This window comes from Pinus tabuliformis, chromosome Q (assembly GCF_031772625.1).
Source record: "Pinus tabuliformis cultivar Carrire ecotype Pingquan chromosome Q, CPIR1, whole genome shotgun sequence".
NCBI lineage: Eukaryota > Viridiplantae > Streptophyta > Pinopsida > Pinales > Pinaceae > Pinus > Pinus tabuliformis.
The window spans coordinates 532,069,654-532,358,011 of record NC_142296.1 but is presented as its reverse complement, the minus strand read 5'-3'; the positions used below and the strand labels follow the sequence as shown (position 1 = coordinate 532,358,011).

Here is a 288,358-nt window from a genome sequence, read left to right as displayed (position 1 = left end):
AGCAATAAGGGAATATTTGTTGGCTATACCAACACTTCAAAGACATATAGGATCTACATAAAGGAAGGAAATTGAATATAAGTAAGCCAAGATGTGATCTTTTACGAAAGTATTGCATTTAATAAATAAAAGGACCTACCAATTGACTCTGATGACGAAGAACTTCCAATATTTGAAGAAGAATGCACGAGGGAGGAAGAGGATTCAAATCATGAAGAAGAAGGTCCTAGTGAGCCTGTACAATAAGTAATTATCCCTGAAAGCGGAAAGAGAACCAATTGGTTGAAGTTTACTCTTCTAGATGCATAAGGACATGGAGAAACCAAAGGCATGTTCGGGGAAAGTAAGAAGCCCAAAAGACATCCATGGTATGCAACCTATATGAAAAAATTGATAGAAGCAAAACCATCCATTTTTGAAGAGGTTGTCAAACATCAATAATCGAAAGATGCCATGAATGAAGAATATCAATCAATAATGAATGATGGAGTTTGGGAGATCATACCTAGGCCTAAAGACAAATATGTGGTAAATTCCAAGTGGCTCTACAAGATTAAACATGCAACAGATGGAAGTATTGGTAAATATAAGGCAAGATTTGTGTCCAGGGGCTTCTCTCAACAACAAGGCATCAATTATGAAGAGGAATTTTCACCTGACACAAGGCATACAACTATACATTCATTGTTCTCTTTGGAAACATCAATGGGATGGAACATCCTGTTAGAGTCGGTCTAGTAGCCCTCCATCAGCGATCAAAGCTCTTTGCATTTGCATAGGTAGGTATCTCATCAGTTTCATTCTTTGCATTCCGTTAGGCATGCCACAACCCTGATGGAGGAGCTGGTGTCTTTGTCCCCCTCTGGGCACTGCTGGATCAAGTTGTTTCAGTCATTAAACTGTTCAAGGTTACTTGTCTTTGTCTTTAGGACAAAATTTTTAGGTCTAGGGTTTAGGTCAAATTTATCTTCAAGGTCATGACTCTGAAGGTCAATAAGTCCCAGCAAGCCAGAGGGATGATTTTCAAAGTGTTTCTTCGAAAAATTTCATCTTGTACAGTTAATTTTCACCTTGGATTTAAAAACCCTGTTTTTAAAGCCAAGGTCATTTCTCAAAATTTTGTAAAAATTGTAAAAATTCAAAATGATTCAAAGGACAGCATGTAACCCTGGCTCCCTTGTCAAGATCCCTCAGATGCTATCCCTGCAAAAATTATCAAAGAAAAGCATCAAATCAATCAATTTCAGGACAAAAGGAAACCAAAAAAGTCAAGTTTATAAAGTGTCATGGAAAAACATTATAAAGTGGGTTATGACATGAAATTAATTCAAACAAGGCTATAAAATCCCTAATCTCCCTCCATCAAGCCTCATTGTGCATTCAAGTGATAGAGCAATTGTTTCCAAGAGAGTTTGAGCGAATTGTGTGAGTTGGGAAGGCACGCGACCCGTTGAACCAGGCGCGCGACCCGTCAGGCGCCCTATGCCAGTGTTAAGTTATAACGCGCGCGACCCGTTGGGTGAGGCGCGCGACCCATCAGCGCTCTCTCTGTAAAACCACCAGCAAATTTGCCAAGGAGCCACAAATTGCTAAATTGTGCAAGGTAGGCCCTCCATCATAAAAAATTATTGCTTGTTACAGTTCAAGAAGGTCATGATTATATTTGTAAAGGTCTCCATTTGCAAGTAGAAGTCTCTATTATGCTTTGGCTTGAAGTTGTAAAAATTGCTAGGGTTTATTATGATGTTTTGAGGTATCCCATTGTTCTCATTTTTTCCACCTCCCATTACATTTTCCTTATCATTTTATGTAAATTTCCCTTCCAAATTTGTTAAAGAGCCCTAAACCCTAGCCCTTCCTCCCATATCATTATTGTAAATAAATTTGGAAAATAATGTATATGAAATAATCCTTTCCCTAAACTCCCTGTTTCATTATTATTCCCAGTTTCCCTTTAAAATATCCCTTCCCTAACATTTCCCTTGTGCTCCTTGTCCCCTTGAAACAACATTTTAATCAGCAGTTTGCAAAGCAGAAACAGCAGTACATTTCAGCCACTTTGCTCCTAAAACAATGTCAGAAACCGAAACCAATTATGAGCAAAGTGATGACCATGCATCAGCTTCAGAGTTTGATGAACAGAGGAGGCCTCACAAGGGTGGAAAGGGCGGTCATCATAGGAGAGAGGAGCCCACCTCTTTGACCGATTTGCAGGCTTGTCCAATGGCAGTATCATGTTTCCGTTATATGTCTTGTTATGAGTTTTGCGAGAGGATCTCTCGGATTCAGCGTCACAGGGAGTTGGCTCGCTTATTTGTTTTGCATTTGCATGATGGACATGTGAACCTTTCTGGGGTGGATTTTACATTGACACCCGAGATGATTGCTCAAGCCACAGGGATACCGAATGTCGAAGAGGTGTGGAACAAGCGCAGGATGTTGGACAGTGTTCAGTTTGAGCCTTTCATTAGACCTGCATTCATGAGACATTTGACGGGTGTATTTCCCTTCAGATTTCTGAGGAGTGAGTATGTCCCCATGATGAGGCTTATCATGCTCTATTTCACCTGTGAGGGCAGATTTTCACAGGTATATTCGTACCATATTCGCCTGTTGATGCATTTCACACTGGTACGGATGATGAACATCCCTGTTTTCTTGTGCCGGAACATTGAGAGGATGGTGCCCTTGATGCAGAGGAAGAGCCCAGCACAGTAGTATAGGAGCCTCTATCATTATGGTTTGATTCAGCTTCTGGTCATACATCAGTTGGCTCAGCAGGGAATCACATGGGAGGAGTTCATCTCTCATGAGTTCTTTACAGCACCACCACCACATCCGGAGATTGTTCATGAGGAGGGAGGACCATCACAGCAGCATGATATCCCCGGGACTAGCCATGTCAGCTCTTCTCCATTGGTCACTTATCAGAGAGGCCACAGGGCCTTATTTGCAGCAGCTAGGCGAGTATTTTCTCCACACCAGGTGGAAGGGGTCTCGCCTTCTTCATCAGCACCACGAGTGTTATCTCCACACCAGGTGGAAGGGGCATCGTCTCCGATAGCAGCACAGGTATCAGAGAGGGGCAAACAACCCAGGATTGATGAGGGGCCATCAGGTGTTCCAGATATAGAGCTTGTTGATCTTGATGTCAGTTCTCCTAGCCTAGAGTCAAAGGAGATCATTCAGCACCTTAGAGCTGAAAATGATGCATTGCAGAAGAGATAGAAAGGGCACAATGGACAATCTCATATCTAGAACAGCGCAACAAGCAGTTGGAGGATGAGCAAACTCTTGATGAGTTGTGGAGGATTCGTAGTGACCGCAACTTGAATCGAAGAAGACCCGATGATTTAGTGCCAGTTGAGCGAGAGGCTATGCTTATCTGGCTCAATGCTCATTTAGAGAGGTTGTTGGCTAAGGCCAACCAAGATAAGAAATTGCTGAGAAACATGAAGAATCATTATTGGGCACAGATGCACGTGTGTAAGGCAAAGATGAAGGTGCTCCAAAGGCGGTTGGTCAAAGCACAAAAACAGAGAAAAAGGCCCGATCCCCTCCACATCTTGGCCGAGGCTTCCTTGAAGGAGCATGGCACTAAATAGCTCAGCCCCAGCACAAATTCCAAGAAATTTTGAGCATTTTGGGTGATTTTTGGTTTTTAAGGCAAAAAACAGGTTTTTCCGCTTGACGGGTCTCACCCCCCGCGCGACCCTTTCACTTGGCAACTCTATTTTCAAAAAATTCAGCATTTCTAGATTTAGCATGAAAAGTTACACATGCTCACCCATTTCCAAGATATTTTATGAAGTTTTGGGCCTCCTGAAAGTCAAAAAACAAGCAAAAAATGACTTTCTGCCACATTTTTGACACACAGAAAGCAGTCTTGGGAGATTGCAATTTTGGAGGGGCAAATGACAACCAAATTCAGAAATTCTAGTTGGGTTGGAAAGTAGACTCATAGACCTTTCCAACAAGCCTACTCTTGCCTCATTTGGACACCTGAAAGTGCCCCAAAAGTGCTCTCAAAGGTGCGCGACCCGTCAGGATTTGGCACGCGACCCGTCACGCAAATTGCTCAGGATTTCAGCCTACAGCTCAGCAAAACGCAGTTTTGACTGTGTTTGAGTTTGTGGAGTTGATTTTTATCCTTCTTGTTGTAAATGATGTAAATTTATGACACTTTTACACTTATGTATCTCTTCTGGAAGATTCATTCATGAGATAGGTGAAAATTAAATGAATGAATTGGTTTCCTAGTTTATAGAGACAAGTTGTTTTGACTGCCTAGTTTTCAGTGCTTAGTTTAGAATTGGTTGAAACAGCTCCTAGGATAGTGAGCTCGACCCCTAGAGGCAGGGAAAGATGTTAGATGATCTATATTATGTACTCTCTTGCTCATTTTCATGGTTGGACTCTTGAGGGGGAAGCTCTTATTGTATTACTCAATGTATCTCTGCAATTTTTGGCAAAGGAAGACCAGGGTTTTGCAGTCCTTTTTGGGATTCTTGTGGTCACATGTATTGATGGTGTGTTTCTCTTTGTACTTGTAAGTGTGTTATGTGAATCATTTCCTTACTTTTCCTTCTGCACATTAGGCAAATGAAGTGTTAAAGTAGAACTCATGACTGTCATGCTCTGCTTTTAAGTTTGCTTAATATCAATGTTTTCGACTGTTTAAAGGGAATTCAAGGTTATTGTTTGCTCTCTTTAACTCCTCACCGGTCATTCTCATCCATCCATCTCTATTAAAGGCATCAATATTGTTTCCTACCTCGCCCCAAAGAACCCCCTGCGAAAACTGTGTCCAATCCCCGCACCTAAAATTGCCATTTCCCCAATTTTCCACTAAAAACCCTAAAAATCCAAAATCAACCCTTTTGATCAGTTTACTAGCCTAAAATCAGTGTTACCCTATTGGTTATCTCGCCCATTGAAGATCTTTATCGAGATAGACCGGAGAGAGCCCTCTCCTGCCCCGTAGGGCTAGCTACGAGGCTAAGTGGTTTGATGTTGCCTTGAGGTTACCTTTCTCAGCCTGAGGTGAAATTTCAAGCGCTAACACATCCATCAAATGGATGTCAAGACAACATTCCTAAATGGTATTATCGATGAAGAAGTCTATATAGAACAACCCTTGGGATTTGAAGTAAAAGATAGAGAGACTTATGTCTGCAGGTTGAAGAAGGCACTTTATGGCCTTAAGCAAGCACCAAGGGTGTGGTATGCAAGGATGGATACATACCTACAAAGATTGGGCTTCTCAAAGAGTTTTGCTGATCTAAATCTCTATATCAAGGTTGTGAAGGATGAACTTGTAATAATTCTTCTATATGTGGATGATCTTCTCATGACAAGTGTAGAAGGTCGTATTCAAGAGTGAAAGAAGCAATTGGCAACAAAATTTGATATGAAGGATCTAGGGTTGATGCACTATTATTTGGGGTTGGAAGTGTGGCAAGGACCTGATGAGATATATCTAGGTCAAGGAAAATATGTGATTGAAATGTTGACAATGTTGACATGATGGATTGAAAACCTACAACAAACCCCTATAGTCATGAATTTGAAGAGGCTAAGAAGTTTTGAAATGAGCCCGGTGAATCTGACAAGGTATAGACAATTGGATGGCTCACTGATGTATTTAATAAATACTTGACCAATAATTTGTTTTGTATTGAATATTCTCATTCAATTCCCGGTAGATCCCAAGCATGATCATTAGATAGTAAGAAAGGATATATTGGGCTATCTACAAGGAACGATCCACTACTACCTGAAGTATGACAAAAGGAATGATCTCCACTTGATTGGATATATAGATTCTGATTGGGGAGGCAGTGAGATGAATGGAGAAGCACTGCTGGAGGATGTTTTAGTTTGGGATTCTCCATGATATCCTCGATGAGTAGAAAGTAATAATCAACAACTTTGAGTAGTGTTGAGGCTGGATACATTGCAGCCTGTGAAGTAGGCAGAGAAGTTGTCTAGTTGAGAAAGTTGTTGTCAAACTTGTTTGAAGGACCGATGGACCCTACAGTGATACATTGTGACAAAACTAGCTATATAAGGTTGTCTGAAGACACAATGTTCCATGGAAAGACAAGGCACATAAATAACGAGTATCACTGGATACGAGAACTGGTGCAAGATGGAGTGTTGTAGCTATAGTATATCTCCCCCAATGAGCAGGTAGCTCACGTCTTAACAAAATATCTTCCTAATAAGAAGCTTATGTATTTGAGAGACAAGCTTGGCTTGGTTGATATGCCCTCCCTAGTTGAGGGGGAGAGATAGACACATAATTCTTGTCTTCACTTGGTGAAGAAAGAATGGAGGATTGGGTAAGCATTTGGTTTTCGATACTCTTTGAGGATGAGGTAGGGCATCCAATATAAGAGTAGTCAAAGAGGAAATTCCTTGAGGATGTGTTATTCCAAGATAGGAATTGTCCAAGATAAGAGTAGTCGAAGAGGAAATTCCTTGAGGATGTGTTATTCCAATATAGGAATTGTCCTAAAAAGACTTACTCTGTGAACACCCAGGTGAGGGTATGTGCCTTGAGAGACAATGATGCTGGTGTCTATCAATTATTGGTCTCGCCACCGTTGTGCTTTGATCTTGTGGAGAGATAGAGTTGTTAATAAAGGCTTCGCTATGTGACAATGTTGGTTGTTATGATGCAAAGAGATAAGTTGAATTGATAGATTATGAGATGGGTTACGAATGTGACTCTTCTTATGAAATCTCGTCAGTTTGAGAATATCCATGTACTATTTATGAATACCTCCCTAGTTAAGAGGGAGTGTTGAAATGTGTAACTAGGTTCGGTCTTCATAAACATGAAATGTACTCTTGATTCTTGTATGATATAAAAAGAAAGAAAATTTACTATTGTTATTTTTGTAGCATGGGTTTCATGTTCAAGGTCTTTTTTATTTAGAGGTCAAGCACCCATTAAGTGCTTCTAGGGTTTTTCCTAGGGTCAAGAAGTCAAAAGAGTCATTATCATATGAATAAGACTCCACCAGGCACATTGTAACTTGTAAAATAATTATTTTTGTATTTAAAAGTGTCAAAATACCCTCCAAGACCAAGTTGGCCTAGTAAGTTAAGAAGTCAGCCTAAAAAGGGCATGTCATACTCAAAAGATTATATATAGGAGGGAACTCGGCCTCCAATGGACACTCACTCATCTTCTCATTATCTATGCAAAGGAGAAGCAAAAGGAGGCTAGTGAAGAAGGAAGAAGGATTAAGGATGAAGTTTTGGTTATTTCTCTCTCTCTCTTTTGACACGTGTGAAGGAAGGAGGCTAGGGTTTTTTTGCTGCAAGATAAAACTTGGAGAAATTGTAGAAAGAAGGCAGAAGGAAGGTCTATTAGGTCACCTTCAAGCCCTAGAAGAAGGAGAAGCCAAAGCGAAGGCAAAAGGAAGCCTTGGAAGCCCTAGATTTGCTCACACATGTGGAGGCAACAACTATTGGCTGGGCCAAAAATTTTAGACCTGCAGTAGAGACCAAAATTCTGTAGCTAGGGATCGAAGTTGTGAAGCTAGAAGAAATTTAATTGGGTTTGACTTGGACAAAGGAAGCACATCATCAAGAATGCCAGACTTGGTCTTGGAAGGGTATTGGTCTTGGTCTACATGTCTTGGAAATAATCATTTGAAGAATTTATAAGAAGAGAAGAGATTTGTGGGTTTTCCTCTCAAGTAGAGAGGTTTTGGCCCTGGTTTGCAACCTATATCACATGTTCTTATGTATTGTTGATCTTCTTGTTTTGGTAGTTTTTTGATGATAAGAATAACATAATAATAAGTGAAGAAGCTAATAAGGAAGAAAAAGTAAAAATACATCACAAGCAGTTATCAACTTTAAGAGAAATCACCCTAATTACAACCCTATAGATTTCTCAACATACCCCATCTATGATAGAGGGATGTATTCCATCATGCAGGTGTGTCGATAATGGAAACATTACATTATTGTGAAGGAGACGCTCATCCACATAGACCACTCACCTCTTAATTTTATCCAAACATAAGGGAAGTTACAGAACGATCAGAATCAAAAGTAGTTTACATATATGCAACAATTCCACTCAAAAATTAAATACAAGAAGGGCAACAACAATCATGTTGCAGATTGGCTTAGTCAACCCCTAGTTGCAACACTAACTACTGTTATCGACTCTTATGGCCACGAGACCACTGGATGGCCGTAATTGTACAAAAATGATCTAGAGTTCACCACCACATACCAGATGATAGTGGATGGCAAACAAGTTGTAGAATTCCACCTCCAGGATGCATTATTGTGCTACTTGTGCCACCTTTGTGTTCCTTCAAGCAAGTGTGCCAAGCTGATTTGGGTGGCACAATACAAATGGGTCATAGGACACTTTGGTGAGGAGAAAAATGTTGTCATGCTATAAAAATATTTTTTTTGGCCAAAACTCTAACATGACATTGGAATATATATCAGATCTTGAATATTTAAAACATTTTCGAAAGAAATCACATTAGAAGATAAAATATTTAAAATCTTCTAATTTGATTTTTTCCAAAAATGTTTTAAATATTCAAGGTATGGATCATAGAAGCTTGAATTCGAATAATATATCAAATCCTACACCACTTGTGCCATCGCCAAGCCAACCATCAAGAAGCAAGGCCTGTAGAATCCTATCCCTACTCCCAGCAAACCCTGGGAATCCATCTCCATGGACTATTTATCGGGCCTCCCTTCTACCAAGCATGGTAATGACTGTGTATTTGTGGTCGTGGAAAGATTTTTAAAGATGGCTATGTCGTCGGCTTGCAAGAATAGTATCACAACATAGGATATTTCCTAACTCTTCTTTGAATGAGTATGGGTACATTTTGGAATGCCACATACCATTGTATAAGATCGGGATAACAAGATCCTAAGTGCATTCTGTTCTAGCCTCTGGACATTATTAGACGCTAAACTCACCAATTCGACTGTATTCCATCCCCAGACTGATAGCCAAACAAAGGTCGTAGACAAGATGATAGTGCACATACTACGCATGTACAACTCCAGGCATCCACGAACCAGGGATTAGATCCTTCCTTATGTGCAACACAGTTATAACAGAGCTCTCAATAGCTCGAATGGATGCAATCCTTTTCAAGTGGGTTTAGGTTTTCAACCATTGTGTCTGATTGAAGTTGTCATGCCTCATGCGACTACACAAACAAAATCCACACATGTATAGTCTGAGGCTGATAAAGCGAACCGATGTATTGAACTCATCCAACACATCTTTCAATAGGTGCATGCCATCTTGGATAAGTCCAATGCCAAGTAAAAGCAGCGACATGATCAACATCGGGTGCCACACAAGTTCTAGGTGGGTGACAAAGTTTGGTTGCATTCGCAGAAAGAACATCTTACCGGAGCCCATAAAAAGCTCAAACCACTTTGATATGGGCCTTACACCATCACCAAGGCTATGCAAGACAATGCTTTTGAGCTCAATATTACTCCATTCCTTGGCCTACACCCAGTGTTCAATGTGGACCACCTTCGGCCATACTTTCCACCATTACTGGACACATCGAACCTTGCAAAATAGCTAACACCAACAGGTCTAAACCCATAATACATGGAACAGGCCACAATTAATTGGATCATGGACATGTAGATCAAGAACACTCGCCAGCAAAATATCTAACTGTATCAGGTTGTCAAAGTTTCCCAACTCCTGCACTAAGGCAAGTGGCACACTCGGGACAAATTTAGCAAAAGTTTCCCCATCTCATGGAGGCACTCAACACAATGGGGACCATTGATTCCTGAGGGGGGAGGATTGATCCAGGTAGATATTGGTGGCCACCCACATATTCCACTTGCACCCCCACCATCGGTTCTTTCAGTTTCCTTAATTTTAGCACAATTTACTATTTTTCACAGTTTTTCGAGTCTTGAACTTCCAGAGTTGTTTTGAGGCATAAACTATGTTTTTTAAGGAAAACGGAAAAACATATATATCATTGTAGTCGAAAGTTGTATTCCTTGTATAGATCTTTCTAACAAGGTATCATATGCGTCAAATAGAGATCGTGTGCACAAAGTTACAACCCCGGGAAGTTGATGTACCAATTTACCCTAACAGGTCCCACAAACTTTTGGCACTCCATGTCATAGGGTTAGGTTTATGGATGTTTAGGGTTTTCCATTGTTTCTCAATAATAAATAGGTCTTACAGTCTCATTGTAATACAATTCAAAAGGCATGTAGCCGCCACATCTCTTCTCAAAGATAAGATACCATCGCTCGAACTAGTTTATTTCCATTTTGCATGTAAACAGTTTCTAGTACTTTGTTATTAATGAATTGAAGTTATGTTTCCATTGTATTTTTGTGTTTCTGTTTATATATGTGTTTCATTTCGTTCCTTCATAAATCTAGATCAATGGTATCAGAGCGATCTGCCCTTTCTCTATTTTTTTTCATGTCCTCAATCACCTCCCATGGCAGAAGAAAAGAAAGGCAAGGGAGTAAGAGATCCTATAAAAATATTGCTCGAAGAATCCCTTGAGCAGAAAAGGAATGAGATGATAGGCAACTTTGCCCATATCCTTTGGCGAATGTCCACCTGCGACGCATCTTCATCCAACAGTCACTTCAGAGACGTCGCCCCCTTCAAGGTACAAGTAAATTTCGATATCCATATATTCGAATATCAAATAGATGCAGATATTGTAGATAAATGGTTGAATCTATTGGAAGGTTATTTTTCATTCCACGGTTTCTTCGATAGGAAGAAGATTACTTTTGTACTGCTTAAGGTTGCCCCCCATGTTAAGGACCAATGGGAAACTTACTGAGAGAAAAGGGCAGAGGAAGTCTTTCTAAGACGTTGTCAATTAACATTATTACCCCGTGGGGAGCTATGAGGACAAGTAAATATAGTGGCCCACATTGTGGCAACAAAGGCACCAAAGATGTGCAAGAGTTGACAAAGGGTTTTCATACTCTAGTATCAAAGAATCTGAGTGACATTTGGTGCTCAAGTACTGCGGATGTCTGCATAGATACATTATGGAAGAAATGTAGTTCTTAGACATTTCCTCGCTTAGTGAAACACACCAATATGTTTCCAAGACTGAACAAAAATTTAAATAAAAGAAGCACGACTTTGGATCTATGAACCAGAAGCAGGGCAAGAGCGCCCCCAACTCGCAAAACAAAGGACAAATCCAAGGTGGAGTGATGCAAGACAACCCAGTGAAGCTTCAAGAAAATAATGGAACCACTAAGATGAAGAAATATATAGGAAAGTGGTGTCAGTTCCGCAAGAGCCCCACTCACAACACAAATGAGTGTCACACCAAGCAGTCATTGGTGGTCGAGTTGAAAGCTTTAGAGTCCAATGTATGTTCTGATTCTGAACGACAAATTGACAAGGGGAATGATATGGGGACACACATTATTGATGCATAACCAGTGCCACCATTGCCACCACCAAGGTCTAGAAGATGGAGCTCGAAGATCCAAAGGAGGGGGAACATCTCTTCCACTCACATATGTGGGTGAAGGGTTCTCCTTTGTAGTTCATTGTCGACAACGAGAGCTAAAATAACCTCATGTCAGCAGAGGTGATGAAGCAGTTGGGCCTACCAACCACACCACACTCGCATTCATACACCATTAGGTGGCTTCACCATGGATGGGATCTATAGGTCAGCTAACAGTGTCGCCTTTCTTGCAACATCAAGCCCTTGACGGATGAGGTATTATGTGATGTTGCTCCTCTTGAAGTTTGTGATGTTTTATTAGGTCAACCATACTTGTAGAAGCGTCATGTTTTGTATGAGTCCAGGCCTCGCACTATTATTATTAATTTGGGTAATAAATTATACAAGATACCTGAGGTAACCCCGCCTACTACCATCTCTTTGATCTCTGCTAAGTAATGCAGTAAGATCATCTCCTAGACTGGGAAATTTGTTTTCTTTTTTATTCACTCTAAAGAAAGGGAAATATAGTGGCCAGAACCATGTCCCCCATGAAGGGTTCCCCCACGTAGGAAGAATACAGGGACATATTCTCCTCACACACAGAGGTACCTTTGCATTGTCAAGTCAAGCATTCGATCGATCTGACTCTTGGATCACCTCTACCCTATGGGATCATATACCACCACTCTGTCACATGGAATGAGTCGATCTTGCGGACAAGATAGACCTTCCTAGAATCTAAAGAGACCTAGTGAAAAGCAAGCCGATCAAAAACTATCTTTCTCTAAATATGCATTTATAAACAAAGGCAAACAAGTGTTTTAGGCCTACCTTGGGTCCAATGCAAGTTTGTGGAAGCCTCGCTCCTTTGATCCAAGTGAGCTCCCTTGTTGCAAATCTGCAAACACAAACAAGCAAACAAATTAAATAGCACCTGAAAAGCCAATATCATAAAACATATTTAACATGAAGATCAAGGAATTCATGAAACAAATGACATAAGACAATTTGTTGAGAAAAATGAATCTGATTGTATTAATTCAAATCAAAGAAGAACTTTACAACCTGTGCCTTGACGCTGTACAAGCTCCTCCTAGGGTCCAACAAGAAGTCTCCTCTACTTTGACAAGTTTCACTCTCTTCCCAATGAAGCCAAAAAGGTATGTGATCTCTCCTCTCAAGCTTAACTAGGAAGTCTCAATTCCACCAGCATTTACCCTAAAAAATGTTCAGCTTCTAACCTCCCTAGCAACCAGCCCAATGCCTTAATTTATAGTGCAATGGAGGGAAGTTACTAGGTCCTCCTTCAAAGGGATAAAGCCCTCCTTCAAAGGGATAGCTCCTCTCATCAAGGGATTAGCTCCTTCTCTTTTGGGATGCATGAACCACCTAAGAGCAACCAATCCACGTCAAAATTCCTTCTAGAATTAACCCAAAGTGAGTTTTTAAGAATAAACTTATGCCTTTTTTACTTTCACAGGGGTCCGCACCCACTCCTTTAGCGACAAAGCAGGCAGGTCCGCAGTTTTTGTAAACAGGAAGTGCGGGACCACAGGCAACAGTGAGAGAAAGTGCGGAACCAGAGCTTTGTTGATTTTCAATGTCTTTCTCTCATTTTCAAAGCTTGACTTGAAGAGCTGAGGTCTGAGACTTGCTTAGGAGGACAGTACAAGTGATGATAGACCCATACTGATTGCAAATAATCATGGTGACGATATTTTTGTGTAACAGATTGCCCCCTAAAGTGCGAAGTCTGTAGTAGATGAGGATTTCATTTATCATTTAGGAAGAGTGAAGTACTTTATCATTTCTAGGATCATCTTGTGGAGAGCCCGGTCGGAACCTGTAAAAACATTCAATGCAAGATATATATAATGAGATCATATCATCGTTGAAGTAGGCATTCCCATACTCAGATCAAAACTGACTTAGAAAACTAACTACTGCTCTGATACAGGAGTGATCTTGTAATACATCACAAGTATAGACTCATGTAGACACAGTATGGACGCAACCATCTGTTTATGAATAGTCCATCATATAATGAATACAAAATTCCTTGCAGCCCGGATTACAGAAACTAGATCCAGGGTCTTCATTTCTACTTCTCGAAACAATACGATTCTATCCATGCGAATGAATGTGTTGATGTCGAACATGGTAGAAACCACTTGATTACCAGTGAATGATGTAAACTGTAAACAACTGTGAGAGAAACCACCAGTGATGTCAATGGCTCTTAAAGTACCCAGTACAATCCATGAGATGTGAATAAATGTGTTAATGTCGAACATGCCACGGAATCCTTTGATCGAAGGTCAATGATGCAACCTGTCGTCAAAGCCGAGAAACCTGCCATTGAGGCATGCAGATCCCAAGGTACTGACGATTTCTAGATCATCTTTCTAGATAATGAGCTGAAGTCGATAGAAAGCGATCCGTCGCAGGCAAGCCTACAACACGAAATCATAGATCAAGTTGAAGAAATTTAGTTGCAAGGACTAACTCAAGGATGGTCAAGATGGATGACAGACATTTTACAGATGAATGGCTTATTGGCAGTGACCTCTTGAATACATAACGACACAACAGATGGTTTGGTGACAATTGACCCAAAGTTAATACCCAGAAACCGGCTGAAGACTTTCAATGTGTTTTGATCAACTGTTAGGCAACGGATTTCCCAACCCAGGTGAATAAAAGTGTCGTGTTCAAGAGTGGTTACAAAATATGACAAACAGGTTCATTTTTCTCTCTTTTCCCCCACCATTTCTGGCAAGTACCTCTTTATTTTTGACAAGCTTGAGGAGGATAACATTTGCTTGATTATAAGCTCATCCTTCGGATGAGTCCAACTTAGTTTAAATTCGAACACTAAGAAGGAGTGGTTCGTTCATGTTTGTAATTGAACAGGTCCTTTACTATGAAATTTTAACGAGTCCAGTATAGGAGAAACTTGGCGTTTTTCAATTTTAGAGAGTCTAAAAAAACTTAAGAAGACTCCATGGTTGACCTATTTCGTAAATTTGTGTCTCCCAAGCCCGAAAAAAAGTATAAAATAATACTTGAGAGAACCGCTTGATCTTTACGACCAAGGAGTACTTTTCGTAATTAGTGCCCCTGATCCGAAAAAGTAAAAAAGCGATCAACGACACGTCATTTTATAACCAATATCGAATTTGAAACGACAAAAATCTGGCAATCTTTCCATGTTTTTACGGTCAGAAAAGAGCTGTAAGTGGACCGTCTTTTTAGTTCCATTTTAACGAGTTTAAAAAGAAAAACTCGGCAATCTTTACATGTTTTAGGAGTTAGAAAAGAGCTTAAAGGTGACTCTAAATGTTTTTTGTCGAAATTGATAGATTTCGCCTGAATAATCTGTTATCCTGAACAAAAATGCAAACATTACTTATACTTGTTTGAAATGGATAAAAATGCTGAAAAAATTACCTTTCCAAAGTGAAACATAAACAAATTTGCAATTTATTTACTCAAAAAACTTATAAAAAGGGCTTTCGTCAATTCATTTTTACCGTTTGAGATTTGGGTGAGAAAATAGTGCTTTTGTTCAGAAACTTCCCGTGAAGATTGCGGAAAATCCAACCATCGGAATCGAACGTCGTCTTCTCCAAGTAATCCACATCATCCTACTCTTCATTTTCAATCGTTTCATTTTTTGTTTTAGGCTTTTATTTCATTTTTTGGAGGGTTTTTAGGCTAAAAACCCGCTCGCGGGGGCCCACAGGCATAACACTAGCAGCCCGCGGACCCCGACTTTTTCTCAATGGGGAAAAAGTCAGGGTTCCGCACCTTCCATGTAGGCAAGGTGCGGACCCACGCATTGTCTCTAACACAGAGGGTGCGGTTCCCGTAGCAAGGGTTTTTAACCCAAAAATTCTCAAATTTGACCCAAACAATTTAATTTCTAGCATTCTAATTTGTCTTTTTATTGGATGTAGAGGGTACATCATGCTAGATTGGCGTGAACGAGAGCATGAGGACGTGGATCTTGCCGCGTTGAATCACCAACCTTCGATTGATGCATTGAAGGCATGCGGCTTGTACAAATTCTGGGCCATACCTGGCATGAGGGCCCAGGTGGATTTCTTACAATGGCTGGTTGACAGATGGAGCATACAGGACCAGTGCTTCTTCATTGGTGGCCACCAGCTCGAAATCGAGCCAGCAGACATATACTTCTTGACCGGTTTGCCTAAGAGAGGCGAAGACTTGACTCTATTCGGGACTAGGCCAGGTGGCCAGTCTGTCGATAGCCTCCGACTAGAGTTTTGCAATAGCCAGGCTAGAGACAAAGGGATAGACATTAAAACCATATCCCGTCCTGAACTCATGGTGATCGCGTTTACTATCACTAGACTTTGCGGGAGTGCCGCATTACATATTGCCACCGGATCCCAGATGCGAATGGCAGTTGACTGCTTTCGAGGCACCATCTTCAACTGGTGTGATGCTGTGTTGGCCAATGTAAAAGTCCAATTGACCAGAGCCAAGAACGGACAACTAAAGACCTTTGGTTATGGGGCTTTGGTTGTGAGCTTTGGTCTGGAGAGGGTTCCAATGTTGATCCCGCAGCACCTTACTGTTGGAGCTGGGCTTCCTCGAGAGCCCAAACTGATGCGCTGGGTTGCAGTTATGGCCCGTCATCCAGATGAGGGGACAAAGGTTGTTCGATTCAAACCTGAGTATTTCCAATGGTTGAAAAACCAGGTTTTTCCTATTCAGGACTTCCCTTACGCTGGGGTAGATTTTCGTGGTGACCCAGACATGGCTCTTCCACCAGGAGAGCAATGGGATGACTCAAGTAAAATCATTTTCAACATTTTCCTATTTTAATTTTTATTTTATTTTTCTATCGTCCCAAAACTGATAGTAAAAGTTTCAAATGCAAATGTGGGTCCACAGCGACCAGCCGCTCTCCGGCCTTACGAGAGGAAACAACCAGTTGCAGCCACACCAGCCCCACAGGATGAATCAGCAGAGACTTTGGCCGAGTTGGAGAGTCATCTAGAGCGCTTGACAAGAGATATTCCGGAGACTAGCATAGATGACATTCCTCGTCGACTTCAGCGCTATGTGATTGGGGTCCTAGGACCTTTTAGGAGGTTCCTTTGCAAGGTGGCCCGTGCAGTGGTTTCTTATCGAGATCATCACCGTTGATAGGATGATCGCCTATTGTAGGCACATATGACATTTTTTCTTTTTGTACTTATCATTTTTGCCGATCATAAGGTGTTTTTCAACCTATGATCGAGGACGATGTATTTTTTGACACACTCTTATATATATATATATATATATATATATATATCACTATTACCGGCTTATCTTGTAAATCATGTTATGGAATGGTTTTAAATTTACATGTATGATTATTGCAAATGTCTACTTAACATTCGAGAAGCAATTGCATTTGCTAATGTATTTAAAGATCTTGGAATATGCTGATATTCAATATAATAAAATTCACGTTCCAAGAGACGCACTCTCAAAAATAATCTCAATAACACTGGATTTCTAATGGCATACACTCTATTAAGTTGTAATACAACGAGTTCAGAATCTAACCTCACTATCAAACTACGAATCCCAAATGAAATAGATTCAGATAATAACTCAATCACTGCACTATACTCGGCAATGTTGTTCGTTGTTTGACCGAGGCTTACCCCATGCATAGATACCAACTCGTCAGAGGGCGAATAGATAACCCAAGCTGCGGAAGAAATATTCCGTGTATTATGACAAGCACCATCAGTGAAACCAATGTATGTTTGGAGAGGCATCGACGTCTGCAATACCAAGAGTAAAACCAAGATAAGCAGGAATGATGATGAAAAACACTCTCTAAGCTAAGCACACTTTTTAAACTAAAACACACCAGCTAGAAAGAAAAACTATCCTAACTAAAAATCTCCATACCCATTCTTTAAGCATAATACCTCTTCAGGTAAAGACCATTTATGGGTTTACCTAAAGAGTCCCCGTCAAAGTCTACCAATTCATAGGCCCCTTTTGCTAGCTTTCGCTTGACAACATAGGGACCATGCCACATAGGAACGAATTTTCCAGCACCTAATTTATCATTAGCTTGATCATACACTAAGACTAGATCTCCTTCCGAAAAATTTCGAGGGGTCACATTTCGACCATACTGAGCTTTCATACGTTTTGCGTGAGTTTCGATCGCCAATGCAGCATCACGTTGATTATCATCTAATTGAGCCAAGTATAACAAACGTTTTTCCTCTTCGGAAGTAGCTGGAAGTAAATCGATGGCCATTTGCAATGATGGGATTTCGCATTCAATGGGTAACATAGCTTCCAAACCATAAACTAGTTGGAAAGGAGTGAACCCTGTTGATGTTTTTACTGAGGTTCGATACGCCCAAAGCACTGAAAATAGAATGTTATGCCAGTTCAACCAATGAATCCCAATGATTCGTCGGATCATGATGACTAAAACTTTGTTGATGGATTCAACCAGACCATTAGCTTGTGGATAATAAGGAGCTGAACTATCGTGACGTAAACCAAGCTGGCATGTAATTTCGGTCATCATAACGTTCGAAAATGATGCCCATGATCAGTGATAATCGCTTGTGGGACACCAAACCTAGCAATTATATGATTGAACACGAAAATTGCAGCTGTCTTGCCGTCTGCCTCAAATGTAGGCATCGCCTCGGCCCACTTGGTAAAATAATCTACCGCAAGGATGATATACGCATGCCTCCCGGCCGAGTGAGGGTTACATGTAACAAAGTCGATACCCCATTTGGCAAAAGGACCAACGGCAATTATAGGGTGGAGAGTAGTAGGTGGAGCGCGCATCTTTCGATCAAAAATTTGGCAGTTGTGGCATTTTCAGACCGCGTTAATACAATCTTTAAACAAAGATGGCCAGAAGTAGCCAGTGCGCAATATCTTTTGGGCTGTGGCATACCTAGACATATAACCGCCACACGCTCAAGAGTGACAGTCATTTAGAACCCTTTCAGCTTCCTCGTGAGTTAAACAACTTCGAAAAACAGAGTCCGCCCCACAACGATAAAGAGTATCTCCAATAATCCTGAATTGTTGGGACTAGAATTGTATTTGCCGACGTTCTAACCTCGAAAGGATTGGGTCTGGAGATAAACGATGATATCCCCATACCATGGATCTAAAGTGTTGATTACAAACAAGGATTCGTCCGCAATGGGCTCTTCCGCCACAGTTTCCGTGTCAGCACGCGGGAAGTGACACATTAACTCCGTAAAAACTAAAGATTTCTTAGACTTAGATTTTTCAAATTCCAAGTCGAACTCCTGTAGGATAACAATCCATTTAGAGTACTTGCCCCCTAGCAATTGCTTGGTCAAAATGTAGATCATAGGGTTGCAATAATAAATTACTGTAGTTTTACGTAGTAAAATGTAGTGACGAAAACGTTAGACAGCTTGAACGGCTGCCAATGCCAATTTCTCGACATGTGAATATTTTAGCTCAGTTGGATTTAAAGTTCGACTAAGGTAATATATCACATGTTCAGTACCGAATTCATCTTCCTAAACTAAGACCATTCCAATGGTGGAATGAGAGGCGGCGAGATACAAGAAGTAGTCCTGGTTGTAGTTGGGAGGATGCAATAACGGTGCATGGGTCAACGCGTGTTTTAGTGCATCAAAAGATTTCTGAGCTATCTCATCCCAATAGAATTGAGTATTCTGTTTCAACAACCGGGTAAAACCCTTGGTAACCTCGGCGTAGTTAGGAATGAATCGTCGTAAAAAGTTTGCTTTCCCTTGCAAACTTTGGAGTTGGCGAAGACTCGAAGGAGGAGGCAATCTGACAATAGCTTCGACCTTCGAGGGATCGACGCGAATGCCGACTTTCAAAACAACAAACCCCAGCAATCGACCCGTTTCTATACAGAAAACACATTTGTGTGGATTCAACCGAATACGATAATGCCTACACCTCATAAATATTGCTCGTAAATGGATGAGATGATCAGCTCGATGTAATGAATGAGCAGGCAAATCATCGAGATAGGGTTGCACAATGTGCTTGATGTCATGAAACGCATAAGACATGGCCCTTTGAAAAGTTGCTCCGGCATTCTTGAGCCCAAAGGGTAATTTGTAATAAGCAAATGTCCCCCATGGACAAATGAAAGCCGTTTTTTGTTGATCGGCAGGTAGAATATTGATTTGATTGTATCCGGAAAAACCATCCATGAAGAAGAATATTTCATTGCCGGCACAATCATCAATGATTTGATCGATATAGGGAGTTGGGTAATTATCCTTTGGACAGGCTCAATTAATGTCCCTATAATCGATACATATTCTTATTGTCCCTTGCTTTTTGTTAACAGAACAATATTCGATACCCAATCCGTTAACGGGATCGGATAAATGAAACCTGCTTTGAGTAATTTTTCAACTTCTGCTTTAATAGCAGCAACTTTTCTTGGGTGAATCTGACGCAAACGTTGCCGGACGAGTTTAGCGTCCAGGTAAGTCTTGATTTCATGAACAACAATCGCGGGATCAATTCCTGGCATTTCCTCATAAGACCAGGAAAACACATCGCGGAATTCTTGAAATAGGGCCTTATATATTTGAATTTTGTCTTCGGTACATGAGGCACCTATATGAATGTTCTCAACAATTCCAGGCTTAACCGAAATGTCAATAGGAATAGTTCGAGAGATGTTTCCCAAATTTAACTCCGAATAAGGATTTTTCATTGGATTCTGAGGTTCCTTGACATATTCAGTCGTAAAAATTGATGAAAAATCATTTTCAAAACGATCATTCTCGGGTAAGAACGAAGATCTGTGATGGAGATCTTCCCATGGTAAATCATCTACACATAGGATTTCACGAATTTGCTCATCAGGGTGAACAAATTCAGAAAACATGATTGAATCTGAGCTTGATGTGAAAAGTGATTCCTCATGGACCACATTCATTAAGTCAATTTTGGTTGAAGATGGGTCGGTAAACAATTGCACGACCTCATACGCAATTTCATATGGACTCAAAGGCATAACATCACCAAATGAGTTTATCTCAGATTCAGAAGGAACGATCCAAGGATCATCATAAACAATGGTGTCTGACGAAATCATATGAATGGTTGCAAATGAAGACGATGCGTTGATCGAAGGAAAAGGAAAAGTTCCCAGTAAACCAGCATTTTTAACTAGTCCTACTCCAACATCCTTATACGGGATAGTCGTTTTACCGACATGCTGAATACTTTCAGAAGAGGCTGGGTCGGATGAAAAGTAAGCCAGCTAGTCTATTGTTACGATCTTTCCATTACGGGGAAACTTTATAACCCGAAAGACCGATGAAACGACAGCTGTCATAACGTAAGACCAACTACGACCAAAGAGAAGGTTGTAATCTAGAGGGGCATCAACCACCTCCACATCTAGATTAACGATTTTTCCTTCAACCTCTATAGGTAAATCCTGTAGAACGCCAAAAGGATGAAACCCACGGCCATTAAAGGCCTTTAGAATCGTCGGAGATTGATTTAGTGAAGGAGAACCAAGCGATCTCCAACACTGTATCAACATAATACACGTTGAGGCTCCCTCATCAATCACAGTCCTATGAATAGGCCTGTTTTTTACTATCACTGGAATCTGGAAAGCCATTTGATGAGTTAAGCGCGGTGTACTATTTTCTAGATCGAAAATTATTAGGTTCGAGTCCTGAATGTCAACAGCTCCTATAGCCGACAAAAGTAATTTACGTTGTGCTAGACATGATTGTAGCACTTCCAAAGTCGACATTGTTGAGGGTGAAACAGCTAAATCCTCAACAATGTTATAGTTCTGAGCCGCTCTCGCATGTGGATTGAAAGCTGACTTTTGAAGTATACCCTTGGCGGGCGATTTGATTACCAAGTCTGGATTAGGTTTCTCGATCTGTAGTGGATCGGAACTGGGAGCTGAGGTTGATGGGTTAGAATGAGAAGATTCTGCTTCTTTACCATCAACAGGACTTTTACTACCATAATCATGCGATCGAGTCACAATCCTAACATGGGACATCATCCGTATGGGCTCTTCATTGGCAATCGAGGAAGAAGCTATCATCTTACTGTCTTGACTTGGAAAAGGATCCTTCAAAACAACAGGCGTTTGGGAACCTTTGACAATCTTCGCAACCTCTGCACGATGAGGGCAGTCTCTTGTAAAATGTTCTTCGTCACAAATGAGACAAGGATAACGTGGTTTGCGTTTTTCATCATTGGATTCCGATTTTTCAGGGTTCTCTTTTGAATTTTTGTCTGTTTTATTCTTCTTCTTCCCTTTCTTCTTGCCACCGGATTTTGATTTGGCTGTAGATGACTCTACAACGTGAATATCGGCAAAAATCTCCGCGGAAGAATCTCCTGTCGAGGAATCAGGCAAGGTTATGATAGGAGAAGAATTCTTGGAAGACTTCTTACTTTTAGTGTTAACCGTACCAATCATACCATCAGCGGCATGAGACCCTGAAGGAGCTGCAGCGATTTGATTTTGCTTGGGAAGATCAGGGATTTTCTTGTGTAACGTACCTGACTGAGTATAGACCAAGTCAAGGTACTGTGCTTGAGCAATTACTTGCTCCTCAGTAACGACTCCGGCCTTAGCTACATCTTCAGTGATCTTTGGCAACAAAGATTTTACAAACCATTCAGCCAAGATCTGATCCGGAATAAAAACCTTCACTAAACGCCGTCGACGTCTCCATTCATGAATGTGATCGGAAATGTAAGTGGACGTCTATTGCTTTAATGAAGTTAGTAATTCTGTGCCATTTTCATATCTGACTGGCAACTGAAAATGAGTTAAAAACGAGGTAGCTAATTGACTAAAATTATAAAAAGTGCCTCGCGGTAACTCAATGTACCACTTGGCCGCGAGACCAATTAGAGTGCGCTGGAAAAGCCTTAGACGGATTGAATCATCTGAAATGGAGTTAGACGCACACCAGAGGTGATAAGTCATCACATGGTTCGACGGGTCCTCTCCTGATTTGCCTTAAAACTTAGGAATATCACTAGGCAACTTATTCGGCATTGGCGGCCAAAACGGAATATAATTAATGGGATCGTTCGTTAGGCGCGACAAGTTAGGAAAGTCCAAAGTTGCAATAAACGGTAACTGACGATTAAGGTCCCTAAAACTCTGGGTCATGAGACCAGGCCCAGGAGGAGGATATCCAGGATAACTAGGAATAGGAATTGCATTTGGGATATTGTATCCTCCTGGAAAACCAGGATTAACCGGACCGTACTGGGGTTGTTGAGGTTGTTGATATGTGTACCCAGGGTACGGTTGATACTGATAGACTGGCTGTTGCACAGCAGGACCGAATTGGTACTGTCCCTGGTACGGTTGATAAGTAAATTGTGGTTGACTTGTGACAACCGTACTTGAACCAGGTTGTCCTACAGGCATCTGAACCGAAGTTTGAATCGTGGATCCAGACGGAGGTAAAGATGTCTGAGGAGTAGATACAGGAACAGTAGAAATCGAAGCTGTCGATACTCCAGAAGTAGGTGGGGTAGATTGAACAGATGTTGCGGCAGTTGCAGCAGTCGTTTGAGGCAGAGTACGAGGCGTACTAGGCCCAGGCTGAGAAACTACCGAAGGTACAGAAGTTTGAATAGTAGACTGGACAGGTTGTTGGGGTGTACCAGAAACTAAGGGTTGTCCAGTTTGAGATGACAACTGTACATTCGGTTGCAAGACCTGTTGAGTTTGCAATGGATCCCACACTAAATTCATTCCGGGGTACGGACCCATAACAGGTTGAGAATATTGAGGACCATAACCGGGTTGAGGATAGGATTGATAATTCAAAGGTACATTTCCCGTTCCTTGAACATATGATTGACCGGAGGGTGGTTGGAAACCTTGGTTCGAGTACTGACCTTGGGGTTGATACCCTTGAGGCACGTACTGATACTGGGGTTGACCTTGAGGTACATATTGATACTGGGGTTGACCTTGGGGTACATATTGAGTCTGGGGTTGACCTTGAGGAACGTACTGTCCCGTAGGTATGTACTGTCCTTGAGGTTGCCCCCCAGGCACAAATTGGGTACCTTGAGGTTGCCCCCCAGGCGATAATTGAGGATTTTGAGGCTGCCCCCCAGGCGGTAACTGGCCACCTTGAGGTTGAGGATTAGGAATAGTACCTGACATCATGAGAATATCTTCTACGCTCAACGGCTTAGTACCATTGCTTCCAGTTAATAACCCTTGTTCAATGGGTTGAGGAGATGCTCCCGAAAAAGTACCAAAAAGTGACTGATACCCAGAGGGAATAGAAGGACCGCCGTACAAAAAGGATTCTGGTGATTGAGTAAACATGGACGACTGTCTTGACATATTTAATGGAGGATAGTAACCTCTAGGTGTTGGGTGATAAGGAACACGAGGTGGTGAAAAACTTAACCCTGGGTTTTCTAAGAAATTAGTCAAAGAAAGATACCAAGCACTGCTCCTAGGTGGACTGTAAAAAATTGATTCACGCTCCCTTAGCTCAATAGCAGGTTGATTTTCAGGGATAGGGATGCCTACTTCTTCTTCCGGAGTAGCAAGTTCTTCGATAGCTATAAGTCTAGAAGGAAGATTTTGGGTAATTATTCTTTCTACCCTAGGTGAACCAGGACCACTAGAAGCTGGAGAAGCAAACCCCGATGTTGGAGTAGCAGCAAATTCACTTTCAGGTTCAGATATTTCAGGTTCGTCACCTATATCACTAGTAAACGAAAAGCTACCAGTAACTTCAGAAAAAGACATTGATTGTGGATTATAACCTGCTACTAAAGCTTGAAAATCAGGATGTACCACCAAAGAAGACTCTCCTTCTTCAGGTGACCCAACTCTACTGTCTCTAGGAGTTACGAGGGCTCTTAACCCTTCAGGCTGGCTCGGTGAAAACTCAGGAGGTTGGCCCCAAAGTCTACGGGACTTCCTCGGTAATTCAGCCACGATTAAAAAATTTTAACTACTTCACACGCAAACAAAGTAAAATCTCAATGAAAACCACCTAAAGTCTCTAAAGAACCAAACAAATCTGAATCACACGCCTAAAGAATCTAAGAGATCAAACACACACAAACAGTAACTTTCCGTACTGAAAACACTAGTTGGTGATGAAGCCCAACGTCGCAGAGTTCAATACAGAAATGGCGGTTGGAACAGTTACCCCGGCAACCTGCTTAATGAATAGACTGGCACAAGTTCCTCCACTTAACCGTCTTGAGTGAAGAGAACCCCCCAGAAAATCCAAGTGAGTCTAGCCGACGTCTGCTCCAGGTACAGTGGGATCTTCCCACCACTGTCACCTTAGGAAGATTCCTAAAGAATATGGTCACTAAGGTTACCAACCGAAACAAATATACCTGGGGGAACAGTCTACGATCCAATACGCACGCAAGGGCAAAGTAGCAAGCTCAATCCCCTTGAAGGCTCCTTGACATAATCCAAGGTTTACCAACAAGTGACCCCAGGCTCCTCGACAATGGTTAATCTGAGGTTTACCGTTTTTAATACGTGAATATCTGGCGTCGTTCCCAATGAGGAAGGATTGATTCCCACACTGGTTCGGGCACGATCTCGTGCTTCTCCTTTAAGAGGAGCTTTCCCAGAGCATAAATGCAACAATTGGATTTCTTCCCTACCACAAGATACAACTACTTGTTTGTTTTACTGTCTTGGAGAGTTAATTACTCTCTTACTCCAAGACACTAGCCTAAGCTATGTTGGTGTATCAGAGCCCTAGAAATAAAAATATTACTAGATGAATTTTACTTTATGCGTTATTTTTATTGGTTTTTGTTAAAGTCAAGAGGTGTCGATATTAAACTCGTGGTATGAAGACTCGACTCGAAATCACTAAAAAAATGCACTTAAGATGATTAAACAATCTTTTCCCTTCAATGAACTTCTAGCTAGGAAAGAGTTTGAGAATGCAAATACTTGTAAACACAAATATTTCTTAACAAACAAATTAAAAGAAGAGCTTTTTGTCCTTTCCAATGCACTCAAAACGAGACAACTAGTTATTTTCACAAAAATTTCCCTTTTCTTTCAAAACACTCAACCACTACAAAAACAAACTTTTTCCAAAATAGTTTTTTTTATTTTTTATAAAACACTCAAAACTATGGAAACAACTAACTTTGAGATCGATAAATTATAAAAACCTTTTTGAAGTCAAAGCTTACAAGATGTCTTTTTTAAGGATGTTTTACTTAGCTAGATGTAAACTAAGGACCAATTTATGCAGAATCACAAATCAGTCAAAAAACAACCAATTTTGTTTTCTTTTTTAAAAATGAAATCCAAACTTTTAAACACAAGCTTTTCGAAGTTTTGTAAAGAGAAAACACAAGGCGGATTCCTCAACAAAGGTAGATTTCACAACTGGTCAGACTCATAAGAAGGCTGGTAAAAACCAAGGTGACCCGAGGTTCCTACATCTTCTCAGCTCAGAGCTACTACAAGACCAAGATGAAAACCAAGCCAAACAAGCAAAACTTCTAGGAATTTCACCTAAAACCCTAACACCAATGAAATCAACCTAAGGAAAGCTTCTGACAGGTTATATGCAGGTCTGGGCAGGGGATAATAACTTCTAAACAAAAACTAAGCTGACTAACAGAGAAAATCTTAGGTTTTCCAAAATTTTGACAGGGTCCGCAGGCCCACAGTTAACACAGGTGCGGTACCGCTCTGTGCTAAAAGCAAAAGCACGGATAGGTACGCACTGTGTCAAAAGCCTAGGGTGCGGTCCTCTCCCAAAGTTATGAAAAACAAAAAATAACCCTGGATCTACTAATTCTACCCAATTCCACACACAACAAGCCAAAAACAGAAACAAAAACACAGTTTCTCAGGTCAAAGTAAAAACAAGGAAAAAATCAAGTCCCCAGTGGAGTCGCCATTTTGTCACACGGAATGAGTCGATCTTGCGGACAAGATAGACCTTCCTAGAATCTAAAGAGACCTTGTAACAAGCAAATCGATCAAAAACTATCTTTCTCTAAATATGCATTTATAAACAAAGGCAAACAAGTGTTTTAGGCCTACCTTGGGTCCAATGCAAGTTTGTGGAAGCCTCGCTCCTTTGATCCAAGTGAGCTCCCTTGTTGCGAATCTGTAAACACAAACAAGCAAACAAATTAAATAGCACCTGAAAATCCAATATCATAAAACATATTTAACACGAAGATCAAGGAATTCATGAAACAAATGACATAAGACAATTTGTTGAGAAAAATGAATCTGATTGTATTAATTCAAATCAAAGAAGAACTTTACAACCTGTGCCTTGACGCCGTACAAGCTCTTCCGAGGGTCCAACAAGAAGTATCCTCTACTTTGACAAGTTTCACTCTCTTCCCAATGAAGCCAAAAAGGTATGTGATCTCTCCTCTCAAGCTTAACTAGGAAGTCTCAATTCCACCAACATTTACCCTCAAAAATGTCAGCTTCTAACCTCCCTAACAACCAGCGCAATGCCTTAATTTATAGTGCAATGGAGGGAAGTTACTAGGTCCTCATTCAAAGGGATAAAGCCCTCCTTCAAAGGGATAGCTCCTCTCATCAAGGGATTAGCTCCTTCTCTTTTGGGATGCATGAACCACCTAAGAGCGACCAATCCACGTCAAAATTCCTTCTAGAATCATCTAGAATTAACCCAAAGTGAGTTTTTTAGAATAAACTTGCACCTTTTTGACTTTCATAGGGGTCCGCACCCACTCCTTTAGGAACAGAGCGGGCAGGTCCGCAATTTTTGTAAACAAAAGGTGCGGGACCGCATGCAACAGTGAGAGAAAGTGCGGAACCAGAGCTTTGTTGATTTTCAATGCCTTTCTCTCATTTTCAAAGATTGACTTGAAGAGCTGAGGTCTGAGACTTGCTTAGGAGGACAGTACAAGTGATGATAGACCCATACTGACTGCAAATAATCATGGTGACGATATTTTTGTGTAACACACTCCATTATGGAAAATGAAGAAATCAAGCGATAGATTCAAGAGGTTTTTCAGAAAAGCCACATCCAACCAAGTTCCTCACCTTGTGGGAGCCCGATTGTACTTGTACATAAGAAATATGAAACTTAAAGACTCTCCATTGACTATCAGGCACTAAACAAAATCATTGTCAGGAATAGGTATCCAATCCCACGGATTGATATCCTTATTGACCATCTCAAGGGGGCCAAGTATTTCAGCAAGATCGATTTGTAGTTTGGCTATCACTAGGTGCCAATAGATCCCAAAAATGTATGGAAGACTGGCTTCAAATCCAGGAGGGCATTTTTGAGTGGTTGGTCATGCCGTTTTGGTTGAAAAATGCCCCCACAACTTTTATGAGGCTGATGGATGACATCTTGCGGCCCTTCACCAACTCGTTCATGGTTTTATATATGGATGACATCCTCATCTTAAGCAATACTTAGGAAGAGCACATACAACACATCTGGGAGGTCCTTGAAACCTTGCGGTAGCGCAAACTATGTGCCAACTTGGAGAAATGCACATTTCGCATGAGCCAGGTCCAATATATGGGCTACAACATTGATGAGCAAGGTGTGTATGTGGATCTAACTAAGATCCAAGTCATTCAGGATTGGCCATCCCCGACCACTCTAATAGAGCTTTGCAAATTTTTGGGCCTTGTCAATTTTTATCGGAGGTTCTTGTTGGGATTCTCTCATATCACTTGGCCTCCTAGTCAGAGTACCGAAGGTGGAGTGAAAGAAAAGTTTTTATGGTATAAATCCCAAATAAAGGCGTTTACTGAAATGGAACATTGCCTTTGTTTTGCACCTATACTCACATTGTCAGGCGTGCAAAAACCATTTGAAATTGAGATATACGCCTCTGGCTATGTTATTGGCCCAACTCTCACCCAACATGGGCATTCAATTTCCTATCACAGTGAGACACTTCCTGATACAATTTGAAAATACCCCACCTATGATAAAGAGATGTATTCCACCGTGCAGGTGTGTCGACAACGAAAACATTACATTCTAGGGAAGGAGGCAGTCATCCACATAGATCACTGAACTTTTCAGTTTATCCAGACACAAGGGAAGTTGTAGAACAATCAACATCAATAGTGGTCTGCATATCTGCAACAATTCCACTCAAACATTAAATACAAGAAGGGGAACACCAATCATGTTGCAGATTGCCTCAGTCGACCCCCAATTACAACACTGACTATTATTCTCAACTCTTGTGGCCACGAGACCTCCAAATGGCCATAATTGTACAAAAATGATCCAGAGTTCACCACCACATACCAGATGCTAGTGGATGGCAAGCAAGTTTCAGATTGCCACCTCAACAATGCATTATTATGCTACCCAGACCACCTTTGTGCTCCTTCAAGTGAGTGTGCCAAGTTGATTTGGGAGGCATACGACAGTTAGGTCACGGGACACTTTGGTGTGGAGAAAATTGTGTTCATACTACAAAAGCATTTTTATTGGCCAAAACTTAGATGGGACATTGGAAAATATATTTGATCTTGCATTTCTCATGTCATTGCCAAGCCAACCATAAAAAAATAAGGCTTATACACTCCTCTGCCTACTCCCGGTTAGCCCTAGGAATCCATCTTTATGGACTATTAGTCGGGCCTCCCTTCTACCAAGCATGGTAATAACTATGTATTTGTGGTCATGAACATATTTTCTAAGATGGCTATATTGGCGACTTGCAAGAAGAGTATCACAACATATGACACTTCCAAACTTTTCTTTGAACAAGTATGGGTATATTTTGGAATCCCATGGACCATTATATCATATTGGGATAACAAGTTCCTGAGCGCATTCTGGTCGAGCCTCTGGACATTATTAGACACTAAGCTCACCAAGTCGACTACATTCCATCCCCAAGACTAATGGTCAACAAAGGTCGTCAACAGGATGATAGTGCACATACTACGCATGTACAACTCCAAGCATCCACAAACCTAGGATGAGAGTCTTCCTTATGTGCAACATAGTTATAACATAGATCTCAATAACTCGACTGGCCACAATCCTTTTCAAGTGGGTTTGGGTTTTCAACCATGTGTCTGATTGAGGTTTTCATGCCTCATGTGACTATATAGAAAAAATCCATACATGTACAATCCGAGGCTAATAAAGCGACCTGGTGTATTGAATGCATCCAACACATCCATTAGTAGGTGCGTGTCATCTTGGATAAGTCCAATGCCAAGTACAAGCAGCAACATGATCAACATCAGGTGCCACACAAGTTTTAGGTAGGCAACAAAGTTTGGTTGCATTTGTAGAAAGAATGTCTTACTGGAGCCCATTAGAAGCTCAAACCACTTTAATATGGACCTTACACCATCACCAAGGCCACGGGAGACAATGATTTTGAGCTCAACATTCCCCCATCCTTGGCCTGTACCTAGTGTTCAATGTGGACTGCCTTCGATCATACTGTCCACCATTACTTGACACATAAAACATTACAGAATAGCTAACACCGATAGAGATAAACCTATACTACATGGAACATGCCACAACTAATCAGATCATGGACAGGTAGATCAAGAACACTCACCAACAAAAGATCTAATTATATTAGGTTGTCAAAGTTGGCCAACTCCTCCACCAAGGCAAGTAGCACACAAGGGACAAAGTTCAGCAAAAGTTTCCCCATCTCGTGGAGGCACTCAATGTAATGGGGACCATTGCTTCCCCCCCATTGATACAAGTGGATATTGGTGGCCACACGCCTATTCCACTTGGATCTCGACCTTTGGTTCTTTTAGTTTCCTTAATTGTAGTATAATTTACTATTTTTGGCATCTTTTCAGTTCCTGAACTTCTAGAGCCGTTTTGAGGCCCTAAACGGCTTTTTTTTTTTTTTTTTTAAACAAGAAAACATATAGCTAGTGGTAATGGTTTTAGTTTAACATTTTATTCCTTCGATATAACTTTCTAGTGAGGTATTGTACGCGTCAAATGAAGATTGTATGCCAATGTTACGACCCCAGGAAGTTGATGTACCAATTTACCCGAACATTGCCCACAAAATTTTGGCGATTCATCTCCTAGGTTTAGATTTTTGATGTTTAGGGTTTTCCATTGTTTCTCAATAATAAATAGGGCTTCATGCCTCATGTAACACATTTCAGAAGGCATGTAGCTACCACATCTCTTCTCAAAGATAAGCTACCATCACCTGAGCTAGTTTATTTCCATTTTGCATGTAATGAGTACTTTGTTATTAATGAATTGAATTTTTGTTTCCATTGTATCTCTATGTTTCTCTTTATGTATGTATTTCATTTCATTCCTTCATAAAATTGGATTAATAAGAAGGCAGTTACACCCATTTTGCCAAGCAGTGGTGGCTGACAAAAGGGCCTCATTATAAGGGGTGAAACTTTCAAGGACCAAACTTCTCATTGATTTTGTCATAAGAAATGACTAAATCACCCCCGTTAAAGGAATGAGGGTAGACTAAGCAATCAATAGGCTTTGGAAGGTTTTTTTGTGGCCTTGTCCTTTTACAAGGCCAAGTAGAGATCTTCATTTCTTTGTCCCAAGGTAAGTAGTTACTACTCTAAAGCAATGGTTTTAAGAAGGAACTCAGTAGCTAGTTGGAGGGCAGGCATCTTGCATTTGATGAGCAAAATTTCTTCTATGTCATGGCCAAGATAGATCAATGTGAGCCCTATAACAGTCATGGGCACAAAACAATGTAAAAATTATGTGATACTAATTGGATTTATGTTAACATACAGTCCATTAAAGCATGGTTTTGAGGATTCTCTTGATAGCCTCAACCTGGGCATTAGTTTGTGGAGGGTATGGGGTGGAGAATCTTTATAAAATACTTAAATGCAAATGTAAGTCTCAGAAGGCTTCATTTTTGAAGTGAGCATCATGCAAATGTAGATATTGTAGAAATTATGGTGTAGATTTGCAACTGCTCATGAAATTTTAATCAAAATCACAAGACACAAACCTACTCTATTGCTATGTGGAATTCAATTCACAATTTAGAACATCAACCACAAACATGCAATGAGAAATAAAACATATGCACACAATATTTTTCCAGGGGAAAGCAATCTGCTAAAAACCCCTATGCCTGCTTGCATTAATATGATGAATATAGATGTATTACATTTGCTTTGATCAACTGAGCACAACCTGCAAGTGAATAACCTATCTCTGCTCACTGAGAAGCTCTAACCTAGACTTAGTCAATTTATGGCTCTGCTTGAGCCCTGATGCAGGAGCATACAGCTCAACAAAAATCATTGTATTTTAGTCGACATAGGGGGTCATGTGTTTCCAAGGAAGTTGGTTACCTGAGTGTGAATTAATGTAATTATTTAGGCTTTTGAGTGATTTTAATGAGAATAGGATTTAATTAAGAATTGTGAGGCATATTTGTAAATATTCTCGAATGTAGGAGAATACGAGAGAATTAGGATAGTTGAGAGATTGAGGGATTTGGGAATTAATTGTAAATCTTAGATTAGGAGTTAGTTCATGATTTTGTGGATTGGAGAGGATCCTTAGAGATGAGGAAGAGATTTTAGGATTTTGTTGAGAAGGATATGGATCTAAACTAGGAATTGGTTTTAGAATCCTTTTGTATAAATGTAAGCCTAAAAGGCATAGACAAAGGTTAGATGGTTAGATAATTAGAGTGTGACTATAAGAGCACAGGCAGATTGTAAAACAGAGGCCATTAACAATGAAGATCAGGCCAAAGAGAGAGAGACTCTTGTGTAAATACTTGTTTATTAATATAAATAGCTCAATTCTGAGTTTGCGTGTGTATGTGGAGTAATTCAATTATAGTCTGGGTGTGAATTAGAGTATTATGTGTAACAAAGATTGCAGGTGAAGTTCGGCCAGAATACGAAGAGAAGAATCATAATGGATCGCTTGAATCCATTTGAAGGATTAAAGTAATGTCCAGGAGTTACCGTGATTAAAGAATCAAGAAGAGTTAAGCTCAGGGAGGAGTCACACAACATAACAACGGAAAGATGAGAACCACTGAAGTAACCCGAAAACCACAGAAAACATTGAAGAAATGGCGAAAACCCCAAAGTAAAGATAAGGATGAGAAAAGAAGTATCGATGTACAGGAGTCATTGGATCTTTACGATCAACGAATATGATTAAGTCGTAGAGAACAAGATAATTGAAATCGCATCGCAACATATCTCAGGAGTGAGTGAAACGGCCTTAAGTGATTGGCAAATGCGATATGCGACATCATTGTTGACCGTTGGATCAAATGCTCTAATGAAAGATGGAGAATCATTGTTAAACCTCGCATCGCAATGTTTCATTGGTGAGAGAATTAACTTCGAGCCACAAGTAAGTGCGATATGTGATATGCAATGTCTAATATGATCGACGATTAGATCGCATCGCAACATTCCATGGTAGGAGTATCGTGCCCTTAACAATTGCGATTTGCGATTGTGATGTGCGATGTGAGTGGACTCGATAAGGTATGAATGTGGTTAATTGTATTTGAATTCCAATTGTGTTAATCGCATATCAGATGCGATAAAGAGTCATGTGTTAGTGGTGTTAGTGTCAGTCTTTACAGCCTTCCTCCAGTGATCAAATGTGCTCTTACATAGTGATTTTGAAGTGTCAATGTCAAATTTTGTCATTTCAGTGAGTCTTCAAGCAAAATTTGGTCACTAGCCATTAGGTCTAGGGTTTGCCCAAATGTCAGTCTATGTCACTATCCAGCTGAGTCTATCATCATTCATAGGGTTTTCATTATCATGTCAGTGTCTAATGAGTCATTTCACACCTTGTTCATGCTTCATGTTGCGCCCAGGCAAGGTCATTTCCCTCTCCTAGGGTTTTGAAGGCAATTTCTCTTGGATGGTCAAATCACTGGCAAAACTTGTTTCCTGATGTTCATACACCTTCCCCTATCCTTAAAGTACCTTATCAAACACTTCCCATCCCTTAGATCTGCCAAATTCCTCATTTTTACACAAACCCTAGTTTCTAGCTACAACCTGGCAATTTTCTAGGTTTGGCCTGTATTTTTCTCTTTTCGACCCCTTCCCCTCACTCAATCTCTGAGATTCCACTTTCCCCTGCTTCCTAACATCCCTCCCCACTCCAAAAAATTTCCCCAAGAATTTAGAAGCCCTCTATCCCCTTCATTTCGCTCCATTTCGACAAAATCCCTTGTTTCACACATCGGGACAAGTTTCACTCAAAAGCTGTTTCTGAGCAATCAAAGATGAATTTTACAAAACTGAGAGAGGTTTTTGTCCAAAACATGCCAAGGAAAATAAACGTCCTTCACTTTTTGCACAGGTGTCATGGTTTGAGAGAAATGTCAAGAATACCGTTGCCTCAGGAGAATCAAAGGCACCTCTGAAGTGACCTTGGGAAAATCAAGTTTTCTCCTAGCTTGGTTGACCAAATGACTTTCTTGATGGGTAAAATGATAACTAGACACAAAGAGCTTTCCAATGAGCTATCATGAGCTCAATTTGGGGTTGAGGAAGGTATTCAAAAGTTGACTGCAACAACACTCTTCCTTGAGGCAGCCTCATTGGGCACTTTTTGACCAGTCTTGGGAGATTTGATTTTTGACAGGTCAAATCAACTCCAAATTGAAAAATTCCACTTGGGTTGGAAAGTAGACTCAAAGACCTTTCCAACAAGCTATCCTGCTCCCGATTTCGACACCAAGAAGGCCCCCAAACAGACCTCTCAATGTGCGCGACCACTCAGGAGGTGCGCGACCACTCAGAGGCTCTCCTGCAGTGTTAAGTTACAACGTGCGCGACCACTCAGGAGGTGCGCGACCACTCAGGCTGTAAGTGCCAAAATCACCTCCAACTCACTCAATATCTCCTTCAAACTTGCAAATTGGGTTGAGGTAGGCTCTCTACAAATTGTTTTGTTGGTTGATGGTGGTTGTGGATCCTCATGCTTGTGAATATACCTCCAAGAATGCAAGGAAAGAAGACATTGGTAGTTGCTTGTTCATGCAGGCATTATGCTAGGGTTGATGTTTTTTTTTCAAGGTTTAAATCCCTATTTATTCCCTCCTTGTTTCCTATTAAATTCACAAATGTCATAATATGTTTATATCTTATCTCATTTGCAATAAATACTAAATCTCCTATCCCAAATTCCTAAACTCTATCCCTTCCCTAAAATCCCTGTTCAATTAAGATCCCTTTTCCCTTATGACAAGATGTAAAAGAAGCCTTGTTCCCCTATGACTAAATGTACATAAAATCCTTTGAAAAAGCAGTGTTTACCTTATGATGTACATTGAAAAACAAAAACTCAAAAGAGCAAGCTATCTATGCTGTCCTATACTCCCGTTGCAAATGCATGTCCTTTCCCTTGATGACTATCATACATGTTTTCCCTAATAAAGTATTTCTTTGCAAATGATTTCCTAATGATGGAAGATGAGATGATATGTGTTACATTTTGTGAATTATCCCTTAAAAATCCCTGTTTTTATATGTTTCCCTTTCCTAATGAAAAATCCCCTCCCCTAACATTTCTTTCATGATTTTGTTCCCCTTGAAAACAACATACAACTCAGTATTTTTGCAGGCAGAGACAGCAGTTCACTTTGTCCACTTTGCTCCTAAACCATGTCAGACACCGAAACCTGTGAGCAAAGTGATGACCATTCATCTTCTACAGAGGTTGAGGTACAGAGGATGACAAAGAGCTTGATGAGCTATGGAAGATTCGAACCGATCGAGTCATCAACCGTAGGACGCCCGGAGACCTATTGTCCAAGGAGAGGGAGTCCATGCTCATCCGGGTGAATGCACACTTGCAGAGGCTGATAGAGAAGGCAAACGAGGAGAAGAGGTTGCTACGGAACATGAAAAATCATTATTGGGCGAGAATGCATGTTTGCAGAGCAAAGATGAAGATACTCCAAAGGAAGTTGTCCGAGGCCCGCAAGAGGAAGAAGAAGACCAACCCACTTCGTATCTTGGCTGAAGCATCACTCACTCACCATGATACTCATTAGTATCCTCCCAGCAGCAAACACAAGAAATTTTGAGGATTTTGAGGCATTTTTGGCATTTTTTTGGCATTTTACAGGTTTTGGTCATTTGAGTGGTCTCACCCCCCGCGCGACCACTCATGGGGACAGCTCAGATTGAGGAAAACTCTACATATTTGGATTTTTCATGACAAAATACACTTGGATATGGATGGGTTTCAAATTTTATGGAGATTTGGGCCTCCAAAAGCTCAAAATACATGCAAATTTTGACTTTCTGCCCCTTTTTTGAGTTGCAGAAAGCTGCCTTGGGAGAAATGATTTTTGAGGGGTCAAATCAACTCCCAGACCTTTCTAACGAGCTATCTTGCACCTGATTTGGACACCGGTAAGGCCTTCAACCAGAGCTGCAAAGGGGCGCGACCACTCAGGGAAAATTGCCAGATTTGACCATTTCGGCCAGCAAAACACTGTTTTTACTCTTGGATGACTTTTGGGCATGTAAATAAGAAAATTTGGTGTAATTTTCATGGCACATGGATGCATTTACTCTCCTTTGACACTTCTAGAACTTTCTTTGATGTAAATAGTGAAAATTTAATGCATGGATTAGTTTCCTAAGTTTTAGAGGCAAGTTGTTTTGACTGCCTATTATCTAGTGCTTAGTTTAGAATTAGTTCAAACTGCTCCTAGGAAGCTGAGCTCGACCCCTAGAGGTGGGGAAAGGAGTTAGATCAGCTATATGATGCCTTCTCATCCTCATTTTGATGGTTGGACTCTTGAGGGAGAAGCTCTATTGTATATTTTACTTGTATCTCTGCAATTTGAGGAAAAGGAAGGCCAGGGTTTTGCAGACATCATTGTGGATTCTTGTGGATTATTGTGTTGATGGTGTGTTTCCTACTTGTCATTGTAAGTGTGTTTATGTGTTCCATCTCTTATTCTATTGCTGCTAATTAAACAAAAGAAGTGATAAAGTTTGAATTCATGCATGCCATGCTCAACTTTCAATTTTGTTTAATATTTATGTTTTCCACTGTCTAAAGAGGATTCAAAGTCATTGTTTGCCCTCTTTAGCTCCCTCTCTTTCTTACTGGATCATCCATCTCAGCTAAAGGCATCAGCACAAACTCCTACCTTGCCCCAAAGACCCACCTGCAAAAACTGAGCTCAATCCCCACACCCTGAATTGCACTCCCTCCAATTGCCACCAAAAACCCCAAAAACTTTAAATCAACCCTCCTTATCAGTTTACTAGCCTAATATCAGTGTTCCTAATTGGGTCAGCTCATCCTACTGAAAGATCTACCGAGTTTGACCGGAGAGAGCCTTCTCATACCCCGTAGGGCTAGCTACGAGGTGAAATGGTTTGATGTTGCCTTGAAGGTTTACCTTCCTCAGCCTAGGGTGAAATCTCAAGCGCTAACATACTGGCGACCATACTGGGGAGAACAAACTTGTTGTGGGTTGATGTGTTTGTTTCATAAGTCTTAGACGGAGCCTGAAGTTACGCCAGGTAGCCTTCGAAAACGCTCTTGTTTTACATCAGCGTAAGTAGATAAACGCTGCTTCAGTCAATCTCCGTGAGCTTGTGAATATAGCACTTCATTTGCATTTTACCCCAGTACATGTATCAAGTTCAGATCTGATTGTTGATGGTGAACAGCGATCAGACACTTGAAAGGCTGAAATCATTCACTTGGCGACTCTAAATCAGTTTTGAAGATCAGATCCAAAGACTCCACTGGAGGATGATCCCGACCAGCAGAAACATGAAAGGAGAATATGGCAAAATCAGGTATTCAAGTTGGAATTTCATCCAAGACATTTTGTTCTTTGTCATAAATTATTTCTTCTCTTTTCCCACGAATGTCAAGAAGGCTTTGCAAAGTATATTGTATTTGAGAAGAGATCCTCAGCCTACAGTTAATTCTTTTCCTTCGAAGATTGTGAATACCAAAGATTTGCATGCTTTTGAGCTTGATCAAGATCCTTTTTCCGAATTTTGTGATGAACCCCAAGCGACCAAGTCCGATTATATACCTGCTGTACATACCCATACACCTTGTAAAATTCCAGATCGGTATAAGCCTCTTGTTTTACCTTCTGTTCTTCATGCTTTCCCCAAAAGCTATGATCTATACTTGCCGAGGTTTGATGGTGAATGTAAGAATGTCAACGCTGAACAACATGTCCAGAATTTTGAGAATTTTCTAGATCTTTTTGAAGTTGATGAAGAAGATGTTAGTATAAGGCTTTTTGTTCTTTCTTTGCAAGCTGAAGTTAAGAGTTGGTTCAAAACCCTGCCTGATGCAAGCATCTCAGATTTCCAGCAGTTCGTCAAAGTTTTTCTCGATAGGTGGATGATCGGTCAAAACCTTTTCTTGATTGTAGAAGAGTATAACCAGCTGAAAAGACTGCCAGGTGAGACAGTACAACAGTTTTCGGCCAGATTTAATCAAGTTTATTATTCGATGCCAGTTGATATAAGACCTTCTCCTAGATCTGCTCTCTTGCACTATCCGGGTGCCTTTGATCCGGAGATGGAGTTTCAGCTGAGAGAAAGGGATAGTGCAACACTTCATGAGATGCAAAACAGTGCAGTAAATGTAGAGGCTCGTCTGTTGATCCGAAGGGCAAGGATGAAGGAAGAAGAGATGAAAAACATAGATCCGGCCGAATCTCTAGAGGTAAAGCTTGACGTTTTGGTAAGTGCAGTGGAAGAGATGATGCAAAAGATCACCGCAAGGAATGATTATGATGCTCATGGCTCGCTGATTGAAGAAGAACAAGTTGCTGATCCAAAACATTTTGTTTCCCATCCTAGTTGTCATAGCACTGATAATGATTGTTTTGTAGATCATCTAGGAGAAGAGAGAGCTGTTGATATGATGTATATGTTTGATGATGATTTGCCTCGGTTTGATGAGTATGATGATGATTATGTTCTCCAAACAGAAGCTAATCTTGCAGACAAATCAGCAGCTAGTTTGTGGGAGGAAAAAGTTCATTTTCAGCAGCTTGAATACAATGTTCAGCCATCACATATCAGCTATGACATCGATGAGGAAAGTGCAGAAAATTGGGAAGTAAGTGGCGGATCTTTGCCTTTTTGTTTTGATACATGTCAGTTCATCAGAGACAACTTCCATGAAATTAGAAATCAGCTGTCAACAAGTCTTGATCTAGACCATCTTGGAGGCAATAAAAACCTTGTTTCAGACTTCTCATATTCAGATTTGCAGCCCCCAAATGCCATTGGTTTTCAAGTTGCAGATGAAAGCATGGAAGTTGACATATTTGATCAAATGATACAAGAAGGTTCCCTACCTTTTTGTTTCGAATCATTTCAGTTTTTGAAGGGTAGGTTGTATAGTAAATCTTTAAATGGACAGCCTATAACAAATCAGCAATCTCTCAGTGTTAATATTGAGGACGAGACAAATAACAAACTTCTTGAGCAGCCTGTAGCATCAAATTTGCAGCAGATTATAGATGAAGGTGTGGCAGCCGAAATACCTGATTTGATGATGCAGGAAGATTCTATACCCTTTTGTTTCGAAACATTTCAGTTTCTAAGGCAGAATTCTTGCAAAATCTCTAAAGAACAAGATGAGCAGCATGTAGGCAATCATGTAATCACAATGGAACCAATAGAAATGGGATTGCAGCAGTCTTTTCAAGTTTTTCATGATCCAATAGCTGATGTTTTGGATGAGGTGTGTAGTCAAAGTCTTTCTCCATTGACCACATGTGAGCTTGAAACATGTGCTGATATGAATTTGATCCGGCAGCCGGTTTCTTTGTCATTTTTAGCAGAGGTCTCGTCACAAGACTCAGATCAAAGTTTGCATTCATGGTATGAGGAAACGAGAAGTAATCTATTAGATGAGCTAAGTTCCAGTGTGCTTGAATTTCATGATCCTTATGCAGTGTTTTTGGAGGCAGATAGAGCATTCATATCATTCAACGGATCTGTTCCCAGGTTGCCATCGGAGTTGCCTTTCAGTAGTTCTCTCTTGTTGGTCATAAGTGAGCACTTGTGGAGGATTCAAACAGCAGACGGAATACTTACTTGGTTGCATTGGTTGTTTCATTTCACTTGATCAGGTGATGAATGAAACTGTTAGAGTAGGTTGTGATGAATAAGCTCCACTTTGAGCATCATTTTCAGTTTGTCGGTTGTGTTTAAGTATCGAGTCAGTTTCTAGTTGAGTCATGAATCCTTTATGAGTCAATTTTTAGTCTTGTTGTTAAGTTAGTTTGTGTCAGTTTTCAGTCATGAATTTCAGCTTGAGTTTATGACTCCATTGCACAATGAATAAAGCACTGGTCTGCTCTCCCAGAGGTCTAAGGTTCTTGGCACCTCCAAGGAGCTACCATCCCCATTGGAGCCAATGTTAGTGTCAGTCTTTACAGCCTTCCTCCAGTGATCAAATGTGCTCTTACATAGTGATTTTGAAGTGCCAAGGTCAAATTTTGTCATTTCAGTGAGTCTTCAAGCAAAATTTGGTCACTAGCCATTAGGTCTAGGGTTTGCCCAAATGTCAGTCTATGTCACTATCCAGCTGAGTCTATCATCATTCATAGGGTTGTCATTATCATGTCAGTGTCTAATGAGTCATTTCACACCTTGTTCATGCTTCATGTTGCGCCCAGGCAAGGTCATTTCCCTCTCCTAGGGTTTTGAAGGCAATTTCTCTTGGATGGTCAAATCACTGGCAAAACTTGTTTCCTGATGTTCATACACCTTCCCCTATCCTTAAAGTACCTTATCAAACACTTCCCATCCCTTAGATCTGCCAAATTCCTCATTTTTACACAAACCCTAGTTTCTAGATACAACCTGGCAATTTTCTAGGTTTGGCCTGTATTTTTCTCTTTTCGACCCCTTCCCCTCACTCAATCTCTGAGATTCCACTTTTCCCTGCTTCCTAACATCCCTCCCCACTCCAAAAAATTTCCCCAAGAATTTAGAAGCCCTCTATCCCCTTCATTTCGCTCCATTTCGACAAAATCCCTTGTTTCACACATCGGGACAAGTTTCACTCAAAAGCTGTTTCTGAGCAATCAAAGATGAATTTTGCAAAACTGAGAGAGGTTTTTGTCCAAAACATGCCAAGGAAGAGAAACCTCCTTCACTTTTTGCACAGGTGTCATGGTTTGAGAGAAATGTCAAGAATACCGTTGCCTCAGGAGAATCAAAGGCACCTCTGAAGTGACCTTGGGAAAATCAAGTTTTCTCCTAGCTTGGTTGACCAAATGACTTTCTTGATGGGTAAAATGATAACTAGACACAAATATCTTTCCAATGAGCTATCATGAGCTCAATTTGGGGTTGAGGAAGGTATTCAAAAGTTGACTGCAACAACACTCTTCCTTGAGGCAGCCTCATTGGGCACTTTTTGACCAGTCTTGGGAGATTTGATTTTTGACAGGTCAAATCAACTCCAAATTGAAAAATTCTACTTGGGTTGGAAAGTAGACTCAAAGACCTTTCCAACGAGCTATCTTGTGCCCGATTCCGACACCAGGAAGGCCCCCAAACAGACCTCTCAATGTGCGTGACCACTCAGGAGGTGCGCGACCACTCAGAGGCTCTCCTGCAGTGTTAAATTACAACGTGCGCGACCACTCAGGCTGTAAGTGCCAAAATCACCTCCAACTCACTCAAAATCTCCTTCAAACTTGCAAATTGGGTTGAGGTAGGCTCTCTACAAATTGTTTTGTTGGTTGATGGTGGTTGTGGATCCTCATGCTTGTGATTATACCTCCAAGAATGCAAGGAAAGAAGACATTGGTAGTTGCTTGTTCATGTAGGCATTAGGCTAGGGTTGATGTTTTTTTTTCAAGGTTTAAATCCCTATTTATTCCCTCCTTTTTTCCTATTAAATTCACAAATGTCATAATATGTTTATATCTTATCTCATTTGCAATAAATACTAAATCTCCTATCCCAAATTCCTAAACTCTATCCCTTCCCTAAAATCCCTGTTCAATTAAGATCCCTTTTCCCTTATGACAAGATGTAAAAGAAGCCTTGTTCCCCTATGACTAAATGTACATAAAATCCTTTGAAAAAGCAGTGTTTACCTTATGATGTACGTTGAAAAACAAAAACTCAAAAGAGCAAGCTATCTATGCTGTCCTATACTCCCGTTGCAAATGCATGTCCTTTCCCTTGATGACTATCATACATGTTTTCCCTAATAAAGTATTTCTTTGCAAATGATTTCCTAATGATGGAAGATGAGATGATATGTGTTACATTTTGTGAATTATCCCTTAAAAATCCCTGTTTTTATATGTTTCCCTTTCCTAATGAAAAATCCCCTCCCCTAACATTTCTTTCATGATTTTGTTCCCCTTGAAAACAACATACAACTCAGTATTTTTGCAGGCAGAGACAGCAGTTCACTTTGTCCACTTTGCTCCTAAACCATGTCAGACACCGAAACCTGTGAGCAAAGTGATGACCATTCATCTTCTACAGAGGTTGAGGTACAGAGGATGACAAAGAGCTTGATGAGCTATGGAAGATTCGAACCGACCGAGTCATCAACTGTAGGAGGCCCGGAGACCTATTGCCCAAGGAGAGGGAGTCCATGCTCATCCGGGTGAATGCACACTTGCAGAGGCTGATAGAGAAGGCAAACGAGGAGAAGAGGTTGCTACGGAACATGAAAAATCATTATTGGGCGAGAATGCATGTTTGCAGAGCAAAGATGAAGATACTCCAAAGGAAGCTGTCTGAGGCCCGCAAGAGGAAGAAGAAGACCAACCCACTCCGTATCTTGGCTGAGGCATCACTCACTCACCATGATACTCATTAGTATCCTCCCAGCAGCAAACACAAGAAATTTTGAGGATTTTGAGGCATTTTTGGCATTTTTTTGGCATTTTACAGGTTTTGGTCATTTGAGTGGTCTCACCCCCCGCGCGACCACTCATGGGGACAGCTCAGATTGAGGAAAACTCTACATATTTGGATTTTTCATGACAAAATACACTTGGATATGGATGGGTTTCAAATTTTATGGAGATTTGGGCCTCCAAAAGCTCAAAATACATGCAAATTTTGACTTTCTGCCCCTTTTTTGAGTTGCAGAAATCTGCCTTGGGAGAAATGATTTTTGAGGGGTCAAATCAACTCCAAATTCAGAAATTCCACTTGGGTTGGAAAGTAGACTCCCAGACCTTTCTAACGAGCTATCTTGCACTTGATTTGGACACCGGTAAGGCCTTCAACCAGAGCTGCAAAGGGGCGCGACCACTCAGGGAAAATTGCCAGATTTGACCATTTCGACCAGCAAAACACTGTTTTTACTCTTGGATGACTTTTGGGCATGTAAATAAGAAAATTTGGTGTAATTTTCATGGCACATGGATGCATTTACTCTCCTTTGACACTTCTAGAACTTTCTTTGATGTAAATAGTGAAAATTTAATGCATGGATTAGTTTCCTAAGTTTTAGAGGCAAGTTGTTTTGACTGCCTATTATCTAGTGCTTAGTTTAGAATTAGTTCAAACTGCTCCTAGGAAGCTGAGCTCGACCCCTAGAGGTGGGGAAAGGAGTTAGATCAGCTATATGATGCCTTCTCATCCTCATTTTGATGGTTGGACTCTTGAGGGAGAAGCTCTATTGTATATTTTACTTGTATCTCTGCAATTTGAGGAAAAGGAAGGCCAGGGTTTTGCAGACATCATTGTGGATTCTTGTGGATTATTGTGTTGATGGTGTGTTTCCTACTTGTCATTGTAAGTGTGTTTATGTGTTCCATCTCTTATTCTATTGCTGCTAATTAAACAAAAGAAGTGATAAAGTTTGAATTCATGCATGCCATGCTCAGCTTTCAATTTTGTTTAATATTTATGTTTTCCACTGTCTAAAGAGGATTCAAAGTCATTGTTTGCCCTCTTTAGCTCCCTCTCTTTCTTACTGGATCATCCATCTTAGCTAAAGGCATCAGCACAAACTCCTACCTTGCCCCAAAGACCCACCTGCAAAAACTGAGCTCAATCCCCACACCCTGAATTGCACTCCCTCCAATTGCCACCAAAAACCCCAAAAACTTTAAATCAACCCTCCTTATCAGTTTACTAGCCTAATATCAGTGTTCCTAATTGGGTCAGCTCATCCTACTGAAAGATCTACCGAGTTTGACCGGAGAGAGCCTTCTCATACCCCGTAGGGCTAGCTACGAGGTGAAATGATTTGATGTTGCCTTGAAGGTTTACCTTCCTCAGCCTAGGGTGAAATCTCAAGCGCTAACAAGTGGATCTGCGAGATTTCGATTGCGATAGCGATAAAGGCATGCATCGGGTAACGTACAAAGACCGAGGAAAAGGCAAAAATATATTTAATAAAGGGGGGCTTAAACCATTCTTTAAAGAAGGGTAGACTCGGCAAGGAGTTGAAATTCCTGGGACAAGTAAGTCTATGCATTTTATATGCACAGTGTGGGTATGCGCAGGTTTTCCTGCGTCAATGTGGTATCAGAGTAGAATTGTGACTAAAACATTTGATATTAAAGTGCAAAGTAATTCTGTGTGAAAATTTCTTTGAAAAGAATTTAGAACAAAGTTATGTTCTGAAGGTGTGTATACAGGTGAATGGTGATGAAAACAGGCAAGAGGAGATCAAATTCTAATCTGAAAAACAGTAGGCACACAGAGATGATGTGTAACAGAACTTGCAAATGTAAGAGACAGAGGAAAATCCATTCGAAATACAGATAAATGGTGGAACAAGATCATGCGGAGATCTTGAAGGTGAGGTGATATGTTTTGTTTTAATTTGATTTGAAGACTAGAGAGTTGTAGTTTTTATAATGGTGCACAGGTAACAGCATAAGAAGGTGAGAAGGTTGCAACAGTCTAGAGCGAGGAGTGCTCAATTGGTTCCAGAGGAAAGAACCAGAGAAATGTTAACAGACTGAGCTCAGAGGAGAGAAGCTTAGTGAGGCATATGTAGCGAGAAGGAGACTTGTTACTAGAGAGGTATTGTTGTAGCTCACAAAGGCAATTCCACAAAGGATGTGGGTAGAATTGCTAAGTAATGACGGAAGCTGGTAAAAGTTTCTAAGTGAAAGAAGAGGTGGTCATAACCAAGTATTTCATGGTGATTGAAATACAAGAGGACAATTGTGTTCTTAGAAGATGTAGATGAGTTGAAGCCTAGAAGGAGCAAAGAGAGGTACTCAAAGGAGGTTCCATAGATAGAGAACCAAGTGCTTGCCAAAAGACCAAGTACAGAGGGAATCTTGGTGAGTTAAGTGGTAGTAGGGAGGACTTGTTGTTGTAGAGGCTTTAGTGCAGCTCATAGTAAGTGAGTGAGGAACTCATAGAGATGGAGAAGAAGATGACTACTGATAGTCATAGTAGAGGTTCTAAGGAAGACCACAACATAAGAAAGATGAAGAAGGAGGATGCCAAGGCAAATGGCAAGAGAATGAGTCAAGAGGAATTTGACAAAGAGATTGTAGAGATGAAAGAACAACTCGATGTATTGATGATGATACTAGAGGAAAGCCAGAGACAAGGTTGGGTCTTGAAGAAGAAGCCAGTGAAGTGGCATAAGTTATAGAGAAGGCTACAACAGAGGCAAGTAAGGTGGCTGATGGAAAAACTCAGAGAAGCTGAGTTGGAAATGGAAGTGTCTATTTGTGAACCAAAGCAAGGTGAAGTTCTGGGTGAAGAAGAAGGAATTATTGATGATTTTCTGAACTGTTGGACAAATGTAGACCATCAAGAGAATGTAAAACCTTATATTGTTGAATCTAATAATTTTGATTTGATTACAGGTTTTGCGGAGGACGAGCAATCTTTTGAAGTTGTCAAAAGTATGGAAGAGTATCTTTTAGAAGATAAAAACTTTGAAGTCAAGAATGATGGAGAGTGTCTCGTGAATGAGGAAAGCAGTGAATTATTGCAGCAGAAAGAACTTAGTAATATGTTGATGTTTGAAGCTATGACAACACAGGAATAATTTCTTATGAAAGGAGATGAAATTCAGTCTAAAGAACTTATATGTGTAGAAACAGTTGAGATTGCTGAACCTTGTAATTTTCAAACTGATAATTTGTGTATAAATGCAGGAATCATAAGTAATGATGAAGTACTTATGAAGTGTCACGGAGAAATTGAGTTGTTGGAGTATTTGCTGGGAAATTCAGAGTACGACAGTGTGATTGCAGAGGAAGGAGTTCACTATAGTGGACAAGATCAGAAAGACATCATTAGGGCAGATGATGTGGAAGGAAGACTAACTAATAGTCTTGAGAATACGTTAGAGAATTATTTAAAGAGGTTGAGTTAGCATACTAATGTGATGATAGAAGAGGAGAAATCAGAGCAGCATACTGAAGTGTTGCCAAAGGAAGAAGAGGTATTGAGACCTTATATTTTTTATTTTAATAATTGTTTGGTGAGTGCAGGTTTAGTTACAAATGCTAGAGGAAATTTGGTAGAAATGAGCAGCGAAGTAAAGATGGTAGAAGAGGATTCTATGGAAGAATTCAATCCATGGAATAGAGATGTTCAATTGCTGGAAAGTCAGGATTCAATGCAGAAAGAGATAATCGTGAAAGAGAGTAAGGATGAAAGGAAGGCAAAAGAGTAAGTGATGGAATTTGACAATTTCAAGGAGAAGAACAATAGTTTGAAGAGTTAGTGGACAACAGCAACAACCTGAAACAAAGAGAAATAGGTAGAAGTAAGTGGCAAAGTATGGACTAGTCCAAGGATGTGCTGGAAATGGAAATTAAAGATTATGGCAGTTAATGATGAAACAATGCATATGGAGGAGATTGATAGCAGCAGGAAGGATGATCAGTCAGAATTTGAACCTGATTGACAAGGAGAGGAAGATGAAACAGAAGACAACAGACATACAGCAGCAGCAAAGGTGCAGAGCATTTGGGTAGTTACAAACTAAATTTTGGGACCCTGGGGTTTTGTATCAACATATGAACACACATGATCAGGCGATCATGAATATTTTCTACTTTGGGAGTCTGATGCAAGAGCATTCAGCTCAACAAAAATCATTGTATTTTAGTAGACATAGGGGGTCTTGTGTTTCCAAGGAAGTTGGTTTCCTAAGTGTGAATTAATATAATTATTTAGGCTTTTGAGTGATTTTAATGAGAATAGGATTTAATTAAGAATTGTGAGGCATATTTGTAAATATTCTCGAATGTATGAGAATATGAGAGAATTAGGATAGTTGAGAGATTAAGGGATTTGGGAATTAATTGTAAATCTTAGATTAGGAGTTAGTTCATGATTTTGTGGATTGGAGAGGATCCTTAGAGATGAGGAAGAGATTTTAGGATTTTGTTGAGAAGGATATGGATCTAAACCAGGAATTGGTTTTATAATCCTTTTGTATAAATGTAAGCCTAAAAGGCATAGACAGAGGTTAGATGGTTAGAAAATTAGAGTGTGACTGTAAGCCCACAGGCAGATTGTAAAACAAAGGCCACTGATAGTGAAGATCAGGCCAAAGAGAGAGAGACTCTTGTGTAAATACTTGTTTATTAATATAAATAGCTCAATTATGAGTTTGCGTGTGTATGTGGAGTAATTCAATTACAGTCTGGGTGTGAATTAGAGTATTCTGTGTAACAGAGATTGCAGGCGAAGTTCGGCTAGAATACAGAGAGAAGAATGATACGAAGAATCATAATGGATCACTTGAATCCATTCGAAGGATTAAAGTAATGTCCAGGAGTGAACATGATTAAAGAATCATGCAAAGTTAAGCTCAGGAGGGAGCCGCGCAGCAGAATAGCGGAAGGACGATAACCACTGAAGTAACCCGAAAACCACAGAAAACATTGAAGAAATGGCGAAAACCCCAAAGTAAAGATAAGAATGAGAAATGAAGTATCGATGCACAGGAGTCGTTGGATCTTTACGATCAACGGACATGATTAAGTCACAGAGAACGGGATAATTGAAATCGCATCGCAACATATCTCAGGAGTGAGTGAAGCAGCCTTAAGTGATTTGCGATTGCGATATGCGACATCATTGTTGACCGTTGGATCAAATTCTCTGATCAACGGTGGAGAATCATTGTTAAACCTTGCATCGCAATGTTTCATTGGTGAGTGAATTAACTTCGGGCCACAAGTAAGTGCGATATGTGATATGCAATGTCTAATGCGATCGACGATTAGATCGCATCGCAACATTCCATGGTAGGAGTACCGTGCCCTTAACATTCGCGATTTGCGATTGCGATGTGCGATGTGAGCGGACCCAATAAGGTATGAACGCGGTTAATTGTATTTGAAGTCCGATTGTGTTAATCGCATATCAGATGCGATAAAGATTCATGTGTTAGTGGATCCGCGAGATTGCGATTGTGATAGCGATAAAGGCATGCATCAGGTAACGTACAAAGACCGAGGAAAAGGTGAAAATAGATTTAATAAAGGGGGCCTTAAACCATTCTTTAAAGAAGGGTAGACTTGGCAGGGAGTTGAAATTCTTGGGACAAGTAAGTCTATGCATTTTATATGCACATTGTGGGTATGCATAGGTTTCCCTGCGTGAAGCCCCTATTTCCTTGCATAATTCCTTGAGAAATTAGGCCTGTGTTATTTAGGAAATTCCTCAAATTGATTGTGCAATTCCCAAGGTTGATCATCTGACTGCATGCAACACATGTACACTCAAGGCTAGTCTACAACCAATGTTACACTGCCATGGAATCTCCACCATAACTGGGGAACTTGAATTCTTTGCATGCACTAACTATGTTGGGTTGATTGATTAGTTAATTGGGTGATCACTAAGTTAGATTGAAGTCCCATTGCACAACTGACCTTCCACTAGTTCCTCGAATAGTTGGAACTAGTTTAATTGAAAATGACTTGAAATCACTAACTTTGATTACTACAAATTAGAAATCACACATGCTTAACTGAACTGAAACTCTTCCAACTTGAATTTACTGAATAAATTGGGTGACACAATCCATGTCACACAAGTTAACTACATCCAAGTTGTCTGTTGATGTGGAAATTCGATTTTTCTCAAGTTAATCAAGGAAAAATCAAATTGAGAAATTCTTGTTGCATTTTTCAATAGATCTCGGAAGGCTTCATTTTTGAAGTGAGAGTCATTGGTTGAAGACCAACTATTTTGTGGAATGAAAGCAAGTAACAACATTGTTAAAGAATAAGTGAGATACCATCTTATCTTTGTTGTTGAAGTTTGGCATCACTTCCACCCACTTTATGAGATGATCGATAACCATTATGGTGTACTTATGGCCACCACAAGGTGCAAGACAACCCTCCATAAAAGTGAATCCCCCATTTGCAAAAGGGGTCATTGGTAATAATAGGGTGTAATGGAGCTATTAAATCTTGAGAGTTGGAGGTGAATATTTGGCAATTCATACATTACTTAACCATGCGACTACAACTACGAAACAGGGAGGGACAAAATAACCCACATAGTGCTTTTCAACTAGTAGCCATTCATAATGAATTGTCACTATAGACACCACAATGGAAATCTTTAATGATCAATTCAACCTATGAAACAGGCATTAAGATAAAATGGCATCAACTCCTCATTAGTAAAGGACATCTCTAATGAGTAGATATCGAAGAGAATGCTGACAAAAACATTGATAGTTATCACTTGAAAGATGAGGACCAAATTTTTAGTTGTAGAGATAAGTTAATATATTACTATACCAAGAATCCTCTAATGAAATAACAAAAAAGATGTTCACAAGGCAAAATGTCTTTAAGAGGAGGATTTTCTACACTTGTGAGGAAGCTAGCGATGAAATTGGTGAAGGAATTTTATTCTCTTAGGGGTAATAAATTTGAGAGCAAACTCCTATAGGATAACGACTCATTGTGCAAAATAACTTTTAATTAGTCATTGTCCAAAAATGTGCTACATGGGAATTGAGCTCAATACAACCTTGGTTCTACTTAGCAGAATGCAATGGTGATGCTTTTGAACATGATGTGCCATCACTAAAGCCAAATTTTCATTGTGGATATAGTTAAATGAAGTTCTTGTTGGGTTTTTTATTACATAATATATGACATGCTCATAGCTATCCTCCCTTTGTTGAATTAACTTTCTTGTGATGGTGAAGACCAAATAAAAAATGCAAAGGATAAATTCCTTAATGGATTTAGGGCCATTGATGAGGGGCGTAGTGGTGAGTGCATGTTTCAATGCATCAAATATCTATTGAGGTTATTCATCCCATTCAAAGTCGATGTGTTGGTGTAAGAGATGCAAGTGCACCTATGCACACAGAGTATCATCAAGAACAAATCAATGTGAACAATTTGGATTTGCCTTCAAGGCTTCACAACTAGCCCAAAGTTCATGGCAAGTAAAGTTCAACAATACATTATATTTTTAAGAGATCAATGGTAATACCTTGATTTGAGATAATGGATCCCAAAAGGGCACCCAACCATGACACCAAAGACATGCTTATGGGGATTCAAGAGTACATTATATTATCAACAACATGAAAATGGCAAGAAGTTATACTTAGTGTTGTGACTACTTATTCAATTGATGTAAACCAAATGATGCAATATGTAGGTCATGGAACGATATAAACTGACTCCAAAATTCTTAATTCCAAAGAGCACAACATGTTATATGAAAGTCCCTCGAGAAGTGGCAATGGTAGCTCTGTACTAGTCCCCTTGCTAGATTTGGATATGATTATACCCTAAAAACCTACCCATGAAAGGGTGGACCACATGGGTAACACTTCATCAATCAATTGGTTAGTGAACTGGGCAAAAAGGTTTTCCTCAGGACATGCTTGATTAAGATAATGGAAAATATGTACACATACACATAATATTATACTTTTTGTTCACAAAGACATGATTAAGAAACCACAAAGTATAAGAAATCAAATACATAAACCCTACTATGTGGATTTCATTGTTTTTTGACTGGATGGCTAGAGATTTGGATGGTTGAATGGGTAAGTGTTTCTACTAAAAAAGTGATACGTCTAACCATGTATCCATGTGGTGTTTGATAATGATTGGATCAAGGCCATGCATTATGAATAAGAGCAAATGAAAATGTCATGGGATGATTGAAAAGTGTTGTATAACCTTAAACATCTTCAAAGGAACAAGCATATATAAAAAGAATGTTTTCGACAACACTTTATCTGATGAAAAGTTGATTTTGATATTAAAAGAAATGATAGCCATATTACCTCCTTTGAAGGCATCCAAAATAGCAATGTGGTTCTTAAACTAATTTGCATCTACATGGCAAATAAAATCCATTGCCTCAATGATAAATTGGTCAAAGGTGTTGGAAGGTGTGAATGCGGCTCAAGGTAACAAATAAGAATGATGATGCATTATATCATCTAATGGATTGTCAAGATAAATCATGGTCTTTATAATGTCTTCATTAGAATGAAAGACTTGGGCATTAAAGGTGAGGGTATTGGTTAATACTGTTGAAGGGACAATATTATGAATGTTACAACCATGATCTACTCTATACATATGTGATGGATTGTTAACATAAGTTGATCCCACGAACATGGACTCAATGCAGAGTATGATTCAACCTAGGGGGCGATTGTTGCCCCATTAATGTGTGGCTGATCTAATAATGACAAGGGGTCATTTTAAGGTAGAAAACCTACTAAGGTGGAGACGTGACAAATGGTGGTGTATTGTGTACTATTTGTGTAGGATTGGGGCAATATGTGTTGACTATTGTCAAGAGGTTGAATGGCCATCGTAGGTAACTTAAAAGAAACTACCAATGTAGTTAAAAACTAAGGAAGTTCGACATAATGCCACGTGTAATGGACAAGTGATTTTCATAATGCACAAAGGTGGTTGGGGCATAATGCTGGTTTGCTTTCTAGTTTAGGTTCCTTTAAAGGAGGGGGGATGCCCCCAACTAATGGAATTGGTAGTAGAGTAGTTTTCATATGCAAGTGAAGTAGCTTTATTAGCTTAAGCAATGTCAAACAATGATAGTTGGCATGGTAATGGATGTTACAAAAGGAGCAAGGAAGTACAACTTGAGTTGGAATGATGATTGGGGTGGTGATAATGGGTGTGGGTACAATAGTGCCTCTGACTTTCCTATTGTTGCTCTTAGTGTTATTTTTGGTGTGTGGATTTTCATTGTAGTGTTGGAGTAGGTTTCTTTCATGATATCCCACTAAGGGGTGGTGTCAAGCAAAAGCATAAGTTGGTGGAGTTATAGAGAGATCAGGGGAAGGGGCATGAAAGATACCAAATGTGGATACCAAGGATTGACCTTAAAAAGGATGGTGTGGCCATGACAAGGATCTCACTAGCGCTAAGTGGGAGGAAGAGAGAAAAAAATATGATTTGTGGGGATCCCTTAATGGAAACTTTCCAAAGAAGGAATTTGGTCTAGGGGTTGGACATGCTTATTGAATGAAGATGGTAGGGTAAAAAATTTAATGGGTTAGGAGGGTGTTTGCTGTTGAAAAATGTGCAACAAGAAATGTTAAATTTAGAATGTGCTAAAAATAGGACTCCTAAAAATAACATGTCTAAAAATCACAGTTTGGCCAGTGAGGTCATTGGCCACCTTGGGTGAGAGGTGAAACCACTAAAAATAACATTTATGGGCCCCTTCCTAATTATAGCAGTCCCTAGTCTATCTATAGGAAGTAAAAACGAATTTGTTCTTAACAACAATTTAAAATATTAATTAATTAATCTCCATGAGTTAATTAGTTAAGGAAAAACAAACTTGAAGTCTATGCGAGGACATGCAACAGTTTATCTATTAATTGGTGAATTTATCCATTAGTTAAAAAGATAAGGATAAATTGTAATTAGTTGGCTCAGTTAACTGAGTCAAGTCCAGTTAGATTAATTTAGCAAGTTTTTAAGTTAATGAGATTCAGTTTGTTAATGCTTTCATGCATGTAAAAACTCGTATTTTCAGATAACTGAATATTATAGCTTAAATAACTCATGCATGTCAGTTCAGACAAAGACCCAGTTGAGATCAGAGAAGGGACAGTGTACTATCAGTTGGATGAATATTTTTCCTATAAAGGAAGCTCATCCATTATGAGGATTTATCTCCTTCAGTTTTGTGCAGTTATTTCAAAGGTCAGTGTTGTGTGTGAGGTGAGAATCACACAGGTTGCAGCTGGAGGACCCAGGAAAATCTGTGCATAGAAATAGGAGGCTTGGAGAGCAGAGGAGAAGGTTTGTGAGAAGCCTTTGACTGTCTATGAGTAGCAGAGGGATTGTACTGAGAGCTGGATAGCTTCTGAGCTAAGGCTTTGTGTCATCCAGACTATATTTCCACTTGTATGATAATACAGAGTTGGGGTTTTAGGCTAAGGCTTTCCCCTGGTAAAGTCCTCTATGTTATGTGTGATTGATTCCTTCTTATTAGTTACATGTGTTCTTATTGATGTTGCTCATGGTTGATTAAGCTTCCGCTAAATTGTTTGTAGAAGTAGATCAAGTGTTTTGCTTTAGTACATTGCATTACGAGGTGATCTACAGGTGGGAAATTTCTACATGGTATCAGAGCTAGTTGGTTTGTAGAAAAAGTTCTACATGGTATTAGAGCTAGATAATTTGTAGAAAAATTCTACATTTGCAACATAACATATTAAGGAGATGACCCCTTAGATGCAACTAATGATGTAGGCGGTGGTCCAGTAAGTGATTTGATAGTGCACATGTGAAAACTCACGTGGGAAGAAGTTTGGGTGGTTTTCCTTGGTATTCTCCAATCACCGCAAAGTCTATAACTAGACCCATCTCAATCGAAGATGGAACTTGTTGTTAAGCTTCAAGGGGAGGTAAGATGTTGTCCACATTTGTAGGTGGTCGAGGTTCATAATACACAAGTTAATCCAAGTAAATGATATTTCAACATTCTCTTTGATGTCTCATGGCATACATATAACTTCTTTTTTTTCCAAGGTAATTTTTTTAGTATTGGGTATTGCCCGAGGGAGAAAGTCAGCCTCCCTCTCAGCCCAAATGCAAGAGAGAGGTAGTTGGTACTAGGCCAACCCTCTATATTGTAATATTCCTAATTAGCCATGGCTAATTGGAATATTGTATTTTGTTCAATTTTTGCCTTCTATAGTTATTTGTAAATAAAAAGTGAGGAAGGGGGACATAACTCACTTTCAGAATAAAAAGTCATTTCCTAGTAGCATAATGTTGTGACTTAAAGGGGGCCAAGGGGGCCAAAGGGGCCAAAGGGGGACGCAGAAATGGAGCCCACACAGACACATGGAGGAACTGCGCAGGAGGGAAGGAACACGTGGCAAGAGGGGAATCACGCAGGAGGAGGTGAGCCTTGGGATTGAGAGAGGCAAAGGCTATAAAAGAGAAAGCAGCCCCCTCATTTTGATCATTTCGGTTATGAGCCTCGGGGAACTTCGAGTGCCTGCTCGGGCAAGGTATTTCCATTGGCATTCCAACAGTAGTTTAATTAGCATTTCAGCAGCAGTTTCATCAGCGTTTTGGAGGACTGCGCAACACTGAGAGGGGGATGCAACTCTTTCTGGCAGGAGTCTGGGTTGAGGGTTTGCAGGAGGATTTGTGCTAAGAGGTAGAGTAGGGGATCAACTCTTGCATATTGGAGAGTTTTGGCAGGAGTTTCAAGTAGTTTTCTGGAGGGTTTCATTCAGTGGCAACGCAGAGCATTGAGGGACTGCGCAGAACCCCACGGGGGGGATTTTCGGGGGTTAGCCATTTCAGAAAAGCTTTCTAGGCTTTTCTGGGTTTCTTGAGTAGAGTCCGATTCTAGAGTTTCAGCCTTTTCTGAGGAGGGGAGCAGCCCCAAATCCTCATTTGATTTCTAGCAGCAGCAGTAGCACGACAGTGCTCCAGCAGCTTGGACGCAGTTCAAAGAGGGGCCATTCCTTGCTATTCTGAGTGTATTTCTTCACTTGCCTGGTGCAAGTCGAGGTGCCATCTTCCTGATCACCTCCTGTACTCATTCTATTACTTAGTATAATAAAATGGCTCAGTATTCTCTCTGCATTTCTTGAGTATTTGCTTATGGTTATATTGTTATATGTTGCATCATTGTTATTTATATCTCTCGAGAGTTCTCAGCTATTATACCACTTTTGTGTTCTCGTATACTCTTAGACAGAGTCTAGAAAGGGCCAGGTAGCCTCCGGATCTCGTCCTCTTTTCAGAGGTGACATATCTAGTAAATGCCCTCCTAGTCCATCTTTGGCTGGAGTTTGCTTGTATTTGAGGAATATTCCTGGTAAGGGATATTACATATATAGACTCACTTAAGAGTGCAACAAAGTCACTCTATTCTAGAGCATCAACATGTCAACTTACGAGACTTGAACTTGGGTGGGGAAGATAACAACTATTCCACCCAACCACCCAAGCTAAACTTCATTGACATGGCATACGCATAACTACACTCAAGGAGAAGATTATTGCTGAGTGGAGTGTCTACAACCTTTCTATCGATTATTAGTATCTTGTCTCTTAGTTCAATGGGAACATTTTGGATGAGACCTTTAAATTAGGATGGGTAATTGTCTTAGGTGCAAAGGTGATCATACGGGGGACTAGCTTAATGGAGCTTAGGTTATGCTAAATTATGGTGGAGAATGATGTAGATAGAAACACCTTTATCAATGATATACTGATGGTTGATAAGGTTATTAAAGTATTCGAAATGCAATAGATGAAGGAAGCCTTGTCTCAACTTTGTCTATGTCTAAGATTATTAAGAGTGAATCTAATAGATCAATGGTGCCAAAGTTGATAGTAAATATTTTCATTGGGAAGGACAAGTTAGAGGAGCTCAATGGTTGAGTTGGAGGCAAGTAACTAGGTGAAAGCCTTAATGATACTATAATTATGTGTATACCGTGTATTTGCATTATGAGTACTATAATGCAAAGGTGTCTTTAGTACACAAGGTGTTGAGTCATTACTATGACATAAGATCTTTAAGTTTTCAACAATAGAGGATTGGGCATTGTCACATAGTGATGGATTAAGGTTAAACATAACATACACCCTATTCCAAGCCTGAAAGAGTATATAAATGGCATTCATGTATATATTCTAATATGATGGATCTCTTGTTTAGAAAGAACCAAGCTCTTAATAAGAGTTAGTAGGGTGTTCATGAGTAGGGACCTCTTCATGGGAGAAGCCCCCTTTGTTGAGGGAAAGAGTCCTACAATATTGCTTGCTACAAAGAAGTAGAGTGTCTAGGTTGGATCATGTTAGTCCCTTGTGGGAGATTAGGGGTTGGATTATTGATGAGCGTCCTTTTACGAAATTCAATGATTTGGAATTAGAATCGAGAGTAATGACTATATATGGTGCAAAGGGTGTAAGGAGAGTTCATCTAAAGCTAGTTTCTCTTTCTTTGGTTTTGATTATTATTGGGCTTAAGACTAGGATCTTAGTTTGAAACATTGGGATTGCCCTTGATAATAGTGGGAAGATTAGATTTGTTTCCTTTTACCCTTAGCATTGAGTTTGATTGGAGGCATTGCTTATGTTTTGTTGGAAAAAAAATCCTAAGTTTGTTGGGAAGGGGGGGTGGTTGAACTAAATTAACATCAGTTATGGTAAGGGTGTTGGTGGGATAGGGGGCCCTTAAGGAGGTTTAGGAAATGATTAGTATGGATTCTAATTATGGGCCCTTAAACTTTCATTACATTGCCCATCATTTTGTTAGAATTTTGATACACATGCCTTGTGAATCCAATCCTTTCCAAGGTGTTATTACTTTTGGATGACCAAATTAGATGATCTTGAATTACATTTATTTAAAGAAATACAATTTACTTAATTTCAAATGAATTTGATGTATGTATGTGTATCTTAAGTGTTTCAAGGCTAATTTTGTGGTTTGCATTGAATGAACTATTGTGGTTTGGCAAGCAAGAGGGTTAGCATAGCACTCATGAAGAATATCTAGAACAACCTCACACTATAGACCCTCTTCAAATATCCATCACATCTAAATTAGTTGAGGGGGAAAGAAACTCAAGGAATTTCATCCCCTTCATAGATGAATTATGACCTTAAGACTATAAAGTCATCAAGCACGTTGAGCTCCTTCAAATCTTAGTTAAGGATTTGGATTAGAAGAGGGAAAGTCTCCCTCATAATTCAACCACGTTGAAAAAGAAGCAATCAAGGAACAACACCCATCATTCAAGAATTTGATTTAATTGGTTACTTATGATCTTGCATCATTTCAAGTATATATAGAGAGGCTTATATGACAATGGGGGCCAACCAAGTTATTGTCGTGATTTTAGTTTTTGATTGTTAGACACTAGTTCAAATTGTAACAAAGATACAAATTTATGTCATCTTAGTTAGATATCATTTTCCATATAAGAAAAAGTAGGTTGTTTGGAGTGTTGTGTCTAAAAGTGTTTTTTAGGCCTTAGAGAACTCTTTTGGGTAGGGCCCACTCAATGGGGGTCATATGAACCCTCTCTTCCATTTACTTTTTGTCATTAGAGTTTTTGTTATAAATTTACTTATGCTTAGTAAGGCAAAGTAGTTGTCCTTATGTCAATTATGTACTTTCTTTTTTACAACAATGTTATTCTTTTAATGCATTTCTATTATTTCTTTTACTTATTTATATTATAATGATTGATGCTTTTTAGAGTAGAGCTTGTGATTTTGCAGATGTTTTAAGTTGCAATGGTTATTTCTTTTATCTAGTAATTAGATAGTGGTGGTTGATTGAAGGAACCTTCTCACTCTAATTATCTTCTCATTTACGAGGCAATGACTTTGCCTTCATCTAACTTCTAGCATATTGTAAGAAGATACAAGAGTTAAAGCCACTATATCCCATGGAAAGAGAATTAGGATGGATTACAATTGTTGTTCATTTATCTTTTCACAATCTTGTTAGAGTTTTAAATCATATTAGAGTTATGTAGTTTACACATACATTGCAGACATCACCTCATAAGTTTGCATGCTCCCTAGTTTGACAATTTAAAGTGAAGCTATGGAGTTCAATACATATGTTGGGAGTATTATGTGGCCTAACAAATTTCCATGTCACTATTGGGGAGGTTCTTAAAATTGCATTAGGATAATGTTTAAAAAAGAGACAACATACATAGCATTTTCAGAACTAGAGATAAATTTTAACTCTTTCTATCAAAAACTCATTTTACATGTAAATAAATTAGGAACAATGAGGAACTAATGGCTAAGTACAACAACACAAAGATTTTGAAAACTTTTCAAGGCAACTTGTTGAAGAAATCTAGTAAACATGAAATAAACAATTGAAGAGTTTGTTGAACATATTTAAGAAGGAGAACATGTTGCTACAAGGATTTTATAAATCCTTTTTCAAATTCAAAGCCATGTATAGATTTGTTAATGTAATTTCATACAACCATCATGGAATTTGTGCATTTTCCCTTGTACTGAGTTAGTTTCCACCCACCACAACACAAAGGTTGTTTTCACAAATCACTGATGACTATAAATGCCCTCTCCCAATTCATACTCGAGCGGTTGGGAGCACGATTTATTCTCCCATCCACCCAGGTTCAACTCCAAGGGACATGTTTGGCCCATTGTTATAAGGCTTGAATGATAGGCATCCCCATCCACGCGATGTTTCGGCTATTGCCAAGTTCAACTCAAGTTACTCCCATCTACTCAAGTTCAACTCTGAGAGACATGTTTGGCCCATTGTTATAAGACTCGAACAGTAGGCAACCCCATCCTCATGATGTCTCGACTATTGCCAAGTCATAAGTTATTGGTATACCTAGCTTGTGAATTGTTGGATATAGTCTTCAGGTTATAGTGGAAGTTGGAAGATTTGATCTTGGGCCTCATCCATACTCTAAGATGTCACCAATTCACCATGATTTGAAGAAGAAGAGAAGAAACTACCCTTTACTTTACAACACCGCAATAAAATTATAATTTATTCAACCAATTGTATATGACATAGATAGATTTAAATATTTGATAAAAATAAATAAATATAATGTTAGATCTAAGACTTTTGTGATCCATATTGTAAATAATAATGTCTTTTGGATTAATCACATCGTTATGATTTGGTCAATGTTTCGAACCAACTAATATGACTTTAAAGATAAACCACATTAATTGATTAAAAACATTAACCAAATCCTAATATTGTGATTAATCCAAAAAACATTACTATTTAAAATAAATATAATATTTAACGTAAATCAATCGATAAATGCAATTTTTTGGGCAAAGAAACAAATATATTTTAGTTCAATCGAATAATACATACCACGGGGGCTGAAAGAATAAATAATCAAATATAGAGAGAACAAATACAAAATTTGAAAATATTAGGGTTAACGAAGTCGACGAACATTGGCTCCCGTATTTAATGGGGAGCCCACAAACCAGCTTTCCACTGAGAGCACCTTCCAAGTAGCGTGATCTTATTACACAGCTCATTGTGGTATACACTGTATAGCTTGCCAAGAGACATCAATGTTCTCTTGCTGCACGAAGGTGCTCTCTTCGTCCGCTCTATCAGTAAATCTAACGACAAAATTTGCAGTTTCATATCGGAGTTTCACTGTTGAAAGTACCTTTTCAGTTAAGCATTTATCGACAATGGCTTCTTTGGTTAAAGCTGTGGATATGTCCAAAGAAGAGACGGGGAAAACCCTGAAAAGAATCGGTACACATAATGGCTCTTTTCACTGTGACGAGGCTCTCGGATGCTTCATGATACGCCTCACTGACAAATATGCAGGGGCCCAGATTGTACGCACCAGAGATCCAAAGGTCAGTTCGGTTCATTTTCAAAAAATTAAAATATCAAGATGAACATTAATTCCATTTCGAATATATATATATATATATATATATATGAGGGCACATCTAATGTATGCACTTAACAACCTTACCGTGACAATACTTAGCACAGCACAGGGAAAATTGCAAGGGTCTCACTGCTTTGCCCTGTTGCATATCACTTCTTTATAATTTTTGTTATTTTCACTCCTTTAGGGGTATTTCAGAGAAGTCTAAATGTTTCTCTGGGATTAGACTCAGGAGTAAGATTTCTAATAACAAATTCATTATAAATGCCTTCTGCTGTACTTCAATCAAATGGTAAAATATCAAGTATTCAATTTGCTTCATTAGTCCATGTTAACAGAAATATGGGAGATACAGGAATATTTCTACTCCGATCTCACCCCTTAAATCACTTTCACGTAACTTGGCCCTAAAAAGATCGGAAGATACATTCTGAGAACACGAGTGTATTTTCCACTTTGTGGAGCTGAGGTGTTAGTATGGTTATTTCTACATTTCTGATTAATTTTAGCAGTGCTAATTCAACACACATTAACTCGTGGGGTAATCATTTTTGGTTTTGCATATATGGACTCTCAAGTATACTTACAGTTACACGGTGTAGAGGAGGAGGGCTAACTTAATTCTTGGCACAAGATCAAGCGTAATACTGTAAAGAGGTTGAATTATTCAATCACAAGTGCCTCTATATGGGCACCATCTTGGGGCGAGGGAAATAAGAGCTACAGAGCCTTTTAAATTACCATTCCCTTCAATTGCTTAAATTCATTGATTTCACCTTTAGTTATGTGTGAAACTAAGAAAAAAGGCACAGTAAAAAATTGCTGCAAATAGGAAAGAATTGGAAATCTCATATTCAAAATAAAATCGTTTCGGTCTTTCATTTGAAATCAGAATTTGTCATTGATGAAGCCATGCCAGAGATATCATTAACATCAATCTCTCTACCCCAATATAAGAGGAAAGAAGCATGCAATCCTAGAGTTTAAGTTGCAACCATTACACAAAAGTTGCAAGCTATTATAAAAATTAGGTAGTTATTGACATTTGTAGATTTTTGCAACACTCATAACTGAGTAGGCATCAACTTTGCTAAGAGTTTAAACCTTTTTGTATATTCTACGAGGATGCCATCAAGTTTTTGTACAAATACAAAATCCAGAACTAAAATCATGGTTCTTGTAGAAAATCCATGAAATTCTGATCTGCTAATATGAGCAGTCTGAAATACTAGTTTCTTTTCACATAAACACATAATTTCTCTACCAAATTGCAGCAGAATAGGAACAGAAATAAACACAATCACACAATAAAAAACACACTGTATTTCTAGGGAACCCAACTGGGAATTTTTTTGATAGCAAAAACTGAGCAATTGATATCTTACAAAATACAACTGTTTCAATCTGAAAGACACACTTGTCTTTCGTGCTTGATCTAAGCTTGAAACCTTTGCAAGACTGCTGATCTCTGCTGCCCTCTACCAACCTGTGCACAAGCTTCTATTGCACACTCTTTCTCTCACAAGCTCACACACACAAATCTGTGCAACCTGCTCACAAACCCACAATCTCTATTGTCTTCTCTCACCAACTTGTGCTCACAAGATAATGAATAAATTGTACCTTTGTTCCTCCTTTTAAAGCAATTTGAATGGCTAAGTTTAGTGAGTTTCTAATTAAGGAGTTTGCTTTTGTGATTGATTGAGTTAGCATGAGTTAACTACTCATGCAACTCGTCCTATCTCAAATCAAGGACTTGAGACTCAAACACATGTTCTTTTCCTCAATTAACTCGCACTAGAAGACTAATAACTTGACCTTCCACTTTAACACATCAGTTAACTGCTTCATAACTCCTCCTAACTTTTAGGAACTCTCCTAGATCTCGGGAATTCGTCCAAACTTATAGGGAACTTGAGCATGCTAAGGAGAAACTCCTTGTGGTCCCTTTGATTAAGGCACAAATCAAGGAACCCTTTCTTGCTACTATTTTCAATAGTTCTATGCTTCACTAGTTGATGGATTGGGTGTGGTATTAGGCGTCGAATGGGTATTTCATCTAGGCACTTACACCACCAATATAAAAGAACAATGCATGGAATTTGATTGGAAAGGAGAAATTTATCCATTATATTGTCTTGAAACCTCATCTTACAAGCAAGGTGGTTCACAATTAATAGTAGAAGGTTAAGGAAACATAGAAAAAACCATCAACTCAAAGCTTCAAACCTTAATGTAGGAAGAAAGTATGATGTGAATGAGCATCAAGGTTTCTTGTTACACAACCAGGTCAAAGAGCTTCAAAACATAATGAACATACAAAAAAGAAACCTTGCAATGTTCAATGTGAAATCAAGAATTTGGTCAAAACCCTTTCTACCTAATAAAGATAATGCCCCAAGAGGATGATGCACTCAACTATAGAAAATTCTATGTTTTACGCTTCGAGGACAAAACATATTGAAGGAAGAGACAATGATGTGAAGATAGAATAACCTATCTAGATATAGGAACATCATTGTCACAACCCTAAGGCCTCCTACGGTCACAAGGTGTCTTTTGGGCGCACTACGATCCCTCAACCGTGCGACACCTACGTGTTTCACCTTTGCCTCGTGAAGCAAAGAGTCACTTCACCTAGACTATGCTTCATAATAAGTTTACTTATATAATCTCTATACCGTTAGTTACTTAGTAGAATATCATAACTCTTCGATATAGTGAAAGCAATCTTATTGTCACTTCTACTTTAATTAAACTTCCATTCATAATGACATGAGCATTATATGCAAGACTTTAATTCATCATCAATATCATCATACACATGCAACGACCCTTCAAACTTCTTCTTTTATTAAAATCCACAATTTACAACAATCTCTGAGGTAATGGCTTGGTCCACAAAGCCGTAGAACCAAGAAACCTCGAGCGAATACAAAGAATCTGCTTCTTCAGCCCTTGGACCCACCGGTCACCCTTCTACCCTACTGTGGGTCGTCTCTACCTTAGTCGGGCTGGTTCGGTTCGATTGCCCAAATGACCTCGGGTTTTGCGTGATCGTAGGCCTGAACCTTGTCTTGGCTCCTCTACGTTTGTCCAAACTCATCTCTCCTTGCTCGGCTCCTTTACTTGCCTCTTGTGCTTTCGTTCCTTTCTGTTTGGTTCCTTTTTGTCTTGTGTCTTCGGTTGGGAGTTGTGTCACCTCCTCATCATGCGATTCGTCTACTTACTCTTGTGCCTTCGTTCCTTTCTCTTTGGTTCCTTTTTGTCTTGTGTCTTCGGTTGTGAGTTGTGTCACCTCCTCATCATGCGATTCGTCTACTTATACGACTCGTTTTGTCTCTTGTGCGATTCTCCACTCAATACTCGATTGATTCGTTTTGTTTGCACGTTACATCATTTTGTTCCACAAACAAGTTGGCTTGCCCAAGTGTTGGGCACCTTGGGTCAGAGCGACACATTGTTTTGCCCAATGCCCTCAAATTTCATCTTGGCCGCCCTAAAATTTTATCTCAACCAACCTCAAATTTCCTCTTGCCCATCTTGACTCACTTGGCCAATGCGTCCTCGACTCATCTCGCTCGACTGACACGCCCTTAGCTTGTCTTGCCCATCTTGTCTTGCCTGATCAATGCGCCATCGGCTTGTCTCGCACATCTCGTCTTGCTTGGTTGACGTGCCCTTGGCTCGTCTCCCCCATCTCGTCTTGGGGACTTGGCCCACCATTTGTTTCACCATAGTGCCCTCCCCTTCAGTCTAACTCATCCCGAGCCGACCTTGTCTAACACATAGTTTTAAAAATTGGCCGGTTTAGATCGGAAATTGGCCAAATCCGCTGGTTAGGTAGGCTTGGGACTGAACTGGTGGAAGAAATCCAATTGGCAGGCCGATCAAGACCAGTTAGGTGCCAAATTGGCCAATTTTTTACCAAACCGGCCAGTTAGACAGGCTCAGGACTGAATTGGTGAAAGAAATCCGATTGGCAGGCCGGTCAGGACCGGTTAGGTGCCAAATCGACCAGTTTGGCACCTAATCGGTCCTAACTAGCTGATTCCGATTCAAATCGGCAGGTTTGGTCTGTGCGCTGTTGGACGACTTTATGGGGCCCGCAAATGGTATTTTTGGGTGGTTTTGACCAAACCATGGGCAAATTTCCCTCCAAATTTGCTCCCCTAAAATTATAAAAGCAAGCCCAAGCTCTCATTTGCCTCACACATTTGATTTCTAGTGTTTGTGAGAGTTTGAGAGCTTGGACAATGCTGCAACAACCTTGAGTTTTGGAGCAACAACAAGAAGTTTGGAGGTTCTTTGTCATCTTGGAGGAGCTTTCTAGTGGAGTTGGCATCTTTGGGAGGAGGCTTCATCAACTAGTTTTCATTTCCAACCTTTCAGGTATGATTTTTCCCTAAAAAATTTCCAGATTTCATTGTTGTCTCTGTTTTTAATTTTTCTTCCCTTTCAAGTTGTTGAAAAGTAGCGAGTGAAGGTTTTCTTTGGCTTGTGCCTTAGTCAAAGAGACGACAATAAGTCCTGTCCTTAGCATGCACAAGTTCCTATAAGTGAGGATGAATTCCTAAAAGGTAGGACGAGTTCCTAAAAATCAGGATGAGTTCATGGAGCAATTTGACTTATGCATTGGAGCGGAAGGCTCTGTTTGTTGTCTCCTAGTGTGAGTTATAATTGGGAAAAAGACAAGTGAAGAGTCTCAAGTTCTAAATTGAGACTAGATGAGTTACATGAGTCAGTTAACTCATCAATCACAAGTTCGATTTCCAGAAATAAAACTTGCCAGTTTTAGCTAATTCGAAAAGCTTATAAGGAGGACGAAGGCACAAAATTGATTCATTGTTTTGTGAGCACGAGTTGGTGAGACAAGACAATAGAGAGCACGAGTTTTGTGTGTGAGCTAGCAAAGCTAGGAAGAGCGTGAAGGAGAGGCCTATACGCAGTGTTTGGCAAAGAAAATTCTTGCTGGTATGTGCTAGGAAATAGGAGGAATTTCTAGGGCCAACGCAAGGATTTAGGAGCTAAGGACAGGGTTGTTGCAAGCAGGTTTCAGCTAAGTGTCAACAGAGAGAACAACCTTGTTCTCTAAGTGAAACAATTTGCCTTGTAATTAATTCTATTTGCTCAACTTTGTCAATAAAATTTCTACAGCTAGTAGAGGGTTTTCCTAGTTGGGTTGTCTAGATTTTTTTATTTTTTATTTTTTTTCTTGTGTTTTTGCCATTTTGGCTATCGTATGACTGTGTATTTCTGTTCTATTCTGCTGCAAACAAGTAGAGGAATTTTCTTTCTTAATGAAAAGAAACTAGTTTTCAGATCGTTCATTAGAGCAGTTGCAGATTTCAAGGAAATTCTACATAAGTTTCAACTTTCAAGTTAAAAAGCATCAAGGAAGAAGGATAGTAGTTGATCATAGGTTTTGTATTTTCCTATTTTATTTGCAGATCTCTTTTCTTCAAAATCTGAAATTTCACCATCCATTATGGCCCCAAAAACTGAAGACGCTGCATGGGTTCACTGTGATGTTGTTGATGGCAAAATGTTGTGCAAATATTGCAAGCACCCAATGGGAGGAGGGGGTATTTATAGGTTGAAACAACACTTGGTTGGTATAAGAGGCCAAGTAACCCCTTGTGATGCACTAGATAAAGTGATAGGGCCTATTAGGAAAGAATACCTTGAAAAGTTTGAGAAGTATTAGGAGGCAAAGGCTAGGGAAAAGGCTATACAAGATGAAATTGCAAGGAAGAAGGAACTTGTAGAAGCTATGGCTAGGAGAGAAGCAAGTGGGTATGATGATTTTGACCTTGAAGACTCCTCCTCTATCCCTTCCACCAATCTCCATGACCCCTTCTGTTATGTTCCTCCCCTTCTTGGTTCTCACTCTCAACCTCAAGGCCAAACCAAAGGTAAAAAAAGAATGAACATTAAGAGCTATTTCACACCTTCCTCCACCTCTGATTTTATTGCTTGTGCCATTGCCTCTCAACCAAGTCTAAGTCAACCCACCTTGGATGCTCATTGGAAGAAACAATGCAGAGATGTTGCTTTTGAATACATTGCCAGATGGTGGTATGATGTAGATATCCCCTTTAATGCTGTTTGCTCACCTTACTAAGCTATGTGGGATGTTGCTATTGATGCAAGAAAGGGCTTCAAAGGCCCTACTATGCATGACTTGAGGGGAACTCTTTGTGAAGAGAGATTGCATCCATTGGAGATTATTTGAATGAATTTAAAGAGTCATGGACGAAAACAAGTTGTTCCATCATGTCAAATGGATGGATTGATGTAAAAAACCACACTATCATAAATTTCCTTGTCTGTTGCACTCAAGGAACCATGCTTTTGAGATTGGTTGATGCATCTGATAGGGTGAAAGATGCCAACCTATTATTTGAGCTTTTGGATGAGATTGTTACAACAATGGGGGAACAAAATGTTGTGCAGGTCATCATTGATAATGCCTCAAACTATGTTCTTGTTGGAAAGATGCTAGAGGTTAAATATAGGACCATATTTTGGACCCCATGTGCTGCAAATTGCATAGACCTCATGCTTGAGGGCATAGGAAAAGTGGAGTGGGTGAAGAACATTGGAGAGTGTGCCAAGAGTATCACAAAATACATCTACAACCACTCATGCGTATTGAGCCTAATGAGGAAAAACACTGGGGGCAAGGAGCTTGTTAGGCCCGCCATCACGAGATTTGCAACTCACTTCCTCACATTGCAATCTCTCACTTCCCAACAACAAAACTTGTAGAATTTTTTCTCTAGTAATGATTGGAATTCATCATTGTGGGCTCACAGAGCAGATGGAAAAGACACCAAAAAGAAAGTTTTTGACAATGCTTTTTGGAAAAAAGTAGCAGAGGTTGTGAAAATTGGTGAGCCCCTTGTTAAAGTGTTATTGTTGGTGTATGGGGAAAAATTAGCCATGGGCTACATCTATGAGGCTATGGATTAGGCAAAGGAGCAAATACAGGCAAACTACAAGGACAGAGTAGGTAAATATGGGCCTATTTGGGTGATCATTGATAATAGATGGAATAATCAACTCCATCGTCCTATACATGCAATTGCATATTTCTTGAACCCAAAGTATCGTTATAAAGTTAAGCTAGGAGAAGATCATACTGGGGAGGTCAAAGATGGGTTTTACGAGTGCTTGGAGGTCATGTACCTCATGAGTCGTAGTAGTTGGACATACATCAACAACTCATTGCTTTCTCTAGGGCCACATGCACATTTGGCAAAAATCTGGCAAAGATTGCAAGAGATGTGGATCAAATAGGTAAGCAATTCCAGTTTATTTGTTTTTGTTGTTGTTGTAAAGTTCATTTGTTTAAAATTGAAGTTTTAATTTGTATTTTGTAAATTATTCAAACTTAACATCTAAATTATTGAACAATGAACTAACTTTAGTCTTTGCCTTTGTAGCTCTTTGGTGGGAGTCGTTTGGAAGCCAATGTCCTCAACTGCAAAAGTTTGCAGTTAGAGTTCTCAGCGAAACTTGCAGTGCTTCTGGGTGTGAGCACAATTGGTTTGTTTTTGAATGGATTCACATGAAGAAGAGAAATCGTTTGGAACAAAAATGATTGAATGATCTTGTCTTTGTGCAGTAGAACCTTTGACTAAGGTACAACTAGTTGTTGAACAAAAGACCTGATACATACCCCATTGTGTTGGATGATATTGATCCAACCTCAAAATGGGTGGAGGAGACTCATCCAACTGATTTTGATATTGATGCCATGGAGTTGGGGGGCGTTGATCCCAATGCAGATCTAGTAGTTGAACCAGTCGCTGGAGGAAGCAAACCACCATGACCAGGCATGGCACAAGGTATTGGTGAGGGGAGCAGTAGTCGTGCAACTCGACCAACTTGTGCTTCTAGTTCTGCTAAGCCTAGTACTGCTATTGAGGTTGGAGAGGAGTGTGAGGAGTCCTCAGACTTTGAGCCAGATGATGTTTATGTAGCTCCCGCCGATGATCCCATGTCTAGTAGTGGTGATGAGGTTGATCAATGATTTGTACTTTGAGTTTTGTACTTTGTAGTAGGCTAGTGGCCTAGTAGCTTGAGTTTTAGCATTGTTTTTGGACTCTAGAGGCCATTTAGAGCCTCATTGGTTATATATTTTGTTGATGATATCATTGATATGTATTGCACTCGGTGCCATTTTGATATATGCACCCTTACATGGTATATAGATGAGAATAATTTCCATATTTTGTCTCTAATGGTTTGGAATCATGGTTTGTAATGTTAAAAATAAGCTTTTTCATTAAAAAATAAAAATTTAATGTATTTTTTTTCAATCTCGGTTTATTGAATTCAGTTCGATCCGATTTGATCTGGTTTTGGTTCGAATCACGGTTAGATAGGTGATTGGTTCAATGCCTGGTTCCAATTTTTAAAACTATGGTCTAACATTCGGTCACTAGTTTAGGGGTGTTTTGGCCCATGTGTTGGGGCATCCATGTTGCTCCTCATGGTGTTGTCCTGGGCCTTCTCATCCATCATTAGGTCAAGTTGGGTACTCTGTCCCTCACATCCACCATGCCACCAAGCTGCCCACATGCAGCCAATGGAAGCCCCAAATGTCAGTTTTTGGACAACTTGTGTTTGCATGTTTTCGCCCAACATCCACTTTTGTTGCATATCTTGCAATATCTTTGTTGCAAATTGTGCGATAGAGATGTCGCGCATGGCGTGCACCTTGGTTAAAGGCCCGACAATCATAATTTAAGATACAATGCAAATCAAATATAATTATTAAAATGTTCAATCGTAAAGTTATGATTGTACATGAAGGGTCACCATGAGCATGTTAAGCCATTTCTAAATCATTATTCCTTATAAACCATTATATATATGTATACACACACATGAGAGAAATATCTTTATATTCCATATGAGGAATATACATGTTTCGGTCCTCCAGGGACTTTTAAGACTCCACAACAAGGCTCGAAGCCATTAGATCAAAACTCATGATGTCACTTGCAGGAATTGAACCTGGGTGGGGGGGGGGATAACAATCATTCTTCCCAACCACCCGAATAAATCCAATTGACACACACACACACATATAGAGTACATTTCCATTTGGAATAATTCATATTGTAAATTTAATGTTTATAATACTCAAGCTCATGTAGATGTCCTTACTGAAACATCATTAATATATGTCACATTTATTATTCTCTCTGTATGTGCTATTATGTTATGTATACACCTATTTGAAATCCTACATTGAGTATTGTGGGAGACCATCATATGTTGATTTTCGGTAGCATCGAATGTGCTCTAGCCTTGAAATTTGGAGGAGAGGCTAAGGCACATGAGATCTCCAAGACTCAGAAATTGTTTTGAGAAACTCCACCCAGATGAGGAGTTATTAAAATAATTAATATTTTTAATGGGTTCCTAAGTCTAAACTCAGGTAAATAAAAATATTAATGGGTATTAATAAAGATAAGGGTGAGAAGCTTCTAAGAGACGAGGATCAAGTCTGTTTTAATCTTAGTCGTTGATTAGGGACTTAATCTCGGTCGTTGATTCGTCAACAGGAAGAGTATAAGAGAAGACTTGATCCTCAGAAGTGACACAGAAGTGGGAGCAGGGTCTCCAAGGTGTCAGAAGGTCTCAAAGGGAAAGTCTCAGGTGTTTTCTTTTAGTTTCTCTGTAAAATCATTCCTTGTAAAAGCAATTGTTGCTGAAGATTAATAAAGCCCTTATTTGCTGCATCGGTTTTCCCACATTGGGTTTTTCCGGGGACAATTGTCCAAAAATAACTGTGTTGATGTGATTGGTTCTTGTGCATGTATTTTTTTTGTTTGGGTAATTGTGTGATAACTGCAGTAGAATTTATTTTAATATTTGCTGAAGGGATTTCGTAAATAACTTATTGTGAATAATAAGTAGGTGAAATAAATCAGTTGCTGCAGTAGTAGAATTTCAGTTTAGAAATTTTCACATGGTATAAGAGCAGAGATCCGACAATAGGAGAGGAAAATCGATTATGGGTCAAGAGCATGATGCATAGGCATCTGCTTAAGGGGACTCGCGTAGATTTCCAGAAGAATGCACAAGGGACATAAATTACGATTATTCTATGTTAGCTTCCATATTGGAAGAAGAAGTCGCTTACTTAGCAAGCTCTACCTCCTCGGAGGTTTCGTATATAGACAGTGGAGCTTCCTGGCATATGACTGGAATTCGAGAATGTTTTTCAGATTATCAGGAAGAAATAATGAATTTTCAGATCACCATGGGGAATAAGGCAAAGTCTACACCAATAGGAAGAGGTACTATAGTTTTTCAAACCGAAGCAGGAGAGCGGCTTCGTGCAACCAATGTGCTGCGTGTGCCAGGATTGGGGATGAACTTACTTTCCGTATCTCAACTTCAAAACAAGGGCTATGACGTTTTCTTCATTAAGGAGAAAGTATATGTCAAACACCCGAGTTGGAAAAAGAAGGCCCAAATTGGAATCAAAAGTAACAGGTTGTATAGGTCGCAACTAGAATCACCAACGGCACTGATAGGTAGTAATGGAGACAAAGATTTGAATGAACTATGGCACAGGAGGATGGGACACTTACACCATGGGGCTTTGAGAATTCTCAGGAAAACAGTATCAGGAGTTCCAGAACTAAGTACTAAACGAGATGATGTATGCAGAGGGTGCGCTCTGGGAAAGTATGCCAAAGTAGCGTTTTCCAAAAGTAACAATAGGGCTAAGAGTGTGCTAGGATTGATACACTCAGACATTTGCAGACTGATGTCCACAAAAGCTCTTAGTGGTGCCAAATACTTCGTTACCTTCATCGATGACCATTCCAGGAAGAGTTGGATCTACTTTCTGAAAACCAAGGATGAGGTTTTCGATTGATTCAAAGAGTTCAAGGCTCTAGTGGAGAATCTGATAGGAAAGAAGATAAAGGTGTTGCACTCAAACAATGGTGGAGAGTATGTTGACAAGGACTTCATCGATTTTTGCACTAAGAAAGGCATCAAAAGCGAGTGGACAACTCCCTACAATCTAGAGCAGAATGGAGTAGCAGAAAGGAAAAACAGGACTATTGTGGAAGCAGCTAGGGCAATGATGTATGATCAGGAAATGCCTAAATTCCTGTGGGCAGAAGCATGTAGCACGACTTTTTATGTTCAGAACAGGACTCCTCACAGGGCATTGGGCAAAATCACTCTGGAGAAGGTATTCACCGGGAAGACACCTGAAGTTAGTCATTTCAGGATATTTGGGATATTAGCGTATTGTTGTATACTCGAAGAGGAGGAAGAAATTAGATCAAATTGTTGAGAAAGGATATCTTGTGGGATATAGCGAGAATGCTAAGGCATATAGAGTCTATCTTCCAGGGAGTAGGAAGGTAGTAGTTCGGCAGGATGTAAAGTTCATGGAGGATAGAGCTTTCAGGAAATCTCGAGAAATGCCTTCTGAGGAGCAGTTGAAAGACGAGCCGTTGGTCAAACCACTTCAACCAGCGGAAACTAGTACCATAAATTCTCCTGAAGACAAAGCTTCAGAACAAGAGGAATCTCAGGAAGAGGAAGAGCTGATAAATGTGCCTACTACCAGTGGAAGAACGAGCTGAGAACTCCGACAGATTCTACGGGATGCATAAGACTTCATTGGTGCACCTAGGAATAGTAAAAGGGAGCCAAGACAGTCAGACAGATACCAGGCCTTAGCAGCTCAGGTTGGGGAACCTTCTAGTTTTCAGGAGGCCGTTCAACATCAAGTATGGGTGGATGCTATGGTATAGGAATACAACTCTATAATGGTCAATGATGTTTGGGAAGTGGTACCTAGGCCTCGGGACTGATCAGTGGTAGGTTCAAGATGGATCTACAAGGTCAAATATGCTACAGATGGCAGTGTGGAGAAATACAAATCCAAGTTTGTGGCTAAGGGGTATGCTCAGAAGGAAGGGATAAATTACAAAGAAACCTTCGCCTCAGTAGCCAGGTATACTTCTATTAGAACCATAATATCTCTTGCAACTCAGATGGGGTGGGAGATTCATCAGATGGATGTCAAGACAACATTCTTGAACGGAGTAATAGAAGAGGAAGTATACATTGAACAACCAGAAGATTTTGAACACATGAGAAGAAATCTCATGTATGCAGATTAAAGAAAGCCTTGTATGGGCTTAAACAGAGACTTAGGGCACCTTCCTACTTTCTACAGTCGAATTGATGGCTACTTGCAGAAGATGGGGTTCGTCAGAAGTGACACAAACCCTAATCTCTACTATCGGGTTGTAGAGAATGAGCCTCTAATTCTAGTGTTATATGTGGATGATCTCTTCCTGACAGGATCATCAAAGACTGCAAGAAGAACCTAGCCACAAAATTCGACATGAAGGATTTGGGACATATGCATTATTTCCTGGGGTTGGAAGTTTGGCAGCAGAAGGTTGAGATCTTCCTTGGACAAGGGAGATATGCTACAAAAATCTTGAAGATATTCAGGATGCAGGACTGTAGACCTATGGCTACTCCAATGATCACCAACTGGAAGAAGATTGATGCATTAGAAGATAAAGACGTTGATCCCACCTTGTATAGGCAACTTATAGGGTCCCTAATGTATCTGGTCAATACCAAGCCAGACATTTGTTACGCTGTCAACACCCTCAGTCAGTTCATGGTGGAACCTAAGAGGGTGCACTGGGCAACAACCAAACATGTTCTCAGGTATATACAAGGAACAATCGAGCATGGACTATTGTACACCAGAGGCAATGACATCAGGTTGAGTGGGTTCACTGACGCAGATTGGGTTGGAAGTTCAGTAGATTGGAAAAGTACAACTGGGTACTATTTCAACATTGGATCCGGAATGACTTTTTGGTGCAGTAGGAAACAAAAATCCGTGGCTTTGAGCTCAGCTGAAGCAAAATATATGGCAGCTAGCACAACGTCATGCAAAGCCATATGGCTTAGGAAATTGCTTGTGAATCTATTCAGGAGAAGGATGGAAGCGACCAGGATCATGTGTGATAATCAGAGTTGCATCAAGCTCTCTAAGAATCTAGTATTTCATGATCAGTCGAAGCACATTGATATCAGGTGTCACTTTGTTAGAGATTGTGTCCAATGAGGAGCAGTAGAGTTGAGATACACTCCTACAGAAGAACAGGTGGCAGACATCCTCACCAAGGCTCCAGGAAGAACAAAGTCTGTTCATTTTAGGGAGAAGATGGGGATGGTAAAGAATCCATTTCAATAATGGATAAGTATCAGAAGTTGCAGTGCAACAGTTACCAGTGGCATTGCGATGGGCATCATTTTGAGAGGGAGCTGCAGTATAGGTGCTGCAGTGGCAGTGGTAGTGTCATGGGCAACAATACAAGAAGCAGCAGTGCAGGGGATGTGAGGCAGCAGGCCAAGCATCAGCACAGGTACCGATGCGAAAGATCAATGTGATGTTTCTATAGTGAAACATTGCTAGAGCACATTCCTCGCTAAGAGGGAGTGTTGATTTTTGGTAGCATCGGATGTGCTCTAGCCTTGAAATTTGGAGGAGAGGCTAAGGCACATGAGATCTCCAAGACCTAGAAATCGTTTTGAGAAATTCCACCCGGATGAGGAGTTATTAAAATAATTAATATTTTTAATGGGTTCCTAAGTCTAAACTTAGGAAAATAAAAATATTAATGGGTATTAATAAAGATAAAGGTGAGAAGCTTCTAAGAGACAAGGATCAAGTTTGTTTTAATCTTAGCCGTTGATTAGGGACTTAATCTCGATCGTTGATTCGTCAACAGGAAAAGTATAAGAGAAGACTTGAGGATCATTTGGAGACACACCGACAGATACTCAGTATCTCAAGGAAAATCGATTCTCAAGTAGAGGAGATCGATTTTAGAGGGAGAGTTGCAGGGTGGAGGAAGAGGAGGGCATCAGTAGTAGGCAATGACGGAGGAGGAGGTGGCGCAAGGACAGTGGGAGACAATGCAGAGAGAGACGTAGAGCTTACGCAGACTGACGTAGAGCTACTCAGAGCCACGTTGGGTCACACAGAGTGACGCAGAAGTGGGAGTAGGGTCTCCAAAGTGTCAGAAGGTCTCAAAGGGAAAGTCTCAGGTGTTTTCTTTCAGTTTCTCTGTAAAATCATTCCTTGTAAAAGCAATTGTTGCTGAAGATTAATAAAGCCCTCATCTGCTGCACTGATTTTCCCACGTTGGGTTTTTTCGAGGACAATTCTCCAAAAATAACTGTGTTGATGCGATTAGTTCTTATGCATGTATTTTTTTTTCTCTGGGTAATTGTGTGATAACTGCAGTGGAATTTATTTTAATATTTGCTGAAGGGATTTCGTAAATAACTTATTGTGAATAATAAGTAGGTGAAATAAATCAGTTGTTGCAGTAGTAGAATTTCAGTTTAGAAATTTTCACACCATATTATCATCAACTTAAGTTGCACAAAACGCCAAAATGTTTCGGAGTTTCTGAAACGGGTATGTTTAGAAACGTCACCTCCCAAAAATGGAAACGTCGACTGAAACATCATATATATATATATATATAAGTGAATAACACATTATCTTGCAAGAAAAAAGGGAATAAGACCCATAGATGACAATTTAGAAGGAAAAAGCAAATCTATATTGACTCTAATAGATGATTACATGATGGTCGAGTTTCGGCCAAGTTTCGGTACACGTACGACCTAAAATGTCAGATTCTTTGAAGTTTCGTGCAAAATAGTCATCAACCATATTTTTAGTCAAACCTAGCTAAGACATCCATTGAATTTGAAGTGGATGGGCATAAGAGAACATGAGCAAAGTAATTGAGCAACAATGTGTGTTTTTTGTTTTCTTTGAGTGTCTTTGAGGTTCTTTTCATATATAAGGCTCAATGAGATATTTCTTAAATATGATTTGATTCAAAGGTAAAGTTGAATTGTTTTACAAAGATGTGTAGTGAAATTTGTCAGTGATTTGAAATGGATTTAAATTTTAATAGCATAAGCCTAATATGGATTATACCTCAACCCTAACACACTATTTTGTTGTTATTTTTAGTAATTACCACAATTAGCTTCGGAGAAGAAAAACACTATTCCCCAAAGGTGGCAAAAAATGGTATTCGGGAAGATTGCCTTAGAATAGTAGAATGGGAGAATTCAACCTACGAAGATGGAACCTCTGTTAGATTTCTGACAACTTCCTAGTTCATAAATTAACATTGTTTAGAAGGGTTTGGAAGATATTGAAAATAACCTTTTATTGTCTAAAGGTGAGAAAAGCACCAAAAGCAGGAAATTGTGATTTCTTGGGAATACAAAATTTACGAGAGCATTATCAGATTGAGTAGAAGTAATGAAAACTATCAATATGTTGAATGCTATCTTCACTTGATATAATGTTTTCGCTTAATCTCTACCCATTTTCTTTTATATGTTGCAAGAGTCGGCATGGGAACCATTTTTGCATAGTAAGAAGTGCTAAAACCGAGCTATGTAATTTTGGGAGACCTAAAATATCATAGGTGTTTGTTCTATGAAGCTTACAATTGTTGGAAAGCACTCTCAAAGAAGAAGACACTCATAATCATAATCTGGCATATGTGCACCTCATCCATGTTGAAGGATTGCAATCTGGCAAGACTCACTCTAAGAATATGTACAGAGGCAAAGAAATATGACTCGGTTGAGGTTTACCATGTATCAAGAGCTAGAAATTGTGAAGTAGACCTCTTGGCTAATGAGGTATTTCATCTAGAGGTTGGAACTCTTAGAGAAAATGATAGGACCACCATAACACATATCCTTTAGCAAGTTTATTTTTTTCGTTTATTAAATATTTTTTTTTACTAAGTAGAGCCTTTCATTAATCAAAGAAAAGCTACATGTAGCTTGGCTTTTCAAAGTCTAGAAACTATCGTTTATCATAAAAGGACTAGAAATATTGGCATATCAATCAAAGATACTAGGAAATCTACTAATCAGCGACAAACTATCAGACACTGACATTAATAGCAATTACAACAAAGCACATACTTATTCTTTGAAGATTCAGGATGAAAGCTTCAAGATTTTTTAGGTTGAGGAGGAGGAAATGCCTCCGATATTGGCACGACTTCCTTGAGTTGACTAATTTTTCTCCATCTTCTTTGATCAAGGCCTTAATGTTTTTGTGCCTGTTTTTCTGTCCTCCTTGACCATCTTGGGGGTGTTGAGAAATCTAGTGCAGCTAGATTAGAAGATTTCTCTTATTTTGATAACTGCTTGTGATGTCTTTTTACTTAATTTGATTAGCTTCTACTTTAACTTGATTATTATTGTGTTTTCTATCATCAAACAACTACCAAACAATGAAGATCAAAGAGACAAGAGGACACAAAATGTAGGTTGCTAGCCAGGGCCAAAACCGCTCCTTTCGAGAGGAAAACCCACAAGAATTCTTCTCTTCTTATAGAATCTTCAAATGATGAATTCCAAGATCTAAGACCCTTGATAAAGACCCCTCCAAGACCAAGTCAACCTTTCTCCTTGATGAGCTTTCTTTCCAGCAATTTCGACCCCAACAACTTCTAGGCTCACTACTAGGGTGAAAGGGCTGGACGACTAGGCCTTAATTTTTTTTTTCAAACCCTGCTGAAAATCACCACAAATCTACTGCAAAATTGCTGGATGGCTTCCTCTTCAGGCTGGACGTTGAGCTTGGAGGCTAGATCTTGCCTTCCTAGGCCTAGATTTGCCTCAAAACCCTAACAAATTTCACTTGAAGTTGACCTGCACAAATAAATCAAAGAATGCCAAAGCCCCAAATTATATACAAAAATTCAAATAAAACCCCAATTGCTGCAAAACAAATAGGTTAGAAATAATTTACAAATATACAATATTTACAAAATTTAAAATCTTTGGTGAAACTATTTTTTTATTATAAACAACAATGGATGGGTATATTTTCGAAAAATAAATGTTAGCTGAAACACTCCTGCAAAATCAAATACCATATAGAAATCCCAAAGCCAAAACATAGTTAGCCTTTCCTCATAGTCTGTGAACTTGGAGACCAAGGGCTAGCATATCTATAAATCTCTATTATATTCTCAAGAAAATTGTTAGATTATATAGTGAATCAGATCACCTAAGATATAATATATCAATAGAATGTTCTTATCATCGACAATTGAAATAACAATAATTAATCAATATTTAGCTCAAAATAAGATCACACATAGCTAACACATACCACAGATTGGCGGAAGAAAAACACCATGAACTGAAACCCAAAGTCTTTCTATTATGATACAAAATGTTCCCAGTGGAGCATCAACTCAATGCTAGTGTTACAAAATTTTACATCATCCAAAGATATCTAATAGAAGTAAAATGACTTCTATTTATAGAGAAATCCCCCCAAGTGGAAAATAATGACTAGTTGGCTTGATCCCCGTCGGCCGTTGAAAATAGCTTGATGATCTTTTAATCTCCATTGTCGAATTTTTAATTTTGAGGAAAGATTCGAGTTTTTCTTAAAACCCATTTTTAATTAATCCAAAACTTAATATTTGGGATTAATTTCCTCAAAGATTTGACTTTGACTTAACCACCAGGGCCCAAGGGCTCAATATTTCTTAAAATATCTATTTTTGCCTTGGCGAGGGACCTCCAAAAATTGACTTTCATATGAGCCACAAATTTCTGATTGTTTTCCACTTGGAGAGAAATTAATCTCTATAATTATTTTTTGACTCAAAATTAATTAATTTTCTAGCTTAGGATTTAATTTATTTTTGCCAGAAAATTAATTAATTGACACTATAGGGGATTAATTATTTTTTCTACTCAAATATTTTAGCCATGGTGTCTAAATATGAGGGACCATGCACTAAAATATTATTTACATCAAAATATTACCATTAATTTAACCCTCAAAGAGGGAATACACCTTTACATATAGACCCTCACAAAATTACCCAATTCTGTGACACCATGTGATCTAGTATAGACCAAGTAGTTTGTAATAAACTAATTTAGCCAAATGTGCTTAAATTATTCCCAAACACACTTTTACAAAGACTTGATATAACACTAGGACTCACCTAAGACCTTGTCAAGAGATTCCACCCTAGCTTTGGGGTTTAAGCTGGAAGAAAAACTCTGTCGATTATCCATGTTTAGAAACACACATAATTCGGTGAGGTTAAAAAACTTCCTAAGATGAAATCCGTTGCCAAAATCAGAGGCTTACCTAGGTGTTGTTACATAATTAAACGGTCATATTAACATCACTTACAATATAACTTGCAGAGAATGGGTTTACAATGATAAAATTGTGCTGGCTGATGACTTTGAACTTTGAAAAATTTTCTTCTTGTCTTCGCATTTTGCTTCGTTGGACTATTGACAAAATGTGGTCAACAAAGCGCATTCACACGAAGAAGAGAAATCGTTTGGAACAAAAACAATTAAATGATATTGTCTTTGTGCAATACAACCTTCAACTAAGGCGCAACCAATTGATGAACAAAAGACCTGATCTAGATCCCATTGCGTTGGAAGATATTGATCCAACATCAGAATGGGTGGAGGGGACTGAACTTGTTGAGTTTGATGCTGATTTTGATATTGACATGGAGTTGGGGGGGTTGATCCCAATGCAGATATGGTAGCACCATTGGAACCAGAACTAGTAGCCAAATCAAGCAAAGGAAAACAACCAATGGAAGGCACTAGTCGTGTAGCTCGACCAACTCGTGCTTCCATTAGCTCTAGTTTTATTGCTACTGGTGCTACTGCTACTACTGAGGTTGTAGATGAGGCTGAGTCATCCTTAGACTTTGATCTAGATGATGTTTATGTAGCTCTTGTTGATGATCCTATGTCTAGTAGTGGTGATGAGTTTGACCACGATGAGGAATGATCATGTTGATCATTGATATATAGATTTGTAGTCTTGTAGTAGGCCAATGACCCCATAGCTTGTAGGTTGTAGCATTGTTTTTGGACTTTATAGGCCATTTAGAGCCTCATTACTTGTGTATTTTGTCGATGATATATATTGCACTCAGTGTCATTTGATATATTCACCTTTACATGGTATATAGATGAACAAACTTTGCATATTTTTTCTCTATTGGTTTGGAATCATGGTTTTAAATCTTAAAAATAGTTTTTTTTTTTCATTAAAAATGAATTATTTCATGTATTTTTTTTATAAAAGCGGTTCATTGAAATCTGACCAGTCCCGGTTTCACTGGTTCTAGTTTGAAACCTGTTTTATTAGGTGGATGGGTCGAGTAACTAGTTCCGGTTTTGAATACTATGTTGTTAATAGTCCAAAGAGGATGAAGCATTCTTGTGAGAAGGTCGAAGTTTGAAGATAAGCCTCTATCCATTTCAGTAAGACGTAGAGAGCCTTGAAATAAGTTATATCAAGCTGCTGTAAGGGACGAAGTTTCTCAAGAAGTTTGTGTAGAAGATAAATCTTAGATAGTTTGAATGATCTAAGGAAGATCAAAAGTTTTACACCCTATTGATAGAGATGAAATTTGCAATGCTAAGATCATGATAATATTCAGAAGAGGTTGGAAACCTAAGTTCAAAAGTACTCAGACTGAGAAGGTGTCGGGATGATCTCAGTAGAGCCAAAAGTTACCAAATCTCAAAAGAAATGAGTTTAGAAGAAGGTCATTTTATGCTTTAATGGATCGAAGGTTTCAAATCTTTAAGTAACCTCTGTGACCGAGAATCCTCAGGAGATCCTTAGCCAATGGAAAGGCCAATGTATTTTGGTTACAACCTTGACTTGGAAGTTATAAAGCATGAGCTTGTTTTGACATGACATGAGTATAATCTAAGCCTTTGAAATGGTCTTTGTCCATGTAGATGCTCCAAAAGACACCGTGACTAATTTATGCTCTAAGTAAGTTTGAAAAAGCGAGTTCTATTCCAAAGAAGGAGGACAATTCCCTAGAAGAAATTCATCAAGATTCAACGTGCTATGGAATGCCGAAAAGTCTTAAGTTCTGTGGGGAAAGCACTAAATCATTTCAGAAAGGAGCCTCTTTCAAATCACTTAAGTAGTTGTTAAGATTAAAGCATTTCTTGTAATGTCTACATTTTTAGTATTCTTTATAGTACAACCAGAATGGATTTCTAGGGTATGTGATGGCCAGGCCATAGGAGTAGGATTACATCATCAGGGGTCCCGGAGGGGTTTTCAAGGATTTTTATGGGATCCGATGACGTTCGCTTCACATATTCATAATCAGGAAAATTTGTTTTTAGTTTTGTTGCTTTTTGATAATTCCCTGAAAATGGTGTTATTATTGAGCAATTTAATTAATTACACTTAAGGTGACCTTCCAAGAGGAATATTTGATGAAACACCTTTGTGTGATAGCTCGTTGGAACCAAAACAAGAAGACCTACAGGACGAGATGCTAAGAAGTGACTTCTAGTGGCTAGAGAAAATATGGTGGGTGATTTACCATTTTTCCCTGATTAAAAGTGACTTTAATTAGTCACTTAATTAGGAAAAAATTAATTAAGGGAAAAAGGCCAAAAGTGACCTAAATAAATTAAAAATCCACTTAAGATAAAGTCAAGGGGGAGCTTCTAGAATAATAATAAAATAATAAAATAAAATAATTTTAGAAGATTGGAGATCTATCTATTGGGCCTTTAAAATGAGGAGGAGAACATTTGAGGACATCTTGGATTTGAGCATTTTTCTTTGTTGAGGGTTGGAGAACCAAGTTCTTTGCTTTAGTAGCCTCGGGACGAAAACCCACCTCATCCCTTGGTGAATTCATCTAGAATTCACAGGTGCATTTATTGATTTTGCAGTCAGTTTTGGATGCCAGTTAGCATTGGAGAAGATTATTTTTGGAGGCCAATTTTTTCATCTCAACTATGTTATGCAGTAATTAAATAAAGCTAAGTTTTCCTTATGAGTTTGTAACATTTGTGGTTTTCACTTTTCAAATCTATTTTGCTTTTGCCGTAATTTCATGGTGCATATTCTACAATTGTTTGGAGAAATATATGATAAAAATATTTAAGCAATTTTCTGAAAATTTATAGGCAAAATATAATTTGAAATATTACATTTCTTCAAGTCATTTTTTTGTCTACTTTTGATCCTTGAAATGAGGAGAGGATTGACATGACTGACTTCAATTACAATACAAATTCGAAGGACTTTGGTTTCTCATACCAAGCACATTGACTCCATGGGAAGCACATGAGTTAAGACAAGTATGAATACAACTCTATAAAGAGTTGAGCAAAAATGTGCAATATAAGACTGTTGGACTTGCAAGGAGATGTAAAGTGAAAGCACTAGGGTTTGGAGGACTTGACTATAAAATATTCTAAGATTTTAGACATTTGGATATCTAGGGTTTGTAAACCCTAGCAAGTAACAAGGCTTGGATAAGAAAAACCCTAGGGTTTATGGACAAAACCCTAGGATTGGATGTTTTCGCTGAAAAAAGAAACCCTAGCTCTTGCAAAGAAGGAATGACATCATGGTGACAATGAGGATGAAGCTGATTAAGTTGCAAAATGGATGCAAGAAGACCAAGATCAAGGGGGAGCTGTCATTTTCTCAAAAGATAAGTATTTTATAACTCTCTTCCTTGATTATTACAATTGTTGTCTTTACTAGTAGTTAGTCTCTTGTCTTTGCATCTTTTTCTTGGTTGTAATTGTTCTTCCGTGGCCTCCTAGTGAAGATTGCAGGTATGTGTTGAAGGTTGCCAATGCTTTGGCAAGAAGACCAAAGCAAAACATGAGACAAGAGGACTTTTTCCAAAATCATGATTTATGTTGAGAGATATTTTAAAGAATTGAAGTATGCCTTGATTTGTGCCAAAAAGAAGTCAGTGATAACTTTCAAGTCAAAGTATGAATAGACGGCGAGAAGCACAAAGCAAAAGGTTATCTCAGTAAGAGGGAAAATATTATGAAGTTAGGTACAATTTTGATAAAATTTATTATCCTTATGATTTTTGTTGCAAATTACATCAGATGGATGTAGAGAATGTCTTTCTCGATGAAAGAAGAAGTGTACATAAGAGCTATCTCAAGCTTGTGAGTTACATGAAGAAGTTTTATACTTGAATTAACAAAGAAGGCCTTGTATAGGCTTCTCAAATTTGATACACTTGGATCGGTGGATCAAGGTTGATCCTATATGATTTGTCTGCTATAGAAAGTAGAGGAGCTCATATTTTAGAGGGAGTTTCATTGACGAGAAGATTTGCGTCAGAGAAGTCAAGGAACCCTTGTTTTTAGCTTTAGAGGGAGTTGACCTCTAGATTGAAAATGAAACTTTTTGATCGCTGATTTATTTCAATGACATCAGTGGCTGAGGGAACATATTAGATTACATAGTTAGGGTGACTGGAAAGCAACCGTGATGAAGGGAGCTGATTTGTTCATGGTTGAGCCAAGATAATGTTGCTCCATGTATTGGAGTACCAACATGGTAGTTGCTCGTGGAAAAATCAGTAATGACCTGAAGTACAATTGCAGTTTCAATTTGGGTAGAGAGTGTTGAAGATCTAGATGTTGCTTCAGTTTGGGCTTTGTCATAATTTGTTGGATGAGCATGAATCAATCATTTGTTGCACTAAGTACGGTAGAGCTTGAGTATATTGCAGCTAGATTGGCAAGTTGAGAAGTAGTATGACTTCAAAGGTTACTTGCAGGATTATCTTGATCAAGTGTTGTTGATGACCATGATGATAGGTCAAAGCGCATTGGGATAAAATACAACTTCATTCGAGACATGGTGTTGAATCGAGCTGTGAAGCTCCAGTACATCTCCACTGATGAGCAGATTACTGGTATTCTTACAAAGCCTCTTTTAGAGGGAAGTTTGTGTATTTTCGGGACAAGCTTGGACTTGTGGAGAATACCTCTCTTATTGAGAGGGAGAGCTGATGAGACGCCATTATGAATGGACATTCTCCTTGTGTCTTCATGACCTTGGTTGGAGAATGGTCCTATATTCTTCCTGTGTCATTGTTATCTTGGTTGGAGAAGTTCTCGCTCTATCATTATGACCTTGGTTAGAGAATAGTTTGATAGATTAGATTGCATCATGGACTGACATTCTTCCTGTGTCACTTTGACCTTGGTTGGAGAATGATCTGGTAGAAGACATTCTTCTTGTGTCACTTTGACCTTGGTTTGAAGAATGGTCTAGTAGAGGATATTCTCCTTGTGTCAGTTTGACCTTGGTTGGAGAATAGTCCTAGAGGCTGCTCAGATGAGAAGAAGCCTCCCAGCATCATGCTCAGATCTCTTTCTAGAGTGAGGTTGTTTATAATTGATGAGGCCTCTGGTGTTTCACTTAGAATATGTCTATAGTTGTTTGATGGTGAACCATGATTATGTTGATGATAGTGATTATGATATTAATGATGATGCTTATCTTAATCTTGATCTTTCCTTAGAGAATTTGTCAACTTGAGATCATCTTGATAGTCATTATGAATACTTCCCTAGCTAAGTGGGAATGTTGAATTTTGTAGCCTTGGTCAGTCTTCATAATTAATATTTTATTGATGTACTTGTAAAGCATGTTCTACATGCTCAAAAAAAATTATATTCCTCATTTATTTGTCAAAAGAAAAACTTCGAAAGACATGTTCTTCATGACCTTCACAAAAGAAAAATTTGAATTTTGAAATTTCAGTTTATGACTCCACAAGAAGACCAAGTCGGCCCTCCTCCTTGTCAAGTCGGCTCAGCCCCAAAGCGGCACCTATTTGGCCCCCAAAAAGACTATATATTTTCCTCCATTCTCCCTCCAAAAGGGCAGTTTAGATCATTTGTTTTATATCTTTGAGGCCAGTGAAGATGACAAGAAAGCAGGACGAATTCAAGGCTTGCAAAGGATGAATATCTCTCTCAAGGAAAGGATCGAATTTCTGTGGAAGATCTCCGTTGAAGGCAGAACTTCGTGCTGGACTGAACCTCTGTAAAGTAACCAAATTTTGTGGAAGGACCAAAATACCTAATTCTAAAACTGACCCAATTTTGTGGGTAGATGTCTTGGAGGCTCGACTTGACTTGTTGATGGAAGTAAGTCCCATCTTGCTGGTCAGTATATCTATGATTTTGATGTCTCTTGTTGAATTGATTCTCTAAGGAAAGGATTGCTGAGTTTTTACCCCATGTGGGTTTTCCTAATGTAAACTGTTGTTTTCTTGTGTGGCTATCTACATGATCCTACTAGAATTTTAGTTTTATTGTTGATATCCTCTGTATAATTGTTTTATGATGGATAATGAATGTAAGATGATGAATAATGAAAAGGGTAATTATAAAGGGTAATTATTAGTGTAGAGGATACCTAGAAAAATCAACAACCTAGAAAGTCAACAATCTCGTGGTTCAATAGGAAGTAGAATTCAATGCCACTTTGCTCAGTAGAGGTTGAGTACATGGTAGCGAGTCTTGTGAATTGTGAGGCCATCTGGCTTCACATGATGCTCACAGGTTTATTTGATCTCGAGATGGGACCTACCATGATACACTACGATAATCAAAGCTGCATCAAGCTTTTAGAGAATCCAGTGTTTCATGATAAGTCCAAGCACATAGAGATCATGTATCACTTCATCAGAGACATGGTCCAAAGAGGTGCTGTGAGATTGCAATACATACCTATAGGGGAGAAGATTGCAGATATTCTCACCAAGCCTCTAGTGAAGGGGAAGTTCGTGTTTTATAGGGACAAGTTGGGGGTGGTGGAGAATCCCTTCTTGGATAGGAGGGAGTATTTATTTCTGTAGCTGGGAAGGTCTTCTTCTAGCTTTGTGTCTTAGCATGGAGAAGACTTCAATTTGCCTCTTTGGGTGCTTGCATGCAATGTGTAAGTGATTTTTGATTTCTTTCCTAAGTTTAACTTAGGAAAAGTTCAATAATTAATTATTGAGAACTATTAGGCCTAAGTCTAATGATAAGTAAGTTACTTTATTTAAGTGACTTAGATGATATAATCTCAATCGTTGATCTCAAGTGATCTTAGGATTTAATCCTAGCCATTGATCACTTAGAAAATTAGGGTTAGGGATTTGGCCTAATGAAATCATTAAATAAGCCTATTGATGAGGTGAAAGATACATTATTATTGTTGAGTGCTTGAACAAGAGATTTTCTCAAGAGAGAGGCTTGACTTGACTAAGGAGTGAAAGGAGAAATTTGTTGAGGAGATTTCAGGAGAAACTCAAAGGAGTTGAGTTGGAGAGAGAGATGGACGAGTATAACAAGAGAAGGAAAGCAGGTTTGTTGAGAGAAGGTTGAGTAGAACAGATTGAGCCTACATGTGCTGCAACAACAGGTTGAGCCTACATGTGCGGCAACAAGGGTGCTGTATAGTAGTCGTACTGTAGGCCGAAAATTCTTGTAGGCCAATTTCTTCCAGCTGACAGTGAATTTCTGAGGTCGATTTTAGGAGGAGGTTGAGTTACATGTTTACTTGGAGTAGTAAAATTTTTGTGCAAAATTTTCTTTGTGGGTCTTACCCATATATTCCAGATTTTAATAAAAGTGACGGAGAATTGTTTGGGTGAAGTTTCTGCTATTGCATGTTGTTGCATGTCTGATATCCCACAATTATTTTCTGCTGCAAATTATTTTCTGAGTTAATATACCAACATATTTATTTTATCAATAGTTTCAAAATTATTTGAGATAAATATTTTCTGATTTTTGTTTTAATTGTTGAAATAAAATAGATCAGAGCTGGTATAAAGAATATGATAGTACTTTGATGGCTTTGACATTGAATATGGTCCACCTTGATGCTCTTATGGTTCTTGTACCAATGGTGTTGATCACACTTGATTCCTTGGGTATGTGGTACATGGTTCTTCTAGGTGCAACCAAAGTCCCTTGAGGGATGATATGGTGCTTCTCCAACACTTCAAAGATGACATCTAACCAATTTGATGATGGCACAAAGTACTTTGACGAGGATATTAGGCTCCTTTTGAAGGACTTATACCTTGAGGTCGACTTGGCATAGTTGATGAAACCCTCCCTTAGCCTCAACACCTTAGATGTTGATGATCTAGGCTTGGACATTGCTTAGAGATCAAGTGTACATTGGAGATGACAGGATGCCCCTGGGCTAAGATTGCACCTTCTTGATGGACATTGCTCTTCTCTTGGTGATGATGATGACTTGGAACCCCTTTAGAGGGGATTACACCTTTCTAGCATAGCGACCTCATGGCTGCGCATGATTATGTCAACCTTATGATGCATTTGATGATGATGTGGGCTTTCTAGAGAATGATATTGGGCTTGAGAGTGTTTTTCTTTGGTGATGAGGCATCATTTTGATGAGGAAACATGACTTATGGGATGAGACAAACCCCTTGGGTCAAGCCTTGCACCTTTCCATGGAGAGACAAGCATTTTGGATGATGATGTCACCCTTAGAGGCATTTTGACCCACGCGTGTGGGTTAACTGAGGCTTAATTTCATGTTCTTATATTATTTTAACAATCTTTGGGGGTTAGCTTGATGACTTGTCCAACTTTTACCATGGATAACTTGCTTTTAGAGCCTCTTGTAGTAAGTTAGAGTTAAACTGGTTTGGTTACCCTCATATATATAGGAAGTTGATTTGTCCCTTGTATTCATTGACACACTTGGATCATAACTTCTTTTGATTAGTGACTTTTCTCTCTTGTGCGCTATGGAGGCCTAGTTCAATGACTTCTCTTAGGTGGATTTGTGATGTGATGTGATCCCTTTTCATGGATGCATATGGTGGATCTTGTATGTTACATGGTGAAGTAAGTTTATGTGCTTTATCTTGGTATTATGTTCCATGGGATGAATGTCCTTGTGTTAAGTAGTTTATTTGGTATTTGCTTCATTGCCCCTTGTTGATCTAAATCCTTCCACTAGGGATTTGAGGAGTAGATATAAGTTTTTCTTTCCTTTAATCATCTTGAAAATTGAAAACCTAAATCTCGAACCCTAGGGAAGGTTAACTTATTTGCTCCAGTTTGTTTGGATTTAGATTCACTCGAAGGAAACCCAATAATTGTTTGTTTCCTAGATTCCATATGTTTTGGGTCGAGAAGATACTAGTCCATTTCTCTTGTGGCATTTTTTTAAAATATAAAAAAATGTTTTTCTTTTTATTTCATGGTAAATTAGGGTTAAATTACAACAAAGTCTTATATTATTAGCATTAAGGTTAGGTATGCTCTAAGGTTAGGTATTGTGTAAAAGTGCCTTAGGGAAGCAACATTGAAGTTTTCCATGCATTTTAAACCATTTTCTAGGCTTGTCGTCAAGGTTTTAATTTTTGTTTTGTGCTTTGTTTTGACTGGGTCCTTAGTTTGCTCGTTAATTTAACCTTTATTTCTCTTAGTTTATTTACTATTTTCACAACTAAATTTGTTGTTGTTACAGACTATTGTATTGTTGCAATTTGTTGTTTCAAAACCCTAATTGATAGCAGCCTTGAGTATTTTTCAATGTTCCATGGAGACACACTCCCCCACGCTCTCGAGATGTAACGTTTCCCCACATCCCCTTTTTGGGGACACTCAGGGCAACTCTAGGGTGACTTTTTCGCAGTGACGAAAAGCGCCCCCTTGCGCGCCCCCCCCCCCCCCCCCAATTTTTTTTTGCTAATAACAATTAAAAACATAAAAAATTACAAATTTTAATATAATTAAAAAAACGAAAAAAAACTGAAGGATAAATTAAAACTTTCAAACATTATCATTCACATTTCTCATTAACCCTACGATTTTACCTTGTGGCCCGACATTTTACTTATGTTGTCACTCGACATTTTACCTCGTCGTCCAAGATTTTCCTGCTATTGTCGCTCGACATTTTCTATTTGCAATTTGCTATGATTTAGATTTATCATCGACCGGGGACCTGAGACATTTGGAGCTATGATTGTCATTTTGTGACTCGGAGTTGTTGGATTGGAACTACGATTTTCATTTTGTGACTTGGTGTTGCGATTTATTATTTTGTACTTTTTGAGAAATTTACTAGTATTTCACCGCTTTCTATGTTGAATTTTAATTTAGTATTCTATGGCTATTTTAGACTTTAGCATAATGTCATTTTCATATGATGAATTTACTTTTGATGTGCATTGTGTAATTTCAATTGTCAAGTGTTTAATTTAATTTAGATGTACCTTGCATAATATTAATGCCCATTGCCAAATGATGAATTTAGATGGAACATTGTATAATGTCAAATGGTGGATTCAATTTAGTAATTTACTTTTAGATTTACAATTTTACATTTATTGTTGTAGAAATGTCAAATGATAATTCTAATTCATAGTAGTCTAATACAAAATGATGATCATATTTAGAAGTACATTTCATAATTATTAAGATTTACTATTTACTAATTTAGTTATTGACATATTGTTGGGATTTGATTTTTCACTTTTATATATTAAATTTTTAATAATTTTATAATTTTTATGATTGACGTCCCCCTGTTTCCCTGAAATTTCCTTAAAGTTTGGGGTTGCTTATATAAGCCCCCCTTGTGCATATCCTCGTTCCCATGTTTCCCACGTCCCAGAAACTCGGTGGAACATTGGTATTTTTGGCTTTGATGTGTTTGAGAATCCTATTTGAGACTCTTTAGGCCAAAACGTAGCCTTTAGATTGTCCCATATCTCCTTTGAACCCAAATCTGAAATTTACTCCTTCATCCACCTGATTTGTCATACCTTTATCTAGTGGATTGATGTTGTAGGATCATTAGGGGGTTTTTAGCTTAAGATCCTTGGGTTACCTGATGCCTAAGCCCTACAGGGGACGCCTCCCTTTTGTTGGATTGTGTCCTTCACTAAAGAGGGGAGTAGTTGCTGAGGTGACAATGTTGTGTGTTGTACACTGTTTAGGTCACCTAGTGAGACTTTGCATTAGTTGCTAGATTTTGCTATAACATAGCCCACTGTAGTCTAGCTGAGCGATAAACAATTTGGTGATCAAACTTGTATTAATGTGGAGACTGTTATCCACCACTAGTGGGTGATCCCTATAGGAGAATTTTTCTCCTAGATTTGTCTTCAATTGACAGTCAATAGCCCCTTGTAGCCACCAGATAGCTCGATGTGCCACCATTCTCGGCCACCTGAGCTAGCCATTATGTGCATTCACCCATCTGTTATGATCATATGTTTGAAGTTGGGCCTTTCAACCCCGAAGGTATGGATTTTCATTATGTAATTGGGTGTTTTTGCTTGCTTTCCTTGGACATATTTGGACAGGGATTAGTGGGGGGATTCGACGGAAAGAATGGGCTTAGATTGTGCTCTTGTTCCCTTGTCCCAACTTGGTGGTTAATCTTGTATCCTAGTCCCACGGGATCTCCTTTATGGGCTACTAGCTTTAAGAGTAACACTACATGGGAAACCTTGATCTTGGTTGTGTGGTCCCAAACCATATATCTCACTCCACTCCGCTCATTATAACTCCTTTTCACATTTTTCCCATCCGGGTCCACATTTGTCCATTGGGTCCACAAGGAGTTAGCTTCCCCCTCCCCTTGTCCACACTTTGGGTCGGGCCTGGAATGATGCCCCAAAGGTTGATGCAGCGAAAAAAGAACGTTAAAAGCATAATTTGGTCACTTACAATAGGAAATGTACCATAAAATGCAAAAGATGGCGAGGACATAAAAATTTAGCACGTGGCAAAAGCCAAACATAAGCTCTACCCCTTATCATTATGGCCATCACGTTGGTTCCTAAGGCCCCTATGAGTGCCCCCTGCATCATCAAGGAACCCTTGATTGTTTCAACCCCTGGTGGGCGATGAATTGCCCAACCTTAAGGGGGTATTCATTGCTTTATCATACACATCATGCTCTCATCCCCTGGAACCCTGAGCAGTTAAAAGAAAGAAAAATCAATAAAAGGCAAAAGGCATATGAAGAAGGGTGGAAAAACAAAGGTCAAGGTAACTCATGTACCACGATTTCTCCCTCTTACATCTATACACCCAATGTGTGGGCTTCCCTCATTATAGTTTCTCTTGTACCATGGCATGTGGCTTGGAGCCTTCCCTGTTGCCCCACTCCGTTCCACCATTATTTCACATGACACCTGCCATTTGATGGATGTACCATGGACCTGTTACTCCCTTAGAGGTTGAAACCACTTAATAGGGTCCTTTATTAACCTCTCTTGTTGAGCAAGGAAACACCTGTACCTTCTAAAGTCCATTTGGAGGGGCATACTACTATGAGTTGTCCACTTTTGTCCCTAATTTGCAAGCTTACTCACTCAATTGCACTAATGGATTGTTGTACTGGAAGGTGAGGAGATGCATTGGATCTTATACAGGATTGCAGGTGGGTATCCATTTGGAATTGGTCTCCCTATACAAGGTCTAAGCCCTCCAGAGGGTCATAATGGCACTTATAGGGTGAGTGTTGAGAGCCATGGGCCTCCACCACAACAGAGAATTGATTGCCTTCTTCAACACCACACATTGCTTGTTCATGCCCCAACCATACAAAGATGATGATGCATTTGGACCACATCTCCCAATGGGCCACACATTTGCATAGGACACTTGGTAGCAGATCTAGGGCTCAGATGGGGTTTTGTCTCATCCAGAGAGACATGGGAGGGCATGTATCATTATTCTAACTCTTATTGATGGAGCATTGATATGTTTGATGATTGATCCAGTTGGAGACCCATGAGACCTTGATTGTGCCCCACAGCCACTTGGGAGCACCATAGATGTTTTGCTTGGAAACCAAGGGGCCACCCCCTTGGTCATCATTTTGGGAGCCCTCCTCTTCATCATGGCACATGGAGGACTTATCTTGGCCTTCCAACAACCCTTTGCACCATTATTTTATCATTTCGACCTCATTAGGAAGGCTTATTCTATACTTTTGAGCTATTTGGTGGGCTTGTCACCAATAAGGTTGTTACTTTGCACATTAAAACATTTTTAGGGGCTTCATTAGGCTAATGAGGTTATTTGAACTTATGGGAGGCTCATATAAATTGAAGAATAACCTCATTTGTAACATCATCATTTGGATTGGGATTTTCTCTTGTAAAAGAATTTGGACCTGTAATTGATGGACAAAATTGGATGTTATTGGTGCATTTTGATGTTTGGGATTTTCGCTATCTTGTCTTGGGGCTTCTAATTGTAATATGGATGGATATACTCGCATTACTTTGTAAGTGTGATTTGATGCTATATCTTTGTGTTGTTACATGTCTAATGTTTGGAATATCTTGTTATAATTTTGTTTGTGCCCTAATTTGATGCGAATTCATGAAAAACATTGAATTATTGAAGTATTGCATGCGTTACTCATTAGATAATGTGAATGCATGTTTGTTAAAATTGGCAACTAGGGCCAAACTCCATGTGGGTCATCTTATTAATGGCAGCTGATATTTTTCTTGGATCCCTCTCATCGAGAGGTGTAGGATTGATCTAAAGATCATCCAATTTCGATAAGTATTCATAGAGTTATGAATTTATTTGTGTTATAAGACAATTCGTCAAGGTCGGCCAACAACCAAATAAACCCCACTTGTGCTCAACGTTTTAGTATAAAAAGGGGTGGCTTGCAAGTCATTTGCACACACTCTTCTTGTGATCTCTTCCTCTCCACTTGTCTTTGGGTTTTGGTGGGAGGAGAGATCCTAAGAGTATATGCTGGCCTAAGTCTCATGATGCCCTAGCCGCAGTAAGGAGGATGCCCTAGCAGCAGTCTGGCCGCAGTCAAAGGAGGAACATCTAGACGCAGTCAAAGGGAATATGCCATGCCCTAATCCGCATTCTGAGAGAGACCTTAACACTGTCATGGAGGAGAGAAGAAGTCTAAACACTGACCTAAAGGGAGATGCCCTAACTACTGTTCTATACGAGATCAAGGCACAATCAAAAGAGAAGGCTCTACGCAGTCAAGGAGGGAGCTCTAATCCGCAGTTAAGGGTGGCCCTAATTCACTGTTAAAGAGGCCCTTATACGCTGTCCTAAGGTGCCCTAATCCGTAGTTTGTTGAGCCCTTATTCATAGCTAAACAATGATCCTATTCCGCAGCAACTGGGCCCTAATACGCAACTAAGAGGAGGTTCTATACACAGCTAATATAGGCCCTAAATCAAGGCCCTAATCCACAGTTAGGAAAGGTCCTAATACGCTGTCCAAGAGATACTTATACGTAGTCTAGAAGGAGCCTTAATATGCTGTTAATGAAGGCCCTAATATGCTGCCTGAAGCAACCCTTATCCACAGTCCTAAGGGAGCATTCATCCACTGTCAATGAAGCAACAAAGGTAGCCCTATAACGCAGCAAGGAAATGTCTTATCATAACATTAAGATGCATGTTTGCTGTAGGTGGCTGTGTGATAAAGGAAACTGATATAGACATGCCTTCAACACTGTTTGATAAGCCATAGTTATATAGTAAAGGAAAGCGTTGAAGTTTGCTCCTTAGTGTTTCTGTGTTAATGATGTTTATGTAACTGTTTTGAGGACATTTACTTCAGAGTTGCTATGTGCTAGGCCATAGGCCATAGCATCATAGCAAGGGTTTCTTAGTGACTGCGTGGAGGGTTGTTAAATGCTACAGCTAGGCCGAGTTTGAAGAAAGGAGGACGCAGGTCTGTGTGGGCAATTTTAAGGTAAGGGAAAAAGCTGTTTTGGTTGGCTGTAGGTGACAGTTAGTGCAACAGCATGATGACAGTATGTACAACAACATGTATAGGTACAACTGTAATGATTGCAGCATAGTGGAGGCAGTATGTACAACAACATGTATGGGTACAACTGTGAGTGGTGCAGCATAGTGCACCATGATGGGTACAACCATGAATGGTTGCATCTCAGTGATGAGGTGCAACAGAGTGAGGTGCAGTATGGTGATGGAGTCACCTTAGAGGATCTGTTGAAGCAGTCTGCCTTCACCTAAGTTTAGATCAACGACCTCATGTGACATCTTCTTAGAGAAGATCTTTGCAGTATGGTGATGGAGTCACCTTAGAGGATCTGTTGAATCACTCTGCCTTCACCTAAGTTCAGATCAGCGACCTCATGTGACATCTTCTTAGAGAAGATCTTTGCTCTTATTTTGATAAGTCAAAATGTTGACTTTTGATGTATATGTACTATCTCTCTCTGTTGAACTATTGAAGATCATATAAGAAGAATTGACGAAGGGTTCCCCACATTGGGGTTTGTCCCTGGCTAGCGCCACATCTTGTGTCCTCTTGTCTTGGCTTGTCTTCTGCGATTTATATTTATGTTCTATCTGCAATTTACTTTAATGCTGATGTGATTGCTAATCTGGAAAAAATATTAAGCTAATTGTGAAAATTGAAATAAATTGCTCTAGCATAGAACAGACCTAAAATTAACAATGTTCCTAGAGGCTTGTATTATCTTGCATCCTTGAAACTTTGTCATTTCTTGCCAATCAAAGTATAAATTCCTATTGTGGCCGAGTTGCTGCCTCCTTAGGGTTAGTGAAAGCTACATAGGACTCCTTGATAGAGCAAAGTCTTTTCATCAAAGGAAATCTAGACTTCATTTCTCCCAATTGTCAGGGCATTGGGTCTCATTCCTAGGTGATCAACCCTCATACCTCTTTCTTCACCTTTTCCAATTTTTCTGCTCTAACCTTGGACGACTAGCTGGGGCCTAGTACGAATTGCTCTAGGAGGGGCCTTTTGGAGAGCGAATTGGTAAGTTACTGTGCTATAGTGTCTACTAATGACCCTCTAAATTTGAGGCAATTCCCATGGCTAGTTTGAGAGAAATCTCAAGCCCTAGCTCAAAAATCGATTATATCCTTTAACTTCTTTGGCTAGTGGCATTCCAAAGGTCATTTACTGTTAAAAACTTGCAGAAAGTTAATCATTCATTAACCTTTCTCATCCTTTTCTTGACCTAGATATCTCCTTGAAGATCATCTTCTAGCCCTAGGCCTTGTTTGGATTTTCTATAGGTATCTATTGTGGTCCTGAACCTTTATATGGCCGTTATCTTACAAAGCCCTAAGAAAGACCTTACCTCCTTAGGAAGCCTTTGGTCTAGGAGTGTCCCTTGTGATTGAATAACCTTTCAGCCTAGGTCTAAGTGTCCTTATAAGTCTTTCTTGGAGAGCCATTAACTTCTCTTTGAAGCAATTGAGCCATCATTTGAGCCTCTCCTTTGAATGGGCTTCGAAAATGACACCACACCTTACCATTGATCCTATCATTCAAGTGATTTCCCTTATACTGGGACTCCTCCCATCAGTGAAAGTCCGTAAAGAGAAAGGGACACTGACTAAGGTGACAATGGGTCTTTGTTCCATTGTTGTCATTTGGTCCAGTAGTTGCCCCTCAGGTACCTCTCCTAGGACCCCTGCTAGATTGTGTGGCAACAAGGACCTTGGTTCAAAACCCCTTGAGTGGGTGTGGATGAGACTATATGGAAGTCCTATATGACTTTTATGGCATAGATACACCCCTCATAGCACGACATCATGGCCAAAGTGACTATACAAGATGTATTTCTCATGTATTCCACCCAAACAACAATATCCATGTCTTTCTAATGTCCCTTCCTAAATTAATTTGGAACATGATTAATCTCTACATTTTGGGGCCAATTTTGGAGGAGATGGGGTCCATTCGATTTTATTAGGAGGCTTAGACTTTAGTAGCAAGTTCTTTTGGTTTGGTGAAGTTACACGTGGGGGCCACCCACACTAGGAAAATACGCACTCCCTAGTTCGAATTGCATTTGAGGGGAAATCGATGGTTAAGTGGGGGACCCACATGGAGGGAAAATGGAGGGAAAATTGTTCCACGAAATCTATAAAAGGAAGGCAACACTCCTCATTTGATCATCTTTGGCATATCGAATTTCTCTTTGGTTGCTCGAGCTGCTTAGCTGAGTCACTTGCTGTTTAGCAAGAGTTCTTCAAGTGAAGAGCTCACCCTTTCTTCGGGGGACTTCGAGTGCCACCCTAGAGAGGTTCATCTACATTCTTTCGGAGGAGCTTTTCATTGTGATTTCCAGTAGTTGTATCCAGTGTCTCCAGGTGGTGCATATTCCTGGAGGATGTACTGAGGAGAGTCCAAGTTCTGATTTTGACATCTTTCAGAGGAGCTTTGGCTAGGAGAAATTCCAGAAGGGAGGCTTGGGTGTTTTGCTACCTTTGGGGTGAGTTTTTGAGCTGAGAGAGGGAGCTTCTATTCACTGGGGTTTTTGCACTTCCTGGGCCTACACAGAGGGAGAATATTGTGCACACGTGGGAGGTGGAGTCTCAGTTATTGAGGTTGATCCTTGTCGGGAGAGACAAGGGAAACACTAGTGGAGGTGATTGCTGCTTTTCTGGAGCATTGGAGGAGGATTTTGTTGGTATATTTGTAGGCCGCATGCTTCAGTTGTCTTGGAGGGCGTAGAGCCTCTTGGGGGTCGATTTTGGGAGGTCAGAACCAAACCAAACCATTTTTGGGTTTTGGTGGATTTTGGTCAAGGAGCTTGGGGTTAATTTTGCAACATTTTCTGAGCACCGGAGGTGGGGTTTCTAGCAGTTCCTTTCTAGCCAGCAGCACAATTTTCTAGGTAGTGTAGAGCATTGTTGGAGCAGTTATTATCAGCGTTTGAGATTATTGTTTTATCACCTGGGTTTTGTCACGCTTGCCATTGTGGCAAGCCGAGGTGCACTTCTTCATACTATTGTAGTTGCTCCATTGGATTAATAAAATGGCTCAGCTGGTTCCTGCTTCTGGAGTTTTTACGAGTATTTGCTGAATGTTTAAAATTTCTGGTGTTGTATTTGTTTTTGTTTTACATATCACTGCTTATCCAAGTTTTGAACATTACAGTCTTCTTAGCATATTTTAGATATGCAAAGCGAGGGCACTTATATTTCTCCTCGTAATTGGTGTTGATTTGGGGTAGCATCGGATGCGCTCTAGCCATGAAAATTGGTGGAGAGGCTAAAACATATGAGATCTCCAAGACCCAGAAATGGTTTGGGTAGATTCTACCCGGTGAAGGGGATATTAAAATAATTAATATTTTTAATGGAGTCCCGAAGTCTAAACTTAGGGAAAATAAAATATTAATGTGTATTAATATGAATCTGTGTTAGAATGGTCCAAAAGACATGGATCAAGCCAGATCCAATCTTAGCCGTTGATTAGGGACTTAATCTCGGCCGTTGAGATGTCAACAGGAAAAGTATAAGAGGAGGCTTGAGGGTCAGTTGGAGAACACATCAGAGTGATTAGTGATTCAATTTTCTAGAGTGGGGTTTGCTAAGAGAAATCGAATCAGTGATCAGAGTTGCAGCGAGGGGCAGTGAGTATGAGGCAAAGATAGTGCCGAAGGACCAGCGCAGAAGCAGAGAGGCAGTGAGTACGAGGCAAAGAGGCAAAGATAGTGTCGGAGGACCAGCGCAGAAGCAGAGAGGCAGACACAGAGCCAGAGGGAGCCACGCAAAGGCTAGTAGGGACTACGCAGAGGCCAGATGGGCTTACGTCATCCACGCAGAGGCCAGAAGGGCCTGCATCATCCACGCAGAGGCTGCAAGAGTGACGCAGAGGGTCAGAGAGGCTGCGCAGAGCTTCAGAAGGTTGGCATAGAGGCCAGGAGGGTTGACGCTGAGCTTCAGATTGTGCTGGAGAGGGTTTTGTGGGGCAAATTTTCTGAATATCTGCGTCTGAAGAGAGGTATTACTCCCAGATTTTTTATCTCTGTCGGGTGAGCTAGTTTGGCATCCAGTGTACTCAGAAAAACTGCTTAATAATAAAAACCCTCAGAACTGCTGCACCGGTTTTCCCAAGTTGGGTTTTTCCGGGGACGATTGTCCAAAAATAACGGTGTCACTTGTGTGTTTGTCTATTTCTTTCAGCTGTTGATCTGTAGATGGTTAAAACTGTATTGTGTTTATTTAAGTGTTTATATGGTTAAATAACTTGTTGGTAATTAAACAAGTAGGCGAAATAAACCAGAGAATACATATATAATTTCTAACGGGTAATACTTAGAAATTTCAACAATTGGCCTGGTAATTGTCTTTACTGACAAGGGTATCAAACCAATAATAGCAACAAAGACACAAATTGGCATAGTTGTAAGGGACACAATACTGCAAAAAATATGGATTTTATTTGTGGTGGACAAGTTTGTAACTAATCAGATAGTTTGGGAGCACCTAGAGGTTGTTTACAAGAAAGTATGGTTAGACCCAGTGCTATAATCCTCTCTCTCTGTCTCTCTCTCTCCCCATGTATATCTCAGTCAATATTAGAGACAAGTAGTTATCGGTAGTTTAACTTACTTGCAAGGTGTTACCTAATTTCCAATATTAATAGATCTGCTATTAGTCCCAGTCATTCACTGACAAAATGGCAATAAGATCAAGCTGTGATTTGGTCAAATTATAATTCAAGGAGATATCATAGACAGCAGTAGCTTTTCTAGTATAAATTCTAAGCAAGAAATTCAAAGGTTGTGTTCTCACATATAATATTTGGTTCACAAGTAGATGTGGAGATAAATATTGTTGCCACACACATTTCACATACTTTGAGATTTCAATATCAATGATAGAGAGGACTCATTGTTAACTTTTCTAGATACAGGAAATTGCATTCTTAGTATCTTGTAAATTTTATTTTGCTTTCATGGCTATAGTGGCTTCACACGGGTTTACTACAGATTGAAGTTCCCACAGACCTATGAGCTTATTGATTGTTTTCAGCTGTTTTTCCCTTTGGCAGGTATTGGAGACAATGGATGCTGTTTTGGATGTTGGTGGAGTGTATGATCCAAGCAAAGATCGGTATGATCATCACCAAAGAGGATTTGGTGAAGTATTTGGACATGGGTTTGTAACTAAGCTTAGCAGTGCTGGACTTATTTACAAGGTATTATCGACATCATAGTTTCTTGTCTTATTTTGACATCTGGAGATCAATATCTGGACATAATTTTCCTTATGGACTGTGAAATGTTTCAGTACAAAGTGAAGCTTGAGTGTGTTTAAAAGTGTACTTACAGAAATCAGTGAATGAAATTTTCATTATGGAATTCATAAAATGTGTTTCCATATTGGATTTAGACAATTTGTGGCTCTTGAAGATACTATTTTCATGTCTTTTATCTCTTTTTCTTCATTGGCCAAATTTTCGTAGTGAGTTATTGCAGTATATGTACAATGTCTTCATCTCGAGACTGATCTGGATTATATAGTACCACTGCTTCTCTTCTCCATTGTGTTTCCAGAACATTGGTTTATGGTCAATGTGATCAGATTTTAGATATTGCTCTGCTTCTGTCTTGACTTTGTTGCTGATTTTGTAAATTCTGGAATCCTTACCTTTATTCATCTTCATTTTATTGCTGAGATCCAATGTGTGAATTATAATATGATCTAAGAATAAAATCCTGCACCATGAACGATTGCAAATATGTGGACACGCTAATGATTTGAACAATGCTCAACATTAAACGTCTCCTAGTATACCTTTACATGGATCAAGTTTTTTTAGTAAACAGAGTCCATACATCCGACATGTACGTGGCAGACATGGAAAGCAGTGAAAACTTGACTTTTCAGTCACAGCACATTCATGTTCAGCTGTGGCATATCAGGCAAAGCAAAGTTGTTTTTGAACACCTTTTAAGCTTGACATTAATTTTTTGAATGAAATCAAATTTACTGAGATTGTTGTCTTGACTAAATTGAAATGCTTATGCTATCTTCCAAGTGTCATTACATGCCATTGTTTATCTCCTGAAGTAGTAGTAATTTATGGTATATCCTTGGTTATTAGAACTGATACATTGATTAAAGTAAATGAATATTTACTCAGAGAATGCGAGCTATAAAAACAATTTTTTTTGCTTTATATATTATTATAGGAATATTTTTCAGTTTTGTAGATTTACATGCTATTACAATAAAAAAATTGGTGGCATGCTGCAAGTTAAGCATACCAAGCATAACTCTAGCAGGAGGATTATTTTATATCAAAATATGGCAAAAATGGGCATGCCTTGAAATAAATAAAGTTCTATGGCAAATTGACCAAAAGGGAAAGTTCAAAGTCGCCGCAACTAATCATGAAGGACATGTAATGACACTCTTTGAAATGGATCCTAGCTCGTCCTTTGTCTCCAAACAGCACTTGAAATGTCAGGATATAAAAAGAAGTTAATTCTTTTTCCCTTGGAGTGGAGCTCTCTGGTGCTTGAGGCTGAAGGAAGATCCAAACATATGGGGGCTTTTGTTAAATTCTTTTATACTGGATCTGATTTACTTCAACAATTAATTAAATTTCCATTTTTGTTTTTGTTTGTTTGTTTGTTGTTGTTGTTTTATATCTCAAATATTTCTGAAATTGCTGATAAAATAGACACAGTGGTATATTAACTCAGAAAATGAAATGCAGTGGAAATAAAACGGAGAGATCAATCACACTACAAGAGCAAATTGTCATGCTATGAAATACATAAAGTTCCATGGTAAATTGTCCAAAAGGGAAAGTGCAAAGTTGTGACAACTAATCATGAAGGACATTTAACGACAATCTTTGAAAGGGATCCTAGGTTATTCTTCATCTCCAAATAGTGCCTGAAATGTCAGGATAGTAAAAGAAGTTTCTTCTTTTTGCCTTGAAATGGAGCCCTCTGTTGCTTGAGGCTGAAGGAAGATCCAAACATATGGGGGCTTCTGTTAATTTTTTTTATACCAGATCTGATTTACTTTACTTCAATAAATTACTAAAAATCTAAAAAATATTTATCTCAAATATTTCTGAAATTGCTGATAAAATAAACACATTGGTATATTAACTCAGAAAATAAAATGCAACAGAAATAAAATGTAGAGATCAATCACAATACAACAGAAAATTAGTGCCCAACACGATCTTCTTTCATATTAAATTTATTACGAAAATTCTAGGTTAGATTCATAAAGGATACATAGAAGATATACAACTGGTGGGAACCTGGAACTTGGGCCCCACTGGGAAAATCAACCTCAAGGAAATCAGCCCCTGGAAATCAACCCTTCTGATGAAACTCAGCCTTGGAGAATTAGATCTGTCTCACCAGCAAATAAACCCCCTTTCTTCTCACCATCTACGACCCTCGTGCACTTGAGAAAATTGGCCTCTGGGTAATTTGACCTCCTCCACAATTCCGCTTTCTTCAGCAATTCGGCCTCCCTCTTTCTTGAACTCGACCTCCCTGAATTTCTCTTGAAATTCCCTGTTGCACTTCTCCTCACTTCTCTTTAGTCTAATCAAGCCTCTCGCTCTAGAGAAAATTGCTTCCTCCACAACTGTGTATCTTCACCTCTCCCTTAAGCTTATTTTATAATTTCATTAAGCCAAAATCCCTAACCCTAATCTCCTAAGTGATCAATGGCTAGGATTAAATCCTAAGCCTCACTTGAGATCAACGGTTGAGATTATATCTAAGTCACTTAAATAATTTTATTATTTATCCTTAAAACTTTTTCCTAATAGTCCACAATAATTAATTAAATTAATTATTGAAATTTTCCTAAATTAACCTTAGGAAAGAAATCATAAAATCACTTACTCCACCAAGCAAGCACCTAAAGAAGCAATCAAATATTTTCTACATGCTAAGACACCAAGCCAATGTAGAAGACCTTCCGAGGCTACAAAATCAACATTCCTAGCAAGGAAGGGATTCTCCACCACCCCTAACTTGTCTCTATAAAACACAAACTTCCCCTTCACTAGGGGCTTGGTGAGAATATCTGCTACTTGCTCCCTTGTGGAGATGTACTACAATCTCACATCACCTCTTTGGACCCTGTCTCTGATGAAGTGGTATTTGATATTTATATGCTTGGACCTATCATGAACCACTGGTTTCTCAGATAGCTTAATGCAACTCTGATTATCACAGTGAATCACAATGGGCCCTATTTCAAGGACAAATATTCCTGTGAGCATCTTGTGAATCCATATGGCTTCACAACTCGCTAGACTCACTGCCATGTATTCGACCTCTATTGAGCCAAGTGCCACTGAGTGCTGCGTCCTTCTACACCACGAGATCATAGTTGATCCCAAGTTGAAATAACAACCTGAAGTACTCTTCTTGTCCATTGCACCCCATGTCCAGTTTGAATCTATATAGCTCTTCAACTTTGCTTCACCAACTCTAGCATACTTTAATCCATACTCCATTGTACCACGAAGATACCTAGGCACATGCTTTATTGCCACCCAATGAACCCTCCTCGGCTCCACCATGAACTAGCTGAGTGTGTTCGTAGCAAAACAAATATTTGGCCTAGTGTTGACTAGAATCTAGATACATCAAGGACTTGATCAACTATCTGTACAAGATGGGATCCACCAATTCAACCTCAATATCATTTCGCTTCCACAGTTTGGTGACCATAGGTGTAGAGATTGGCCTGCATTCATGCATCTTGAATATCCTCAAAATCTCAATTGCATACTTGCCCTGCCTAGTGAAATTCTCTCCTGGCTGCTGCCACACCTCTAATCCCAAGAAGTAATGCATGGGCCTAATTTCCTTCATCTCGAGCTTTGAAGCAAGGTCCTTCTTTCACATCCCTATGAGCTTCTCCAATATTTTCACAAAGAGATCGATAACATACAATACCAAGACAAGCAATTTACCATCAACAAGTACATAGCACAAAATCTGAGTCCGCCTCACTCTTGGTGAAGCCAAATCCAAGTAGGTACCCATCAATATTGGAGTACCATGCGCAATGTGCCTACTTAAGTCCATATAAGTCCTTCAATGTGCATACATGGGACTCCCTCCCATGCACCTCAAAGCCTTGAGGCTGTTCAATATACACCTTGTTGTAACATGTATCTTTTTGTTTCATTCAAAATTCACTTGAAAAATATTTTGAAAAAAGATAAGGCAAGAGGGAGATGTAACAAATTGTATATCGGAATCAAAGCACAAAAGAAACAAAGTAATATATCGTAGTTGCAAAAGAAACAAGTGTTAAAAGGGTTAAAGCCGGACCTGAAATACTATAAGTTGTGTTTTATAGAGTTCGGCGGGTCCGCAATGATATATATGACTGGTTCCGCTGATAGCGCTGATTGCGATTTGCGATCGCGGGCTGGACCCGAAACATATATGTATTACGTTGCAAAGTTCCAGCGGGTCCGAAATAACATAGAGCGCTTATATGTGATCCTGCCGATTGCGATCCGCGATAAGGGCCGGACTCGAATGTATATATAATGTGTTTAATAGCTCCGGCGGGTCCACAATGCTTTTATGCATATATGTTGGTTTTTTTGCCAATCGCGATTCACGATAGTGGACCTGAAATATATATATGTTTTAATGTGAAGTCCGGTAGGTCCGCTATATTAAAAGCCCTTCATATATATTTTGTTTACGCAGTTTTATATGTATTTCTATTGTAAAGGGTTATAATAGAAAGGCCGGACCCGAAGCATATACATATTATGATTTATAAGCTCGGCGGGTCCGCGATCATCGCATAACACTTTATATATATGTATATGGCATGCCAATTGCGATTTGCGACAGGCCGGATCCGATAGTTGATATATATTATGTTATATAAGTCCGGCAGGTCCGCAAGGTGTATGAAAAGGCAGATTTCAAGTTATAAGGCAGATTTGCAGGTGGAGCAAAAATGGTAAATGGTTTTTATTGGAACTCACCCGATCCCACTTATCATTCAACACGTAGCAGCCAGGTGGAGAGAGGAAATCGCTCATTTCGGGCAGGTCTTCTCCGGGCTTATGTCCCACCCGAAACCTTTATAGACCATCTGATCTGAAAAGCGCAGATCTACGGTGGCATGTATCGGTGGAAAGGTATACCTCGAAAATTGTGCGGAGCCCGTATTGAAAGCAAAAAAAGCATGTTTTATAATATATTTTCATTATAAAAGGTTTACAATAGAAAAGCGCAGATATAAAGGATTTACACATAAGTTCAACACTTCCAGAGTTATGCGGCCTAAGGATGCGTAAGCTAAGTTTTACAGTGATTATCGGGCCGATTGCGATTTGCGATGGAAGTCAACAGAGCGCTGAATGGGCAGATTTGACAGGTTTATAAAGCAGGATTAACTCTTTTGAGTTCCGTATTAATTAAAAGTTCGCGTTAATTTTGCTGTGTAAAGTGGAAAATCAGGGTTAGAGCCTATGCTGAAGAGGAAGACAATCCGGTATGTTTCTTTGCATTTTGGCCAATTAGAATGCCCATGTAAGCCCAAGATTACCCAAACTAAACGTATTTCATTATGGCTAAAACGAATTAAGCATCATTAGGGCATTTACAGAGGAATTCGGCAGCGGACCAACAAAGCAAGCCAACAATGATCATCCCCTTCCAAATCCAGTTATGTTTTTGTTATTTCATGTTCTTTGAGGTGTCTTTACCCTCTGTAAAATTTTGTAATAGTTTTTACTTCATATAGTTAGATGTTGACACCTAATCATCAGGATTGGGTGAACATAATGTAAATAAATAAATAAGTAATGTGAACAGTCATCGGGAGATGAAGTGAACAGTCTCTCCCTCATGTATATAATGAAGACCAACCTGAATGAATAAACATACGAATCAATTTTGGTTGAGGAGTTACTGCTTGGTTTGACATTGGTATCAGAGCCAGCTCCCAAATTAGGTTTTGTGTAACTCCTAATGTCAGTTTCTGCCTATTTTGCAGAATTCACACCTGCCCATCTGACCAAATTCAGTTTCCCATATATACGCTGCCCCTTGCTCTAACGCGCAGCCAACACTCATATAACTTGTGGTAGGTTTCAGAGCTTGTTGCCCCACCTGCTATTCACCATTATTCTCACTGCTCATAAACGTCTGAACGCTGCTCCCTGCATACGCTGCTTCTCCAGTTTGCACGGTGAGACCTGCTACTGCTCGTGTTTCTTATCGAGGAAGGCACGGTCTAGAGTGTGCGTAGAGGCATCGTACATCAACTCGAAACTGTTAAAGATTTCCACAACACGACTGCGCTGGATGCCAATAACGCATCCGAAAACCCTAGGGACGTTTCCGCCCTGTGCAACACTCTGTGCCTTGAGCCTCGTGTGATGGTCCGAAATGTTTACAATTACCAGCGGATGGAGCTTAAACAGTTTCATTATGTTATGCATTTTCCTGAAGTTTGTGGTATTATTTTAACGCTGGCCTGAAGTTTGTGGTATTATGTTAACGTTGGCCTGAAGTTTGTGGTATTGGCTAGCATCTTCATGTTGTTTGGCATTGTATTAAAGCTGTTTTGGTATGCCATACGTTGAACGTTGTCTTGGGACATTGGTAAGCCATGTAAAATATGTTAAATGGCTATGCGTGAGACCATGTGCACAATAGTACTATGTTTCAATATAGTTTGAATACTCTAAGTTTTTCATTATAGTACTATATTTCAATATAGTACTGTCATACCAATGCCTCTTTGAATTGTAATTTAAAAAAAAAAATTACCACCAGAAGTACAATTTTACTGTATATTGGCAAAAGTATTTTTCTATCAGCAGAAGTATTTTTATAGTACACAGATTTTTTTGCCAGCAGAAGTATTTTTTTACAGTATGCATTCAATCATATCTATTGTGGGAATAGTTCTCACTGGCAAGGAGAACCATCCTGAGTGGTTCTGGATGATAAAACACACCCTCATTTTCAATGAGTTGTGGAAAGGAGTGTGTGTCGGAGACGGAGACAATGAACCAGAGCAACCTACATCAGACAAAGAGCTCGTCATTTGGGAAAACAAGAACAACAAAGCTTATGCATTAATCGCAACATCTGTAAATGAAGAGGTGAGTCGCCATATTTAGACATTTTCAACTGCTTTTGAAGCCTTACAAAAGCTGAAAGAACTCTATGACTCACATTCTGCACTTGAAGTTGTTCAACTCATGATTAAACTCCACTCTTGAATTGCAAAATAATGATCGTCTTGCTCTTGCATCTGAAGTAAAGTCTATAATGCATGATATCAAATCCACTAAAGTTGAATTGGATATTCCTCTTATCGCTTTTCTCAAGGCACTTTATCCTGCTTACTCCAATTATCTTGAGTCATTGCAAGCAAATGGTAATCTCAAAGATATCACCTTTGACTCTCTTGTGAAAAAGTTTGCTGAAAGAGAGAAAGCTTTTGAAAAGAAGACAGCCCCTGAATCTTCTGAAGAGGCTGTGTGCCTTGCTCATAAAGAAAAGCATCCTACTCAAGATTCTTCAAGAGCAAGAGGTGGTCGAAGAGGAAGAGGAAAATATTTCAGAGGCAGGGGGGGCAGACACTCTTAGGGAGAAAAGGCAGATTTGCACTGCATACGCTGCAAAAGAAATGGATCACATGATGCCTCTACATGCAAGTTACCATGGGACAAAGTTACCATGGGACAAAATTGAGCAGCAAAGAAACCAACAGAAAGGTAAAACTGATGATACAGACAAAGGTAAAGCACCTGAATCCGCTCACTATGTTGTGGCACAATGTAATATTGGAGTAAATGAAGATTTATTTAATGCTTCACTTGCTTCTTGGAAAAATGATTGGTTGCTTGACTCAGGAGCAACTTGCCACATGACTCAGAAAAGATTTTTTTGAAGAATTTACTGACAATGTTGATGGAGCAGTATACTTTGCAGGCCAATCAAAAATCAAGCCATCAGGGCTTGGCACAATGAGGCTTAAATTGCCTGGTCTTCCAGACTTTCTTCTGTACCATGTTTTATATCTCCCACAGCTCAAGAGAAACTCGCTGTCTTTGGCCCACATCCGCCAGCAAGGTCACTCCATTCATATGTTTGATGGCAAGCTTGAGGTAAGAAGAGCATCTGACCACTCACTTGTCATGAGGGGAATAGAAGAAGAAAGGCTTCTCAAGCTGCAAGGAACCTCTGCTCGTGCACAACATTTCTCACACAATTCTCATCATGAAGAAGGTACACTTCCATCCAGTTTATTATGGCATGCTAGACTTAGACATTTGAACTATGACAACGTCCGCTTGTTGAAGAAAAATGGTATTGCTGGTTTGCCTACAATTCCTAGGAAACTTAAGCAATGTGATGCTTGCATTCTAGGAAAGCATAGCAAACAATCTTTTCATGATTCACATTCAAGAGCACATAGAAAACTTGAACTTATTCATTCAGATTTATGTGGTCCAATGCCTGTTCCGTCTGCAAATGGAAATAAATATATGATGACATTTATTGATGACTACACCAGAATGTGTTGGGTTTATTTATTGGAGAACAAATCTGATGCTTTTCAAACACTCAAGAATTTTCATAAATGGATTGAAAATGATGCACAATCTCATATTGGGTCTATTCGCACTGATAATGGAAAAGAATACACATCAAATGAATTTGAAAACTATCTTCGCCAACATGGGATCAAACATCAAACAACTGTGCCTTATAATCCCCAACAGAATGGTGTAGCTGAAAGAATGAATAGGACAATCTTAAATATGGTACGATCCATGCTCTTTTTCAAAAATGTAAAGATAATGTTCTGGGCTGATGCCGTTCTATGTGCTGCATATATAAAGAATAGATGTCCATCTAATGCTATTAGAAACAAGACTCCATATGAAATGTGGTATGGATATGTTCCTTCGGTAAAGCATCTCAGGGTCTTTGGTTCCACCTGTTATGCCTTGATACCAAAGGTACATAGAAACAAACTTGGTGCTAGAAGTCGTAAGTGTATCTTCCTGGGGTATTCAAACACCTCCAAAGCATATTGTCTTTATGATGAAGTAAATAAAAAGTTTGTTGTATCTAGAGATGTAATTTTTCTTGAATCATCCAAAACTGACAATGTTGTTGAGCGGCAACTTGATCGCTTGGATAGATTCACAAATGCAAAATCATTTCAAGAATTTGATAATTAGATTTGACATCTTGAAGGGGGGATTCCTATACCAGATCAACATGTGGAATCTTCTTCTGAAGAACACTCTCCTCCGCATGAAACTCCAACAACGGATGATGCTTTAAGTGATGTGATTGATAGAATTGGGAGACTCAATCTTGATCATAGTTTTTAAAACTGGAACCGGTGACCGGACCGGTCCACCTAATGAATTGGTTTACCGACCGGAACCGGTCTAACTGGGACTGGTTTGGTCTAAACGAACCGGTTTTAAAAAAATACATTAAATAATTAATTTTTAATGAAACAAAACTATTTTTAAGATGTAAAATCATGATTCCAAGCCAATAGAGACAAAATATACAAATTTTGCTCATTTATATACCATGTAAAGGTGAATATATCAAAATGGCACCGAGTGCAATACATATCATCGACAAAATAGCAAAATACATAAGAAATGAGGCTCTAAATGGCCTATAAATTCCAAAAACAATGTTGCAAGCTATGAGGCCATTGGCCTACTACAAGTCTACAGTGTACACATGATCAATCATCAAGTTCATCACCACTACTAGACACAGGATCATCATCAGGAGCTACATAGACATCATCTGGTTCAGAGTCTGAGGATGCCTCAGCCTGATTTGCAACCTCAGTATCAATGCCACCAATGACAATAGAAGTGGACCTAATGGAAGCACGAGTTTGTCGACTTGCATGACTAGTTGTTAAGTTTAGGTATGTTCTATGCTAGAGCAATTTATTTAAATTTTCACAGTTAGCAATCACATCAGCATTAAGATAAACTGCAGATAGAACATAAATATAAATCGCAGAAGACAAGCCAAGGCAAGAGGACACAAGATATGGCGCGAGCCAGGGACAAACCCCACAATGTGTGGGGAAACCCTTTGATCAAATCTTCTTTTATCTTCAAAGTTCAGCAGAGAAAGTGAGAGATAATACATTTACAATAGAAGTCAATACGTTGACTTTTGATATCGCATGAGATCAGTTGAAGACATATTGCTTCAACTGATTCTCTTAAGTGACTCCTTCACCTATCTTAGTGCAACATCTCGTCCATTTGTTGCACCTAGCCATGTGACACCATGCTGTATTAACACAGTTTTGAACCTGATGACAGAGCTGCTCTCATCTGCTCTCATCATCATGCTGCTCATTATTTATCCTGCCCACTGTGCTACATCTTCCATCATCATGTTGTTTCATTCATCATCATTCATCACTTAATGAGAGGATTATACACCATGACTGTTCCGAGAGGCTGAGATGATCTTTGTACCTTCATATTAGTGTCACCAAGATCAAGTTTGCAAGATCATCTTCTATACCACCATTCACTGAGTTATGAGAGTTATATCGAGATCAAGTCATGATCCTATAACTATCATAAGACTGTAATTAATAACATATCACAGAGATCATTCCTTACCATCAATATATACATTGGTCACCAAGTATAAGTAATCATATGTACATTAATATCCTTATAGATCTGACTGGGATATCATCATGATCTTCTATACTAAGATCTGCCGAGAATGTGCCTCTGTTTACTCATGCGAAGATCTCAGTGATTGTCTGCGTTGGAGGTGTCTTTAATCCGTCTGTCCTTATACACATCCGAGGTGGAGATATACTCTTAAGCACTTGCCCTAATGCGGATCTGCTTCTGGGTTCTATCCCTTCTTGTTTGTGGGTCTTGGCATTCATATTCACATGAAATTTCAGAGATGAAACTTCTCTGTCAGCGTGAACAGGTTTCCTGTGAACAGGTCTTTCTTTTGACTGCATTCTCATTTATCTGAATATTAGTGTTATCATGTACAACGCATATGAGACTCATTGATCTGTGTAATAGTGTCAACATGTACAACGTGAATATTGACTACGTGAATATCTCCGATGACGGCGTGAACAATGACTATGTGAATATCTCCCATGACTGCATAAACATATTTGTTATGACTGCGTGAAACCAGCGTATAACACCATAGCGTATCCACATCGTATATCATTCACTATGAACAGTGTGTATGTACAGCGTATAAGGTCTCCATGATTTGCATATAAGAAGTCTTCATGATCTGCATAAAATCCTCATCATGAACTGTGTATAGGTTTCCATGAACAGCGTAAGAATGTCTTCCCTTACTGCGGTTAGGAGACTCCATTATAGGACTGCGTTCAGAAGTGTTAGGGCTTCTTGAACAGCATGTAGGCTAGGGCATCATCTGCATATAAGCTAGGGCATCATACTTGGCCCAACGTACTCTTTAACGTTTCTCCTTCTCCAAAAACCCAAGACGTGGAGAGGAGATCACTTAAAGAGTGTGTCTAAATGACATCAAATCCTCTTATATTTATACTAAAATGAGGGTGATGAATAGACACGTCGGTTGGGCTTCTAGAGCCTACATAAGAGCTGGTCGGCTTGATAATAATTACATAAACAAAATAAATTCATATCTCCATAAATACTTATCGGAATCGGATGATCTTTGGATCAATCCTAGACCTCTCGATGAGAGGGATCCAATAAAAATATCAGCTGCCATAAATAAACTGATCCACATGGAGTTTGGCCCTAGTTGCCAATTTAACACTAGTGCCTTCCATTGGTTCTTTGCCTTTCCTTGATGCCGCTACTGATCCTAGTTCTGATGCCACCACATAATCTGCGTCATCCCCCGCTAAAGCCATGTCGATATCAAAATCAGCCTCAAACACAGGTTCTTCAGTGTCCTCCATCCATTCTGATGTTGGATCAATATCGTCCAACACAATGGGATCTAGATCAGGAGTTTTGCTCATCATTTGGAGCTCCGATTGCACTTATTGTTTACCCCCAAACCATGAAATCCTGAAAACCATTAAGTCTGCTGAATTTTGAGTGAAATCTAAAATTCTAGTTTCTCCATATGAAATCTAATGAGGTCGAAACCACTCTTAAACATCCTGAGTCATTTCATGGTAATGTTAAAAATTTAAGTAAAAGGATGAAAATGAAAAATAAAGGAAATGTCACTTTTACTTCAAAAATTTAACATTACCATTAATTGCCAACATTGTTAGGGTTGAAACACCCTTAGTTTCCCCCCAAAACCCCTGAAACACAGTAAAAAATATGCTTTTTAAACTTTACGGTGGGCGTGCCTAAAACCGGCCGGTTTAGGACAAAACCGGCCGGTTTAGGACAAAACCGGCCGGTTTGATACAAACCGGCCGGTTCCGTCCTAAACCGGTCGGTTTTCACTGGTTAGGGCAAAAAAATGGAGAAATGGGCATTCAAAGCGGATTTTTTGGTCGGTTAGACCGGCGGGCTTGCTAACCGGCTGGTTAGATCGGTAACTGGTTTTTAAAAACGGTTTTTAAAACTATGAACTTGATTCAGTCCCAACTCAATCAACGGAGTAGCCTGGACCATCTGAGAAAGGTCCCCCAAAGTGGCTGACAAAGACACTTGAAAGTGTTCATCCTGATGAAGTTGGAAAGGCAGGAACTAGAAATTCAAACCGACAAAATGGAGGTGATGTAGATGACTCTAATTCACCTGTTGATATGGATATTTCTTATGATTGTGAATTGAACTTGTCTATAGATTTTGAACGAACTTCCTTCAAAGAAGCTGCTTCTCATGATGAATGGAAAGAAGCGATGCAAAAGGAGTATGATGCCTTCATAAAGAATGACACTTGGAAGCTGGTTGATCCTCCATTAGGAACCAAACCAATTGGCTGCAAGTGGGTCTACAAGAACAAGTATAAAGCTGATGGCTCACTTGACAAGCACAAAGCTAGGCTTGTGGCAAAAGGTTTTGCACAGAAGGAAGGGGTCGATTATGAGGAGACTTTTGCCCCCACAGCAAAATGGGCTACCATTCGGACACTCTTTGCCCTAGCAGCTCAGAATGGTTGGAAAGTCCATCAAATGGATGTAAAAACCGCTTTCTTGAATGGAGATCTAAAAGAGAATGTTTTTATGTCCCAGCCTGAAGGATTTGCTATGAAAGGACATGAACATAAAGTATGCAAACTTGTGAAGTCCTTGTATGGCCTCAAACAAGCACCGCGAGCCTGGTATGAAAAACTAACTGAGCATCTTCTGAAACTCAATTTCAAACATTATGATTTTGATGATGCAACTTTATTTGTCAAGAAAGTTGGCAAAACAGTTGTATATCTTGTGGTATATGTAGATGATCTTTTGATGACAAGGAACAATGAAAGCTACACTGCATCCATAAAGAAGGAATTGGGGAAAAGTTTTGAAATGACTGATTTGGGCTATGTTCATTACTATCTTGGTATTGAAGTAACCCAACATCCGAAGTCCATATTTCTTTCTCAAAAGAAATACATTGGAGATCTGTTGAACAGGTTTGGCATGATAGAATGCAATCCTCTTACCACTCCAATGGAACAAAACTTAAAGCTCACATCTATTGAAAGAAAAGAATTTGAGGATGCAACAAAGTATAGATAGCTTGTAGGAAGTCTCAACTACCTAACTACTACCAGACCAGACATTTCGTTTGCTTTTGGAATTCTCTCTAGGTTTATGCAAAAGCCTTGTGAGGGACATTGGTTTGTTGCAAAAAGAGTTCTAAGGTACTTGATGGGAACTCAAGATTTTGGAATCAAGTATACAGAGGTGGACGACTTCAGCTTGATTGGATACTTTGATTCAGACTTCGATGGAGACAAAGAAACTGGGGTATCTACTTCAGGATATGCTATGAGTCTTGGATCAGTTGCTGTCTCCTGGAGATCATGCAAACAATCAGTTCTAGTAGATTCCACAACAGAAGCAGAATACGTGGCAGCAGCTGAAGCAACAAAAGAAATTGTGTGGCTCAGGAAAATTCTTGAAGATTTGCAGGTAAAACAAGTACAATCAACTCCACTCATGATTGACAATGCCTCTGCAATAAAGTTGGCCATGAACCCAAAGTTCCATGATTGAACAAAGCACATCAATACTAAATATCATCTGATTCGACATCATGTTGAGGCCAAAACAATCCATCTCCGTCATTGTTCCACTAATGAGCAAATTGCAGACATCTTCACCAAAGCGCTTGGAAGAGAAAAACTTGAACCATTCAGAATGATGCTTGGACTCACCAACATCCCTTCAGATTAAGGGGGGGAACGTTGTCACCTAATCATTAGGATTGGGTGAACATAATGTAAATAAATAAATAAATAATGTGAACAGTCATCGAGAGATGAAGTGAACAGTCTCTCCCTCATGTATATAATGAAGACCAACCTGAATGAATAAACATACGAATCAATTTTGGTTGAGGAGTTACTGCCTGGTCTGACAAAAAGCAGTTAGATAATTTGGGCATTTTCAGAAATCAACAACTGTTCCACAATGTATAAAAAGAGGAAAATTTTCTAAGAAAGGGTTCGAATTTTGGAGAACCCGGAGATTAGGTCAGTGTATTCTTGATATCATCGTTGATTAATGAAAGAGTCAAAAGTTTCCATGAGTTGTCGGGTATAATTTTGTAACCTTTTCTGTTATGTGTCATGTTATGTTTTCTTCTTTCAAGTATAGTAATGAAGCTGCAGGTCTTTATTTGCTTATGTAGATAAAGTTAAAATTCCTTAAAAGAGCGCTCTTATACTTGAAGTTCCCACCTTCTTTTCTAAGTTATAGACTAAGTCACATGACACGAGGACACGAGACACGGAGGACACGTAAATACGAGTATTCAATACGAAACGCAGCAACCTGGAAACATGACACGGGGGACACGTTTTATATATATTTAATAAAATATATATATACATATATACCGAAATATAGTTTTTTATCCATATTAAATTGCAGGTTGCAGCTTATCTAGTCAAATTAAAATACAATTACTTCTCAAAGTTCATAGTTCACTTAACAAAAATAAATAGAATCAAAATTTACTATTTAGAAATTAGAATGTCATATGCTTGGTCTTGATTCTTGAATATTCAATGTTCATTGTTCATGTACAACTTACAAGCACATAAGAAACTTCAAACTACTAAGTACTTACTATTAACTATAAATTTAGAACTTAGATATTAAAACCATAAAATGCAGATTTTCCATTAAGTCATCAAAATCAAAATGTATCACTGTTCAATGTTTACATAGATAGTAGATACTGACTCCTGAGAGAATGCTAATGGAAAATACAAAAGAGTAGATACAAAATAAGTAGGAATATCATAGCTCGGTACTGGTCCATGACTCATCACTCTATCAATAGTCCATGTCCTCTATGTCATAGTCACCATCACTGCCATTGCCATCTGACTGTACTCCATCCTCCTCCTCTATGCCCAATCCAGGATCTGCTGCTGCATTTGTTGTTGTGGAGGATGACCCCTCAAGATAATGTATCTCATCATCAAAAGTCACTGGCTCTAGCACTGGGTCATTAAGATCCATGTTGGCTAATGCCAACTCAACACTGTTGTCCAAGCCCATATCATCAGGAAACACATCCCACATCTTTGTTTTTCCCTTCAACCACTCCTGTCTCTGCCTGTAAATAAGACGAAGGTTGGTGTGCACATACACCATTGTCTCCGCCCTGGATTGCTCAAGCTTGCTCTTTTTCAAACTATATAGATTCCCGTAAGCGTTCCAATTCCTCTCACAACAAGGAGATGAAGTAATTTGAGAGTGGATCCTCAAGGCTAACTGTTGTAGAATAGGGCATGCTGCCCCATGAGTTGCCCACCAAGCATAGGCACCTTTGACCCCCCTATCTCCAAGTACATTATACCCCCCAAATCTCCTGGTGCCAGTGGAGAACTCTACAAAGCCTTCCTCCACCTCAAGAAAAGATGTGTTATCCTAAAATATCCTTCTGAATGCTATCTTCCTCCCCTGTGAAATCTCTCCATCCATGTGAGGAGGGCATCTGTGTGAGGTCCCACCACGGAGCCACTCTTGACTGTAGTACTTGGGATTCAAAGAATGAGCTAAGCAATGCAAAGGTGTGCAATTCTTATCCCACCTAGAGATAAGAATCTCCTGTATGGTGGACGATAAGCTCTTTGCTGATGTCTCATATGCAGGGCACTCATTCTCCATAACAATAGTCTTCACAGACTCAATCATGGAATCCCAACCCTCATAAACCTCTCCTAAGATGGGCTGGTCCGTGTCTGCAAACCGCAAGAAAGAAATGATAAGTTTCATGATCTTTATGGTAAGATCCACCCTCTCCCACCAACCATCATCTAACACTGTGTCCTTTACCTTTTTTGAAGCTGTTTGATCCGTCTTTCTCCAAAAAGACCAAAGATCTGAAATAACCATGGCCCCAAGAGTGGCCTTCACCTCCTTCAACCTCTTAAGCATGATGAATGAGGAAGCAAACCGAGTATTTGCAATCTTCAACAATGATAGATGTGTGTACTCTTTATATATTGTGAGAGCATTGGTATGGCTTTGCACAAAATTTCGGATATGGCGTGCATCCTCAATAAGATTGACAATCCATGTCACATCTGAAGCAATAGATTTGAGTGCTAAATTCAAAGAGTGAACAATGCATGGTGTCCAAAATATTTGTGAATATTTAGTTTCCACAATTAAGCCAACTGCTTTGCAAACAGGTGCATTATCTGTGATGATTTGCACACAACTTTCAACGCCTACTTCTTCAATAACTTTAATAAACAGCTCACCCATATATTGTGCATCCTTGTATTGTCAAGAGCATCAATTGCTTTCAAGAAAACCGGTCCATTTTTAGAATATACCATGAAATTGATGAGAGGATGGCGTGCTGTATCTGTCCATCCATCAGAAACAATACTGACACCAGATGAGATCCATGATGATTTAATAGGTTGTAGAATTTTATCCACCTCCTTCCTTGCCTTAACCAACAATGTGGTTCTAAGTTTCTCTGAACTTGGAGGCACATACCCAATTGGAGCCCTATCAACTAGAGCTCGACACATCTCAATAAACAAAGGAGACCGTGCAACATTAAAAGAAATGAAGTTGAGATAGAAAAAGAATGCCAATGTAAGATCAACCTCATCTCGCTGCTCACGCTGAAAAATCTTGTCCATTGGACCACCACAAGTTTGGGCTGCCCTCTTTTTTGTTGGCTGAATTTCAGCTTCTCTCCCAAATCTACTACTATTAGCATTCCTCAAGAATGGAAGAGGATCTTCATTTTTACTAGTTTTCCTGCTTGCTGCCACCACATTCCCAAAGCCAGCTGCATCCTCCCTTTCCAAATCCATTCTTTCTCTAGGACTGATCTTTTTGCATGCTCCAATTCCACAAGGAAGGCCCAACAAATGGCCCTTAACTCGAAAGTAAGTGCTCTTAAATTCACCCTTGCAGAAATTACAAGACCAAAGCACATTCCCTCCCGCACCAGCCTTTGGCCCTTGCTTCTTGGTTACATACTTCCAGAGAGGGTATTTTTTTAGTTGTGCTTGTTGTCTTGCTGCAACAACATCATATGTTAATGTTGGCTGAGAAGCACCTACAGCTTCACTTGAAGCACTTGGGGCACTATGACCAAGAGAAGGTGAAACAGAAACACTTGGAGGGGGGGGGACCACGAAAAGCACCACCCTTCCTTTGACCTCTGCCGGCTGCCTTGGATGATTGAGCCATTAATCTTCTTGCTGTTATAAAGTCCACACACCTTCACCTACAAAAAAAGAACAATTAAAGTTAAACAATTAGCTATATTATATACTAGGAAAAGACCCAAAAGACCTTCAAACACCACACAAAGCACCACAGCTTCTAAGATGCTTGACATGTCATTTTAACTTCACCTGGACCTTAATCTGGACCTTCAACAAATATCAGAAAACAGTGAACACTGACAGACAGGCTGACAGTGACAGTGTGACACAGTTTCAGAAAATGGCTTCTTTACAGATCTTCCCTTTATCATCAAAGAAGATCTTTAATATAAATCATTTTAATGTTATAAATTATAATTTATAAACTTATAAAGTTAACTGTTATATCAATATGTAAGAAGATTGCAACACTGATCCCCTAGAAGACAAATAAGAGCACTAGTGGCAAGTGCAACTCTGCATGATATTTTAAGATTGATTTTGAGACAAACCTTTGGGGATACATTTTGATGGTAGCTATGGTGATATTTGTTAGGATACCTCTACCCTCACACAAACGAATGATGGATCTGCTGCTCCAGGGGCAGACTTGTGCATACAAATTGAGCAAAACAACTCAAATTGCCCCAGAGATGAAGCTGTTGATGTCAAACATGCAGATGAGGGCATTTTAGATGTGAAACAACAGCTCCCTATCCTTGCTAAAAATTTCCTACAAGGGGCAGACTGCAGTCAATATTTTGAGAGACCATTTGGAAACCCTTGGTGATGAAAGCACATAAGGAAGTGCAGGCTGATAACAATGTAGATATTAATGAAGGAGCAGGTTAGTGTAATGACAAACATAATTAAAACATTTAATTTTTTAAACATCTTTAACCTACAGAATGGATCAAACAAGGGGATATTTACGGCACAGGGACATGGCTGCAACGCTGGTAGACATACTAGCATTGCCATCTTAGATCCCCAATTATGACCTGCTAATTATTTGGAACTGCAAATAATTTCGCTCCTCTTCCATTAATCACAACCAACTATGTAATTCCAACCAGATGGTTTTAGCCTAACAAAGCAATATGTTTTTCTGTATACAACGAGTGCCCAACATAAAATATGTTTTTCTGTATGCAACGAGTCGGAGTGCCTAACAGAGAAATATGTTGGACATTTCTACAAAAAGTTAAATACTCTCGAGTCCCATTTGTATTTGTTTGAAGGCCTATACTAGCAATATCAAAATCTGTCGATAAGTCTCATAAAGTCTGACAAAGGCAGGAATACAAATTAGTCATTAAACTGCACAGAAGGTTCTCACTGACCAAGTTTCCAATAGAGTGAAATGCCAGAAACTGAGAAATCTCTTCACGTCGCACGATAATGAAAAAAATTATAACTTAGAATTTAGAAACGGTAAACGGAAACGGGAAACCCCATCTGGCATCAATCATATATAAATTATATAATGATTAATCAAATAATTTACAAAACGGTAAACGTGAAGTTTGAACACGGGTTTAGGGGTTTACTGGTTTACGGGCCGGTTTTCTTGAACGCTGAAGCGGAAGCCTGAATGCTGCACAGCACAATCGGCACGGGCACCACACTCTGCTCCAAACTCAGTTCAAGCTTCAAAAACGCTGCTCCACACGACAGCTCTACACACAGAACAACTCCACACGACAGCACACGACGAAAAGAACCGGGAAAAATCCACTGCGTGGGCAGCTGGGCTTTAAACTACACTCTTTAATGGGGTGCGTATTCAACCAGACGAAAAATGTTAGGGCAACGTTTTCTATCAACGGAATACGCTTTTTCCAGATGCAGGACACGACGAAAATCGGCGAATACGTTTTACATTTTACAGGACATGATGAAAAACATTTTCGACATGTTTGAGGGCCGTTTTCGTGTCCGACACGTAAAATACAGGACACGAGACCTTGGAGGACGTGTCCTGTGACTTAGGTTACAGATAATAGTTTCTGTGAAAGACCACCATATTATCTTTAACTTCTCCCAGAGTCAGAGATAGTAGTTTCTGTGTTAAGCAGCAAATTGTCTATGATTCAATTCTCATTTCCATAATTCTTCTAAGTGATGGATAGTAGTTTCTGTGAAAGATCAACATACTATCTTTAACTTTTCCTTCAAGCTTTCTTCATTCATCATGTATATCTAGCAACAAATGGCATTCTGAGATGTTCTGGTCATACATGTACTAAGGGTTAAAGACCAAGTTTCCAGGTCTTTCATTTAAAGACACAACATATATCGAAGTGACAAATAAGTGACAGTAAATAATATTTATTAATGTCTTAAGCACAATTTCTCTACAGCTAGGAAATTGGTTTTTTAGGGAACAACATTAATTGGCGCCATTGCCGGGGAGAGAAGACAAGAAGACTTTTCCCTCGGTTTCAATATTTTCCTCTGGTTGTTTAGTGAGGAGGAAATATTTGGCTGTTTTGATTCAAAGTAATAACTTTGGCTTTAAAAAGGCCCCATACAAAATCAGACACTTCACAACAGAAGGTTCAAGCTCTTTCAGATCCTGAAAGGCTAGTTTCTAGGAGGGTTGGAAGGTCTAGGATCCCAATTACACCAATTCCTACATTGTCTGCATCAGGCAACAATTCACTTGAACATTCATCTGATAAAGAGTCATTTTTTTCATCATCTTCATCATTTTTTTCATCATCTTCATTTCAGGAACCTAACTGTCAAGAGCAATCTTTAGAATCTGTTACTTTTCATTTATTTGCTATAATCATTCAACCTCAACCAATAGCCACATTACCACCTGTGCACATTCCATTTACCTCTCAATCAGGTTCCACATCTGTTGGTAATCAAAGTTTAGTAAACATGGCAGCACTTGCATTCTTAGTGAATAGGTATGCACCTCTTCAACTACCACTACCTTTCAATCAAATGCCACAAGATTACCTTAAAACTCTTCCTCATTTTTCAGGAGAACATGAACAGAGAACAGAGAATCATGTGGTAGTATTTTGTAATTTTGCAGAAAGCCTAAATGTTGAACATTTAGATGTTGTTCTAAGACTCTTTGTTCAATCCTTGGATGGAGAAGCAAGGAAATGGTTCAAAGGGCTTCCCAATAATGCCATTCCTTCTTGGGAAGAGATGGAACGTGTGTTTATTCAGAGATGGGGAGAAAAAAGAGACCATGGATATTCATTAACAAAGTTTAATGCCATAAAGAAGAAGTCTGATGAAACTGTGGCTGAATTTGTCAGAAGATTTAACAAATTGTACAATAGTCTCCCAACAGAGATTAAGCCTCCTTCTACTGGTGCAAAAATAACTTTTGCAGGGGCTTTTGAATCAAATTTTGGATTCACATTAAGGGAAAGAAGAGCTCCAACCCTTGATCAAATCCAAATAGATGCTTTAGAGATAGAAGCGAATCTGGTGGTCGTAGGAAAAGCACCAGAAACACAACATACCCAAGAAAAGGGAAAGGCAAAGATAGAATCCTCTCAAAGTCAATCATTGGAGGATATGTGTAATGTAATTAAACTTTGTCAGATAAGTTAAATAGGTTAGAGTTAGAAAATAAGAATTCTCAGAGACAAACACAGTATAAAAAGAACTTTAATCCCCAATACAGAAGACAACCTTTGCAGATCTTGCAAAAGGAAAGGAAAGATCAAAATCAAATTCAAGCACCATTATATATAGAAGCAGATCCTTGGTGAAGAACAACCTGAAGATCAAATATCTACATTATATGCAGTAGATGAAGATGGACTTGGCATTGAAGGAGAAGAGCATGTGTATGATGAAACAGATGCTATTCATGATGAAAATGAAAGTGATGAATATTGGAAACAATTCTCTGATTTTATGCAGGCTGAACTACATAAGAAATATGACCTGAGATCTAGGAAAAGATCAAGAAATCAAGAAAATGAAAGTGAGCAGCAAGTTTCAACTTCCTCACCAAAGGCGACTCCACAAGAATCTCAGCCTGTAAAACAAGTAAATAAAGGAAAGCAGCAATAGAATGCAAATGACAAGACACAAATGCTTTGAGGCGAGTCTTCTCAAGATCAAACTGGAAAAATTCCTTTGGAGAAACTTGTTTCAATTCCTCAAATAATTCCAGTCATGAAGAAAGGTGAAGATGAGAATGAAAAGACTGCTAAACAGGGTCACTTGTTTAGTCTTACTAAGGAGTTGGAAAAGGTAAGAATACAAGTTCCCCTTACAGAATTGGCAAAAACACCTACTTATCAAAAGGAGATTGCTGAGTTTATTAATTTAAAAAAAAATGAGAATATAAATGACACTGTAAATCTGCAGGAAGATAAACCAGTGGTGGTTTTTGGTCAACATGTAGAGGAAGTAGGTTCTTCAATACCCCCTTTTTATATTTCCCTATTGGTTCATGATTTCCTTCTACATAATTGTATGTTTGATTTGGGAACTTCACATAATCTTATGCCTTTGTCAGTGATGAAGCAACTAAATCTACAAGTGACCAAACCCTATAGGGATTTGTATTCTTTTGATTCGAACAAGGTCAAGTGTTTGGGGGTTATTAAGGATCTGGCAGTATCACTAGCCCAAATTCCAGCTAGAAGCTTGGTCATGGATGTTGTAGTAGTAGATGTTCCTGCTAGATTTGGATTGCTTCTATCTAGGTCCTGGGGGGCTAAATTGGGAGGTGTTTGAAACTAGATTTTACATATGTTGTAATACCGATTTTTGGTGGGGAGGAGAGGAGATTGTATAGAGAAACTAGGTTTGTGAAAACAATTACGAAAAATGGAGCAAACAATTCACCTGTATATAGTCAGGAGAAGGATGACTTTGCTTGTTTCACACTGCATGATAATGCAGAGTTGGCTAAAGATAATCAAAAGAAGCTTCCTTCAGCGAATGTAATTACAGAGCTGGAAACGGAAGAAGTGTGGAAATGTTTCTTTGACTGAGCTTATTCCAAGGAAGGAACAGGGGCTGGTTTTCTTCTAATTGCACCTGGAGATGATATGTTCCCTTTTTCTTTTAAATTAGAGTTCGAGGCAACTAACAATGTGGCAGAATATGAGTCCTTGATTATTGCTCTACAAACAGCCAAACAGATGGGAGTCATGTCAATTTCTGCGTTTGGAGATTCAGAGCTAATTATTAAGCAGATAAAAGATCACTGCCAAACAAAGCACCCTAGGCTCTGGGCATACAGAAATGAGGTATGGGATTTGATTGAAAACTTCTTTGAAGCTTTTAACATTCAATTCATTCAAGAGATGAGAATAGATTGATAGATTCATTGGTTGTGGCTGCTTGCACTTTCAAGCCTCCTATTAATCCAAGACGAAGATATGAGGTAGAAATGAGACACAGACCTTCTGTTCCTGATAATGTTAAGAACTGGAAAGTTTTCGAAGATGACCAACATATTAAGGAGTTTTTGACTATGGTTGAAGAGTTCCAGGGCACATAAATTGTTCAGGATGAAGAAGAGACAACATAAATTGCAGAAGCCGGTGGTTTAAAAGATTCAATAGCAAATCAGAAGATCTTTCAATTGAAAGATAATATTCTGCCAAAGGGACTTGTTCCTCTTGAAAGGCTTTTTAATTCCAATGATGTGGCTGTGGACTCAGGGAAAATCTCACAGGATGAACATATTCAGGATCACAACATTGGAACTCAGGAGAATCCCAGGTTAGTCAAATTATATGCTGGATTTTCACCTAATTTTCAAGAAAGATATATTAAACTTTTCAAGAATTATGTTGATGTCTTTGCATGGTCCTATGAAGATCTCAAAACCTATGATGTAAATATTATTCAACATAAGATTCCTTTGAAGGAGGGGGTTAAACCCTACAAACAAAAGCTTAGACAGATAAATCCTCTACTTCTACCATCAATTGAAAAGGAGGTCAAGAAGTTGCTTGATGCCAAAATAATAGTCCCACTCAGGTATTCTGATTGGGTGGCTAATTTAGCACTTGTGAGAGAAAAATGGAGAACTAAGGTTGTGTGTGGACTTCAGAAATCTCAACAGGGCTTCTTCGAAAGATAACTATCCATTGCCTAAGATGGATCATGTGCTGCAAAAGGTAACGAGATCTTTTAGAATGTCAATGCTAGATGGATTTTCTGGTTTATAACCAAGTGGCTGTGGATAAGGAGGATCAGAAGAAAACAACATTCACAACTCCTTGGGGAACATTTATGTATGACAGAATGCATTTCGGATTGATGAATGCAGGTGCTACATTTCAAAGGGCTATGGACATTGCTTTTGTTGGAGATAAGTTTGTAGTAATGTATTTAGATGATATTACTGTTTTCTCAAAGTTTGATGAAGAACATTTGGATCATTTGAAAAGGACTTTTGATAAATGTAGAAGATTTGGACTTTCCTTAAATCCCAAGAAATCCATTTTTGCTCTGGAAGAAGGAAAACTATTGGGACACATTGTTTCCAGAGGAGTGAAGATAGATCCAGCCATAGTATAAGCTGTGCAGAAAATACCATTGCCCAGGAGTAAAAAGGATATTCAAAAGTTTATGGGAAAGATAAACTTCTTGAGAAGATTTGTATCCAACTATGCAGAAATTAGGAAGCTTATATCTGGCTAGGATACTTGTCATAAATGTATCACATTGCTTGGTACACCCTTTCAATGCTACTTTGACAAGATCCATCTCATCCACCTCTTCCCCAACAGCTGAAAGTTCATCACAAACTTGTTGAATCCTTGTGAAGTATGAGGCCACAATCTCAGATTTGTTCATCTTAATGCTATTTAGCTTCTCCCTTAGCACCATCTTTCTGTTCTAGTTGTCACTCTGGTACAACTTTGTCAAGGCCGTCCACATTTGATAGGTTGAATCTTTCTTCGTTATGTGAGGGATTATGTGATCCTTCACACCATCCAAAATGATGCCCCTGGCTCTTATATATTTTATCTTATGTTCAACTACTCGGGTAGCGTCTTGAGGAACTCACATGTCTTGGCTTGCATATTTCCACAAACCTTTCGCCATTAAAACAAGGGTGATTTGCTCCTTCCATGGACTGAAGTTTACAACCCCCTCCAACTTGTCTTCATACCTCAGACTTGATGATGCCATATTACTAGATCAACTTTAGCCACAAAAACCTCACTGCAAAATAAAAATTTTGTGCCATAAAATAATTCGTTGTTGTAAAACCCTTGTGATATTTGATCTTCCCCACATAGTTTCTATAACTATGATACGATTGTAAATTTTTTTATACCAGATCTGATTTACTTAAACAATTTATTAAAAACCTAGAAAATATTTATTCGAGATATTTCTGAAATTGCTGATAAAATAAATACACTGGGATATTAACTGAGAAAATAAATGCAATGGAAATAAATTGGAGAGATCAATCACACTACAACATCAAATTTATACCCAACACTGTCTTCCTTCATATTAATTTTTTTAGGAGAATTCTGGGTTAGACCCATAAATAATACATAGAAAAAATACAACTACGGGGAACCTGGAAACTCGACCCCACTGGGAATATTGGCCTCAAGGAAATTGACTCTTGGAGTTGATCCTTCTAAAGAGCTTGGCCATGGCGAATTAGACCTATCTTACCAACAAACCGACCCCCTTTCTTCTCACCATGTATAACCCATGTGCACTTGAGAAAATGGGCCTCTTTGGGTATTTCGGCCTCCTCCACAATCTGGCCCTCCTCTTCAGCAACTTGACCTCCCTCTTTCTTGAACTCGACCTCCTTGAATTTCTCCTGAAATTCCTCGCTGCACTTCTCTTCAGTCTAGTCAAGCCTCTTCATCTAGAGAAAATCACTTCATCCAGAACTGTATGTCTTCACCTCTCCCTTAAGCTTATTTTATAATTTTATTAAGCCAAAATCCCTAACCCTAATCTCCTAAGTGTTGAAATTCTATAGCATGTGTAGTAACATACAATCTTCTGATTTGATAATTACTTCCTAATGAATTTTCAAACAATATTTTTCATGTCATTGCAATCATTAAATAATTACCCTTAGAAAATCGCAATTGTAAATGTAGTGGAAACAATAAAGACCATTAAATGACAACCATGCACAATAGACACAATATCTTTCACCTGGGAAAACCCAATTCAGGAGAAACGCAATAATCTTTTCTTGAGGAGGAATTGTCTTTTCAGCAAGGTTTACAACATCAAAATTTAAGCAAGGTACAAAGCTTTCTAGGTTAAGGGGATGAGGGTTTAAGGGCTAGGTTTAAAAAGTGTGAATTGTAAAGGAGCTTCCCAATCCCTAAAATCCTCATGGAATTTGGTTTCCCAAATGGTTTTTGAAGAATTAATTTTTTGATGAGGTATGGGACCACACAGGACCAAGTGGACTTGTTACTCACCATTTTGTGGGTAATATCCCTAGGAGACTTTTTTTTCTCCAAGATGGTCTCCTCAGTGGGCAGCCAGCAGCCTGTTGCAGCCACCAGCCTGTTGCAGCCACCAGCTAGCTCATTGTGCCATTTTCTCTGCCACCTGAGCCAACCATGTGGTTCCTCCCTCATCTGCCATGATCGTATGTTTGAAGGCGGGCCTCCCGAATATAAAGGTATGCCTTGTCATTTGAAAATTGAATATTGTAGTTTGCTTTTCATGGACACTTCTAGGTATGGATTAATGGGGGGATTTGGCGGAAAGAATGGGCTAAGTCTGTGCTTTTGTCCCTTAGACCCCTTTTAGGAATTAACCTTGGATTCTAGTCCCGTGGGATCTCTTTTACTGACCAGTTGGTTCCAGGGATGGTATTTCATAGGAAACCCCGATTTTGGTTGCGTGGTCCCTCTCTCTTATTCACTTATATTACCCTCTTTCCATTAATTATTACCCAATTCATCATTTGCCCCACCTGGGTTTACATTCCTCCATTGGGTCCACATAGGGTTAGCATGCCCCTTCTCCTTGCCCACACCTTGGGTCATGGCCTAGAATGAAGCCCGGAGGTTAACGCCGCTGAAAAGAAAGATAAAAGCATATATGGCCACATTCAACAGGAAAACGTACCACAAAATGGAAAAGATGGCCGGGACATGTACATTTAGCACATGGGCAAAAGCCAATACATGATCTCTACCCCATCATCATGGCCATCACCTTAGTTCCAATAGGTTCTATGAGCCTTCTTCATCATATAGGAACCCATGATTGTCCCAACCCTTGGTGGGCGATGAACGCCCCACCTTAAAAGGGGGACTTCACTGCTATATCTTATACATCATGCTCTAACACTTTGAGCCCCGAGCAGTTAATCAAAGAAAATCATAAAAAAGCAAAAGGCATAAAAAAGGGTGGAAAAATCAAGGGCGGGGCACCTCATTTACCACGATTGCTCCCTCCTACACATTACAAACCCAAGTGTGCGCTTCCCTCTTCTTAGCTACCCTTGTGCCCCAGCACGTGACCCAGGGCTCCCCCTTCTCATTCCCTACTTCATTCACTTATCTGTCACATGCCACCACCTTTTGAAGGATGTACCTCGAACATATTATCCCCTTTAGAAGTAGAAACCACTTAATAGGGTACATGGTTAACCCCATTCAGAGTTTGGAAGACATTGGCACATCCCGAAGCCAATTATGGAAGGGCAAACCATTATGAAGTCCCCACCTGTGGTGCATGATTTGGTAAGCTTATTTACTCGATTTCTCTAATGACTTGTTGTACTGGAAGGCTAGGGGATGCATTGGATCTTATGCAGCATTGCAGATGGTTTCCATCTTGGGTTTGGTCTCCCTATACGGGGTCTTAATACTCTAGAGGGCTACATTAGCACATGTAGGGTGAACGTTGAGAGCCATGGGCCTCCACAACAACAGATTGCACTCCATCGATCTCCACAACCATTCAGAGATTGCTCGTGGTTCACTTATTGGATGAGGAGGATGCACCTGATCCATCGTGCCCCGCTGGCCCTAGATCTACACCATACACTTCGCAGATGATCCAGGACTTGCACGATGATGTGGCATCACCTACACAATCATCCTAGCCCTTACAGGCGATCTACATGCATCTTCGATTTGTTTGGAGACCCATTAGGCTAAGTTACCGGAAACTCCTAAAGAATTTCCCAGAAACGCGGATCCCCGTTTCCGATACATAAACGGATACGATTCTTGTCCGAAACACTGTAAAAACGTTTTTGTGCTGTTTCAAAAAATCGGAAACTTTAGATTTGGAATTAGATACGTTTCCAAGGGATTTAAATTTTTTTGGGTCCGTTTCCGGTAAAACGGATCCACGAAAATTGTGATCAGAATCCACCCTTAAAATGTTAAAAAGCTTGAAAATTTGCATAGCCATAAATAAATAATAAAAATGAAGAAATCAGATTTGCAAATAAACTCACTATAAACAGAGTCTCATAAAATCTTTTCTAAATCTTTAGAAACAACAACACTCCATATATTTATCAAAAATTCTTACTAAGAAAAAGATAGATGTTCAAAAATGCAAATAAAGGGGTTTGATGAATGTCTTCGTAAAGAGATTTATTTGAGCGATTAATTTTCATTTTGGTTAAGGTTTTGTTAATTGTCATTGATTTTGCTTTTGATTTCATAAATCCCTCCAATGTAACAAATCTTCTCTAGCCAATCTTGTGCCTGCATATAGTCACAAGACCAAGCTGACATTGAGAAGATTGAAATGTTCAGATAGGTCTTGATGGAATATCCCAATGATCCCATGGGCCTTTTAATTTTCATGCAAGGAAGATAGATATCATCTGCCATGCATGACACGTTCTTTGAAGAAGTTGGACCCGAAAGCACAAAGGCTGTTGCATTTCTGATTACATTATTAATGATGATGATAATATGTTGAATGTTATAATAATCACTAATGATGATGACAATTTTTATGCTGAATTGATGATGATGATTTGTTTATGTTGAATTCATGACGATGGCTATGCATTTTTAGATATAGATTCTAGATTCTAGATTCTAAAAGATGAATGGTAATATGAAATATATATATATATACATATGCATGCCGTTTCCTTGCCGTATCGTATCCTCATATTTTGAAAATTTGTCGTATCCGTTTCAAACCCCGTATCCATATCCGTTCCCGTATCTGTTTCAGTGCAACTTAGCCATTAGGACACTTGTGTGTCACCACACGCCATGTGGAGCACAACTGTTGGAATTTCTAAGTCTAACTATTAGAAACCCTTCATGTACTTTACTGATTTATTCCTACCTACTTGTTCTGTTAATTAACAAGCCATTTACCATGTAAATACTGGAAATAAATACAAGTACATGCTCAGCACATTACAGATCATCAACTGAAGGAAACAGAAACAAGCACACAAGTGACACCGTTTTTTTTGGACTAATGTCCTCGGAAAAACCCAATGCGGGAAAACAGTTGCAGCTATTTGAGGGTTTGATTTATCAAGCAGTTTTTGAATACAATCTGGGTCCCAAATCTGGCTCACCCAACAGAGAAAAAATCTCGGCAGTAGTACCTCTCTACTCGGAAGCAGATATTCCGGTTGAAACCTTGGATAAACACTCCGGCAGCTCCACAGCTCCAATTTGCCCCACGAAACCCCAACGTCAGCCTCTAGGGACTGCGTCAGCTCTGTCTAGCCTAGCATTAGCCCAACGTCACTCTGGCTTGGCCTGCGTCAACCTCTAGGGGCACTGCGTCAGTCCGCTGGCCCTCTGCATCACTCACGCTGGCCCTTTGAGGCATTGCGCAACTCCTGGCTGGCTCTGCGTGAGCCTTGGCTGGTTTTGCGTCCCTCTCTCTGGCTACTATGCTGATCCTTCCGGTGCTATCTCTGCTTTTGTATTCACTGCCCCTTAGCTGCAACTCTGATCACTCTCTCAACTTTCTCAGCAAATCCAGCCCCAGAAAGTCTAAATCTTGATCTCTTGGTGTGTTCTCCAAGTGACCTTGAAGCCTCCTCTTATACTTTTCTCGTTGACAAATCAATGACAGAGATTAAGTCCCTAATCAACCGCTAAGATTAGATCTAGCTTGATCCATGACTTTTAGACCATTCTAACACAATTTTATATTAATTCACATTAATATTTTATTTTCCCTAAGTTTAGACTTAGGGACTCCATTAAAAATATTAATTATTTTAATATCTCCCAATCTGTTTAGAATCTGCCCAAACCCTTTCTGGGTATTGCAGATCTCATGTGCCTTAGCCTCTCCGCCAATTTTCGTGGCTAGAGCACATCCGATGCTACCCTAAATCAACAGTCGCAAGGACTGTGCTCTAGTAATACTCCTCACTGAGTATTACCCTGATCATCCGGCGTCGGTCCTTGTGTTGATGCTAGGCTTGCTGCCCATCATCTACACTGCTGCATCCTGTACTGCTACCCATGGCCCTGCCACTGCCACTGCTGCATCCGTACTGCAACTCCTTCTCATCTTGTTGCATCGTGTTGCCCATAGCACTGTCACTGCTAATTGCTGCACTGCAACCCAGTTACTGAGAAGTAAGTAACTGATCTCCCAACTCTGACATCTCTGTTAGGCTAGAGACACCCATGATGCTGAAGCTCCCTCTGTCGCTGACAAGTGCTCCCTCTCTGACCTCTGCGCTACTGCAACTATTCCATGCATCTTGCACTGTTGCACACCTCTCTGTGCCATCTTACACTTGGTGCAACACTCCTGTGCTTCTTGCACTGTTATCTTATGCTATCCTGGGAATCTTGCACCATAGCTCCCTCTGTCGCTCCCTCTGCATCCGTCTTTACTGACATTCGCCAGTACTGCTACCCCTCTTCGGGGCTCGCGTAGCAAGGTCTAATCCAAGACGCTGGGTACCTTGAGGATCCTGCCCCTCATCGCTTGTAGTCCGTCTGACTACAACTCGATGTCTCCCCACTTCCGCTCAAGTGGTGTGTGCGCACTCATGGCACAGTCATCGTTTGTCTCCACTTTCTTCTCTGCCCTTGCTGGCGCAACCTTGGTCTCGGAGGCCTCTCCTTTGCTCGTCTTCCTTGGACACTGGGTCGCATAATGACCCAGCTCCCCACAGTGGAAGCATTTGACCTTGGAGAGGTCTTTCCATTTCTCCTTCTTTCCCTCAGATGCTAGGGCAACATCCACCTCCTCCTCCTCCTTGATTCTGATCCCCTTGCTGCTGCTTCCTGCCTTGCTCAGGTTCTGATCTCTTCTTGGCGAAGAGCAACCCACATTTCCTCCCAATCTGGAAGGGTCGCCCTGCCCAGTATGCTCTGGACAAACACCTCCCAATCTTCTGAGACTGCGTTCAGGGCTGTTCTCACCATCAATTCTTGATCCGGCGTGGCCCCTATGGAAGTCAGCTGATCCTGGATCTCCTTCAATTGACCGAGGAAGGGGTCGATCTGTTCTCCCTTTTGCATCTGGTATGATCGCAACTAATTTTCTAGTAACATCCTTCTCTGCACAGAAGTATGCTGGTACAATTTCTTTAGGGCCTCCCACATCTCATTTGCCATGTCCTTTTCGGCAATATGTGGTACTACATGGTCCTTGACCCCATCAAGAATGATGCTCTTGGCCCTCGCCATTGCCTCCTCGTACTTGTCGTTATCAATTGGGTCAAGTGGGATAACTATCGTCCTCAAGGCGAAGTGTTTGACACGATTCCTGTCTAGAACGGATAGGATTCTAGCCTTCTAGACTACGAAGTTTGAGGCTCCATCTAGTCTGTCCTGGTCTCTTACCCCGTTCACTGCCATCTCGCTGCTCCTCTACTTCCCTCCTGGAAGTTCTTGGTGTGACTCCCTCTGAGCCTCGATTTCCCTCCTGGAAATCCTTCTGCCAATGTCGAGATGCCCCCACTCTGATCATTAGTGCAACTGCACTAGTGATCCGGATTTCTCGGCTAGAAATCCTCGGTAGCAACTCCCTCCTCCTTGGCCTTGTCCTGTTAGGTACCGTTCTGACTACAGTACCCCACCAACTCCACTCTGCAACTTACTCATAGCCTCCTAAACCCCAACAAACTGAAGGTTAGAGCTCCTAAGCTCTGCGCAATCCTGGCACCATCAAATCAGCTTCCTTAGCCAACTGCGTCAGCCCTCCTGGCATCTGCATGGCTCTGTGTGAACCTGTTTTTGCCTCCCTTAGCCTCTACGTTGTCTCATCTTGGCTCAAACTTGATGATGCAGACACTTTGTCACCCCTTCCTTGCTACTTCTCTGCTAGGAACAACTTCTGTCACTCGGGACAACTGTTTTCTACTTTTGCTGCTCTGCTCGGCCAATGTCCTCAGTTCTCCTATGATCTGCAACCACACTCTGATACCATGTTGGAATTTCTAAGTCTAACTGTTAGAAACCCTTCATGTACTTTATTGATTTATTCCTACCTACTTGTTTTGTTAATTAACAAGTTATTTACCATGTAAATACTGGAAATAAATAAAAGTACATGCTCAACACATGACAGCTCATCCACTAAGGGAAACAAAAATAAGCACACAAGTGACACCTTTTTTTTTTGGATTGATGTCCCTGTAAAAACCCAATGCAGGAAAATCGAAGCAACTATTTGAGGGTTTGATTTATTAAGCAGTTTCAGAATACAATCTGGGTCCCAAATTTGGCTCACCCAACAGAGAAAAAATCTCGGCAGTGGTACCTCTCTACTCGGAAGCAGATATTCCGGCTAGAACCCCAGATAAACACTCTGGCAGCTCCACAGCGCCAATCTGCCCCACGAAACCCCAACGTCATCCTCTAGGGACTGCGTCAGCTCTGTTTGGCCTAGCATTTTCCCAACGTCACTCTGGCTTGGCCTGCGTCAGCCTCTGGAGGCATTGCGTCAGTCCTTTGGCCCTTTGCGTCAGTCTCTGGAGGCATTACGTCAGTCCTCTGGCCCTCTACGTCAGCCTCTGGAGGCACTATGTCAGTCTTCTAGCCCTCTGCGTCATTGACGCTGGCCCTTTGAGGCACTGCGCAACTCCTGGTTGCGTTTGCGTGAGCCCTGGCTGGCTCTGCGTAAACCCTTGGTTGGTTTTGCGTCCCTCTCTCCGGCTACTGCGCTGATCCTCCCGATGCTATCTCTGCCTCTCTGCTTCTGTATTCATTGCCTCTTAGCTGCAACTCTGATCACTCTTTCAACTTTCTCAGCAAACCCAACGCCAGAAAGTCAAAATCTTGATCTCTTGGTGTGTTCTCCAAGTGACCCTCAAGCCTCCTCTTACACTTTTCTCGTTGACAAATCAACGGTCGAGATTAAGTCCCTAATCAACGGCTTAGATTAGATTTGGCTTGATCCATGACTTTTGGATCTTTTTAACACAGTTTTATATTAATTCACATTAATATTTTATTTTCCCTAAGTTTAGACTTAGGGATTCTATTAAAATATTTTTTTTTTTAATATCTCCCAAATTGTTTAGAATCTGCCCAAACCCTTTCTGGGTATTGGAGATCTCATGCGCCTTAGTCTCTCCACCAATTTTCGTGGCTAGAGCACACCCGATACCACCCCAAATCAACAACCACAGGTTATTACAAGGGGTCAACCCCTTGTCTATTGCTTTTGATGGTCCTATTCTTTAGTGTAGCACCCATGGACCTCATTAGGCCTCTTAGAGGGCCCTACGACATGCTTAGATTATTATTTGACCTCTTGAGAGGCTTGCTTTTTCATTTATGAGCTAGTTTGGTGGGCTTGTCACCAAAGCTGAATTATTAGAACATTATTTTATTTCTGGGGCTTATGTAGGGCAAGGAGACTAATTCGAACTCCTAAGTTGTGTATAAATACAAGTAAGATGAACTCATTTGCTCATCATCACTTTGGTTTGGATCTCTTATCTCTCTTGAGATTTTCGCACTTTTTCTAGAGGATGAATTGGAGCTTTATGGATGAGCTTTGATGTGTGGATATCGGTCTATCTTCTCTTGGAGCTTCTCTCTTGTCAATTTTGAATGGTTGGATATACTCTGTTACATGTAAGTACATGCTTTTAAATGTTATTCTTGTTTACTTTTGTCATATACACTGGAGTGGGATTTTTGCTATTGTAGGGCTAATTGCCGCATGCATTTATTGCTTAAAATTGTGGAATTTGTCTCTATTATAGCATCTCTCAATGTATGGGCCATGTAATATGAGCGAAATCTCCTAGGGGTAATTCGATCAAAGAATTTGGTCGTGATAAGCCATTTCCTTTGCACATCGAAGTATAAAAGCTGCAAGGTTGCTTCTTGTTGACCTAGAAGGCTAGTGAAGTAACCTTGAGGCCTCCTTGACTGGGAACCAAGAAATCCTACTACGATTCATCATAGATTCCATTCTCCCAAAGATTAAGGCACTGATCAACCAAGGGTGGTCACTAAAACTCATATTCTTTCACCTCCTTCCAGGTCTAGCCAAGTTGGGGTACCTAGGGCATCAATTTTTTGACAAGTTAGCCCTCCAAAAAGTTTGATCTCCTAGGGTCTCCTGCGCTGGCCTTTCCTCAAGCTCTCCTCCAATTTTGAAGCCATTCCGACAGTGGAGTTGGGAGAAAAGCTAAGCCCTAGCTCCGAGATCAAATCTTGCCTTGCCATCCCCAAGGCTAGTACCTCATAGGGTCAAAACAACATCATCAAGTGAAATTATTTTTTTTATCCTTTCCCCCACCTTGTCTAGGGTAAGAATATCATACCCTAGACCGGTGTTGATTTGGGGTAGCATCGGATGTGATCTAGCCACGAAAAGTGGTGGAGAGGCTAAGGCACATGGGATCTCCAATACCCAGAAAGGGTTTGGGCAGATTCCAAACAATAAGGGAGATATTAAAATAATTAATATTTTTAATGGAGTCCCTAAGTTTAAACTTAGGGAAAATAAAATATTAATTTGAATTAATATAAAACTGTGTTAGAATGGTCCAAAAGTCATGGATCAAGCCAGATCTAATCTTAGCCGTTGATTAGGGACTTAATCTCGGCTGTTGATGTGTCAACGAGAAGAGTGTAAGAGGAGGCCTGAGGGTCACTTGGAGAATACACTGAGGGAGACTAGTGAGTTCAATTTTTGGAGCAAGGTTAGTTGAGAAATTGAACCAGTGGTTTGGTGAGCAGTCAGGAGGCAGCAGGTATGAAGTAGAGAGGCGGGATCAGCGATTGAAGATTAGCGTTGAGGCAGGAGAGGGAGACGCAAGGCTTTTCAGGCAGACACAGAGGCAACAAAAGACTACGCAGTCACTAACTGGGCTTGTGTGGGTGACACAAAGAGACCCAGGGCTGACGCAGTCAAGCAGGGGTTGACGCAGAGGGTTGAAGAGCCACGCAGAGGTCAACCGGGCTGATGCTGGGATTGGGAGAAGTGTTGGAGAATTATTTCTCTCTGTGGGTAAGCCAGTTTGGCACCTTGTTGTACTGAAGAATTGTTGAATAATAAAAACCTCCCTTGCTGCACTGGTTTTCCCGCATTGGGTTTTTCTGCAGACTGTTGTCCAAAATATCTGTGTCAATGTGTTGATTCTTGTGCATATGTTTGTTTCTGTATTACGATGTGATATCTACAACAATATTTATTTTAATGTTTATTGAAGTAATTTCATGAATAACTTATTGTGGAATAAGTAAGAAAAGTAAATCAGTTGCTGCAGTGATAGAATTTTCACATGGTATTAGAGGGAGTAATCAGAGAAAAGAAGGGAAAATCAGTTATGGATCGAGACCACGATGTAGAGGCATCCACGTCAGGGGACTCACACAAATTTTCAGAAGATTGCACAAGAGAAAGAGATGTTGATTTCTCTATGTTAGCTTCCAGGCTGGAAGAAGAAGTGGCGTGTATGACTAGTGTTGCATCATCAGAAGTATGGTATATAGACAGTGGAGCCTCGTGGCATATGACGGGAATCAAGGAGTGTTTCTCAAAATATCGAGAAGAGAAGATGAACTTTCAGATCACCATGGGGAACAAGGCAAAGTGTACTCCAGTAGGGAAGGGTACCATAGACTTTCAGACAAAATTGGGAGAACGGTTCCGTGCTACAAATGTGCTGCATGTATGTACTAGGATTGGGGTTGAACTTACTTTCCATATCTCAACTACAAGGCAAGGGCTATGACGTCTACTTCATCAAGGAGAAGGTATATGTCAAACACCCGAGCTGGAAAAAGAAAGTGTAGATCAGGATCAACAGTAATCGGTTGTATAGATTACAACTAGAATCATCAATGGCACTAATAGGCAGTCATGGAGACAAGGACTTGAACGAACTATGGCACAGAAGAATGGGTCACTTGAACCATGGGGCTCTGAGAATTCTCAGGAGCACTGTAATAGGAGTTTCGGATCTGAGTATGGAATGAGATGATGTATGCAGGGGATGTGCTTTAGGAAAGTATGCCAAGGCAGCGTTTCCTAGGAGCAAACACAGGGCCAAGAGTGTACTAGGATTGATACACTCAGATATTTGTGGACCTATGTTCGTCAAAGCTCTCAGTGGTGCTGCGTAATTCCTTACCTTCATTGATGACCACTCAAGGAAAACTTGGATTTATTTTTTGAAAACCAAGGATGAAGTTTTTTGTCGATTCAAGGAGTTCAAGGCTCTGATGGAGAATCTGACTAGGAAGAAAATAAAAGTTTTGCGCTTAGATAATGGTGGAGAATATGTCAATAAAGACTTCACTGATTTTTGCACTAAGGAGGGCATCAGAAGAGAGTGGACAACTCCCTACAATCTGGAGCAGAATGGGGCAGCAAAAAGAAAGAACATGACTATTGTAGAAGCAGCTAGGGCCATGATGTATGATTAGGATATGCCAAAATTCCTGTGGGCGAAAGCATGCAACACAACAGTCAATGTTCAGAAGTCAGAACATGACTCCTCATCGGTCATTGAGCATGATTACTCCAGAGAAAGTCTTCACAGGGAAGACACCTGAAGTCAGTGATTTCAGGATATTTGGGAGTTTAGCATATTGCCGCATACTTGAAGAAAAGAGGAAGAAGCTGGATCAGACTGCGGAAAAGGGATATCTGATGGGATATAGAGAGAATGCTAAGGCATACAGAATCTATCTTCTAGGGAGCAGGAAGGTAGTAGTATGACGAGATGTAAAGTTCATGGAGGACAGGGCTTTCAGAAGATCTCATGAGATGCCTTCCGAGGAGCAGTCGAAAGAGGAGCCGTTGGTTAAGCCTCTTCAACCAACAGAAGTAAAGAATTCTTCCTCAGGACAGGAAGATTCTCAGGATGAGGAGGAGGAGCGAACAAAAGCACTTGCTGGCAGAGGAAGAACTAGCAGGGAACTTCGTCAGATTCTGCGAGATGCAGAGGACTTCATCGGTGCGCCAAGAAACAATAAGAGGGAGCGAAAACAGCCAGATAGATATCAGGCATTAGTAGCTCAAGATGGAGAGCCTGCCAGTTTCAAGGAGGCAGCTCAACATCAGGTTTGGCTTGATGCGATGGTGGAGGAATACAACTCCATAATGGTAAACGATGTTTGGGAGGTGGTGCCAAGACCTCAAGACAGATCAGTGGTGGGTTCAAGATGGATCTACAAGATCAAATACGATACAGATGACAGTGTTGAGAAATACAAGGCCATGTTTGTGGCTAAGGGGTATGCTCAAAAGGAAGGGATTGACTATGAGGAGACCTTCGCCGCGGTAGCCAGGTATACATCTATTAGAACTATGATATCTTTTGTAGCCCAGATGGGATGGGAGATCCATCAGATGGATGTCAAAACATCATTTTTGAACGGGGTAATAGAAGAGGAGGTAAACATTGAACAACTAGAGGGCTTTGAAACTCATGAGAAGAAGTCTCATGTATGCAGATTGAAGAAATCCTTGTATGGGATAAAACAGGCACTGAGAGCATGGTATGGTCGAATAGACGGCTACTTGCAAAAGATGAGGTTTGTTAAGAGTGACACGGATCCAAATCTCTACTATTTGGTTGTAGAGAACGAGCCGCTAATCTTAGTATTGTATGTGGATGATCTCTTTCTGACAGGATCATCCAGACTCATTGGGGACTACAAGAAGAATCTAGCCACAAAATTCGAAATGAAGGATTTGGGACAAATACACTACTTCCTAGGGTTGGAAGTTTGGTAACAGAGGGGAGAAATCTTCCTTGGGCAAGGGAGGTATGCTACAAAAATCTTGAAAAGATTCAAGATGGAAGACTATAGACCTATGGCTACGCCAATGATCACCAACTGGAAGAAGATTGATGCATCAGAAGACAAGGATGTCGATCCCACCCTATATAGGCAGCTCATAGGGTCCCTAATGTATTTGGTCAATACCAGGCCAGACATTTGCTACGCTGTCAACTCCCATAGTCAGTTCATGGTGGAACCAAAGAGGGCGCACTGGGCAACAACCAAACATGTTCTCAGGTACTTACAGGGAACAGTCGATTATGGACTCTTGTACCCCAAGAGTAAGGATATTAGATTGAATGGATTTACTGATGTAGATTGGGCAGGAAGTTCAGTGGATCGAAAAAGTACTTCTGGGCACTGTTTCAACATTGGATTAGGAATGACCTCTTGGAATAGAAGTTTGTGGCTCTGAGCTCATCTGAGGCAGAATATGTGGTGGCAAGCACAGCTTCGTGTGAGGCCATATGGCTTAGAAAATTGCTTGTGAACCTATTCAGAAGGAATATGGAGGCGACCAGGATCATGTGCGATAATCAGAGTTGCATCAAGCTCTCTGAGAATCCAGTGTTTCATGATAGGTTGAAGCATATTGATATCCGGTGTCACTTTGTCAGGGACCATGTCCAACGAGCTGTATAGTTGAGCTACACTCCTACAGGAGAACAGGTGGCGGACATCCTCACCAAGGCCCTTGGAAGGACTAAGTTTGACTACTTTAGGGAAAAGATGGGGATGGTAAAGAACCCATTTCAGTAGCAGAAATGGGAGTAATAACAACAAGGATGCAGAGGAAGTTGCAGTGCGGTGCATTGTTGGGAGAAAGGACCAGCAACAACACGTATGCAAAGGGAGTTGCAGTATGGATGCAATAGCGGCAGTGGCAGGGCCATGGGTAGCAATACAAGATGCAGCAGTGCAGACGATGTTGGGCAACAAGCCTAGCATCAACACAGGGACTGATGCCGGATGATTAGAGTGATGCTCAGTGAGGAGTATTACTAGAACACAGTCCTCGCTAAGAGGGAGTGTTGATCTGGGGTAGCATTGGATGTGCTCTAGCCACGAAAATTGGTGGAGAGGCTAAGGTACATGAGATCTCTAATACCCAGAAAGGGTTTGGGCAGATTCCAAGCAGTTTGGGCAGATTCCAAACAGTGTGGAAGATATTAAAATAATTAATATTTTTAATGGAGTCCCTGCTGTCGCACAGATTGTCACGACAACGCTCAGACCGGGGGCTGTCACCCTGATCCCCGATCTCTCCATTTACGCCGTCTCCCGCGGCTAGGGGGGGTAGACCCTATGGGACAATGAATGACCAACTGTGGACCAGTTGGGTTGGGAGACAATTTAGCGCATGATTGATTTTGAAATTAATGTACCAGTGCCTTAAATGATTATTTATCAAATGCTGCAGAAATATGAACTTATTAACAATCATTTATCATCAAAATACAAGATATTCAACAAATGCACAACGCCTTAAACGATAATCCAACAATTAAATTTCTAAGAATGAATGCTTTAAACAACCACGAAACTTAAATGCTGACCAGATTTCAAACAGTTAATCTCTAGATATAAACATTTTAAGCACATTTAACTTCACCACAACAGAAAAAAGTCTTTAAAAAAGAATTTCCAATTTTTTTATTAGCCTTTTTCAAAATTTTTAATTTTTTTATATATTTTTTATTATCAAAATCTAAAAATTAAACTAAACTAACTAAATCTAAAAAATGAAACCAAAAAATTAAAAGCTAAAACTTTTTATGATTTTTTGTTTTTTTGTTGTGTGTTTTTTTTTTTTTTAATTTAATTTAATTTTTATTTAATTTTCTAATTTTTTAATTAATCATTTATATCTTTTACTTTTTATTGTTTTTTAAAAGTTTAAATTAAAATAAAACAAAACTAAATAAAACTTAAATGAAATTTATTTATTCTAAAATAAACTTAAATAAAAGTAATACCTAACCTATGTTAAATTTAATGAAACTAAAAGATATACGTATGCTAACCCTAAGCATGTAATCAAAACATAAATAAAAAAAAGTTTCGAAAAAGCTTTGAGTTTTGTTTGCTGTGTACGCAGGCTTTGGACAGCAGAAGAGAAACGCGCAAGGAGAAGCTCACGAAGACAGCGGATCAGGCGTATGACAGTTCAATAGTGGAAGGGTATGTGATTTGCAGGTATGGTCGACAGCAGGGATAAGACCTCGATGGCCAAGGGGCGAACGACTATGGAGAAGGCTGCGGATGGAGCAGTGATGAAGGTTGCGGATGATAATGGAAGACACAGTGTGAAAGGGACGAGATGGAAGTTACAAGTGTATGGATTGGCAGTGTTGAGGAGAAACGCGTGAATAACAATGAAAGCCAAGGTGCGGCAAAAGAGCAGGACGACAACTGAGTGATGCAACTTGTTTGCAGGTTTGTGCAGGAAAAGGAGGAGCGATGGGGAGTTTCGACATAGGAAGGATAGCAGACAGGCAATGGATGAATAGGAGTTGCTTGTTTGCAGGCAGAGATACTTAATGGTTAAGTCAATGGCTTGGGATGAGAATTGCAACAGAATGGGGAAGTGATAAAGTGACAAGGCTGCGACAGAGGGGAATGACGGCTGCTGCGTGGAGGATGAGGACTGATTGGCTTTGTACAACAGCGTAGATAGGATGGAGCTGAGGGCTAGTGCGACGACTGCCACAGGATAGCACGCTGAGTGGAAGGATTGACGGAGGTCCAAGGTGCGGATTTGGTTTGCAGATCCGTGGGGCTGTGTGATTTTACACAGCATAAAAAATTTCGGAATTTTTGTCAGAATAAAATCCCAGGCAGCAAACAGATAACCTGAAAAAACCCCGCGATTCTTCAGAAAACCTTAAGAAAAATTTGAATCTTTTCGCTTCAAATTTCCTTGATGAAAACCCCATAAGCCATTTTCAGATCTGAAGTAAATATTCCTGCCAGGGCTGATCCTGAGGCCAGATCTTGCCCTCTAGGACCTAGATCTGGCTTCAAGATTGAATCTCACCTTCGAATCTGCAACCTGCAATGACGACAACAAACACCCAGAAGTAAAATGTGCGAAGAAACAAAACTGAAAACCCTAAAACCAGCTAAAAATTTACAATATTTACAGATTAATGATTCTAAGCAGCCAGATTTATCAATAATCCACAGAAATATTTTCATAATTTTAAACTTAATGTGAGATACTTCAGAAAACCCTTCTTGCATTCATAAGAAAAATTCAAATGATAAGCCCGGAATTAAAACTGGTTGGGCTCTTTCAGAAAACGCAATCCGGGAGTTGGCTGGTTCAGCCGAGAACTTCCCCTAATGCCCGGTAAACTCAAAACTAAGATTTCCTGCACAGCTTAAAATCAACCATTAACATAGAGGGAGAAAACAATAGTGAAATCCAGATCAAATGGAGATACCTGCCATTATATTTCAGAATCTAAACTATCATTCAAACCCTAGAGATCAGACAAGATACCTGTGCCTAAATCAATCTTCATCAAGCTATTATCAATCGATGAAAATAAAATTATGCAGAAAAATAAATCATCTTACAACACTTCCAGAAGGGTAACACCGACAAGATTTTCAACCCTAAAGTCTTTCTTTATTGCACAAAAAATGACTACAAGAGAGCTTTCTTTAGCACCGGACTCTCAGATCAAAAATCTTATCTTAAATAACCCCTAACACCCTATTTAAAGGAAAAATTCCCAATGGCTAGTTTGAGTGATTCATGTCAAACTAATATCGACCGTCGATAAGGATCAAAATCCCTTTTAATCTCATCCGTCGAATTTTTAAATGCATTTTAATATATTAAAAAATTAAAATTCTGCATTTATTTACTCAAAAATTTGACTTATTATTATTTTATTATTTTTTTAAATATATATATATATATATATTTTAGTTATTTTTAATTTTTTTAATTTTTTAATTTAATTTTTAATTTTTTATATATTTTTTATTGTTTTTTATTTTTTCAATTTTCAATTTTTATTTTTAAATGGATCCTCGAACTTAGCCTTTGGAAAAATCACCTAGGACCTAGGACTTAGGACTTAGGACCTATGAGGGGATTAAAACATTTCCTAACCCTCAAGACACTTTACATCATGAATTTTACAATTTTACATCTCAAGGGGGAAAACCCATTTGACATAGACCCTCATAGACCACCCAGTCTTGCGACACAAATATAATCTAGCAGATCAACACACTAGGATTCCTCTAAGATTCTAATGACAAAATTCATTCTGGCTTTGGGGTTAGGTTGAAGGAAAACTCTGCCGATCATGGATCGGTGAGACAAAAAACCTTCCGGAACGTAGATTATCACCAGAAATTGGGTCCACCTAGGCAATTTACATATATGACTCAGATCTGCTAAGATTATTTACAATTTACACATGCAGACTGGGTTTACAACATAACATGATCATGTCGACGATCACTGTCGAATGGCATAGACATATCGATCAAGCGCTATCCCTTTTGCGAAGAAAAGGGGGTGTACTGCTATGGGTAGTTGACACGTACTAGTCAACATCTGGCTCTACTTGGGGACACGTTGCTGCACTTTAGGAATGTGAGAATCCAGAATCTGCATCCACGCAACACACAACCAAAAATAAGTAGCGTCCATCCAAAAATCATCATATAACATTAAGCACATGAAAGATATAAGCTCTTCATTTATTAACTATCTAGTAACATGAAAAGTAAATCTAATCCTAAAACAGAAACGAAAATGCTGAAAAAACAAAGAGTAGGGTTAGAAATACAGAGGATGCCCCATGGCATCAGATGTGTTCAATATAGTGCATACTAAGCATTTGCCTGCTTTCAGGCAAATTTGTCGGCTGCTTCTTGGATGTGCGATGTCCAATTCTGCATATGGTAGGACTTTCTCCTATCCGAAAATCATGTTGCTCGCGACCGTCTGATGCATCAAATCTTCTTCTTGTTCTCTTTCTTTTGAGCTTTCTCTTCGTGGTAGGCTGTATCACTGATGACGTGGAGCTTTCTGCTTCAAAGCTCTCAGATGAAGTATGTAAGATATGCGTGACATGTCTTTCTTCATTCTGCATCTGCCCTATCAAGGATGATGGATCAATCTCACAGGTGCCATGAGTTATAACTTGATCTTCAATGACTGGTGGATTAACCGTGTGAGCATCAATCTGATTATTAATTTCCCTTTTATCTAGGTCACCTTCAATTATCCACTTTTCAGTGGAACAAAGGACCTCATAATATGATGGATCTTGCTGTAACAGATAAGGAGGCTCTTGATTTATTGACGTTCCCTGGTTTCTTTCATCCTCTGACTATTGTTGAAATTTCTGAACCTGTATTTTAATGGCATCTATCTAACTAGAGTGTTCAACCTTCATAGCACTGATTTCCCTGGCATGGTCTTCTTCCATATCTTTTATTACTTTATCGTTCTTTTCCTTTATGGTCATCAAACAATGCTGCATAGAGTTTATCTCTTCCTTATGATTTGCTTGCATGGTAACCAACTGATTATTATGATTGAATGTCATGATAGTCATTTCTTCATCCATAGTTAATAACTTGTTTTACATAGAATTAATTTCCCTATCCTGATTAGCTTTCATGGTCGTCATATTTTCCTCTAAGCCTGATAACTTGCTTTGTGCATGATCTCTATCTCCCTATTACGTTTTTCCAGGTGGGTGCATAAAGTTCTCACATCATTGGCGTAATTAGTTTGATTGATCTCCATATTTTTTACTAGCAGCATTAGTTCTTGTATAATTTGCTTCTGATCTTCCTTTTCATTGTCATTTGTCCCTGCTTTTCCACTATCATGGATTTGATCTGCAATGGTACAGGTGGATTGCACATTCTGATATGAAGAATTGTCTTGGAATCTTTCACCGACAGCTGGACCTTTTATAAGATTACTTTCATTCTGTTGCACAATTTTAGGGGCACAAGGCAAGCTATCTGGATCACCATATCTATCTTTAAAAGCATCGACAATGTCTTGTAAAGAAGTGAAAGAATCTTCAGGACAATTCTTAAACCAATTCAAAGCATCACCCTCTAAAGAAAGGACAAAAAGACGCATTTTGACATCTTCATGATTATACTGAGGGGTCCTACAATATATGATCATTATACGAGTAAACAAGCCTAGATGCTTTTTAACAACCACTAAATCACCACTTGAGAACAAAGGTAATTTAGAAATGGCCACTTCCGGAAAATCATGGAGATCATTAGTGAAATGACATGGTTTAAACGAATAATCCATGATGAATAACGAGGGACCAAATGGATGATAGAAAGAGATCTCTGCTCAAGAAAATCAAGAGATGAAAGAAGTGGAGTCGCCACTTGAACAATGAATCTAATTCTAGGATCCAAAAAGCAGCAAACAAGCTGATATAAGAGAGGCTTCTTGTCTGGGAAAAATAAAAGAAATAAAATGGAGTCGCCACCCAAACAAGAAACGAACTGAAGAGAAGTTGCTGATATGATGAAAGATAAGGTGATGAAAAGACCAAATGATGCCAAAAAATGTTGAATCTGCCAGCTCAAATGAGAGATGAGAAAGATGAAAGAATGATGAGAAATGAGAAGATGAATGTCGAATAAACCAAGGATAGAAAAACTCTATCCCCGACAATGACACCAAAAAATGTTGTCGTTGCCGGCTCATGTTGACCACTATGTGTCAACTGTCCCTAAGTCTAAACTTAGGGAAAATAAAATATTAATGTGAATTAATATAAAACTGTGTTAGAATGGTCCAAAAGTCATGGATCAAGCCAAATCTAATCTTAGCTGTTGATTAGGGACTTAATCTCGGTTGTTGATGTGTCCACAAGAAAAGTATAAGAGGAGGCTGGAGGGTCACTTGGAGAATACACTGAGGGAGACCAGTTAGTTCAATTTCTAGAGCGGGGTTAGTTGAAAAATTGAACCAATGGTCTGGTGAGTAGTCAGGAGGCAACAAGTACTGAGCAGAGAGGATGTGCCAGTGTACCTGTCTGGAGGATTAGGACCTCGTATAGGGAAACCAAACCCAAAATGGAGACCACTTATAATCCTTCATAAGATCTAATGTGTCCCCTAGCCTTCTAGCACAACAAGCCATCAAGGAAATAGAGTAAAAGAGCTTACAAACAATGGACAGTAGGTGGGGACTTCATAATGGCATGCCCTCCCACAGTGGACTTTGGCATGTGCTAATGTCTCCAAGCTCCAAATGGGGTTAATAAAGTATCCTATTAGGTGGTTTCTACTTCTAAAGGGGATAGTATGTCCAAGGTACATCCTTTAACGGTGGTGGCATGTGATAAAGAGATGAATGGAGTAGGGGATGAAAAGGGGCAGCCCTAGGCCACATGCTTGGATATAAGGGTAATAAAAGGGAAGCCCACACTTGGGTATATAATGTATAGGAGAGGGTGCAATCATAGTACATGAGGTGCCCCGACTTTGATTTTTCCACTCTTCTTTATATGCCTTTTGCTTTTTATGATTTTTTTCATTGATTGCTTGGGGCTCAAGAGATAAGAACATGATGTGTAAGATACAACAGTGGATACCCCCTTTAAGGTAGGGCAGTTCATTGCCTACTAGGGGTTGGGACAATCATGGGTTCCTGAATGATAAAGGAATCTCATCTAGGGCTTATAGGAACTTGGGTGATGGCCATGATGATGGGGTAGAGCTCATGTATTGGCTTTTGCCCATGTGCTAAATGTGTTTGTCCCAACCATCTTTTGCATTTTGTGGTACATCTTCCTGTTGAATGTGGCCAACTATGTTTTTACGTTTCTTTTTAGCTGCATCAATCTCCGGGGCATCTTTCCAGGCCCGACCCAAGGTGTGGGCAAGGGGAGGGCTAACCCTATGTGGACCCAGTTGGGAGAAATGATGAATGGGGTTATAATGAGTGGAAAGGGGGTAATATATATGGATGAGGGAGCAGGACCACGCAACCAAAATCAGGGTTTCCCATGTAGTACCATCCCTAAAGCCCAAGGGTTAGTAAAAGAGATCCCATGGGACTAGGGTCCAAGGTTAACATCCAAAAGAGGTCTAGGGGACAAGGGCACCGACCTAGCCCACTCTTTCTGTCGAATCCCTCCGTTGATTCATGCCCAAAAGTTTCCATGATAAAGAAACTATAAACTCAATTACCAAATGACAAGGCATACCTTGAGGTTTTGGAGGCCCACCTTCAAACATACGATCATCACAGATGGGTGAGAGATCACATGGCTGGCTCAGGTGGCAGAGAAATGGCAGGATGATCTAGTTGGTCGCTGCAAGGGGCTGCCGGTTGAAGACCATCTTGGAGAATTTTTTTCTCCTAGGGATATCACCCGCAAAATGGTGGGTAACACAACCTACTAAATATCCTAATAAGGTATGCCATTCTAAATTTTTGTAGACAACTATATTTTCATTAACTTCAATATAAATGAGTAATTCATTAGGTGGGTTTTCACTAACTCGTGAAGCACTTTGGGTTGAACTTTCATGGGGGCTTTGATGACATGGTAGTTACCAGCACTCCCTTCCTGAAAGTTAGCTAAAATGATGATCTCAAGGGTTAGGTTGGCTATTATATTCACCCGTGTGCCTAGGGTGGGCTAGGAGAGTCACAACCTCCAGCAATACTACAACTATGCTGTTCAAAGATTAGCAAATGTGAAGAGACAGGAATAAATTAGGCTAGAACAATAGGTAAGTTGTTGAATGCCAATCTTTGACAATCTGGACACAAGCAAGGCTATAATGTACAGGCCACAATTTGAGGAAAGCCTTTTGTAGCTCAATGAGGTCTTTCTAGATCCTATTGAACCTTTTTCTCTAAATAAAAAGAGTAAGCATGGCTTGTGAGGAATTTTAAGCTATGGATTAGGGAAGAGCAAAGATTGATTGCAGAAGATGACTCACATTGATTGAAGTGGCATTTTAGAAGAGCAATGATTCTTAGTTTGATGCTGGTGATTCATGGGAATTTTGAGATACAAAAGAGATTCAGCAAAAGATTGAGATGTAAACTTGGGATTCAACAACAGTAAAATGAAAATCATAAAGCCTAAGCTTGACCACTTAGGCTATGTATTTTTCTCCACAATTGAAGCGAATGAATAAAATTGCAGCAGAGAAAAATTCGTAGAGCATTATTTAATGAGGTAAGTTGATGATAGCTTGGGTGGTCATGGTAACTTAGTATTTGAATTGTAAGCAATTAGGAGACAACATTATCGAATTGGTCTGTTTCTTTTCTTGCTGTGGCATCCAACTCTCCATTTACTAACTCTAAGAAACCTCAAGGCATTCAATATAAGATGCAATGTAACTCATTGACCGAGCAGTTGCATCATGTGAAACAGATGACACAATCCTCTCAAGTATTGTGGTCTATTCAAGTAACCTACATAGTATAGGAGCTAAACATTGTTAAAGAACTTATTCTTACTCAGTATGCAGTAATTTCCTTGAAGTGATAACTTTTCTTTCCAAAATATAGGATGCCAAGGCAATGGAGATAGTTGTTCATCTCTAGGATGAGTTATGAGTTACTAGAGAATACTTGTGCCAAGATAAAACCAACTTGATTTCTTTGCATCCAACATGAGAGAACGTAAGCTGTAAGATTGAGTCCACAACCTAGCTCAAGAAATGAAGTGAATAATATTAATGTCGACCAGCGACCAAAACAAGTCATTGTGCTTCAAAAATGAAAGTAATAATAGCAAATAAAGAGTGGCTATGGCATTTTCTTCCTAAAAGATACAAAAGAAAAAAATATAATAACAAATAAAAGTGGGGTAAACACATAATGAGTAAACTATTTACTATGTCACAAGGTTCGTCGAACTTTAACCTCGAGGTTCGAAATAATGCGAATCTCAAAAATGTTTTGGGGTTCGACGAACCTCATAGCCATTGACCAAGTCCATAGATCAAAACTCATAACTTCATGTCACAACTCAGGCTTGTAATTTATCCCTGCAGTTTCCAAGTTTGTGATAGCATATTTTATGTTTATTGATGTTGATTTGTTACTATTTAATTCTATAATTCATTTTAAATTAATATGTGTATATATATAGACGGACCTAATAGCGAACCTCATCCAAACCTCATCAAAAAATTTGAACTCAAACCGAACCTAATAATTGTCGAACCTGAACTCGAACCTGAACCATGTGACATTGACTATCGATGATGCAATAAACTACACCACTAGAGAGGAATGCAAAGAAAAATCGCAATGCCACAACAGAGAGAGCAATTCAAGCAAACCACAAACAGAGAGATGCAGATAACATGCTCTTTAGTTGGTTTCTGAACTCAAGGGAAAGCTTTATTCCCATCAATCTTTGTGAAGATACCAAGTTACCAACACTAATACTGAAAATGTCATCTGGAGGGTTGTATGGGCTAAGAGGAGGTGGCCTGTCTAAATGAAGCAATCAAAAGCTTCGCATAGAATCTCATTGAAGTTCGTCTAAGGTTGACAATCTGCTTGAAGAGGGGAAGAATTTGGTAACATGCTCTTGTCCTCTAAAATATTGCTGGGATTGGGAGGAAATTGTAATCAAAAGTCTTTGGTTGAGTTTGCTAGAGGAGGACATAAGAAATCTCCTATCAACATCAAACTTCAAAGCATTTGTGCATGGTCATTATGGGAAGACAGAACCTGAATCCAGATTGTAGAAATCCTCAACAGCTGGTTCTAGGGCATTGCTGAGCTAGTCACCAAAAGAACTACAATGTTTATAACTTTATCCCACCTCATTCATATTGCGTACTGAGATTCAGCCTCACTCTCTGTAGATATTGCTTACTGAGATTCAGCCTCGCTTCTCTCTTTCGATTTAAGAATCCATTTGTTTAAGTTTTATTTCCAAAACTTTGAAATACCTTTAAGGTTGGCCTGATATTTAATTACTAAATTGAGCTTGTGAATAAAGACCCATCTCTGTTTCAACTCTCAAGTCTGCTTGCTCTTTTTTGTGTAACTCGTGTACAAGCAGTGCCTCAGTCTGTCACTTATCAATGCAGTCCCTAGGCCTTCACTCTCTTTCTCCTTGGCACCTCATCACTGTAGTTTTGATACCATATCATATTTATGGATGCAAAAACTTGGACAGAAATACACTCTGCAAATTAGAGAGAATAGGCACACCAATACATTATTCAAAATATGATCAATATGAATTTAAAACACATAAAGTCCCATAGGAAAGCTGGAAGAGAAAGAGTCTACTGGGAAATGAAACACCATAATTCATGTTGACTTATTTTTTACTTACTCTAGAACTATGTATTATGTACAAATTACAATAGCCATTAAATGAATAAATACAACAACAAAGCATCCTATAGGATTTTTCTTGTTTATATTTGAATTCTTGTAAGCCTAATGGCAATTCTTAGTATCCAGTGCTTGTGCTGGACCTTGTGTCCATAGAAGAGAGATTAAGGTGTTAAAAAAAGCATTATTATTTTGATTATTGAATCGAAACAAGTGATGTATCGAGGATATCTTGCAATTAATTATAAATGGCAATGACAAATGATTCTGGCTTTTAGTCTCCTCTTAAGGCAATAATTTTGTTTTTGACTTCCTTTATATCTTCCTTATTTATTATTTTCTACTTTCTATGCAGCACTTTGGTTTGGAGATCATTTCAAAGGAGATTGGTCGAGATCCAGGGCATCCAGATGTGGAGCGTTTGTATTTGGCTGTGTATAAGAGTTTTGTGGAGGTAGCATCATATTCTTTTACATTTTAATGGAGATATTTTTCTTCTGGGATAATGTTGGATCAATCAATGGAGATTTTAACTACTTCATCTGAATTATTGTAATAATATAGGCTGGTTTAAAAATAGTCTTAAAAAATGAATGCAACTTTCATTGGGAAATATTGTGCAGGAATAATTTTATTCTATGCCTTGAGAAATTTCATGTGTTGCAAAGTTTACTTATTTTTTTCTGTCAGCTTTAGTGACACTAATGTGAAAAATTGGTTACTCAATTCCTAGTGCAACAACTGATGTTAATTCTTCTAATTGTTAATTCGATTAAACAATTTACTTGCTGTGTGCTACGACAAATATCGAATTAAATACACTGCAGCCTACACAAATAAAAATTGTGGAAACTAAATACAACACATGAGAGAAATAATCATCACACACATCTACACAATTATTTTTGGACAAATGTCCCCGGAAAAACCCAGTGTGGGAAAACCGGTGCAGCAACTGAGGGTTTGTATTATTAAGCAGTAGTAATTTGAGTACAAATCTATGGATGCTTCAGAACTAGCAATCCATGCAGAGAAAATAACTGACAAACGTCTAGTGAGAAAATTCTCACTTCCATTGGTGATCCGACACTGACCTTAGCTTGAGATGAGTTGCCCCTTGCTGCCTCTGTGTCAGCCTAGGGACCAACATCTCTCTCTCCTGTTGCTCTGGGAAATCGATCTTTTGGCTCTCCAGGCTCCCACTCCAGCTCCTGCCTCTGAAACTTGACTTCTCCTCAACAAATACGGATCTCCCTCTGAAGCTCTGCGTTGCCTCTCTGCACTGCGTCAGACTCTCTGTGGAGTACATTGTCTCTTTGCTATGCACTCCCCAGATTTGGAAAAACTTCATCCAGTCTACTATTCCAGCCCCTCTCTCACTACAAGAAATCTCCTTGATCGATTCTCTAGCAACTATTGTTCTGCCCTCTCTGAGAAATTCGATCTCTTGATCTCTCCCAATGTGTTTTCCAAATGCCCATCAAGCCTCCTCTTATAATCATTCAGTTGAGAACCAACGACCCATATTAGATTCTAATCAATGGCTCAGATCATTTTGGCTTGATCCTCGTCTTCTTCTAGAAGTTTCACCCACAGTTTGATTAATACCCTTTAATTATTTTAATTTCCTAAGTTTAGACTTAGGCACTCATTAAAAATAATTAATTATTTTAATAAAATCGTCTCCAGGTGGAATTTTCCAAAACTATTTCTGCGTATTGTGGAATACATGTGTCCAAGCCTTCCTGCAAATTTTGAGGCTTAGAGCACATCTGATGCTACTAGAAATCAACACTCCCTCTTAGCGAAGAATGTGCTCTAGTAATGCAACTTGCTAAAGCATCACTCTGACTTTGAAACATATCCCTTTGTGTTGCTGATGTCTGACATCACTGCCGACCAACTACTGCGCAAACGCTGCATCTATACTATTGCTGACCTTATCATTGCCAACGCTGCATCTGTAATGCAACCCTCATAAGTTTTGCATCTGTGCTGTTGCTAGTACTGCCACTGCCAACACTGCAACCTTCTCCAATTGTTGCTGCTGCTACTGCATCAACAACAGAAAAGCATCCAAAATTACTAAATAGGTGTTCAACATGATGCATCTGTTGCTGGAGTTCTGACTGCTGCTAGCCTTTGCGTTGACCCTTTGAAGCCTTTGCGTTGCTGTTGACTCTGCTGTGCCAATTGCACTGCTGCCAACTCTGCTATGCGCAGCTCAGTCTCTGGCGCTCCTAGCCACTATAGTTCTAGGTCACCCCACCTCTCCCCTGTAGGTATTTGGTCAACCATGGCAAACTCCTCCTCCTCGATCTTTGCAGATGTAGCCTTGGATCATGCTTCTCGTCCTTGTCCTTCTTCTTGAGAGGACACTGTGTAGCATAGTGACCAAGTTCACCACACCGAAAGCACTTGATCTTCGAAACATCTTTCTTCTTCTTCCGCTACTCCTTCTGCCCTTTAGATGCAAGGGTTTTATTCTCTTCCTCCTCCTTTGGCTTTGTCCCACTGCTGCTGCTGCTACTATCAAGTAATATACATCGACTCTAGTACAATGATGTGTGGTTTAATGGTAAGTCTACTTGGGCGAAGCTCAAGAGACCGCAGTTCAAATCTCATTGGGTACAGTGTCCTGCTGTGGTGGCGGCTCAAGGATTAGATTCCCCATGATCGTCTTGACAGCTACGTGAGTCTCGGCTCTTGCCAAAATCATAGGAACTTAGTATATCCGACTTGCAGGTTGTTGGATGTACTCTTGGTGTTATAGAGGCAGCTACGAGGATTGATCCCGAGTCTCCCATAGATTAGGCTTGGCAGTTACCGACTCACCATGTGTTAAAAAAAAAATATACATCGACTCTAGACACTAAGATGTGTTAGGGGCTCAACCTTCAAACTGTCACCCCGGCTTTGGGGTAAAAAGTGAGTGAAAAAACCCAAAAAATTATCCGCCTTTGAAAAAGAAGGGATAATTAACCAGATAAAAAAAACACTCTAAGGTGTACTCGTTTGCTGATCGAGTCCCAACATCCTAGGCCTGTTACAGACTCAAAAACTCATAATTACTAGTATCACTTATTACAATTCCCCGTAGGGTGTGGAATCTGGGTACAAGAAAGATGATGAGAAGATAGAAATAGAGTTTAAAAACTCTGTTGACTAATGATATATGATGGCACAACTGTCCTCTGGATCATCCATGGGCTGCCCTCTTAGAGGCATTTTTACCTGCTTTAAGCGCTAATAAAAGATAAAAAAATTTGTTGGAGGGAGTTTGGGATTTTTCCCATGGCATCCCCCTTCTTCATTTAAAGAAGAGATTCTTGTGGGTGGCCTAATCTTTCTTTTAGTTTTTCTTAGCTTTCTAGCTTTTAAATTTCATAATTGTGCATGCTTAAAATCAACACGTTTCACTCTACATGCAAATTTTTACTAATCTTGTATTTAAATTCGCACATGCATACGCTCTCAAGCTTCGCAAACTATTACTCTTTGAAGCATTTGCATGAAGAATTAGTTTAATTTGGGGAATTAACACAATTTGCACTTCATCTAGGCATTTTAATATAGGAAGGCCCCAAGCCTCACTAAAACTTACTTCCAACTTAAGTTGGTTGAATAAACTTTTAGGGACCCTCTACCTCTATTGACTCCTCATTGTGAGATCCAAATATTTGGGCGAGGATGAGGTCTGAGGACTAGAGTTCAATTGTAACTTTGCCTTAGCACTAATTAATAAAATGAACCAAGAACAACATTCCATCACATTTGCTTTGGTTTAAAGTCTCACATGCAAATCTTATTTCAAGAGGCACTTTGGATGCAAGCATTGTAATCTCTTTTAATTTTGCAACAAGTTTAATTTTCTTGTACTTGGAAATTGACTCATCTTTTGGTTTAATTGCATATTGTCATGAATGGTTGATTTCACTTTCAAGTACTATTATTTTGGGTTGCAAACTTAATTGCATGTTGTCATCTTGGTCTAACATTTGAGTTCTTTTTGTATCCTTTTGAGCAAGATAGTTTCCATGCTTTGATTTGTAGACTTATTCATCTTGAAAGCATTTATAATATCTTGTGCTAACAATTTATTGTTTCACTTTTCAGGGTTATTTTGGCTTTCCATTTGAAAGCATTTCACTTCATTTTAAGCAAAATACAATTTCATTTCTTAAAGAGAAAATACTTGGAAGACACTGGTTGTTTATGTATTTCATGCTTATCTTATGATGGTTATTGCTCATATTAGTTTTTGCTTATAAATCTTAAAGAGATAATCTATTTAACTCTAACAATTCTCCTAGAAACTCACATCTTTTTTTAACTTAACTTTTCATTAGGGACCACCCCCCTTAGCTAACCTAGGAGATAGCTCAAATGGAGAGAGTCGGGATTAGTTTGACAACCCCTTCTCTGAGTTCCCTACCACCAACCACACCTTGTGGGGTTGAAGGCTTTTCTCACTAACTTGTAGGTAGGTGTAGGCGGTAGGGTCAACAGGAGCAATTGACAGGGTCACATAAAGTTTGTTTAAATCAAAGTTATCAAACTCAGGCTAGGCAGAGATTTTGCTGCCCTGGGACTTGTCACTTAGCAAGATTCAGTGATTCGTGAAAGCTTGGTTCAAAACTTGGTAAATATGAAAAAAACTCAAAAAGTAGTAAATATTGTGCACAAAATTATATTAATGACATTTTTAATACACAGAAGTTATAAAACAACAGTCTATGTACAAATTCATAAGATCATCTCATAAAATATACGATAATCTAAGTCACATGACGTGAGGACACGAGACACGAACAACATGTAAATACGAGTATTCGACACAAGACGCAGCGGCCCCGGAAACAGGACACGAGAGACACGTTTTATATATATATATTAAAAAATACTGAAATATAGTGCTTGATCCATATAGATATGAATCATGATGATATCTATTTAGTATTTAGTATACACTATTTACTATTTAGTAATTTACTAGTTAGTTTATTAATTTACTACATCAATGATGTTCATTGTTCATGTTATAATTTTTGTTATTAACTTCAAACAAGTTTGATCATGTTCAAACTTCACATAAATTTATGAACTATAAATTTATATGTGTTCAAACTTCATTGTTGACCAGAGTGTTAATCGAGCTTTCCCTCCCTTTAGACCTCGAAGGTGTAGTGAGCAATGAGCACATGACAGGCAACTAGGATTTTTATTTCAACAGACAATCTATATGTGGTCACTCGTGTATAATTAAGTTAAGTTTCGTAGGCTATAACACAACTTACAAGAAATTTAAGTGCTCCAAACTCAGCGAAGCATGTGAACGCTCGTCTCCTACATCTCCAGGTCTAGGTCGATGTGAAGTTGTGAGCATTGCGCTCGAATCTGATGGAATTCCTCACATTGCACAACAAATTGGATTCCAACGACGAGCAAACTCAACTTCGGTGGCGAACAATGACAAAAAAAACCCAAAAATAAACCATGTTGCAGGTTTTAAATGTCACTTTTCATGGGACACGTGTCCTAAGAACCAAAAACGTTAGGGCATGTTTTCAACACGTCCAAAACAAGTGTCTCGATTGGAGGACACGAAGAAAAACATTTTCGACACGTTTTAGGGCGGTTTTCATGTCCGACACGTGAAATACGGGACACGAGACCCTGAGGGATGTGTCCTGTGACTTAGACGAGAATATAACATTTGACACTTGATATTTGCTTACAAAACAATAAATTTTCCTCCAAAACTTGTTTGATCCATCAAATTTCTGCTTGAGTCTTTGTGTGCATATTGAGTCAAACATGGGAGTTTGGCTTCCAAACTCATGATTATTGGTGAGTGGGATGAGTGTGTTGAGTCCTGAGTCACAGCGCAAGTATGAGTTGAGTATGAGGCTTTAGCCAGACCTGGAAAGACTTTGTGGGGACTTGTGACCCCCCATGAGTCAAACTTCCATAGTCTAGATGTGAAATCCCTTCTTAGAGAGCCATTTACCTAAGTAATGTGGGTGGAAGCCGACCTGACCTCTTGATGTTGGGAAAGTCCATATTGACCTAGCTGCAAGTTTTGTCTTTTATTCTCTCTTGAGCTTATTGGAGACGATTTGCCATGCATGCAATTCCTATGTAGAAGATTAGAACCATATAACTTCAAATCATGGAAGTTTGACTCGTGGAAGACTCGTGAGTCCCCATGATTCTTCTTGAGTTTGAGTTGAATCAAGTATTCAACTCATTCTTAGCCTGAGATTCTGGACCAATGTTATTAGAATTGAACTAGAAAACCCTCTGAATTGGGAATCAGTCGAAACTGGACTGGAACTAGTAAAATAACCAGACCAAAAAACCGGTTGATAAAAAACACATAAAATATTCAAATTTTAAAGAAAAACATATATATTCATGTGTATCTATATGAATCTGAACCATTTTCACACAAATAAGCAAAATTTTTCATTTATATAGCATGTATCCGTGCACATAACCAAAATAGCATCAAGTGCAATCCATCTCTGAAACAAAAATACATCAACAATTAAGCTTTAGATGACCTTTAGCATCCAAAAAAAATCATGCTACAAGAAATACTTGCATATCATCAAAATCGTTGCCTATATTGGGATCTTCGTCTTCAATATCACTCTCCAAGCATTAAAGTAAGATAGAAAAGACGAAGCATGTCAAGTTAATATTTTGTTTGAGGGATGGGTACATTTTTAGTAGGGTCATGATAAAGGAGTTTGATAACCATGCCACAAACATCAAGGTACATAGAGGGCTTGGTGCCCTTGATTAACTACTAGTTGCATACCCTCATACATGACAAAGTCCAATGGAAATGTTGCAATCCACCCAATCCTGATTGCCTGAAAAACTGTTAAGTTTGTTGGATTTTGAGTGAGATCTAAATTTTGGTTTCTCCATATGAAATCCAATGAGGTTGAAACTACTCTCAAACATCCCAAGTCATTTCATGTTAATGTTAAAAATTTAAGTAAAATGATGAAAATGAAAGATAAAGGAGAATGTCACTTTTACCTTAAGAATTTAAGATTATCATCAATTGCATAACAATACTAGGGCCATAGGCTTGAATATTAGGCTGCCACCTATTGAAGAATGTAACTAGTGTCGGTCTTCATAATTGTTGTGTATTTGTCAAAAGAGAGAAATTTTTTGTAAAAAGAAAATTTTTATTAAGCACGTGTTTCATTCTTTGTTTATTTTATCTCTAGGTCATAGCCTCCATTGAAGGCTTCTAGGTTTTGTCTTGAGTCATAAGAGTCATTGCCACATTTATTAGACCCTTCTTGGGCTTTTGTATCATGTAAATAAATTTATTTTGAGTAAAAAACAATCATTTTATTCCTCCTCACCAAGTCGGACTTGCCCTTGAGAAGTCGACCCAGTTGAAGGGAATTCGACCCTATGGAAGCAGTATAAATAGATATAGTTTGACTCATTTGGAGGAGCACTTAAACAAGTTTGATCTGCAATAGAAAGAGGCAAGAAGAAGAGCGAAGTGAAGGAGAAGATGACCTAATCCAAGGAGAAAGCAAAATTGAAGTTTGGAGCATCTCTCTCTCTCACATGTGTGAGATTTCTAGGGTTTCTAGGCAAGTTGCAGGGCTGAAATTTCTGCAGTAACTATAGGTCCAAAATTGTGTTGCTTGGGGGCCAAAATTTTGGATTGAAACAATATTTGAGGCGCTGACACTTGATGACTTTGGTAGAGTTTTCCTACTTGAAGGAAGGGCTGACTTGGTGATTGGAGGAGAACTTTGTCTAGGTCAAAAGGGTCTTGGATTGTCTCATTTGATTTGAATCTACTAGTGGAAGAGTTTGAATGGGTTTTCCCCTTCATAGGGGTTTTGCCCTAGCTGAGTGCCTACATCACATGTTCGTCTTGTATGGTTGTGATCTTCATGTTTTTGGCATTTATTTGATGATAAGAACACTAATATAATCAACAAAAAAAATATATTATATCACAGGTAAATGTCATGTAAGAAAAATCAAGAATAAGTTGTCCTAATGCTGCCCTAATGGATTTCTCAACATGATATTAGAACTAAGGTCAATAGAATAAAGCAGTTAGAAGATCAATTTTATGCCAAGAATAAAGGATTTTCAAATGTACCTTTGAAGGTCAAATCATCTAGAAGAGAACCAAATTTATATATCATTCTTCTGGGCATGACTATAAAGTTTTACCTTTGTAATTAGGGCTGCAATCTAGATCTCAAAAGTAAGACGAACTCGTGAAGCATTTCTTAGGGATCTGAGAAGGCTAATCCATAAGCTTCAACCAAGCCGAAGTCTTTGTAGGATAGAGCGAAGGTCTGTACATGAAAAATGGGGTCTAAATTTACCAATGAAATCCGAATTGTAAAGTTCTGTAAGAATGATTGAATTTTGAGTTAAGGAGGATTAATGGTAGTCCTACTTGAGGACCAATATCGAATCTCAAAAGCATATATTCAAGCCTTGTTTGCTAGATAAGAAAGGCATCTTATTTTGGGTACCTATATATAATCCATACTCCATCAGTGAAAGAAAAAGGCCGATCTAGAAGAATCACATTTCTTGACATAATAAGCCCTGTTTTGAGAATCAATCTTGCAACGTTTAAAAGGATCAAGTCCTACATTCCTTGTAGGTATCTAACGAAGTAAAATAAGACCTTTGATGTCGAGAAAGCAAAAGAAAGTAGTCTATATTGGTGTAAGGTGTAGTCTATTTAAACTCCTGTAGCAACTCATTCTTGGAAGCTTCTACTACAAGAGAAAGCAAACCAACTTGAAGTATTAATATTATTCTCTGTGTTTTCTTTTTCATCTAACAAGATGCTTTTAGTTTGCAAGAACGAACAACAAGCTCTATGGAACATCAAAGACAAAAGGTATGTAATCTTGAGGTATGTATATCATGTTTATTAAAAGAATCTGGCATGAAATGTTTAGTTGCTTGGGATTGCAAGTTCTCATTGTGTTAAAGGTTATTAATATCTAGGATTGTAAACCCTTGATAACATATATATGAAAATCTTTTTTGTTTGTTCCCTATCTCATAATGCCTAGGGCTTGTAAGCAGTACAAGGTATATGACAATCCCTTGCAAAACAAGAATTGAATGATGTTTAGTTTTCTTGACATATTACTCTTTAGACCTAGTAAGGGTTTGTACTTAAGATCCCTTGGAATCCATTCTCCAAAAAGGATAATGAAAAACCCCAAATAATCATCACACTATTGTACTTGTATATTTTGGTTGTGCTTGTCAATATTGCAAATAGACTTGCTGATCTTAAGAATGGAGACTTGGTAAATCGAGTTGAATCCTTGGACACTGTAATATAAGTGGACTCATATGGCAATGAACCATGAAGAAGCTAAGAGGGAGCCATTCAATTAAAAATCCTACAGGGTTTGTAAAAGGAGCAACTCAAGGTATGTTTAAGACCACAAGATTTGTAGCTAATCTTCTTCATTAAAAGGTACGATCATTTTGAAATTTGCTTTGTATTACTAACTTTTTCATGTCTAGGGTGTGCTATAGAATCATTAAGATTCTATATTGTTAGAGTGATTAATCTCTAGATTGAATCTACCCTTATTATACTATTTATCTTTTGTTTACTTTGGTAAAACCCTAACCTTTAGGGTCCATAGTAAAACCCTAACTTTTTGATGGTTAGGGTATGTTGATAATAACGATGAAACCCTAGTTTACTTAGGGTTTGTTGATAAAGTCTAGAAGATATAATGATATCCTATTGTCTTGATGTTTAGGAATGTTATGGTAAAACCCTAGCCTTTTATTTAGTGTTTATTATTAACGTCTAGGATATATGATGAAACACTAGATTTTTAGTGTTTGTTAAATTTAGGTTTATAACGAAACCCTTGAAACAATTAATGAAAGATCCTAGGAATGAAATCCTAAATGTATGTGCTTCGATTTGATTGAAACCTTGGCTTGGTCAAGTTGTTGTATATCTAACGTTAAAATTTTGTATCTAGGGTTTACGATAAAACCCTAGTAGAGTTTGATATAAAATTCTAGAACCCTAGATATAGAAATGCTTTCATACTAACTTGATATAGTTGGTAACATCTAAGGCTTTAGTCTTAAAGATGGAATCTAGGGTTTGTACTTAAGATTCCTTGGAATCCATTTTCCAAAAAGCATAATGAAAAATCTCAAATAATCATCACACTATTGTACTTGTATATTTTGGTTGTGCTTGTCATATTGGAGATAGACTTGCCGATCTTAAGAATGGAGACTTGGTAAATCAAGTTGAATCCTTGGACACTGTAATATAAGTGGACTCATATAGCAATGAACCATGAAGAAGCTAAGAGGGAGCCATTCAATTAAAAATCCTACAGGGTTTGTAAAAGGAGCAACTCAAGGTATGTTTAAGACCACAAGATTTGTAGCTAATCTTCTTCATTAAAAGGTACGATCATTTTGAAATTTGCTTTGTATTACTAACTTTTTCATGTCTAGGGTGTGCTATAGAATCATTAAGATTCTATATTGTTCTGGTGATTAATCTCTAGATTGAATCTACCCTTATTATACTATTTATCTTTTGTTTACTTTGGTAAAACCCTAACCTTTAGGGTCCACAGTAAAACCCTAACTTTTTGATGGTTAATGTATGTTGATAATAACGATGAAACCCTAGTTTACTTAGGGTGTGTTGATAAAGTCTAGAACATATAATGATATCCTATTGTCTTGATGTTTAGGAATGTTATGGTAAAACCCTAGCCTTTTATTTAGTGTTTATTATTAATGTCTAGGATATATGACGAAACACTAGATTTTTAGTGTTTGTTAAATTCAGGTTTATAATGAAACCCTTGAAACAATTAATGAAAGATCCTAGGAATGAAATCCTAAATGTATGTGCTTCGATTTGATTGAAACTAAACCCTAGTAGAGTTTCATATAAAATTCTAGAACCCTAGATATAGAAATGCTTTCGTACTAACTCGATATAGTTGCTAACATCTAAGGCTTTAGTCTTAAAGATGGAATCTAGGGTTTGTGACAAAAACCCTAGCATAGATGGATGTAAAAGTCTAGGGTATGAAAGATGTAACCCCTTGTTGATTATGGACCTAACTAGGTTTAGGTTTTGGATATCTAAAATTTGATTATTTTGATGCTCCCATTATAATAACATGCTAACCCTATTTTGGTAAAACTAACTTCATGCTTCTTGATGAGTCCCATCAATAGGTACATTTTGAAGATCATTATGCCATCCTCCAGCCTTAAAACTATCCTTCTCTTACATTAATTCACATTTTTTGTTATATTATGCTTAGTAAGAGGAGTAAAAGGTGTTTGTCATAGTATGTGGCCTAATGTGGTTTAATTGTAGGAAAATGAAGCATTTTTGAGGCTATTACTATGCAGGGGCTTGATGGAGACAACTAGGAGAGAATCTAGGGGGTTTGTCCACCTCCTTAACTCCCTAAACTCAGCTTGGGATCACAATATCCTCTCTCACCAGTTCAAATTCATTGGCAGCCGAGTGACTCCTAGTCCAAGTGAAGACCAAGAGGGACAAGATCCACCATTTTCAAGATCAAGGAGGGAACCACTCCTACTTTCAAGGGATCTGCTTCAGCTTCCCTTTGTATAAATAAACTAGAAGAAGAGCTCATTAGGATTCAAAGTTTTTGTTCAGCTAGGTGTAGCTATTGAGCTTCAAGCTTGACATTGTTACTTTAAACTTTTATGTGATGTATTAGACTTGCACTTTTTGATAATGAGAAGTTGGATTTTAAGCTGCATCTGAGTTAGTTTCAGAGGGTTAAGACCCTTGGGTTTGGGCCCAACCTAGAGGCTTTGGTCCCTCTTCTTGTACTTATGTTTCTTCTTGATTCCAAGCAGTTCATAGTTTCTTGCATTTTAGTAGAGATTAATCTATAAAATAACATGGTTGCAGCCTCTACACCTCTCTTGTGGCAGAATGAGTGGAAGGATTCACAACCACAGTCCGAAAATATTGTGTTTATGATTTCTTGGAAGTAGATTAGTGTTGCTTGTCATGTTTTACATTTGCTTTCTGTAGCTTAGAAGTCAGTTTAGTGATTAGATCAGTGTTATTGCATAAATTAGATGTTATTTAAATTCAACTCATCTTTTTCATCATAAGTTATCTCATTTTGTTAATGATAAATGTATGCATGCATGCGATTGACTCCAGGGCTATGTTGATCTGCAAGGAAGGGCACCTTTTCCACTCCCATCTTGAGCTCCTTCACCTTCTCTTTCCACCTCCAAATTCTGTCCCAAAACCCTGCTTTATAAGGCATTTTTCCTAGTATAGCGAAGGCACTCATCCTAGTGCAAGACAAGCCTCTGAGAGGTCATGAGCTTGGCTAGGGGCTCAAACCAACCTCCCTACATTTGCTTCCACTTCCATCCATCTCTCCATACCCTCAAGACATCGTTTTCACCTTCAAAAACCACTTGGATGCCCTCTTGTAGCATTACAAGCCTCCTATAGCAATCGTTTCTAGCAAAACTGTAGCATCACTTTCCTTCACCAATTTTGATCCCCACTGCAACATTGACTTAGTCTAGATGAATAATGACCCCAAGCTCTGATTTTGTGATCAGGGGAAGCTCCTAGGCCACTCCAACCCTTCCTTTTCTTCACTGCAAAAATAGAGTAGAGTTAGTTTCTTTATCACAAGTATGATGCAAGTAGGTTATTGATTTACAAGCAAGTGTGAACTAGGTAGAGGGTACATGCACTTTTGATTGATAGTTTGATGAATTATGCAATACAAAATAGTTTCCTTTCTGCAAGTAGATTTGGTAGTCTAATGGATTTTGCAAGATAAAATAGCTTTCTTTCTGCAAGTAGATTAGCCTTTGTCCTTTCATGAGTTGATTAGTCAACAATTACAAGTTGAGTCAATGGCATTTTCACTTTCATAGCTAGAAGTAATTTCCAATTGTACCTTTATCAACAAGCTTTCATTCTAATTCAGTAGGAGGAATGGTCTCAGAGCAATTTTGATCTAATGTCATAACTGAGGGTGGCATGAGTGGAATCCTATTTGCTGTGCAAATAGCACTGTCACCTCAAAGTTTGTATGAACCCCGAGTTGATAATTTGAGTTGAGGAGCCCTTCGGAGTTGCAACATTCTTGGTGCAATACCAGGGCTCACCACTCCTATATATTTGTACTTGGTTGAACTTGTTGTTAAAGACTTGCAGGTGCATAGTCTTCAAGGTGTTGAAGATGCCTACGTACCTCACATTTGTTGATGACTTAATAATGATGATTGAGCATGATGAAAGAGGGAGCTGTGAGAATCTTGAAGTATACATTGCTGATGACCTTGTTGCCAAGTAAGGATAAAAGGAATGACGTTCTAGAAGGCTGAAGTTCTCTGATGATATGGTAATGCAAAAGAAAAAGCTTGTATAGCTGAAAGAATAAAGTTGTTGATCTTCCTAAGTTGAGAGGGAGCTTGGATGAAGGAAAGTGTATATCCTCCATAGTTGAGAAAGAGGACATGATCTTGGAAATATGAAGAATATCGATATTATGAGGGAATAGCTAAAGCACTACAGTTGATTGTTCTTAATTGATAAAGTTGCAAACAAAACTTGGATATGTTGAAAAATGTTGAGGCTGAGGTTGGTGTTGCTGAAGAAATTGAAGAAAGAAGCTTCCATAGAGATAAGTTTGGATATTGTGATGACCTGAGCAACATCAGTATACTTGAGAAGCCCAGAGGTTTGTGCTAACTTATATATCTTTGAAAGTTTGTTACTAATTGGGGCTGTGATTGTGCAGGATATCTCCATAAGCAGTTCGAATATTTAGAAGCATGCTTGGACTGTTGGATATATTTGATTTAGTTTAGAGGGAGAGATGAAGCATCTTGGGGCGGCAAGATGCTTGGGAGGGCATCTGGCTGGCCTGTGATGATGTCTAGATCCCGAAGTAGGGAGGGTATCATTGGTCTTGTGGAGCTCCGACCTTGGATATGATACCTAGATCCTTGTGGGTTGGTGTTAGAGCTAAAGCATGATGGTACCTATAGTGGTAGAAGCTTGGAATAAACCGTAGTTCCAACCAGTTAGATACCTTGGTCAAGTATCTATTCTTTAGCTTTGCGTATGCTATGACTCTTTGTAGAGCATATAATTTTGAGTTTATCCTTGTACCTATATATGTATAATTATGAATACCTCCCTAGTTCAGAGGGAGTGTTGAAGAATGTAACAAGTGTCGGTCTTCATAATTGTGTTGAGTGATAATATAATGTATTTGTCAAAAGAGAAAGAAAATTATTGTAAAAAGAAAACTATAATTAAGCATGGGTTTCATGCTTTATTTATTTTATTTCTAGGTCATAGCCTCCATTGAAGGCTTCTAGGTTTTGTCTTGAGACATAAGAGTCATTGTCACATTTATTAGACCCTTCTTGGGCTTTTGTATCACGTAAAAATTTTTATTTTTGAGTAAAAAACAATCATTTTATCCCTTACCAAGTTGGCCTTGTCTTGGAGAAGTTAGCCCAGTTGAAGGGAATTCGACCTTTTGGAAATAGTATAAATAGAGATAGTTAGACTCATTTGGAGGAGAGATCACACAAGTTCGATCTGCAAGAGAAAGAGACAAGAAGAAGAGCGAATTGAAGGAGAAGAAGATCTAATCCAAGGAGAAAGCAAAATCGAAGTTTGGAGCATCTCTCTCTCACACGTGCAAGATTTATAGGGTTTCTGGGCAAGCTCGAGGGGCCGAAATTTCAGCAGTAACTACAAGTCCAAAATTCTGTTGCTGGGGGCCTGAAATTAAGGATTGAAGTAGTATTTGAGGAGCTGACACTTGATGACTTTGCAGAGTTTGTCTACTTGAAGGAAGGGCTGGTTGTTAGAAAATAGAGAGAGATCAAAGAGCGATTACACACAATACAAAACGCACACTGATATTTATTGATCACAATAGTTACACATATATAGGACATAAATCTTTGAATTCCACACTTCTAGATCATGGCTACAACTCATACATAGGAAACAACTTCTAGATTGACGCTTGGGAACTTTCAATGACAACTCACAACAACACATGGAAGCATTACTTCCAATACCCTCCCTTAATGATTACATGGAAAATATTGAAAACACATATTACCACAAGGATAATCTCTGTCTGACTGGTCGTCATCAACACTCGCATCCACTTTGGAATCTCGCAAACACCGCTATTTCACCACCACATCTTTGAGCTATCACTTGACCTCCATTTAAAACGTAACCGCCTCTGACCATTGTTGATGAACTTTGCAAGATCAACCATATTGACACCTCGGTTTGTCGGGGCTTTTGTGATAAGAGCCGTCAAGGAATGAACCATCCTATGGACCAACCACCATCTATCGGATATTTCGCTTTCAACTATCCGTTAGTTGGTAGGATGGATGTCTGGATACTGAATGTGTTCAAAAGTTGATTAAACAACTTGACATTACTAACACACGCGAATTGATGTTTCAGACACCATGACTTCCAGTTTAAGAACCATCAACCCTTTTTATAACCAATAAAAACACAAACATCAACCACCAAAGTGTACAAAGACAAAATCAATGCCTGCTCTTTATTGATCTGTGCAAATCAGATCAAATATAATAATAATAACTTTGCATATTAGTATTTTCCATCAGATCTACAATGTTTGGATCTCGATCTCTAGATAAACAATACCACGATATTTTATTAGTGCAGATCTAGAACGAGAAATGCCAACATTCCGCCTGCATGCCGCACTGTACATCTTGCACCATCTGATAATCTCGAGAACCACCATTTAAAACATGTAGACATTGCTCTCAATTGTAGATCCACACTAGATCAAACCAAATCTATGCTGATCCAACTTCTTCACAAGTAGATCTCCTCTTCTTTTACAAAGATTTGTCCACAATGGAACTTCACACAACAACAACAACAACAACACTGGATCTTCGCAATTCTCCTTTGCATGCAACTATCCACAATCCACACACAAATCAAATATTCACACAAACAATAGATCAAACACTCTATTAAACTAATCTATGTACAAAGGAGTATCATGGCTAAAATTGCATGATCTCAGCCCCTCTTGTGAGAGAGTCAGGGCTAAACCAACTCTGATACCATGTTAGAAAATAGAGAGAGATCAAAGAGCGATTACACACAACACAAAACACAGACTTATATTTATTGATCACAACAGTTACACATATATAGGACATAAATCTTTGATTTCCACACTTCTAGATCATGGCTACAACTCACACATAGGAAACAACAACTTCTAGATTGGCGTTTGGGAACTTTCAATGACAAATCGCAACAACACATGGAAGCATTACTTCCAATACTGGCTTGGTGATTGGAGGACTTTGTCTAGGTCAAAAGGGTCTTGGATTGTCTCATTTGATTTGAATCTACTAGTGGAAGAGTTTGACTGGGTTTTCCCCTTCATAGGGGTTTTGCCTTGGTTGAGTGCCTACATCTTGTGTTCGTCTTGTATGGTTATGATCTTCATGTTTTTGGCATTTATTTGATGGTAAGTACACTAATATAATCAACAGAAGAAAAATATTATATCACAGGTAAATGTCAAGTAAGAGAAATCATGAATAACTTTTCTTAATACTACCCTAATGGATTTCTCAACACCTGCTTCAAAAATTATTATTTATTTAAAAGTAAATGCATTTGGAAGATTTTTGGTCAAATTGTACAGAACTGGCTGGTTTGGAACAAAATCGGCTGGTTCAGTGAAAAAAGGCCAGTTCGGTAATGAATTAGCCATTTCCGGTTCCAAACCTTGAACTGGATCGGTTTGACCCCCAAACCGGTCGGACTTTCTGTTTCCATCGGTTCTTATCACATTGCTCAGGATGTGACCAAACTTGTTGAGAGTCTGCTGACTAACCAAGGCTTGTGAGTTTGTAGGCTTGAATTGCAAGTCTGCCTTAGCATGGACACCAAGACTTTGCATGGAAGTTTGATGGGTCGAACATGTTTTGGAAGGAAGTTTACTGTTTCGTAGACAAATATTGAGTATCAAATGTTGTATTATTTTATTTTATGAATTTTTGCATAGACTAATGTTTTATAAGTTATATGGATTCGATGTGTCATTAATATATTTTTTGTGTACAGCCCCAAGGGATAGCTCAGTTGGTCAAGTTCCTATTGCTAAGTACCTCACCTATCGGGAGGTCACAGGGTCAAATCTCCTCATCGCCCTTGGGGTTAGGCCTTACTAGTTTGGTGACAAGTAGATCCCTTCGGGTTGATCTCCCTGGATTTTCCCATGGATGTACTGGCCACTCAATGTTCGTGAACCACAGTAAAATATATATATATATATATATATATATATATATATATATATTGTGCACAAAATTGAATATATTTTGAGTGTTTTTTTGTATTTTGTATTTTCCGAGTGTTGTTGTGTGTTGAACTGAGCTTTGTCTTGTTTGAGTCTGATAGCTTTGCCATAGAGTCAGGATCCCTCCAATAACATCATAAAGCATGAAAGGTTTTTCAATCCCATATCTATGAGTAGCTGGATCCAGACATTGCATAACCATAATTTGCCGTGGTGACTCATTATGAGTGCCCTAAGAATCCTTTTAGCTTCCATTGCCAATCCTTGAGAGTAGGCACCAGTAAAAGGCCAACCTTCTTGTTTGCAAGTCTGCAAGTACTCCTTGACACTAAGGGGATGCCTCTTTCCCTCTCCTCAAAGAAAGCCTTGTACAGAGTTTTCAATATTTTACATATTAAAGTTTAAGGGAAGATGCAACAGGATAGAAAAAATTGTGATACCGAAAAGATTTTAAAAAGAAAGTTATACAAAATATGATTTTGAAGCTTATTGTCAGATATATCATGTACCCTCCTCTAAGGTTAGTCATGGTGACCACCACTCCAAGGGAATTCCTAGATATTTAATGATCTATCTTGGTTGAATAATTCGCCATTTCCTGTAAAGCAACTATGAATATTTAGAGATGTGCATCGGGGCTTAGGCATCGTAGAATGCCCTTGATTGATCTGAGTTAGCTGTTGTTTTAGGCCTGAGATGTCAACAAAGTGGGAATCACATAACTGGCTCCTACTAGGAAGTAAGATATGCTTGAGGATTAATCTAGTGGGAATCACATAACTGGCTACCACTAGGAAGTGTGTTAAAATTGGCAAATAGGGCCAAACTCCATGTGGGTCATCTTATTAATGGCAGATGATATTTTTCTTGGATCCCTCTCATCGAGGAGTGTAGGATTGATCTAAAGATCCATCCGATTCCGATAATTATTCATGGAGATATGAATTTATTTGTGTTATGGGACAATTCGTCAAGGTCGGCTAGCAACCAAATAAACCCCACATGTGCTCAACGTTTTAGTATAAATAGAGGTGCCTTGAAAGTCATTTGGACACACTCACAACTCTCTTGTGATCTCTTCCTCACCATTCGTTTGGGTTTTAATGGAACGAAGAATCCCTAAGAGAATACGCTGATCTAGGAGGTTTACCCTAGCCCTAGACGAAGAGATCTATACGCTGCCCTCATCTACATTCATGGAGAAGAATCTTCGCTGCCCAAAAAGGAGGCTCTTATATCGCAGCAAGGATAGGGTTCAACGCTGGTATAGAGAAGCCCTAACAGCCCTAACGCTGTCCTAAAAGAAACCCTCAAACACAGCAAGAAGAGAACCTTGATCTGATCTTAATACGCTGTCATAATTGGAAGAACAGTGTGGGAAACGCAGGGCTAAGAGATGCCCTAATTGCTGTTCTCTACAAGATCAAGGCACAGTCATAAAGAACCTAACACTGTCCCTAACACAGTCATGAAGGCAGAATGCCCTAGCCACAGGACTAAAGGGAAAGGAGATGCCCTAGACATAGTTGCTGTCTTGGGTAAGAAGAAGCTACGCTGCCTAAAGAAGATGCCACCTAAAACGCAGACTTAGAAGAGAGACCTAAACGCTGTCATGGATCTAGCTGCCCTCTACGCTGTCTTGGTTCTAGGTAATAGTCATGTACGCTGTTATATTGAAGCTGCCCTAAACGCAGTCAAGTTGAAGTTATGGTGAAGACCTTAACACTGTTCTAGACCGCAGTCTTAGGAGGGGTCTCATGTACCTTAATTGCTGAGTGTGCAAGAGAAGATTTATAGATAGCTGAGTTGTCTTGCTGCTGGGCTAGCCGCAGATCATAGTCAGCAGCATGGAGGATTAAAGTTTGACTTCGGTGCAGCACATTGATATTTAGGTGCAGCACAATGGAATAAGGTGCATGGGCAGCATGGGACAGTAAGGTGCTGAAGACAGCATGAATGAATGAAAAGGGGTGCAGCATGTTGTGATGGAAGAAGCAACATGGTATACTACAGCTGTATGATAGTGCAGCATAGTGCACAGTAACAGGGGTGCCGCACAGTGATACATAGTGCAGTGTGTTGTGATGGAAGCAACAACATGGTATACTACAGCTGTATGATAGTGCAGCATAGTAACATGGGTGCAGCACAGTGATACATAGTGCAGCATGATGTGATGGAAGCAGAAACAGGATGCTGAGGTATTGCAGCATGCATTTGGGTGCAGCATAGTGCAATGAAGAGCTTAGCATAGTGCAGCAAGAGGAGACACAGTACAGTGATGGGTACAGTCATGATTAGTAAAACATGTTGAGATGCAGCATTGTGAGGTGCAGCATGATGACGAGATGCAACACAATGATAGGTGAAGGAGTCACCTTGGAGAATCAGTTGAAGCAGCATGTCTTCAACTGATCTCATGTATCATCTTCTTAAAGATGATGTTCTAGCTAAGTCAAAAGTGTTGATTTCTGGTGTAAATGTACTATCTCTCTCTCTCTCTGCTGAACTATTGAAGAATATATAAGAAGAATTGATCAAGGGTTTCCCCACATTGGGGTTTGTCCCAGGCTAGCGCCACATCTTGTGTCCTCTTGTCTTGGCTTGTCTTCTGTGATTTACGTTTATGTTCTATCTGCAGTTTACTTTAATACTGATGTGATTGCTAATCTGGAAAAGATATTGAGCTAACTGTGAAAATTGAAATAAATTGCTCTAAGCATAGAACATACCTAAAATGTGAGATATGCTCAAGGATTAATCTTCCTTGAATGGAGACTAGCTCTATTAAATTTTAATACCGAAGGTTTCTCGCAGCCATAAGATGAGTAGGGCACTAAGGAACAATATTTTCTAAGTGGTCTATGGAGAGAATTATCTTTAAAGTGGTCATCATTAATACTTATACTGGCTGAAGTACACAAAACGATTGTCTACTGCTTTGGGAAGAAATTTCCAATATTCTATCAATTTAACATATCTATAATGAAGTTCTATTTAACTTAACATGGGCCTCATCAAAATCAATATTGAGGAAGAAGTTCTTGTGCTCCAATCCCTTTCGCTCAATCACTGCCCTCCTGAGTCCCACATATTATTTTATTAATAAGACTGATAAGATTGTCAAAGGATAAATATTTCCTTAATTGCTCCCAGTTTTCTCATTATATGATTCTGGAGGTCTCCAGTTTTTCGGAATTTGCAAAATATTTGCGAGAACATTTTGGGAGATATCAAGGGTGTTTGGGCCTCTAACATCTGATTGACTCTTGGTTTGATGCTTTCAAAAGAGTTTGAAACCTCCACATTAGCCTGCAATCTTGTGATAGCAAGTCTCCAATGTTTCAAGTCAATGATAAAAAATTTCCTCTCCAATCAGTGGTAAGATCTTATAGAATTTGCATGGGAGACTGCAACAGCGGGTGGTTTTGCATCTGGCATGTCTTGAATTGCATGGGCAAGTTGTTGTTTTCCCAATGAGCTAGTAAGGACATTAGTTCCAACTTGTGAGGCAATGGAAGGAACCACATGTTTAACTGCTTCCTTTGCCAATCTCCTCTTGTCCTGGCAATCTTCAGAGGTGAAAATTCTCTGGCAATAGTTGTAGGAGAAGATCCCTCACCTATTGTTCGTCTCTCTTTCAGGATTTTTTTTCACAACATTTCTCAATTTATGCATATCTGCTCCCGGAGTCTTTTAAATATAGCTGTTTTTGTACTTTTATTCAATAACAAAAGAACTGTGTTACTAAGAACATCTTTTATGCTTTTGAGGATGTCATGTGTTGCCAAACTTCTCATCTGGATTTCTTTCTTTTGCAGGCTATTGATGCTATTGATAATGGTATTAATATGTATGATACGGATCAGCCACCCAAGTACATTAATAATACACATCTGTCATCTCGAGTTGGGAGGATAAATATAGACTGGATTGATGAAGATCAGTCTCCTGAAAAAGAAAATGAGAGATTTCATCAAGCAATGACCCTTGCTGGTGGTGAATTTTTAGAGGTGTGCTTCAGTCATTCTTCCTTTGTGAAAGCAATGGTTGTGATACTGCAATAATGTTTGCTTAGTCCTATTAAATCTACATTTCAAGGATGAAAATATTCCATTATATAGTTCATGCATGTATAATACGAAGCATGAGTTATTCCCAGCTCAAGGAAACAACAATGCTTAAAAAGTTGTTGCCCAAGCAATAGCATTAGTACTTTGCTAATAGCTTTAGTCTTTTGTCTTATTTCCTAAATCTTAAACTCATATCTTATCTTAAATAATTCTTATTCTAGGAAGTCAATTTTAAGCTCGTTATATATAAATATGTTCAGATGTCATAAGCTGCTTCAAACTGTATACGCCAATGTCCACAATATGAAAGCATCATGTGTCTTACCATAGAATTTTGGAAATATTGTTCATGTTTGCTATAATAATTGAAAGAGTGCTAACAGATTATGGCTTCTCTCTTCTTAAATGCCTTTGGACAACTCATTGTTGGGTAAATCAGGTGGTGCCAGGGTAGAAACAATGTCCTAATCTATTCTATATTGAGATTTTGAAAAAAAGGCATTGTTTGTGAGTACAATGGTTTATTTATGTCTGTCTTGCAGAAGCAAAGAGAATAGGCACTTACAGATTTAGATAGCATTTGCATTGTTGGTCCTATGTCTGACATACCTTATCGTTACATATGGGTAATAACAAGTTGCACTGAGTAGCTAGCTTATTGTTATTGTATTAAGTGTCATTTGCTTTCTGCTCTGTTGAAAAATTGATTTCATCCCTTCTACTTTCTTCTTGTCGTAAATATTGTCAGAAAATGGCAAGGTTGGTGGTGTAACCTATGGTACTCTCTCCAATATTCAAAAAGTAGCTTTGAAGAGTGGATCATTTGACTACAAATTGAACTTGCTTATTCATGGAAGTTTAGAATTGAATGGCTTTAACTTTTTAGTATTCAACTTTATGAATTTCAGAATGTTCACCACCACGCCAAGTCATGGTTACCTGCTCGTTCTATTGTTGAGGAATCAGTAGCAGCAAGGCAGGAGGTTGATTCAAGTGGCAAGATTGTTGTTATAAAGCAATTCTGCCCTGTAAGTAAATACTGTTACCATCTTTTACTGAATACATATTCATGCTGCTTTTACATGACTAATGTTCTGTCTTTGTGTAGTCTGAGGTATGTTACTTGTGTCCATGTTATATATTTGTGTACATATGTTCATCTATTATTTATTAGCTTATTCCTTTTATTTGTTTGTGTGTTGCTGTTTGAAACATGGTAGAATTAAATGGTGGAATAGGGGAGAATGGTGCTCTTCTGTTTTTAATGTCCACTGTAGTAAATGTACTCCCTTTTTGGGTTCTGGTCAGACCATTGGTCACAGATGTCAAAGAAAACATATTCAAACTAAACTTATTTCTCCTCTGGAACTACAGTTCATTCCAACACTTACATAAAAGCATTTTTAAATATTACACAATTGTGAAAGTCATATTATATATTATTTGTTTTACCCTTTTCCTTCCTGTTGGCACTAATTTTTACACCCTTAGAGCTGATATAAACTTTTAAAATCAGCAGCCAGAATCAGCGAACATATAGGAAATTCTGCCCTATTCGTCATTGGCGAATCCTCCTCTTCTTTTGGGCTTGTGCTTGCCAACCTCAGCGGGGTGTCCCTAATGTCTGTACCTGCTATTCTATCCTGTAAATCTGCAAAAAACATTTGAAAAAACAGCAAGACAAAAGCTGTTTGACCAGCAAGTTAGTGGCCAAACAAAGTAAAACTTCATAAATTTAATGTGTGGAATAGTCCTTCGCAAACTTGCTTGTTATGTGGAAAAATAATGCAAAGAAGAAAGTGTATCTTGTTGAAAATTGTAACTAGGTTCGGTCTTCATAATTGTCATTGTACTTATGTAATTATATATTTTATGTAAAAACAAAAAGAAAGAAAAAAAATATTTTTCAAGCATGGGTTTCATGCTCAAGTCAATTTGTTAATTAGGTCAAGCATGTTCTTCATGCTTCTAGGGTTTATTGAGTCAAAAGAATATTTGTCATAAGTCAAATTATTGTATTAGAGTCAAGTCCCATTTGGACTTTGAAAAGAAAGTGGAAAAATAAATTTATTTGAGTCAAAAATGTCAATTTTGTCCCCACAAGACCAAGTCGGCCTTGCCTGGACGACTTCAGAATTGATGCATTCGACTTCCTGGATGTGTATAAATAGAAGACAGTTTGACCTCATTTGGAACATCTCAAGCAAGTTCGATTTATGTGTTAAGAAGAAAGAGAAAACCAGAGAAAAAGTCAAGAAGCAGCAAAAGTCAAAGGAGAGAGAGTGAAGGTTGAAGGAGGAATAAATCTGCCCTAATTCTCTCACACGTGCGAAATTCTGAAGCAGTTGCAGGGGCTGAAATTGCAGACCTAGTTGCATGGGCCAAAAATCTGTAGTTTGACCGAGTTTTGAAGGCATTGAGCATTGTCGGCTAGAGTTGACTTTTGTTGGAGAAGCTTAAAAGGAGGGCTGACTTGGGTCTTGTGGGAAGTCTTGGTCTTGGTGTTTGGGTCTTGGAATTCTCACTTTGATCTGATTCTATAAGAAGAGAAGAATTTACTAGGTTTTCCCCTTGGAGGGGTTTTGCCTTGGCTTGGAGCCTACATCTTGTGTTCATTTTCTTTTGTGATTTTCATGGTTTATGGTTTTTGGTAATTGCTTGATGAACAAAGCATAATAAAAGTAATAAGAAGCCAACATATAATCGCAAGTAGTGTTTTAAAAACCGGCCGGTTTGAATCGGTAACTGGTCAAACTGGTAGAAAAGCCTGGTTTGACCCCTCCCTTCGCCAAAAATTAGAAAAACCGGTCCTAATCAGCTAGTTTAGGATGGAACCGGCTGGTTTATGGTCAAACTGGCCAGTTCCAGCATAAACCGGCCGGTTCCATCATAAACCGGCCGGTTTATTGCCAGGGCAACCATAAACCCCACATAATGCATTTTTGTGAGTTTTGAAGTTGTTTTGAGGGAAATTTGGGGTTGTTTTCCTCCAAAAATAGTCCCTCCAAGAAAAACATGCCTACCCTCTCATTTTCCTGACACATCTCAACCCTAGCAATGTTGGCAATTAATGGTAATGTTAAATTCTTAAAGTAAAAGTGACATTTCCTTTAATTTTCATTTTCATCATTTTACTTAAATTTTTAACATTACCATGAAATGACTCAGGATGTTTGAGAGTGGTTTCGACCTCATTGGATTTCATATGGAGAAACTAGAATTTTAGATTTCACTCAAAATTCAACAAACTTAATGGTTTTCAGGATTTCATGGTTTGGGGGTTTGCAATGTTTCCATTTGATTCTATCATGCGTGAGGGTATGATATTGGCATTTGATCAAGAGCATGAAGCCCTTTAAGAACCTTGATGTTGGTGGCATTGATTGTTGAACTTTGTTGATGTTGGTGGTATTGATTGTTGAACTCCTCTACCATGTCCCTAACAAGAATGCACCCTTCACGCAAAGCAAAACAACTGGTTAAGCATGCTAATCTTTTTCTACCACATCATAAGGTTGAGGAGATGAACCCTTCACTCAAACCAAAATCATTGGTTAGGCAAGTTAAACCTTTTCAATTTCTATCATGTTATAAGGTTGAGCAATCCAAGTCTAAAGACTTTGAGCTAGATGATGTTTATGTATCTCTTGTTGATGATGTTTATGTATTTCAAGTAGTGTTGAATCAATGATGAGTTTCATGAGTGACCATGTTGATTAGTGATTTGTAGTTTTGATGTCTCTTTTTGCTACTACTACTAAAGTTGTAGAGGAGTTTTAGGAGTCCTCAAACTTTGAGCCATATTATTTATGTAGCTCATGTTCATGATCTTTTGTCTCGTAGTGGTGACGAGTTTGATCATGATGAGGAGTGATCATGTTGTTGATCACTGATATGTAGGCTTGTAGTAGGTCAGTGAGCCCATAGCTTAGAGCATTGTTTTCGGACTCTAGAGGCCATTTAGAGCCTCATTGATTATGTATTTTGTTTTGGATATGTATTGCACTCGATGCCATTTTGATTTATTTACCTTTACATGGTATGTAGATGAGGAAAGCTTGCATATTTTGTTTTTATTGGCTTGGAATCATGGTTTTAAATCTTAAAAATATTTTTTCATTAAAAATTAATTATTTAATGTATTTTTTAAAAACCGGTTCGTTTAGACCTAACCAGTTCCAGTTCGAAACCTGGTTCATTAGGTGGGCCGGTCTGGTCACCGGTTCCGGTTTTTAAAACATTGATCACAAGCAATTACCAAAGTAAAGAGAAATCAACCCTAATTGCTGCCCTAGTGATTTCTCAACATATCTAAGTGGCAAATTGTCCAAATAATAGTTGAAAACTCTTAATAATTTGCACAAGATAAAATTGAATGAAGCAAACAAGAGTGAGTTGATCAAAACTGACTTTGTTCTGCGAGAGCCAAAATGTTAGCTGCACCAAGATGACTATCACAAAACTTGAATACAATTACCTAGACGGAAAGTACCAAGAACTAGAAAAGGGAGAGGAATAATTGAAAGTAAAAAGTGTTGATTTGACAAGTGCAATAGATACAAGTACTAATTTTTGAAACTGATAGTTACTTCCAATGATACAGAGGTTATCTTTTAGCACTTCTAGTTAATCATTAAGCAATTATACTTCAGAAATTCACAAAACTTGAATACAATTACCGAGACAAAAAGTACCAAGAACTAGAAAAGGGAGAGAGAATAGTTGAAAGTAAACCATAAAAAGCAGTGGGATAGTAGAAATCGCAATGAGACAATGATGCACAATGACAACAAAAGATTTACCTTGAGAAAACGCGCTTGGGGGAAAACCCAACAACCTTTTCCTTAGAGAAATTATTCAATTCCGTTGGAAAGTCAATGTGTTTGTAGATTAGAATTGATTCTCCTTACTTGATAATTACTTGTGATATTAGTTGACTTTTTATTATTTAGTTTTTCTTCTTCATCAAGCAATTACCAACACATGAAGATCACAAAGACACAAAGAGCACTAGATATAGGTTTCAAGCTAGGGAAAAACCCAACAATTGGGGAAAACTCGAACAATCCTCTTCCTATGAAATCAGATCAAAATGAGATATCCAACCTAAGACCAAATACTTCCTCCAAGTCAGCCCTCCAACCAAGTCAAAATAAAATATAGTCACACTTCTTCAAACTTCGATCCAACTGCAGAATTCAAACCTCGGCCCTGTTACCAACATTGGAGAATTTTCAGTCATATCATAGATTGCAGGATGTCTCAGATTTTTGGCTCTGTCACAGAATTTCAGAGAACTTGCACGTGTGAAAGATATGCTTCAGAATATGGTCTTCCTTCTTTTGTTTGACTTCTATCTTTCCTTCTTGACTTTGGTCTCGTCATTTTTCTCTTTCTCAATCATAAAACTCGCACTTGGTTATTTTATTATCTTCGCTTGCTTGGAGGTTGAAGTTACTTCTTTATATAGCTCTCTAGGATGGTGAAAAGATGCCACACAGGGCGACTTTATAGAGAGAGGGCTGACTTGGAGGCTTGACTGCCAAATTTTACAAGAATAAAAATTCTTTTCTTTTCTTTATAAATGTAAAATTTGACATGACTCTTTTACAAATTTCTTTGACTCTTTTTGACTTCTAAAGCATGAATAACATGCTTAATCAACATAATAAAATAATGATAAACAAATTAATAATAATTTTCCATTATGAATATTGACACTAGTTACATTTTCCAACAAATTCAGTAAGAGATACCATATGATATTCGAATTTAACAAAGTCAAATCGACTAGCAACTCATACAGGTCAAACCTGGTCAAACTGTCCACAAAATTTGCCTCTTGCAACTCACGCGAACTTCCTGTTACTCATATGCACTTCTTGTTACTCACGCGAACTTCCTGTTACTCATATGCACTTCCTGTTACTCACGCAAACTTCTTGTTACTCATGTGCACTACCTGTTACTCGCACAAACTTCTTGTTGCTCGTGCACAATTCCTTTTCTCTCTCTCCTTTGCATGTGTGAACAAAATACCACTAATTGTTGTGATCTGAATTGTGCCTTGTGGAGGAGTGATGTATATATAGCACTGTTGATAATATCGGCGATATTCGAAAATATCGCGATATTTTCGGCAAAACGATATATCGCCGAGAAAATATCGCGATATTTTCAAAATATCGGCAAATATCGGCAAAATATCGCGATATTTTGAAAATATCGGCAAAATATCGGCTATATTTAAAAATTTGAAAAAATTATTTTTTATGCTTGCCGATATTTGTCGATATTTTTGCCGATATTGCCGATAAGATATTTTCTGGACCCTTGCCGATATTTTGCCGATACCGATATTTTCAACACTGATATATAGAGTCCTAGGAGGCCGAATGGGTGTTTCTACAAGCTGGGCCGCCTTGACTTGATGGAGGGTCGACTTGATCTTCTTGGTGCCAAAAATTCAAAATTTAAAATTCAAAATTCTCTTTTGAAACCGACATGAAGATGTCTTATATTTATTATCGCATATATTTGAAGGGCTAAAATATTAATTATGAAGACCGACCATAGTTACAAAATTCAACATTTCTAGCCTAAGAATTACTTAGGGTTAATGACATCAGCCCTAGGGAAGCAATTTCAACCATGCAAATTGCTAGATTTTGATGTTTTAAAGCTCAAAAAGGTGAATCGACTTCAAATTAGTTCAATGTACAAACCCTAATTGAGAAATGTGCCTTAGCACTAGCTACCAACTTACCTTAAAAGGCCAAAAATGAGGTTTGGGGAGAAGAAAAGTGAAATTTAAGATGATTTTCAAGATGATCAACCATGTAACAAAAGGCTAGTACCCTAACCTTGGTTGATGGAGTCAATGGGATGGTTTAAGACGACTAGTCACTAAACCCTAGCAAAGGAGTAGGGGAATAAGAAACCCTAGGTTTCAAACCCTAATTATCACTTTTGTAAGGGAGTAAAGCCCCCTTCTTGGTCAAATCCGTGAGGGGTGCCTCCAACTGCGAGAATCCCTTGACGAACTTTCGGTAATAGGTGCAAATGCATGCCGCAAAACCCCCTCAACACTGTCACATCTCTAGGCAATGGGCAGTCCCGAATGTCCCGTATCTTATCCTCATGCACCTTCACCCCGTTTGCGCCAATGATGTGCCCCAAGTAGAGCATCTTCGTCAGCCCAAACTCACACTTGGACAATTTGGCATAAAACTATTGTTCCTCCAAAATACGCAACATCGCCTCCAGGTGCTCCTCCCAGGTTCCACTGTAGATCAAGATGTCGTCGAAGAACACCAATACAAACCTCCTCAACTGGCCCTGAAACACATGATTCATACACGAATGGAAGGTGGCAAGTTCGTTGGTTAACCCAGAGGGCATGACTAGAAACTCAAAATGCCTGTAGTGGCATCTAAAGGCTGTCTTAGGGATGTCCTGATCCCTCACCCTGATTTGATCTTACCCCGAGCGTAAATCTATCTTAGAGAAGTACTTAGCTCCTCTAAGCTCATCCATCAAGTCATCAATGTGCGGGATGGGGTATCGGTTCTTCAAAGTCTTCTTTTTGAGTGCCCTGTAATCAATGCACATGCGTAAGGTTCCGTCCTTCTTCACTAGCACCATTGAAGAAGCAAAGGGGTTGGAACTCAGCCTAATGTGGCCCAACGCCAACAACTCCCTGATGGCCCGCTCAATCTCGTCCTTATAGGCCTTGGGGTGCCTATAAGGGGTGGTGATAACTGCCTGCACACTAGGCTCCAACTCAATGGTGTGCTCGAATCCCCTGTCTGGTGGCTGCCTCGGTGGGATGTCCCCAAATACCACCGAGTATCTGTCTAAGATGGCCTGTATGTCTGGGTGTGGTGGTTGGGCCTGTCCCCCAGCCTATGAAATCCTCAACTCCAAGACCCACACTATGTCTCCGTGCGTCAAATATGCCTCCATCCGATGTACTGAAACTGTGTTAAAATTGGCAACTAGGGCCAAACTTGATGTGGGTCGTCTTATTTATGGCAGCTAATATTTTTCTTGGATTCCTCTCGTCGAGAGGTGTAGGATTGATTTAGAGATCATCGGATTCCGACATGTATTCATGGAGATATGAATTTATTTGTGTTATATGACAATTCGTCAAGGTCGGCTAGCAACCAAATCAACCCAACTTATCTCAACGTTGCACTATAAATAGAGGTGGCTTACAAGTCATTTTAGACACACCTCTTGTGATCTCTCTCCACTTGTTTGGGTTTTGGTGGTAGGAGAGATCTAAAGGAGAATACGCTGCCCTAGAGGAGATCTAGCCCTAGCCCTAGACGTAGTCAAAAAAGAAGGCTCTTTGCAGTCAAGGAGGGAGCTCTATCCGCAGTTCTAAAGTGACCTAGCTGCAGTCCTAGGAGGAGACACCTCTACGCAGTCAAGAAGGGTTTCATATACAACAAGAGGAGGCACTTATACGTAGTTAAGATGAAGTCTAAAACACTGTCTTAATGGAGACCTAGCCGCAGTTAAGGAAAGGAGAATACGCTGTCTCAATGTGCCCTAAACGCAGTCAATGAAGGATGCCCTAGCCACAGTCAGAAGAAGCCCTAACCACAGTCTAAAGAGATACTTAGCCACAGTAGAAGGAGAGAGATATAGCCGTAGTGGAAGGGAGTTCTGGCCGCATTCAAAGGATGTCTATATCCACAGCCAAAAGAGCCTAAACCGTAGCAAGAAGAAGTCTGGTTAGTGTGGACATTTAAGGGCTGTTTCAGGGGTCCAATTAGAGGGCAGAACTATTGGTTGGTAGGGCGAAGCCTTGTTCGTGAAGGCCGAAGCTAGGAGGTTTGATTGAGCACTTGCTGGAGGGTTAACAGTCACTCTAATAAGCTGCTACATGCCTGTTCTGAGGGCTGTTGGATGCCACTGTAATAAGAGGAGGGCATAGCCATTGTTCAGCCATTGTTAAGGGCTAGAACGCTGCTTTGAATCGTAAAGGGGACAACCTTCCCTTGGAGAACAATTGCAAGACAAATCTGGGCAGATTTTGAGACTGTTAGGAGACAATACTTTGAACCTTATTCAGGCCCAGTCTTGCTGAGCTAGGCTACAGGCCATAGCCAACAACACGATATTAGAAGGATTGTGTTGAGGTTGATTCAACCAGCAAGGAGCAACATGGTGGTGTAAGGGTCTCACCTTGGAGAACCTTATTCTAGAAGCTTGATAAGCTACAATCAGTTGAAGATTGAGGGTTGCTCTATTAGTATTCCGAGCTGTAGTCCTTGGTGCCAGCAGTATAACTCCATTGTGTCATCTTCATGGTGAAGATCTTTTATTTGGCAAGTCAGTATTGACTTTGAATAATTGTGCTCTCTCTCTCTCTCTCTTTCTGTTGAACTATTGAAGACTAAAGAAGATTTGATCAAGGGTTTCCCCAAATTGGGGTTTGTCCTTAGCTGGTGCCACATCTTGTGTCCTCTTGTCTTGGCTTGTCTTTTGCTGTTTATGTTTATGTTCTATTTGCACTTTACTATCATGCTGATGTGATTGCTAATCTGAGTATTGTCATTAGGCTAATATGAAAAATTGAAGTAAATTGCTCTAAGCATAGAACATACCAAAATTTAACAAACTGTTTGTGGAGGATACAAGTGCATTCCCCTAAGGACTACCAGCTTGCCATCCAGCCCGGTGAACTCCATCTCCAACTTCCTCCAATCGGTGGTGACTCGTCCAAGGGAGTATAGCCATTGGACACTCATCACTATGTTGGTGTCCGACATGTCCACTACGAAGAAATGGTCCATCATCGAGTAGTTCCCCATGGTCACTATCAAAGTGGGAACATACCGAGTGCACTGCATAGTCGTGTCCCCCGGCACCCGAATGAAAAACCCCTCAAACTCTGTTGTGGTGTCCCCCCTCCTCTGGACCATTTGAGCATCAATGAAATTGTGGGTGGCCCCACTGTCTACTAGGATTGAGACACGCTGCCCTTGCACTGTGCCTCTGATCCTTAGGGTCAGAAATTTGGGGACCCCGCACAAGGAAGCAAGGACTCCCCCAGATGGTGTAAAAGATGCTCCCCCATGTGGTGGTGGTGGTGGTGGTCCCCTCTCTGCCGGACCCTCACTGTCTCCCCCACCATACTCCAGCTCCACATCATCCTCCTGATCACTATTCGAAAAGACCTCGATATAATGGGCCTTGCCCACTATGCACCGATTGCTTGGTGCCTATGCCTCTTGACGAGTAAAGCACAATTTCCTCCTCTTGAGGTCTCTCCGAGTCTCCTCATCTAACTGTCCGCATCCTTGGGTTGCTCTCTATGGTGGTGGTCTAATATCACCCCCCTTCTGAGGGTAGGGAGTACGTGATGGAATAGGTGCCCGAGTCTTGGGGATGACCCCCTGCAGGTCTCTAGTGCTAGTCACGACCTCCTGTAGAGTAGAAGGCCTGCGTGACTTCACCAGTCTACGCAGTTGCTCAAGCAACCCCTCTATGAACGTGTACACCCTACTAACCGCTGATAAATCTTGCACCATGATTGACACACTTAGAAACTTCGTTATATACTGTTTTGGATGACCTGTGTGTTTGAGTTGGGTGAGCTCCCTGAAGTGAGCCTACAGATCCCTTTGATCAAAAAGCTCCACCACTCTCCTTCTAAAATCTTCATAGGAAGTCACATTGGCATGCCCCAAAGTGGACAAGCTATGAAACCACTAGTTGTGTGCCTCCCCCTCCAAGTGTAGGGTAGCCATTTTAATGGCCTCCACCTTTGTCATCCTATTGAGTTGGGAATAAGTATCCAACTTCTCCACCCAAGCTCGAACTGTGCCCTTGGTAGTGCCATCATACGTGGGGAAGTACATCCTCCCAATAGTACGCTGCAACTCGGAGCTCTGCATGCCCTGACCTCCATAATTCCTGCCTTTCTCATTATGCTTGAGCTGACAGTAGTCTCTAAAAGATAGGGCTGGCTTGAAATCTTCCCCCATGGATTGCCACTCCCTGAAATACTCCCCCATGGGCATCTGGTCATCTGGTCCACCCTGCTCACTAGGTGCTGTCGGTAGGAAAGCAGGAAGCTTGGTCCTAATTGGCCCACTTGAGGCTGGTGGGTGAGTAGCCGGTGAAGGGTGGTCACGCAGTTAGGAGGCCCCAAAAGTCTCCCCAAATAGGAAATCCCGGTGGATGCTTCGGTCTCGGTCCTACTGTTTGATCTGATCCAACATCTCCTTCTGTCCCTTCGCTAAGTCACTAAGGGCCTTCAAGAGGCTGTCAAAGGCCATCTCCTCCTTACTCCTAGGTTCCACCATGTTCTCTACTACCACAACCTTCCCACGCTCCTCAGTGTCTAGTGTAATCTCTAACTCCCTCTCCCGGCTCTGGTACCTTTGTCTCCTGTAGGTGATATTTTGCCTGTCCTCCTCACTCATAGGAAAAGTCTCCCATGGCTGAGCCAAGATCTGGGCTCTGATACCACTGTAATGTTCCAAACTAGGAAAAACAGTGATATGCAAAGCAAACAACAAATTCAACAACAAAAAATTTCAAACTTTAGAGCACACCCATAAATAGACTGAAAGTGAGAAGCAGCTGAGCCATTTTATTATGAATTTGGAGCAATAATACAATAATGTGGGAGGAGTGCACCTGGGCTTGCCCAAAAGGAAAGCGTAGCAAAGCCCAAGTCATCAATCATCAAACTACAAGCCCGAATGAGAAAATCAACTATCTTAATGATGCCCTGCGCCGCCCCAACAAAAGTGCATTGTCTCCTGTGAAGATGTTGCTGAAAACCCCGTCTCTGGTGCTCAGAAAATTTCCCCAAATTAATCCCAAGCTCCTTAGGCAAAACCCACCAAAACCCAGAAAGGGTTTGGCCTAGTTTTGACCCCTGAAATTTGGCCCCCAAAGCATCACGTCCTCCACAAACTTCTTGGGAAGTACAACCTTCCTGCACACCAGTGAAATCCTACCCCAAGCATTCCAAAATTGCTGTAAAAACTCCCCCAAAGGCTTCCCTTATCTCCCAGGCAAGTACCAGCTTCACAACACAATCGTCCAAGTCCCACGTTTGCCCAGTGAAGGGATTTTGCGCTAGCCTAGGAGCTGCAAATTTGTACTAAACTGTAGCTGCCTCCTCCTACTCCAAAACTCCACCCAAAGTCTGTTATATCCCTAAACTTTCCTCAACAAAATTCTCCCAATAATTGCTTCCCAAAAGACTCCCAAAATGACCCCCACGTGTGCTCCTCCTGCGTCCTCCTGGAACACGCTATGGCTGAGTGAATGTCTGAATGTAAGCGCGGAAATATCCTCGGCTCTCCTCTAGAATTATGTGATAAAACCTCTCTAGGGTGGCACTCGAATTCTCCCAAAGAAAACGGTGATTTTTCTGCACGGAAAACTCGTTGCTAAGCAGCAAGTGACCTGACTAAGTAACTCGAGCAACTAAAATGAGTTGAATTGGCAAAAAATCCTTTGTGAGGATGAGCTCCTCCTATTTATAATTTCGTGGGCCTTCCTTCCCACGTGGGCCCCTCCACCTTGCCATTCGACTTGCCTCCAAGGCTATTCAAACTCTTCACTTGGCCAAGTGCATTTTTATTATGTGGGTGGTCCCCACACTCCACTACAAATAATACGGCCTTCTTTTCTTCCCTAAGCCCTTTTATCAAAATTGAGTGGGCTCGACTCTCCGTGGCCTCCAAAACTATCCAAAATTGTGGGAAATTAAACTTGTAACAAAATAATTTAGGAAGCGACATTACATTGTGCATAACATCCAACTTGTCTTTGAAGAAGATAAATCTAACCTTCCCCAAGGCCTTTGTCAGAATGTCTACCACTTGCTCATCTATAGGTATACTGTAGCTGAACAATCCTGCGCTGTACATAATCCTTGAAGTGAAACTTGATGTCGATATGCTTGGACTTGTATTGAAACATTGGATTCTCAGATAACTTGACGTAACTCTGAATGGCGCAGTGTATCATTGTCGTCTCAACTCTTTGACCAAACAAGGCTACTAGCAGCTTCCGAAGCCATATGGCATCACACATCGCCATGCTAACTGCTATGTACTTTGCATCTGCAGAATCAGTGCTACATAGTTCTACTTCCGACTATACCAAGATACGACTCTTGATCCCATGTTGAAGCAACACCTTGAATTGCTTGTCTTGTCCGCTATATTACTTGCCTAGTTTGCGTCAATATAGCCCACCAACCTGATACCATCAGCTCGAGCATACTTGATCCCATACTCGATTGTACCACACAAATACTGCATCACATGCTTTGCCGCTATCCAATGCACTCTCATCAGTTCCACCATGAACTGATTGAGAGAGTTTACTGCATGGGATATATCTGGTCTGGTGTTGACCAAATAAATGAGAGATCCAATTAACTACTTGTATAAGGTGGGGTGTAAATCCTTCTCCCTGGATGCATCTATCTTCCTCCAATTCGTGATCATGGGTGTAGACATGGCTCTGCAATCCTCCATCCTGAATCTCCTTAGGATCTTGATGCAGTATTTCCCATGTCCAAGGATAATCTCCCCATCTGTCTGCCACACCTCCATAGCTAGAAAGTAGTGCATAATCCCCAAATCCTTCATCTCAAACTCTGTTGCAAGGTCCCTCTTGCACTCCTATATGAGCCTGAGTGAACTGTTAAAAACAAGTCGTCCACATACAAAATAAGAATGAGAACCTTACCCCTAACCACTAAGTAGTAGAGGTTGGCATCTGCCTCATTCTTCACGAAGCCCATTCCTTGCAAGTATCTGACAATGTGCTCATACCACTCCCTCGGAGCCTACTTGAGTCCATACAAAGCTCTTTTCAACTTGCACACATGGGTCTCACTGCTGTGCGCTACAAAGCCCTCTGGTTGTTCTATGTATACCTCCTCTTCCAACTAACCATTAAGGAATGTCGTCTTGACATCCATTTGATGGATGATATCCCATTTGTGCTACAAGTGAGATCACAGATCGTATAGAAGTATACTTGGTCATAGGAGCGAATGTCTCCTCATAGTCTATTCCCTCCTTTTGAGAGAACCCCTTGGCCATAAACATTGCCTTGTATTACTCAATCATATCATTTGCATCGTGCTTGATCTTAAAGATCCAACATGATCCAACTACTGCCCTATCTGTCGGTCTAGGCACAACCTCCCAAACATCATTCTACGTGATTGAGGTATATTCCTCAACCATTGCATCTCGCCACACCTGTTGCTGTATGACCTCCTGATAGCTGGAAGGCTCGATATCTACTAACTGATTGACTAATGCCATGTAGCCAATGTACCTCTCTATTTGTCTCTACTACCTACTGCTCGTCCTAGGAACTCTTACAAACCCTTGCGCATCGCTGAGTGTCTACTGAACCTCATGGTTCCTCTTGCCAATTGTAGAGGATGGAATGTCAACCCCTATTTCCTCCTGATGCATCTCACGAATTTGTTGCATCTGTTGCTCCATACTCTATGAACTCGCAAGAACTCTTGCACCTGAGCTTGTGCTTATACTGGTAACTATACTCGTGCTCTATTGCCCCTGATCCTACTGCTCAACTCTCAGAGCTTCTGCTGGTTTCTCACTCTAATCATATGTTGTTGGCAAATCTTTGGACCTCCTATATGCTTTGTCTTCTGTGATCTCAACATCATGCCTAACAATAATCTTCCTGGCCCTTGGAATAAATATCTGAAATTCCTTTGAGGTCTCGCTATATCCCACAAAGTACCCCCTCTCTGTAGTTTGATCTAACTTGGAATGTCTATCTCCTGGAATGTGACAATACACTAAGCTGCCAAATATCCTTAAATGACTGACATCTGGCCTCTTCCTAGTGAATGCCTCCTCTGGTGTCATCTTGCCTAATGCTCTATGTGGAACCCTGTTCTGAATGTAAATTGTCATATTGCGTGCCTTTGCCCATAAATAATGTGGCATATCTTAGTCATACAACATAACCCTCATTGCCTACAATATTGAATGATTCTTCCTCTCGACAACCCCATTTTGCTCTGGGTTGTAAGGAACCATCCACTCTCTTGATTCTTGTCTTGGTACAAAATTTCTGGAACTCTTTTCTTGTGTACTCACCTCCATTGTCCAATTGAAGATCCTTCACCTTCCTGCTTGTCACATTCTCCACTAGAGCTTTAAACTCCTGAAAGCGACTGAAGACCTCATCCTTGGTCTTCAGGAAGTATATCTAGGTATTCCTAGAGAAATCATCGATAAAAGTAACGAAGTACTTGTATCCCTTGAGAGACTTTGTCGACATCGGTCCACATATATTTGAATGCACTAGATCAAGAACACCCTTGGATCTAGTGTCACTCCTTGGAAAAGTTGTTTTCACAAACTTCCCCAACACACATCCCCTGCATACATCATCATGCTCTGTGCTGACCTCTCAAACACTTGTCTCTGTCTCGCGAAGCAATCTATGTGCTCCATGATGTATATGGCCCATCCTCCTATGCCAACTCCCCCTTGATCTCTAGGATTACTGCTACTAACCAACGTCTTAGGAGTATCCATCTGCAACCTATACAATCAACCGCTTCTAACTCTAATCGTTATGGGTGATTTCCAATCCTTGTGCCTAGTCAACACCTGTGCCCGTCTAAAGAGTACATCGTACCTTTATCTTGAAGGATAGATACAAAAGTCAGGTTCATGGCCAAGCTTGGCACATGCAACTCATCATGAATAGGAATCGACTTGCCATTCTCCCTCTCAAATAGAACATTCCCTCTTGCAATTGGATTGCACTTGGACTTATTCCCCATTTGAAGCTGGAATCTCATGTCCTCCTCCTTATAGATGGAGAAGTACTCCCTAACTCCTGTCATATGAAATGACGCCCCACTATCTATATACCAAGCATCCCATGAGGTCGAGCTATATATATAAGCAATTAGTGCGAATTCCTGTTCCATTTTACAAGAGCTCATCTGCACTTGCTGAAGCTACTGTCTGCTTCTTGCTCTTCTTTTCACTCTTCTTTCTTTGCGAACAATTATTAACATAGTGGCCAAATTCATGATAGCCGTGGCATTTGACCTTGGAATGGTCCTTCTTCTTCTTCTCACCTTTTGGGTTCGGTTCTCTTCTAAACTCGTTCCTTGCTTTCCCTTTTCCTACTAAGGCCACATTTTCTTGTTACTCCTCATTTTTATGAGTCCTACTATTTCTGCCACTAACAAGACTCAATCTAAGCTCCTCTTGAGTGAAATCACTCCACAATCGATCCTAATACGGTAAGTTGTCTCGTCCATTGATGGCTTGAACGAAGACATCCCACTGCTTAGTAAACCCATTTAGGGTTATTCACACCATCTTGTCATCATCCGGTTTATCTCCAACTATAGCTAACTCATCCTTTACCAGTCTCAGCCTGGTGAGGTAGCTAATGATGTCTTCACCCTTGTTCATCTTGGTATTTCTCAATTTTTCTTTGAGAATCAAGTTCCTATTAGTAGTAGCATCCTAGAACAACTTCAAAATAATGCCCCACATTTTCTTCATTATTTCTAACTCAACGATATGTGAAACTATATGGTCCTTGACTCCATTAAGGATTGTCCTCTTGGCATTGGCATCTTCCTTGTTGTATGTTGTGCGTTGTGCTAGATCTGCCATTATGGCAATCACACTAGTCGCATACTCCTTAAGACCATTTTCTTCCAAGAACAAGGTAATTCTGGGTTTCCAGACACAAATTTGAGGCTCCATCCAATTTGTCCCAATCTCTCAATCCTGTTGAGGCCATTTTATAAACCCTTAGAAATAAAACTAAACCCAAATAAACTGAAGAATATGAAATGTGTTTTAAACCCTTGGATTTTCTCTTCCTCTACCTGCACAAAACCTCTTCTGCCCTCAGATATGCTTTGATACCATGTGAAATTTTAATGCTGTTGTAGTTACTTGTTACTATTCACCTATCTGAATTATATTATTTGTCTTCTTCAATTTATATGCAGCAAATACTGAATAAAACACTACCACAACTTCACGAAATTAAATCATAGGAATTGAGAAAATATTGCACACACATGGAATAATAGACATCGATATTTTTGGACAAATGTTCTTGGAAAAAACCCTAGTAAAGGGAAAACTAGTGCTGTAGATGAGTATTTTTGCTATGCTCCAACAATTCTGTAATTGAAAATTATTACAAATGTTTGTCGTAAATTGGCAAACCTTCAGAAAATTAATTTCTTAACTTTTGCTAGTTGATTTGATCTCCTATAAGCAGCTTGGCCCCTCTTATTAAATTCAGCCCTCCTTTTGAACCCTGAAGTGATCCATATGTTCGACCATGCAAACTCGACCTCTACTGGGAACTCGCACTAACTAGGAAAACAATTAAACTAGCTAATTAATTCTAGTTAAGACTTAGGAAAATAATTAAGCTAGCTAATTAATTCTAATTAAGACAATTTTCCTTAGAAGCTTTTTCTAGGTGTTGGAGACAATTAATCCATCTATATATCTAGCCTCATAGACACCACCTGAGACTAGAACACTTGTCCGAGCTACACAAACTAATAATCATGTGGTTTCCATGGGCCTGCAAGTGTCCAAATAAGGCCTCCTCACTCTAGCATTAGGACTTCTCCAAGTGCAACTAGCACCCCTTTGTTTCTCAATGGGAGACCATCTCAATATAGACTCTAAATCAGGTCCCTGCCCATTAGGTTGTGTCAAGGCCAACCTGGGGACACACTGGGTCTAGTGGTGTCATCATGAAGAATCCTTTGTCCTAGGTCAAAGTAGACCAATGTCCTGGGTCTTGAGGGTGCTCTGGGACATGTAACATCTGCTCATGTTGTCAGGAGGCTCAACTCTCTCAACACTGCATTTGCTAAGCCATATATCTCTTTTAAAGGCCTGAGTACTTGTGGAGTGGGTGCCGTCAAGGTTTGGGCTATTGTGGACCACTTGACAAAAACAACATGGATTGGAGAAAAAAACCATCCATTTGAGACCAAGACCAATATGCATCTATGTAGACCAAGCTTGAATGTTTAGGGCATGTTAATACTTCAAACAAGGATCACCTTCTGATATCTAACTAGACCAAGTCTCGTAAAGGTGTTCCCTACCTTGATAGAGGTGGTTAATGGTCAACCCTATTAGGTGTTTCCAACCTCAAGGGGAAGTGACAGTTCCAGGGTCAACCCCTTGACTAATAGGTGTTAGTGTATATATGTGACTCTAAAGAGGAAAAGGCATCATGGCTAGGTGACGTGGACCAAGGGACTAGTTGATGGGGTGTCCACATCTTGAGTGCATGGATGTAAAGGATGGAGCAATCGTGGAGACATGAGTTACCTTGCTCGGCCTGCTTTTTCCACACCTCTTGTGTGCCTTTTACTTCTTGATAATGTTGTGTATTACCACATATAGCTCAAGGGTTAGAGCTTTCTCTTTATGATGTAGCATTTGTATTACCCCTTAAGATGAGTCAGGTTATCGCTCGTCTGGGTTGGGACATGCAAGGGTTCCTTTTTATGTAAATGAGCATCATGTGCTCAGGAAGTGGGTGATGGCCAATGAGGAGGTTAAAGCTCATGCTAGGCTTTTCCCCACGTGCTAACTTTTGTCTCGACCATCTTTTGCATTTTAATTTTCTTGTTTTTCTTTTATTGTGGCCATGATATGATTTTCCACTTTTTTAGTTGCATCAACCTCCAAGGCAATAGTTTTCCGACCCTACTCAAAGAGTGTGAACAAGGGGGTGCCAAATCCCAAAGAACCAATTACAAGTTAGACCTGAAAAATGGGTGTGGCATATGGGGCTTATAGTGCATGATGGAAAGTGGAAAGTATGATATTGGGGAAAATGAACACGCAATCTCAATCTGGGTTTTCCAAGTAGTGCCCCTTCTATAACCCTAAGGTCTTAAGGGGTGTCCAATTGGACTAGGGCTAAAGTTTAACACCTCTAGTATGGTGAGAGAACAAATTTACGGTCAAGATCAACCAATCTTCCAGATTACCCGTTCATTCATACTAAACGCCCAAAACAAACAAGAATAAGCACTCGATTGCAAAATGATCAAAGTACCTTTTGGATAATAGGCCACCTTCATCCGACTGTAAATGCCAGATTGTGAGAAGCAGATGGCTAGTGCAGATTGTGGAGGCGCATGGCATATGATCTTCAAATAGTGGCTATTAGGGGTTGTTGGTTGGCTGGTTTTCCAACTGGCTGTCAAATGTAGGAGAAAATGTTCTCCTATGGGGTTACCCATTTTGGTGGGAATAGGTCCTCAAACCCTAGGTTATCGACTTTTGTATCAACATAAACATTAAGACATCAATGGAACATCAAGAATGCGATAATCGAGTTCTTTGAAGTAAGCCATCACACTTAACCGAAGACTCGTCAAACTATGCTTTCCATGATCTTTCCCAAGCCTTCATACTCCCACAAGGAAGAGGTAACTAAGTTAGCTCCACCCATGTCCTCTACTAGGGCAAGAACCTTAGCACTACTACAAGAGGCATAAGACAATCCATCTGTGACAACCCTAGACTAATTCCCCTTTATTGTAAATATTTCATATATTTTGATTATACTTAAAATACCTGAGAATTGGGACACAAATTCCAAAGTTTGAGGAAGGAGTTTGCTTAGGATTTGAAGGAAGGTTGACTTGTTTCATGACAACCATTGAAGGCTAGTAGGTGTGTCTCGAATGGAATGGTTTTATAAACTAATTGAGCAAGAAAGAGAAAAAGAGCCATGCCTCTATTGGATAAATCCACAAGGCAGAGAGGACAAAAAATTAAGGAGGATAGGCTGCAGTGGTAGTTGGGACAGCCTGAAGTCATCAAACATGAAATGGAAGGGGCAATGCTGACACACAACATCCCCACCACCAATTAGATACGACAAAATCACCATGGACGAGAAGAAAGGGCTGATAGCAATGTCTTCCATACAACCAAAAACAGTTGCAACTGCATAATGGAGAGAGATCATGACAGTCCACACACTGCAGGAGGAAGGGAGCATTCATGAAGAGAGCACTCTCACACATTGAGGGGAATACTATCTCTGAAGCAGAGAATGCAAACACAACGGGGCACTGCTAAGGAAGAACACCAAGGAACTCTCAGAAACAAGGTTGTAGTAGACATAGCTGGGTAGAGAAATCATTTGGTTGAGCATTGGGAGATGGTAGGTATATCTCTTAGGTGAGGATAGTAGTCTCCATATTCCCTACAAGGCTAGAGGGTGGAGATAGGTTTCTATGGATTCCCTTAACAATTTGAGTGGAGGCATGTTTCTTGGATTCCTGGTAAGAAGAGTTCTTTAGCCCCCTTTGCTTGTTTTTTGGTTTATATAGTGGGTTTTGGATGCCCAGGATTGGGTGGAACCACTGTGTGAAAGAATTTTTGAGGGTGCAGGTGTTTAGCATCTGGATTCCCTCATTCGGTTTAGGGTGGAGGTGGTGAGCCTTTGGATTCCCTGTTTGCTTGAGGGTGGAGGTGTGAGCCTCTAGATTCCTTGCTTACTTGAGGGTGAAGGTGTGAGCCTCTGGATTCCCTTGTTGATTTGAGGGTGGAGATATAAGCCTCTAGATTCCCTTATTGATTTGAGGGTGGAGATATAAGCCTCTAGATTCCCTTATTGATTTGAGGGTGGAGGTATAAGCCTCTAGATTCAGCCTGTGATGGTAGAGCTCCAATTTTATTGAGGTAGCTAATGGTTGGAGGTGGTGGACCTCTGGATTCCTTGTTGAGGTGGTGGACCTCTGGATTCCATGTGAGAAACTGAGTGCACTAAAAGTAGCTAGTGGGGGAGGTGGATGATCCTTTGGAGTCCCTATTTTAGTTGACAACATTGGTTTAATCCCTTGAGCACTCATCCTCAAGCTCCAAAATCTTGCTCGGGGTTGACTATTGCAAGAAAGGCTTAGCTGCAGTGTGTCCAAGGTTGGGTGGAGAGTCGAAGTTCCAATCTCAGTTCCCCAACCTTTCAAATTCTAAGATAAGTAATACTCAAGATTTTCACCTTGAATGTTCAAAATGTGTTTAATGTATTGGCTGAAGGCCTGCATTGATCTTGATCCAATGTGTTTGTTCAATGCTTCTGATACGTTACGAAATGAGATTTTTTGCTTGCTTGAGGAGTGTTGATTTCCTATGTATTTCTTGAGTAAATGAATGGATTCCTGCATATATCCATGAGCTTGTTTTCTACTCACCATTAGCCTAAGAGGCCTATAGAATTTTGAATTGTTATGAGCTTGAAATTTGACTAATGGGCAAATCTTTGTTGTATGAGTTATGAAATTAAAAAGAATTGGCTATTAAGCCCTATTTTAACATTATCAAGCTCAAGAAGGATAACATTTCAAATACATATATATGTATGTCTAAATGTCTATATAACTACAAGCTAGGCCAAGTCCTTATAAGCTTAAGAGAGATGGCTCATTGCTGATTATATACATTATGGAAATATGTGTATATGTATATTGAATGGGTCGGGTTGAGCCTTGTCAAAATCTCAGGAGGGATGGTGAGACTAACACATAAATATACACATAAACAAGCGCCGCGAGGGCTGGAATTCTAGGGCCTTGAGAAGCAAAAGGGACTTGAGATTATGTGTCATGTGAACATGCGCTATGTCCAAGTGCTGAGAGTGGGGGTCGAGATTCATTTGTTGGGGATTAAAGGAGTGGGCTCCCTGTCGAACCATATGGCCAAAAACCTTGTCCAAGGGCGCAAGCGGGAAAGATCTGAGTCATAGATGCCAAGGAGGCATTCTCGCTGTCCACATGTCCTAAAGGTTTTACCCCGGACAATTCAATGGGAGCCCGGGACAATCCTGCTGTGATTTATTCGCTAGGAAGACGTGGTGCGGTGGGGTTTGTGGGAAGGTGTGTCACGGTAAGGCGGAGGACCCCTCAAATTTCTCTATAACATGAAATTTGAATTTTATCGTGTAGTGGAGGACCAGGGGCACACGACCAACGTGGCAGGCCACATGGTCTCAAAGCCACGTGGCGACCTGGGAGGTGGGACATGTGTCACTTGGTTTTGGGATTTTGGTAGGGCCAAGTTGACTATAGATGAGTGACACGTGACACTCCTTGAGGGGAGTCACGTGGAAGGGTGGTGTCACCCTGGTGGAAGCGCCGCTGACTTCGCCTCGACGCCTTGTCCTTGGTGATTTCTCGTGGAGCTAGGCGCAATTCTGCTAGGATTTTATTCTTGGGTTGAGGTGGCAGTGGTGGGGCCCACCTACACAGGTGTAAGGAAGCATGACCAAGCAATTGGTTGAAGCAAGGTTGAAGTGGCAGATAGCTAGGTGGATTTCCATGTAACCTCGATGGTTTGAACACATCACAAAATGGTATTGGCTGGGATGATGTGCTAGGGTGGAGCTCGAGCTATTGAGAAATCAAGATGTCTTCTTATTAGGGTAGATTTCTCTTTCTTTGATAATTGCTTGTGAAAGTTGTTGGCTTCTTATTAATTGTTATTATGTTTTTTCATCAAACAATTACCAAAACATAACCAAGAAGGTCACTAAAAGATAATGAACACAAGATATAGTGTCGAAGCCAAGGGGAAAACCCATAAAAATTTTCTTCTTATAGAATTGGATCAAAGTGAGATATCCAAGACCCATGACCATAGAAAGACTCCAACCCCCAAGATGCCAAGTGAAGCCCTCCTTCAACATACCAAATCCATCAACAATAAGAGACCAACAACATGTACAACATCAATAACAAACCTTCAACAAGAGATAAGGCATAACTTCCACAAAGCTGAGCTTTAAGAGAAACCCTTCTTTACTTGTAAATTTCAGACTTTGACCCTCCTTCCTTCTATGATATTTTAGAACTAATCATGCAAATTGTGTGTGTCCAAACCAGCTCAATTCACCCTCTATTTATACCGTCGAGAGGGGTTCAAATAGACATGTCTTCTGGGGCAGGGCCGACTTGGCATCTAGAGGCAATTTTTGAGCCAAATTACATATTTGAAAATTCCTTTTCGAAGAACATGCTTTAATAAAATAATAATTTGAGTTGAGCATGAAACCCATGCTTGAAAAATAAAATTTCTTTTTCTTCTTTATGTTATTACATAAAATATACAAGGACACAAGTACAAAGATAATTATGAAGACCGATTCTAGTTACATTTTCCAACACTCCCTCTTAACTAGGGAGGTATTCATGATTACATAACTAGTATGAGGATACTCTCAAATTGAAATATTCTCATAAGAAGAGTCGGATTGATAAGCCATTTTCAAGCATCAACATCATAACCAACATTGTCAAATTGCAATATAGCAAGGCCTTGACTAACAAGCTCTAACTCTCCACTAGATTAGAGCACAATGCTGGGAGGCATACATTTGGACACCACCACAACTGCCTCTCAACGTACATACTCCAGCTGGTTGTTAAACAGTTATGTCCTTTCAAGACTATTCTTATCTTGGATTCGCAATCCTCAAAGAATATCGATCCTCTTCGACCACTCTTATGTTGAATACCTTGTCCAATCGTCAAAATGTGTCGGTCCACGACACTAATTCCTGTCTTGGATTCCAAATCCTCAAGGAGTATCGGCCCCAAATGCTAATCCAATCCTCTATTCTCTGTCCTAGTGCCTTCACTAGACGTTTGATTGTTAGTCCTGGCCTAGTGCATGACACATGGAGAATACAATCTCCTCTATCACTCCCTCTCAATTAGGGAGGTAGTCCTTACTCCATCTCAAACAAGGTGGAGATCTCTTACTCCCTCTCAACTAGGGAGACATCATCACAATCTTTAGTTGGTGTCATACTTCATCAATACATCAACTACTTATTCTTCTGTGGAGATATAGTTGTCGCTGTAGGGCTCCTTTCTCATATTACATCATACCTAAGCCTTGAACATTTTGGATGTCAAACATTTTACAGAGTTAAATTCTTTCACATTCTATCTTCATGACAAGGTTTCTCAATATCTAACAACATCATAACATATCAAACTTCGACCTTTCTAGATCTTGTCAATCATCAAACAACTTTATCATCAAATGGTTCATCAATTATCTTCAAGGAGCCAAGCTTTCTCATAGCTACTAGCACGTGCCTTCTATTCTTCATGACAAAGTTCTGCCTCGTATTCTTCAGTAAGTCATATCAGCCTTCCAAATATCATTTCTGCCCTTATGCTTCTCCAAGCCATTAATAGTGCTATCCACACAATCCATGTGTTACATGATCAATCCAAGCAGTGATAGGTACATCAATCTCATCCAACAAATTATTTCAACTACTATCTTTCAAGCCTCTACATAGACTTCTGTAATGTCTTTCCAGGGAGCAAAATCATATCAAAAACAAATCATCAATATCGGAGTTACCAAATCACAATGGCGTCAAGTCAAGGTGTGGGATTCTTCATGTCGAATCCTGCTACTAGCCCCCTCTGAGATCTGTTGAAAAGTGTAACTAGGTTCGGTCTTCATAATGACATGTAAATATGATTTTATGTAATGAGATGTAAATAAGAAAAATGAAATTATTTTATTGACTTGCTTCATGGGTTTCATGAGCAAGGATTTTGTTTTTGAGTCAAGACTCCCATTGAGAGTCTTTAGGATTTATTTGTCATCTAGTCATAAAATGTAAGAGTCATTGTCATGTAATGAAGTCATGTTACACTTTGTAAAAGGTCATCTTGTCTATGTAAAAGTATCCTCCAAGAACTTGTCACCAAACCTCTTCAAGTCGGCCTACAAACGATGAAGAAGCTGCTAGATCAAGTTGGCCTAACTCCAGCTGTCAAGTTGGCCTAAAGACCTAGTGAAGAGGTGTATATATAGAGGAACTCGACCTCATTTAGAGACACACAATTTGGACAAGCAACTCGACTTGAAGAAGTATGAAGAAAGGGTGAAAGGCAATATTACGATTAAGGAAGAGAATAGAAGTGCAAAGAAGGGAAAGAAAGGATTCTTCTGGGTAATGCGAATTTAGGGTTTCTTCTGGGCCAGTGAAAGTGACTTTCTTTTGGAGCAGCAAAGTATCTTCTAGGCAGTGCAAAGTTAGGGCAACAAAGTTTCTTTTGGGGCAACGAAGTATCTTCTGGGTAGTACGAAGGAGGGCTACTTCTGGGGTATCAAAGGAAAGACTCTTCTGGGTAATCAAAGTAGAGACCGAGTTTCTCTATAGAAGACCTAGAGACCGAGATTCTTTAGGGAAGTTGTGAAGGTGCAACAAAAAAGGATAGAGACTGAGTTTCTCTAGAAGGCACTGAAAAGGAGCAGTTCTAGATCAAGAAGAAAGGCGAAGGAAGGAAGAGGCAGAGCATCAAGGTTAGTGACAAGGTTCTTGAGAGGATACTAGAGTCAAGGGTCTATGTCAAGGTCTTGGTACTTATCAATTGAAGATCTAGAAGAAGAATTTTGATCGGGTTTTCCTCTCAAGAGGTGAGAGGTTTTGGCCTTGGATGGAGAAGCCTACATACTGTGTCACTTGTCTTTTATTATGCATTTTGGTAATTGTCTTGATGAAAGAACACATTAATAAGCTAACGTTGAAAAGACTATAAGATAAGAAGTAAAAGTGCATCACACACAATTATCAAGCAGAGAAATTGTTAACTTTGAATGCCCTAGATTTCTCAACAAGATCTAAATTCCTTTGTATGATCTATCTTTATAAAGCTCTCCTTCATCAATTAATGTGTTCCTAGAACGAACCAATCAACAAGCTTTAATATTGTATCCATCAGAGTCTTTACAACTCCCTCTTTCCATTTGAGGTAAGTGAACTTCTTGTCCTCTAATTTACTTTGTTGATGCTAACTTCGAACTTTTCTCTTCTTCTTCATCTTTATGCTTTGCCATGTTCTTTACTTCTTCCTTTTGCCAGTCATACTTGACTTGTAACCTTTATGAAAGAACAAAAAGGCAAAGTACAAGGATGAAATAGCTATAATAATAATCAAAATGTCGAGTACTTATCCTTTTGAAGATGGTTAGCTCCCTCTTAATCTTGGACTTGTTCATCACCCTTGTCTCCATGATGTCATATTTATCAAACTCAAAAGTTAGATCCCTTAACAACAAAAGCAATTAATTAGAGTTTCCTTTTCTAGGGTATTCCAATCCAAGTCTCATGTAGGGTTTACGAACCTTAGATATCAAAAACTTTCAAGATGTTACAAACTGTAAGTTCTACAAACCCTAGATTTTTATAGTCATCAAGATTTATCATGCAAAGCTTTTATAAGTATGTTGCAAAGCCATAATGCATTTCATATCTAGATCTCAAGGTATAATCTCCACATTCATCTAAATACTTGGAGTGCTACCATATCAACAATTATATGTCATTTTCTCTAATCTATATTTATGCAAACCCTTTATCCTTCAAATGACCATAATGAGCTAGAGGACTTGATACATATTATACATACGTCTGCAACTTTACCTGATCTCTTCTTTGCAAAGATCCAGTTCTTCTTCAAGTATCAAATCCAATCATCCTTCATCAAATGTATATTTTCGACATAGGTGCCTCAATACATTGTCCTTCAAGCTAGCGTATGATCTACAAAGATATTTTTGCAAAGTCCTTTGTAACGATTTTTCAAGATCTCAGCCTTCATAGTTTTAGCTCCTTCTTCAAACAAGGTGACTCAAATTTCTGTGCTTGCAACAATGATCTAATTGTAAAAATTATTCCTTTTAGGTCGACCTCATTGTTGGAGTGTTGATTTTTGGTAGCATCGGATGTGTTCTAGCCATGAAATTTGGTGGAGAGGCTAAGGCACATGAGTTCTCCAAGACCCAGAAATCGTTTGGAAAAATTCCACCTGGATGAAGAGATGTTAAAATAATTAATATTTTTAATAAGTTCCTAAGTCAAAACTGAGGAAAATAAAAATATTAATGTGTATTAATATAATATGGGTGAGAAAGTTCTAAGTGACGAGGATCAAGCCAGTTCTAATCTTAGCCGTTGATTAGGGACTTAATCTCGACTGTTGAATCGTCAACAGGAAAAGTATAAGAGGATGCTTGAGGGTCAGTTGGAGATACACCAAGAGAGATCAAGAATTCGATTTTCTGGGGCGAGGTTTGCTGAGGAAATCAAGTTAGTGATCAGTTGCAGCAAGGGGCAGTTCAGCAAGAGGTTGAAGAATACATAGCAGAGAGGTAGCAAGGTGCCGGGAGAGACAGCGCAAGCCTAGGAGGGATGACGTAGAGGTCGTAGGAGCCAACGCAGGTCTAGGAGGGATAACGTAGAGGCCGTAGGAGCCAGCGCAGAGGATGCAAAGGGTCGTAGAGGTTGACACAGAAGCTGTAGAGGCTATCACAGAGGATGCAGAAGTTGCAGAGGCTGACGTAGAAGTCGTAGAGGGCTTCAGAGGCAGCGTTGGGAGATTATGTGGGGTAGACTGAGAGCAGATCAGTTGACGCAGAGCCGAGAGAGGGTGATGCAGTTCCAGAGCAGTGCTTGGATCAACTTTCACTGTCAAGCACAAGTAACAACCGGAGTCACAGTGGGATTGATCATCAGGTTGTTGATTTTCAGAATATCTGTCTTCAGATACAGGTACTATTGCTGAGGACATTCTCTGTTGGGTGAGCCACTTCTGACACCCTAGTTGTATTCAAGAATCTGCTTAATAATAAAACCCTCATGTCTACTGCATTGGTTTTCCCGCATTGGGTTTTTCTAGGGACGATTGTCCAAAAATAACAGTGTCCCTTTTGTTATTGTTTCTATTTACTTTAGTGCATGATCTTTATATCTGTGAAGTCTGGATTTGTGTTTACTTCGATGTTTATGTAATTAAATAACTTGTTAATGTAAAGAACAAGTAGGAGATAGTGAACCAGAAATTGCAGTAGGGGTTTTTGATGTGTTAGATTCTGAAATTTTCGCATGGAGTAAGTCCTTCTTCTATGTATATGACTGCTTCTCATAAAGGTGCTCCATAATACTTCATATACATTATTACTGTTCTTTACATAGTTTTATGTTTCTTCTAAACATGGTGAAGTCCATTGTATAGAAACGAGGTCTCATGGTCGATATACATACTTCACAAACCATCATGTGCCAAACAATATGCCCAACGATGATGCTAAGCGATGTCACTATATAAGTCTATGTCAGTCAATGAATAATTCCGACATCTCTGTTATTATTGTCATATCAGGTCATTGTCTTAATGTCATATAGATTATTGACCCATTATTATATAGATCATCATTTTATTATCCGTATTTTAAGGGTATTGTTTCATTACTATGTCAAAGCTCTCTGTCAACAACTATATTAAGGATTATACCACAAAGCACAACGTTCACTGTAGAGAAGATGCCACATAGTATATGTGCCATGCGAGCCACAAGATTTCAATTGAGCTATAGAAGAATCAATTCGAGCCACAAGATTACAAGCGAGCTATAGAAGAATCAATTCAAGCCACAAGAACATAGTATACGGGTCACTAGAGTAAATATGCAAGCCACGGGAATATGATCCGAGCCATAAACAAAAGCGTGCCTCAACTCAATAGAAATGCGAGTCACTGTAATCAGATAAGAGTAATGTGAGCCTCAGGAATTATGATCTACTGTAGAAAGGATGCGATTCAATAGATACGACCGAGAACAAGGATATGAGCCACAAAGCGATGCCATATATGTGATATCATATGAACTATATAGTGTTGATGCCACAGATCATTGTAATATAGAGCGAGACTACTGTAAAGTTGAGAGGTCATAGAACATTGATGCGAACTGTAGAAAAACTAATACAAGCCACAAAGGACACAATTGCGATTTATAGAGAAACTGATGTGCCACAGAGAATCATCGAGCTTGAGTGTGCGGTTCCAAACTGTGTGCGATGCGAGAGTGATTCCATACAAATCATAGATACGAGCCATACAAATACGATGCCATATAAAGACCACAAATGCGATGTCACTGTGATGCAATGTCACTGTATATGATTGATTCCACAATTCCTATAATAGATGTGATGCCACTATATATAGTCATATGCAATGTCCCTTTGCGAGCTACAACGAGGAGGAGGGCTTTCCACAAAGAATGTGATCCATTGTTTAGAACACAAAATGTAAATGCCATATGAATTTTTCAAAGAGAATGTCTTCCAAACTTTTCCATAGAGAATGCCATTTGGATTACAGAAAATACGAACCACAAATGATGATCTTAGGAAGCCAACAAGAGTGATCTTCAACCAACCTTTTCATTACCTTAGCTCTGATACCATGTTGAGAAATCAAGATGTCTGCATATTGGGGTGGATTTCTCTTTCTTTAATAATTGCTTGTGAAATTTGTTGGCTTCTTATTAATTTTTATTATGTTCTTTTAATCAAACAATTACCAAACATAACCAAGAAGATCACAGAAAGATAATGAACACAAGATATAAGCTCCAAGCCAGGGGGAAACCTAGAAAAATTATCTTCTTACAGAATCAGATCAAAGTGAGATATCCAAGACCCATGACCAAGAAAGACTCCAACCCTCAAGATGCCAAGTCAAGCCCTCCTTCCACATAGCAAATCCATCAACAACAAAAGACCAACAACATGTACAACATCAGGAACAAACCTTCAACAAGAGATGTGTCAAGGCAAAACTTCCACAAATCTGAGCTTTAAGAGAAACCCTTCTTTACTTGTCAATTTTAGACTTCGACCCTCCTTCCTTCTGCAATATTTTAGAACCAATCATGCAAATTGTGTGTGTCCAAATGAGCTCAATTCACCCTCTATTTATACTGTCTGGAAGGGTTCGAATAGACAATGTCTTCTAGGGCAGGTCTGACTTGAAAGGTAGGGTTGACTTGGCATCTAGAGGCAATTTTGACCCAAATTACATATTTGAAAATTCCTTTTCCAGGTTATGGGTAAGCCTTTGACTTTGACCAATACAAATAATAATGAACATGAAGAACTTGCCTTAATAAAATAATAATTTGACTTGAGGATGAAACCCATGCTTGAAAAATAATTTTTTTTCTTCTTATTTTTGTTTTTACATAAAATATACAATGACACAAGTGCAAAGATAATTATGAAGACCGATCCTAGTTACATTTTCCATCACGAGCCTGTGGCCAAAGCATGTAATGAGATGACACGTGGAGGAGTAGTCCACGGAGGGTCCATGTAACCTCGATACTCCTACCTCGACGAGTTCCTTTTGGGCTAAGTGCAATTTCGTTGGGATTTTATTCTCGGGACGAAGTGGCCATAGAGGGGCTCGCGTCCACATATCTTGTGTGTATATTATATATATATGTGGTATGTTGGGCCTTTTGAACCACAAAAAGGGGTTAATATGTGACACAATCATGAGCGGGTTGACCACTGGGATAGTGCTGCCATTGGGTGGAGAGGTGGCTGACTTAGGTAGCCACATGGGGGGCATTTGGGTGCCATGTGGCAGGGCAAAGTGACGTGGCGCCATCTGATAGGCCAATATTTGAACAACCATATCTTTTGATCTGGTAGTCAGATTGAGGAAAATTTATATATCGTTGGAAAGGTCTCAATGAGACGGACACAATGATGTCATCTGTTTTAAGTTTTGACGAAGACGAAAAAGATCGAAAAATTTAGACCCCATTTCCATTATTAGACCTTGGAGTTCAGGTCAACATAGTAACTCACCTCCTTTACCACGCTTAGTAGGGGCTATGTTACATCGTCATTCCTCCAATGTCATGTCCTTTTATAGGGTTTACTAACATAGAAAAAGCCCTAACATCTCACAAGTTAAAACCTTAACATCTCACCATAGCAATCACTCCAAAAAAAAGTAAGACATCTCTCTTGATGCTCTCATAGGGTTATTTGATGAACTTTAATGGCTTGCTCCCTATAAGACCTTAAAGGAATTTCACAAGAATAGAATTATGATTAATGATTAAAGAGATATATTCTCTCTTTATTTATCCAATAGGTGTTCAGAAATCTATAGGGCTATAGTTAGGATGATTTCTCTTAAACTTGATAACTACTTGTGATGTCTTTTAACTTTTTCTTACTTACTAGCTTCTTCTCTTATTATTATGTTATTCTTATCATCAAACAACTATCAAAACAAGAAGATCAACAGTACACAAGAACATAGGATATAGGCTGCAAGCCAGGGCCAAAACCTCTCCACTTGAGAGGAAAACCTACAAATCTCTTCTCTTCTTATATATTCTTGAAATGACGAATTCCAGGATCTCTAGATCAAGACCAATACCCTTCCAAGACCAAGTCTGACCTTCTTGATGCTGTGCTTCCTTTGTCCAAGATAAACCCAGTGAAATCTCTTCTAGCTACACAACTTTGACTCCCAGCTACAAAATTTCGGCCTCTATTGTAGGTCTGAAAATTTCGGCCCCTGTAGTAGTTGTTGCTTCCACACATGTGAGTAGATCTAGGGCTTCCAAGGCTTCCTTCGACATTCGATTGAGTTTCTCCTCCTTCTAGGGCTTGAGGATGACCTAATAGGCCTCCTTGTGACCTTTCTGCAATTTCTCCAAGTTCAATCTCGCAATGGCAAAAACCTAGCCTCCTTCCTTCGCATGTGTGAAAAGAGAGAGAAAATAACCCAAACACTTTGTCCTTTGGCCTTCTTCCTTCTCACTAGCTTTCTTCTTCTTCTCCTTCGCTCGAATGATGAGAGAATGATTGATGTCCATAGGAGGTTGAGTTCCCTCCTATATATGGGTTTCCAAGGTGGATGAAATGCCCTAATTGAGGCCGATTTTGTAGCTGCCTGGCCGACTTGGTCTTAGAGGGCATTTTCAATTTTGACACTTTTAAATACAAAAATAATTCTTTTTACAAGTTACAATGTGCCCAATGGGGTTTTCTTCATATGACAATGACTCTTTTGACTTCTTGACCTTAGGACAAACCCTAAAAGCACTTAATGGGTGCCTGACCTCTAAAATAAAAAACCTTGAGCATGAAACCCATGCTAAAAAATAACAATAATAATTTTTCTTTCATTTTACAATATACAAGAATCAAAAGTACATTTCATATTTATGAACACTGAACCTAGTTACACATTTTTCAATAATAGGTGAGGGAGGCTAGCATAAAACAAGGACTTACATCCATACAGTTAACCATCAATGCAAGCCCACATGGAGCACTCTACAATACTAGGTTGTACAAGTGTCATACTATGGTTTATCCAACCCCTAAGATGAAATGCCCTCCAAGCACAAATGGTTTAAGGCTTAATGCCACTCTGACAAGATTGTGTGCTCGTTGACAAATTGTTAGTCTAGTGCTCCTCTTCCATGGTGGTATCCAAGTGTCCTCATACAAGGTGATCCTCCTGTAATTGTGCTCGTGTTCGTCTCATGCATGCCAATGTGGTAATTAGCGTCCAATGGTGCACCTCAACATGTGTCTAGGTCCCGAACTAACCTCCATGAAGTGTGGCCATTAGCCTAATCATTGTTAAGTCAATTCACGTGTCCAAACTTCAAAGTGTATATGACACGTTCCCAATCTCCTAGTTCTAAGTTACTTCTTCCTCCCAAGTAGGTACCTACCCTAATCAAGCATCCTACTCCCCTATTGTGTATACCCATTGGGTTAGTCACGTCAATTGGTGTGATAATCTTCTAGGCAAGGTGTTAAAATTGGCAACTAGGGCCAAACTGCATGTGGGTCATCTTATTTATGGCAACTAATATTTTTCTTGGATCCCTCTCATCGAGAGGTGTAGAATTGATCTAAAGATCATCCGATTCCAGTAAGTATTCATGGAGTTATGAATTTATTTGTGTTATAAGACAATTCGTCAAGGTCAGCCAGCAACCAAATAAACCCCACATGTGCTCAATGTTTTAGTATAAAAGGAGATGACTTGAGAGTCATTTCACACACACACTTCTATCTTGATTTCTCTCAACTTGTCTTGGGTTTTAGTGGAAGAGAAATCTAGGAGTGGAAGCTCTAGATGTTAAGAGGAAAAGAAGGTAGCCCTAATGCTATCAAAGAAGGAGCCCTAACCTATACATTGGTCAAGAGATAGCCCTATACGCTGATCCATACATAGATGCAGTCAAGGAAGATAATAGCATGTCCTAGCCGCAGCATTAGAAGGTTGCCCTAGACAACGTGGAAGGGTTGTATGGACCAGTGTTGTGAAAAGCGCGATTAAATCGCGCTTTTTTGAAAAAATCGCGCTTTTTTCCCCGCGCCGATTTAATCGTGCTTTTTACACGAAAAAATCGGCTATTTTTTTGCCGATTTTTTCCGAAAAAAGCTCGGGGTTGCCAGGACAGCACGATTTTATAAAAAAAATTTTGGTTTTTCATTTGGTCATTTGGGTTTTTTCATGCAATTTTTTTTGAAAGAAACAAATAATTTTTGAGTGGGGCAGCTTAATGATCAAGTCTAGGCCCTAGTATGGATATGCTATTCATGGTAATGTTAAATTCTTAAAGTAAAAGTGACATTCTCCTTAATCTTCATTTTCATCCTTTTACTTAAATTTTTAACATTACCATGAAATGACTCAGGATGTTTGAGAGTGGTTTCAGCCTCATTGGATTTCATATGGAGAAAGTAGAATTTTAGATTTCATTTAAAATGCAGCAGACTTATCAGTTTTTCAGGATTGGGAGATTGTAATGTTTCCAGGTGACACCACCTGCTCGGGCTACCCCTGCCACCAGTAGAGGACGTGGTCTACCTCCTATAGCTCCTACTTCTAGTTCTTCAGCTTCTAGAGCACATCAGACTCCACTGCCATCTCCACCAACACAGGCACCAGCATCTACATCTAGAGGGAAAGGGAAAGCTGTGGCATTTTCTCGCAAGAGGGGCAGAGGAAGTCAATAGGATTAGACCTCATTTTATTGTATATGACATTATGACATGATGAGATACATTATCATATTTTTTGTTGATATTTTGAGGCTGAGTTGGGACTCAGGAGTCAGGACTTACTATTCAGGACATGATTCAATGTTATGTGTGATTTTAGCTCTAGAAATGATATTAAACATCTTATATATTAGTTTTTCTATCATATTTATGTGTCAATGTATTTATTTTATGTTGTAGATGGTTTAGATATTAAAAAAAATGAAAAAAAAAAGAATATTTTTGTACCAAACGATTTTTTCCTGCTTTTTTCCGCTTTTTTCCGCTTTTTTCCCGATTTTTCCGATTTTTTCCGATTCGTTCCCCGCGCCGATTTAATCCCGCTCGCGCTTTTCACAACATTGGTATGGACAACGTATCTCTGAGCTAAGTTTAAGGGCTAAATGCAGTTGGTTTAAGCCCTGTTTCAGGGTGAAGGAGGGCCAAGTTCCCTTGCTGGAAGAGCCGCAATCATATGACTAATTTGAGGGCTGTTTAGTGACACGTTGGAGCAGTCTTACCTTGCAAATCAGGCCGCAGACTATAGGTGAGTTTCATGATTGTTTTGTGCATGATTTTGGGGTGTATATCTCTGTTTATAGGGCTGCAGTGAGGGACTGCTACAGCAGCAATTGGGAGATGAAGTTTAGGTGGCCGAGAGGCCAAGAAAGGACCTCCTAACCAGGCCGCAGTCATCTTTAAGGACAGCGAGGCAAAACAGGGGTATTCTCCCTATACGTTAGGCTTGTTGGTGTGCTCTAACCAAGGTTGCATGAAACGAGGAAACGGGTACGAGTTTCCGAAACGGGAACCAATACGAAACACCACCTCCCCAAATTTTGGAAACGGGGAAAGGCGAATATATATATATATTAGGACATTTAAGAAATATGTACAATCATAAAGCATATATGATACATTCTAATTTATTACATTATGATAAAATTGTCAATTGTCAATGCATAAACTATAAGTCTCTAAATTTACATCACATCTACTCATGAATGATCACATAATGAAAATAGAAATATCCAAAATCAGCCACGAGAAATTTCTAATTTCTTGTCTCGTGCTTGATTGGGAGTCTCCTCCTACATAGTCGAACGACCTTAGTGCTCTTCATTAAATACAAGTTTCATACCCTAGTACCCTACATGCTCTTGATTATTGGGAGTCTCCCCTGCATAGAGGGCTTGGTTCTCTTGATTAAATACAAGTTCCATACCCTAGTACATGATAAAATCCAATGGAAACATTGCAATCCCCCCAATCCTGAAATCCTGAAAAACAGATAAGTCTGCTGGATTTTGAGTGAGATCTAAAATTCTACTTTCTCCATATGAAATCCAATGAGGGTGAAACCACTCTCAAACATCCTGAGTCATTTCATGGTAATGTTAAAAATTTAAGTAAAATTCTCCTTTATTTTTCATTTTCATCCTTTTACTTTAAGAATTTAACATTACCATGAACTGCATATGCCTCAAACTTCCTGATGAACTGCATATCAACACTAGGGCAAAAGTTCACTTTTATAACTTTAGACAGGCATCTAGAAGCAACTAGAAGTCATTAGGAAAACCTAATAATAAATTAGAAAACAAATTAAAAAAAACACAAGTTACAAGTGGAAACGTGCGTCGTACGGCCGTGAAACGCGTTTCCGATCGTACTGGCCACGTTTCTGCATCGAGAAACGTGCCAGTACGGCTGGAAATGCATTTCACGGCCGTACCACACGCGTTTCAGGGTTTCGTTTCTGTTTCCGTACGGAAACGGCCTCCTACACTGCGTTTCCTGCAACTTAGGCCCTAACCAGACTATTACATGCACAATACCCTAGGCAAAAATCAGCAGTAGCATGAAGAATTGAGGGCTATTTGTGGACTGATATATAGATGCAAGGCGGCTAGTACATCGTTGCTAGTAAATAGGACATTTGGGCTACATGGTGCTGCTAACTAGTGCAACAAAGTAAATAGGACAGTTGGGCTACATGGTGCTGCTAAGATGTTGGGACAACACAATGATGGGACAACAATGACATTGTGCATCAGTGGCACAATGGGACAACAATGACATTGTGTAGCAGTGGCACAATGGGACATCAAGCATGGTGCAACATGGCAAGCATGGACAACATGGATATCAGTGGTAAGCATGGTGCTGCAAGCACATGCGACATGCTGTATGACAACATGGTTCAACAATGACACATGGGACAACAATGCAACATAAGGTGCAACAGTATGATGTGTACAACATGGTCATGAGGTCCACCATTATGATGATGGGTGCAACATGGTGGGGTGCAGCATGATGATGAGATGCGACACAATGATAGGTGAAGGAGTCACCTTGGAGAATCAGTTGCAGCAACATGTCTTCAACTGATCTCATGTATCATCTTCTTAGAGATGATCTATGCTCTTACCTAGATAAGTCAAAGTGTTGAATTCTGTTGTAAATGTACTCTCTCTCTCTCTGCTGAACTATTGAAGAACATATAAGAAGAATTGATCAAGGGTTTCCCCACATTGGGGTTTGTCCGTAGCTAGCACCACATCTTGTGTCCTCTTGTCTTGGCATGTCTTTTGCAATTTATGTTTATGTTCTATGTGCAGTTTAGTTTAATGCTGATGTGATTGCTAATCTGGAAAAGATATTGAGCTAACTGTGAAAATTGAAATAAATTGCTCTAAGCATAGAAAACACCTAAAATTAACATGGTATCGGCACTGAGGTGAAGACAAAGCCCAAGCAAGAGTGAAAGAGCAATCATCGAAGACAGTTGGGTAAGGACAAAAGGATCAATGGGTTCCTCATCCCCCGTCAAATTCACTAAGGGTGAACTCTATATTATCAGAATGGCGCAACGGAAATTTCTGATGGCCTACCTAAAAATCAGTTCAATGGGAAGTCCAGATCTAAGGGTGGAAGGAAAGGCAGATGCCTTGGTTGCAATAAGTTCGGCCATTATGCGAAGGAGTGTCCGAATGGCAAGGACACATCTCTTGATGAAGATAACAATCATTCTAGGGACATCTTCAATGATTGAAGGAATGCCAGGTAATGCAGATCATCAAGGAAACAACTGACTCTTCAAAGAAAACAAGGAACCCCAGGTATGAAGAATCAAATGTTGTTTCTGATAAGATAAAGAAGCGTTATCTTGTATTGGCCCTCTCCTTCGGATTCTATGGGAATCTGGCTTATTGATTGTAGTGCTTCAAGGCACTTAATTGGATAGAAGGGTGCTCTCTCTAATTTGGTAGAGATGGAAACAATCGTGAGATTATACTCGGAGTCATTGCCACCTATCCCGGAAAGGGTGTAGGGAATGTTACCCCTCATTTGAATGAGGGTAACTCTATTCATTTACAAGAATCTCCTTTATGTACCTGATCACAAGAAGTACCTAGTGTCCATTTCGACAATGGAAGTCAAAGGTTTTGGGGTGGCATTCATCGATGGAAAAGTACGTGTTTGAAAATAGAATTTTCACAGATGCTTTTTCTCATGGGTTCAGGGTTGGCAATTTGTATCAAGTTGCAAGATGGTCCATTGGGGATCATGTCAATTGACATTTCTCATCTATAACACTGGAGGTCTACTCATGGGGCCCTACCGGGTGTGAGTCAGATGGTGACAGGGATTCCTGAATTTAAGAAGAGCACGAAGGTACATGTCTGAGATGTAGCGAAGGAAAATCTTACAAGGGGCCATTCCCCTCATGTAGTAGGTCCACAAGTTTGGAACAACCTGAGGAGTTTGAGATTCATGATCAGGAATCTCATGTATATAGGTGGAATAAAGCCCTCTATGGCTTGAAGCAAAACATCCCAGGCGTAGTATGAGAGGATTGATCGTTGTCTGATGAAGCTGAGATTCACTAGGAGTGAAATCGATCCAAACCATTGGTCGAAAGTTGTGGATGATAGACCTCTCATACCGGCACCTTCTGAGGACGACCTATTTTTGATAGGTGCAGACCCTCTCATTTGCAGAAGTAAGAGGGAGTTGGATTCCGGATGTGGAATGGTAAATTGCAAGCCTGTGACTACCTTGAGGATCTTAACTTTCAGAAGTTATATGGTAGTGATGTCGGACCAGATTTGGGAAATGCCTCTGAGTTTCATAAACTCATTTGTGTTGATGTTCTTGGTGAACTTCCGTCTGGACATATGTTTTGCAGTTAGCATGATGAGTTCATATATGGTTGAGCCTCACTGGGTTGGTGCCAAGAATCTTCTAAGATATCTTCGGGGCACAATCGCTCATAGATTGAGATACATTGCCGGAAATGTGAAGTTGCATGATTATTCGAATGTTCACTGGGCAAGCAGTGTGGAGGATCACAAGAGCACTTCTGAGTGCTGGTTCTCTTTGGGTTTTGCTTCGATATCCTAGTTGAGCAGGAAGCAAAAGTCGGTTGTTATAAGGACTGCTGAGACCGAATACATAGCTACGAGTATGATCTCGTGTGAAGCTGCTCGGTTGTGGAAGCTCTTTAGCGAGCCATTTGCATACATGATGGATACCACAGTGATCCTCTATGTCAACAAGGGGGGATTCGATTGTTGAGGAATCCCGTATTCTATGATTGCTCCAGCATATAGACACTAGATACTACCTTATCTGGGATATGGTACGCTGATGAGCGAGGAGGCTCCATCGCATTGAGACTGATGTACAGGTCGCAGACATTCTATCAAAGCCCCGGGGGAAAGGTCAAATTTGTGACTTTCCCGAACGACTTGGAGTCATGGAGAGACCTTCTTATGAGGGTCCTAGATTGAGCTCTGGGAGCTCCAGGGGTCTTGGGGTACTTACTGGAGCAACAAGCGACCATAGGGCGACTCACCCTCCCCAAATGTTGCGCTGTGTACAGGGCGAATGGCTCAGCCTCCCCCTGTGATACCTTTGGCGACTTAGGGACAGGACGAGTGGTTCTCCTATCGAGGTATCCTACCCATGCAGTCTGGGACTCATGGGAAGTACCTCTCATCTAACCAATGAGCAGGGAAATGGGGTTAGGGACCATAGTAGTACTATCGATGGATGCATTGTTGTATCTACCGTACTCCCTATGCTAGGATGACCTCCATTGATCTGGGATCAATATGAGTGGTTTGAGACACTCTCTTGCGATATTGATCTGGGATCAATAAAATTGACTTCGGGTCAGTAGAGATGGTATGAGACATTCTCAATCAATTCTTCTTCTTCATGGTTCAATAGAGCAGAGCAAAGCAGTGCAGGGCACTGATGGTAGAGATAGTTCAGTCGGACAAATGGATCAGCGGATGGAGTTCTCCCTAGTTGAGAGGTGTTGGAAATACTGAGAGGGGGGTGGATCAATATTTCTTTTCAATTGTTACTTTTACCAGTTAGATCACTTATATTTAGAACACAAAATGAAAAATAAGAAAAAATGCTTTTATTAATTTCTTCAATAAATCAAGTACAATATATGTAGGGCTCCAACCCTAGGTGAAGACACCAATCTTCAATATCCCAGGCTCCAACCTATATTTGCCAAGCATCGACTTGGACTTCCAAGGCTCCAACCTTGTCAATTTTGAGGCACCAACCTCAAGGGCTCCAACCCTATATCTGGTTCAGGCTCCGACTTGGTTTCTTGAGGACTCTGATCCTCTAGGGCTCCAACCCTATCTTATCCAAGGCACCAACCTTGAGTTTAGGAGCACCAACTCCAAGGACACCAATCCTATATTTTCCAAGCACCAACTTGGACTTTCCAAGGCACCAACCTTGTCAATTTTGAGGCACCAACCCCAAGGGCTCCAACCCTATAGCTTCACTTTGTCAAGGTATGTTTGGTTATACTTCACGGCTCCCAATGTTTTCTTCAACAAGCCCTATCAATCTTCAGCTACGCCTTCACTTAGTCTCCATGTCACATCATCAATGACAACCTTGTTCTTCACATGAAGGTGTCACCACTGCTCTTCATGTTACCCAAACAAAACTTCTTCAAGGTCACCTCATAATGGCTTCAATGCATCATGGTCTTCAATGATCTCCACAAATCTTCAATATGCTGCTTCACAAAGTTCTCCAACTCTGCCCTATTTTGTTCTCAAGAGAAGACTTCAACAAGCTCTATTTGTCCAATCCCAATAAATCAACACTTCGACCATGACAACTATGACAACTTCGACCACAACAACTTCAACCACGACAACTATGACAGCTTTGACCACGACAACTACGGCAGCTTCGACCACGACAACTACGACAGCTTCGACCACGACAACTACGACAGTTTCGACCACGGCAACTACGGCAGCTTCAACCACGACAACTATGGCAGTTTCTACCACGACAACTATGGCAGCTTTGACCATGGAAAATACAGGAACTTCGACCAAGACTTTATGCCCAAACAAAATTATCCCTTTCTTTTCATCCTAAACAATAGTCTCCTTGTTCTCCTCGGCCTTCTGTCTTCTCTTGTACTTCGTATCTCTAAATTCTTGATTGAATTGCTGATCAAAATGAAGTGTTTAGACGTCTATTTATAGAGATTTCGTTTATAACTGAAGGGACACGTTATTTGAAGTGAGGCCGACTTGTATGTCTGAATGTAGGTCGGCTCACTGCTAGGAGTAATTTCCTTAACTTAAAAATTCAATATCTCACAAACTATTGGGAGTTTCGGGGAAAATAAAGGCTCGTTAGAAAGAGGAAAAAATCCTTTTTACGATGGTCTAGGATCTATTTTCAAAGGATGCTTCCAAGGTGTCGAAAATAATTTTTCTTTGTGACTATCCTTAAATTTTATGCATAAAAAGTTTGGGACAGCATGAGGAATGTTTGGGACAGCGTGGCTTCTTCATTCTTTGGCTTGTTCATTGTTATCAATGTGATCATAGGATCATAGAGTCATTATGTAGGAGTGAAACATCCTTGTAGCATGACGCATGAACAATGTCATGATATACTAGTGCAGTCGTAGTGCAACATCATAAGGATAACTCCGAAATAATCTTCCAACCATCAAATGATCTCCAACCATGTTATCAAGAATATGACATCATCAAATGTAGTCCTCCATATGTCATCAAGGGCTTCTAAATACTTGGCACTTGGCACTTCTTAAGACTTGTTCATTAGTGACGATATATTAATTGATGACATTCCTATGAAACAAGAGTTATGACATCATCATTTGGAACCAGACATCTCGACAATATTTTCCATCTCGGCTAGTTCCATATTGACATCAATGACAACCTAGATTAACAAGAGGGAGTGTTAAAATTGGCAACTAGGGCCAAATTCCATGTGGGTCATCTTATTTATGGCTACTGATATTTTTCTTGGATCCCTCTCATCGAGAGGTGTAGGATTGATCTAAAGATAATCCGATTCCGATAAGTATTCATGGAGTTATGAATTTATTTGTGTTATAAGACAATTTGTCAAGGTCGGCCAATAACCATATTAACCCCACATTTGCTCAACGTTTTAGTATAAAAGGAGATGACTTGAGAGTCATTTCACACACACACTTCTATCTTGATCTCTCTCCACTTGTCTTAGGTTTTAGTGGAAGAGAAATCTAGGAGTGGAAGCCCTAGATGTTGGAGGAAAAGAAGGCAGCCCTAACACTATCAAAGAAGGAGTCGTCACCTATACGTTGGTCAAGAAATAGCCCTATACGCTGATCCATACATAGACGCAGTCAAGGAAGATAATAGCACGCCTTAGCCGCAACATTAGAGGGCTGCCCTAGACAACGTGGAAGGTTGTATGGACAACGTATCTCTGAGGTAAGTTTGAGGGCTAAATGCAATTGGTTTAAGGCCTGTTTCAAGGTGAAGGAGGGCCGAGTTCCCTTGCTAGAAGAGACGCAGTCATAGGACTGATTTGAGCGCAGTTTAGTGACACGTTGGAGTAGTCTTACCTTGCAAATCAGGCCGCAGACTATAGGTGAGTTTCATGATTGTTTTGTGCATGATTTTGGGGCGTATATCTCTGTTTATAGGGCCACAGTGAGGGATTGAAACAACAACAGTTGGAAGATGAAGTTTAGGTGGCTGAGAGGCCTAGAAAGGACCTCCTAACCAGGCCGTAGTCATCTCTAAGGACAGCGAGGCAAAACAGGGGTATTCTCCCTATACGTTAGGCTTGTTGGTGTGCCCTAACCAGACTGTTACATGCACAGAACCCTAGGCAGAAATCAATAGTAGCATGCAACAAAATTGAGGGCTGTTTGTGGACTAATAGATAGATGCAAGGCAACTAGTACAACAGTGCTAGTAAATAGGACAACTGGGCTACATGGTGCTGCTAACTAGACAGCAAAGTAAATAGGATAGCTGGGATACATGGTGCTGCTAACTAGTGCAGCAAAGTAAATAGGATAGCTTGGATACATGGTGCTGCTAAGATGTTTGGACAACACAATGATGGGAGAGCAATGCCATTGTGCATCTGTGGCAGAATGGGACAACAATGACATTGTGCATCCGTGGCATAATGGGACAACAATGACATTGTGCATCCGTGGCATAATGGGACAACAATGACATTGTGCAGTAGTGGCACAATGGGACAACAAGCATGGCAAGCATGGTGCAGCATGGCAAGCATGGACAACATGGATAGTAGTGGTAAGCATGGTGCTGCAAGCACACGAGACATGCTGTATGACAACATGGTTCAACAACGACACATGGGACCACAGTGCAACATAAGGTGCAACAGTATGATATTTGCTGCTGCCAACTTTGCATCTGCATTGCAATCCAACTAACATTCCCTCTCACTGTTGTTGCAACTGAGAAGTATCTGAATCAACTTTGTCATTGTGCTGCAAGTGTCTCCTAAGTCTTTGATTGGTACTAGCCTCTGCACTGTCCACTGGGAGACTTGCACTGATGTTCATTTTGCATTTTGCCCCCCTTTGCACCCCTCATCATCTAACTGCAACTAGTCTATAACTGTCACTCTGGAACTGACTGCACCAACTAACATTGATCCTCCTACTACTAAATACTGTGGGCCCCTGTGGCAAGGGTATGGTCCCACTGCAAATATCTGGAATTGATCTCCTTGTCACATCTGCACTGGACCCTACCCGAATCTCTGCAACTATGGGACTAAAGCTCTACATCGCCCCACCTCTCTCTTGGAGGTATAACTGCATACATGGGGAAGTCTTCCTCTAGCCAAGAGGAAATATTATTGATCTTCGCGGATGCTGCTGCTTCATCCTACTTCTCCTTATCTTTCTTCCTTTGAGGACATTGCGTACTGTAGTGGTCAAACTTGCCGCCCCTGAATCACTTGATCTTGTACAAATCCTTCTTTTTCTTCTCTCCTTGTGAGCCTTGTCCCTGCTTGGGACCTTTTGCTTTCCGTTTGAATGCAAGGGCAACATTTTCTTCCTTCTTCACACCCTTTGATCCTTTGTTGCTACTATTGTTGACGAAGCTCTTTACTAGAGCTCGCCTCATCTCCTCTTGTGTGAGATCTACCCACATCTCGTCCTCCCACTCCAAGGTGACATTGTTGAGGGCCAAACACACAAGTTCTGTAGGTGGAGGCAACTCTCCTACGACTGGAAGCTCATCTTGGATATCTTGAATTTTGGTGAGATAGGGAGTGATGCCTTCACCCTTCTACATTCAAACATTTTTCAGCTTTTCCTTCAGGAACATCTTCTGTTGCTTAGAAGGATTTTGATATAGTCCTGTGAGAGCATCCCACATCTCTTTGGCCATATTCTTGACTGCAACATGTGAGACTATATGATCTCGAACTCCATTGAGAATCAACTACTTCGCCTTTGCCATCTCCTTATTGTCATTCACTCGCTGATTTGGATTTGTAGGTACGGTAATAACATTTTTTGCGTATTGCTTCAGACCATATTTGTCTAGCAAAAATGTCATTATGGCTTTCCAGATATAATAGTTCAATGCACCCTCTAATATGTCCTGATCTCGGAGTCATGTGGAAGCCATCACTGCAAAAGCTCGACTTGGGACGAAAATATCTCTCTTTCACTTGCGCGGCTACTAGAACTCCTTCCTGGAGTGAGAAAATCTGCCTAGTCCTACTGCCTACTGCAACTGGAAATTTTGGATTTCAGCAACTAGAAACCCTCTAAGAAAAACTCCCTTTGTGTTTGTAATTTCTCTTCCACTCGACGTTAATTCTGCTCTAGAAAACTGCTGCAAAAACAACTACGCCCAAACCGAGAGTTTTCCCTGTGAAAATACTAAGTTGCTGCTCCCTCTACTTGTTGGAATCACTTCCTTGACAAATCGACCCTTCTTGCACTCTACAACTGGAAATTTGACCCCCTGTCCAACAATTTGCACTATCTAGCTAGGCACTGCACAACCCCTAGGAAATTCGTACTCTTCCTCCCTTTGAACAACAAATTTATCCCTCTTCGTCTTTGAGCCTCCTATTTTTCAAATTGAGCTCTGATACCATGTGAAAATTTACAAGTCTGTTGTAGCGACTAGAAATTATTCTTTCAATTGATTAATTATTAAGCACTTTATTTGCTACAACAAACAACGAATAAATCACAACTACAATTTTCACCATAAAAACGCTGTAGAAAATAAAATGCTGGAAATTGAGAAATGCTAGCACACACAATAAAATCGACACCGTTATTTTTGGACAATTGTCCTCGGAAAACTCAATGCGGGAAAATCAGTGCTACACTTGAGTGTTTTATTATTATGCAACAACAGAAATTCAAAGTACAATAAAATGGACACCAAACTAGTGATCCTCTTTGAGAGAAATACTAGCAAAATTATTGAGGGTATTTTACCCTCCTCCACAAGCAATCCTGGCCACAATTGGAAACAGAAAATTGCTCCTACTAATCCCCGCGCCAACCTTTTGCGCAGATCTTGCACAAGCCAAACTCACACTCCTCTAGAACTGCTTCTGAATCAGGGGTTCTACTTTTAGTTGCTGCTGGAAGTCACTAGCCAGGTCCTTTTGGAAATATTCTCGGCCTCCGACACCTGAAACGACTTGCCTTTCAGCCAAATCAAACTTCCTCTATGAGGCTCTGCGCAAGCCCTTGCACAACCTCCTATAGAATAAACTCGGCCTCCTCCCACTGCCTCTCTAAAACTGGAAGCTTCTCTAGAAATCTGCTAATTTGCTCCTCTGCCACCTGTTACTCGATCACTGGCTCAATCTCTCTGTTGAATCACCTACTACTAGAAAATCGAACTACCTTGATCACTGAGTATCTGAAACTGGTGTCACCTCCATCAGCCCCATCGAACTCCTCTTATAATCTCCAGTTGGATCACCAATGACCACAACTTAATCCTCATCGATCCCTGAGATAATTTCTGAGTTGATCCATGTGAGTTTCAAGAGAATTCTCACCTTTCTCAATTAATTCCCATTAATTAACCAATTTTCCTTACCTAAACTTGGGAAAAATTTCAATGATGGTCAATTAATTTAATTGAGTTATCTCTAGGTGGAATTTCCAGAAAAGTTTTTTGGGTTTTGGTGATCTCTTGTGTTTTAGCTTCTCCAGAAAGTTTGAGACTAGAACACCATTCGATGCTACAAAAACTAACACTCGGTATTTCCAATAGTTTGACTTGTCAAATGTCATTGGGCAATGTCTAATGAAGATTTTGTGTAAAATACTAAGCCAAATAAAAGCCAAAAAGGTTATAGGTGAAGAGTAAATAAAAAGGTAAATAGCCAGAAAAATAAGTAACACCCGAGCTATGCCACCTCATTGAAAAACCTTTACCCCCAAGTCCTATGCATTAATAATGCATATATAAAGAAATGACTAAGAAATCAAAGAAAGAAAGAACATATAAAAGATGGGGTAGTGAAACAATGTGCCAAGGTAGTAACTCTTAAGTAAGGCTTCCTCTTATAGGTTTACATGTGGAATTAATGAAAATTTTGAGCTCTAGAAAGCTATTTGGACAAGATAGAGGACCTTTACATCATCATACATGATATTAAGCATCAAATTATGAAGTTCCCTTTGCTTTTCCATAAATTATCCATCGCATTTACCTACTTCTAACTTAGTGATCTAGGAAATACCTCTTTTCATATGATTCGTTACATGTAATTAGGTTTAATTTTGTCCTCTTGTGGTAAAACTTAGGCAAATCTTAAAATTAACTTATGTTATGATGTTGTTAGAAGAGATCACTTGGCGTGCATTATTTGATAACTTGTATAAAGGGGTTAGGCTTACCACTATGAGTGGGTGTCTTGCCATGGGATCTGTGTACCAACATATAGACATGTATATATACATTGGAATCTATGCCATTGTTCTTGGGATTGATGGCATTTCTTTGGGATGTGTCATTAAATTGGAATACATGACAGTGCCTTGGATGATGATAGGGACTCCACATCATCTTCAAATTCCACGTGGGTCATTCTTGGAGGGCACACTTGCTTTCATTGACATATATTCCCACATATGCGGCTTATTGTGCCTTGGTGTTCACAGATGTTAGGTTGTTGAGATTGTTGGGGTCAATCATGAGGCTGTTATAGGTTATGATGAGGTGGCTATATTGCACTGGACCATTTCATGAGTTAGTAATGAGGTTGTTGAGGTAGTTATGATCCTATTTGACCACACCTTCATTGGAGCACCTCACTTATTGTGCCACACATGCCAACTATCATGTCCCCTTTGTTGAAGGGCACATCTCCTTGATTGACTATTCTTCTACACTAAGATTTATTCCTTACTTCATGGAGGTGGTTAGGAGGGCACAATTGTTCTTGGACCCCATGTTGACCATTCATTTAATAGTTATGAGGTTGTTAGCTCACATTCAGAATGGCACACCACTTGTTGGATTATTTTATTGGCTTAGGATGATTTCAGGGCATGGTTTTGAAGGTGCCTCTTGTGTTTGTCCCTTGCTTAGGACTAGAGGTTGTATTAACACATGGTTTTATATCTAGCATGTGAATTTTCACTATGGTTTTATGAGGTGCCTTATATAGATGCGGAGGGCTCTTCTTCATTTGTAACTAGTTGGATAATAAGAGAAAAAATATTTGTCGCATTTTTGGCCTATATTGTTTGTCTATTTTGGTTTACCTTGAGGGTTTTTCTTGTCTAAGGCTATCAAGGGTGTTTGCACGTAACATGTTTTCTTAGATGAAAGAGCTAGCAAAGGGCCATAAGGGGAGTATATGCCATATTGGCTACGCATTTGCTACTTAGAGGAGCTTTGAAATAACTTTTCCTCCGTACTGGAAACTTGAAGCATCCAAGTATTTATTGGGGAATTTACTAGGTAATCTTAGTGGTTGCCTAGGCTCCTGGGTTTTAAAAGAAGGTTAAAACTTCAAGAGAGACCAAGTGTGACCCTACAACCCAAGTGGAAGTTAGGCATTGGTCTTCTTCATTTTCTTTGTCACCCACTTTAAACTCTTAATTTTTCCCTTGTACTTTGATGCAATCGAGGGTTGGATTAGATATTATTTGAATTCGATTAAAATTTTCAAGTTCACTAGATTAATACTTTTGTCATCTAGTTAGATTGAACTTGGTTTTGCAAATCATATGCATCTCAAAGCTTACCTTACACAAATTTGCTGTTGTTTCCCTTGGTTATGAACATCATATCATTTAAGAGGAATTTGATTAGATCTTGACGGTTTCAATTCACATAATTTAAGTAGATCTAGCAAATAACTCTCACATTGGACTAAATCAATGCTTTAATCAACCAAACATGGCCTCATCCGCAATCCAAAGTATATAAAACTGTGACTATCTTTTATATGGGTTCCTCTAGCTTAACTTTTGGTTTTTTCCCATTTATTATGTTTGGAGACAAATCATCATCTTCTAGGAGGATCACACTTTTCAAGATTGCATGTGAGTCATGGGAAGCTTGATTGGTTGGGTAAGCAAGGGTGGTTATATTCCCCAAACCAGGGATCAATACCCCCTAAGTGTGTGGCATTTTTAGTTGCCTCTAAACAATTAACCACGAGGGTCATCATAGCCGATTTGAGGGTTTCATATTTAATATTGCTGGAAATTGCTAGTTCAAGGGATAGATTTGAAGTCTCATTAGAAGATGTGTTCAACATCCTCCGCCCTCCCCCAACAAATGGATTGTGCAGTGGAATCCCCTCAATGGTGGTCACTCCTTGAAGGATGTCATCTACCATTGCATGGGCCCTGTTACCCACCATTTTGTGGGTGATATCCCTAGGAGAAATTTTTTCTCCAAGATGATCCTTAGCCGGCAGCCAGTAGCCCCTCGCAGCCACCAATTAGCTATTTGTGCCATTTCTCCGCCACCTGACGCAGCGATGTGGTCCCTCACCCATTTGTCATGATCTTATGTTTGAAGGTGGGCCTCCCAAACCTAAAGGTATGCCTTGTCATTTGGTAATTGAGTATTGTAGTTTACTTATCATGAAAACTTTTGGGCATGGATTAATGGGGGGATTCAGCGGAAAGAGTGGGCTAGGTATGTGCTCTTGTACCCTAAACCTCTTTTGGATGTTAACCTTGGACCCTAGTCCCGTAGGATCTCTTTTGCTGACCTTTGGGCTTTAGGGATGGTACTATGTGGGAAACCCTGATTTTGGTTGCGTGGTCCCGCTCCTTCATCCACATATATCACTCTCTTTCCACTCATTATAACCCCATTCATCATTCCTCCCACCTGGGTCCACATTCCTCCACTAGGTCCAAAAAGGGTTAGCCTTCCTCTCCCCTTTGCCCACACCCTGGGTCGGGCATGAAACGATGCCCAGAGGTTGATGCAGCTAAAAAGAAAAGAAACAACATAATTGTGCACATTCAGCAGGAAAATGTAGCACAAAATGCAAAATATGGCAGGGACAAACACATTTAGCATGTGGGCAAAAGCCAATACATGGAGCTCTACCCCATTTCCATGGCCATCACCTTGGTTCCTATAGGCCCTAGAGGAGCCTCCTCTATCATTCAGGAACCCATGATTGCCCCAACCCCTGGTGGGCAATGAACCGCCCCACCTTAAAGGGGGTATCCACTGCTATACTTTACAGATAATGCTCTTACTCCTTGAGCCCCGAGTAGTTAACCAAAGAAAAATCATAAAAGCAAAAGGCATATGAAGGGTTGAAAATGTTGAAGTTTCTAAGTCTACTTAGTTAGAAACCCTCCATGCACTTTATCTGATTTATTCCTACCTACTTATTATGTTACTTAACAAGTTATTTACAATGTAAATACTGAAAATAAACACTAGTGCATGCTCAACATATTACAGATCAACAACTAAAGGAAACAGAAACAATCACACCATATGACACCATTATTTTTGGACCAATGTCCTCGGAAAAACCCAATGTGGGAAAACCGGTGCAACTATCTGAGGGTTTTCTTATTAAGCAATATCATAGTACAATCTGTGTGTCGAAACTAGCCTACCCAACAAAGAATTTCCTTAGAAGTAATACCTCTCAGTTTCTGACAAATCACTTGGCTGAAACCCCAGATAATCCTCCCGGCAACTCCTCAGCACCAATCTGCCCCAAAAACCCCAACGTCAACCTCTCTCTAGACTGCGTCAACCCCTCTTTGCCCAACGCTAGCCCTGTGTCACCCCGGATGGGTCTGCATCAACCTTAAGAGGCCCTGCGTTAGCCCTATGGCCCTCCGCGTCAGTGACACTGGCCTCTTTGAGGCTCTGCGCAGCTCCCAGCTTCCTCTGCGTGGCCCTGCGTGAGTCTTGGGTGGCTCTGCGTCACTCTCCCCGGCTATTGCACTGCTCTCCCGGCACTATCTCTGCCTCTCTGTCTCTCTGTACTCAATGCCCCTCAGCTGCAACTCTCGATCACTAATTCTATCTCTCTTAGCAAACCCCGCTCTAGAGAATAGAATGACTGATCACTCTGGTGTACCCTCCAAGCGACCCTCAAGCCTCCTCTTATACTTTTCCTATTGAAATATCAATGGCCAAGATTAAGTCCCTAATCAATGGCTAAGATTAGATCTGGCTTGATCCATGTCTTTTGGACCATTCTAACACAGTTTCATATTAATACACATTAATATTTTATTTTCCCTAAGTTTAGACTTAGGGACTCCATTAAAAATATTAATTATTTTAATATCTCCTGAATTGTTTAGAATCTGCCCAAACCCTTTCTTGGTATTGGAGATCTCATGTGCCCTAACCTCTCCACCAAATTTCGTGGCTAGAGCACATCTGATGCTACCCCAAATCAACAGAAAAATCAAGGTTAGGGTAGGTCATGTACCACAATCTCTCCCTCCTATACATTATATACGCAGGTGTGGGCTTCCCCTTTATTAACTACCCTTGTACCTTGGCATGTGACCTAGGATTGCTCCCTCCATCCCCTACTCTGTTCCATCACTTTATAACATGCCACCACCATTTGAAGGAGGTACCCTGGACATATCATCCCCTTTAAAAGTAAAAACCACCTAATAGGGTAGTTGGTTAACCCCCTTGGAGCTTGGAGACGTTAATACATGCCAAAGCCCACTATGGAAGGGCATGCCATTATGAAGTGCCTACCTGTTATCCATGGTTTGTAAGCTCTTTAACTCGATTTCTTTGAATGACTTGTTGTATTGGAAGGCAAGGGGTCTTAACTCTCCAAAAGGCTACATTGGCACATGTAGGGTGTGTGTAGACAGTTGTGGGCCTTCACAATAGTAGACAACATTCTATGGATCACCAAAGATGTTCAGAGATTGCTCGAGTTTCATCTATTGGACGAGGAAGATGCACTTGGTTCACCATGCCTAGCCGACCCCACAGTTGTATCATGCACTTGGCAGATGACCTAAGACCTGTATGATGATGTGGCATCACTTACACCATCATCCAAGCCCTTGCAGATGGTCTACAAGCACCTTCGATCTATTTGGAGACCCATGGTGTTACTTGCGTGGCCCCACACCCATTGAGAGCACTACAAGTTTACTATTTGGAGAACAAGGGGCCAACCCCTTGTCCACTACTTTTGGGAGTCCTATTTCACATTTTTGGCACCTATGGACTTCATCGGTCCTCCTCTAAGGCCCAACAACATGTACTATTGATCATTCGACTTCTTGAAAGGCTTATTCTTTTGCTTATGAGCTAGTTTGGTGGGCTTGTCACCAAAAGTTAGCTATGCTGTACATTATTTTATTTTAGGGGCTAATTAGGCCTAATTAGCTACATCGAACTCATTAAAGTATATAAATACAAGTGATGTAAATTCATTTTAGCATCATCACTTGGTTTGGACTTGTATCTCTCTAAAGAACTTCGTTATCCTTCTTGGAGGACGAATTTTGGAGCATGGAATGAATTTTGATGTTTGGATTATTTTCTCGTCTTGGAGCTTCTTGATTGGCAAACTCATGATGGTTGGATATACTCTTAATACATGTAAGTGCAAGTTAATGCTATTTTCTCTTTCAATTTTTGTCACGTACATTGTTGTTGGGATTTTGCTATACTAGGGCTAATTTACTGCATCCATTTATGCGAAGTTGTGGAAATTCGGTTTCTAGATAGTGATGCTTCATGTATGAACCATTTATTATGAATGAATGTTCCTCCAGATGCTTCTTCTTTGAAATTCATATTGATAAGCCATCAATTTTGCAAAACGAAGTAGAAAGCTCTTGACGCTGTTTTTGCTACTGCCCTAATGCTATGTGAAGTTGTCTTTGAGGCCTCCTTGATATAAAAAATTCAATACACAGTCACAATTACTCTTGACTCCAAATCTCCCCAAAGGACTGGGCATTAGTCCACCATAGAGGTGATCACCTTAAACTTATTTTCCTTCTCTCACCTTTTCTTTTCTAGGTCTAGCCCTCTAGGTATCCTAGGGCATCATTTATCTTGCAAACCACCCACTGAAAAAATTCAATCTCTTGGCATCCTCTATGCTGGGGTTTCTCCTAGGCACCCTCCAATTTTGAAGCAATTCCGACAGTGGGATTGTGAGATACCTCAAGCCCTAGCCTCAAGATCAATCTTGCCCTTGGTTTCCTTAGGCTAAAGACCTCATTGGGATCCTCACATTGTCTTGCACTAAAAATTCTTCCTTTGATCCCTTTCTCCCTCCGAAATAGGTCAAGCATATCCTCAGTTGCTAACCCCTCCCCCCTTGACCTAACCCCGAATCCACTTGGTCTCGTGTGGTCCCATACGCTATTAAGGATAATCCTTAAAGGATCACTTGGAATCCAAGCTTTCATAAGAATCTCACGGCCTAGGGACCTCGACTATAAGATATATACCCTAAATCTAAACTTTGAAATTCATCTTAAGCCCTTCCTTGAGAGCTTGCAACCTTGCCTTCCCAAAGCAAACAAGCCATATATTTGAGGCTCTCTTGTGAATAGGCTTCCAGGATCACCCCTCACCCTATCGTTGGTCCATCTATTTCGTGATCCTTATCATAACGAGTCCTCTCCCATTGGTGAAAGTCCATAAAGAGCAGGGAGCCTTGGCCCAGGTGACAGTGGGCTATTGATCCATTGTTGCCCTTAGCCTAGTAGTAGCCCTTCAAGGATCCCCAACCCTTGCTAGTTTGAGTGGTAACATGCCCTTTTACAATGGTTGACGTCTCCAACAATTAGCCCACATCTTGGTCCTTTGTTCCCTTTGGCCATCTAGAACATGATTTCACATCAACTCTGTCTTTCACACAGCATTGAGATCTTCAGCCTCTAGCCTTATTATTGTACCATTGGTTTTACGCTATCCACTATCTTATCTTTTTGCTAGACTTCTGGGTTATAACTGTTATCTAGGTATGTAGTATGCTTCCTTCTTTTCATTGATATGGGAGTTGCTTTCACACTCCTGCAGCATTTAAACTGGATATACCTGTTAGCCTCCACTTTTGTGGTCATTTGTTGGACATTAATAAGACTATCTTATCTTATTTGATAGAAAAGAGAGAACTTGCTTGGATGGTTATACTTGGTTTTTGGTGACTATGAAATCTAATTTGGCAGTTTTGATCTGCAATTATAGACTATGAAAATCTGTGGTTTTGGAGTTTCTGCATGGTTCTAACTGTCAATAGCCAGCAATCTGTGGATCATTCTGCCCATAAACATTTCTTTTTAGTTAGAAGAAAATTGTTTATAGCGGAATAAAAATCTCTTCTTTGAGTGCCTTTAAAACAAGTTGTTCAAAGAACCAGAGGTGGAGGATGTTGGAGTTCAAATTCTCATTTTTGGAAAAGGCTTTGATATTTGTTCTGGTTTCTTTACATTCAACAGTTTGTGATACGCTGGATCGATTTAAATTTGTTTGGTTATGGTGATAAGCTAAGTCACATGACACGAGGACACAGAGGACACGTTTTATATATATATATATATATATATATATATATATAGATATATATTGATCCATATTAAATTGCAGGCTGCAGCTTATCTAATCAAATTAAAATATAATTACTTCAAAGTTCATAGTTCATTTAAAAAAAAAAAATAGAATCAGAATTTAGAAATTAGAATGTGATATGCTTGGTCTTGATTCAGATCCAACTGTGTTTTTGGGGGTCAATAATGAAACAAAGATTATAAATTTATAGATATGTACTTTGATATTAAACTGTTAAACAGTAGGTACACTGCATGCTAGCTCTTTTGATATAATCATAACCAGAACAAATTTGATTTCAAAAACCAAAGAAAATTAATAGCTCGAATGAAAACCTAGTGGGTTGAAAATCGTCTGACATAATCATTATTATATTATTGTAACATTTGATTAGATGACAGTGTGTCTGAGTAGACTTATTTATATTTGTATACCGGCCCCGGAATTTGACAGTGTAAGCTGCACACGGAATGGTATTAAGCTAAGTTACCAGGATTCGGATACGGATTCGGATCCGGATCCGGATTCGGATACGGATCCGCTAGTTTTTTGAAAAGCCAGGATCCGGATACGGCAAGTACAAACAATATAAAATATTTTATAATTTGTAAAAAATAAATTTATATAAAAATAAAATAAAAACATATATTAATTTTTAAATATATAATTTTTATATAGAGTACCTATAAAAATAAATATTAGATATATTAGATAAATAGTATCAGAATTAATATATTATTTATAAATATTAATTAAATTTGTATAAAATAAAAAAATTATAATCTCTGTTTAAAATTTTAAATATAAAACTTCTATATAATATTTTTAAAATAATTATTAATTTCAGATGGAAAAAATAATTATTAATTTAATATATTAAAATTAATGTATCATAATATTGAAACATTAATTACTAGTTATTATATTTAAATTAAAATAAACTTACTTTATGAAACTTTTAAAATAAACCTATAATTTAATAGTTATTATATTTAAATTAATTGAAGTTACTTTATAGAACTTACTTCATCAAATTTCTAAAATAAACATATAATTTAATTAGAATATCCCAACATCCGTATCTTATAATCTTGAAATAAAGTTTATACAATGGTTAACCGCAGGTTTATAAATTTGAAATTAATGAACTCCCTTGTTAATTATTCCCACGGCTGATTTTTCCAATATAGCGTTATTCATCAGCTGACATTTTCTTTCTGGAATTCTGCGCTGAGATATAATTTGAAAATATGTGCTGACGTCAAACCATATTACACACAGATTAATGAACTCCCCCACAGATTAATGAACTCCCGCACGGCTGATTTTTCCAATATCGAGTTATTCATCCACTGATATTTTCTTTCTAGATTCTGCGCTGAGATTTAATTTGGAAATATGTGCTGACGTCAAACCATATTATAGACAGACAAATGTTGGGCGGGGCGGATCTTCGTGGATCCGGATCCGGATCCGTCTCTGATCCGGGGATCCGCGGATCCAGCCGCTGGGCCTGAAGGATCCGGTAACATAGGTATTAAGACACCATAATAGTTAAGGTATTTTAAATAGAGAGAGAAATAGTGTAGTAATCAGGCAGATGATACGTAGCCATACCTTGTGGAGAACCCTTTGGGAAGCCACATTTTCTGGCAGAACCAGATATACAGTTTCCCTCAACTGTACATATATTGTTTAACTAGAACTGGTTTGCTAGATAGGAAAGAAGAGGGAAAATCCTAGGTGTAGAGAACTGTCACCTGTGACAATGGACATCTTATTAATTATAGCCTCAGGCCCTCAGCTAGTCATTGTTACAAATAAAACGCATTTTCAACGGGCTTGCCACTTAAGTTTTAACTGCATCTATGCCATATGGTCTACGACTTACCTGAACCACACACACGCTGCCAAGTTGCCAAACTTTCCAGCGACCAAACAGCTCCAAGGAGGTGACTCAGCTTCACACGATGATTATACAGTGACGGAGAGCGATGGCATCGGAGGAAAATAGCAAAAGAACCCTGAAAAAATAATTACGTGGGCTTTAAAGCTATTGATTTCGTGGGGTACTTTTTCAACTGGAGAAAAACGTTAGGGCAATGTTTTTTAGACTCAGAAAACTCGTTTTCCATTACTAGGACACGAAGAAAACGACAAAATACGTTTTATGTTTTCCAAGGCACATTCAAAAACGTTTTCGACACGTTTTAGGGCGTTTTTCGTGTCCGACACGTTAAATACGGGACACGAGACCTTGGAGGATGTGTCCTGTGACTTAGGTGATAAGAAATCAGCCTACCCTTGTGAAATTGAATCAAAACTTTTGTCAATATTAAATGCTGACAACGATCAATGAAACTTTTATTGACTTTCATGTATATTCTTTTGGTTACATTAACTATTACAATGTCAGCTATTTGTTACCTTGGACCAAATTGTTTGCAGTGTTTTTGTGATTATCTTGTGTTAAGGTCCAGAAATATCCTCATTGCATGCATAGATATAGTACAATATGCAGTATTGAACTTTTAGTAAATTATTCTGGATGATTATTGAAAGTGTATTTGTTTGTTGTTCTTGCAGTGGAAGCTGCATTTGTTTGAGATTGAACAGGAGTTAAAGCTGGAGCCTTTGATAACATATGTTTTGTATGAGGTATACATCCTACTGGTCCTTTTTGGTTCATAAAAGCGTTAATCTTAAGATCTTACTCTTATTTTGTCTTTTATAATAAGATTCTCACGTGCTAGTCTTTTCTTGTTCCTTTTTATGCTTTAAGATCTTTATTGCATTTTAATCAGAATAGTTGTTAAATTGCTAAAATGGTAATATTTTTCATTCAATAGTTCCTTTAGTTGTGTTGTAAGCCTTTTATGGATTTTGAAATTTTGATGTGGAAGGAAATCATGAAGAATATCCAGTTGACCTGGATAGTCATGTAAAAGCTTTGCTGGTAAATTTGATGCTTGTGCTGATTTTTTTTTTTTTTTAATATGGACAGTATATTGTCACCTGGATATTCCTGTAAAGGCTTTGCTGGTAAGTTTGATGCTTATGCTGAATTTTTGTAATATGAACAGTATATCCGAGTCACCTTGACTTCACCTCTGGAGGGTCATGCCCCAAAAATGGCTGTCTATTTTGAGTACTTTCTGGATTTGAGAGAAGGTCCCATTATCCAACTTCTGTACATACAAAGATATTGGATGCATGCCCTTAGAATCCCCCTTTGTTTTGGGTGGGCTCCTGTAGATTCTGAATTGGGACATACCACAGTTGAACAGATGTCGCTAGTTATGCCAGTTACACAAGGTGGTAGAGGTGGAGGAGTATCTCATTTTCCAATGCCCCATCTATTATGTTGTGATCTGAGGGAGATATCACTTCGTTTTGGAACTTGGGGGACTACCTTTCCACTTTTTTTTCTACCTCGACCAGAGATGCCTTACTCTCTTCATGAGGGAAGTATTTAAATATAGATCTTAGTGTCAATGTGTCCTGTCACAGATGGAGTACTTTAAGAGGATCACCTTATAATTTCTGGCTGTCTTGTATGATTCCGGCAACAAGTGGAAGGCAGACATCCATGATACTTGAAATTTTGGATTGCTGCGACCTTGGGTTTCCTCTTGAACCCCTAGGGAGGTTGACCAACCTCCTTAAGTCCATGATGGTGCTCTTCAGGAGGATCACCTCATAATTTCCTGTTGTCTCGTATGATTGTGGGAACAGGCAGAAGGCAGACATCCATGGTACTTCAGATTTTAGATTGCTGCAATGTTGGTTTTCCTCTTTTTCCTTTTGAATCCTTGGGAGGTTGACCAACCTCCTTGAGTCCCATGAGGAGCCATCCATACACTATTGGATTGATATACATAATACATCAACTCTAGGCATCTCCAGAGTTGGGTTCCTTTGATTTAGCATGCTACTCCTAAAGTTTGTTTTCACAGCCAACCTTCCATTTGAATTTTGGAGTATCTTCCCAGTTCCCACGTTCCTGGATGTCAAGAGAGTTGGGATTCCTTGCACTTGTGCTTGTTGGAAAATGTAACTAGTTTCAGTCTTCATAATTTGTACTGTTATGTATTTTATGTAAATGCAAAAGAAAAGAAAAAGAACACTTATTATTTTTTTTCTAGACTAACATGTTCTTCATGCTTCTAGGTTTTTGAGTCAAAGAGTCAAAGTCCTATTTTGGACCTATTGTAAAGAAAAAGGAAAAATATTTTTTAAGTTGTAACTTTTGGTCAAAAATCCCTCTAGATGCCAAGTTGGCCTACCTATCAAGCCAGTCCTGCCCCAATGGACATGTCTATTCGCACCCCTCTGGACAGTATAAATAGAGGCAAGATGGAGCTCATTTGGAGACACACACTTGATGATTTGTGATCTGAAATATCGAAGAAAGGACAGGGAATAAGTGGAGGGCCAAAGTATGAAAGAGGAGGTTTTTCTTCTTGAGCCAGAATTTATGGAAACTCTGCCTTGGTACATTTCTTGTTACTAGTCCTTGATGATGGATTTGCTGTGCAAAAAGGAAGGTTTGATAGGGCATCTAGAGGGTGAAGTTTTCTGTGGTTTTCGGTCTTGGATATCTCACTTTGATCTGATTCTATAAGAAGAAAATATTTTTTAGTTTTCCCCTTGGAGGGTTTTTGCCTTGGCTTGGAGCCTATATCTTGTGTTCTCTGTTTTTGTGATCTTCATATTTTTAATGTTTGGTAATTGCTTGATGAAAGAAGAATATAATAAGATAATGCCAACAAATTCACAAGTAACTATCAGAGAAGGAGAAAAACAAATTTAATTTGCAAACCTAGTATTTCTCCAACAATGCTCCCCCTAGGATCATGCAACTAACCCCTTTTTGTGTCTATCACTCCTTGTAGGATATCACACTAGTGCATTGGCACTTTCACAATTATGGATGACTTCAGTCAGGACCTTTTATTTGGGTCACCTTACTCATCCTTGGCAACTAGTTCTAGTGCTGGTGGGCCTTGACATCCTCTCTTCTAATGTTCAACACCGAGGCTTATGAGTTTCTGGCAATTTTCATGCACTTGGACCTTATTTTATATCTTCTCTTAACTAGACACTCGGTTCATCTTTTTTCTTTCTATGTTGATCTAGGAGTTGCTTTCATACTCCCATTCTGTACCTACATTGCATGTACTCTTCAATGCCATTGATGTAAAGTATATTATGTAATATATGCTAATATAATACATACAAATAATATCAATATACATTAATTAAATATAAAATAGTAGTCAAAGGATGTGAGTTCTCATGCACGTCACCATTGAATGTATTTTGTACAAAACATCACGTTCTAGAAATTTCTGACGTGCTCTAGTACCATGTCTAAATTCTTGGAATTCATAATTCCGAAATTTCACCTCTTAACTAGAGTTGTCCTGCAATTTAACCGTTTGAAAGTTTAGCCTCGGGACTCTTATGAATATAAAACAATGGGATGGGACAATATTTAAATTTTTAACAATCCAAACTTCTAGGCAATCTAAAGGGAAAAGATACCGAAGTGTTCCGAAAAGTTTCATCCCTATAGAGCAATATATTCATGCAAGAACCAGATCAGAAAACGCTAGTTTACAACAATAAAACGAGCCTTATCATCTTTAAGACAACACTAAATCACTCAACATAATTTCCCTATACTTGTGTCAAATCAATGAGACATATATATAGTATAGCTGTAAGCTACAAAGCATGGCTAACATAGATGGCTGAAAATCAAATCTACAATTTGCATAGATATTGGACAGCTGAAAAATTCATTAATATGCATAAGGTGAAATTGTTGTACATACCATAGCCTTATAACAAGGCTAGTACAATTATTGGCTCTACAAAACCTGATCTTAACTAAGGGGCTTCAACATGCATGAATCATTCAAACAAGTCTTCCAAGCTAAGTTGCAGGAAACGTGGGGGTAGGGGTCGTTCCCCCCCTGAAACGGAAACGAAACTAGGAAACGCGTACCGTATGGCCTGGAAACGCATTTCCGGCCGTACTGGCACGTTTCCCGAAACGGAAACGTGGCAGTACGGCCGGAAACGCGTTTCCAGGCCGTACGAGCCACGTTTCCCTAATTTAATGTGTTGTTTTTTAATTTTTTTTTTTTTAATTGGTTTTTTAATTTTTTTTAGGTTTCCAGAAAATTCTAGAAACCTATTCTAAAGTTATAAAAGAGCAGTTTGTCTCATTCTCTCATCACACTATTCAGCAAGTCGTTTCTCTTGGAGACTGGCAGTTGTTTCAGCTAGGGTGTTTTGAGCAGTGAGCAAAGTAGATTTCAGCAGCAAGAGAAAGAGATTTCAGCAGGAGATTTCAGTAGCAGCAGATTTGGCTCAGCTACAGCCATATTTCTCTTCTCTTTTCTGGCATTTCGGGGTAGTCTCAGCCACAGAAAATTAATTTGGGTAAGCCACATTCATTTTTTTAGTTTTTTCTTACTATTTCTTCAATTTTTCTAGGGTTTAGGCAGCCAAAAATATGAAAAACGTTTTTTATTTATAGATTTGTTTTTTAAATTTATTTTTGCAGCAGATTTGGCTCAGCTACAGCCATATTTCTCCTCTTTTCTGGCATTTTAGGGTAGTTTCAGCCACAGAAAATTAATTTGGGTAAGCCACATTCATTTCTTAGTTTTTTCTTACTATTTCTTCAATTTTTCTAGGGTTTATACAGCCAAAAATATGAAAAACGTTTTTAAATTTTATTATTTACAGATTTGTTTTTTTAATTTATTTTTGCAGCAATGGCTTCCAGCCAAAGTGCAGCTGCAAGTGCAAGCCCTAGGGCCAACCCAAGGGCTGAATATTATCCTCTTTGGAGGCATGTGACGAAGCTTCAAAGATGTGGAGGTGGTGGCTCATGGGAATGGCGATGCAATCTTTGCAATAATATGTGCAAGGGCTCCTACCCGAGAGTGAAGGCGCATCTATTGCATGGAGGAGGACAGGGGATTTCAGGTTGCACAAAAACATCAGATCCGTTGGCAAGGAGGGCATATCAAAGAGATCAAGATGAGGCAGATGGTACTAAGAGAAGGCATGATGACCTTACTCAAGCTCCATCTAACATTGAGCCAAGGATTGTCGCTGAAGCAAGAAAGAGGAGAGCTAGTCACACTCAACAACATGAACAACCAGCACCCAAAAATACCAGAGGCCCAGGGGCATCCCCTTCAGTTCAGGATAGCAGAATTGCTAGATTGGTGAATGTGCAAGCAAGAGAAGAAACTGATTCCAGAGTGGCTAGGTGCATTTATGCATGTGGTATCCCATTCAATGTTGTTCGCTCTCCTTACTGGCAAGATATGATAAGGGAAGTTAACAAAGCTCCTCAAGGGTACAAGGGGCCCAACTATGAGAAAGTCAGAACCCAGCTTCTCAAAAATGAGAATGACCTTGTCCCTCCGGGGGCAAGGCTTTTGCTTTTCTTTTCTTTGTTGCACGCTCAGCGCCATGACTGGTCTGCTAAGCTCATTTTAGGTCCAATTCGTTCTTCCTGGAGTAGCTCTGGGGTTACCATAGTCTCAGATGGTTGGACAGATATGAGGCGCATACCATTGATAAATATCATTGCCACTTCCCCCAAAGGAGCAATGTTTATCAAGGCAGAAGACTGCTAAGGAGAGGTGAAAGATGCACAGTACATTGCTGATGTTATTATAAAAGCTATTGAACAAATAGGGCCTAACAAGGTGGTGCAAGTTATCACGGATAATGCACCGGTTTGCAAAGCTGCAGGTTTAATTATTGAGGGGAGGTATGACCACATCTTTTGGACACCATGCATTGTCCATAATCTGAATCTGATCTTAGAGGAGATCGACAACAAAGTTTCCTGGATAAAGGAACTCACAGGGGAAGCAAGGGAGATTATCAAATTCATCACCAACCACCACTAGTCTCAGGCCATATTTCGAGAGTACTCCAAATTGGAGTTGTTAAAAGTTGTTGAGACAAGATATGCCTCAAACTTCGTGATGTTGCGCCGCCTTGTTGAGGTTAAGCATGCATTAGTTTCTATGGTGGTGAGTCAACTTTGGATTGAGTGGAGACAAGCAGATTCAGAGCGGGGATCTATGGTGCGTAGATTGTGCCTTGATGAGGATTGGTGGAGCAAGGTAGATTTCTTGCTAAAGTTCACAACCCCTGCATTTTAGCTTCTCCGGAGTGCTGACACTGACCAACCTTTCTTGGGAGAGGTATATGATGGCATGGATTCCATGGTTGAGAAAACTATGGAAATCATTTCGCAGGAGTCTCCACAACTTTTGTCTGTTGATGATCATTTTGCTGGTTTGATCAAGAAAATCATTGTTGACAGGTGGAACAATTTCAATACACCATTGCACACTTTAGCACATGCTTTGAACCCCAAATTTTATGATGAGGAGCTTATTGCTAAAAGCAATGGGAAGAGGAAGGCACCCCATAAGGATAGAGAAGTGGCTACTGGGGTGAAAAAAGCACTTATGAGAATGTTTCCTTCTCATCTACATAGGGAGGTAAAGGAGGAATTTGCCAGTTTTGCTGCAGGAATAGATGATTATGCAGATATATCAGCTTTGGAGGAGAGAAGCACCATGAATCCAGTTAGGTGGTGGATTTGTCATGGAGCAAATGGTGTACATTTGCAAAACCTTGCCATTCGTATTCTTTCACAAGTGGCAAGCTCTTCATCAGCAGAAAGGAATTGGAGCACTTATGGTTTTATTCATTCTGTGAAGCGCAATAGGTTGGGCTCACAGAAAGCAGAGGATCTTGTTTATGTGCACTCCAACCTTTGCCTTGCATCTCGTAGGGGTCTAGAATACAACAGTGGTCCTTCTAAAGAATGGGATGTGGATGCAGAAAATCCTGATTTGGATCTCTCTCTTGCTGCCCTGAATATTGAGGCCGAATCTGGAAGTGGAATTGGTGCATCATCTTTTTCAGCACCACCATCCACTGTTGAGCATTGTGCTGCTTCTATTTTTGACGAGGATTGTTATGATGAGGATTAGTCTTTTGTGACTTGTCTCTATAGTTCTTGCAGCCTTATAGTCTTTATTGTACTTGCAGCCTCATATACTAATATAAATAAAGGCTGATTTTGGATTTTCCTATATTTTTATTTTCATTATGTGATCATTCATGACTCATGAGTAAATGTGATGTAAATTTAATCTTAATGTTTAAATGTAATAAATTATAATCATATAACGTAAATGTATCATTAATGCTTTATGATTGCACATATATATATATTAATAATTTTTAAATATTTTTAATATATATATATATATATATATATATATTCGTGTTTCCCCGTTTCCAAAATTTGGGGAGGTTGCGTTTCGTATCGCTTCCCGTTTCGGAAACTCGTTTCCGTTTCCCCGTTTCGTGCAACTTAGCTTCCAAGCCAAGACATCCTCTTTTTCTCCTTTTTTACCAAATACACCCTAAGGTTTCATCTGAAAACCCTAATCTCAATTTTCCAAGGGGTAAAACCCTAACCCTAGACTTCAAGAAACTCTAAGAAGATAAAACTCTAGTGACTCCAATAGAGAGGGGGGTAGAGAGAAATCAAGTATGAATGAAGATCTAAGAGAGAGAAGATGACTAGTGAGCTCCACTTGATCACATCTCTAACACAAGAGTGATAAGCATAATTAGCTATAGTAAATATGAAAGAAGGATCCTCCCCTTCCTTTTTATATATGGGAGGCCAATAATACAATGTCGACCCATACCCTTACAAACAACCTACAATAAACACATGTAGCTCACACTAGTGAAGTGCTCCACTCTAAGGGTACACATGTCAAGCTCCAAGCTAACATTGTACACAATAAGGGATCCAAGATGATGTGCGTACACAAGGCATGTCCACATACTTATGTCACAAGCATATATGGACTACTTGTACTCGTACCTGAAACGCGCCAAAATGCCAAAATGTCACTGAAACGCGACCAAAATGCCTAGGTGGCATTTCCTGATTTGGAAATGCTACTGAAATACTCTCGAAATGTTTCAATGGCATTTTGGCCCAAAGCTGTCTCATTTATGCCCAAATTTGCCCTATTTCCGTGATTTTTTTGCTTCTGCGGGCTAACTCAGGCAACCAAAAAGCGTGTGGGGCCCTTATATGGCCAAAAGAGATTTAATCTACCACTAAATTTTATCTCTAATCACTCCACAAACTAATTTATATTTAATCAATCAACGCTCTAGTTTTGCTAAAAAAACACCTTGTTCTATTTTTGTTAATGAAGATGAGGATGCGGTTATATGATATGTAATTGTACTTATCGTCAACTCATGTTTTATTTCATTTTCAACATATATAGCCATGTATAAAGGTTAATTTTGTTGATATTGTAGCTTTGAAGGTGATTCTGCATAGATAAGGTGCCATGACATGCAGCGAATCACCTTAATTATTTCCTACGACAATTAATTAATGAATTTCCTAAGTCAAGACTTTAGACGACAATTTAATTTAATTCAAAGTGAACAACAAATTAAGTCATAGTTGTTGATTTCAATGAGTCGAGATCTAAGCTCAACCATTGATAGTAGGGATTTTTCTTGAGATTAGGGTTTGATCTTCTTAATAGTAGGTTTGAGCCAAAGGAGACACACATTTGATTGTCACAAGTTGGAATTTATTGGAGTGTAGTATTTGGCAGCAAGAGCGAGAAAAGGCTAGATCGAGCCAGCTAGAGCCTAGATCAGGGCAACCAAGATCAACAAATGTTGAGAAACCAAGTACTAGATAACTTAATGCTTGATTACTCTTTCTTGATAATTACTTTTGAATGTTAGCTATCTTTTTATTACTTTTATGTTCTCTTCATCAAACAATTATACAAATGTTCAAAGCATAAAGATCACAAAGAGACAGAAAACCAAAAATTAGGCGCCAAGCCAGGGCAAAATCCCATAAGGGGGAAAACCCAACAATCCTTCTCTTATAGAATCCGATCAAAATGAGATATCCAAGACTAAAGACCAAGATCAAAACAACCACAAAGATTCCAAGTCAAACCCTCCACCAAGTCTCCTCCAATAGTCAAAGTCAACGTTGGTCAACCTTCTCCAAATCTAGTCAAACTTTAGATTCCAACCTCACAATAGAGGTTGAATTTTGGCCCTGCAATACGACAAAAATTGCCTCAAAAAAATTTGCACATGTGAACAAAATTAGTGCAAAAAACCTTCAATATTTCTCTCTCCTTTGACTTGCTTCTCTCTCTTTTCACTTCAATTCCTTTTATTTGTGACTAATCGTAGAAATAGATAGATTATGATATGAAAAATGAATGTTTCTCCAAGAGGTCGACTTGACTTTTATATGTAGGTGTCTAGGAGGGTCAAATAGGTGCCACATAGGCCGACTTGTCCAAGGAGGGTCAACTTGGTCTTTGTGTTGACTTTTGACTCACAAATAAAACTCAAGTTCTTTTGTTACAAAAGTCCAAATGGGACTTGACTCATATATATTTTATTTTTGACTCATAATAAATTCTTTTTTACTCTTTTGACTGTCTAAGCATGAAGAACATGCTTTGACCAAGATAAAATAATAGTAATAATGAATATGGAGTTACATTACATTATGACTACAGACACTAGTTACAATTTGAACACTCCCTCTTAACTAGGGAGGTATTCATAATGAGTCAACATGATATTCTCAAGTTGAAATATTCATATAAGAAAGGATCCTGATTAATACACATCAATGATGATTTACATCATCATAACCGACATTGTCAAAATACCAAGGCCTTGACAAGTATGCTCTATCTCTGCACCAGATCAAAGCACAATAAATTTGGACACCACTGCCTCTCAAGGCACATACCCTACTTGGGTGTTCCCAAGGTATAACCTCACATAACCATTTCCTAATCCAAGGAAAAGTACGTCCTCTAGACCATTCTTTACCAAGTCCATGTATCCAACTTAGGATGTTAATCCTAGTCAACCCCATGTTACTTGGGAGCGGGAGTGGGAGCGACCATTTTCAGAAGCTCCCGGTTTGGGAGCGAATCCGGGAGCGATTTTTTAAAAATATATATATTTTTTATATTTTTTAATTTTTGATACATATATGTCAACAAAAACATGTAGAATGATGAATTAGACATAAAAAACATAAAAAAACATAGATTGATCATTGAACCATATCACATCAATCATCTAGAAATTATAATCGTCATCAACCATGTCCACAAGTTAGTAAAATACATATTACAACTGCAACATATTGAGTCTTATAAATCATGATTCATCAAATTCAATATTAAAGTTTCAACTTCAAGCTTTCAGAATTGAAAATTCAATAACATTTATCATCATTGATCACCAAAGTTGTACTTGTAAGCTAAGTTTAACCATTACAAGAAGTAATATCGAAGATATTTCTAAGTCCTAACTTCTAACTGTTAACATGATATGAAATGTTAAAAATTTATAAAATGAAACATGAATAATGAGATGAAATGAAACAACTTTAGTCTTTCACAAAGCATCATATTCATAATTCACAATCATTACCAATGAGTTATAATTGCCAAGGCCCAACTTCAAACTTCAAATTTTCATTGTCACAGTGATATAATGTTTACAAAAAATATCATTATGATATGAAAGAGTCAAGAGTCAAGAGTCAAGGACTCAAAACTCAACAATTATGAAAACTAAAGTCTAATAGAAACTAAAAAAGACAAGTAAACTGTAAATCTACATGTGGCCCTTGCCATGAGAGTCTCCAGGAGTATAAGCAGGTCGTGGTGGTCTTCTAGGAGTCTCCCGCACAGACCGACGACCAGAACTAGAACCTCCACGCGAGGGTGTAGATGGAGGTGGCGACAACAAAGGAACAAGACTCGGACCTCGAGCACTGCTACTGGATGGTGGAGGTGGAGGTGGAGGTGGCATGGCTGCTGCTTCATTTTCATCCCTTACAAGTTCCTCTTCTAGTTCTTCAATATGTACAATGCCATCCTCCAAATTGTCATCCTCTGGGTGATTGTCCCAAATTTTATATGTGGGATCCTCATTAGCCCGATCACAGTAATGACTCAACAACCTCAAGTTGTAGTGCACATAAACCAAGCTTTCTGCTCGGCTTTCATTGAGTCTGTTTCTTTTCACATTATGTATATAGCTGTAGGTGCTCCAACACCTCTCTGCAGAAGAAGAATTTACAACCTGTGAAAGAACTTTTTTTGCCAATTTTGGCAAAAGTCCGTGGCCACCATATGTTTCCCACCATGTGAGAGATTCAAATTTATCTTTGTCGTCCATTGCATGGAAGTTACCATACAAACCAGTGCCACTGAAGTATCTGCCTATTTCAAGGCACACAGCTGCACATTCCTCCCTGTCAGGTACCAACTTTTCTAATGCTTCCAAATATCCTTTAGTTACCTCTTGATCTAAATGGGGTTTGGTCCTATCCCCACCCCCTGCTGCAGGTTGGCCCAACCAAGATGTAGAGTAGTATTTTGGTGTAAGGATATATGCCAAGCAATGTAGTGGAAGGTTAAGCCTATTCCACCGTTCACACACACAATCATGATTCAGTTTGTACAAGTTGGGATCTCTATTATGAACAATGTCTTTTATTTCCCCCAACATGGTATCCATTTGCTCATACACCTCGCCAATCACTGGTTTGTCTGTATCTGCATACCGAATCATGTGATAAATTGGCTTGGCGAAATCCAATACCTGCCTCACACTTGTCCAAAACTGCCCATCAAGAGTAGCCTCCTCCACCATTTCAAAACCTGCCATGTCAGCTACATTTGTAGCCCTTTCCTTTAACACCTGCCAATGTGGACTTGATACCATGCTAGCTAATGCCTCTCTTACCTTCAAAAGGCGCCTGAAGGTGAGGTAATAGCTACCAAATCTAGTCCTCGCAATCTTCAGCAACTCCAATCTCGAGTGACTGCGGAAAAGGCCATGGGTATTGCTATGATTTGTAATAAATTTTATCATTTGTTTGCCTTTCTTGTACAAATTACCAATCCATTGGTATTGTTCATTTTTGTTTTTGACAATATCATGCAACAGAAGGTTCAATGTGTGAACCAAACATGCAGACCAAAATATGTTGGGGTATTTATCCTCAATAATTGCTCAAGCTGCCTTACAATTAGGAGCATTATCAGTGATGACTTGGATGACATTGTATGGCCCAATACGGTCAATTGTGTCAAGTAATGCTTCTGCAATATTGATGGCGGTCCTGAACTTGTCTGAGTAATCATGTGCAGTTAGAAAGATGGGACCACTAACAGACACAGCAAGAACACTTATCAATGGCTTGCCTTTTACATTTGTCCATCCATCAGATACAATGGACACCCCATGGTCAGTCCAAGAACTTGTCATTCTATTCAAAGAATGTGATATTTTTTCTTTTTCATGATCAAGGCCAACAGTTCTTGCCTTGTCATACCCAGGGCTCTTGTATCCTTTAGGGGCATCATTTATGGCAGAAACCATTTCGTGCCAATAAGGTGAGCGTAGAACATTGAACGGTATCCCACATGCATAGAGAAACCTGTAAACTTTTGAATCCACATCATTCCTACACCCCTCATCAAGGAAATCTGATATGGTTCTACGCCTTAAAGATGATGACCCTGTGCCTCCATGTCCATGTCCACTGCCTTGGGAGGATGCTGAAGGAGTTCTTTGTGATTGTGAGCTTGGTTCAAAGAAACCCCTTGATTTTTTTGTTCTGTATTGGGCTTTCTCCTGTTCCCTTATGTATTTGGCTCTATCTGCTGTTGACACCGCTGTACAAGTTTTGATTCCTATTTGTTTCTCTCCATCCCATGGCCTTTTCCCGCAGAGGTGTCTTCTAGCACGGGTGTATGAACCTGTGTAATCAGTGTTGCAATGGGGGCAATGAAATTTAGTGGTTCCACCCCCTCTCCCTGTTTCAGCCCTGTGAACATATTTCCACAATGGAGTTTGGTCTTGTTTAGTTTTTTGAGGGTCATGTTCACCCTCCTCCAGCTCCTCCTCGCTGGGGTTTTCACCCATTTGACTTTCTCCGGCTTCTTCATCCCCCTCTTCAGTTTGGGGCCCCCTCCGTTTCCTACTCTCCAGTACCATAATAACCATAAAAGGGACAAGGAAGAGGAAAATGCCAATAAATATAGCCAGGTCCATGGTGTTTGATGTTTGTAGGGTTTTGATTCTTGAATCTGCAAATTAATTTAATTTATTGGGATTAATTAATTTAATTTAAATACATGATCTTTAAACTCAAACAGCTAAATTAAATTAACTAAATTAACTACCTAACCAGCTAAACTAACTAAATTACTAAGTTACTTACCTCTGCAGGCTTGCTCCTCACTCCTTGGCACTTGCTCCTCGCTCCTTTGCTCTTGCTCCAGCTCCAAACTCAAGCTCAATGAAGTTAGAATGAATTTTTTTTGGCCCATTGGGCTTATAAAACCAAAAAAAAATTCTAATTTTTTTTTTTTTTTTTTTTATTTTCGGGTCCGGCGGATTTTTTTTCCGCCGAACCGCTCCCGGCCCGGCTCGAATCGCTCTCGGAGCGATTTTTAATGTCCGGGAGCGATCAAGGAGCGATCGCTCCCTGATCGCTCCCGGGCATTAAAAAGCGCTCCGGGAGCGCCGACGCGATCGCTCCCTATGTCGCTCCCTAACAGACCAGGGAGCGCAATTTTTTTTAAGGGAGCGCGCTCCCGAAAATCGCTCCCGTCTGGGAGCGATTTTGGGAGCGCGCACCCGAGCCGCTCCCGCCCGGAGTGCGATTCAGGAGCGGGTTCGGGGCGGGGGGGCGCTCCCCCGCAACATGGAGTCAACCACAATACATGACTCAAGAATGTATGCCCTTGATGCTTATCCAATCCACCATTTCCCCTATCAGTGTTTATGCACTACTTATGACTATTAGTCCTAGACATAGTATGTGACACATGGAGAACATGATGCCCATCCTCACTCCCTCTCAACCAGGGAGGAGATATCCACAAGCCCAAGCTTGTCTCGAAAATACTCATGCTTCCTGTTAGGAAGGGACTTCGTCAATACATCTGCTACCTGTTCGTTAGTGGAGATATAATGTAGCTTCATGGTTCCATCCTGCACAATGCTTCAAATGTAGTGATACTTGATATTAATGTGCTTCGACCTCGCATGATAAACGATGTTCTCTAACAACTCTTTCAACTTTGATTGTCACAACATATTATGGTTGAATCCAAAGGTCCTCCAAACAAATCAACAAGCAATTTATGGGGCCAATCTGCTTCACGACTAACTTCACTGGCTTCCATATATTCAGCTTCAGTAGTACTTAATGCAACCAAGTATTTTTTTCTGCTCATCCATGAAACCATAGCAGATACCAAACAAAAACAACCACCAATAGTACTTTTCCCATCTTCAACACTGCTTGGCTAATCTGAGTCAGTGTAACCCAATAACTTAATCTTATTTCTTGCAACTTATCTCAAACAATGATGTATAGTCCCACAGAGATATCTTAAGACGTGTTTTGCTGCTATCCAATGATCATGTCTAGGCTCAATATGAAACTGGCTAAGAGTATTTAATGCAAAACATATATTTGGCCCGGTGTTCACAAGATACATCAGAAAACTAATCAGTTGTTTGTAAGATGATGGATCAACAAAACTTGAATATGAACTCCTTAGCTTCTTCAAATTGGTAATCGTAGGTGTTGTCATGGGTTTACTATCCATCATCCCAAATTTCTATAGAATCTTGATCACATATTTCCCTTAATCAAGATAAATTTCACCAGGTTTTTGTTGAACTTCAAGTCCCAGGTAATAGTGCATTAGCCCAAGATCTTTCATGTCAAATTCAGTTGCTAGTTACTTCTTCCATTGACGAGTAAGATGCTCCACTCTTGTTATAAGTTAGTCATCCACAAATAGCAATATGATCACAAGCTCATTATTTACTACCTTGATGTGGAGGTTCAAATCTGCAATACTTTTGACGAAACCAAGTCTTATTAGATAAGCATCCATTCTGGCATACCATGCTCTAAGGGCTTGTTTTAAGCCATATAGAGCCTTCTTTAACCTGCAAACATGAGTTTCTTTTCCATGCACTTCAAATCCTTGAGGTTTCTCAATGTAGACTTCTTCATCAATTGTGCCATTTAGAAAAGTTGTTTTTACGTCCATTTGATGTATATTCCATCCCATAGAAGTTGCAATAGAGATGAGAGATCTAATTGTTGTGTACCTGGCTATAGGAGCAAAAGTTTCATCATAATCAATTCCTTCTTGTTGAGAGAATCCTCTAGCCACAAATCTTGCCTTGTATTTGTCAATATTCCCATCAGCTGCATGCTTGATTTTGTACACCCACTTGGAAACCACAACTGATTTGCCTTGTGGTCTAGGAATGATTTCCCAAACATCATTCTTCATTATTGATTGGTATTCTTCTAACATTGCATTCTTCCATACTTGATGTTCAACGACCTTTTTGTAAGTAGTAGGTTCTACTTCAATGACTTTAGTCATATATGTTGCATAACTAGAATATCTTTTGGGTCTCTTGCTTTCTCTGAATGTTCCTTTTGTTGTTGCATGTCCTTCAACTTCTTATAGAGTTGATCTTAGCCAAGCTGGTATTTTTCAAGTTTCTAGAATAATGACAGGTTGTATAGGTTCACCTCCTCCTTGTTCTTCATGATGGTCAATTGTAGGTTCTAGAGAATTGGATTGCCTTGGACTCTCTTCATTGGGAAAGATAAGTCCTTCTTCATTAGAGTCAATGGGGATATCCTTGGACTTCTTATATGCAACGCTTTCATTGAATGTGACATCTCTGCTTACTTCAATACGATGTTGTTCCTTGATGTAGATTCTACATGCTTTGGATGAGGTGCTATAACCAATGAAGATTCCTTTCATACCTGTAGGGTCCAATTTCTTCCTCTTCTCTTTGGGAATATGTATGTAGACAGGACATACAAAATTTTTGAGGTGATCAACATTAGGCTTCTTTCCAGTAAATGCTTCTTACGGAGTCATTTCGTCAAGAATCTTGTGAGGGCTTCTATTTTGGATGTCGACTGTTGTCATAGAGGCTTATCCCCATAAGAATTTTGGGAAGATCTTGATCATGTAGCATGAATCTTACACATTCTTCAATAGATCGATTCTTCCTTTTAGCTACACCATTCTGTTGAGGATTGTACGGGACTATCAGTTCCCTCTTAATTCCAACTTCCTTTGCAAAAGGCCACAAGTTCTTTAGATGTATATTAACCTCCATTATCTAATCTCAGGGTCTTCATCTTCTTTCCTGTCATATTGTCAATTTTTGCTTTGAACTCTTGGAACTTTTGGAATACTTCATCTTTAGACTTCAAGAAATATATCCAAGTCTTTTTGGTATGATCATAGATAAATGTTACATAGTATTGATGACCACCAAGCGATTTTTCTAACATGAGCCCACAAACATCAGAGTGGATTAGGTCCAAGATTTCCTTGGATCTAGAGTCACTGTTAGGGAATGGCTTCTTCACATTTTTGCGAAGGGCCCACCCTTCATGTTCTTCCTTCAATTGGGGCATACCTGTAACCATTTAACTCAAGGATGGCAATATTTTGTAATGGAGATGGCCATACCTTCTATGCCATAATTCACATGGGTTGATATCCATATGTACTAAAGCTTGAGGAGGAGTTAGAAGTCTATACAACCTCCCCTCACGAATCCCAATTGGCCTTGCATTTTCTATGCTATATCCCTTAGCCCAAACAACTACTTTGCCATCAATAAATGTTATCTTGTCTCCTTTATCTTCTAAACAAGAAATAGAAAGCAAGTTCTTTTTCAAACCTAGAATATAGAGGATGTTGTTGAGATTAATGTTTCCACTAGATTCTAGCTCAATGGAGGTATATCGGTATCCAATACCTTTGACCGAATAAGCCAATTTTGTCTCCATGTTCAACTTTGTGAGAAGAGCTTCATTTAGATAGGATATTGCGATGTCCACGTTCACCTGTCATATGCCCTGAAGCTCCACTATCGATTATCCATGTGTTTTTATCTTCAAATGAACCTATAAGTGCATAGTAGAGGCTTCCATCCTTGAGTTCTTTAGATAGTTTAGAGATGAATTTGTTGGCATTATGATACAAGTATTGTCCTTGATGGCAACTCTACAAGTCAACTCAGTTTTGATAAGATGCAATAGGGCAGTGGTATAGAGGATCAGGAAGATGGAACTAAGGACTATTGATCAAAATAAAGAAGTTGAAGGAAGAAGATGATGTAAGAGCAGTTTAAGAGATACACGCAGGTTCACTTAGTCCAAGCAGCGTATACACGCAGGTATTCAGAACAGAAAACGCGTATAACATATAGAGGCACTCCCACAAAAGGCAAAGCATGTACATGTTGAAAACCATGGTTTTGGTCCGAGGTATTTGGTCCAAGGTATCTTTGGACCATGGTATTGATCCTAGGTATTTAGTCTGAGGTATTTGGTCCGTGGTATTTGATCCAAGGTATTGGTCCTAAGTGGATTCGGTCCATGGTATCGAGAAAGGCCAAAAACTATATAACAAAGAGAGGATCATAAGGCCAGTGTGCAAGAGAATAAGATTCTAAGGGACACTTCTATCTGAAGTATATTTCATGTTGCAGGGTTATGTTTGGGACTAGATCTGAAATATTTATGTGCACCTTGAGTTCAATATTGGATCTGGATCATGAGTCTTGAAATGACTTATTCTTGAATGATCTGATATTGGTTGAGGCTAGATTTGATGTTTTGCACCTACTTTATTTGTTATCTATTATGATCTGGGTTTGTCTGAAGTTTCGAATTGCAGCAAAGTTCTGAGTCAATATTTGCAGATTTGTACACAGGTTTGTCTTGGCCAAAGAGCGTATACCAATGTTGCACGAAGCGGGGACGAAACGAGGACGTTTTTTGGAAGCGGGGATGCGGAAGCGCCATGTTCCAAAAATCTAGGAAGCGAATCGTCTACTATATATATATTTATATTTTTTTTGCATTTATACTCAAAACAAACATCCCAAACACCAAATTAGTTGTAGAAGACATGAAAACATGCATATTGTTGCATAAATCAAGATAGATATAGCATCCATTGTACATTAATGATTAATTATTCGAGCATCAACCATTTAGATGCATCAACCATCTAGAATCTAGATTCTTCTCCTTTTGTCTAGCCTTTGCCTCTACCTCGATTGTCTAGGGATAGTAGTCAACATTGCCCAATTTTGATCAAACTACGTAATCCAAGACTTAAAATATGGTAGAAAAAGCTTAACATGCTTGATCGATGATTTTGACTTGATTGAAAGGTAATTTTTTGCTAAGGGCGTGACAAAGGAGTTCAACAATTAACACCACCAACACTAGGGTACATATAGGGCTTGGTGCTCTTGATTAAATGCTAATCGCATACCTTCATACTTGATATAATCTAATGAAATGCCACAATCCCATTGATCCTGAATTCCTGAAAACTGTTAAGTCTGCTAAATTTTGAATAGGATATGAAATTCTATTTTCTCCATATGAAGTCCAATGAGGCTAGAACCACTCTCAAACATCCTGAGTCATTTCATGGTAATGTTAAAAATTTAAGTAAAATGATGAAAATGAAAAATAAAGGAGAATGTCACTTTTACTTTAAGAATTTAACATTACCATGAGGGAGCATCTGCGATATTTATAATTTTTTTTGCTATATATATATATATATATATTTTATTTTATTTTTGCATTTTTTTCGAAAGCTTGACGCTTCATACGACCGAAGTGCCATCCGAAACGCGGTTCGGGCAGACGCTTCCTGAAATTTCCAGGAAGCGTCGAACCGTGTTTCTGTTTTTCTGAAGTGCGTTTCGGGAGATGCTTCCCCCACACATCCGTACAGACCGCATTTCGGGGGTTAGATCCGGGGGGGTTCCTACAACATTGGCGTATACACGCAGGTTCTGTTCTTTCAAGTAGCGTATACAAAAGAAAGGCTTGATGTTCAGAGATGACTGATCTATCAGATCAATGTTGCTGATTTATTGCTGCTGCTATTTTACTGTTGTCTGTCAATGAAGTCTTCTTAGATCTGAATATAAATCTGAATGCATAAGGAGGTTGATATTTGATTGATTGTATAAGTGAGAAGAAGTGTTTTCTGTTGCCTGCCTGTGTAAAGTTTTGTAAGTTGACAGTAGATGTTCAGTATACTGTTGGTTGGTACAGTTCATGATTCAAAGATTTTATGATTTAAAGGTATACGCAGGTTGGGCTGAAGGAAGTGGCGTATACACGTAGGTTTTCTTCATTGAAGTAGCGTATAAAGTCTGACACATGAATTTTTGAGGTTTCAGTTGGTTCTGAATGTTGATTCTGGTTTCTGGGTTCAGCACAATGTTCTGATGACAGTGATCTGATTGTTTCAGTTTAACTGCATGTTGGTTGATGAAGTTTGAGTTTCTAAATTTTTGATGGGTTATTGATGAGTCAAGGTCTTCATATGTTTTGATATGTGCCAGGAGCGTCCAGTCTGAAAATTCATGAAACGTGGTCCCTGGTGGAAGAGTGGAGTTTTCTGTAAGCTGGCACCTACGTACTAGTAAACATATTGCCTGGTACAAGAGCTATGGGGTTGTAGCTCCCTTCCATTAGAAGCTGGAGAACGAGAGAAGGTTGTAATCTTCTACAGGTAGAAGCCTGCGTACTGGTATGAGTCTGCTCCAGTACAAGATCCTAAATATATTTTCTTATTATTAAAAGAAGACAGAGACGACAACAGCTGGTGGTTTTCACCCACATTGGGTTTCCACCTTAAATATTGGTGTTCATGTGTATTGCTTATGTGTGATGGTTTATTATGTTTATACTGCACGTGGTTATTGTTTAATGATTGATGAAGTACCGGTGCACTGATTAAAGCTCAACAGATGATGAATTAATTGAATCATAAGTTTACTGCATAAACGTTGGTTGCCTTAAAGACAGTTGCGTGTACACGCTAGTTCCCCTCTATGAAGTAGTGTATATAAATCTGATTATGAAAAAGAAAAATTCTTGATCTGATAATACTGATTCACCCCCCCCCCCCTCTCAGTATTATTTCCAGCAATTGGTATCAAAGCAAGTCCTTTAGAAGAAGCTTGATCGCTTAAAGGAAGATCCATCAAGGTGAATAATCACGAAAGCATGGGATCCATCAGACCGCCAATATTCGATGGGAGCAACTTTGTTTATTGGAAAATAAGAACCACAACCTATATACAATCTCTTGGAATAGATGTCTGGGAAATTGTGGAAGGAGGATATAATTTTCCAACAGCAATTCCTACAGACACGGCAGGTAAAAAGCAATATGAAACCAATGCCAAAGTTGTCAATACTTTATTGGGAAGTTTGTCACATTCAGAGTTTGTCAAAGTCATACAGCTCAAATCAGCCAAAGAGATATGGGACAAAATCGTTCAGAGCTACGAAGGAGACTCTCAGGTAAAACATGCTAAGCTTCAAACTCTCAGAATTAAGTATGAAACTCTTAAGATGCATAGTGATGAGAGTATAGCTAGTTACTTCTTACGTATAGATTTGTTAATTGTATGAAGAATCTAGGTGAAGAAATAAAGGAAGTTACCTTAGTTGAGAAAATTTGAGATCCTTGTCTGCTAAATTTGAATCAAAAGTGTCTGCCATAGAATAAAAACAGGATCTGCAGAATATCGCTATGACATAGCTTCACGGAATCATAATTGCTTTTGAGATGAGAAAAGGAGGTCCATCAGATATGAGAGAAGTTGCATTTAAAGCTTCAGCAAAAAGAAAAGAAAAGGAAGAACACAATGAATTAAGGCACATTTCAGAAGAAGCAGATGAGGTAATTTCTGTCAAGAAGCTTCAACGAGGTTCTGGAAGGTTCAAAGGTAAGCTACCTTTAAAATGCTTTGCTTGTGGTAGAGTCGGTCATTATGCTGCCAGATGCCCTCATAAAGATAAATATGAAAAAGGAAAGGAATATGCAAAAGGGAATAGGAAACAAGTTGTGAATATGAGGAGTTATTATACTCATGAAGATGGCAATGGTTTATCTAATAGTGATGAAGATGAAACTGGACAAGATTACAGACTTCTCATGGCTTATGATAGCGATGATTTTTGGGATAGTTTAGAAGAGGATAGTGATGGTTTATCTAATAGTGATGATTATAGACTTCTCATGGCTTATGACAATGATGATTTTTGGGATGCTTTAGAAGAGGAAAACTTTCATGAAGAAATCTCTAAACTCAAAATCTGTTTAGAAGAAAAGAATATGATCATAGATACCTTGACATACCAACTTGTTGAAAAAGAAAAACACAATGAAAAACTAGAATGTGAAATTGTGGGTCTAAGAAAAGATCTTGAGAAAACAAAATCTCTCAATCTTAGATTTGCTAAAGGATCAGAAACTTTAAATGAAATTATCAAAGTTCAGCGTTCTCCTCTGATAAAGACAGGTCTTGGATATACTGAAGAAGCATCTCAATCACAGAAGCTGTCAACCTCCACCAAAAGCTATCTTGATGCAGCAAAGACCAGTGAACAGTATGACAATCGTCAGCAAAGGCATAAAGTTGATCACCAGGTAAATCATACTCAATTTGCTCCAAGGATGAATATCAATAGAAGCCACAACCAACCTTAGGAAAATCATACTCAATTTGCTCCAAAGATGAATATCAATAGAAACTACAATCAACAGGTAAATAGATTCGATAGTCGCAGAAACTTCTTTAATGGGCAATGTTTTTCATGGCATAATTTTGGGCACAAAGTTGCTCAATACATTGCTTACAAAACCATCATGAGTAGAGAAGCACGAAATCAAAGGAATGTAACAGGGATCAAGTGAAGTTCCTATAATAACTTTTCTTCTCTTGAAAATGAAATAGAATGCTCAATTTATAACAACTTTGGTCATGAAGAATCTGAATGCAGGAGCAAATTTCGGCAAACACCTCAAAAGGAGCAAACACCATTAAATCCCAAGATATGGAGAATGAAAGAATCTCAAACAGAAAGATGTGGTATAGCCTTGTATGCAGAAGGACAAGAAAATTAGTGGTACATCGACAGTGGATGCTCAAAACACATGATAGGTGACAAAGAAAAACTTCACTCATATAATGCCTTAGAAAAGGAAAAGAATGTCTCATTTGAAAATGACACTCCACCGGTCATAAAAGGTAAAGGTTTTTTTCTTGAAAAGAAAAGGTTAAAGCTGGAAATGTTATGTATGTATATGGTTTAAATAATAACCTGTTGAGTGTCAATCAAATGTGTGATCAAGGAAATGAAGTGGTGTTTCGATCAAACAGATGTGTTTTTCGTGAGCTTGATACAGGAGAGACCGTGGTCAAAGTTACAAGAACTCCAAACAACTTATGCATACTCAAAGGAGGACAACAACAATGCTATCTAAGCAAAAATGATGAAAACTGACTGTGGCATAGAAGATTGGGACATATAAGCTTTTCTCAAATAAGAAAAGCATGTAGACTCAAGGTTGTTCGTGATCTTCCAGATATCAACATCCTAGAAAATACAATATGCAAACCATGTCAAATCGGTAAGCAAACCAGAGTTCACTTCATGGAAAAAGAAGGGTCAGCTAGTAAGCCTCTTGAACTTATCCATACTGATTTATGTGGACCAACAAGGAAAAAGTCACCTCATGGAGAAGAATACTTTATTTTGTTCATTGATGATTTTTCCAGAATGTGTTGGATAGGTCTTCTAAAGCATAAAGATGAAGCATTTGAAAAGTTCCAAGCCTTCAAAGCTTTGGTTGAAAATGAATCAGATCGAAAAATCAAATGCCTCAGATCTGATCGAGGAGGGGAATTTATATCGGATGAATTCTTTGACTTTTGTGAACAACATGGAATAAAAAGGGAATTCTCCACTGCAAGAACACCTCAGCAAAATGGTGTAGTAGAAAGGATGAACAGAACAATTCAACAAATGGCTCGAGCCATGCTAGATGAATCTGGAACTCCTGCAACCTTCTGGGGTGAAGCTGCATTCGCTGTCGTGACTATTCTCAACAAAGCAAATGTTCGGGTAAATAGCACTCAAACTCCACATGAACTTTGGTATGGTAAGACTCCTACTGTAAAATACTTTAAAGTTTTTGGAAGCAAATGTTTTATCAAAAGGACTGATGAAAAACTTGGTAAGTTTGATCCGAGAGCAGATGAGGGTATTCTTCTTGGTTATTCTTCCAGAAGTAATATAAATGTTATAATAAAAGACTTGGGAAAATTGTTGAAAGCATTGATGTTGTAGTTGATGAAGCATGCAAAAATCCAAAACAGATAAAATCAACAGAAGATTATGACAATGAGGAAGATGGGGATTACTTTCCCACATCAAATCAAAACTATATTGAAGAAGAAACCAATGAAGCACCAGAAGAAGATATAATGGTAGAAGAAAAGACTCCGTCCAGGTATGTTCAGAAAAATCATCCATAAACTCAAATTTGAAGGGAAAAGGAGGCTAGTGTACAGACAAGAAGAACTATTACAAGGACCACAAGCTATCTAGCATTACTATCCTCCACCGAACCTCAAAATGTAAATGAAGCATGCAAAGATGAATGTTGGGTCAAGGCCATGGATGAAGAACTTGAGCAAATTGAAAAGAATGATACTTGGGAATTAGTTCCTAGACCTCATGATAAAAATATAATAGGAATTAAATGGATATTCAAGAACAAGTTGAATGAAAATGGAGAAATCATTAGAAACAAGGCCAGACTTGTTTGTAAAGGGTATGCTCAACAAGAAGATATATATTTTGAAGAAAATTTTGCACCTGTTGCCAGACTTGAAGCCATAAGGATGTTTCTTGCTCTTTCTAGTTTTCAGAGATTCAAAGTATACCAAATGGATGTAAAATCAGCCTTCGTTAATGGATATTTAGAATAAGAAGTTTATATTGAACAACCAAAAGGATTCATTCTTGGAAATGATGGAAAACTTGTATGCAGACTCAAAAAGTCTCTCTATGGTTTGAAACAAGCTCCAAGGGCCTGGTATTACCACCTTGAAAAATATCTACACCAACAAAGTTTTACAAAAGGTTTTACAGATAGCAATTTATATACAAAGATTGAAAATGATAAATTGCTAATTATTATTGTTTATGTTGATGATATCATTTTTGGTAGCAATGAAGAATCCATGAGTTAGAATTTTGCTTCAGTAATGCAGCAAGAATTTGAAATGTCCTTGCTTGGTGAACTTACCTATTTTCTTGGTCTACAAGTTCAACAAACTAAAGATGGTATTTTTCTTTCACAAACCAAATATCTCAAACAAATCTTGAAAAGGTACGGAATGGAAGATTCTAAACCTGTATGTACCCCAATGGTAACAGGATGCAGTCTCAGCTCAAATGATGAATCAACAACAGTACATCAACCAACTTACAGATCCATGATTGGCAGTCTGCTTTATCTAACAGGTACTCGACCTGGCATCATGCATGCAGTAGGAATAGTTGGAAGATTCCAAGCCTATCCAAAGGAATCACACCTTCAGGTAGTCAAAAGAATTTTCAAATATCTTCAAGGAACTCAGGACTTTGGACTATGGTATCGTAGAGATGCAGATCTTACTCTTCATGCATATACAGATGCAGATTGGGCAGGAAGTGTTGATGATAGAAAAATCACTAGTGGTGGTGCATTCTATATGGGTTCCAGGTTAGTGTCTTGGTTCAGCAAGAAACAAAGTTCAATTGCTTTATCTACAGCTGAAGCAGAATATGTGGCTGCTGCATCTCGCTGCACTCAACTACTTTGGATGATGCAAACTTTGCAAGACATTTAGATCACATGTACTCCAATCATCTCCATTCTATGTGATAATACAAGTGCCATCAGTATTTCAAAGAATCCAGTCATGCACTCCAAGACCAAGCACATGCCCATCAAGTACCATTTTCTACGAGAACAAGTGCTTGAACAAAAGGTCAAATTGGAGTATGCCCCCTCCAAAGAACAAGTTGCTGATATATTCACTAAACCATTGCCCAAAGAAACATTTGAATATCTCAGACAAAAGCTGGGAGTTGTTGTTGCATCATCCTGCTATTAAATCCAGTTTTTCAGAGGAAGTTTACTACATGCTAGTTTCATGAAGTATATGCGTGGGTACACGCAGGTTGCCTTCTCTGAAAGCGCATATATGTTTTTCTAATAGAAAAACAACGGTTCAGACTCTGTGCTCTGTCTGATTTTTGATGACTACAATCTGCTGATATACTTTGCTCATTAAATTCTTATTTGCTGACAAAGATGCTTTGATGAATAACTTGCTAGAAATGCACAAGTAGCATAGGTTCAGGGGGAGTGTTCACATTCCACATTGTTGCCATTATGGTTGCTGAACTCAGCTATTTCTTATTTGCATCAGTCATGGTCTATATTTCAATGAGTTCTATTGGTCATATGATGTAATTTTCCCAATATCCTTGGGATGGATGATGTAATAATTGTTGTATTTCTGTCATGTATAAACTTTGGTATATCCCCACTTGGTTGGGTAATTGATGTATGTATGAGTTCGTGGCCATAGGGAGGAGGTCATACTCACTTTGTTGAGTTATAGTGTCATGTTATTATATTGAATCATCTCTCTGTAGATGCGGCATGTACTCGAGGGGAGTATGGATAGCATCATGCAAAGGAGGAGAGTAGAGTGGTCCACCCTTTGCCCTTGATGTCAAAGGGGGAGAGTATTTTGGCATTTTGGTGTTGTATGGTATCTCTAATAGTCTTTACAGCTTGCAGTAGTCAACACCATCATGGTCCATCAAGTCCAAAGGGGGAGATTGTTGGCATTATGATACAAGTGTTGTCCTTGATGGTAACTCTACAGGTCAACTCAGTTTTGATAAGATGCAATAGGGCAGTGGTACAGAGGATCAAGAAGATGAAACTAAGGACTATTGATCAGAATAAAGAAGTTGAAGGAAGAAGATGATGTAAGAGTAGTTTAAGAGATACACGCAGGTTCACTTAGTCCAATTAGCGTATACACACAGAACAGAAAACGCGTATAATGTACACACGCACTCCCACAGAAGGCAAAGCGCATACATGTCGAAAACCATGGTTTTGGTCCGAGGTATTTGGTCCAAGGTATATTTGGACCATGGTATTGACCCTAGGTATTTAGTCCGTGGTATTTGATCTAAGGTATTGGTTCTAAGTGGATTCAGTCCATGGTATTGAGAAAGGCCAAAAACTATATACAAAAGAGAGGATCATTGGGCCAGTGTGCAAGAGAATAAGATTCTAAGGAATACTTCTATCTAAAGTATATTTTATGTTGCAGGGTTATGTTTGGGACTATATCTTAAATATTTATGTGCACCTTGAGTTCAATATTGGATCAAGATCATGAGACTTGAAATGACTTATTTTTGAATGACCTGATATTGGTTGAGGCTAGATCTGATGTTTTGCGCTTGTTTTATTCGTTATCTATCATAATCTGGGTTTGTTTGAAGTCTAGAATTACAAAAAAGTTCTGAGTCAATATTTGCAGATCTGTATGCAGGTTTGTCTCGGCCAAAGAGCGTATACACGCAGGTTCTGTTCTTTCAAGTAGCGTATACAAAAGAAAGGCTTGATGTTCAGAGATGACTGATCTATCAGATCAGTATTACTGATTTATTGCTGCTGCTATTTTACTGTTGTTTGTCAATGAAGTCTTCTTAGAGCTGAATGTAAATCTGAGTGCATAAGGAGGTTGATATTTGATTGATTGTATAAGTCAGAAGAAGTGTTTTCTATTGCCTGCCTATGTTAAAGTTTTGTAAGTTGACAATAGATGCTCAGTATACTACTGGTTGGTACAGTTTGTGAATCAGAGATTCGATGATCTTTAGAGGTATACGTAGGTTGGGTTGAAGGAAGTAGCGTATACACGCAGGTTTTCTTCATTGAAGTAGCGTATACAGTCTGATACATGAATTTTTGACGTTTCAGTTGTTTCTGAATGTTGATGCAGGTTTCTGGGTTTAACACAATGTTGTAATGACAGTCATCTGATTGTTTTAGATTAACTGCATGTTGGTTGATGAAGTTTGAGTTTCTAAATTTTTGATGGGTTATTGATGAGTCAAGGTCTTCATATGTTTTGATATGTGCCAGGAGCATCTAGTTTGAAAATTCATGAAACGTGGTCCTTGGTGGAAGAGTGGAGTTTTCTGTAGGCTGGCACCTACGTACTAGTAAACATATTGGCTAGTACAAGAGCTATGGGGTTGTAGCTCCCTTCCAATAGAAGCTGGAGAATGAGAGAAGGTTGTAACCTTCTGTAGGTAGAAGCCTGCGTACTGGTATGAGTCTGCACCAGTACAAGATTGTAAACAGATTTTCTTATTATTAAAAGAAGGCAGAGACGACAGCAGCAGGTGGTTTTCACCCACATTGGGTTTCCACCTTAAATCTTGGTGTTCATGTGTGTTGCTTATGTGTGATGGTTTATTATGTTTATACTGCACATGGTTATTGTTTAATGATTGATGAAGTACTGATGCACTGATTAAAGATCAACATATGATGAATTAACTGAACCATTAGTTTACTGCATAAACTTTGGTTGCTTTAAAGACAGTTGCGTGTACACGCTAGTTCCCCTCTATGAAGTAGCGTATATAAATCTGATTATGAAAAAGAAAAATTCTTGATCTGATAATACTAATTCACCCCTTCTCTCAGTATTATTTCCAACATAATTTGATAATGTATCCTTTGATGGATACAAAGAGACTCCTTAGAGCCTTGAGACCTTCCTTCATGTACCTTGCCATTGAAAGAGGGAGAAAAGATAGATGTTGCAAAGATGTCGTCAATCAAGAGTACTGACAAATTGTGATTTTTAGGCTTCCTTCCTTCACCTTAGGTCTGATACCATGTTGAGAAACCAAGTACTAGATAGTTTAATGCTTGATTCCTCTTTCTTGATAATTACTTGTGAATGTTAGCTATCTTTTTATTACTTTTAGGTTCTCTTAACCAAGCAATTATACAAATGTTCAAAGCATAAAGATCACAAAGTGACAAAGAACACCAAAAATTAGTCCAAGCTAGGGGAAAACCCAACAATCCTTCTCTTATAGAGTCAGATCAAAATGAGATATCCTAGGTTCAAGACCAAGACCAAAACAACGACAAATATTCCAAGTCTAACCTTCCTCCAAGTCTCCTCTAATAGTCAAAGTCAACACTAGTCAACCTTCTCCAAATTTGGCCAGACTTCAGATTTTGACCTTGCAATACCACATAAATTGCCTCAGAAAAATTCACGTGTATAAATAGAATTGGGGCAGAAAACCTTTAATCTCTCTCTCCTTTGACTTGCTTCTCTCTCTTTTGACTTTTGCTCCTTTTCTTCTTGACTAATCGCAGATATAGATAGATGATGATATGAAAAATGAATGGTTCTCCAAGAGGTCGAGTTTACTCTTATATATAGTTCTCCAGGGGGGTCGAATAGGTGCCACAGAGGCTGACTTGTCCAAGGAGGGTGGACTTGGTCTTTGTGTTGACTTTTCACTCAAAAATAAAGTTCAAATTCTTTTCTTATGAAAGTCCAAATGGCACTCGACTCATACATTTTCTTTTTGACTCATAATAAATTCTTTTTTACTCTTTTGACTTTATAAGCAGGAAGAACATGCTTTGGCCGAAATAAAATAACAATAATAATGACTATGGTAAATACATATGATGAAATTTAATTACATTATGAAGACCGACACTATTTACAATTTCAACAATAGAGAGGTTGAGTTATCTTGGAATGAGTAGGCTGAGTTTATCTGAGTGAGTAGGCCAAGTTTCCTCTTGGGTTGGGAGGTCGAGGTTTCCTTGTGCACAAAAGTTCTTTTGTTGGGCCACATGTGTGGGTCGAACAAGGGCCAAATGAGAGAGAAGGTTGAGATCTTTTGATGTTTATTTGCTGAAGCAAATTCCTCTAAGACTACTGTGAAAAATATTTATCCTGAAGCTGAATAAGAAGCCCATCATTTGTTGGTTTCCCCACATTGGGGTTTTCAAGGTATATCTGCATTATTCTTTGTTGCATGTGATTACATGTGTTTGGTTTCAAGTTTTGTTGCTTTTGTTGTTTATTTAGTTAAAAACCCTAAATATTTGTTGTTACAAATCAAATTAGAAAGCATTGTTTATTTTAGATCTGCAATTATTTGTTGAGACAATATATTTGTAATTGGGTTTAAATAAATTGACATGGTATGAAAGATCTAATCTCTGAATATGAAGCAAAGGACATTTGACACAAGTTTCAGGGCAACAAAAATCATATTTAACTTTTTTCAATCTCTCCGAGGGTTTTATTCTGTAATAGAAACCAATGTTCGATATGAGGAAAATCTTGAGGGTTCTTCGAAATATTTGTAATGGAAGGTTTGAATCTTAGTTGTTCTCAAGGAGAACAAACTGTGGAATTTCGTTAATACAATAGTGGTGTCACGAAGCTTAGATCTAATTGCTTTTGATCTGCATGAGGTCGAGGTCAAGGCATAGGGATTAATCTTAATGGTGTAAATGATCATCTCACAACCCATTTGTCAAAGAAGGATATTGTGAAGAAGATGTGGGATGCGCTCACAAAGCTATATTAGAGTGACTATCGTAGTTGAAAGATGATGCTCGGGGACAAGTTGCATGGCACAAGAATGTCAAAGGGCGAGAGCATCACATCTTACTTGTCCAAGTTGATACAGGTCATGGACGAATTGGCTATTGTTAAAGAGATGATTGCTAAGTAGGAGGTAGAGCGTATATGCTTGAATGTCTTGTCAAAGCACTGTGAAGTCTTTGTCAAGCGTATTATGGGTTGGGATCACCTACTTGTTTGGGCGAGGCTCTGGGATGATTTAATCCAATAGTAGATCCGAGAAAGTGGTTAGTAAGGAGATCAAAAGAAGAGGTTCGAAGAAGATGAGAGCCTTGCTCTGGCAAGCAAGGTTAAGTAGAAGGCCAAGAAAGGGCCAAGCGAGGGGTCTTCTTCCAAGAGTGGGAAGAAGAAATATTTGAGTAAGGTGAAGTGTTTTTGTTGCCATCAGTTAGTTCACTACGCGAGCAAGTGCCCTAATAAGAAGAAGGGAAAGCAGAAGAAGCAACTTGTTTCTACTATAGAGGTGGATGAGTTTGCAGCACGGTACGAGAATGCGTTTTCGCTCATTGCATGTCTCTGGAGCTCAGTTGCCACCACCGTGTAGTACATTGATAGTGGGGCTTCTTGCAACATGACAAGAGCCAAAGAGTAGTTCACCAATCTGAAGGAGAAGGACTTGGATTACTACATAGAGCTTGGAGATCATGCCAAGTACCATCCAACTAGTGTTGGCATGATAAAATTTCAGAGGGAGCTCGACAAACCCTTATTGGTGGAGGATGGGTTGTGTTACCCACCATTTTGCTTATCATGGATACTTCAGGGCATGGATTAATGAGGGGATTCAACGAAAAGAATGGACTAGATCTGTGCTCTTGTCCCCTTGACCCCTTTTGGATGTTAACCTTGGGTTCTAGTCCCCTGTGATCTCTTTTACGGACCCTTTGGCTTTAGGGATGGTATTACATGGGAAACCCTGATTTTGGTTGCGTGGTCTCGCTCCCTCATCCATATATATTACTCTTCCACTCATTATAATCCCATTCTTCATTTCTCCCACTTGTGTCCACATTCCTCCACTGGGCCCACATAGGGTGAGCTTTCCCCTTCCCCTTGCCCACACCTTGGGTCGGGTCTGGAATGATGCCCCAGAGGTTGATGCAGCTGAAAAGAAAAGTAAAAGCATAACGGGTCACATTCAACAGGAAAATGTACCACAAAATGCAAAAGATGGTCAGGACAAACACATTTAGCACATGGGCAAAATCCAATACATGAGCTCTACCCCATCATCATGGCCATAGCCTGGTTCCTACATTGTCCCAACCCTTGGTGGGCAATGAACTGCCCTACCTTAAAGGGGGTATCCACTGCTATACCTCACACATCATGCTCTTAGTCCTCGAGCCTCGAGCAGTTAATAAAAAAAAATTATAAAAGGCAAAAGGCATATAAAGAAGGGTGGAAAAATCAAGGTCGGTGCGCTTCATGTACCACGATTGCTCCCTCCTATACATTATATACCCAAGTATGGGCTTCCCTTTTACTAGCTACCCTTGTACCCCAGCATGTGGCCCAAGGCTGCCCCTTTTCATTCCCTATTCCATTCATCTCTTTATCACATGCCACCACCTTTTAAAGGATGTACCTTGGACATATTATCCCCTTTAGAGGTAGAAACCACCTAATAGGATACTTTGTTAACCCCATTTGGAGCTTGGAGACATTAGCACATGCCAAAGCTCATTATGGAAGGGCATGCCATTATGAAGTCCCCACCTGTCATTAATGGTTTGTAAGCTCTTTTACTCGATTTCCTTGATGACTTGTTGTTTCGGAAGGCTGGGGGACGCATTGGATATTATGCAGGATTGCAAGTGGTCTCCATCTTGGGTTTGGCTCCCTATGCGGGGTCCTAACCTTCCAAAGGGCTACATTGGCACATGTAGGGTGCATGTTGAGAGCCATGGGCTTCCATAGCAATAGACAACACTCCATGGATCCCCAGAGATGTTAAGAGATTGCTCGAGATTCACCTATTGGATGAGGAAGATGCACCTGGTTCAACTTTGCCCAGTTAGCCCACAGTTGTACCATGCACTTGGAAGATGACCCAGGACTTGTATGCTGATGTGGCATCACTTACACTATCATATGAGCGCTTACAGATGGTCTACAGGGATCTTCGACTTACTTGGAGACCCATGAGATCATTTGTGTGCCCTCACACACATTGGGAGCACCAAAGGTTTATTATGTGGAGAACAAGGGGGCCAACCCCTTGTCCATTACTTTTGGAAGTCCTATTCATCATTATGGCACTTATGAACTTCATCAGGCATCTTAGAGAGCCCAACGGTATGTATTATTGATCATTCGACCTCTTGAGAGGCTTGTTATTTTGTTTATGAGCTAGTTTGGTGGGCTTGTCACCAAAAGTTAGTTATTTGCACACTAGGTCCAAACGGGATTTTGGATCTAGTACACTCAAACGTGTGTGGGCCCATGTCAACAATGTCCTTGAGTGGGTACCAGTATTTTGTGACCTTCATTGACGATTTATACAGGAAGACCTAGATTTAGTTCATGAAAATAAAGGACGCAGTCTTCAGTAGATTCAGGGAGTTCAAAGCTTTAGTTGAGAATCAAACATGGAGAAAGATTAAGACGTCGAGGTCAAACAATGAAGGCGAGTACACATCTAATGTGTTCAAGTACTTCCATGTGCAGGAAGACATCAAGGAGTTGAAAGTTCCATACAAGCCTATGCAGAATGGGGTTGCAAAGTGAAAGAAAGGCTATTGTTGGAGCGGCAGACCATGCTTCATGATCAGGATCTGTTATGGTTTCTATGGGCATAAGCTTGCAACGCTTTCTTATATCTACAGAATAGAAACCCACACAAGAGTTGGATATATTGACACTAGAAGGGACGTTTAGAGGGAAGAAACCAGATTTGGGGCACATTCACATCTTTGGGTGCTTTGTATATTGCCATGTTCTTGAGGAGAAAAGGACCGAGTGGAAAACTGTTGTAGAGAAAGGTATGGGGTATAATGAGGCTTCAAAAGCTTATCATGTTTACATTCTTGTTCTCGGGGAGTCAGTAGTGTGCAAGGATGTGAAGTTTGAAGAAGAGAGGGCTATTTGAAAGTCTAGTAGCATGAGTTCTTCTATAGTTGAGGTTCAAGAGGAGCAGACACCAAAGGTTGAGGTGTAGATTCCTCAGACTATAGTGTCACAAGTTGGTGAGCAGAGCATGTAGGTCGAGCAGAGAGATCAAGATGAGGAACAAGGGATTCCTCACACCTAGCTTCAAACTCCAGGCACATGGAGGAAGAAGGCCAAGTAGGCAAAGCAGACTTAGAGAGAGGCCTAGGAGCATGTTGGTACTCTAAGATATTCAGTCAGACAGAGCAAGGCTCCTCTGCGCTATTCCGAGTATATGGCATTGATGAGTGAACTAATTAACGTTGAACTTGTCATCTTTTAGGAGGCGTCCGAGCATCAGGTGTGGATGGATGCCATGGTGAAAGAATATTTTTGCATTATGAAGAATAGCGTATGAGAGGTTGTATCACGGGCAGTGGGCAAGTAAGTGGTTGGCTCTATATGGGTGTATAAGATCAAGCATGTTGCAGATGGTAACATGGAGAAGTTCAAAGCCGATTTTGTGGCTAATGGGGTTTTGGCTTAAGGAAGGGATTGATTATGACAAGACCTTCGCTCCGGGAGCCAGCTACTCATCCATCAGGGCAATCATTCTATAGCAACACAAATGGTTTGGAGGATTCACCGTATGGACGTGAAGATGACCTTTCTCGACAACATTACTGAGGAAGAGATCCACATAGAGCAGTCGAAGTGTTTCAAGGTGCATGGAAGGGATTCCCATGTGTGTAGGTTGAGGAGAGCACTGTATGGGCTCAAGCATGCTCCCAAGGCGTGGTATGTGCAGATTGACAGTTATTTGTAGAGTGTGGGCTTCACCAAAAGTGAGACAGATGCGAACCTATACTACATTCGGGTGAAGTGTGAGCCTCTGATATTGGTGTTGTATGTTGATAACCTCTTTCTCACAAGGTCTGAGAAGCTCATAGCACATTGCAAGCAGAATCTTGCAGAAGAGTTTGAGATGAAGGATTTGGGGCTGATGCACTACTTTCTGTGTTTGGAGATGTGGTAGAGAGAGGGAGAGATTTTCCTTGGACAAGGGAAATACATAATTTGGATCTTAAAACATTTCAGACTTATTTAAGATTGCAAATCCATGGCCCCACCACTTGTGGCCAACTGGAAGAAAATCGATACTTCCAAATCACAGGCAACTGACCCTACCTTTTATAGATAGTTGATTGGCTCTCTCATGTATCTAGTCAACATCAGGCCAAACATTTGTTTTGCAATGAACACAATCAATCAGTTTATGGTAGAACCTAAGCGAGTGCACTAGGTAGCTACAAACCATGTTTTGAGATATCTCTGAGGCACAATTGAGTATGGGTTAAGGTACAGTCAGCAGGATGGAGTGAAGCTGAAGGGGTACACCGATGTAGGTTGGGTAGGCAATTCAACTGACAAGAAGAGCACTTCTAGGTGCAGATTCAATTTGGGGTTAGGAGCAATCTCTTGGTACAACAGGAAGCAAAGGTCAGTTGCACTGAGTTCTGTAGAGGTCAATTACATTGCTGCCAAGATGGCAGCGTGAGAGCCTATTTGGCTTCGTAAGCTCCTTGTTGGGCCTTTTGATCAAGTGCTGAATCTGATTATCATTCATTGTGATAATCAATGTTGTATTAAACTCTCTGAGAATCTAGTATTCCATGAGAAGTTGAAGCATATTGAGATCAAGTGTCACTTCCTCAGAGATTTTATGCACAAGGGGATAGTAACGTTGCAAGACATTTCTATAGATGAGCAGGTAATAAACATCTTGACAAAGGCCTTGATAAAGGGAAAATTTGTATTCTTCAGAGATAAGTTGGGTGTTGTGCATAACACCTTCCTCACTAAGAGGGAGTGTTGAGATTGTAGCTTGGAAGGTGATTTTGCATGGATCAGGTGCCATGACATGCAAAGAGTCACTGTAATTATCTCCTACAACAATTAATTAATGAATTTACTAAGTGAAGACTTAAACGACAATTTAATTTAATTGTTGGTTACCTTTTTACTAAGAAGGTAATGCCAATGACAGACTAATTCATAATCGTTGATCTCAGTGAGTTGAGATCTAATCTCAACCATTGAGATTAGGGATTTCACTTGAGATTAGGGTTTGATTTTTTTTAATAGGAGGTTCGAGCCAAAGGAGACACATTTGATTGGCATGAGTTGGGATTCAGTGGATCGCAGTATTTGGCAACGAGGGCGAGAAAAGGCTAAACCAAACCAGCGAGAGAAAGATCAGGGCAAGTGAGATCAACTCATAGGCTATGTTATCTTGGATTGAGTAGGTCGAGTTTTCTCTTGGGCCATGAGGGCAAGCTTTCCTTGTGTGCAAAAGTTCGTTTGCTAGGGCACATGTGTGGTTCGACAAAGGGCCAAGTGAGAGAGAATGTTGAGATATTTTGTTGTTTATTTGACAGAGCAAATTCTTGTAAGACTATTGTAAAAAAATATTTCTTCTGAAGCTAAATAAGAAGTCCAATGCTTGCTAGTTTTCCCCACAATAGGGTTTCCAGGTTATATCTATGTTACTTTTTGTTGCATATGATTGTATGTGATTGGTTTTGAGTATTTTTGCTTCTATTGTATATTTGGTTTAAAACTCATGATCTTTATTGTTACAAACCATATTGGAAAGCATTGTTTATTTCATATATGTGATTATTTGTTGAGATAGTAAATTTGTAAATGGGTTTAAAGAAATGTGGTCCCTCACCCATTTGTCATGATCATATGTTTAGAGGTGGGCCTCCCAAACCTAAAGGTATGCCTTGTTATTTGGTAATTGAGTATTCTAGTTTATTTATCATGTAAACGCTTGAGCATGGATGTTAATTTTAGGTATGTTCTATGCTTAGAGCAATTTATTTCAATTTTCACAGTTAGCTCAATATCTTTTCCAAATTAGCAATCACATCAGCAAAACTGCAGATAGAACATAAACATAAATCGCAGAAGACAAGCCAAGACAAGAGGACACAAGATGTGTTGCTAGCCAGGGACAAACCCCAATATGGGGAAACCCTTGATCAATTCTTCTTATATGTTCTTCAATAGTTCAGCAGAGACAGAGAGATAGTACATTTACAACAGAAGTCAACACTTCGACTTTCTAGATTCATCTCTACATGAGATCGGTTGAAGACTTGCTACTTCAACTGATTCTCCAAGGTGACTCCTTCACCTATCATTGCGCTGCATCTTGTCCACACGCTGCACTTCATCGTGCTGCACTTCACCGTGCTGCACCACGCTGCACTCATCATCACAGTGTTGGACCTAGTGACCATGCTATGCACTTGATATTGCTGCTCCTGTCACTGTGTTGCTCCAATCATTGAGCTGCTTTCATCACGGATCTGCACCCAATGTTGCTCTCATCACTGATCTGTACTTCTCATGCTGCACCATGCTGAGCTTGCACTATGTTGCATCCAAATGCATGCTGCACACATCATGTTGTTGCACCATGTCATCATGCTGCTACACTAGCTGTCTCTACTTCATGAAATTGGACTCAGTCAATAATGGTTTGCAGTTGTCATCATGATGACTGGTTAGGCAACCAAGCAGTCCTCTAACAGTCATCAAAACAGTGTAGGACAACTCCTGGGATATCTTGTTGATCTGGGCATATAAATAAGCCCTCAAACATTCATAAACAAACCTTGACTGTGGTGTTATGGCCTGCGGCCTAACACACAGTCTTCCTGTAGCTTCCAGGTAGCAAAAATATTATACTTGTTCCTCCAACAGACTTGATCTAGAGCTGCTCTAACTCGGCCCTCATACAAGAAGAAAACGCAGACAAAACGATGCCTAAACCCATGCCTAGGAACAACCTTCTTTCATGTTGTTATTAGAATTATTCTTGCTGCGTTTAGGGCACTTTTGTTGCGACCTAGGGTCAGTCAATGGCTCCAGATTATGGCTCCTCAAATCTGTTGCTAAGTCTTCTTCCTTTGTTGCGTATTAGGCCTCCATAGACTGCGGCTTTAGGCTTCTTTATTACTGCAGATTTAGGGCTCTCTTGATAGTGAATTAGGGCTCCTTTATGACTACGTATTAGTATCTCTTGGACAACATATTAGGACCTTTCCTAACTGTGGATTAGGGCCTTCTTCTAGATCTCGGTTGAGCCTCCTTTATACAGCGTATGTAGCTTCCCCTTGACTGCGGCTTACTGTGTATAGGAGCCTCCCTCTTGTCTGCGGCTAGGGCTTCTTAAGATCTCGGATAGGCCTCCTCTATACAGCGTATAGGAGCCTCCTTCAACTGCGAATATAGGGGTGCATTAGACCCTCTTTTGTTGCAGCTAGGGCATGGCTAGATCCCCTTCAACTGCGGCTAGGTGTTCCTCCCTTCAACTGTGTCTAGGGCACCTTGACTTGCTGCGTAGAACCCTTTCTTCATTGTGTTAAAATCTCCTCCATGATAGCGTTAGGATCTAGGGCATCCTCTAGGGTAGCTTATCCTCTTTAGATCTCTCCTCCCACCAAAACCCAAAGACAAGTGGAGAGGAAGAGATCACCAAGAGGATGTGTGTCCAAATGACTTTCAAGGCACCTCTATTTACACTAAAACTTTGAGCACAAGAGGGGTTTATTTGGTTGTTGGCCGACCTTGACGAATTGTCCCATAACACAAATAAATTCATATCTCCATGATTACTTATCGGAATCAGATGATCTTTAGATCAATCCTACACCTCTCGATGAGAGGCATCCAAGAAAAATATCAACTGTCATTAATAAGATGGCCCACATGGAGTTTGGCCCTAGTTACCAATTTTAACAATGGATTAGTGGGGGGATTTGGCAGAAAGAGTGGACTAGGTCTGTGCTCTTGTCCCATAGGTCTCTTTTGGATGTTAATCTTGGACCCTAGTCCTGTGTGATCTCTTTCACTGACCTTTGGGCTTTAGGGATGGTACTACATGGGAAACCCTGATTTTGGTTGTGTGGTCCTACTCCCTAATCCACATATATCACTCCCATTCCACTCATTACAACCCCATTCATCACTCCTCCCACCTGGGTCCACATTCCTCCACTAGGTCCACAAAGGGTCAACCACCCCATCCCCTTTGCCCACACCTTGGGTTGGGCCTGGAATGATGCCCAAAGGTTGATGCAGCCAAAAGAAAAAGAAAAAGCATAATTGGCCACATTCAATAGGAAATTGTACCACAAAATGCAAAAAGATGGTTGGGACAAACACATTTAGCACGTGGACAAAAGCCAAAACATGAGCTCTATCCCATTATCATGGTCATCACCTTGGTTCCTACAAGCCCTAGATGACCCTCCTTTATCATGCAGGAATCCATGATTGTCCCAACCCCTAGTGGGAAATGAACCGCCCTACCCTAGAGGGAATATCCATCATTATACCTTACACGTCATGCTCTTATCCCTTGAGCCCTGAGCAGTTAATCAAAGAAAAATCATAAAAGACAAAAGGCATATAAAGAAGGGTGGAAAAATCAAGGTCGGGGCACCTCATGTATCACGATTGCTCCCTCCTATATACATTATATGCCCAAGTGGGGGCTTCCCTTTTGCTAGCTACCCTAGTACCCCAGCGTGTGGCCCAGGGCTGCCCCTTTCATTTCCTACTCCATTCATCTCTTTATCACATGCCACCACCCTTTAAAGGATGTACCTTGGACATAATATCCCCTTTAAAAGTAGAAACCACCCAATAGGATGCTTGGTTAACCCGATTTGGAGCTTGGAGACATTAGCACATGCCAAAGCCCACTATGGAAGGGCATGCCATTATGTTATGAAGTGCCCACTTATTGTTCATGGTTTGTAAGCTCTTTTACTCTATTTCCTTTGATGACTTGTTGTACTAGAAGGCTAGGTGATGCATTGGATCTTATACAAGATTGCATATGGTCTCCATTTTGGGTTTAGTCTCCCTATATGGGGTCTTAATCGTCCCGAAGGCTACATTGGCACATGTAGGGTGTGTGTTGAGAGCCATGGACCTCCACAGCAGTAGATAACACTCCATGGATCCCCAGAGATGTGTAGAGATTGCTCGAGATTTACCTGTTGGACGAGGAAGATACACCTAGTTCACCATGCCTAGTCGGCCCCATAGTAGTACCATACATTTGGTAGATGAGCCAAGACTTGTATGTTGATGTGGCATCACTTACACCATCATCTGAACCCTTGTAGATGGTCTACAGACATCTTCAACCTACTTGGAGGCCTATGAGGTTACTTGTGCACCCTCACACCCATTGGGAGCACCACAAGTTTATTATTTGGAGAATAAGGGTCCAGCCCCTTGTCCACTACTTTTGGGAGTCCTATTCATCATTGTGGCACTTATGGACTTCATTAGGCTTATTAGAAGGCCCAACGACATGTATTATTGATCATTCGACCTCTTGAGAGGCTTATTCTTTTGTTTATGAGCTAGTTTGGTGGGCTTGTCACCAAAAGTTGGTTATTTTGCACATTATTTTATTTTAGGGGCTAATGTAGGCCCAAGTAGCTAAATCGAACTCATTAGAAGTGTATAAATACAAGTGATGTGAATTCATTTTAGCATCATCACTTGTCTTTGGAACTAATATCTCTTTAGAGATTTTTGCTATCCTTCTTTGAGGACGAATTTTTGGAGCATGGAACGAATTTTGATGTTTGGATAATTTTCATGTCTTGGAGCCTCTTGATGGCAATTTTTTGAATGGTTGGATATATTCTTATACATGTAAGTACATTTTAATGTTATTCTTTCTTTCTAATTTTGTCACATACATTGTTGTTGGGATTTCGCTATACTAGGGCTTATTTGCTGCATCTCTTATCTGAAGTTGTGGAAATTTTGTTTCTGGATAGTAAATGCTTCATTTATGGGCCATGTATAATGAATGAATGTTTCTAGGTATGTTTCATTACTAAAATTCATCTTGACAAGACATTTACCTTGCAAAACAAAGTATAAAGTCTTTGAAGCTGCTTTTGTTAATGCCCTAGTGCCAAGCGAAGTTGCCTTTGAGGCCTCCTTGACCTAAAAAATTCAAAGGTCCATAATCATAATCCTACCTGACTCCAATCTCCCCAAAGGATTAGGCACTAGTCCACCCAAAGGTGATCACCTTAAACCTATTTTCCTTCTGCCCTTTCATCTTCTTTAGGTCTAGTCCTCTAGGCCATCTAGGGCATCAATTATCAATTATCTCATGATCTAGCCATCCAAATACTTCAATTTTTGTTCCACAACTGCGTTGTTGTGTCCTCAGAAGCCTTCCAAATTTCATGAGATTTCGAGGGTGGGATCTTGAGATATTGCAAGCCCTAGCTTGAAGACCAATTTTTGCCCTTGGTTTCACTTTGGCTAGAAACCTCACTGGGATCCTTGCATTGCCTTTCATTGAAAATTCATTCCTTGATCCATTCCCCCCCCCCCCTAATTAGGTCAAGCATATCAATGGTCGCTAAATCCTATCCCCTTGACCGAACCTCAGGTCCACTTGGTCCCATGTGGTCCCATGCACTATCAAGGTTATTTCTTCAAAGATCACTACGAATCCAAGCTTTCATAAGAATTCCAAGGCCTAGGAACCTCAATTATAAGATACATACCTTAAACCTAAACCTTGAAATTCCCCTTAAGCCCTTCCTTGAGAGCTTTAAACCTTGCCTCCAAAGCAAGCAAGCCACATATTTGAGCCTCTCTTGTGAATAGGCTTCTAGGATCACCCCTCACCCTATCATTGGTCTATCCATTTAGTGATCCTCATCATAACGGGTCTCCTCCCATCGGTGAAAGTCTGTAAAGAGCAGGGAGCCTTAGCCGAGGTGACAGTGGGCTATTGCTCCATTTGTTGCCCTTAGCCTAGTAGTTTCCCTTCAAGGATCCCCCTTTAGGACCCCTGCTAGTTTGAGCGGTAACAGGGCCCATTTACCATTCCCACATGTTGTCACATGTCATTGAATGGTAAAAATACTTGCACGGTGCGTTGAGGCACTCACTCAACCCACTATTCAAGTAACCCTTGACAATATGGTCAAGTAACCCCTGATTGAGGCAACACTTAGGGCCTTGATGCTCATTGGGCCAATCTCCCTAGCCACATTACATGGCTCCTAGTCACTACCCATGACCAAGTCAATACCCTTGACTGAGGGAGAATATCTGTGCCTTGATGCTATAACATCAACACTCCCTCTAACCGAGGGAAGCATTCTCAATCACTCCAAGCTTGTCCATGCAGTATACAAACTTCATTCCAGAACAAAGGCTTTGTGAGAATGTTAGCAACCTGCTCGACCATAGAAATACACTAGAGCTGCACTATTCCCTTTTCTACCGTGACCCATATGTAATGGTACCATGTGCATTGATCATCATGATTGCACCTAATCAAACAATCCTGAATCTACCCTACTTCTCAACTTGCTAAGCAAACTACAATTAGAGCAGATGTCTTCTCATAGTCCTCTCTATCTTCCTAGGAGAATCCTTGCTTTGTACTTCTCTATGCTGCCAACTTGATCTTGTAAATCCATCTTGAAGTCATCATTGACTTTCCACAAATCTCGGTATAATGACATCCTTCAAACTTGTTGATATGCCTGCTCCCTTTAAACTAGGAGCTCTTCCAGTCATCAGGTACAATTATAGATATCAGCACAATTTCTCCCTCCACAAATCACTGACCCTGGGAGAATCCTCTTGCCACAAATTTTACTTCATTCTTCGAATACTTCCACCTGTTGCCAAAGCCTTCGTAGCCTTCATGGTGTACCTGCAATCCTCACAAGGAGGCCATGGAAGAAATGATTATGGCCCAGCAAAAGAAACAAAGACAAACATGCTAACTAATAGTAAAACAATAATAAACAAGGAAGAGATATAAAGTACTTATCTTTTGAGACTTGTGGGGAATTATCAACTCCCTTTGATTCTTTGCCTTCTTGCAGAAATCATTGAAATCCATCTGCAAACTCATCATCCTCGTCCCCGTCATCAACATGTTGCTTTCCTTTCCTTCATGAGCTAGAGTTTCATTATTCAGCGAAAACATTGTTCTAGGTCTAGTTCTAGGATTTTATCCACAAACCCCAAGATTTTCCAAAGACTTCTAGTCTTCTAGGGTTTACAAACCGTAATAATTCCAAGTTGCATTGATACCCTTTGTAAGTCCAACAAACATTGTTATGGCACCAAGGTAAATTATCCTGACATAGTCATGGAACCAATCAGTTCCTTGAAAAAGAGATTGATCATTTCGAATCCTTGAGAATCATAGACCACCTGTGAACCTCATCACTGGAAAACTCACTCCATTTGACACTATACAATTGATACTTGAAATGGTCCCTCCACATTTATCAACCATAGATTGTCATTGTCAAAAGAATTTGATCCCAAATGATATTACAAAACTGTAAGCAATGGTATGACTACAGAACCAGGCTTTATAGAACTTATGAATTCCTTGGCCTGCTCACAGCTACAGTAGTAATAGGACAACTCTCAGGTGATTACTCTCGATCCTTCCAAACCAAGTTACTCAGCCTCCTCAAAACCATTGCAACAACAACAACTTGTCCTTTACAAGGACAACTTTGGTCCTGAAGGTGACTCCGTCTTTGCAATGAGAAATTTCGGTCTCCAAAAAGTGACGAGGAAGTCTTCTTCATTGTAAACTTATAAATGCCCCTTTAATTTCATAAAATTGAATTCTGTCCCTTTGTATGATCATCATGGCACAGTGAATTCTTCGCTTTCAATTCAAATCATCAATATGCCTTGACAGTTCATAACACTTGAAACAACTGTATCCCAAGTACAGACAACTTTGGTCCTGAAGGTGACTCAGTCTTTGCAATGAGAAATTTTGGTCTCCAAAAACTGACGAGGAAGCCTTCTTCATTGTAAACTTATAAATGCCCCTTTAATTTCACAAAATTGAACTCTGTCCGTGTGTATGATCATCATGGCACAGTGAATTCTTCGCTTTCAAATTCAAATCATCAATATGCCTTAACAGTTCATAACACTTGAAACAAGTGTATCCCAAGTACATTTTGCCTCAAAAAGAGATGTCAAAAAGGTCTACTTCAGATTTAGCAATGTTTACAGTCAATTGTCAAACTTTTTCCTTCTTTAAACAATGGTTGAATATTTGCAACTTCTATCCATAATTTTTGAGGCATCATTGTTTTGTATTGTCAAGGTAACAATCTTTTCTTACTTTGACATGAAGGATTCTTCCTCCTCAGTTCCCTCTGGCCCTGGAGAAAGTTCCTAGGTCGATCAATTTGAGATGCACTCTTTGATTAAATAAAAAATGCATCAAAATCATGAAGTAATAGAGATGCCCTTAATACCAATATGAGTTACACAAAGCATGTCCATATTTGCTACATGACTTGAAGACAGAGATTGTAGTACTTAAAAAATCTTGACACCTCAGGAAGCCTTGGGGCTTTAGACTTCTTAAAATTTGGTTCAGCTTCAAGGAAAGAGCCTTAAAACAGACTTCAACTCGAACTAGGCTTGAAATAGGTCTCAATTGATTTCTTTTGACTACCATCTCAGGCCTAGGTTTGTTGCCAAAATCCTCTTACAGTTCATAATTCATTCTTCAACCAATCCTTGACCCTTGTCATATGGAGCTTCAATATGTTCTTTAATAAATTTATTGCCCGTCTGCAATAGACCAAGATCATCAACAACCTATGTCCATGAGGCCTCTCAGATCTTTCTAAGCTTCCTGTCCTTGGTTCTGAGGACATTTTTCGGCCTTCAGATGGTTAAGCAGGTCAACCTCCAGGAGAAACTCAGCTTCAAGATCTGATGCTGAAGCAATATACTCGAACTTTTAATGACATCAATTTGGCTTCCTTATAGAGATAAATTCAGTTTCCAGTAAATATGAATTTGGTCCTGAGAAAGTGCAACAAACTTGGCCTCTCTGATGTCATACTGAGGCCTCTTACTATTCATCTTTTAATCTTGAACCTAGGGCAAGGGAAACCTGCACCCACTAATCTTGTCACAGAATAGACTATTGATCACGGATTGCCATGAACAGGATTCAAATCAACTTAATCTGTCCATATTCATAATTTCATGCTGAGGGCTTCAATCCTTACAAAAGTCAGATGAGGGTTTCATTTCTAATTACAAACAGAGTTTGGACTCTCAGAAATACTTGACATCATGAGGGCTTTGATCCTCCTTAAAATCATGACAGGACTTCAGATGAGGGCCTCCATTTAGAGTTTGGATTAGGGCATCAATCCTCCCTTTAGTAGCTTCTCTTTGACCAGCTCTGATACCATGTTGATTTTTCATGATTTCCTAGACTGATAATTACTTCCAATGATTTATCCATTAATTTTTCTTGTGGCACATTCATCATTCAACAATTATACATAGAAAATCTTCAACAGTAAAAACAATAATGACATCAGAATCATAAAGAGATAGTCAAACACAAGAGACACAAAGTTTATCCTCGGAAAACTTTAACCAAGGAAAAACAACATTACCACATAAATCTGAAAGAGGAACACCACAGTTTGAAACCCAAAGTCTTTGCGTTTTATTAACCATAAAAAGTTACACGAGCTTTTTTAGAGCAAGTACACGATTCAGAAATCAGATCCTAATAATGGAGAGAGGCCTCTAATTCTAGCCGGCTTGATCCCCGTCAAGGCAATCTCAAATGTTGATGAAAATCAAATGATTTTTTAATCATCGCCATTGAATTAATTTTACTTTTAATTTCCTTTTAATTAACTCAAAAATGTCTATTTTGAGTTAATTGCCACAAAAAGTTGACTTTGACTTGACTACAATGGCCCAAGGGTTCAAAATATCTTGAAATTTTCAATATTCCTTGGTTGGAGACCTCCAAAAATTAAAAACTTTAAAACCCACGAATTTTAAATGTTAGAGAATTTAATTTTTCATAGGACTTGAATTAATTAAATTGCTGGCTTTAGCATTTTAATTTATTTTAGCCAGAAATGTTAATTAATTGATTCATGAGGAGATTATTAATTTTCCCAACCCTCTAATATTTAGCCATGGTGTCTAACTATGAGGGACCACGCACTAAATATTCTTTTACATGAAATCTTACATTTCTAACCCATGAAGGGGGAACCCCTGTTTGTTATAGACCCTCAACATTTACCCATTTTTGTGACACAAAATATGATCTAGTAGACTAAGTGATGCAATGACCCACTTCAAGTTATAGGGAACATAAAAATATTAGCATGCATATGATAACTACATATGCATATGTCGCATAGACTGCACTAGTATCCATACTAAATTAAGAAGAATTCACAAACAAAATACAAGAATTAATTACTAAAAATACTAAAATAAATACCCAACTCACAAGAATATATTAAATATATTAAGTGAGATATTCATGTGTGTACCATCATCTTAATAGGTAACTATAGTTTATTATACAAATAAAAAGATGAATGCAATATACTATACAAGTTAAAATGGAAATATGATATATACAAAATAAAATAATTATGTATAAATTAAAAGAAATTATATATATATATATATATATATATATATATATATCAAAATGGGGACAAAAATAATATATTATATTCAATAAAAGAAAATGTGTTTTATATATGTATATATATTGATGCAACTTAAATAAAATTATCTTAGATGAAACAAAAAAAAGAACTATGCATTATATCATACCTAAACTAAATAAAGAAATTAAAGCTTTCCGCATCATTAACATTTAAGGAGAAGGTGGTTAATATTATATGACACGTTTCAAAACAAGGGAGATGGTAAAACTTGTGACCTGGAGGAAGGACCACTACGGAGGAGTTTAACCGACAAATAAACCGATTGTGATTTGGGAAAGGATTCGATGAAGAGGCAGTGAAGGGGAGAATATAAGAGGGCAGGAGATGAAGAGAAGGGGAAGGAAAGCGAAGAAACCTGAGAAATGAGCTTGAGATCCAAGAAATTTGCAACAGTGAGCCTTTGTTGTTCTTGGTGTTTTGGGCATGGGGGCTAGAAGACCTCAATTTCGAAGTCTTCTGGATCTGGGAACCATATAGGTTGATCCCAGATAGGCTGGGAGGGAAAGGGTCGGTTTGGTAGCAGGAGCGGGAGCAACATTTAAACACCTTCAAACGGATAACCAGGTATTCTTCTGCATCCCAATTATCAAATTCAGTTCTAATAGCATGTATGAGTGATTTCAAAATCTGGGCACATTTCTGGAATGGTTTAATTTCATTTCTAATTTAGGGCACAAAGTTTATATCTCCCGTTAAAAAAAAATGGGTATCACAAATAACTTGTAATAACATAATCTAACCAAATAGTTAGAATTATTCCCAAATCACTTTTATAGAGACTCGATAAATGTTAAAATTGGCAACTAGGGCCAAACTCCATGTGGGTCATTTTATTTATGGCAGCTGATATTTTTATTGGATCCATCTCATCGAGAGGTGTAGGATTGATCTAAAGATCATCCGATTCCGATAAGTATTCATGGAGTTTTGAATTTATTTATGTTATAAGCCAAATTGTTAAGTCGACCAGCAACTTGTGTAGGCTCAAAAGCCCAATAGTCATGACTATTCATCATCTACGTTTTAGTATAAATAGGCGAGAATTTGAAGTCATTAGAGACACACTCTTCATGTGATCTCCTCTCCATGTCTTGGGTTTTTGGAGAAGGAGAGATACTAAAGAATACGTTGGCCTAGTATGATGCCCTAGCTGCAGATGATGCCCTAATCCAACACAGGTCATGAAGACATCTATCCGCAGGCAATAGAGACACTTTATACGCAGGCAATGGAGACATATCAAGGCCAAGGTATGTAGCTGCAGTGATAACAAGCAAGTAAGAGCCGCAGGCATACAGTTAGCCGCAATTATGAAACCACTGTCAAGACATCTAGCCACAGTGTGCTCACGCATTCAATGAAGACCCTATACGCATACGCAGTCAAAAGCAACACAGCTATGAAGAGGAGCCACAGTCATCTCCACATGAAGCTGAGCTGCAGCCAAGGGTTTGACTGCACCTCGCTATAGGAACAGTCATCAACTCAGGTGACAGTAGCCTCAACATATAAGTAGATAAACATGTATCTCGGTGCTCTCACAATAGTGCATACGCAGTCACAGTGAGGAAAAGGTTTACAGTGATACGGTGGCATACCTATTGCAGCCCAAACACAATGAAACAACAGTGATACGGTGGCATACCTGTAGCAGTCCAAACACAATGAACAACAGTGATAGAACTCTCGGCATACTATCTCTGCAGAACCGTGTTGATGAAATAAGTTTCCATGATGCACAGTATTCAGATCTGTGATCTCAATCTGAATATCAGTACCATACATTTGCTCAGCATATTAATATGCAGTCACCATGACAAGGATCATAAGCAGTAATGTTTCTGATGGTTACAGTCTCAACATAATGAGAATGATAAAGATGAACAGTCTCAGTTCATGATGATGAAAGATGCAGCATAAATGGGCATGTTAAGTAAGGAGCAGCATGATGATGAATAGGGCTGCATAATGATGGAAGATGCAAAATAATGGGCAGCATGATGATGAAAGTAGATGAGATGGTGCTACATGGTAAGGTGTAGCAAATGGACAAAATGCAACACTACAATAGGTGAAGTCGTCACCTTGGAGAATCAATTGAAGCATGATGTCTTCAACTGATCTCATGTATCATCGTTATAGGAAATGATCTATGCTCAAATCTAGATAAGTCAAAGTGTTGATTTCTGTTGTAAATGTACTATCTCTCTCTCTGCTGAACTTTGAAGAACATAAAAGAAGAATTGATCAAGGGTTTCCCCACATTGGGGTTTGTCCCTGGCTAGCGCCACATCTTGTGTCCTCTTGTCTTGGCTTATCTTCTGCGATTTATGTTTATGTTCTATCTACAGTTTACTTTAATGCTGATGTGATTGCTAAGCTAACTATGAAAATTGAAATAAATTGCTCTTACTATAGAACATACCTAAAATTAACAATAAATAACAATAGGACTCATTTAAAATCCTGACGACAAAGTCCACCCTATCTTTGGGGTGAGGCTGGAGGGAAAAACTCTGCCGATCATCCGTGTTTAGAAACACACATCAATCGATGAGACAAAAAACCTCCTAGGATAGAAATCATCATCAAAAAATTAAACTTACTAAGGTTGTTACATACATTTCTCTTACTAGGATCATTTACATTACAAAATGCAGAATGGGTTTACAAAACTCCAGTGTATATATAGTTGATAATGATGAATCTGTGGATCATCTGAGTGCTCAGACATAATGGAAATCCATGCACGAGAAAATGTACAATTATGGGGTAGTTGACATGGAGTGGTCAAAGCACCCATTGATGTTTGGGCCAAAACCATGGAGCATTTTGGATAGGTGATGGATGGAGATGATAGAGGACGTAGAGGAGAATCCAACACAACGAAAATCATCGAATTCCAAGTTGTCTACGATGAGTTATGAATTTTTGAAGTTAATAATGGGTTTTTGGATATACAAGTCATGTAGGCTTGAGGTGGATGCATCCAATGACATATCTCTTCGAGAATTCGTGGAGCCATCATATTTCATATAAATATGAGGTGAGTTAGAGTCATTTTGACATCCAAAAGTGCAACACAAATAGCAACTCGACTTGAAGAAGATCTTTGTTTTAGGGCCACAGATTAGGGAGCTATTTCAGTTGAGAGGAGGAGTCGTTTGGGGTTTTCTTATGAATGTTTTGAATGGTGTAGGGATTTGCTGCTAGGCAGAGTTAGTAAGGAGAGTTTGGGATTGTTCTGTGCTTAAATTTGTGTGGTAATTCATCCTTGAACAGGCTGAGATGCTGACTGAACTGTGGTGATTAGGCCGCAATCCTTTAGTGGTTGTTTTTATTGAGAAATGAATGCAAGTAGATTAGTGTTTGATTCCTCTTTCTTGATAATTACTTGTGAGTTATGTTGTATTCTTTTACTACTTTATTATCTTATCTTTCATCAAGCAATTACCATATATTGTGTGTATTAAGATCACAAAACAAGAGACACAATATGTAGGCACTATGCCAGGGAAAAACCCCCCTTGAGGGGAAAACCTAGTGAACAATTCTCTTCCTTTAAATAGTATTCTTTGAGACTCTTCACCCTAGACAAAGACCAAACCTTTCCTCCACTTTGGACCTAAACTTCTTGAATTTTTCGAATACTTCATATTTTGTTTTGAAAAGGTAGAGCCATGTCTTTCTAGAATGGTCATCAATGAATGTTACATAGTAAAGATGACCTCCAAGTGATTTGTCAGACATGGGCCCACACACATCAGAATGGATGAGATCTAATATCTCTTTAGTCCTAGTTTCACGATTCGGAAATGGCTTTTTTGTATGTTTCCCAAAGAGCATCCCTTACACACTCCTTCATTATCTAACTTGATTTTGGGAATGCCATAGCTCAATGGGATTGATTTCCATGTGAACCAAAGCTTGAGGAGGTGGTGTAATAACTCTATACAGACTTCCTTCACGAACTCCAATAACCCTAGCTTTATCAATGCTAGAGTCTTTACCCCAAACCAAAACTTTTCCATCAACAAAAACTTTATCCCCTTTATCTTCTAAACAAGTAATAGAAAGCAAATTCTTTTTCAAACTTGGAACATATAGAATGCTGTTGAGGTGCAACTTTGATTCATTTTCTAGCTTCAACAATGTTGATCCCAAGCCTCTAACAGGATAGCTTTTATTGTCACCCAATTTCACTGCATGAGAAGATGGCTCCTTTGATAGTGTATGAAGTTGTTTACTTTCTCCTATCATGTATCTTGATGCTCCACTATTAATAATCCATGCATTGTCATCACTAAGAGAACCTGTAAGAGCAGACAAGAATCCTTGACTTTTGACCTTGTTGAATAAGTAGTAGATGACCTTCTTGATCCAGCTTCCGGCAGTGTTGATACCCATCTTCATGTAGTTCATCAAAGAGGGAGAATCCAGGCCAACAAAGTGATCTTCAACTTTCCCTAACCTTAGCTCTGAAACCATGTTGAGAAATCAATGCAAGTAGATTAGGGTTTGATTCCTCTTTCTTGATAATTACTTGTGAGTTATGTTGCCTTCTTTTAATTTTTTATTATTTTATCTTTCATTAAGCAATTCCACACGTGGACTCTTCTACAAGGGTGCACTTGTAGATAATGATGTGGTTTACTATTTTTGGGAGCATAACCGGATCTATCCTCAAGTTAGGAAGGAACCCTTTTCTATTGTTCATATTCTTGGAAAAAAGTTGCAACTAACTCTTATTTTATTCATTGTTGACCTAGCTTTTGGAGTTAGCTAGATGTAGATAATGTTTTTCTAGAATAATTTATTGGAGGAAGTTGAGATCTCAACAAACTTCTTTCTACTTTTCATAAGCGAGTTTTTGATTGTCTTGTTTTATTGTATTCCTTGGAGAGAAAAATGGATATAGGAAAACAAATATTATTTTATTGTATGGGAGAATAGGAGCTGAAATATGTAAAAGGATTTGCCATCTCCATTTGCAACTTGGATTGGATTTTAGTGATTAATGGAAGAACTTGTATGCAAACTAGCTCCGAGCTTTGGAAGATTTGGTCTCTTGTTTATGTAAGTTTGGGTTTTATTTATGTACAATTTTTGTATGTATGGAAAAATGTTATAGGGCACACAATTGAAGATTGTATTTTGTAGGTTGTGAATGATAAAGGCAATAGTAAGGTCATAAATGAACATACATGTTATATTAGAAGGGATTAACTAGGGTTTAAATTCCTTCCCTTTTCCCATCTTCCTTTTGTGTCATTTACCTTCAATATGAACACATTATGTGCTCTACATCATTTGATTGGGAATATTTGTGTATAACCTTTGGATAGGGAGAAACCTTTATTGTTTTGAGTTGTGGATCTAGATAGACCCTCTCCCTCACATTTTTGTAAGATTTAACTACCAAGTTAGGGCACACCATAGTTTTTGCTTATAGTCCCTAACCATCTTGAGAATGCCCTTTAGGTCAAGGTTAATAGTTGTGCACACCACTTGATTGCCTTTTCACCCTTAATCCTTTTAGAACGCCCTTTGAATTTGCTTAAATGACTCCATAGCCAAATAAATAAGGCAATGGACCCCCTTTCACTAAGTAGTTATTACACCAAAACCCATTTTTCCTTTTTCCTGTTTTCATTTACATTATGGCAAGATTCGCTTTATTCACACTCCTACCAGATGAAATGAAGCGAGTAATTGATAGGGAAACCCCCCTTAGCTAAGAACCTTTTTCTCAATGTAAAATGTTGAGAGTTGGTGAGGTAATAGTGGTCCACATCTTAGTTCCACAAGGCTAGTACCCTATCTAAAAATTCTAGCCTGTGTGGTAACAAGGTGGTTAAAGGCCTTTGAAAAAAAAACCTTTGAAAAAACAAGGAAGTTAAGGATCCAACATGTTATTGATTCACTGTGAGTTTTGAAAAAAAAAACAAGGAGGTTAAAAGAAAAATGGCCCTAGGAAGACACTTCGTTGGATGGTGCAACGTTTGACGATGGATGTGACACTTATTCACTTGCAAATTGCATGTCCTCATTATCTATGCCCTAACATAATTTTCAATCATATTACTCATCCATGCCTAAAGCCAAGTCCAAATTATAGAACAGAGCACAACTTAAAGCCTATCTAGTTTAAAATTGAGATAACATCAGAAGATGAAGATGAAGGACAACAACTGACAATACATCTAGATCAAGAGGTTGAAACATTTGGGGTCTCCATGAAGAGGAAAAGAGTAACCAATGAGGTGAGTGGTTGATAAGGTGTGAGGGAATGACAAATATAAACTCGGCGCCTAAGTCATTGGACACATCCCCACCTCCTAGCGTCGTGAATCCTTCATGTCAGACACGACATGTGTCCGACATGAGTTTGACTCGTCCTATTCGCAGGACACAAGTTTGAATCGTGTCAAACACGAGTTTGACTCGTGTCAAACATGAGCCCTACTTGTGTCCTGAAATTTGGACACCTATCCTATGAAAAAAACTTCCTCAAATCGATTTATTGCCTTATTCTCATGCAACTCAATCATAGTTTTGGAGTTCTCAAAGGTTTTGGAGCGCAACTAAGGGGAATTTAGCAATGTTAGAAGGGATTCCAAGTGTTGGGAAGTGGATTTGTCCGGGCCCTACTAATGTTATTACTGGTAATGTTAAATTCTTAAAGTAAAATGACTAAGGATGTTTGGGAGTCGTTTCAACCCAGAGTTGCGGGGGAGCGCCCCCCCCCCCCCCCCCCCCCCGAACCCGCTCCCGAAGCGCGCTCCGGGCGGGAGCGGGTCGGGAGAGCGCTTCCGATAAAAAAATTTATGCTCCCTGCCATTTTCGGGAGCGATCACTCCGTCGTTCCCGAAGCAAAATTTTAAGCCCGGGAAATCGCTCCAGGAGCGTTTCGGGCGGCGCCGGGAGCGATCCGGCAGAAAAAAATAAATAAATAAATAAATAATAAAAAATAAAATAAAATAAAAAATAAATAAATAAATATAAATAAATAAATAAAATAAATAAATAAATAAAATAAAATAAATAAATTAAAATTAAATTAAATTAAATTAAAAAATAAATAAATAAATAAAAAATCCGCGGACCCGAAAAATTAAAAAAATTAAAATAAAAATAAAATAAAAAATAAAAAATAAAAATTAAATTTTAAAAAAAAAAAAAAAAATTGTTTTAAAAGCCCAATGGGCCTAAAAAAAATTCATTATCACTTCATTGAGTTGAGTTTCTTGGAGAGCAAGAGCAAAGGAGCAAGGAGAAGCGAGGAGCAAGCACCGAGGAGCGAGGAGCAAGCCTGCAAAGAGGTAAGTAACTTAGTAATTTAGTTAGTTTAATTTAGTTAGGTAGTAATTTAGTTAATTTAATTTAGTTTATTTAGTTTATTTGGTTTAAAAATCATGAATTTAAATTAAATTAATTAATCCCAATAAATTAAATTAATTTGCAGATTCAAAACCCTACAAACATCAAACACCATGGACCTGGCTATATTTCTTGGCATTTTCTTCTTCTTGGTCCCTTCTATGGTTATTATGGTGCTAGAGAGTAGAAAACGGAGGGGCCAAACTGAACAGGGGGATGAAGAAGCTATAGAAAGTCGAATTGATTAAAACCCCAGTGAGGAGGAGCTAGAGGAGGGTGAACATGACCCTCAAAAAACTAAACAAGACCAAACCCCATTGTGGAAATATGTTAACAGGGCTGAAACAGGGAGAGGGGGTGGAACCACTAAATTTCATTGCCCCCATTGCAACAATGATTACACAGGTTCATACACCCGTGCTAGAAGACACCTCTACGGGAAAAGGCCATGGGATGGAGACAAACAAATAGGAATCAAAACTTGTCCAGCGGTGTCAGCAGCGGATAGAGCCAAATACATAAGGGAAGAGGAGGAAGCCCAATACAAATCAAAAAAATCAAGGGGTTTCTTTGAACCAAGCTCACAATCACAAAGAACTCCTTCAGCATCCTCCCAAGGCAGTGGATATGGAGGCACAGGGTCATCAGGTTTAAGGCGTAGAACCATATCAGATTTCCTTGATGAGGGGTGTAGGAATGATGTGGATTCAAAGGTTTACAGGTTTCTCTATGCATGTGGGATACCATTCAATGTTCTTCGCTCACCTTATTGGCACGAAATGGTTTCTACCATAAATGATGCCCCTAAAGGATACAAGAGCCCTAGGTATGACAAGGCAAGAACCGTTGGTCTTGATCATGAAAAAGCAAAAATATCACATTCTTTGAATAGAATGACAAGTTCTTGGACTGACCATGGGGTGTCCATTGTATCTGATGGATGGACAAATGTAAAAGGCAAGCCATTGATAAGTGTTCTTGCTGTGTCTGTTAGTGGTCCCATCTTTCTAACTGCACATGATTACTCAGACAAGTTCAGGACCGCCATCAACATTGCAGAAGCATTACTTGAAACAATTGACCGTATTGGGCCATACAATGTCATCCAAGTCATCATTGATAATGCTCCTAATTGTAAGGTAGCTTGAGCAATTATTGAGGATAAATACCCCAACATATTTTGGTCTGCATGTTTGGTTCACACATTGAACCTTCTGATGCATGATGTTGTCAAAAACAAAAATGCACAATACCAATGGATTGGTGATTTGTACAAGAAAGGCAAACAAATGATAAAATTTATTACAAATCATAGCAATACCCATGGCCTTTTCCGCAATCACTCGAGATTGGAGTTGTTGAAGATTGCGAAGACCAGATTTGGTAGCTATTACCTCACCTTCAGGCGCCTTTTGAAGGTAAGAGAGTCATTGGCTAGCATGGTATCAAGTCCACATTGGCAGGGATTAAAGGAAAGGGCTAAAAATGCAGCTGACAGGCGAGGTTTTGAACTAGTGGAGGAGGCTGCTCTTGATGGTCAGTTTTGGACAAGTGTGAGGCAAGTATTGGATTTCACCAAGCCCATTTATCACATAATTCGATTTGCAGATATAGACAAACCAATGATTGGCGAGGTGTATGAGCAGATGGATACCATGTTGGGGGAAATAAAAGATATTGTTCATAACAGAGATCCCGACTTGTACAATCTGATTCACGATTGTGTGTGTGAACGGTGGAATAGACTTAATCTTCCACTACATTGCTTGGCGTATATCCTTACGCCAAAATACTACTCTACATCTTGGTTGGGCCAACCTGCACCAGGGGGTGGGGTTAGGACCAAACCCCATTTAGATGCAGAGGTAACTAGAGGATATTTGGAAGCATTAGAAAAGTTGGTACCTGACAGGGAGGAATGTGCAGTTGTGCGCCTTGAAATAGGAAGATACTTCAGTGGCACTGGTTTGTATGGTAACTTCCATGCAATGGACGACAAAGATAGATTTGATACTCTCACATGGTGGGAAACATATGGCGGCCAGGGACTTTTGCCAAAATTGGCAAAAAAAGTTCTTTCACAGGTTGTAAATACTTCTTCTGCAGAGAGGTGTTGGAGCACCTACAGCTACATACATAATGTGAAAAGAAACAGACTCAATGAAAACCGAGTAGAAAGCTTGGTTTATGTGCACTACAACTTGAGGTTGTTGAGTCATTACTATGATCTGGCTTATGAGGATCCCACATATAAAATTTGGGACAATCACCTAGAGGATGACAATTTGGAGGATGGCATTGTACATCTTGAAGAACTGGAAGAGGAACTTGTAAGGGATGAAGATGAAGCAGCTGCAGCAGCCATGCCACCTCCACCTCCACCATCCAGTAGCAGTGCTCGAGGTCCGAGTCTTGTTCCTTTGTTGTCGCCACCTCCATCTACACCCTCACGTGGAGGTTCTAGTTCTGGTCGTCAGTCTGTGCGGGAGACTCCTAGAAGACCACCACGACCTGCTCATACTCCTGGAGACTCTCATGGCAAGGGCCACATGTAGATTTACAGTTTACTTGTCTTTTTTAGTTTCTATTAGACTTTAGTTTTCATAACTGTTGAGTTTTGAGTCCTTGACTCTTGACTCTTGACTCTTTCATATCATAATGATATTTTTTGTAAACAATATATCACTGTGACAATGAAACTTTGAAGTTTGAAGTTGGGCCTTGGCAATTATAACTCATTGGTAATGATTGTGAATTATGACTATGATGCTTCGTGAAAGACTAAAGTTGTTTCATTTCATTATTCATGTTTCATTTTATAAATTTATAACATTTCATATCATGTTAACAGTTAGAAGTTAGGACTTAGAAATATCTAATATATTACTTCTTGTAATGGTTAAACTTAGTTACTTAGCTTACAAGTACAACTTTAGTGATTATTGAAATTTCAATTTTGAAAGCTTGAAGTTGAAACTTTAAGATTGAATTTGATGAATCATGATTCACGAGACTCAATATGTTGCAGTTGTAATATGTATTTTACTAACTTGTGGACATGGTTGATGACGATTATAATTTCTAGATGATTGATGTGATATGGTTCAATGATCAATCTATGTTTTTTTATGTTTTTTATGTCTAATTCATCATTCTACATGTTTTTGTTGACATATATGTATCAAAAATTTAAAAAAAAAAAAACAAAACAAAAACAAAAACATGGTTGATGACGATTATAATTTCTAGATGATTGATGTGATATGGTTCAATGATCAATCTATGTTTTTTTATGTTTTTTATGTCTAATTCATCATTCTACATGTTTTTGTTGACATATATGTATCAAAAATTAAAAAATATAAAAAAATAAATATATATTTTTAAAAAATCGCTCCTGGATTCGCTCCCAAACCGAGAGCTTCTGAAAATGGTCACTCCCGCTCCCGTTTTCGCTCCCGCTCCCCGCTCCCAAGCAACATTGTTTCAACCACATTGGATTTCATATGGAGAAGGTAGAATTTTAGATCCCACTCAATATTCATCAAACTTAACAGTTTTCAGGGTTTCAAGATTGGGGGGGTTACAATGTTTCCATTGGAGTTTGTCGTGTATGAGGGTATGGAACTAGCAGTTAATTAAGAGGACCAAACCCTCTATGTACCTCAATGTTGGTGGCATTGATTGTTGAACTCAATCATGACCCTAGTAAAAATTCACCCATCACTCAAATAGGATCTTGATTTGACATGTCAATCTTTTTCTATATTTGAATGCTTAGAGGGTGATATTGTTGATGAGGATCCCAATATAGGCAATGATTTCTTTGATATATAGTACTAGTTATTTGTTGTAGCATGATTTTTTTTGGACAATACAAGCCATTTTGTGCCACTTCTGTGAAAATTTCATTCATCACAACAACTAGAAATTATTTTCCTAATTGTTAATATCTTTAACAATTTATTTGCAGTTTGCTACGACAAATACCAAATAACTCACATTGTGATTTTCACAAATAAATATTGTGGAAGAAAATAGCGTTGGAAACTGAGAAAATCTATCACACACATAAAAATATGACATAATTAGTTTTAGACAAATGTCCTCGGAAAAACCCAACTTGGGAAAACCAGTGCGACAGTGAGGGTTTTATTATTATGCAACAGTGAGAAATTCTGAGTACAATAATATAGATGCCAAAATCTGGCAATCCTGTAGAGAAGATACTGGCAAAAATACTAGAGGGAAATTACCCTCACTTCGGGAAATTTCGGCACTGGACTGCCTCTGAAAAGCAAGCCGTCCCACTGGGCCTACGCAGGCTTTGTATCACTCTGAAGCTGCTTGCTTTGCGTGCTGCCCAAACTGACTGCTATTCAAGCTATCCTGTCTGCTGCTTGCTTTGCGTGTTACCCAAACTGACTGCTATTCAAGCTGTCCTGTCTACTGCTGGCTAGGAAAATTCTTCTCCGACACTCTGGGACTCCTTCCCGACCTCTGGAACTGAAGATGTCTTCCCCTCTCAATAAATCGAACTGCCTTATTGAGGCTCTGCGCAACCGCCTGGAGAAATCTCGGCCTTTCTGTAAATGCACTTGCTGGATCTGGAAATCTTCCTCCAACCTCATTGTCTTTGCTTCAATCCCTAGCTCTCCGAAAACTATTGCTACTCTCTGAAAACCAATCTGCCAAGGAAATCGAACTGCTGAAGTATATTCTCCATCACCACATCTATCCCTTCTTATATCTTCCTGTTGGGACTCCAACGGCCAAGATTAAATCTTAATCGATGGCTCAGATCATTTTTGGATCAATCCGTGTGGGTTTGTAGACTATTCTCACCTTGACTTAATTAATTATGATTAATTAACCAGTTTTCCTAAGTTTAGACTTAGGAAACATTAAAAAATAGGTTAATAATCTAATTAAGTCTTCTCTAGGTGGAATTTCCTGAAACAGTTTCTGAGTTTTGAAGATCTCATGCATTCTAGCCTCTCCACCAAATTTTGTGGCGAGAACACATCCAATGCTACAGAAACTAACTTCTTTGTTGTTGTATTTTTTGTTCAGAGATGGATTGCATTTGCCTTCAATGCTATTTTGGTTATATGCATTAGTTGTGTTTGAATTTGTATCATCATCATGTAAATGTTTTATATATTTCATATTTGATGTGTAGTTCACTAATTTTTTTATATTTTTTTCATATATAATATATAATGTGTCCTCTATGTCATGTTCTGGGGGGTCGCCGTGTCATGTGTTGAATACTCATATTTTCGTGTCCTCCATGTCCCATGTCCTCGTGTTAGGTGACTTAACTTGGCACCAATATCCTAGTATCTACAGGTGCAATTTTAAGTTTAAATTGTTAAACATAATGAAAATGTGATCAACATGCCCCTTGCATATTGTTTATGACCTTTGTTTATAGCATTGGCTCATGAAAATCTATTATTTTGATGTCAAGTGGTATGTCTTTATATGTACTGTTGGTCTTGTCAGTTTCAGCCCCTAACAGGACAGGTCAGTCTTGCATTTTGTAATTGAATCGTATATTTAGATTCTTGAGTAGAAATAGTTCAAGTATCTAGAGTTAAGTTGTGGCAGATGAGGTCAAAGGTTGGAAGGCAATTTATATGTACAATTTATTCAAATGAGATGAGTTACATCCTCTTTGCAATCTCGTTTTTCTTGCTTTCGTGCAAGGATATGACTTTAATGTGAGGATAGATGAGAATCATCCAAGCATTGGTCTCTATTCCTGGAATTAATTTATTTTTGTATGCACGAGATGTTAAATTTAGAGGTCACTTGTAAGGCTAATTAAGTGGCAAGGTAGAGTAAATGACTTTAGAATATTGTATATTTCTTGTCGTTTTTGTTTGTAAAATCTTTCAAGACATGTTATGCACTTTTTCTCTTCAATTCTCCATTCTCTTTGAAATAGTTTGTTGTTATATTTATAGATGAATTTAAAATGAAGCTTCTGGCATTGCACAGGTTTTATGGAATGATTACTTTTACTTGAATGAAATGAAAAAGCATGTGCCAATGAAGTAGGTTTAAAGTTTAAACTAATACACAGGGAGTAAACAGGCTTGCGGGATTAATCCTTAAAAGTGTTGCCAACTTCACAAAATTAGAAATTACATAAATGTGATGTTAGAAAGAAAAGGTAATGAAGAAGAATTTAGAGGGTTTTGTTGGTTACTTGAATCAATATTTATCTTCAAGGGTTGCTAATTTACAGGATTCTAGGGCTAAGCAATGGAGAGTACAGGCAGTTGCAGTTTCACCAGATAAATTTGAAAGCCGCAAACCCCTGCCAGAATCATGGAGAGGTTTACGAGATGACGAACTTTCTGGAGAATGTGGCATCCCTGATTGTGTCTTTGTTCACATCAGTGGGTTCATCGGCGGTAACAAGTCCTTTGAAGGAGCTGTAGCAATGGCCAAAGCTGCCCTTAAATTGTGATTGTATCCTTGGTGATGCCAGAAGCAGCAGATATTTTTCAGGGTTCATTGGCAGTAACAAGTCCTTTGAAGGAGCTTTAGCAAAGGCCAAAGCTTCTCTTAAATTGTGATTGTATCTTAGGTGATGCCACTGGTGGTAGATATTTTTTAGTCTTTGTCAAAGCCAAAAATTAAAGCATAACCCTGTTTTGTATGGCATCGCCTGTTCATGGGGCATATTATAATAATTTGTACTATCTACCCTTTTTTATTCTATCTTAATGAAATCTGTTTGAGATTCAAAATGGACTTGCTTGGTTTAATTCTTTGCCTCCTCTTTTGATACTCTGCCTTAAGTTCTGAGCTAGGTATTTCTTCCTTCTTTTTCATGGTGCTCCTATTATTAGAATTTAGAATTGTTTTGAACCTTTTCTGCACTAATGACATGCTTGTAGTAGTTGTCATGGTCTTTTGGGAAGGTCACTTGTAGTGGAGGTGTGGTAAACCATAAGACTCAGATTTATTAGCTGTAGTGAACTTTGGTTGAGGTAGGTGATGTGCCACTGTACATTTCTAGAGGATTTTACTGTTCTTCATACATAACATGTCCAGACTGGTTGCCAGAGAATGTAGTAGTAGCTACTTAATTTTAATTTGGATGATTAGACAGGTGCATGAATTTGAAGCGAGGACTTTACCTTTTTTAATTTACATCTATATCTTCCGGCAACTAACCTAATATGCTTGCATGCATTCAAAATGTTTTCTTCTCTTTGTTGTTATGAAATAAAATTTGGGCCATTAAATTGTGTATCTGAGAAGGATAATAATCAAGTTTATTGGAAATTTGATGTTTATTATTTTTCTAAGAGATTGTAATTATGGATTTGCAGTCAAACTTGAGCATTACTCTCATGTATTTGTATAGTTCGTGTTTATTACAATGCAGCTTATGAAGGCATGAAACTGCACTAAGAAAAACGATCAGATCAGTGAGGAAACTCTAGACGAACTAAACCTGTCATAAGCATGAATCTGCACTGAGAAAAATGACCGGCTCAGTGAGAAAGCTCTAGATGAACTAAACCTGTCACCACTAGTTGCCTCTTTTTTCAGACTAGTACTCTTCCAATCTCAGTGGTTGCCCCTAGGATGTATGTGTGCTTTTTGTTAATATGTACCAATGTGTAAATTATAGTTAAACCAGCCCACTTATTATGTCCTCAAAGTGCCCAAAAGCACTGAAGAACAGCGATTAAACTATGAATTAAATTATGGAAGGTTGAGATCAGATACTTAACCAAAATTACAAAAGCAATTAAATGAAAAATTGAAAAGAATATGTGCCATGGATGAAACTACCATTCAAAATAAGTGCATATCAATGACAAGCAAGTTCCTGGCAGCATGTTTGCACAAGTAATACAACCACAAATTATAAGAGCTAAAAAAAAAGCATAGTTGAATCCATTTGATATACTAACGAGGCAGAGGATAGGCCATAGACATCAATACATCATGGGCTGCCTTTTAACATGCAGTAGCGGAAGATGCTATCCAGACTGGAAGTGAAAAAAGATGATAGTCTTGTGCTGCTTTAACCTGAGTCAGAAGTTCAGCTTTGAGTTCAGGTTCGGCAATGATTAGGTTCAGTTTGAGTTCGAATTTTTTGATCAGGTTCGAATGAGATCCACCATTATGTTTGTTTATATACATATACTAACTTTTAAATGAATATAGCATAACACAGTAATAAATCAAGATCAATAAACATAGAAATTGCTATCATAGACTTGGAAACTGCAAGAATAGATTACAACTTCAGTTGTGACATGAGGTTATGAGTTTGAGCTACGGACTTGGGCAATGGACATGAAGTTCAATGAGGTTCGCCAAACCTCAAATTGTTTTTTAGGTTCGCCGAATTTCAAACCTCAAGGTTGAAGTTCGGGGACCTTGTGACATAGGCTGTAACCTGTGTAAAAAATGTTAACCCCATGAATGTGTGTTGCAACTCTTCTTTATAGATAACAATAGAAGATGAGAGCGCATGCACAAGGAATGAGAGAAAGGAGATCAAACGGAGTCAAATCTGTACAGTGAAAATTAGATTGCTCCCCTTTGTTGACTGTGACTGTATTTAGGGCTGTACTGTCTCCAAAACCATGCTGTTCTCCTTAATTACATGCAAAGTGTATGCCTTGATGAAAGAATCTGCTGGAAAATATCGTTGCTAATTTTAAAAACTTGCTGTTTAAACCTCATTGGAGTTTAAAAACGCGCTGCCTTTGTTATCTTTCCATAACCAGCATGCATGCACAAGTATCTGTCCTTGTACAGCTATAGACCTGCTCTAAATGTGTAGAAAAAAAGTAAACCTGGAATAATTAGTATGCATGTCCTAAATACGCGAAGCCCCTTTTCTCTGGAGCGCACCTAGTCTCCCTGTTACTGTCTTTACCATCAATAACCATAATGCATGCACATGTGAATACCCAGGTTGTCTTTCTAGTGTTAGGAGGGCTACGTGCATGGTTTCATTAATAGTCAGTGCACTGAATGGTGTCAGTTAGCGCACTAGTGCTCCAAGGAACTGCTGATTTCTATTAATAACTACAACCAATCGAATGAAAGGGAACGGTGACCTGCAAACTCCACGTAGTCAAAGGAAAGGGACAAACTCTTTCTTCAAAAAAAAAATACCAGGCAAGATGTGGGTTTGAAAGTCTCACGATATATCTCTTTGTTAATGTATAAAGGCTAATTATGGGCCGCAAATCAAAAAATGAGGTGTCGAAAAAATGTCATGAATAAGAATAAGAACATGGGGTGAAACCAACGTTGAATGTGGTGAAACCAACGTTGAATCAGATCATTGCCCAATGCTTCTCCATATAGCAAAGTAGGAGAATAAACCTCGAAGCTCTTCAAATATAAGTCAATTTGTCTGCAAGAGGAAGCATTTATTAATCCAGTGAAAGATGGGTGGAACCATTTGAGAATGCAAGTGAATTGGCAAGCTTTCAATTCACTGATACTATTAAGGGGATTGAAAAAGTTATATCTTTATGGGGTTATGCAAAGAGAGTTAAAGTTGATCACTGATACTATTAAGGGGATTGAAAAAGTTATATCTTTATGGGGTTATGCAAAGAGAGTTAAAGTTGATCATGCTATAATTGAAGTAGAAAACAAGATAATCATGCTCTATCTTATTTGGCTCCACATCCACCAAACCAAGGTTCAGGAGGTGGACAAAACAATGACAACCCATGCTAACATTTTATGTACACTCAAGAAGAATTTAGTAACTTCCTCTATTTTATGGAGAAAATAGCAGCAAGTGGGACACATTTAGTAGTGTTACCCCATATTTCTCCTCTCCTCATTAATTTTTGTTTTGTTTTGTAAGCTTGGCAGGACTACATCTTCATCATGTTCAATACATCACCCTGATCGGGGCGGGGAATTGAACCGGTTACTTCACATCAAGGAGTGCCTTAACAGAGCATCCAAGACCCCGTGGACCTCTGCTCGTCAAATTTAATTTTGCTCCAAGAATTATATTTACTTTTTAAGTTAATTTTGGGCAAGCAATATTTCCCAGTGTTTAGTCATATTCCCATAGGGTCCATAAATGTTGATGAGATAGTAGGATCCCCCCATTCTCAGGGAGTAAAACTTCTTTCCAATTTTTTGAAGGAAAACTATTTGAGTCAGAAAGATTGAGTACCCATCCTTTCCATCTAGTTAACAACCCCCATATCTGCCTTCATAGTTTAACCCTAGGAAATCACAATGCTTCATAATTTTTTCAAATCTTCTAAATTTTTCTAGCTTCTCACATAGTTTCTTGAATGAGAATAATTCCTAGTTTGTGAAGCTCCAATAGTCTTTTGAGGCCTTGTCTTTTGATGCACTAGCTAAGACCCAAATGTTTCAAGTCATAATTATCACGTGGATGTCGATTTGGGGTAGCATCGGATGTGCTCTAGCCACAAAATTTGATGGAGAGGTTGGGGCACATGAGATCTCAAATACCCAGAAAGGGTTTGGGAAAATTCTAAACAATTTGAGAAATATTAAAATAATTAATATTTTTAATGGAGTCTCTAAGTCTAAACTTAGGGAAATTAAAATATTAATGTGGATTAATAGAAAACTGTGTTAGAATGGTCCAAAAGACATGACTTAGGGAAATTAAAATATTAATGTGGATTAATATAAAACTGTGTTAGAATGGTCCAAAAGACATGGATCAAGCCAGATGATAGATCTAATCTTAGCCATTGATTAGGGACTTAATCTCCGCCATTGATATGTCAATGAGAAAAGTATAAGAGGAGGCTTGAGGGTCACTTGCAGAGCACCAGATGATCAGTAATTCTATTCCCAACAGCGAGGTTTACTAAGAGAGATAGAATCAGTGATCGGAGTTGCAGCGAAGGGGCAGTGAGTACAGAGAGATAGAGATAGTGTCGGGAGATCAGCGCAAGAGCTAGAGAGATCGACGCAGTAGCAGCCAGGGCCACGCAGAGACAGCTAGGAGTTGTGCAGTACTTCAGAGAGGCCAGCGTAGTTAACGCAGAGGGCCAGAAGGCTAACACAGGCCTATTCAAGGTGACGCAGGCCCAGCGTTGGGCAGAGGGAGGCTAACGCTAGGGTTTCTGGGGCATATTGGAGCTGAGGAGCTGCACGAGGGTTTATCCGAGGTTTCAGTTGGGACATCTGTCTCAGACTGAGAGGTACTACTGCCAAGGGCATTCTCTGTTGGGTAAGCCGAATTTGGCACCTAGATTGTACTTTGAAATTGCTTAATAAGAAAACCCTCAGATAACTACAGTGTTTTCCCGCATTGGGTTTTTCCAGGGACATTGGTCCAAAAATAACGGTGTCATTTTGTGTGCTTGTATTTGTTTCCTTCAGTGGATGATTTGTAATATGTTGAGCATGCACTAGTGTTTATTTTCAGTATTTACATTGTAAATAACTTGTTAAGTAACAGAACAAGTAGGTAGGAATAAATCAGTAAAGTGCATGGAGGGTTTCTAATTGGTAAACTTAGAAACTTCAACATGGTATCAGAACGTGGTTGCAGATCACAGGAGAACTAAAGACATCAGCCGAGCGAAACAATAGCAGCAGAAAACAACTATCATGAGTGACAGAAGTTATTCCTAGCAGAGCAGCAACAAGGGAAGGGTGACGCAGTGCCTGCATCATCAAGGGTGAGCCAGGAAGAGGGAGCGCAGAGGCCAAGGGAGGCAAAGGGAGACTCACGTAGAGGGCCAGAGGGTTGTGACGCAACTGGCTAAGGAGGCCGAGTCGCTGGTGTCGGGATTGCACAGAGCCTAGGAGCTCTCACCTTCAGGTTGCTGGGGTTCAGGAGGCTGTGGGAAAGTTACAGAGTGGAGCTGGTGGGGTACTGTAGTCAGAACAGTAGCTGACAAGGCAAGGCTAAGGAGGAGG

The 288,358-nt window shown here is 39.4% G+C and overlaps 1 protein-coding gene across 1 annotated transcript; it reads left to right on the top strand.

Moving 5' to 3' along the window:
- Positions 1 to 58,917: 58,917 nt before the first annotated feature.
- LOC149220552 (uncharacterized) lies at positions 58,918 to 283,194 on the top strand. The gene is made up of 7 exons (XM_089384799.1): positions 58,918 to 59,378; positions 97,217 to 97,363; positions 146,896 to 146,994; positions 167,824 to 168,015; positions 168,984 to 169,103; positions 224,049 to 224,120; positions 282,687 to 283,194. The coding sequence occupies exons 1-7, from the start codon at positions 59,079 to 59,081 to the stop codon at positions 282,909 to 282,911; spliced, it is 1,155 nt and encodes a 384-aa protein (XP_089240925.1). The 5' UTR covers positions 58,918 to 59,078; the 3' UTR covers positions 282,912 to 283,194.
- Positions 283,195 to 288,358: the final 5,164 nt, after the last annotated feature.

Bases quoted from the DNA above. Each gene is read 5' to 3' on its own strand.
- LOC149220552 (XM_089384799.1), top strand. From the start codon at position 59,079: ATGTTCTCTTGCTGCACGAAGGTGCTCTCTTCGTCCGCTCTATCAGTA. The intron at 97,364-146,895 runs GTATTATCGACA...CTTTCTATGCAG, and splicing joins GTGCTGGACTTATTTACAAG to CACTTTGGTTTGGAGATCAT. The intron at 169,104-224,048 runs GTAAGTAAATAC...TTGTTCTTGCAG, and splicing joins TTATAAAGCAATTCTGCCCT to TGGAAGCTGCATTTGTTTGA.